Source organism: Chroicocephalus ridibundus, chromosome 1 (genome assembly GCF_963924245.1).
Source record: "Chroicocephalus ridibundus chromosome 1, bChrRid1.1, whole genome shotgun sequence".
Taxonomy (NCBI): Eukaryota; Metazoa; Chordata; class Aves; order Charadriiformes; family Laridae; genus Chroicocephalus; species Chroicocephalus ridibundus.
Window position 1 is genome coordinate 72,551,152 of NC_086284.1, and position 252,204 is coordinate 72,803,355.

Sequence of the window (252,204 nt, forward strand, 5' to 3'; positions counted from 1 at the left end):
TGAATGCCAATGTTAAATATTACAAGCACTAAATCTAAACTACAAAGTTGGTGACTGATGTATTTGCAGTCTTAGGCTGCCTCTGGATAACCAGTGTGTCCCATACTGTGTAAACAGTTGATGAAAAACTTGAGTTACTGATTGAAGGAGGGGTGGGGGGATTGCATTTGGGTAAATCAGCATTCTGCTTTTATAATTAAAGTTTTAAAAAACCCAACATAGAGGCACAGGCACTAATCCTGAAATTTGATCCCATAAATTATAAAGTATTTCTGTCAAGCCTCTAGCAGTTGTGCTTCAGCAGCTGGTTGCTACATCCTAAAGCACTCTTCCAGGGCTGGGAGTTAGATGCCACTGATACTTACCATTACTGTGCTCTTTTCTCCTTGTCTCTAGTGACCTGACATTCCTGATAGAGACCTCGCTCCTGCTGCTTGCTTGCAGTCTGGGAGATCCTACCGGCCTGAGCCAGGAAGCTCCTGGGACCCTCGCTGGGGCAATGTTGCTCCATGGCACTTCCCAGTGCACAGCCAAGAGCGAATGCCATGGGAGCAGCTGTTAAACACTAAAATAAACAAGCAGAAAGCAACGTTCATGAGACTGAGTGAAAAAGGACAGAGCAGCGTTTAAGGGCCTTCTCCTCCTCCTCCTCTTCTCCGCATTACGCAGGCACTTGGGTGATATGAAGAGCTAACTCTTCTCTTACAACACAGTTTTGTTTAGAGATTGTATCAGTCCCACCAGTAGGAAAGCCAGACCTCATTAAGGGTAATTTTCCAGAGGCGACTGGTGTCTCCCGGCAGAGTTTAAAGCAGATTAGGACTTTGGACAGGTCTACAAAGACATATCCAGCAATTGTGTTCAGTGGTTAATTCTTTTGATCTTCCAGGCCTTGCAAGCTTGAAAGAGTGGTAAATATGGGCACCAGAGATTTAACTGAGGAAATAATAATAACGCAATAATTAAACCCTTATAAGGCATTTTTTATCTGCAGCTGTCCAGCCCTTTTTCAATGCAAATAAAGAGCACAAAGCTAGAGGATGAGATGCAGCCTTGCAGGAAGACCACCTGCCGTCACACACATCAAATCCCTTTCATAGTTGTACCCAGGTCCAGGTTAAGTCATTTCTTTTCCTAGCCATTACTCCTGCTGAGAAGGTCTTTTCAGGACCTCATTGCTGCAGTGATTACCAGCCAACTTAATTTTGGTTATGCATTTTTCATCCTGGTTTCCTTCATTAGTGCAAATAATTACATGCCCTTCCTTTTTTACTCTCCTACTGGATGTGCTTACAGGCAGCTACCATGGCCTGTCTTTGCCTTTCCAGGCAGAAGATAAGATCATATTGCCTGTTCTCACAAGTTCTCCATTACTCAAGTGTCCCTGAAGCACTTCACAACTCTCCCCATGGGGAGCCACGCTCTTCCACTCACCCTTACATTCTCCCAGGCAACCCATGTTTCCTAAATAGCACCAGATCGATATGGTAATAAAAAAAAAAAAAAAAAGCTTATACATTCTTTCCTAGCAAGGATCAATCAGTCATACAGCTTTGCCACTCTTAGGTGGAAATGTGAACCTCTGATCTTTCTCTACTGTGCATTTTACTGGCTTAGATCCAGCAGGTAAACTACCCATCAGCTGTGATCAAAGGCAGGGCATATGTTTCTCCCCTGAGCTGGTAGCTCTTCGCTACTCACAAAAAGGAAGCCCTAGTCTCCAGCATCCACAGGCTAGCTGGGTTATGATGGTGAGAGCTGAGAAACCACCGTGGCTTGCCCACCGTCTCCGCTGGTGGGTTCTCAAATCAGCTGAAGACCAGCCATGGTTAAGTCCCAGTCAAAAGGAAAAGAGTGGTAGCAACATATTAAGGATACATGTAACAATACCCTTTAATTACTGAGTTCAGCTGTGTCTCCAACTGGAGAGCCACAAGTTACTTGAGAGTCTTCTTTTTGCAAGTAAACAAACACATTATCAACTATTTCCAGTCACAGTCTGGCCTCCCAGAGGCCCCACTTATGACGAAGCGTATTTGGGAGCCAAAGCAAGCAAACAGGATGATTCATTTATCCCACAGCTTAGTAGATGGATGAATCCTCTATAATCAAGGCAAAACAGGACCTCTAAGGCTTTAAACGAATAGTACCATTCAAGCCCCACGAGACAGAAACATTGGTAATACCTCACTGTCCACAAAGAAATCAAAACTTGCATTTCTGTGAAATGTAAGTACATAAAAATGAAGTTCCTGTGGCGCTACTCAACAGATGACAAACCAGTAAAAACAGTGAGAAAGAGAGGACCTTCACTTCTTGTCAGGACTGAGACATTGACTTTTTTAACATGTTACAAAGGAGTTTGCTGTTTCCACCTGAACCTGTCATCAGTTTCTGAGACAATTTAGACTGGTGTGAAAACCTAAAATTGGTAGGAGGGACACACCACTTTAAAAGCTAAACCACACTTTGCAGAAAAAGATTCAGTAATGGATGAATTTCATGAGTTCTAACAAGTGAGCTTGGATCTATGTGAGTTTTTAAAAGTTTCCCTCTTATTATTAGGTGCCTGGCTCTCCCTGGAGGAACTTGAGGAAGACGGCAACATGTCCTTCTTGAAAACTGACTGGTGCTACATTTTATCTGCTTTATTAAGCTCTTTACATCATGTATACTAACTAATGTGTAGACTGATACAGACTGTAATTTCCAGTGCAATGAACACACTAAACCAGGCTAATGAGTTATATATAAATATATACATATATATATGTGTATATATATATAGTGGTTTTCTTATCAACAGCCTGTGTTTGCCCACTGGCAGCAGACTAGTTTTATGATATTTCATTTGCACATAACAATATTTTTTCCGGTCTGCTGCTGTTGCCCAGCAGTGCCTGCTCGGAGCAGGCGGGCGCTGGCTGCGGTGGGAGCTGAGCTGGCTGAGGGCTGTGGGAGGGCTGGCAGCCCCCGCTGCCCCCTGCATGCGCGAGAACCCCCCGCTCGCCTGCAGTGGTACAGCAGAGCTCCTCGTGGTCCCAGGGAGACCCTGTGGACTTCAGCCGCACGCACACACAGAGCTCTTTCTTCCTGTAACAGCTCTGGCACTTCATGACTACACGGTCCGTGAGCCACAAACTTTTCACCAACGTTTCATCGGACAGATATTTTCAGCTTGCCTCTTGTGTTGGATTCCTTTGTGCAGGCACAATCCATGCCTTCGTGCCTGCCTCACAACCTCTTACAGTATTTTCGTTTAGCGTGAGCCTGTGTCCTTGCTCTGCATGGGGAGCTGCCAGCATTAAAGTCATTCTCCAAGAAAGCCCAGCAGCATTGACTATGTGAAAGGGCTTAAGTCCATTTTTTCCTATAATCCTTCTGATAACCTGAAATCCATTGGTCCACGACCAATCGTTCCTGTAATCCAAGGTGTATTCGTCTCACTTTGTCTTAAACTGGTGGAAAAAGACAGGCACCTCCAGAGGGCAATTCAACCCATCTGTTTTAGGCACTGGAGATAACTCTTTCTGCACTGAGTGGAGAGGAAACATCAACGGTTGGCTTAGACCAGCGGTATTCCTTTTGGCTGGTCGGAGGCTGGATGAGAGGCACTCCACCCGAGGCTATCTTTAGCAGCTCTGAGGTTATAAGTGGACAGGGAGTCAGCTCCAAAACATAAGATCTATTCCTTTCCTTGTTTTGCTCTCCTGGGCCTCTTGCTTTGCAGACTTGAGTCAGAATAATCGTCAAACACTTTCATCAGCTATTCTCATATTTAAAGCATTATTCCTGGCAATGGTACCTCATGTTTCTTTTCCTCCTGCATGCATAACTTCCCCCCTCCAGCTACTAGAATAAAAAAAAATTTAACCACCTTATCTTGATCTGCCAAGATCAGCTCTGTGCACAGATCGAGTTCTTACTTCCATTTGCTCCCGCATTTATTTAAGGGTTTCTTGGGAACCAGCAGATCTAATTATCTGGTGCTCTCCAAATTACATGTTTACTTTCTTTTAGGTGCTACTCTGGTCAAATATCAGTTATGCTGCCTGTTCAGATGGAAAGCTGACATCAAGATCACATATGCTGAGCAAAACAAGAAAATAATTGTTAATTGAACTCATACTTCCTGAAAAGAACTACCGCTGCAGGGACAGGCTCTGCCCTGGATGCTAACTCAAGACACCAGCCTCTTCCCCTCTGTAGGTGTGCTTTTGAAGCTGCTGCAGATGGCTGACTTCTCTGGCAAATGCTATAAACCCACACAGTCCCAGGAATGAGGTGGTCTTGTCCTCCTTACATCATTAATTTTTCTGAAGAGAAATATTCTGGTGCAGAGCCCTGAATCCTTGACGTGAAGTGGCATTCCCTCATACTGCATTTCTTTTCATGTCCAATAATAAATCAGTGCAAGTCAGTCCTTAGTCTCAATTTGCCTTGAGATTCAGGACATTTCCTCCTCAAAGTACATTGAGGCTAATGACTCTGAACATCCCAGGATGGACCTACCTAAAATACAGTGACAAGTGGAGTTCTCTAATTTTGACTAAAAAAAGGAGGAGACAAAAATCTTGCCTTTGGGAAACTGAATAAGACAAACGTCCCCACCTGGGAAGCACATGCTAAATTCACATGCCCACAGTGACAGTCTGTGTTAACCTGCATTTCCAGATGTCCTGGCACAGAACTCAGTGGGGCAACACAATACTCCAACAGCCAGTAGCCAGAGAAAGACCACCCCATACCACCCGCCCAGAGTGAGCCCAAACACTCGGGAGACTGCAGAGCAAGGACAGCCATGAACATGGTGGCAGTCGGGAAAGGAGCTTGGTCCATCAGGGTTTGGCCTCCCTTGGCTGCGAAAAGGCGCAGCCGCAGGGTGAGAGCAGAAGCGTCTGGAGACAGTGTGGGTCACTGCACCCCCAGGGGACTGGCCCCTCCGCAGCAGAGCGCTGGAGAAATCACACCTCTCCAGGAAAGAGCGGCCACCCCCAAAGAGCCATCTCACATCTTTCCCACCCAACTCACACACCAGCACTTTGGTTTGGTTTTTATTTTTTTTCCATCTTTCACATAACACTTTCAAAAACAGTATAGACCATGTTGCCCTTATTTATAACAATACAAATTGATATAAAATATTTACATTAGGTAGATCACTTGTTCAAGTCTACCTGAAAAACATTTACACTATTCTAGTTCACTTGAACAAGTCTACCTATTACAACAACCTTCAGAATATTACTATACCAGCAGTCAGAGAAGCAAATATCACTTCATAAAAGATAAACCTTCGTTTCTTTACATTCCCTTTGTATTCCAGACACCACTGAGTATGTAACATCTGTTCTCTGTACCCTAATTTTTATCTCACATTCACATTTCTTTCTCCTTCTCTAGTTTGGAGGAGGATCTGAGGTATTTAACTGTTTTATGGCACCAATACTCCATATACTAAAAGTTCTACTTCTCTTCCACTGCTTAGTGAAATCCAACCCTGCGCCTACAGCCTCATGTGTTATCACAGTACTCTTGGAGGATACAGATGGACAGGAAGAATAAATCACATTTTGAAAGGTTACACTTATTGGCAAACCTAATTTGTTCTCTAGTTACAGACTAGTAATTGCTTGATAAAAATGAGCATTCCTGATGTATCTAAAATATATTTCACGTTCCTTCCAGCAATGGTCAGTTCATCTATAGTCTTCTTTCTTCAAAGAACAGATATCCAATTGGATTGACTGTTTTTCACACTTGCAGCCACCTTTTTCCCATCTGCCCATAAAATATATGTGTTCTTCATCATTATCCTTAATATTCTGCACTTGGAAACAGTAAGGTCTGTGGTTGTCTTTGATCGCCATTGACTCAGACTGTGTTAGAAATCTAGTCTCTGTGCCGGTATCTTCACGGCAAAGACTTAGACTATTTAAAGGGATACTTGGGCTTAAATATCATAAAATGTGAAGGTTCTTGCTAATATATTGAAGAGTTTCTTAATTCAAGCCACATCCTAGTCGTTAAAATCCTTCCGGATATTTATTGGGCTAAACTCAGAACCAGCTATTAAGTGGTGGAAAGGAATTAGATTAGGGCCTCTCCCAGATAGATGCAAGTCATTCATTTCCTTAGTTTGTGGAACCACACGCAGTTCTAACATTCTTACTTTATAATTTGTTTCTTTGGAGCCAACATTTTTCCTGGTTATTTTTTTTCCTACAAAGTTCGAAAAACCTCTGGGCTGACTTACCTGAAAAAAAAAGCTTTATCTTTGGTGTCTGTGAGAGATGTCAGTTATGGGTCTGTAACAATCTAGACCTTAAGGCTGTGTCTCTTCCCCTCCCATACAAATGAAGATAATACATATTACATATGATGGAACTATTTCTCGGCTATCATAAGTGTTATCTCTTGGAAGAGGAAGCAACCAAGTAATTTTACTCGTTCTGATCCTCAAACCACAACATGGTCACTAATTATTTTATTGCTCCCTCCTGATTTATGTCAAGACTGGAATCCAGTTCGATTAACCTAACGGGCGGTGTTTTGCATCATGAGTAATCAATTTGCATACTTCAATCTAAAGGACACAAGGTTCCTGAAGCTGTACCAGCTTTACACTGGTGCAGATTCATAGTTTATGGGAATCTAAGCCAGACTTTTATCTTTCATACTCATATCAGAGAGGAGAATCAGGCCAGTCATGAAAGAGTTATAGAGGCACAGAAGGGCAAGACGGTACATTGTTACTGGTAATCTGTCAAATCACTTCCAGGAATAAAAAGTTGTATTAGTCAAATGACTCTCAAAACACTAAATAATCCCTCCAAATTCTTTTCCTGGCCAAGATAACAACATGTTACAGCTGCCTATGAATCTCTAGCTATGAGATATTGGTAGATAAAACAGAACTGAATTCTCCAATGTAGAATTATCTGTTATGTTGATGCAGTTATTTCTGGGGGAGGGATATTCTGAGACAGTCTGTTTAAGCAAAGAGCAATCCAAATGGTGAAAAAATTAAGATTTTCTGTGGAAAAGTTCATAGATACACAGTTGCCATGACAATTGTATTTGGCTCTGGAAAATGAAAACAAATGACTCTTTTTAGACTGAAGTAAGATAAAAGGAGTCTGGATGTATAAGAAAACTGCATTTTCACTCTGGTGTGGAATAGTCCTTCTGTAGCAAGCTTTCTTAGCTTCTTTTTTTAGATATTAGCGTTTTTCTTTTCCTTTTTTTTTTAAATAAGACTACTGGCATTAGAAAAAGCGAGAGCACCTCCCTTTCCCTACCCTTCCCATATCCAGGGCACACTCCTGGTATTCTGTGTTCCGAAATTCTACAGATTGCAACCTAGCTGCAAACGAACAGAAGCAGGTTTCCTGCATCTTGGCAGCATAAAAACGCAAACTTGTATTTATAACTTCATCAGATTGTGGAAGTCTTGGAGAAGAGGAAAATAGTTGATATACACCCATCTGCTGGGAAGCAGCATGTCTGGTCCGAACTGTCTCTCTGTCTCTCTCATGAAAGATAGCCAGGATGATTTTCTGTTCAGTTGGCAGTTGGAGAATAAAGCAGATTTTAAACCTTTGGTATTGCGTATCCTTTATCGGCTCTCCGCTTCCAGCACTTGTGTATGCATATCCCCCCCAGGATCACGCCAGCCAATGCGACGGGAATCATTGCAATGTACCAGGACAAGCCAACAGCTGGAAAAGTAAATAAATAAAATATTTTCAAAATAAAAAAAAACCCTCCCAGGAACATAGTTCTCTAAGTTCAAGGAGGAAGAGGAGAAATCACAATAAAAAGGATGTCTGCAAGTTAACCTTCCAGCAGGGCTGATCACCTGCGAAAGGAAGAGGCCTACTGATTGAGCGCTCTGGGAAATGGGTGTATGAAGATGGGAGGAAGAATTGGAAAACAATAGAGGGTGAGAATTTAAAGTTCAATCCTTTTGCACACACATGACTCTTCCCAACCCCTGGTCAGGGCAGCTATGTGCTTTCTGTCTTAATTTGGTGGAAGCAGATACACTCCAAGCAGGAAATAACAGCACTGTGTGGAGAGGGAGTACCTAACAGCTAGTCCACCCTCAAGCTCTGTGAATATTTTCTCATATTTTCTCCTGTAAATCACTGAAGATCAAGCCAAGACTCATCTTCTTCCCAAAATACAGCTAATGTCCAAGACCAGTGTCCATCCGGACCATTTGGTATTATTCCAGCCTATAGTGGTTCATGAATTGCCTCCTGTGTAGTAATACCCGTGTAGCCATGGAAGACAAGGGCAGCACATCATCTAGCAAAGCAAGTACAAATCCCTCATCATAGAATGCTGCATAGTGAGTCACAAGGTATAACTCATAACGAAGACTGTAAATGTTCATGTGCCTTTCTAACACAGTGTGAGCAAGCTTTGGTGATTCATCAACGGCATGCAAAGAAACAATTAGGATTGCTTCACATTGTTTTTAGAGCTGGTTCTTGGCCAATGGTCTATCACACTGCAGCATTAATTGCACTGAGCTTAGGCTTTCTCTTCCCATCACTAGGAGCCAAAATAACAACACCCATCATAATTTACACCTCTTGTTATTTTGGCGGCAGTCTGTACACGAGGAGAAGGAACACTCTGATCTTTATTCTGCTATTGTCTTTTTTTTTTTTGTCAAGTACTTGTTGAGGAACTGGAGGAGATCTGTCCCTGCTGCACCCAGTGGGAATTTGCCAGTAGTCTCACCGGAGCCATCATTTTACAGAGTGTATCTAAATTGGAGCCCTGTCCAATGAACAGGGATGTGAGCACAGATCTTTATCCCTGCAGAAAATGACCCACAGAAAGTGTATTTTGTGAACAGGCTATTCTGAAGTCTACAGGTGAAAGAGGCAACCGGTTTTCCCCCAGGCAATAATTCATCCCAATACTAGCTCTGATGGTATAAAAGGCTTGGATGATAATTTAGCATCAGAATAATGATAACACTTATCCCAAATAAGCATTCAAACTAGTTACCTTCCTGCTTGACCCTTGTTGGCAGTACTTGGTAGCCATATCTGTTCTGGGCCAGACACGTAAAGTCTGTGTAAAAATCCACTTCTTCAACAGAATCAAAAATCAGTGGCACTTCAATGAAGTTTTCACCATTTTCTACAATTTCTCTGGAAGAAAAAGAAAAATTTAATGCTAAATCCTTCTATAAACTGGCTTTTCTGTATTTGATGTGTTCATTCTAACAGCACATTGCAAGAAAATGCATTGGGTATTTGCTCATTTCTGACCTAGCCCCTCAGCACTAGAGGACACTCTGTCTTCCAGCCCAGTTGTGCCAGCTATTTGAGTCTCAGAAGTCCGTACCCATCCTGCACTTGTTGAATGTTCCAGGAAAAAAAAGATCTGGATTTGTCTTGCAAAAATAAAGAAAAAGGAAGGAAGAAAGGCGAGCAGAATTCTTTGAGCTCCCTACACAGGGTTGTGGAAGGACCTAATTCCTCCTCTCTGACCATCTATTCATTTCTGAGATTATTTCTTACTATTGGCTGGAAGAGGATATATGGAAAACATAACCCTGCAAATGCGCCCTCGGCAAACTGAAACACCGTTCCTGTCTATCACGTGCCCAAAGCCAAGAGCTCAATACAAGAAACTGTCTAGGAAGTTTCCAGCTTCCTTCAACCTGATTGTTTCATCAGTCCGACTATTTATAAGTGGTTTTCTAGCTGCAGGCAAACATCGTCTCTTGATATCTTTTAGTCATTGCTGGAGCAGTTGTCCAGCTGCTCTTTGATGATCTGATCATGAGCCTGCTATGCGCTGCGTCGATGGAGTTCCCTGTGAATTCCTCATGGGACTATACTGCAGGAAGGCAGCAACACAGCAGTGGGTGCTTTGCCAGAGATTTCTGCGAGGAATTTGTTTTCCCGGTGGCATTCGGCCTGTTTTGTCTTGCTGCCATTCTGAAGGCGTCCAGCAGAATTGGGGTGTCTCGCACATTGTGGGCTTCACATGAGCCCTAGCTGGCATGGTCCCTGTCCTCATGCAATTGTATAATGTGTAAAAGTAATAATCACAGAATCGCAGAATGGTAGCGCTTGGAGGGGATCTTCAGAGATCATCTAGTCCAACCCCCCTGCCAGAGCAGGGTCACCTACAGCAGGTTGCACAGGAACGCGTCCAGGTGGGTTTGGAATGTCTCCACTGACAGAGACTCCACCACCTCTCTGGGCAGCCTGTGCCAGTGCTCTGTTACCACTATCTGATAGTGATAGTAATAACAAAAACAATTTTTAAAGCCCAAGTAAGAAAGTACATGTGCTGCTGTATTCTAAAGCCTGCAGAGACTATAGTCACAGTACATTTTATGGCTCCTGAACACAGCTTTAACGCACTGTCACTTACCCGTGTAAACAACATTATAAATAAATGGTCTCAAATATGCTGTGGAGAATGTGAAAACACACAAGGGCTTGGGCATACAGCTGAGTTACCATGTTGCCTCTAGCTGCAGCTCTGCAATAAACTAAACATGGCCAAGTTGTTATCTGGCACCGATGGCCACAAATGGCCAAAACCAGCTCACATCCATTACTGTTAAACACTCTTCTCCCTCAAAATAGGGATGCCACATCCCCAGGCTCTCTTGGGACTGTTCCCTGCCCCATGCTAAATCTAAGGAGCTCTTTGGCAAGGTGCTAGCTGGTGAGTGACCAGTTTAACCATTAATAACTGAAGCAATGTCATCCCAGAGTCCAGGAGCCTCCCTGGCCCCGTCCACCAATAGAGGGAGAGCCACCATGACCCACGTGAGGGTGATGATCTTTGTGGACACTCTCAGTTTCATCAAATGAGAGATAAAACATGCCAATCTGGACCTCAACTAAGAGATTCCAGTCGGTAGGTTTACCTCACATTTGCAAAGCACGAGCAGCATCCCTGCACGCAGCGAGTTAGCACTGCTCAGGTGACATGTGATGGGTACAGAAAGCGGATCTTTTCCCTCCTTTCCTAGTGGGAAAAGCCTTGAGGAATGCATCTATGAGGCAGCCGAGAGAAGGCTCCGCAAGATGGGAAGAGACAATGGATCAGGGCAAGAGGATGTGGGACATCCTGCTTCGTCCTCCCACCAGCATCCCCCCCAGGGCTTCCCTGGCACCAGCCCTAGCTCTCACTGGGCGTCTCGGTGAGTCAGTTTAGCTCACTAATGTGGAAAAGAACAACACTTAGGGGGGAAAAACAATGGTATTTTAAAACAAAACAAAAAAATGGATATTTTTCTGCTGTCTTAGTGTGTTCAGAGAACCTCATGAATGCCAGGAGAGGCTGTTGCTGTTTTGCTGGCAAAGAGAGAGATAAGAGAAGCACTGGAAAGGATCAAGACCCCTTGCTTCCCACTGCAGTCAGCTCCTACATCAGCTCAGCTGCCCATGAAAATGTGCTTCAAGTTTAAGCCTCGAAGTTGGGTCATTTGCAGTATACCATGAACAACCATGGGCTTGGGGTATTTTTGCTTGCCTGTCTGTTTTTTTTTCTCAGCTCTCACCTTCACTTCAGATCTGTCCATATCCCATGTCATTACCTGGCATTCAGCTGCAAGCCCCTGTCACCCTGCAGGTTAAAACAACAAGCACAAGGAAACACTTTCAGCCAGACTTACTGTCGTTCCCCCTCTGTAATTCTGCTTTGCTTGTAAACCACATCGACGGCGGTGTCATTTGCTAGCCATTCCACATCGGTATGGAAGTGGCTGCTCAGTCCAACAAACACTTTGCAGGGGAGAGTCATCTTGGAGCCTGTTGGTAAAAGAAAGATTAAAAACCCCATTTGGATACATATGGAGAACTACTCTTTCTCTTGGTGAAAACCAACACCTCCAGTGGGAGATCAAGTTCCCACACACGTCAAGCACCACTACAGTCAAAACTGAGGTTTGCTTTTGATCCCCTACTCCTTGGCAGCAAGACCCTCCAGTTTGGCAGTCCTTCCCGCTACTAACCAAATCACTTTCCCATTGCAACAGTTAGCAACTCTGGCACTAGACACATTCCTCAGGAGGCAAAGCTGTATTCCTGTGGCCTTGCTCCTTCTGACGTATCACAGCCCAAAGGGCAGGGTGTGATTTAGCACTCTGGAGCAACTGCATTAACCAGCAGTGTAGGTTCACGCAGAGCTGCTGTAGGCAAGGACATTCAGCTCAAGGTGGGACCTCCAGAGATAAAACGATCGTGCAAAAACTCATAAATTTGGCTATAATTATTTCAATTCAGAGCTAAAGATAAAGAGCCTCCAGACTGGTGCGCATCTATATTATATGGAAAACACAGGGCTCAATAATGCAATTTTATTATAATATCTGTGCAGATGGTGATAAAAGGGATATAAAACATGCCACAGAGCTACACAGACCCCCCAAAAAATGACGTGGTAGTCCTATGCTGATGGAAAGAGAAGTGGCAGGGAAAACTAAGACATCATAGGACACAGCCGCGTGCATGGCACCCAAGTTAAAAAAGCTTAGTGTAAAACATACCCGGCATTTTCTGGGAAGAGGAAGGGCAACAGAACTTTCATCACAATATAATCTTCAAAGAAAAATGGAGATCCTATCAAGGTACTTTCTAACTAATAACAACTGTCTAGTTCAAACAGTAAAAACCAATGAAAAAATGTCTCCTCCCAAAAGAGCTAGGTGGCTCATTCAATGCCACCAGATAACCCGTGCCAATTTGAGGAAATATTGAAAAAGGAAAGTTCTTAGTGAAGGGGGAACTCTGGACAGCTGATCTAATAGTGCAAACATGCTTTTATTGCTTTCTTAGTGGCTAAAATCTACAGCAGTTCTTTCTGCAGCTTCTCCTACATGGAAGATAGCATCTAGTTGTAAATGGTAAGAAGCAAAAACTACTCCAACACTGACCCTCAGCTAATATAGTCAAGATCAAAAGTACTACAACAATTTATGCCAACAAATAACACCACAAGAGGACCTGCTCTACCTTTTCTCTGACTAGATGTTTCCAAATATAACATTGTCCCTTACCGAGAGCAGCTGATGTTGTCTTTTGTGTTGGATACACAATTATCGGTGTAATTCTCTTTTCTTGTTCTGGAGGGAGAAAGAGGAAAAGAGAGAGTCAATGCTAGTGCAGGAGAAACTTGTGGGCATTGCCCCAGAACTGGAAATAGAAATGTGCCATTTTGCTCAACATCTTTCATTTGATTATTAAACTCACTGGCAAAGAGAGAAATTCTAATTTCAAGCCCAGAGATACGTGTTTGAGGAGACAGATAGATAGGATCGAGCTCACATCTTATAGAATCATAGCATCATAGAATGGTTTGCGTTGAAAGGGACCTTAAAGATCATCTAGTTCCAACCCCCCTGCCCTGGGCAGGGACACCTCCCACTAGACCAGGCTGCTCAAAGCCCCATCCAGCCTGGCCTTGAACACTTCCAGGGATGGGGCAGCCACAGCTTCTCTGGGCAACCTGTTCCAGTGTCTCACCACCCTCACAGTAAAGAATTTCTTCCTAATATCTAATCTAAATCTACTCTCCTTCAGTTTGAAACTGTTACCCCTTGTCCTGTCACTACACTCCCTGATAAAGAGTCCTTCCTCATCTCTCCGGTAGGTCCCTTTTAGTTACTGGAAGGCTGCTACAAGGTCACCTTGGAGCCTTCTCTTCTCCAGGCTGAACAACCCCAGCTCTCTCAGCCTGTCCTCATAGCACAGGTGCTCCAGCCCTCTGATCATCTTCATGGCCCTCCGTTGGATCCGTTCCAACAGGTCCATGCCCTTCCTGTGCTGAGGACTCCAGAGCTGGACGCAATACTCCAGGTGGGGTCTCACGAGAGTGGAGTAGTGGGCCAGAATCACCTCCCTCGACCTGCTGGCCACGCTTCTTTTGATGCGGCCCAGGCTGCGGTTGGCTTTCTGGGCTGCGAGCGCACATGGCTGGCTCCTGTTGAGCTGCTCGTCCCCCAGCACCCCCAAGTCCTTCTCCTCAGGGCTGCTCTCAAGCCGTTCTCCGCCCAACCTGTATTTGTGCCCGGGATGGCGTGACCCAGGACCCCGCACGCCGGACAAGGACATCTTGGTGCTGAAGGCTGCACCGTGAGCCCGCACCGCGAGGGCGGGCCAAGGGGAGGGGGGGCGTGGCCAGTGTGGGCGCGGTTATGGGGCGTGGCCAGAGGCGGGGCGTGGCCGTGCTGGCTCGCGCGGGGCACGCCCGCCCCCTGCTGGCCGCTGCGAGCCGCCGTCACCCGTTCGCCTCAACGGCGGCTTCCCCCCCGCCCCACCCCGAGCCAGTACCGAGCGGTTTATTTCCTAATCCCTCTGACGTCATTTGCGGTGTCACCGCCCCCTACGGCATCAATGAGGCGGTTTAACAACCGCAGGCGCTCGCCGCACGGTCGGGCGAAGGGGGGAGCCCAGCCCCGCCGGGGACGCTGTGGGAAACCCGCCCGGGGGCACCCATGGCGGCCCCCTTCCCTCGGCAGCGCTGAGAGGCCGACTACGAGTTCCTCTCCTCAGCTGCCCCCACAGAGAGGAGATTTTTCTGAAGTTGCGCGGTGTTTTAAGGGGTGGGTATTTACCGACGGTCTCCAGTCGAATTGTGCGGGTGATTTCGTACATGACGTCTTCATGTGGAAACGGCATCTTGCAGGTGTAGTAGCCAGCGTCCGTTGGTAGCACAGAAGGCATGATCAGAGCGGTCGAACCTTTCAGAATTACGAATTTTTCGTTGGCGTCTTCCAAAGGCAGAGCATCCTGGAGAAAGGACGGTAGCTGGTGTTACGGCTCAGATAGGTGTAGCTACGCCATGTGTAACTCCCACGCAAAATTACTTATCCCCATTTCTCTCCTAATAAAAGTTCGCTTATCACTGGGAAATCTGAGCAGTTCCACTTTCCCACCAAAGGGCAAGTTCTTCAAGTGTGTCTCCGCCTCTACAATGCTCTGAGGCACTATATGAAGTGTGAAGAATCGCTATTTTAATCTAGCTATAACCTGCGTGTATAGCTTTTTCAATAAAGTGCACGTTTTAAGATGGAAAACATATAATAGGCTCTTTTTCTGCATCCTCTTAAGAGTAATCATCTAAGACATTCTTCTAAGACAAAACATTTTAAGTAAGCATGAAGGCTTTCACAACACTATTACTTTCCATACATGACCTCATAAGAGTGATATTCTGAGCCATTCTTCTGAGATAAATATGTTTCAGTAATCGTGCAGATTTTCACAAAACTATTACATGGCCTACATGATCTCATAAACTGTGATAAATTCCTGCTCTGTATGACCAACGCTCTGTTTATACAGGGGTTGGAGCCCTGCTAGGAGCAATGATGGTCCTTCCCCATGAAGTCAGGCTAGATTTTTTTGACAGTCGTAGCTAGAACTATGTTGAGGGGGCAGCCTTTTACTTAAATAATCATAGAATCATAGAATGGCCTAGGTTGGAAGGGACCTTTCAGATCATCTAGTCCGACCATCAACCTAACTCTGACAAGAACCGTCACTAAACCATATCTCTAAGCACTAAGTCTACCCGTCTTTTAAAAACCTCCAGGGATGGTGCCTCAATCGCTTCCCTGGGCAGCCTGTTCCAATGCTTAATAACCCTTTCAGTGTAAAAATCAGTGGGTTATAGCCTGCTTCTGAAGGGAAACCTGAGCAAAGGCATTTTGCTGGTATGGTACAACATAGGCGCTGCTGCATAAAGCCAGCCTAGGTATTGCATCCTATGGCAAGGATGATAGTTGCGCAAGGCAGAGCATACAATTGTAATGCGAGAGTAAATAAAAGCTAAACCAAAGTATCATGAAAATATAAGAATCCCATGCTATCCAGTGCAAGACTGGACAGCTGAGGATGGCCACATGCGGGATATTTGACCTTACAGGCAAACCCAGGCTTGCCTACTTGAAAAATGATGGACTGGCAAGTTAGGCAAGAGGTCACTATAAGGTTCGTGTGATGGATCTAGTACCTCCAAATGCAGTATTCCAGTTGATTAATGAAAGCTACCCCACCTGTACAGCTCACGTGGGGGAAGCATCACTGGGAGGTACTACTTTCTGGGATTCACTAGAGGGGCCATAAAAAGAAGCATAACGCCAAAGAGAAGGGCCTAATCTGAAGTAGCAAACCCCGGAATCAGGGTAGGTAATGTCTTTAAAAATAGTTACACTGCCTGTTAGAACATATAACATGTGGAACATTTCACCCCATGCTGAGTCCACCCTGGAGAACCTTTCTTACAATATATACATCTGCCCCCAGATTACCCGTATGTTATGCTATAATGTTAAGATGCTCATGACTTTACCAACATGATGTTCAGGAGAAACAGAAAGTGGGGATGTATGTGCCTTTACAAATGGGTTGGGATTAGGCTTTTCACAAAGAAGAGTTGAAAGTCCTACCTTGTACCACTTGAGCTCCAGGCTTGTCCTATTTGGTGTAAAATCCCACAGGTCAGGGCAAACAATCTTCCCAGAGGTGAAAGTGAAGAGGACCTGGAGATAGGCAATCTCCCGAGCAGCTGTTTTCTCCATGACTGTGAGGTGGATGGAGACCTCGGCACAGTAGGAGGAGTTTCTGCAGACAGAGTAGGGAGAGGTGAACACCCACCGGTGACAAGGGGAACTCGAGTGACACCCTGGCTCCATTTCCCTCATTAGCCATTTCTAAGAGGCCAAGTCTGAGATCATACCAGGAGGGACCCTAGAAAATACGTGGTGCTGGGATTTGGCACAACCTAAACATGTTGCTGACACATGTCTGCCTTAGAGCTTCAGTCTTTTCTTTTTTCGTTTTTTTTTTTTTGTACTCCAAGTTTGCTGTGCACCCTCAGGCTAAGGCATTATTTTAATTTTGCAAGGAGAGGGAACATGTCCACCTAAACAGTCGCAGGTGTGTCATGAACCCTCCATCATTTCCTTGAAAGAGATCTTGACTGCAAAAACCCTAATGGTTGGAACCTAAGAATGAAATAAAAAGCTCAAAGCATGCATTAAAATACATCCGCAGTTCTTATTGCACAACCAGTAGGCATTTCTTAAGTACATATTATTTTGCGTAGAAAAGGAGGCATTCCTGCTCTGAAAGTTTTACAAAAATTACAAAAAACTTTTCTTTCTGGCCCTAAGTGATAATCGCTTCCAGTCCCAAAGAGGACCAAAGTGGGGGAAATAGGTGATTAAACTATGTCCTTTTTGACCTCTGAAAGCCTGCCTTGGAGATGCCTCCACCCAGGGCAGCGCCTGACCCCTGCGGGGGCCAGTGAAGCCAGGGGGCGTTCAGCCTGTGACCCACTGACCCACTAGAGAACATCTGGGGGCCGCAGGCAGATGGGCTCACACTACTGCTAGAGCACTGTGGTGGGCTGTCTCCTACAGGTCGGACGTCGAAATCCCAAATACTTGCCCAACAGAAGCAGAGACCTGTAATTATTTGCTTCTACCCTCATTTTATAAGATGTTGAAAAAAAAGTCATGGTTTCCCTGTGGGATGGTTTGCAAAGGAAATACAATTTGGGTTTAGTTTATTAATCCTGTAATAATGTTAGCAATGAAGCTAGGTACTTGGTTCTTGCATATCTTTTTTAAACAGGTTTCACAGCATTTTGCTATAGCTGTCAGTAACACTGCCACGGTGTTATAGGTCAAGGAACTCAGCCAGAATAGTCCAGAAATAGTCCAGAAAGGGGATTTAGAAACACCCTTCAAGGTCTCGTGTAACTACTCTGTGCTCTACGACAATATTTGCAACCTTTTGTTATTCTGGCCTCACTATTGAAGTCTTCTCTTCTGCCCCACCGCTGCAATCACTGCTAAGACACATGTAAAGGCCAATCTAATATGCTGAGCATGATTTGTTAACTTGGGTTCTGCCTGTCTATCCCTTCTACTGGTGATACATGTCACTCGCAAGATGTGCCTTGCCAGCAAGGAAACTGCGCTCTACACAGGCAGCTCCAGGGATGCAGAGATTTGTTTTCCACTATAGACCCCAGAAATGGGAGGCTGGCTGGACAGAGGAGCTGGCAGGAGACAAAGACCTGGGATACCTTCTGGGGTTCAGGGTCTAATGGTGATGGGTGGTTTTGCCTTCCTCCGTTCCAGACCCTGATACCTCATTTGAAACTGTATGAGTTTCATACAGTTGGGGCTGTCAGATTGTAAAGGGGCTGTCAGATTGTAAACACTCAGAAAAAAATGACCAGTAAGGCTGAAAAAAGCCATGGCTCAAGTCTCAACCTGCTGCAATATGATAAATCTGGTACCAGTCTAGTAAATACGCATCAGGTCTCATGAAAGATCTTCCAGCAATATCAAGGCAATCCAATTCTGGTTTAGAATATGAAGCAGAAGAAAAGCAAAGATTAGGGATAAGGAAGAAGGAAGCCATGCCAGAGCCATGGTGCCTTGCTATATGCTTCGTAAGGCAATCTGAAGCGCAGACAAGCCTATTTGCTTCTCTGGAGCCATAACACGAGGGTTGTGTTCTGCAGAATCCCCTGTCTGCAGCACGTCCCCACTCACCACAGCCCTGTGGTGAGCTCCTAAATAAGCTAGAACAAACCCTCTGTACATTATTTCCTCGTGAGATCGTAGCTAGAGCAGCAATACTGTGTCATGATTTAACCAAATTTCAGTGTATATATCTATAGGAGACAGACAATGCATTTAAGAGTTCTGACTTTCAACATTTTTTTCTCTAATAAAGCCGTCAAGGAATCAGTCTCATCCAGACACGCAATGAACATAACTGGAGTTCAGAATCAAGCTAATGTATTTTAGACAGTCATCTTGTCTGGATTTTCTTTGAAATACCCACCTTCTGGTGCAGACATATACTCCTGAGTCTTCTAGCATTGCTGGTAAAAACCAGAGTGCATCTCCTTTTGCCCAGATTCTTGGATCTTCATCTCTTCCTGATATCATGGGTTTTGAACCATTTTTATACCATGTGATATTAGGGGTCAAGGCAGAAAAATCCAAATGTTTGTATCTGGGGGAAGGGCATTTCAGAACCACAGGTTCCCCATGCAGTTCATAGTAGTGTTTGAAAAACACGGTGTGATCTGGGCAGTTTTCTATATAAATCAGAGATATTTTTACATTACTGTCAGCAGGGCACATTGAAAAGAAGGGAGAGGGAGACAGGGGGAAAAAAAAAAAAAAAAGACAAAAAGCATGCCCTTACCTGTGCTTTTGACTTGCTGGAGTCTGAAAGCGGAGGTGCCCGCTGTGCACGTCACCAGGACAAAGAAGAGCCCCCGCATTTTTTCCCAGAGGAAAGCAGAAGGAGACAGCTGAGGGGAAGAGTCTTGAAATCTACAGGGAAGTTTATTACAAGACAGAAAACATAATGAAAATAATCAATGTTAACTGAAGAGTTAACTGCTCTTTTCCTCGCTCCAAACCTGGTGAGCTTTGGTTCATCCTGCGTGAGCAGAAAGGCTTCTTCATCCCTAGTTTATGGGGCCTGACTTGCGGAATAACTTTGTGGCTTGGCCCAAAACATCGCTTCTGTCCCTTTCCTTTCACTCTAGGAGATGGAAACAACATACCACAAGATGCTGCTGTCCCCCCGGCTTTTCCATGCAACAGCTATGGGTGGAAAAATCTAGCTCCGCTTATTTTGCAATAAGATGTGACTGAGACGCGGGTCGGGGGTTTCGAGTTAGCTGCAGTGTAGATAACTTGGGTGAACACAGGAGCAAAGATGCAACAGAATAGACTTTGGCTCCTTCAGCAGTCACTTCAGGTGTCTCCCAAGGTTGTATGGACCTCATTAAATCCTGTGTCACTTTCTCTTCCCCACTGAGGCCGGCTAGCATAGATCGGGCTGCAGGCAAGGTTCCTGCTATAGCCAGAGCCAAGCTCTCAAAGTCTCCGACAAATGTTTCTCTTGGGACAAAAATCTTTGATTCCCACGTGTCCCGGTTTGAGCGACGCAGGGTTAATTTCTCTTTCAGAAATTTCACTTTTCAGTGAGGTCTCTTCTAATGACAGGGAAAACTGCATTTTTAGAAGACCCTAGTGTCTGAATTTGTGAAAATCTTTACTTTATAGCCAGCTATGGCATGCGGGTTTCAAGGTCTCAGTGTTTTCAAGCTAGCACAGCTTCCTACTGATATAATTGGCTGAGTATAATCCTCGTATATTTTATATAGGTATCAGGATCAATATAGGTTCTTTAGTATTGTTAATGTTAATTATTTAGAAATATTCTATTAAATCTGTTTATATTTCAACCCTTGGGTTTTCTTTTTTCCTGATTCCCCTTCCCAGATGGGGAAGGGGTCATCGGGTGATAAAATAATTTTCTAAACGACAATAAATTGTTTCCGGTTCTTCAAACCACAACGCATGCGCATGTCATGCACACCCACCTTGCTGGCAGTGCGCAAGTGAGTTTTCAGCATGGACGCTATTACAGTCTGTGCTAAAAAAAGATGAGGAAAGCCCTGAACAACTTGTCCTAAATATCAGACACTAAGGGAAAACGAAACTATCCACTGCCGGTCATTCGTAAATTGTCACCCGTATTGGCCTGGCATGGGCAAGGCAACTTCTGCGCACATCACTGAATGCTTCCTGGTCTGCCATGAGGTTCCAGCTGCTGCTACTTAGTTGATGGATTTTGTGTTATCTCAGTGTACCACAGGCAAAAATACACAAAACATGCTATATGTGGGCACCAGTTTATGCTCTATGTAAGGTATTTATGTGCAAGGCAGTACATACATGCATGTGATACATACTATTTCCATTTTACATACATAAATACAAATTGCATGTGTTTAGCATTAGCCTAACACTGTAATTGTCCCGTAGGATGAATATTAAATGACAAGACAACTGCTTCAAATTGTATCCAAAAAGCAAAAATATATTTCTACCGCTATAATGCATCATATTCATAGGTACTCACCTTCAGGCATCTTCTGTGTATCCCATCATGCTCATATTTATAATGCGGCTTTAATACAAATTTCTCCCCGTTCTAGTAGCTATATTTGTCTGACAAGTGATAGTTTGACTATAATAAACTATTTCCAACTTATTGTCATCTCTACACCACCACAAAGCCAACCTCTTGCTCAATAATACTGTTTCATAACCCCGGGTCGTCTCCTATACCTCTAGATCTGCAAAGCTTTCCAGGGCATTGGCATGGAGCTGTAGCCCCTCTCAGGGCTGCATCTGGACTAGGTGCTCGTGGCTTTGTCTGCAGCATTAACAAGCCATGGTTCACAGTAATACCCTCTAACAGGGGACTTTCTCTCTTGTTACATCCCTTGCCTGATGAAAATACTTGGTTATTTTTTTCAGAGCTTTACGGTCCCTTTGGTTTAGTATCTAGCAATCTCCATAAGCCCTACACGACCCGAGGGGTTAAGGGAGATTTTCATTCCCAAATTTCCATCAGATTCTCTTACCTGTGGTTCTGCAGTCTTTCAGCCATTAGCTTCTCATGAAAAGATTTAAAATTGAAAATCACCAGTGAGGACGTTATATAGGGTTTAGCTCAACCCACAGAGGAAATTTGTCTCTCGTTGCCCAATCAGATTTGTGTCAGAACCAAATGACATTTTAGACCCACCTTCCTTTCCTTCCGTAGAGTGAGGATGAGAGAAAGAGACACAGAGAGAGGGAAAAAAATATGTATTTGGATTTCACAAAAAAGGGGAAATGACCGCTAAATATATGACTAAATTTCCCTTTTTCTGACGAATGGTGGTTTGCACACACTCATGTCCTCACATGACTATTTCACGCTCTACCTCAAATAAAAAATTCTCATGGGTAACAAAAGGTGTCCTGCAGCATAGTCAGCAGCTAAATAATTGCAATCCTCACACAATGTGGTTTAGCAAGTTCTTCGTGGACAACATAAATCTTTTGTGATTTCCCAGATCACTTGTGAATCACAAATGGGTTGATTCCCCTTTCCTTCCATAACATCCATCTTAGTGTCACAGCTTACACTATGGCTCTCTTTGCAATGGAGTATAAATAATTAACAGATATAAGCACGTTATGGCATCCAGGCTCATGAGCTGAAGGGGTAAGAAATGGGTTATGAATTACAGCAAAGTTATAGCAACGTTGGCCTCCGCCTGTTTAGAAGAGGGCAATCTAGCGGAGGACTTCAGTCTGGAACTGGACGACAAGCCAATTATTCCTGTGCCTTGTCCTGACATGCGATGCCTCCTGCGGGCAACCCTGAATTTCTTACTTGATCCCTCAAAGTCTCTTGATCCCTCAGGGAGCAGCTGTCCTGCGCTGCCTCATTGCTAGCCCAGGAAGGCAACGTGTGGTGACGGGCTCAGGCCTCCTGGGCCTGGAGTCAGCACACAGGTCTCTGCTAGCAGACCTCCGTAAGATGTCCTCCCCTCCCCAGACTTTGTACACCTCAGCTGAGCAGCCCCGGTCTGGAGCACCAGGATCCTAGCCTGAGGCTCAGGCTTTGAGGTGCTCTCACTAACCAAATAATGAGAGAGCAATAAAAACAACATACCTGTTTATAGCAGTAAGCATGTAAGAACCGTTTTTTATTCAGCCCTAATGTAATTCATTAACTCATCCTTTAACTAATATCAGCCTCGGTTATACTTGAGAGGAAAATTTTTGAGACCATGCTGCCATCTATTATGGAGAGAAGAAACGTTTAGATGATAACATCTATTAATATACTGCAATCTTTGGGGATGCGTCATGTGCTTGGGTTGTGCATATTCATTTGTGCAGGCAAAATATCCACCATATTACAGCAACTTCAGTAAATAAAAAGAAAAAAATCACAAAGCCCCGTATTTCAATCTGTAATGGTCTTTGCAGTTTCTACATCCTGATCAATGCAGTCATTGCAAGGGTCTCTACAGCTATCAGCCCCACACGTGCCTGACTGTTTTTCCCTAAGCAGTCCTATTATCCATAAACCTGAAAGGCTAACACACCTAAAGTTAGTTACTGCCCTGTAGTGCTCCATCTTCTTGGTGAAAAGAAAGAACTCATCTCCATTGATGATGAACTCCCACATTTGGGCTACGAAACAACTGGTCTTGCTTCCTGGAACCCCCGCACCTCATTCTGAGAATCTCGCCTAATGAATTGTAAAATTATTTCAGTCCTTCCCTTTTCAGTTCACTGTATGGCAAACAGACAAAAGGGCTGTCAGACTGGGCGACCTATTTTATATTACATCTAAGTTCAGGCTATTACTATAATGAGTGATTTATGCAATAAAGGTGGGAGTCTCTAATGGTAACCCTGGTCACAAAAGCCAGGCAAGTTCCCAGCAAATAACCCAGACGTTTACCAGACTCAAAAAGAGCAAAACTGCAGGAAATGAGGTTTGGTGTCTTTGGAAAGATTGTACCTACCAACGGCTGCAAACACATTCATTGCATTCACAGAGTAAAGCCATCCCCCAGCAAGCTGTTCAATGAGCAGCAGAACTGGCATCACCTGCTTTTCTGGAGATTTGTGCCCCTTGCCCTTATCACACACACATGCACCCCTCCTCTGCAGCCACTTCAGTTCTCCCCTCATGGCCCTCCCTCACCACACTCCTGCCCTTTCCTTCCCCCCACTTTATGTCCTCTGCTCCCACCTCACCCATGACCCGTTTGGCTAGGCCAGGTGCAGCACATCCTTGGGCTCGCTCGCAACTACATCAGTGCTGACTCGTCAGCTTCTCATTGCCCATCACCATGGGTAAGGACTGTGCTCTGCCTGCCTGTGAGGCAATGCTTTGGGTTTCCCATCTCAACACACCACCAGTGACCAACTTTCCTCACGCTACTGCAGCCCCGGACCCTTTGAAAACACAGCCCCTTGGAAAATACAGCTGAAGGAGCCTAAAGGGTTCAAAATGAGCTTGTAATGCAATAACATATAGAATGGTTCAGGTTGGAAGGGACCTTAAAGATCACCTAGTTCATCTAGTTCCAACCCCCCTGCCATGGGCCGGGACACCTTCCTCTAGACCAAGTTGCTCAACCAGGTGTGCTGACCTGCCTTAGAAAACTAACCAAAACCACATGCCTACACGGTAGCAGTGCAGTTCCCAGATAGCATAATGTCCTCAGATACACCTAACCAGGATCAACACTTTTAATCAACTTTCTTCAGAAGAGCTCTGTCCTGGCTGGCTTTTTACCTGGAAAATATCCTGATCACGTGCACCAGTACCAGGACTTCAAGTTAAAATAGTATATCTGGAGGTGCAAAAGTCTGGTTTAAAATAACTCAGGAAGAAATGAAAGATAGAACAAGCATTTTTTTAGGAGCTGTCTGCTGAGAAGGCCATGTCAGTTTGCGGTCAGCTATTACTGAGTGTTTATAAACAGAAATATGCAAGTCTAGCAGCTATATATATAGAGAGACTCTTTTAGGGAAGCTGGTGTCGTTCTGTGGTTTTGCTGTGCTGATGATTCATTTACACAGCTCAAGACGCTGGAGCATAGCTGTGAAATTCCTAACTTAAGACCAGGCTATTCCCCATATGTCTCACTCGTTGCTCATCTCACTAAATCACTATTTCCCGCACCAGGGCTACACGCAGCTGCCTTCCCGCATTTGGGTGGGTTTTGGTCCCCCAGGACATCCCAATATAATAACAAAAATCTCAAGTAATATTTAGCATTCTGGCAGTTCATTGCAATAGAAGCTTTCAAAAGGCCTCCGCAAGCAAGGTGTGTCTGTTCATTCTCCCTACTCCATGGAAGGGGAAATGGAAATTCAGGCATCATGGAGTGGGGATAAGACCATTTCTATAAAAGACAGTTAAGGTGCCGGATTTTTCTAGCGACTCCCAGGTTCTGTTGTTTGTCTTGGAGGAATTCACCCAAGTGAGTGCCCAGTGACAGGACAAGAGGCAACACGCACAAACTGGAACATGGAAAATTCCATCTGAACAGAAGGAAAAACTTCTTTACTTTGAGGGTGGCAGAGCACTGGCACAGGCTGCCCAGAGAGGTGGTGGAGTCTCTGTCAGTGGAGACATTTGAAACCCGCCTGGACGCGTTCCTGTGCAACCTGCTCTGGGTGACCCTGCTCTGGCAGGGGGTTGGACTAGATGATCTCCAGAGGTCCCTTCCAACCCCTACCATGCTGTGATTCTGTGGAGTGACGCTGTGGCTGATGATGTTTGGCACCCAGGAACTGCACTTACATGGATTTTGCTATTCCTTCTGTTATTCAGTTTGGCTGAGCCAGCTTCGCGTGATTAAAAATAGGAGAAATTTTCTCTGGTTCACGTAAGAATAAGGTGGCGAGGCTTTAAGAAATATTGAATGTTGAAAGCTGACTGGCAAGCAGATGCAAAGTAAACCACAACTATTGCACCAACACATGTTCTTGGGCTTTATTGATATGGGCAAACCTGGTTTTAATAATTTATAATGTCCTTGTGCACAGTTCCCAGATGGGCTCTTGGGGAGCACAGAAATGGAAAGGGAATTAAAGAAGCTGTCCAACTCTGAGAAACACCAAATACATGGGACAGAAAGAGAAAGACTAAACAGAGGAATTAACCCAATGCACAACAGATGCTAAGAATACAAGAATTTGAATGCTTGGCCAGAGAAGTGCTGTCATACAGCAGTTGTTTATGAATGACTGGGAGAAACAGGAGGAGGTGGGCCAAGAGACATAGACTTTGTCATAAGGGAGGGCTTGTTTGGCCGGAGCAGCGACAGCCTGGTTACAGACTGACTCCCCTCTACTCCATGGTCCCCTGGGATTTCCCCACGCCTTTTCACTGAGAAAGAAACCAGGCAGGCTGTGAAGAATAATTACGCTGTCAAGAGCTGGAAGGGGAAGGGAGGAGGAGACCCTCATTGTAGAAGTCGACAGGCTGCAAGGGAACAAAGTAATGGCTAGAAAGGCCCAGAGACAGCAGCACTGAAGCCAGAAGTATTTTAAGCAAAAAGTGCCTCACCTGCCCTCACCCCAAATGGAGTTTGGGTTGGCCAAGGGCACCCTCCCTGCATTGGTCATCCCCACCAGCGTAAGCATCACACCCATGTTTGCAATACTTGCCTGGGACGCTGGAAGGTCTTTATCTTTCCCACTGCTGCTGCACACAGACTGCCAGCAGCAGATAAAATTGTCTGTGCAGCCACAGACTGGTGAAATAAAGACCTGATTTGTAAAAAAAGAGGAATTTGCTGGCTTTTTATTTAAAGGAAAAAAACATCCTTGGCCACAGTCTACATGACATATGATGCAACGTGGACAAGCAGTGAAGGAGGATTACTGTAAAGCTGTATTTGTTGAAAGCTGTAGAGGTAAAGTGGTGTCTCTGTCCCTATACACTGAACGGGAGAGGGTAATCTAAATTGCTAGACAGGGACAGTCTCACCACCACCACACCTGAATGCCTCTCTAAAATTACAATAGAAGTGGGAAAAAAAATCTCTTGCTGCCCTTCCTTCTCCCATGGATAAAGTTACATATAGATATGCTGAATTTCGTTCCTGGTGTGTCACACAGTGGCTTCACTAGTGTAAAGCCTCAGATGCTGGTAATCACATGCTGCAAGTGAATCAGTAGGTTCACTGCTGAAATGGAAGCGCGGATGAATGTGTACTACTTTGCAGATCTGCAGATGATGACGGCCAAGGCAGGTGGACCACAACTTGCAGCTCAGTTTGAGCACTTCCCTGAGCCACCAGCCTTCCCCACTGCTCGGATGGACTAAGCCTACAGCATACATTGTCTACCATGCCTCAGTGCAGGGCTTTAGGCAAAGCTGTAGCACCGACATGGTCACTCACCATGTCAGGACTGATTGGTGGGGTTGGCTGTGAGCTAAGGAGGCCGAGGAGAAGAGCAGAGATTTCCACAGCTATGGCATCTTCTCAGAGCGCAGGCAGTGAGTCAGCAGGGGCCCTAGGGACAAGCTACAAAAAAGCAAACCTGAGCTTGCTGAGTAGCTTTTTTTTCCCCTCCATTTCCAAAATCATGATCGGTCTTTTCATACATGAAGCAATATAACGCGCTCTGTGGTCTTATGTGTGAAAAGCGTAGAGTGATTCAAAAACACAGCAGTGATTACAAAAAGCCTGTGGTAATAGTAGACAGGGGAGGAACTATGTCTGGTTGAGGAGCATGAATTCATGTAGAGTTACATGAGGTACCGCAAACAGGGAATTCCAGAAGCAAAGAGGAAAACAGATGACAAAGATTTTTGTTCACAATTGCCTTTTTGTTAGCTGAACTTGAATTTAATTGGTAAAAAGTAACTTCATAACTAGGAAAAAACAGTGACCGATATATGTCCTATGATGAGGGAAAAATTGAGCTAGTATGGATCATACATTACTCTAGGTGTACCGGGAGGGTAATATTGACCATTAATTTTTTGTTACATGTTCCTGAATGAAATCTTTGTCTCCCAAGAAGATGAAGTCATTTATTTAATGCAGGCAGCAAATCTTGTCATTTATCTTAGTTTTACCATCCTTCTGACACAGAAGTATATTTCACGCACTTGTTTTAAGAAGCAGGAGTATGAAATTCCCTTAGTGGATGCAGTTACCCAAGGTATTTCTTTCCCACTCCACTTTCTCGATTCGATGTGTCTGTCATTACCACAGGAGTTGTGGGGGGCTGGGGTGGAGGACACAGTGCAAAGCATATGCAGTGCATATGGTATAGAAATAAAGACACCAAAGTTTCGGTTGCACTTGGCATTCTTCCTTAGTACTTGTGCTGTGTTTAGTGTCACGACGGTCAGCAATTCTGACTGACATCAAGAGTTGCTAGAGAAAAAATAGGACAAGATTAGACTTGTTCTGGGTTAGTGATATAATGGAAGAGGGGGTTACAAAATAAATGAATAACAAATAAATAGATGCAATAGATACTGGTTCTCAAAGGGGGGGGGGTGTTGGAAATCAGTGTATTTGAACACAGGAATTAGGAGAAATCAAGTCAGTTCAGAAGAAAAAAAGCCAATTCCAACATCACCATTGTCCTCTTAAAAAGGAAGTGCAAGAGCAGCCTAAAGTGATGCTGCAAGATCACATTTGCTTGCAATAAAGATGAGGTAGGCTTAGTCTTTCTTTTTTATCTTCTATTTATCCATTCAGTTGGTGCTCATACATCGAAGCACTGAAGAAAGTAAGATTTTGTACCATTCGTTCAGGTTAATGTACACATTTGTTTTAATAAAAACAGCCAAGCTTGGAGGGTTCTGTTATATTCATAATGGCTGGCCACATAACAGGGGTACAAATGCACATGGGGCAGCAAAACTTGTCTTAGGAGGATTTCAGACTTCAAATGCACACAGCTAAGCCCTTCTCCAGCACATTGTGTTCTCTACTAGTTAAAAAGGGAACTCATAATTTCCGCAACTGTTTTTTAAAGACTTTGGGAGGATTTTACAGGGCATGGGAAGTCAAGAAAATATTCAACATTATTTGTTTAAATAATTGCTATCAGTTCTATCTTGAAAAGAAAAAGAAGGGTTTTTAACAACAATATTGCTTTGCTATGCAAATTTTCCTTAATTACCAGCTGGAAGAGCATTCATTCGGACCTAGTTAATTGGAAGTAGGGAGAACCCAACCATGGGTTGGGTTTACCATGAGGTTTTACCATGTACAGGAAAATTTGGATAACTTTAATGAAAGACTTAGAGAAAGTGGTGGGGTTTTCCTTCAAAACATGCCCGGGTTGAGAACTTCCTTCCCAACAAAACTGAGATCCTTGTTGGTCCTTCAGCCTATTGCTTCTAGGATCTGTTATCTCAGGGGCGTTTATTTCACTGGGCACCCAGCAGAGCCCTGTACTTACTTTAAGGCCAGCTCATCAAACCTGATCTTCTCATAAGTGCTGACCCATGTCTTCACGGGAAGCTGAAAGATCTCAGGACCTTTACAAGTTACTATTTTGATTAATATACAATTTCTTGTGAATAGCTTCCCAGGGAGAGCGGTTTCGTCAGGATGTATGAATAATTGATACTGTTCTTGGCTTGCTACCATAGTTACGGGAATAAAAGTAAAAATGGGGAACTGAATTTAACCATTTAATACCATAATGATATGTCAGCACTGTTTGGAACCTTTAATCATCTTTCGGTCCCTTGAAGTTGCAACTGGCCTGCAGACCTGGCAGCTCTGCACAGCAAGGACACGGCTCTCAGCAGCAGGGTATCTCACTGCTCCTCAGTGTTTCAGAGCTGCCACCTATTTCACGACGTGTTTATGGAACTGGCCTGAGACGGGAGGGTTGGAATTACATGTCCCATGCAGAAGTCACAGGACCTTTGTCTGGATTTTAAAATATCCAAGAAAAATCATGGAGATAAGTAAGAAGGCACATTCTCCTTGGCAGTCCAGTGGTAATTTTTAGACTCATTAGAAACTCTCTCTCTTTTGATACGTGGATTGAGATGAAAAGAAAAAGAAAAAAAAAAAAGGACACATCGTATCCATACATGGAGAAATATAGAGGCTGCCACCTGCTGAGAGGAAAGGGTTGTATTCCAATTGCAAAAGTCCCCAAAAGAAGGGTGTAAAAGAAAGCCCTGCAGGGTTTCTGTTCCTGTTCTGCTGGCTGTTTTTTCATTGCCCCGTGCAAAGCGGAACAGCTACAGGATGCTGGCTGTGCTCGCCAGGGGACACCAGAGTAATCTGGCCAAAATCCTTCAATGTAAACTGGCAAAAGTTTGCGGAAACTCAAAGCTATTTTACAGCAAAATACCGGCCAGAAAAAGCTTACTTATTAATAACACAGCTAATAGCATTTTAGTGAAATTTACATGTATAACGAGAACCCCAGGACTACATTAAAAGCTATTTACTTTATGTAGTTCTACAGCACCAAAAAAAAAAAAAAATCAGTAGTAGCAGTGCTGTGCCATTTTAGATCAAAATCCATTAGTGACTTTGCTGGTGATACCATGTTTATTAGCGGCTGACAAGCTCTTGCAGGGCCCCTGCAGCTAGGCATTCACGGAGCCATCCGAACTAGGATGCCACCCTCAAAAGCTTGCTCAGACCACTTGTCTCTTTGGCTTAGGATAAATTTACTTCTTCACTTCCCAGAATCACTGCTATAATAGCAGAGAAGGATTTTTCTAGTATATCCTCAAATCGTCAAATTGTTCTTATTTCTGAAGGCTTGGTGGAACAGAGGAAAGGGCTGACATTTTCTGGCACTGCAGTCTGCCAAAGGGAGATACGCAGTGTTTTCTTAACACTGTAAGCAGCCACCGGTTTTAACACTCTGCTTGAATGAGCATTTCAACACCTTGTAATGATGTAATGAAGAAAAGTGCCTGGCAAGAGCGTTCCTTGAAGCTGTGCTTTCTGAGAAGATGAAGAAACAGCACCTTGAGGAAAGGATTCTGTTAATGTGCCAACTTCGATGTTTTTTTGTAAGCAGGGTTTTCATCAGAAGTTGGTGCACAGGAGGACTAATGGGCTAAAGAGGCTGTGCTTCCTACAGGGCTTGTGCCTGACTCAGGATCTGTCACTGGTAAACTCGAGTTGCTTTGAGTTCGGCTGTTTCATGTTCGCCAGTCAAACTGCAGGGTTTCCAAACCCTGTATTTTATGCACATCACCAAGCCCCTTTCAGAAACATATGTTTCTAGATGGGGGACAAATTTACCTGCAGCAAAGTGTGTGCAAATTCATCCGTACCCTGAGCCAGTTTCTGCTATGTCTTTGACACATATTCTTATCCGTCTCTTAACCTGGTCTCCTCCATAACGCTCACCTCTCTGCAGACCTCTCTCCTCCCAGCGCCCTTGTCAGTCACGTCCAGGCTGCTGTAACCAGATCACGTATTGAGATGGGGGACTTTATTGTTCTTTGCTGTTAAAAGAATCTTTCTTTTGTGCAGAGGTAAGTTACCCGCTGATACAGCCGCAGTAGAAGGTAGGACATGAGCAGAAGCAGGGCCAGGACACAGAAGACAGACAATGCACAGAGCGGTACAAATCCAGGAGAGACTGTTGTTATCATAAGGAGTTCAACTGTATCATGCTCCACCTTTGCGCCACTGTAGAGGGGCCTCTCAGCCATGTACCTGGTTTATTCACGAAGGCTGCCCTCATCACAGCCAGCAGCTCTCATGATATGAAGGGGTTTCTCAGCCACATTCAGCCTTGACCACAGGACCCTCTCTTTGCATTTCTGTCCTGCAGCAGCGTGCTTCGTTGTGTGCATATGTACACCTGTATACACACCGCAGCTCGCTCAGGAAATAGGAACTCTTTTGCCATTAAATGCTTTTTAAGCCAAGGACGAAAGGTGGTCTGGACCTTCCAGACATCAGGAGAAAAAGCAACACATAAATGTATGGGAAAAAAACTTCTTGATAAAAATAGTAGTGGAAAACACCTCCAGATCTTCTAAAGACCCTTCACAGGTCATCCAACAGTCAGGGGTCAGGGCTTGCAGCACCACAGAGAAATATCCGTGACAGCTGGGGAATCTGAAACCATAAGAATGTCAGAGCAGTCACAGTAGGTCAAACTGAAAGTCCGTGTTGCCCCATATCTGGTCTTGACAGCAACCTGCAAGCCATGTTTAAGGGGTTATAAGAACATGGCGTGTGTAGTGTGACCTTTCCCCTTATATTTTCTGGCAACCAGCAATTAAGGTCTTTCAGAGCTTCCAGAAAGGGTTGATCCCAACGCTACTTGGCTTACAGGAATCTGTCGTACCCATTAATACCTCCAGCCTCTACGACACCCTGTGACAATGAGTTCCATGGTTTAAATACATTCTTGATGGAAATATACTACTCCTTTTTTACACTTTAACATACTGTTTGATAATTTCATGGGCTGCCCTCTAGAGCCAGTAGTGTGAGAGTGAGCAAACCCGCATTCCCTCTTCACCTTCTCCTTACTTTAATCCCAACTGTATCCTTCAACTGCCAACTCTTCTTTGTGCTATTAAGTATTTAACCTTGCTGTAGAGGACGCAGCTCCAGGTCCTCTGTCATTCTTGCTGCCCATGTGTGTACATGTTGTAATTTTATACTGCTCTTGAGGTAGGACAGCCAGAACTGCATGTGTGCATAATATGAAATGTAAAAGTTCTGTAGCAATATTTTCTGTTGTGCCCTCTATTCTCTTCCTATCCATTGAATCCAGCACCGTGCAGCCCCAGAAGTCCAGACATATCTAGTCATTAACAACTTCCCATGTGCCACTTAGTGCTGGGCAAAGGCGCTTTATGGTGGGATTGCACATTCCCCTGTCATGCATCATCATCATCATCTACCAATTGAGTTAGCAAACAACAGGCAGCAAATTTGGAAAGAGCAGAGGATATATGCAGGAGTTCTCACGTTGGCAGGCCATTGCAGCAAGCTCTTCCCACAGCCTGAGGCAAGTGGCTTTTGATGTAATGGAGGTCTTTCCGTGCCATCCCACCCCTCTGACCCCCAGCGTTGCCATCCCGGTGCCTGCTTTTGGTTGACGTATCTCCGGAAGCAGGACTAGCTGATTGCTTATGACTTTCTCATTACTTTAAGATTCAGCTACTTGACAGTTTATATGCAAAGACCACAAAGTACATCGAGGCTTTCTTCATGCAAGAAAGCAGAATGTTAAAAAGGCACCCATTTACAAGAGCAGTGGGGCTGCAGGAATGACACCGGTGGGCCCAAGTTGTCCTGTGCTTTCTAGAACACAGGTTTCCTGAAAACATCCGGGACGGCACTGGAGCAAAGCTTGGTGGGACAGCTGACCAGAACTCACAGCACTTCTCAGCAATCCGTGTTCACATGGGCCGTAGCGAAATGAAACCTATGGACACTGATTGCAGAACAAAATGTACTGTACGTGCCCTACTCACGCAACCGTATGGAGCTCCATCACAAATATGCAGCTGAACGTGTAGATATGCCCCCGAGGGTAACCTCATGTTTGAAAACAATTCACCCCTTGCATCTGTTTCGTGCCAAACCTCATGCTTTGCACTCTGGCTCCTCAAGTTGTAGGTCTCAGGTTTTCTAGGTGAGCGAGGTAGCCGTAAGGTGCCCAGAGTTCACGGTACAAAAAGCATCCTATTACCACTCAAGTAATAGGAAGGCATGCTTGTGAAATAAGACCCTGTGACTGTATTTACTTAGGCAACATCTCCATGCAAGTATTCATTGATCTGTTGTCCCCGGGGGCCATCCCAGATTGCGTGTCGCCTGCCCTGTTCCGGAAGAATTGCCACACAGCGAGAAGCTTTAACTTGCTTCCTCTTTACAAATTTGATTTTGACAAGTTTGCTGCTCACTTGACAACAGAAAGCTCTCCCTGGTTGAACTGACGCAGTTTTCAACCTGAGCAAGTCAGCAATGTTGTGGAATGAGATGAGAGGGGAGTACCTGAGAGACAACAATTAGAATTTGCTTCTGGACAAAAGGCCAAACAGCCATTATAATCACTCATGTCTTAAAGTTTAGTGTGACCTGTTGATGTATATTTTCAAATTTTTCTGCAGTCCCTAGGATCCAGGAGTTTGAGAAGTCTGGCTCCAACCACTAATGATGACATTCTGCAGGACATCTATTACGACTAACATTACCTGCATGTTTTTTTTCCTTAACAAATATGACAAACAATTTATTCCACATTGCAGGCTTCCAAGCTACATTTCTCCAGTTTTGGAGGATGCTGGAAGTGTTTCCTTTTGATGACCTCAGTCATTATTGTGCTTTTCACAAAAGTACTGACACAGGACGGTGGTTAATATGAATGGTGGGCACATTAATATTGCCCTAAATATGACCCAAAGCTCCTGTTGGCTAGGCCGGATAGTAGCATGCCCTGCTCAACACAGCGAGGTATCAAGGCAGAATGCTGGGCTTTTTAGAGCATTTAAACATCGAGTTTCGTATATAACATTTCCTTCCAGCAGCTGGAGTTGAAGGAATATGCTGTTCTACAGTGATTCCTGCTGGTAAGGTTATGAATATTGGATCAGTGGCTGGGCATCCAAGCAAACCTAACTGCATCACCAACGCCAGTGCGGCAGGGGAGGCAGCTGCAGAAGTGGACACACGGTGTGATTTGTCACGTCAGTATTCCACTTGCACCTTTCAGCCCTGGCTCTTCCCTCTTCTTCTGTTTCTTTGTGGTTTTGTTGGTTGGTTTGGGGGTTTTTTGTGTATATATTTTTTAATGGACTCTTCACTTTGTCAAGTTTGAATGTGTGATACAAAAATTAACATTCTTCTAATGGGTGGTCTTCCACTTTTTTGGTCCACTGCCAGTTTTCTTGTTTTTGTGCAAGATTTAATCAACATTTCAGCAAAAAGAAACCATGTATCGTTTTCACCTGACTCCAAAAATAAGTTCCCTTCCCCATCTGTCATACACAATAAATATTCATTTTATCATGTATCCAGAGGTTTTTTTCAGCAGCACTAGAGACTGAAACAACTTGAAATGTTTTCCCATTTGAACATTAAAGAAAAACATATACTTTACACCAAATATGGCCCTACTTATTTCAGAAAAAAATATAATCTAGATTTTATGAAAGTTTTTATAGCTCTTTTTTATTCTACAGAGTTAGCAGTGTTCAGTTAAAGTACACTCTCCTTCCCCAGCTCATACCGGATATCTTAATATCTACCAAAAAGACAGCTGGTACCCATCTGTCTGTGCACAATGCCGCTTACGCTGCTAACTTAACTAGATGGTTTTAGCTGCTTGTTCCCTCCTCTCCTTTCTCATATCACACACTGTTCACTTCAGGGATGCTGCACTTTCTTTAAATATGTCTCAAATACATCACTTCTTAAAAAGAATTCCCAACAGTGACCAAATAAATAAGTTTCAGTCCATCAGTTTAATGAAGTCCCAACTCAACAGCAGAGACTTGAGGGGAAGAATAAGCCCATTCCTATATCCACATACTCACACATCCTTGTGAAAAAAGATTAAATAGAAACAACACAAACTGAGATGTTTGGCCAAAATAACCTCAAACCTGGGTAGCGACAAAATCTGAATCCGGCCCTGCCTCAGGACCACCTGTCTCACCTCCTGGCACCAGCCAAAGGGGGGAACCTCGGTCAACCATGGCCAAAGGGGTTTGCTCCTCAAGTCCAGTTCTTGTTGTGTGGCCTAAACAATTCATACCTACTGTCTCAATGAGGAAGAGTCTAGGTTTCTAGGCAGGGTTTATTTAGGCTGCATTTTAATTTTCCTGCAGTATCTTTTGAATATCATGAGAAAGCTTAGTATCAATTTTCTTGCAATAAAAGGGAATATAAAACTATAAAAAGTAAAGCAATACAAAAAGCGTAATGTGTCTATGTGAAAAGCTACTGACATTTACACTTGTCCTGTTCTAAGATTAGCATGTGAAATTCTACACTTGCATTTTTACACTACTTGAGAAATAACAGACAAGAGTTACTACACCTGGAGATCAGAGACTTAGCAGAGGACAAAATACAGGATCACTGTAGCTCAAGGGTAAATGACAGCAAAATGGACTACAAGCCATCTGTTTCAAATCGTGAAGAAATCCAACTACCAATGCATTCTGCCCAAAGCTGAAAGGCTTAGCAAGTGTTTGGGTGCCATAGTACGCTGTGAACAACACACACGGTCAATACATCAAGAGCTCGCCTGCTTTCCCCAGCAAAACCAGGCACCATGTCATTCCAAACTGGATGGATCTGTCACTCAATTCATACTCAGCTGACGTAGGCTGAAGCTTTTAAGTGTACTGAAGTAAGAATTTTAATCTCCTAACAGACGAAGACACTGAAATGAGTTCCTAACACATTTAAATGACAGCACTTAGACAAAACCTTTGCTGTTTTCGGTGTTTTTGTTTGGGGTGTTTTGAAAGGACAGAAAGAAGAACCTAAAGGAGAAATTAAGATGATTTCTCCAGCGTCTCTTTTAGAGGTTCTTCCCCACCAGCTTCTGTGGGCAGCATTGTCCCACCTGTCCCAGAGAAGTATGAAGGGCAAAAGTAACAAGTAGCCACAGGTGAGTTTGCATGGTTAACAGCTCTCTCTCTCTTGAGATTTTTTGCCACAGTACACCTTAAAAACATGTAGCAAGGAGATGATTACATTCTGTCTAAGGGACTAAGACCCTACCTTTAAAATGTCCTGTATTTCTGCTGGAAAAGGATTGTTCCCTGCTGTCCATTACTAAAAGTTTACCTGACCCGATCATCAAAGCAGCAGTACAGCAGTGACCTCAAGGGTCCTTCCAGGAAAAGCTTCCCTACTTTAGGAAAATCACAACAGAAATCCCAAGTGCTAGAATTAATTGAACTGCTTATTAACTGTGGGTAAATGAAACTTTGCTTTTCTTGGAGGTCTTCTTAGAACAGGCTTAAATGTTAAAATCTTATGAGTCTGAGAATAAATACAGCCGTCATTAAAACTTTCCAAGACGAGATTCGCAGCCTTTTTGTACCTGCATGCTGCAAACACCGTACTCACTGATAACAAAACCGCCAGCCCCAAGCAATGAAACCTTCTATATCTCAGAAGTGAAACCCCCTGGACTGTGGCTTGAAATTGGCTACCTTAATGTGCTCATCAAAAAAAGAAAAGGGTGAAAAAAAGAACGTGAAATATTGGCAACATGCAGAGTGGTCAAGATCCTGCAAGAACCAGAATTTGTGTATCAGAATTAGAAGTATTTACATGCACAGCATCAATGCGATTCGCCTGGACAAAGACATGGTTTAGTTTTTTATCTCTGACCCATTATGACCTCCAAAAACTATTTACTGTCACTGCCTCTGCAAACTTCAGATTTTTGAGCATCTCCGAATCTATTGCCATTGCACAAAACTCCCAGGAGTACCTATCCTGCGTGCCAGCAAACAATCAGCATCTGTCCTGAGAGATACGAGCTCAGTCCAGATCTTACTGGAAGGAAACTGGGTGCACTTTTCTGATGGTCACCTCTTCACAAGAATAGCGTTTCCCGGCGTGAAATTAGAACTTGCAAAATGGGCTTGCTTAATAGCACCCTATTTCAAATCCAAAAGGAACTTCTAGGCCTTTGCATTCGGTGTTTGAGAAATGTTGGGACACACAACACTTTCTAGAGCAAGTAGTGAAGATGCCTATTACAAAACTTCATTAGTCAAGCCTCAGAGTTACCACAGTCAACTTGAAGCCAAGTCACGTACGTGAAATTATAGCATTTGCTGATATACATTTTGCAAACAGATGGCCAATTTCGAAGCAAGATTTGGATTTGGCCTGTTCAAAAACTCTTCTGCAGCTTCATCCCTTCATGCAAATCCTCTATTATTCGCATGTCTTACAATATTAGCCCAAAGCTGTTTGATTAAAAGCTAGAGTCCATCTTGGGACAGCGTGCACTGGGGTACGTGAGCAGTTGCACGCTGCGGTGCAGAAATGCAATCGCAGTGCCGCAGAGTCACAGCTTTGCTAGAAGGAGCAATAGCTGCTTTCCACCAAAAAAAATGTCCAGTGTGTTGCTTCAACACACTGAGGGCCCCGGAGCACAAGCCTTATGAGAAGCGGCTGAGGGAGCTGGGGTTGTTCAGCCTGGAGAAAAGGAGGCTGAGGGGAGACCTTATCGCTCTCTGCAACTACCTGAGAGGAGGCTGTAGACAGGTGGGGGTCGGTCTCTTCTCCCAAGTGACAGGACAAGAGGAAACAGCCTCAAGTTGCACCAGGGGAGGTTTAGACTGGATATTTGGAAAAAATTTTATACTGAAAGGGTTATTAAGCATTGGAACAGGCTGCCCAGGGAAGGGGTTGAGCCACCATCCCTGGAGGTGTTTAAAAGACGGGTAGACGTAGAGCTTAGAGATACGGTTTAGTGATGGTTTTTGTCAGTTTTAATTTGATGTTTGGACTAGATGATCTGAAAGGTCCCTTCCAACCTAGACAATTCTATGATTCTATGAATCTAACCCACTACATTGCAAGGCAAACATTGCTTTGGGCAGAAACAGAAGCAGGATAGCTATTTAAGAAAGGAAGAAAGGGCAGGCAGACACAGCAGAAGAAAAGGAGGAGGGAATGGGACCAATAACACTTCTCCAACCAAGACTGAATTTACAGCTGCTGCAAAAATACCAGCCTCTAAGACTTCTGAGAAGTTAATGGGTCCTGCAGGCCCTAAAGGCACGGTTGCCAGAGGAAAGCAAGCTGCTTTCCTGCAGCAGATGCAGCCAGGTGTGGGATGACCCTAAGCGACAGGTCTCACCGAGCGGTGGGATCTGCTGCAGGGAGCTTCTCCCAGCTGGTGGCACCCAGCTTAGCAAGCCCCAAGGTGCAGCACCGGGTGCAAGCCTCACCAGCCTCACCGGATTCTGCATCCTCTGGCGATGGGGCACAGCCGTGGGCAGCATCCAGCCCCAGCTCCGCTGGTGTGCAGTCCCTGGCATCTCTCCACCCTCCCCTAGAGGTGTCGAGAAAGGAACTTGAGATCTGGTATGTTTGGCCTCACCATGCAAACATCTCCCAGCCACTGGGAAATCACATCTTCTGCCACCCAGTGCTGTTAACATGAAAGAACAGGAAGAAGACCTAGGAGCCATTTCAGGCATTTCAGCAATGGGAATGAGAACACGATGCTCTCCACATGACTAAAAATAAAACTGAAACCAAAAGGGTTAGTTCTATTTATAGAAGGTGGGCAAAAAGAGATCATCAACTTCACTTTGGCCATTTTCGTGACCTCTCACTCTTCTTCCTACTTTCCATGGCAGAGCTGCCAGGGGAAACAGCCATGGCCCAGCTCGCTGCAGCCGACCCTTAGGGTCCCCAGTCCTGAGTGGCAAAAGCAGATCCTTCGCCCCAGCCTAGGTCACCCACTGTGGCAGTCCTGCCTAAGGACACCACCGAAACACTTGGGTCCAAGAGCACTTTACCTCCATCCACATGGAGGGCCAGCAAAGGCCTGGGTGGGCTTGCCAGTAACACTTTGTGGCCAGGGGCTGGCCAGCCCCCCATCAGCTATGTCTCCAAAGGGTCTGGTGAAGGAGGCTTGTCTGTCCTGCAGGAGCAGAAGTCAGCAGATCCCAGACAGAGATGTCTGTGGGGGCCGTCTGCTCCCTTGCCTTGGTGTGTACAGGAACTCACAGATCGGTTTGGAAGTAACTGCAGTGTGATCCCGGGCTGTACCGGGATCATGGGGTGCATAAAAATCAGAGATCAGAAGATGGAGCTCATCACCTTCTACCAGTAGAAGGCAGCTCTCCATTGCACGTTACCTCACAGTTCATCTGAATTAACTTTCATTGTCCTGAGGTACCTGGAGCGTGGTTGACTTCAGCAGAGATGTCCATATTTCTCATGGTTTACACTCCATCTGAGTTCCTGCCAAATCCAGATTCACAGATTTCACGTCCAGACAGTATTTCTCACTGGGAAAAACGCATAAGGGAATGTCGTAACTGTTAGTCACTCTCTAGACCCTCTGTTCTGACTGGTCTTTTAGGAACAAATATTCTGCTGCAATGAACCTCAGCTGCAAGCTGATCCCAGGGGATCAATATATTGGATCGATCTCAGTTAAGAAACACAATTGTGAGACATTCTCTGTGAAAGCAAGAGGAGTGCTCGGTCTGATTTGTAGACACATGCGCAACAAGAAGCACAAGGGGATCTACTCCTTTTGCCCACACGCTGCGGCATGAGGGGCTGTGCCGACCTCCCGTGTCATCAGTGATGCAATGAATCACCCTTCAAAAGTCCCCCAAGCAGAATTTATTGAAAAATCAATTTTTCACTCTCTTCACAAAAGAAAGATCAAGGTATGCACTTTGTTCTTTTAGGCAGAAGATCCATATTTAAAGGCAGTAAATAAATCATCTTCCAAAGAGAAGCTTGAGAAACAGGCATCAGAAATCAGGTTCCCATTGTAAAGACCGGTTTTATAGCATAGCGCAATCACTCTTTTTCCTCCTTTTCAGCCTAAACCTCCCTTTGTTCTACTGGGCACGTGTTTTTCCTTAAGAAACAACCAGCTTATCGCCTCTCTAATTAACAGTCATCTACCGCAAGCTCTTTTCCCCCAGTGAGTTGGCGATGTGGCTGGCTGAACTCAGAGGACCCGTTCTCTGCTTGTGTTTGTCGCACCTGAGGAAGGGCTCACGTGCCTTGAGGGCTCTCCAGACCCCTCACCAGCCTGGTAGCTCTCCTCTGGACACGCTCCAGCACTTCAATGTCCCTCTTGTACAGAGGGGCCCAGAACTGAACACAGCACTCGAGGTGAGGCCTCACCAGTGCCAAGTACAGAGGCACCATCACTTCCCTGCTCCTGCTGGCCACGCTATTCCTGATACAGGCCAGGATGCTCTTGGCCCTCTTGGCCATCTGGGCACACTGCTGGCTCACGTTAAGCTGGCCGTCCACAAGCACCCCCAGGTCCTTTTCTGTCAGGCAGCTTTCCAGCCACTCTTCCCCAAGTTCCCCCATGTACTCTGATCAAGGAAGGTGAGAGTGAAATTTTGTCTGAGGTCAGTTTGACCGAGACAGATTTTTTTTTTTTAATCCATACACTCTGAAATACTTAAACATTGCCATAAAATTTATAAAGCATTTACCTACAAGCACCTTCTCTCACCCAGCACATGGGTTTTTAGAGGTATACACAACTCCTCAAAAATGTCAATGTAACCTGATGTAACACATTTCCTTCAGAGACAAACGTTGTGAGCTGGAGAGGAGTTGTCCATTCGAAAAGCAATTTGAAAAGGGTTGATAAATGCAGAGACCAACATGAAAATACCTTTAAAATTCAAATCACAGTTAACATGAGGACATGCCAGTGGTTATTACAGCAAGCAAAATATTAGTTATTAGAAATGAAGAAATTAGTTTTGACCAAATACTGCAATGTTTCACTTTGGCTTTCCTGAACCAAAATGCTTTCTAAATTCTCTTCCATAAAAAAAGCCAACCTTTTGTTCCTTATTTCAAGTTAGGGTAACAGAAAAAAAAATAAAAATGCTTCTAATGATAACTGTCTCTCACTTTACAGAAATGCAGAGAAGTTCATTAGTAGTTGTGAACCATACTAAGTTGATATAATTTATGAGGAAACGAGCACTTTGGATGACACCAAGTAAGATATACATAAGGCTCCAGACTAATTAATGAGGATAAAGAGAGTTTTTGAACACTTATCCCTCCCAGAGGACCATCTGTTGTAGAGTGAGTATGGCACTTCAAGAAAAGTCTATAAATGTCATTAAATGCTGAGCAGAGTAAGAGGTGTCCGGATTAAGTTTAAGTTAGGAACATTAAACCCTGGTATTTGCCGTTTTTTTAAACATTTTTTTAAAAATCCTTTTTCTAAAGGTTTGTATTACAGCATCAACTGGTTAAGTTAGGCAAGGCGGTACACGGACACACACAACAGACGACAAGCCCTGCACGGAGGAGTTCAGCATCATGACAAATGTGGTAAAACCTCTGATGGGATTAAGGTACCTACCTAAACCCAAGCATGCAGTTCCCTTCCAGATGTCGAAGGTGTCTGAAATGCCCCCATCGCCCTGGGAACTCCAGCACTTCTTTAGCAGCATCCAGGTTTTAGGGACCCAGAGCAATCCCTCTGCAAATACCCCTTTAACTACCTTGGGTCATGTGCAGAGAGTGCTGGGAGCAAACCTAGAATTCATTTCCTTGCTCCTTTGTGTGGGTTACCGTGCAATTTAGGCAAAGTCAACCTCCACCTGAATTTTGTGTTGTCCCTTGTAACATCTGAGTTTGTACAGCGGTACCAGTAAGGAGTTACTCTCCAGCTGCAAAGTCTTCAGTGCCTTGAGATGGAGAGAAGGTGCCCCCCTGACTGTCTGACTCATGGTTTGTAACGTAACGCCGCTGCCACCTCAGGTCTTTGATTTCAGGAGCAGGACTGCTGGTCCTTCACACACCACACCTGCTCATGGGTCAGCTGCTCACCTGCCACATTTTACAAGGGCCTTTGTGAGGCAAGGGGACATCAACGACCGTTCATCTCAATGTTGTAAACTGCAGCTTTTCAGCTACTGATTTCCAGATTCAACCATCTCAGCACCGTGGATTGAACCAAGAACGCTGTTGGCTGCTCTAAACTGTGCCATCCTTGCTCTGAATTAGAGCCCCGGATTACCAATTTACCAAATCGCTTCATTTTAAGCATGTGAAGAACTCTGTTGAACGTGCTTGCTGGCTGACACGATTGCCAGGAGGCATGGGTCTATACACTTCACTGAGCCCGAGTTTAAACGATGCCACTGAACAGCTGCCTGACGTGCAGTAAATCACTTCATAAAAATCCCTGATGTTTTCACTACTGTAAAACTGAGATCTGTCCCACTGGCACATTTTGAAAAGCACTAGAGAAATGTTTTTATCTGAATGGCAGATAATAGATGAATTCATGCTTAACTTGCGTTATTCCATTTTAGAAAAATTAGTTTAAAAAAAAAAAAACCCGACTGTAGCAGCACAGTAATGATAATTGCAGCTTAATTACCCATAACTGATTCTTTATGCCCTGAAATAATTTATTCTCCTTTTATACTTGTCTCTGATATCCATTAGAGTCATTACAACTGTGAGTCTATAATTACATACTTTGCATTTTAACATTCTATGCCAGTTTGTGCTCTCTTCTTATCTTTCAGTTTAATTTCATTACTGAAACATGGAGAAAATTTCCATATGAAATTTCCAGAGGTCCTTGTGATTTGATTTGGGTAGGTTTGAGACTTAATGGAGCCCAGGGAGCCAGTTCTTAGGACAGAGCTTCTGTAGGTGCACACCAGTCTGGCTCTGCCAGCTGCTCTGTGTGGTCTCTGCACCGCGGTGGGATCCATTGCTGGGAAGTCTGCCTTCAGGTTTGGGACGACATTTAAGCATCAGTTGGAGGTTAGGACACAACTAAGTGCTTGGGAGAACAGAGGTTAGATTATCTTCTCCCAACTGACAGGTGATAGGACAAGAGGAAGTGGCCTTAAGTTGCGCCAGGGAAGGTTTAGGCTGGATATTACGAAAAATTTTTATACTGAAAGGGTTATTAAGCATTGGAACAGGCTGCCCAGGGAAGTGGTTGAGGCACCATCCCTGGAGGAATTTAAAAGACAGGTAGACATAGTGCTTAGAGATATGGTTTAATGATGGTTCTTGTCAGAGTTATGCTGATGTTTGGACTGCATGATCTGAAAGGTCCCTTCCAACCTAGGTAACTCAATGATTCTATGATGTCTATGTTATGTTTCAAGTTAAACAGATGCTTATGCCTGTAGTAGCGTTGATGCCCAAAGCTGGATGATCTCTATAGACAAACCTAACTATTTTAAGCATTAAAATAGAGGAACTATATGAAGTTTGGGGAGTTTTTTAAACATAGAAGGCATACCACAAGGTGCAGTGAAAGAATCACAAGTTAAACAAGGTGGCTCTTCAGTACTGGAAGCTCACGGTCCTTTACAGACCAGGGGCTCCAGAAGGACTGAAGGTGTGGGATGCCAGCATCCCGGCTTCTCCCAGCATACCCATCGGCGGCTCAGTCCGTATTGCAAATTCTCATGCAGAGACTGCACAAGAACCTTCTCCTCCTCCCCGCTCCTGACTTTTCCTCCCTTGCTTGCCCCAGCCCTGCAGCAGACGGTGCCCAGCCCCATCCCCGTCTCCTCGCACCCTGCTCTCCCGCGCTGCGCTGCCTCGCCTGCGCCCCAGGCTCTGAACCCCAGCACAAAGCATCAGTTTCCCTCTGAGTTGCATCCCCAGCCTCCTCTTGACAAGGCTCTTCCAGGAGGACACAGGTCCACCAGTAGGAGACGCAGGGTTGCCAAAAGCCAGGACCCCTCCTCGTTGCAAATAAGTATGCTTGTCGCCGTACGAACCGGTGAAAAATGTGGTGAGACCATTGCAACGAAAGAGAAGAGGAAACCATGAATTCCCTTTATGCTTTGCTGCCTCACAGGTCTCGCCTCGCTAACAGCTTTCTGCCTAAATTGCCAAGGGTTAGTAAGTAGGAACATCTGGCCCAGGAAAGCCGCCATGCGGGTTACACTCTTATCGCCTTGGTCAAATGTCAAGGGAGACAGCGGTACCCCAAGGGTCTACGATGCTTTAACGGCTGAGGTGAAAGATCCCAAACTAAAACCTCTGTTTTCTTACCATCCCTCTGACTCACTAAAAGCTCCCAAACACATCGTTTACTCTCTTCTCTCTCTCAGCTTCACCAGTTTGTACGACTGGAGTCTTGCTATCGATACCGTCTGTACGATAGCAAAAATTGCCTGTAATTTCCCCGTGACAAAAGTCAAGGCAAACAGTCTTTTACAATCCCTTCAGTCCAACAGTTGTTTCACAGCCAGAAAAGCATTTTATTTCCATGGCTAACGTGGTGTGGGCAAAATTGCTTAGGAGATGCAAATATTAAAGCAAAATGGAAGTGTGGTAATGCCTTTTAATAGACAAATCACGCTGAATCACAATTACAAGGTTGTGCAATAAAAATTTCACACAGAGGACAAGTAAAATTTGAGCTGTGTGCAGCAGTTGGAACAACTTCGTCTGACTTTCCCATGCCACATATTTACCCCATAGAACCGCAAGAGCCTGAGAATGAGACGTTAAGAGTGAATTTCCTGTTATAATTTAACAAAGGGAAAAAAACCCTGTCATTTCCTCAACTGGAACGGGCATACTTTTATTGAGTCGGGGATTTATTTTCTCAACCAAACACCTTCCTCCCTCCTTCTCTCCCTTCTTTTATTATTGTTTAGAGCAAGAGTGGGGCAAACCACAGAGAGATAAGGAGAAGCAGGATGGCTGGCGTTTCCAGAGCAGAGTTTTTACCCTTGATTGGAGCGTATGCTGCGCGGAGCTGCACGATCATGGAGTGAAAATTAAGTGCCTGCAATTACCTGATGTTCTCCCTCAATTCCCCCAACCCGTAACCTCCACAGCGATACTGGCAATGCCCGACCCCGCGCTTCCCCACCTCCCCGAGCAGCGCCAACCCCGCCACGACAATTTTTAAGAAGGAGGTTAAGTCAAAAGAAGACAGTCGTTACCAGCCTTTAACAGGTTGGAAACAGGCCAAGAGCTGGTTGCTGGAGCTCAGCAATGGATTTGCGTGTACTGGAAGCGAGCTGCAGCCAACATTTTTACAGCTGCCGGGCACGCACAGCTCTTTGAACCCGCGTCCCCTTACGTCCACCAAAATAGCCCGGCAGGCAAGGGACGCCCCTCCTGCGCAACTGGAACCCTGGCCATAAAGCACGTTCCTCATGCGGCAAAACAAGCCTTCTCCCAGCGAAGTTCCCAGGATTGCCTCCCTGCTGGACTTTAAAGCATTTTTTTTTTTTTTATTTTAAAGGGATTTTAAAGCAACAGCAGCAGCAAGTAAATCACTCCGGCCGTGAGGAGTCCTTAGGGAATACTCGCACAAGCAACACGGCACAATTCAGTGCTGATGTTTCTTCAGTGCTGTTAGAAGAAGAGCGAAACAGCTTTGGGCTGAGATCCCGCAGCTCCCAGGTAGGTAACAGGGCACTGGACACTACGGTGAACATGCATTCGCACTACATTTAGCAAATTTCTTGCCTTGGACAATTCAGCAGAGTCCTGTGACTAACAGGCGGTGCTGAGTCCTTTCTCCACCATAGGCTCTTGCATTTGAAGTTGTTTCTCCGACAACTTCTGTCTCTTTTTGGCAGAATTACACTCTTCATCCCCAACAAGATACGAGCCAAAGAAGTAACAAGCTGTGTGCACAAAAGAAGGTAGCCCACAAAACTATTTTCCCTCCCTCATATAAGGTCCTATACAATCCTCACGCCCTAGCATGTCCGTTTCAAGCAAAGCAACCCCCTGAAAAAGGCCACCTCTTGGATCTTTTCTAATTTGCAGGGTTTTAACTTTGATCTCATGGACAGGCATTCTGTACTTTTCATTACTAGTATTTAACTTGCACATTGAAAAGCTTTGTGAAAAATTGTTTTAAATGCTCCTTCTGGTGTTTGATAATTTCTTTCTCTGGTTTGACTACTGCAGTTGTTCATTTTGAAGACGCACATGTTCTTTTGCTGCACTATTTGTTCCCTTCTCTCCTGTGTACATCCCCCCTCCCCTCACGAGGTACAAATCTGAGCCTCTCTCACCACCACCCAAGTCCTGTAGAGGAATGAGATCCGCTGCTCAGTTTCCAGTGCTCTCGTTTTTTTATTTCCTTCTTTCTGTAAATCACTGCCACTTGGGACTTTCTTCACATGAGCGGAAAGGTTCTGCGTGTTTCTCTATGGCCTCTGCCAGCACCCACCGTGAAGCTCACACCTGAGGCTGCTGCTTCCAGTTACTTACTGCATACTCTAATGAGCAACAGCTCGTTATCTGTCTTCTCAACTGGTTAAGGTGCTCAATTATGCTAAGTACGTTTAACTTAGGGAAGTCTTCAACAGGTCAAGAATGACTGAAGGAAACCAGCAGCTCTGGAGCAGCCCCGGGAGTGGAGCTGGCAGGAGCTCGACCAGCAGTTGGCTGGTCCGTCATAGTTTTTTTAAGCTCCGTCAGTATCTACACTTCCAGAAGCGGAAAAGCTGTGGGGCTCGAGGATTTCAGATACCTTTGTCCACAGGAAGCAAGTGAAACCCTGAAACATTTTTCGACTGGCACCACATCCCTTGCCTTCTGCAGATCAAAGTGCGAGGAGAGGCAAGAGCCCAGGAACACAGACTTCCTCCTCCTCCTCTCGCAGAGACCAGCCTGGTCGGAAGGAAACGTCTACTGCTTATCTCCACTCCACAAAACAGACACAGCCCATGGTGGAAAAACGCATGGGCAAAGGCCAACAAGAGTCCTGGGGCTGCAAACAGCGGCTTTGCATCATCTCAGTACTCACGGCTTACGACTCGGAAAGCCTGGAGTCTTTTGGAGCGGTGCTTTTACACCATGCAACGGTGTAAAATGCAAGAATCTGGCTCGGGATTCCCGTTCATGGCACTCTCTCGGTGAGAAGTCCCGCCAGCTGGCAAAAATCAGATGCCTGGAAGTGGCGTGGTGGGAGGGCACATTCACAACGCACCCAGGCTCTCCCTTTGTGCAACTTCTTCCTTCTGAACCACCGGGGACTCGCTAATGCTTCTAAGCTTCTCACTTTTTGGTTTTTTAAAGGAAAATTGTAATTCTCCAAAGAGCAACTGCACCAAGAGATAGGGCTTTGAGGAAGAAAAAAAAAACCAAAACAACACAAAACAAAAAAACCACCCCCAAAAAAAAAACGAACAAAAAAGTCCTCCAAAGCCCAGGTTTATTGTCAAAGTCTCTAGAACTATGAGATTTGACAATAAGGCTTTTGTTCTTACGAACACATGCAACTAGGCAACATGCAGCTTGACTTCTGCAGCCAGTAGATATTCAAAATACTTTCCACATACAATAGGTGTCAATTTGACTTTATTTAAGGAAAAACGGGGAAAAAACAGTAATTTCCATAATACACAGAAGACAAGTTAGATAGCACTGCAAAAAAAAGGCTGAGTGTTTTACTTGTCACCAGTCTGCTTTGCAGCTCTACGATTAGTAATTTTAATGCAGTTTGTCATTTTGTATTATTGTTTAGCATCTTTATAATCAGCAGAGTCGGGGGTTATAAATCACAAAAAGTGTACTACTACTACTATGAAAAACTAAAAAACCCACAAAAATCACTTTCAAATAAACCATAAATATGTGATGCACATTAGTGTAACAAAACCATTTTTGTAAACATTTTCTCCAACATAACATGTGCATAAGATAAAAAATAAAAACACTGCAGTCATACAAGTTAGGGTTACTTTGACTTAAAGATACAGAAAATTATTACTTATTAAAGCTTAAAACTAAACCTAGGAGCTTTTCTTTTCTTCTTTGCTTACAAAAGCACTGTTTGAAGAGTTCGATGGTGGTGTAACGTAGTGGTTTTGTAATACTGTTTTTTACCTTGCCGTGTTGGCACTTCTGTGGAGGCAGAAGCTGCCAGGCTGGCAGCCCCACCGAAGGAAGGGGATCCCCCCCTGCCTCCCCCGGAGCCTCAAAACTTCAACAGCACGTATCCGTGACCTGGGCCATCCCTACAGTACTGGAGCATCTTCCTCTAGGTGAATAGCATCAGCTTTCAAGGACTAGATTAAATTTTGACCACATAGCGCTGGAAGATTTAAATCACGCAGACCGACATTCGATCGGAATCAGCTTCGGCAAACTACACTACGGGGCAGCTGTGTGATTACACCCACGTCTACCATCACGTTGCGTTTCTGAGTCCCCTTTAGAGTTCATTATAGTACAAAAAAAAGGTTGATCGTTCTTCCGGCTGACCACACCGGGCCTGAAAAGAACACATCCTTCACCTTCAACGCTATCCAAAAGTCATACAATTAAAAAAAAAAAAAAAAAAATAGTTCTAGGTATTCCTCCGCCAGCAAATGTAGTAAGGCTTTCTTGAGTTTTGATTCGTTTTGGGGGGAGGGTGTGTGGGGGGGTGTGCACGCGCGTGTGCTGGCGGCACGCATTTACCGCTCACTTTTCAACCCTCTACGACATTGGAAGGAAGAGAAGAGTCTTCAGCAGCAGCGCTGACGGGGGTCTTCCAAGCATTTACAGCAGTCGGGTTTGACACCACAAGACGGGTCTGTCGAGTCTGAGCTTTGCACCCCCGGTGCTCTTGGCTCTGAATTGATTGTGTGACCAGTCGCTCGAGCCGTCGGCTTGACTGACTTGAAGAATACGCGTTTAAAAAAGCCCTACCTGTCATGCCATGAAGGAAAGTTAACCGCAGCAGAAGACAAAGCCCATGAAACACTGAGAGCCTGTTCACTGAATGAACAGCTTAAGGCAGCTGTCAACAAAGTACCCCACCAAAGGAATTTTTTTAAAAAAAAAAAAAAAAAAAGTGAAAACAAAAAGGAAAATGGCTGAATCGTGACACTGTGCATTATTACAACACCAACAGATTATTTTACACTCAAGGTTTCTCAAGTAATGAACATGTAGCCATTAAACAAATTATTACTCTCAAGACATTTATTACAAATGTCAGAACTTATTCATAAAATAAAACTGACTTAAAAAAAAAAAAAAAGAAAGAAAAAAGCCAGAGCTGGGATCTTACATCTAAACACAGGTATACGCTGTTTTTATGAATAAGCAGTATTAACTACATTCTTAAAAGAGTTTTAGTGCATTGCATTCTTAAAAAAGAAAAACATCACCGCCCCAAAATGGTTCCTACAACATTTAACAGTTTATAGAACTAGACTAGTTATTTTTACCTGCCTGTTACTAAGCCCGCGTGTTAGAAGAGGGAAACCTCTGGTTTTAGGCTAAATTCAGACTTCTGTTAAGGATGAAACTGGTTTAAAAAAAACGCTTGCTTCACCAAATTTTGTCAGCAAATTACATTAATCAGTGTCTCACTGCCATACCGCTACCACTAGGGCCCCAACGGACCGCTCTCTCCTCCTGCTGAAACTTGCTACGCAATAACAGTCAGAAACCTTTCAATCTGGTAGTTTTGGTATTAAAGATTAAATTAGACATTAATGGTTCTCATCTAAAAACGTATAAACTAAACCACCTCTTTTATTTTATGCATTAAAAACAATGAGGTAGGCACAAAAAATAAACATATGTAGTTTGGATTTTATTTATCTTTTTTTTTTTTTCTTTTTTTCCTTTTAGTTCTGCGAGTGCAGACTGTGGTAAAACTGTTGTTGCACTTCTAGGTTTAAACAAAAATTAAACCTTTAACTGAGGCAGTGCTAATACTGTGACATAACCAAGTTCTGGCCTAACACAGAATCATTATAGAAAATGAATTTTTTTTTCTTTTTTTTTTTTCTTTTTTTTTTTTAAATCATCTGCACATGTTTCAGGCAATACCTGGTACACAGAAAATGACTAAAGTTATTGGCCAGGCCAAAATAAAACTGCAGAAACAAAAAAACCCCAAAGAATTCCACCCCGAGCCCCTTCCCACCCTCCCTGTCCCCAAGAAGAAGTTATCCTAGTCACTGTGTCTTTCACATTTTATAAATATTAACTTCTTAAAACCTGCACCTTCCTCTTTGTCCACATATTGTCACATTACAAAAAAGAAATGTCAATTAAATACATTGTTAACATTACTAGACTAGATCTGCCCTCTGTTTCAGCCAGTCTGACTCTCTACACCACTTCTCACCTTCTCTTGCCTGCCTCCTGTCCACTCAACAGCATGTTCACGGTAAGCCTGGATTACTTTTTTTTTTTTTCCTTTTTTTCCCCCCTCTCTGTTTTAACACTAACAAACAGAGTCCTTCAAAGCCTAGGAATCCTGGAGCTGAAGGGAAAAGAAGACCTGTAGCTTTCTAGCGTGATCCCAAATCTCAAAGACATCGTAGCACCTGATGGCAATATCTTTACAGCACCAGCTGCGTCGCAGCCTCGGTTGAAAAACAAAAAGAAACCTAACACCAGTGATGCCTGCACACACATTTACACAGAGTGCTGCATTAGTGCAGGTCTGTACTCCAGTTGAAAATAATTCCGAGTTATGAAGATCTCAGACTCTGGATGTCAGCAATTCCTCGCCAAATCCCACCGCTTCTACCAGCTCAGAAGAGAAGTCCTGCCAAGGGTCATGAAATAGACTTGACTGCTTCCACCTGACCGTACGGAGGCAAAGAAAACCTGCAAAGAAAAGAGATTGGTAAATTCAACAGGTAGGACAGCAGTGGCTCTAATTTGCCTTCACTGCCCCTGACATTTACAGTGCGATTGCAGTGCTGTGCTGGGTCTGGCAGGGACGGAGCTGACGTTCTTCACGGCAGCCTGTATTGTGCTGGGCTTTGCATTTGTGGTTCAAGAGTGTTGTTTTGGCTAGCGCTGAACAACACTTGCACAACATTCAAGGCTTTCTCTCTGCTCCCTCAACCCCAAAGGCCAGTGGGCTGGGGATGGGCAAAAGGCTGAGAGGGGACAATGTTGGGACAGTGGACCCAAACTGACCAAAGGGATATCCCATAATATAACGTCATCCTCAGGGAAAGTGAGGGGACGGGGGCACATCACGGTGATAACATTTGTTAAGAAGCAAGCATTGTGCGTACTGAAGCCCTGCTTCCCGGGAAGCGGCTGGACATCTGCCTGCCAAGGGGAGGTTGTGAATGAATTCCTCATTTTGCCTGGCTTGCGTGCACAGCTTTTGCTGTCCTTATTGAACTGTCTTTACCTTGATCCATGAGCCTTTTTGCCTTCCTTCTGTTTTATCCCTATCCCATGGGAGAGGGGAGTGAGCGGGAGGCTGGGTGAGTGTTTGGCTGCTGGTCGGGGTCAACCCGCCACAAGTACCCAGTTCAAGTACCCGTTTACCACCTTGGCAAGAAATGACGGGGGGAGGAATTATACCTTGTCATTGCGTTCGCATAAGAACTTGAGTCTTTGTGCCCTTTTGTGCATGAACACACCGTCCAAGTGTCCAGTTTCCACCGATCGTATTTCGATAGCTTTTTCTCCCCATCCCATAATCTGGTTGGATCGGATGTACGCTTTGGGAAGAAAACAAAGCACACAGCCCATTAGGACAGGTAGAGGGCAGCACGGAGGAACTGAAAAAGCAGAGGACTATACTGACGCACTCTAGTTAAAAACGACCTCCATGTGCTTATTATAACTGCACACATGTTCAGAGTGCTATTTCTGTCTTCAGCATCTTCATGATGCCTAAAAATACCTTTTTTTAAAAAGTTTCCCCATGGAATTTCCACGTTAGTAATACATGTCTTGCCTGAGCATTCATGACACAATAGGAACCTTCCAACCTTCAATTAAATGGAAGGAACATAGAGTTTTTACACAGGCTTTTTCTCCCAAGTGTGGCAAAGAGACAGGCTAATTAGGTGCTGACAAGGAGAAAGCAGAATCCAAGGTTTAAACAGACTAAATTCATCCCCTCTAGTATGTCCCCAGCTCTGTGTCCCACGGTGTTGTCTCCCCTCCTTGAAGGAGTTCGTCAGCAAAAACGGAGGAAGAGAAGAAAAGGGAAAACTAGAAAAAAAATGAGCTAGCCTTCTTGAACAGGAGTAATACTTCAAAAAAACAATCTCCTTGAGAAAGCCAATTGGTCTGAAGAGCATTCTGTATACCTCAAAAGAGGTTCGTATTAAGCTCTCCAAGTGGAAATACTATTATTTGTCATACTGCTTTTCTTTGTGCATAAAGCAAGCAAAAAATTAAGCAATTTTTCCTTAAAGACTGTCACTGGGGGAAACAGATTAGTAGTAGCGTGAGGAAAAAAATCTGTTCTTGATAGCAGTAAAAAAACAAATAAAGGAGAAATTCACCAGCATTATGAAAAGGTATATTCAAAAAGCAATTTGATGGATAGTCTTAGGAACACTGCCAAAAATAACATATGGGAACTTAATGAAGAATAAGCTGTTGCCTCTGATTTGCATGCACGCTTAACAGAAAAATAAAAAGCAGAACAATAGCTTTTAGCAAGCAAAATTAAAAAACATTTAATTTTGCAGTACTTCCCTTTTATAGGATTTTCCTCATTAATTTTCAGTGAAATTAAATCAAATTATCTACTACAGTATAATGTACACCTGTAACATTGCATATGCTGGAAATTTATTTATTTTTAAATATGTCGCTACTGGTAACTGGGCCAAATGGCTTCTAAAAATTGTCAGATGAGATGTTCAGATGGTGTCGGCCGCCTCACAGTGCCATTTACTTCACAGGCACTCCGGTTCCCAAAGGCTCTGCAATTTGCCAGCTGATAAATTCTGCTTCCTTTTAGATCTAGTCGAGAGTTAACCACCACAGCAGCGAACATGCTGTGCATGAAACTTCTTTAAATTTCCTCCTCCATTCTTGTTGCTTGAACAGTTATTGGCAGTAATCCCCCGATATACACATCCATTCCAAAGCACGCAAACCCAATGTATTTGCCCAAAAGGAAGGTGTGACCACAGCCCATGCTACGCTCGGCACTGAAATATGGCAGCACGGGCAGTAAGAGGGATCCCCCGGTGTGTACTTGCGTCCGTAACAAATCTGCACCCATTTTACTACATTCATTGCTCCCACTTTCAAAACTACCTTATTTTGAACTGGAGAGATGTGGGAAAATTATCATGCTAGGACAGATGAGCATCCGCAGGTAAATTAAAGTAAATACATCAAATTAGATATTCAGAATGTTATCTTTATAGAATTACCCATAATAATATCTTACCCATCTGCCACTTTACATGTCTTTAAACTGAAAAGTTTCCACAACTTTGTGGATGTCTATCAAAAATTCTACAGCAGCCTACAGAGGCCCTGATGAGTTCTTCATTCCTGAGCTCCGCAACTTGCTTGTTTGGATTTTGTTCTTAAAAACTCAGCACAAAACAGATCCATGTGATTACTCTCCACCCTTCGCACAGCTGTTTTCCGGGATTATTACAGCATTGCTGCTTCTCAATCTGATGTCAAACCTGATGCACCTTCCTTCTGCCCGCATGCACACACTCAGGCTCCCTGACGGCACGCTGTATTTGACTCTGCCGAGGCACTTACCAACTGAAGTCGGCATTTCTCCCCACTGCAGAACCACATCCTTGGTGATCCTTCCATACGTGTTGACGTAAACTCCTTCATCCTCGTAGCAGACCAGTAGCTCCATCCCATCCGTGTTTGGGAGAATGATGATTGCGTGAGGTTGGATACTGCTCTGGATCTACACAGACAGAAGTGAAGAGGAAGCCTTTTGTTTTAATGCCACAGAGCCTGCACTGGGAGAAAGGGCTGGGCGATACGTGATTTTGCCTGACAACATGTTGGGCATTCACTTACTTTGGAAGTGTTAGCTCAGCTCTCCCCACGCTAAGACACCCTTACACAGTGACAACAAAGACCTGGAAACCTTTGGGGCACAATTGCTCCCATGTTAAGGCTGCCATCTAAAATCAAGAAAGATTAACTTGTCTGTAAGAGTGCCCATTTGTTTCCACGGGCAGAAAGGGAGCCTGGGGCGAGCAGCCCAGATGCAGACCTCAGACCTCTGCACCTTAGTGAACAGTGCCGGGGGAGGTGCACCACGCACCGCAGGCCCATCGGACACCTCTGCGTACAATGAATAGCAGGAAACCGTGGGAGCTAAGGCCACCTGGCCTTTGCCAACCCTGCTGAATCTCATCAGTGGGCTGTCATGTCATTTGTACTGCCACCTTCCCTGCAGCCTCTGCAATGCGCTCAGCCATATAGCTGCTAGCCCTGAAACAGTCATGTTGGCCCACGTCAGACCTGAGTGGGCAGCTCTCAACCACGGAGACACCCTGACCGTGAGGAGAGGACGGAGAGTGAGGCACAAGCCCCTAAGCACAGGTGGCCACATCTGCTCAGACCCCTCTACCCAATTTACCATGCTAGCAGTGATACATGGGAGCAGCCCAATGTGTTGGTCATCTGAGGAAAAGAAGGGGCGGGGGGCAAACCGGAAAAGAAAGAAAAAACCCCACCCCTGCAGCAGCTCTTACATGTGTTGGTAAATAAATATCATAGACCGATCCTGAATCCACATCAACGGCATGGAAGCCAGCGCAGGAGCCATAGATCACTTTTAGTCTCTGACCCTCTTCTACGGTTAGATCCACCAGCAATGGCTTATGTACCAGTTCTCCAAACGACTGTAAGACAACCATCAGTGAGATTTACTTTACTGCTTAGAACCATGGTAGGTTTTATAAAAAATATGCTCTCATGCACCTAGTATGGGTTTATTCCTCCTGCGTGCCTCTGGCCTTCATCCACCAGACCAGTTAGGCTCACGTGTCTCTCATGCACAAGAAGAGATTACTCTGCACCCTGTTGCACATCAATCACATAATATTGTGAGCTACTTTGGGGGGGGTATTTTAGTTGGTCTGGTTTTGGTTTTTTTGCAGCAAGAATTGTTTTCCTCAAAGTTCAGGGCAATTTGACACTCCCATAGTGTTTACTTCAATTTGCACAATGAGCAGTAACTGATTGCCTGCAAATCAGTTTGGTAATTATACCAAGCCAGCTAACTTCATTCTTGCTGCATTCCAAAACGTAACAAAGCTGAGTATCGCTTAATGACTTGTTCTGCTCAGATGAAGATGTTTAGGCTTGGTTCACTTCTCTCTGCCTCATGTTTTATTTATAGAGAGGCAAAACAAACAGTTGTGATATCTGTGTCATTTTGATTATTAGTTCATGCTCAGTTACAATTTAGACCTTTAAGTGTACTGCATCTTTGAGCTAAAGAAGCTCCTAAATTAAAATATAATACAAAGTTCAATGCAGATTTACCAAATAACTTGTAATAGGGTCATGATAAAGTGTTGGAACATTTTGCTAAAAGGGATAACTGCAAGTGGTGATGAGAAAATCCTACGTATGGATGAAATATGCTCTTACCTTAAAGGCCATAAATTTATGGTATGGCTTTGGTGCCCATGCATAGACTTCCACAGAACTCTTCAATGCAATTACCAAGAACTTGATTCTTTCATATTTTACTGAAATTAAAACAAAACAAAAAAGAATTCAGCAGCAATTCCAGAGTCGTTCCAGTTGCTTCAGGAAAGCAGAAAATGACAGTACTTCTCCATACTTACATACATTTGGAGGTTTTTTTGTAACAGTGCATTTTTGGATTGCTAATTCTATGCAGTTAAGTATTTTGACACATTTACACCACAAAAATATCACTACTCTTATCAGTAACTGAACCCATCACCATGTTTCAAATTACGTAGTCGGTACACGCTTATTTACACTTTTATTTTTTCCCCCACTTTAGACAGTGCTTACTCATTAAGACAAGAAAACTGGTTTTCAGACAGGGACATTTCCAATAAAAGGAGCCTATGACTCTAGTAGAGTGTATTGGCAGTTCCAGTCACAGCACTGGCAGTGGTATTTTGGGCTGATGGCAAATTCCCTCAGGGGAAAAAAAGAAACTGAAATGAAAAGTTAAGAAACAAGTCCATTTCAAAAGTAAAAGGCAAGTTTGATCACGTAGCACTTTCCTTTGTCCCTAAAGCCTGAGACAACTCATTTGGAAAAAAAAAATTCCACTGAATTTATCAGAAATAGTGTCACAACATAGACGATCTACAAATTCTTGAATGTATCTCTGTTCCCACATTCAAACAGCTGGCTACATTAACCATCAAAAAAAATCTCTGTTCACTATTACTGTTTCCAGGAGGGGACCGATGAAGTCTATAAACAGCCATTCAAGAAGTGTTGCTGGATCTGCATTTCCAGCTGCCATCCGGATTTGGGAAGGAATAAATCATGGGGGACTTCCAAATGTTGAGGTTTGTTAACCTCTTTCCAACACTCTTTTTGGGGGAGAAGAAAAAAAAATAGCATTATTTGGATGACATCAAGAAACCTCAGGAGGTTTCTGCTACCTCTTTACCCAAGTTTTAGGGGAATATGATGCTTTTCCAAAACAATGAGTAATTCTGTGCACCTTCACCTTCTGCCATTGTATCTCCCAACCAAAACTGATTTTGAAACACGGCAGGAGTGAAAATCTCAGACTTGTGAGAATAACACTTCTTTAATAAATACTATTTTAATGCCTTTGAGATATCTTACTACTGTACAAGCCTGCAGTTGTTGTCTCTTGGTAGGTAACAGAGACAAAGCTACTACTTTGCTCCCTTTTTACTCTGCAGGGAAGCAAGACTACTGAGCTGTAAGTGTTAAAGGGCTTGACACTTTTTCAACAGACAAAAAAAGTCTCTTAACCTCCACAGCTGTACCGACAGAAAAACAGAGCTTTTGTTCAGTCTTGTCTAGTTTTTAAGACTTCTTGGAATTTTTTCTTGGGGAAGAGAGGGCTGTTGAACAAAACCACCTTATCTATGAATGGGGACCTTTGATAATTCTCATTCTTTGCTCTGGGTGCTATCTGGGAATTCACCCAAATCTTGAGTTTCAAAAGAGCAATTTATCATTTAGAGGAGCCAAAAATTGCCTGAAGCAACTGAGACCCATAAATACCACTTCACCCTAACGTCTGAGATCCCTATTCCATCAAAGAGACAAGGAAGCGATCAGTGCCAGCTGCCTCGGTGGCAGCCTCCAGACCACGAGCCCAATATTAGCAGGGCTCATCCTTCTTGCTAACTGAAGCGCAGCTGTCAAAGGGGCCTCTCGCTACCTGAAGAAGTCATCTATGGTTCAGAGGGAAGTTCAGTGCCAGGCTGCAGCTCAGGGTAACAAACCCTTCTTCATATGGAAGAGAATGCTCTTTGTTTCACACACTTCCCTGCTGGAAAGCCTCCTCTCAATACCTATTAATGTATTGTTAACAGGCCACTTCATTATGCTGCTGACACCCTGGGGTATGATACCAGAGAAGTACATTATTAATTGTTTTTGGGGTCAAACTCCTGGTTCAGCAGTTAGTTACTGCCATCATTATTGATTACACCCCACTAGCAGGTTTTTCCAAGAGCACACGCATGACAGGAGGAGACCGAGCTCAGTCCGATTGCTGCTGCTCCACATTGACTGGCACAGCTGGAAAGGAACTGAGCCAGCTCTTAGGAGAAAACCAAAACAAAGGCAACATCCAGGGCCCGTTAAGATGCATCATGAGACTGAAGCAGAAGAGCTCTTGGTTCATATCCCCACCTGCAGGGCAGCAGGCTCACTGCATACTCTGCTGACAGTGAACGCTACATGTCTTTCGCTAGTTTTGATGGAAGTTTCTACAGCCAAATCCATTTATATGACTTATAACCACTCAAAAGACACCTGCCTCATGAAAACACACTTCATCCCATAACTGTACTGCAGTGGATCTGAGACGGCGTTAGGAAATTTCAGTAGCTAAGGGGAATCAATGAATCATCTTGAAGTTAAACATATGCTTCTGTTCCCAGACGCCTCTCCAAAGCTTGTGCACTAGCTGGGTATGCTTTCTTCTCCCACTCTTTTTTTTTTTTTTTTTACTTTTCTTGTTTCCCCTAGTCTTGAAAATGTACATTAAAGAGGAAAATTTTTTTCACTTCACTCCAGCATGTGATTTCATCCTGGTAAAAGATCAGGGAAACCTGCTGGTGAAGAGAACAGATGCTGGTTGACAAGAGTCCCTCTGCTACCTAAAGGGTCTAACAGAAGGGGTGAAATGTTACCAGCCCTCACTGTCCATATCATCACTCTTCCGGAAGTTGCATCCACTATGAGAAGGAGACAGATGGGGATTTGCGCCTGCTCCAGTTCACAGCCCAGCATCCCACTGCAAAATCTCTCCCATATTCAGTTTAACCCAGTAACTTGCCACCTATTCTGGTGCTTTGCCAGAAAATTTCACCCTGAGGGACAGAAAAGACAGCTAGAAATAAAACCAAACCTTAAACCCAGTAGCTACATGCACTGCAGTTCCCTTTCTCAGCCAGCTTTTATACCGACAATTTGATTACTGCATTCACTACTCACCAACTTTATAGTGCACACAGCCTTCCAAGTCGCCCACCGTTGTCCATCCCTGTTTCTTTTCTACTTCAGGGTCGTTGTGAAGGATTTTATTTCTTAACCAGGACAAATAATAAACTCGCAACTTGTTCTTCTTACCTAGCCACAAAATGAAAAAGATTGGTTTATCTCCATAGGAAGATAAGTGCAAAAAAAAAAAAACTCTGCCAAAGCAAACAGAGAGCCCCGCAGAGCAAACCAAAATGACGATGAAGAAGAAACTGCCGCAACCACAGAGGTCTCCCTCAGTTTTTACGTCCACAACAGCTTTACTCCAGACTCCACCCAAACACACACTTTCCCGATAATCAATGCCAGAGACACAGGGTAATACCACATGAACATAAAATGACAAACTCAAGGGAACGGCTCTTCGGTTGTCTGGTGCTTAGGATGCAAACAACTTTCATTAGAAAAGGGTTATACTCCACAACAAAAGCACCAGACAGTCATGCACTGAGATTAAAAAAAAAAAAGAAAATATACAGCTGAATCAGAATGGCTCTTTTTCACACAAAGCTGTAGCAGAGGAGCAGAATGGAATCAGAGGCCTGAAATTATCTATACAGCATTCAGAAGAGAGTCAGACTGGTCTGAAAGAAGGAAGCAAAAGCCAAGAAGAATATGGTGATGAAATGTATTTTACAAATTCTTCCCAGTTAGCGACCAGGACATTGTTATCCCTTATAACATCCTCGGAGACACAAACTAGTCAAGTTTTATTAAGATTGTTCATTATTCCCCTGGTGGAAAAGCACACCAAACAGCAGCACTAAACAATTTCATTACTGAACCACTTTACACCAGTTCTGTTGTAAGGAAAAATGTACAATATCTGAAACTGCAGTGAGAGAATTTCCCACGGCCCGTGCAAACTTCACCTGCTTGGTAAAAGCTGACAACTGCTTTGTCAGCAGCCCTCCCCTTGCGCTGCAAGGGCTGTTAATACTTATCAGGCTGCACACAGAAACTGCAAGAGGTGCTGCTTCTCCACAGGTTGAGAGAATCTACTTGCCCGGGCTGCCCTATCTTCAACTGACAATGCATCTGCCACGGTCATCAAAATGCAGCTCAGACTCTTAACTCTCAATGCGAGAAGGCCTCTTTGAATGCAGAGCAAGGTTCATGATAAACTTTATCAGTGATTCTTTAACAACTAATGGCCTACAAAGCGTTTGCTGAACTAGCAAGAAGGTGGTCCTAAATGCATATACTCAAAGCTTGCATCCTCCTTCCTCCATTGGCCCAAAGCCATTACAGTCCCACAGATGAAGCTGGAGGCGAGGAAGAGAGATCATCCCTGCTTTGATTAGGAGCCATTTAATAAGGCTCCATGAGGTCTCTGCGCAAGGACAGGAAATAGGAGATGCTCTCAGGGACCCAACTTGTCAGGGGAGTAGCTCCACGGTAGTACTTCACCAGACACGATGAGGCACCCGGGTGACTGCGGACAGTGTTTCACGGCCCATGGAGCTGAGAGGAAGACAGATGAGATGTACTGCAGTCAGCGCTGGGCTGGTCAAGTGACACTGTGCTGGTCTACGCTGCAGAAAGCCCTGACCTGTCAGGATGGTCCACCTGGAAGCCTGCCAGCCAAATAGAGCTACAGAGTTTAGCTAATGTCTTTAATTTGCCTTTTACGTTTTCACATGATGCCTACTGACAGATCAGTTCACAGCTGGCTCTTCAATTCAGAGGCAGGGATGGATATACAGCATCAGGGGACACCGCCTGCAGCAGGACACGAAGCCTGGGTGCTAAGACTATCCTGCTGTGCCCAGCCAGCTCCACACTGGGGTCCCTCCTGGCGCAGGGAATCCCCTAACAGAGGGAAAAGCAGCTGCAGGGGCTGGGGCAGCACACGGGGAAGCACAGCTTGCAAACGGGCTGCTCCATGGACTTCAGCGCCACGAAGCCATTCTGCTACAAAGACACGTGGTCTAAAAGATCTTTTTATGATTCCTTGGATGGGGAAAGACAGGAGGGAAAGAGGCAGCAGTTTCAAAGTCAAAAATTTATTCACTGAGCTTAAATTTAAAGTGGAACTGGAGACCCGTTTTCAAATACTGTACCTGCTATTTAATTTTAAAAGCCCCTCTGCTCTGACAACATGAAACGAAATGTAAAGTAACGTTGCACTGTCCTTTGTTTATCCCCACTAGAAATGTGACAGCAGATTTAGCAGTAAATGAGCACCCTAATTTATTGCCTGACTTCATATTTATTAAGCCATGTTTCATAAAGGGATCACGCCCCACCACTCCCGTAGCTTTCTAAAGACTTGGAAAAGGGACTGAAGCAGGAAACAATATTCCCAGAAGTCCTACATCTGACGAAGGAAAGGTCCTCCCGTACTGCAAACGATAGCCACAAGGGCCCTTTTAGAAACACTGAAAAATAGGGAACATAGTCCTGACCAGAATTCACTGCAGCTCTGGGCAAGGAAGAGCTCAGAGGGCTCACGGCCAGTACAATGCACGGCATGTTTTCAAAACCATCACAAGTCCCTGCTCACCGGGAGACAAATTCTCTCTCAGATTATTTCCATGTCTTTAGCTTCCCCAGTAGCTTAGTCAAACTCGAGGAGTCAGAATAAACAGCACACACGGGAACTTCCCAGCACGTGGCTAATTTTTTTTTATATTTTCTTTTTTAATTCACATGATGTGCACCAGGGTATTTCTCTCCAACCAGAAACATTTTTCAAAACAACAACAGAGAAATATCTCAAGTGTGTTTCCATTGTGTTTTAGTGTCTAGACCACAAGGAAAGTCACAAGACAGGAAATTCCTCTGCCTCTCAGCAGCCTGACATGAAAAGCGCAGGACGGGTTAATTATATAAACATGGCTATGCGTGTATTTCAACAAGTTATTCTGTTCTTAATGTTCATACTGGGAGTGGGGGGATTAGACCCTTCTGCTTGTAAATCTCTACCAGTCAGTTTAAACAGCTCTCAAATACCTGTTCTTTTCTTTTTCCTTTTTTTCTTTTTTTTTTTTTTTTTGTCTAATTGTTATGGTCATGAAATAAGAAAGAAAACTCTGCTCCAGCCATCAAACGAACTATCAGTCAGCGACTTATATGAGGACTCATGGCTCTGATTCTCCCATAGACATAGTTTCAAATGCAAAGCTCCTTTTCCTATATTGAGTTTTTGTTTTTATTGTCACTCTGGTTTTTAATTATTAAGCAGGCAGATTCCAACCAGTTCTTCTACTCTGTCATCCCCTCCTACCTTCCTGAGTGCCACCATCATCCAGTTGGGCTGGCGCAACTCCCAGGGAGCCACAAGCGGAGCATGTTCTGTACGCACGTTGCTGCTCTCTCCTTCAGCACTATTGTGACTCTCAGCACTGTGTTATCTGAGCAGCCGAAACTACGTTTCTGCTTCCCAACAGTACGGACTGAAGAACTGATTAACCACCTTGCTTTGACCCGCAAAGCTGTAGAAGCTCTTGATCTCATAGCACATCACTTTCCAAAAAAGTGGAGAGAACATATGGCCGAGAGCGCTGCAGGGAGCTCAACAACGCAGTCCTGGGACAAAGCCCGGGAGCACCTCCATAACCGAGCTGCCAAAACGCACCATTTGCAGAAGCACATCCCCGTGTCAGTGCTCCCAGTTTGGCTGGAGCGGTGGAGCAACTCACTATAAATAAAAAGACACTAAGAGAAGTCCAGCATGAGGGTAGCTTAAACTGAGAACTGCAGCGCAGAGGCCGGAACAGGAAGGTAAGGGGGGCCCTGAGCATAAAAGCATCACTATTTCACCAAGGGCACTTGCCCTGCCCTGCCTCTTGGTGGGCTGGGATGCCTCTTTCCTGCCTCATACCCCAGTAACCCCCCATAAAACGCAGCAGATGGGACGGAGACGAAGGCATAAACCAAAGATCAGCCGATTTCTTAAGGGTTAATGTAGCGTGTCTCCACAGAGGAAGCAATAGGTTTGAAGGAAACAAAGAAAACGGATGTGTCAGGGTACTCAGATGGTGACTGACGCAAACGTAAATAAACCTAAAACAATTACACACGAGATTGAATCACAGACACTTGTCGCCTGTGTAGGGTATGCTTCAAACCAACAGATTTTACACAAGATGGATCACACAGTATTTCTGTTTGTGAGGTCTACTATAGAATAAACTCTATCAAATGGTGCTTCTCAAAAAGCTTACATTTCAACACACAGCATTAGGCATCAAAAGAACACACAGCAGGTTGTGTTTTTTTAAACCTTCCTTGACTCATCTTTTCTTTTTAAAGATTTCACAGCATAGCTGTAGCTGAGAAAGCAGCAAGCAACGAGCCAATAAAATACGGTTGTTCTAGACAGAAATGAAGTCCCACGTTGACAACACCAGCATGGGCACAGTTCTTTGGACCTATAGTAGCATAACACCATTAATGCATTAAATTGTCTAGGTGTATGTCCTTTTGCACAAGTGTTTGGAGAGCCAGAGAGCTCCTCCAGTGGAGTCAGAGGGCCTCTGGAGCCTCAACAAAATTTTGGATGGCTATGAACAACGACAAAGGGGCCACTGTGAGAAACCTCATTTAACATCCTCCCCCATCACGTATGTCATATATCAGCAAAGTCTGATTTCACAAACAAACTAAAACAAAAGGAAAAGTAAATGGCTGAACGTTACCTGGGAAGAAAGATTAACAGTGCACCACATCAAGTTGCTTAACAGCAGGGTAACCTTATGCAATAACTCTCTGGAGTCAAAGAGTCTGGAACCTCAAGCTTCATAAAACACATTTTTCATCGGTGCACACAAAACAAACACAACAATCACCACCACCCTTCATCTCCCGTTGCTTTGCTTGTCTGCAGTTGCACCCAGTGAGAGACAAGGCCAAAAGCTTCACCGATCTGCCTTCTCACACCAGTAATTTCCACATCACGTACACAGTGTACTCCCCTCTCTCTCAAACACACACACGCTCACGCTCACACTCACTCCACATCACTTTTACTTCCTTACTTCGCAAGAGCATTTCCCACTCTACAGATTTTAACACACAAGATGTCTTTAAAACCAAGTAGCAAATCCATGTTTTGGTTAGAAAGAGGCCAGGTTGAAAGTAAAAAAGACGGAGGGAAAGAATGGCATTTTTACAAACTTCACAAAACAGTAACTCACAGCTCCCCAAACAAACAAAGCCGGCCGTTTCCCCCAAACCCGTGCAGTATTTTTAAAGGTCACCCTACAAGAGGAAGGATAGGGGGCAAGCAGGCACAGGGTGTTGTGTGGAAAATGATTCACTTGCAGAAACAAACTGTAGACTCAGGGAGGCGAAATGATGGAAAACCCACTGACTTCAGTCAAGTCAGGACTTCCCCCTCAACACACAGGCTGCCAAGAAAAGCGTTCTGTCAGGCCATGCCAAAAGCAGGAAAATATCATGTTGAAAAGTCAACTTTACCAGAAATTGTCACCAAGACATTCAGCCCTTCAAGCACATCCATTTGCTGGAATCGTCTTCGATTGATGAGCGGATAAACCTTCCCCTGACCACTTCTGTCTAGCAGCATCAGACCACTTTCAGTGCCCACTAACAAGTTCACTCCTAGAAGAAACAGAGATCCAAGTTAGTAGGCAGATTTTCCACATATTCTAATGAACTGATGCTTAATATAGCAACTGTCTTGTTTCAAGCAGTCTAACCACCAGTGGTTGGGTCTCAGCTGCTTGCAGCCTAAAAGATCTCGTGATGTAGAGGCCGTCTACATTACCTGCCTGCAGTGACTAGTGACACCAAATTGCAGTGTTCAAGAGAGTGAGAGACTGGTAGACCATGGAGACCTTCCTAGAGCACCTGTTCGCAAACAAAAAGGGATGCTAATGTTGGAGAAGGGTTGAAGGACAAAGTGGTACTCAAGCTTGTGTCTTCTGAAGATGTATTAGCTATTGATAGAGGGGCTGGTAACAGGACGTTCTTGGCAAGGACACTGCAAAAAAGCAGTGTCAGGGGCTTGGTGTCCACAGGGAGAAACAGATTGTGGTGCAGCCCTCCTGAAAAAGGATTGGCACAGGGTTGGTCCTCAGCTTCCCAACAATCTTTTCCATCTGAATGTTACACCTAGAGGAATTACAGTAATCTTGTGTTTCCACAGATTTCTCCTAAAGATCAAGCAAATACAGCTGAGTGAAGTCAGTAGGCCAGTTTCTTTCTACAAAGGTCCACGCATCCACTGGAACACTTTCCAAGAGTCAACAAAACCTTAGCATTAAAAATCAATTACATGTTTTAGTAATAAATATATATACATATGAGACCAAGTTTTAAAAATCTATTAATATATTGTCACTCTTAAATTTCATGACTATTTATTTGCAATAGTGTTTCAGTCTAGGACCTCACAAGTATGCAGAGACAAGTCAGATACAGTACAGGGAATGGAAATCAACCCAAATGCATGACTTGCATTATTAGACTTCTATGTTGCAATCACAATATAAAACTTGTCATCCTTAAACACAATAAAATAATGAAATAAGAAAAGCCAAACTGACACAACATGATCATCGTTATATTGCTTAACAGCCTTAATCCCTAGTCAGACATTAATCCCCAGATATAACTATACTGGTGCCAATGGATGTATCATCTGGGCTGATCCCATATTGAACCTTTTCTAATGCACCACGTGGTCCCAGAGCACAGGAGTCTGTACCTCACTGTGGTCTGCACCTATACCAGTGACATGCCGTCTCACCGTACCCAAAAAGGGTATTGCTCACAAGGCTGAGGAATGCTACCTAAACAATACCCTGGCTACCAGGGAGCAGTTTGCATGAACGAGGGCATGTTCACGCTGACCCAGGGGACAGGAGGTGTCTCCCAAGGGGGACCACGTGTTAGGGGGAAGCAGGAGGAGGTAATGATGAGGAAGGGGACTGAGCTGCTGGTGCTGGGGGGCACTCTGAAAAGCCTCTGGCTGGATAAGAAAAACAGACGCAGCCCATGGAGAGCTCAGAAACCATCACACATCTCCATTTTCACATCTCTCTGCTAAGATTTGCTGCTCTGCTACTCCTCTGCCTCCTCCAGGCAAGAGAGCCCACAGATACCGGCAGGCACAGAGCCTGCCTTGGGAGAGGGCCTGCAGCTCTCCCGGGCTCTCCTGCAGCTGCTGACGCCTCCTCCATCCCCTTCCTGACCTCCTCCCACCTCTACATCCCCCATCTGGGTCTGCCCCCGCTGGCTCCAGTTCCATGGCCCCCAGGGACATTTCACATCCACCCGTCTCCCATACTGGGAGGCATGCTCAGACTGGGAAGGGGTGGAAGGAAGCAGAGAGAGCGAGGCACGCGCTGAGGCAGGGCTCGGTGCAGGCTGCAGCAGCACCAAACCAGCCGAGGAAGCGTCCGGCACCTCGGTCTCCTGCCTGCAGCTCCAGTACCATTGACTGAAGCTGTCAGCCATCCAGCTTTGACATACATTTTTGTATTTATTTTTTTTCCAGCGTGGATTACAGCTCAAACAAAGCCACATGCAAACTGCTCCCTCACAGTCCCTTCCCCTCTGAGCACCATTGCCCACTGGCTCCCGCCTCCACCCTCGTTGCCTCCTCTGCCGCCTTTGCAGTGTAGTTGTTTCTGCTTCGAGTTCACATGCGCGTTCATCCCCTTCCCTTAGCTATATGCATTTTGAGATTAAGCTAATGAGGTAGGGTACGCTGGTGGCGAGCAGTGCCTGTATTTTAAAATGCAGGCGCTGTCTTTATTCACAGCCAGACAAGCTCTTCTACCACCACCCTACAATTAAGCAGCTCTAAACAAATGGAAAAGCTTCCTGAGAAAGCAGAGGCTGGGTATAAAAATCTATGCTACTGCACCCACGTCATTAACGTTGACTTTCACCACTCAGAACTAGAAGAGCATCATCGACCTAATGCGATCAGCAACCTGCCAGATACTATGGCACTACCACTGGTAAAGGCAAAGCAAAACAAAGCCAAGCACGCCCCGCTCTTTTTGAATAAGAAGCACCACCATGAAATGGCTTAATTTGCTTACGCGTAAAGGAAGCTAAACTTTAGTAAGAAATAAGCATGTGTACCAGTTTGCATCACCATCAGTTTGGCCCTAAATGTTCAACAAGGAAGTGCGTTGTTACAGCTGTAAAACACCTCTAGGATTTTACACCTATACTTTAAATCACCGTGACAGTCAGATACATAGATCAAAGAAATATAAAGCCATTAACACAAATTGCTACTGGCAAAATAAGACAGATCAGAGAAATTATGAGTCATCTTTACTGATCCCATATGATTTCTCTCTGCCTTCGCCCTCTCACAGCCTGAAAGTTTACATCTGCACAAGTCTTCATTTTTATCAGAGAATTATTCATATGAACACATGCAGAAATAGCATTGGGGTAAAAATTCTTACCAGTAAATTCTGGAAATAAAGCAAGCAGCAGAACAGCAGATAGGAAGATAAGGTGTTGGGAGAGCTATTTAATTGACATGGCTTCGCAGGGAAGAAGGATAGGACAATAGTGCTGTTCTGAGAAACAAGAAATGCTGGAAATAACCCCAAAAGGGAACTAAAGCCTTGGAAAGAGTTGTGGAAATGTAAACAAGACAAGTGCACTGTGTTACCTATACAATCATCGTGTGACTCAGGGGAACGGCCAAATCTCTTCTTCATAGTTTTTAAAATGACATGCATGTACATTTACAGTCTGTTATGTTTAGGGATACTAGATAAATATGTACATAATATACACACGCGTCATCTATTAACATCTAGATAATAAAAAAATTCAGGTGGCCCCATAGCTTCTGGCCAAGAAAGAACTGACACAGCAGAGAAAAGCTTTCACTGGGTGTTGCAGCAGGGATTCCACATTGTAGCAGGCAACAAGCCCTTTCACCAGTGTAGGATCCTGACTAATTGTCTGCCTCTGACATAAATTATCCCTTGTGACAAGAAGGCCAGACACACTCAGTCAGCTGACACCTCATACCCAGCTGCTCTCTGCACTAACCACTCTTAATGAAACCAAGCCACAGTCTCACACTGGAAAATGTCCCTCCTACCCTTCTCGTTCCCCTCTTCCTTCCTACATAAACTGATGACTGAGGTGGAAAGTCATCTTACGAAACACATCCTAATCAAGCTCTGCAACAATACATTAGCAAGAGGCTCAAGAAGATAGCCCATGTGCACCAGCTGTACAATGCAAAGATGACGACAAGTTCCCAAACATCACAAGTGATATACTAACGGGGGCTAGAGAGAAAAGGACACCCTGATCAGCTGAATGAAGTCTGAACTGTGCTATCAGAAGCACTATATGCAGCAGTAGGAAATTATATCAAAGCAGAAGCAGCATAATAATAAGCAGCTCTTGCAACAAAAAGATGTAAATAAGCATTGAATAAATGTAGAGAAACAATTAAGGTTTCAGAGATACGTTCTCGAAGACCACCTGGCACGTCTGCACTTCAGAAGTGCAGGAGGCAAAGGAGGAACAGGTTTGCATTACCCCATAAGGCAGCACACAGTATCTCAGAATTGAATCTCTTCTTGTATTTGCGAATCTCTGGGGTATCACTCTGTGGCCGCGTATTTGTGGGATTCACATTGACAACTGATCCTTTCCGCGTAGGGTCTTGCCTTATTGCCTCTGATCTCATTGCTTCACTAGAAAATCCTACTGAAAAAAAGAAAAGTAAAGCACATGTAATATCCCTCAAGTGCTAAATTCTGGCTATACCATCTTTACACAATACAACCCAAATCAGTAACCGAAAATACTGAGCAAGCCTTTCTTTTTGTAAGAAATGTAAATGGAAAAAGAAATAAACTATGCAATCCATTGCAAATCAAATAAAAAGCATGATGGCAAAATTTGCAAGTACTTTAAAGAGCCACTAAAGTCACTGAACCCTTTTTCAATTGTCGTCTTCGGCTGCTTTACTTACCCACAGAAGTCACAGTTGTCCCACTAGATGGAGAAATCTGTAGTAATCTGGGGTCTATAAAAGGTGTAAAGGAGGAGGAAGATTTGTGTTTCTGGAGTGTGTTACTAGCGGACTGAGTCTGCAATGTAAATTTCAACTTTATTAATATTAATGACAATAAAAAGCACGGATAACAACAACCAACATTTTTAAGTCACTACAGAATTATGCTACAGAGCCTCCCCAAGCTTTTATACTTCCTTTATAGATACACAATGCACTGCAGGCAGCACACCTGAGCTAGACACATATGCACACTGCACGTGTTACAGCGAAATGTAATTAGCTAAATCGCCATCCCTGTCACCTCATCTGCTAGCGAAGATTTTTAGGACAGGCCACTACAATCAGGCACAAAGCGAGGGAATGTCTCCTTTTTTAAAGATCTGCTTAAATGTCTGTATACTATCTTATCTGCAAGCTGTCCACTACCTACAACTTTTGAATTTATGAAGCATCTCCTGAAGTGAGCTAGTTTAATAAACTACGAATTGGCTCGTGCAACAAAATCAGAACCATCTGGGATCAAGCATTTACTTCTACAATGGCTTATGTTTCGGTGTCCACTACCTTTCATTCTCCCTATTTTGTTTAACCTGAGCCTCTTGCCAGAAAGCTGCAGCAGGTTCTTCCACCTTTATTTGACAAAGCAACATATTAAACCTGTATTGAACAAAGGGGCTCATTAGTGTGGAAGGTGTAGCAAACGGTGATAATGAGGCTATGAATATGTAGTGGATAAAATCACTGGTGCTTGCTGAGTTATGTGATCTAAACATGAAAAAACATAAAGAAAGGAAGACGACAAGTGAAACAATGAACTGTTAAAAGTGGAAATGGAACGACTTAAAAACCCTTGCCAGTTTAGTATTATAGTGACAACATCGCATACTGAAGCAGAATGGGACAAGTGGAAAAAAAAATAGGTATATACATAAAGGGCGTGCATGTGGGTAAGTTGTACCAAGCAGTACTAGGTTTTTGCTCAGCTTTATACAAACGCAGTTAGAGACACTTCTTTATCACCAACTAATCTTCAACCTCTGATATTTCTAAGCCTCAGCTCTCTGCAGAAAAAATAGCAATGGGTCTTAGGAGGGTATCACCCCTCTGCACAGCTCAATACCAAAAGGCCCCTTCGTCACCAGCCACTGCCACAGCCTCCACTTCCCAAGCTGAGTTAACCAAACCCTGCTTATTTATTGCTTAGATCAAAGTAATGAGCAAGCATATCTCTGGATCAATCAACTGATCTCTATAACCTACAAGAGTGTGCTTTTAGAAAGATCAAAGACCAATGAAGCATAGCTGAAAATTAAGTACTGTGCCAACTGAATTTCCAGGAGGAAACCCTCCCACCCACCCTCCTGCTACGTGGTTCAGAAGCATTTTTGATCCTGTGGTGAACACATGCATTGCCATCAGCCTACCCAGCTCACCGCAACCTCTCCTTCTCGTCACAGCACTTGCACGCCTACGTGGCAGGACAGGCTCTACCCTGAGAAGCAGCAGCTTCTTTTCACTGAGTTTTGCTCCCCCCTGTACCACTCCTGCTTGCGTACAGAAAGAGGCTCTCCCCAAAAGCCGGGCTGGCCACCCAGCTGGGAGTGGAGCCACCATGCTGGGGTCCTCGTCTACTGCTAGGGTTGGTAAGGGGCCAATGATGCCCTTCGTTCACACGTACGCATCTCCTCTGCACCGAGGGGTTACACGCATGTGAAGGACCGGGCTTGCCCACCAGCACTTGGTGAGTAAGGGAAGGCATCGTCCCAGCATCAGCCCAGGACAGCAAGAGGGAGCTTTCCCCCGTGGTGAAGCCTTACTTCTCCACCTGGACACGACCAGGTGGAGAACAGTCATCTTTACGCAGCTGCTTTTCAGAGTACACACATACTTGGAAGAAAAAAAAAAAAAAAAAAAACCCCAAAGATTTTTTCCCCCATTCATTATTCCAAAACAACAACACCCCAGGCTTTTACAACCCTCCCGGGCAACTCCTGATTTGTTCACCCAGCCCACGTGGCAAGCTTTAAAGAGCAAAATCCCTCCACGGCCGCCTCCTCTCCCAAAGGGTGAGTTTCCACAAGCAGCTCCTCATACGTGCAGAGTTGCTAGCCCAGGCTTTACTGACAAAGCCAAAATTAACCGCTAATTTTTTAAGAGGCACGCTGCTAGCAATTAGACTGCTCCCGGAATAAAAAAGAATTTAAAAAATAAGAGAGTATTGGCTTGAAAAATGTGGTAGTCAAGTTTAGTTTAAAACGAACGCCATGCAATTAATGACTCACTAGGAGGAAGCAAAAATAGTAAACTGGCAAGTTTGGCGTGGGACTGCTCTAGAGTTAAGGGCTTCTTACACAGAACTGAAATGTGTTATTTGGGGGGTGGGAACAAAGGTGACAGGAAAAAAAAAAACAGGGGAGATTGGCTGGAGTTCCTTTGCAAACTATCTACTAGGCAATGCTGCTATGACCCTACGAAAGCAGCCAGCTGTGGTGTAAGACATACCTCATTAGTAGTTAGCTTGTCCTGGGGTGTCTGTGGGGACATGGTGGGTGTCGGCTGGCTGGAGGATGGGGAGGAGGAGGTGGAGGAAGTGGAGGAGGAATGGCTTTGCTGTAAGAGATCTGGCAAGAGGTGAATGCGACCGGCAAAGCCATTGCTCTCATGATGGCTGGCACGCTTTTTGTCAACTGTACTCTGTAGAAAAAACAGGCACACTTGTCTTGCTCAAGTGCTGCTTAAAGGTCTATATCCCTAACAACCTCTCTCCTTCTCTCCCTCGCTCTCTTCCTACCTTTTAACAGTTATTTATTTGTTTGTTGTTTTTTGGTTTTTTTTGTTTTTAAATAAGCTGATAATCCATGCCTTGATGCCTGGATGGAAAGGGAAAGTGGGCAGAGCTACTAGAGTTCAGCAAATTCCCACCTATTCTGGCAGGCAAAAGCTTAGTTTGTGTGGTTGACTTGCACAGCCAGTTCCATTAATTAACAAAGGAGTAACTGTGCCGGTAAGTCTTCCACCACAACGCGGACAAGCACATTATTGGGGGCGGGGGGAGGATTTCTTCCCCTATTGTTTTGTTTAAAACTAACTTAAATCCTATACAGATACAAGCTTGGACTGTCTGGTGAATGCCTTCAGCTAACTATTTAAAACAATAAGCATGAAATCTTAATTTTCAAACCAGAGTGCTCAATTAAGAAATTGGCATTCAGTTGTGAAATTCAGAAATGCGATTACCAAGAAACTCCTCTAAGCTAGCACGCTCATTAACACACGAGCTCATTTAAAAGCAGGGAATCATTATTTTTCAGAGGCACAAGAATGCAATATTTTCAGAATCAAAGGCAACAACACAGCGCTCTAGCTCTGTCCACATTCTCTCCTTCACCGCCTATTTTGCTTCTCCATTCCCCCACACTGTTATATTAATTTGTATGTACGTGTGTGTGTGTGTTATCTGGGTGGTCTGTACTGCCCTCAACTACAGGTTCAGAATAATTTAAAAAAAACCCTGAATACTCCACCCCCAGCCTCCCTCCCAGCCCCACTCCTGAGAGCCACGTTTGGTTTTATGGTAAAACTAAACTAAGTTCTTGCTCCAGGTACTTGCTCCACACACCTGCAGCTTTTCTACCCTTCTCTCCCACAGACTTTGAGGTACTCTGTATGGTGCTGCCACAGGTGTCACTGGAAAGCATGCAAAACAGTAGCAAGGGGTGAAGGGCTACTCTCCTCTTGGCATGCATCAAACATCTTGCTCATCTGAAATTCACTACAGCTGTGTCTTGATAATACGAACAACAAATATAATGTAGAAACAGCATGGGTGAATGAGCGAGTGGGTTAATGAGCACAGAAAAGGTGCAGCACTGCACAGGGAAGGAAAAGCAATACCTGTCGGACAATTAAGGTGCCCTCCTTAGAAGGAGTCAAGGCAGGTTCACTCTCCACATCATCATGGACAATCATGGTTTTCACTGACTCTGTTTCACCATTGCTCAAGTTCAACGTCGACCTATTTGCCAAACAAGAAATAACTGGAGTGAGATAACAGCACCTGTGCCCTAGCTTTCACTGCCCCACACCAAGGCATACTCAATATTAATTTATATCATGACCAGAGTGAAATATTTACATAACCCGCCTAGAAACGCTTCTCTATTAAAAAAAAACCAAAACAAAACAAAAAAAAAAAAAGAAAAGAAAAGAAAAGAAAAAAAAAGTCAGGAGTTTGTTAAACATCCCTTGTTGTTTTACAACAAATCAAGGGAGAGGAGGGAAAGAACCTAATTTAGAGAAGCCTACTTTTTGAAAAGGTAACTCTCAAGCGCTTGAAAATGTGAATATACAAGGCTGCTATGTCTTGCTCATAGATTGTTGTAAGCTGAAAGAACTAACATCCAAGCCAAAACACCTGACATCCTTTTCCTTCAACCCCCCAAGAGGGAAAACAGAAGCAAAATACTGTTAAAAGAACTAACACTGCTCGAACATCATCTGGTCCAGAAGTAGATTCGTCTGCTCCTTCCTGTTCCATATCATCATCTTCCTCATCCGTCGTCCCTGACTCCTCACTTGAGGATGAATAATCCGTTACTTTATGTGGAGGTCGCACATCCTCTACTGCTCGCAATTCCTTTGCCAAAGCAGTTAAATCCTGATGGGAGAGGGAAGAAAAAACTGACGTTGCAATGAAGAGAGGAGAAGAGTTTGCAAGACAACCCTACTGGATTAGCATCCAAGTTTGTTCACTTGTCCACTGCTGTGTTTACATAGCCCCAGTAGTATCATTTCCTTCGATTTATTCATTCCTGATAGTTACCAAAAGTCACTTTCTGATAAATTAAAGCACCAAAAGTCAACCTAACAAGGCCTTGACATATTATAGAAAAATGCATACCCTGAATCCAAACTATCCTGATTATGACTTCAGTTTATCCCATTATATCATCTGGAGGACGTATACAAGCAGCTGGACCTAATCACACAGAGTGGTTGACTCTCACAGTTCATTTTCCTAAACTTTGCAGGTTAATAGCATCCACCACAAGAGATATAGGGAGCAAGGTAGCAGAAAGATCCTAAGACTTATTGAGCCACCCAAGGCACAGTCACAGAGAGCTGATCTCCTTGAAACCTTCTGATCCATTTCCAGTTGCATGGATCCGCACTGAGGAGTTCACCTGAGAGGTCAGATTCATTAGCACCAGCTCAGTTGCACGCGACTGTCAAACAGTATGGGACATAAGCTGCTTTTCCACCTGCAGCCTGGAGTGTGGGCAAACCAGGTTTGCAGTGAGTGCAATCTGCTCTTAATTGTGTAGCTGTGCTTCATTTAGCTGAATGCAGTTTATGGCAAATACTTCACACGTTATACTATCAGAAGTGAAGGACCAACCCCTATGTTTCTTTAAGAAAGCAGCTTTAACTGACAGATTTGAGTGCTGGTGCAGTATCACAATGGCAAGAGAAAAAAGTTTTAAGGAAAGTTGGAAATACTGTGAAAACCCACTGTGATCCCCCAGATACAACTGCACATAGAGCTGTAATCAACTGCAACATCAGTCAGATAAAGAAAACGTCAGAAATCTTTCATGGAAAATAGCAACAATTTAAGGTCTTACCACTTCTCCCTGCACCATTCAGCCCAGCATTGGCGCATTCAGGTCAAATGCATGATCATTGGTCCAGCCCCAGGAAGGAAGCACAGGATCGAAAGAGAAAGGCAAAGGTTAGGAAGGAAGAAGACCGGAGAGCAGAAACCAATTCCAGAAGCAGAGCAAATTCTAATGTTTAAAGTACTGTGATGTGTGCAGGCAATTGCAGAGCCCAGGACATGCTGCTGTGCCCACAGATCCAAACTCCAATTCAAGCTGAAGTTCACCCCCAAAGGCATCGTGAATGGAAGCTCACACCGTATTTTTTGTGGGCCTACCTGAAAGAGGCAGGGGACAAGGGAAAGTGGATGCCACTTACAGCAGGCTTGATAGGTCTGAAGACTTCCTTTTTCTCTTCAGGCTTTTTAGGTGCACTTTCATGACGCTGTGACGGCGAACCCTCTGATTTGGATGATGCTGCATGTGTCAAGACCCCGAAAGGAACACAGAACAAAACACATTAAGCAGGGAGCTAAAATATGTTTTCTTACTTCACTTTGGAGTGGGGAAGAGAGGTGAGAAGGCTATCAGGCACTGCCTGACAGCAAGACAGAAGTTTTACTGGTTCATTATTGCATTGTCCCTGAAGGACTATACAAAAACCATCATAAGCTGTGATTGGTATACATGACCTATGACTAAAGCCAAAGTAAGCAGTCACACAGTTGTAAATCAAAGAGGGTAACTCGAGTGTGGCCACAAGCTGTGAAACCAGCATCAGCATCCAGCGTACACCAGCTGAGACCTATCTGTAGCAGTCTGCAGCTCTTCAGCAACCACCAAGGTGACAGGCAACAAGCATCAAAAGATGCCCTTGCACATGGGAGGAGGGGAGCTATAAAAGCATGGAGATCGGGCTGTTTGCACATGGGAAAATGCAGCAGTGACTGAACATGAATTAGAGAATGCTGGAACACTTTCACGTCAACTTCTGCACCCACTGTCTTTCCCAAGGAAGGACATACAGCCAAGGAGGGTACTGTAGGCTAACCCATCTTTGATACTGCATGTTCAAAGGTCTTTCCCAGTGAGGGTTATCATCCTTCATTACTGAATGTTGTGCAACTCAATAAATGTAGAAACACGACATTACAAAGGGTAGAGGAAGAACTTACATCTCATCCGGAACCTCTCTCCAGACCCACTCTGAGAGCCGGGATGGGAGCCAGGCTGTGAGCCAGAGTTGCTTGAACCCGAAGAACTGCCACTGCCCGGCCTTGGTACGAGCTTCTCCACCCTTTCCCACAGCAGACGAGGCTCTATATTGCTGTATCAGGGGAGGGAGGCAAGTCTTTGTCACAACGCTTCAGTTTCAGATTCCCGTTTCTAAACTCAGCCATCACTCTTCCTCAATGTTTTGCTAATAACTTATCTGAAAGAGGACTTAGCACTGAGCTGAGGGCATTAGTGATGCTGCACAACACAAGCAGTGGCTCCCTTTGAAATACCTATTACCTTATTTAGGATGGTAAAAAAAAAAAAACTTTAGGTGGGTGTAAGCTATTGTTTTTATTTGGAACTGTCTACCTGCCATTCTTATGTATCTAAACCTAAAGCGGACAGTTCTCTCAGCCTGCATGCAGCAGGTTTGAAATTGGCTCAGAAGTACCATGGCCACCCAAGCAGTAGCCAAAAAAACCAGCACTACCTGTCCCTCTAAAATACCCTTAGCCCCATCCAGTGAGACAATTCAGGGGTGGCCTGTCCACAGCGCTCTGCTGAGCTTTGGAGCCAGCCCCTTCCTGACCTGAGATGCTCTGTGGCACAGCTCATGGATGCTCCTCTCCCTCCTAAAGTCTGGTTCTGGCTGAGAGGCCAGAAAGTTTCTGAGATCAGTTTCCTTCAGATGTTACAAACACTTCTGCTGCCAGTAATCCCCACAAATACACCCAAGATGACCTGCTGCACCAAAAGGCAGAATGTTCATGAATAGCCACATTTTTTCAGTAATCTTAAGGGTATTTTGAAATTATTGCAAAAGCTACATACAGTGCAGGCAACTCAAAGCAGGAGAGGGAAGAAGAAATTTTGCCATTGTTTGTTGGCACATGTGATACACCAAGGGGAATTAATATTAATCATCACTGAAAAGGGATCCAAATTCATCTTCCTCTCATATCCAACAGACAATGCCAAAAGCTCTCTGAAAATGCCTGGCTTTCCTTGAGCCTTTTCCTTCCAACACAGGAAAGGCAAGGACATGTAGGCTTACAAACCTCGTGGAGTTTCTTTGACCTGCTTGGTTATTTTGCTGCCCACTGCCCTGCAGGGGAGAATCACGGCGGGACAGGACTGGTGATCGAGACGTTGTTCTCACAGGTACCTTGGGAGAAAAAAGGTTGTATTAAAACCATGAAGAGGAGAGAGAGAAGAGGAAAACTGAATCTCTTCTGCTACAGAATATATTCTTAAGATTTTAACAACACTTAATCTAAGTCCAAGCTAGCATCAACAACCAAAAGCAACAAACACCCACAAAACCAAGAGCCTTAGTTGGGATGCTGTCCAGATTTTGAAGAGAACTCAAAGTTTAGTCTTAAGTAGTGTTGAATAGTTACCACACAAACACATACACACCTCGCTACCCTCCAACTACTGAGACATTTAAAAAGAATATGGCATTTTGACTGAAGCAGGGGAGGCACAAAGCAATTTGCTGAAACAGCATGAGAATTAGGAGAATAAGCTCAGGGGAACCAAACAAATGCCCGGGAATGGATCAGCAGAAGGCAAAGACTGGTGAGGGAGCAAGAATATACTCAGAAGAAGCAAATCCCAGTGGATGGGAGGGGGGTGGGGTGGGAGGGAGAGAGGAGGAAAGATATTGAATGTTTCCTTTTTGTTCAGTTCCATCTCTATTTTAAATACATGTATGATTCATAGTTTGGGCTGATACCAGATGAAGAAGAAAATTAACTCTGAGCAATAACCTCAGGGATATTTTTAATTCTTTTCTGAATATAGTAATGATTTGTTAACTTTGCATAATAAATTGTCTCTCTGAAATAGCTGCATTCTGTAAATCATTGCCAATTTTATATGAAGCTTCAATATTGTACTTAAGGTTGGTTACCATTAACCCATCGACTGAACGCCTACATTATGATCTGCCTTCCAAAATACTGTTACCAATGCTGGCACAAGGGCACGGTCTTCCCAGTGCCCAGGGTATCACATCCTTAAAAAAAATAATAATTAATAATAAAAAAAAATAGCACACATCTGTCTTTCTACTCCTTACCCTTGGAGGCACCTCGTCACTGTCTGATCTAGCCCAAGCCTTTTGGGTGGGGTCGGGTACCTCCGACTTAGAGTCAGAACTCTGATTTAGCACTTCACTGCGTGAAGGTGGATATGGGTCCTGGGAACGAAGATGGTGATGAGCAAATTTGGGAGAAGGGTCACTGAAGGAATGGGATCGCGAGACAGGGGAAACATTGTTCTTGAGAGATGCCAGATGGGACCACTGTACCTTACAAGAAAACAAAACATAAAACATTCAATGCGCTCAGTATAACTGGCTTTCCAATTAACACAGAATAAAGGCAGGTGGGGCGGGCAAGACAAATTGGTTATGGCATTAGGTAAGCGTGGGGTGGAATCAATGCACTTAAAAGCAAGGCAAGCGCCCAAAGAACGTAACAGACTGAAATACAGCACATATGCATTTTTTTTGAGATACGCTCTCCACATACACATACACCGGTGCCCAGAAGAAAAGGCGACCTGATATCTGCACCGTGAGCCTGAGTCCAAAGGCCACGCAAGACAGAAGCTGCCTGCTGTTCTCCGGTCTTCAGTGGGCTTTGGTCAGGTCTCATGGTAGCATTGGTGGGCTGGGAAATTTGAAGTGGATATCCAATTGAAGAAATGTACAAAATTAAAGAATGCTGTAAAATGTGCAAACTGACAGACATTTACGTTACCTAATAAATTTAGGAACTAGATACAGTTCCAAACTTTTGGAAAGACCATAACACAAAAGCCTTTATTCCTTTACAGTCATTGCAATATATATAAAAAACCGTAATATATATTGTATATAGTATACATATGTACAATGCATATTATACTTACACCATATATGTACCATATACTGTACATATATACATATCTATACACAAACTAAGCACACACGTACACGCACACATATTCAATTACACATACTAAGAAGGCACAACAGTGACTACGGAGTTAAAACTCTGTTGGGATTTCCACTGAAATTCATATTGACCCTTCAGCCTACTCCTTCCTTGTGAGTAAACCTGCATTTCAGAGTTAATTTCTGAAACTGAGGAGGAGGAAAGGTTGTAACTGAGGAACACACTGTTTTCACACCTGATAATTAAGCAAAGCTTCGCTTTCAACCCCAGTTTCAGCAGGCTGGTTCTATTTGTTTTTATATGATTATTATTTCCTCAATTTTAATACACACAGCTGTTGAAGAGCCTGATTATCCCTAATATGAGTGGAAGACCCAGACTGTAAAAATAACTGGCACAGAGAGCATGACGATACAAGTCCAATATTTTGAAATAGTCATAGAGGTTTGAATAAAAGCCAGGAATTAATGAGTAAGAGACGAAGTTCTGTTCTGATTTCTCCCACTCTCCCGTCTGCTCAAATTCTCCTGTTGCCCAAAAGGGTTGCAATACCTAGTCACAATCAGGGACGGTTTTAGCTTGCAATGTCATCAACAGATTTAATTTGGGAGAGGAAAATTCTGCATGGAAACAGAGGAACTGAATGCAGAATTATACCGTTTAATTTAGCATATCTAAATCACTCAGAATTTATGGGCTATGTCTAAGTTTTAGACAACGGTTACTTTTTAAATTCATGCTGTTAATTCCTATGAGATACAGATACCGAGGATCTGGAGGCTCTCCATTAGAAAACAGCAGAGTGATGGCAGCCACACAGCTCAATGGTTTCAATCTCTTTTTGATTTTCCAGGGGCGGAACAGAGCTCTATTTAGCAACTGACAACAAACTTGCTTTTCTTAGTCATGTTTTGTATATCTCTCTGAAGCAGCGCTCATACTATTAAAACCCACTTGTTTAGTTAGCTTTTTCCACAAGAATTTAAAAAACTAAGCCAGCTCACTTCTTTGCTGAGCATCCTCTTTGGCAGTAAGTACCTTGTACAGATCAAATTCTGAATCGTAGAAGTGTACTGCAACTGTCACCAGTGTTTAGCCCACCATTCCTGTTGCACAGACAGTAACAGTAATGCAACAGCTCTAATCTAACTGTAATATCAAGAAAAACCCCACACCAAAACCATAAATCTATCAGTTTATCAATAAAATAAGCAAAAATAGATAAAGAGCAATCTACCATATAAACTGCTTTGCACAACAGCACTACCCTTTACCTAAGGCCTTCTATGCACCAAGATCTGCAAATCTGAAGGAAACATGTTGGGACTTCTGCATTTCCTCCAGGCTCACTGAGATTTTCCTGGGCACTTACCTGGGGCTCCATCGGCCTCTGCAGGGCAGGCTGAGCAGGTTCTGAGTTTCCATTGGAAAAGGACTCTGATCTTGAAGGCACTGGTGGCTCCAACACTTTGCCCATCTGTTTAGATTGCGCTTCAGGGGAGCCCTGGTTAGTTTTTCTAAATCTTTCCTCCACCTAAGCCAAAATAAACGGAGGTTAAGCCTAGAGTCAGTAAAACCAATTACAGTAGAAATACGAAGGTGACTACCACCTTTCCTTTACCATAAAGAAACCACATACATTTGGGACTTGGCAGGATTTTTTCCCTACAGCTTTCACCAGTAACGTAAAACACAGAGTGAACTGCACCAAAGCAGCAAGTAAGCCAATATGGAAAATCCATACTAGGAAATAGGTTACAGCAGGCAGTAAGATGTGAAGTGATATGATGGAAGATCATTATGAGGCTTCTTTCTGTCTAGACTACTTACAGTATTTTCCTCAGAGACAAAAGGATATATGAAAATAGAAACAACTTTACAATACAGAAGTACGTTTCCCATTGCTACCCCTTACTGTAGTTACTCACCTTACTCAACCAACGTTATTTAATTATCTCCTCTCCTGAGCTTGTCTCTTTGACAGTGCAAGAAGAGACAGGATATGCTTCTCTACCTGGTAATAGTGGAGGCTCTTCAGCTTTAGGTACGAAACTGTAGGACTGGTCATCCTCTCTCTTATCAGATAGTCCCAGAACAACCTCACAGACCGGAGAGAACAGCCCCAGCAGCTTATTTCTGGTTCTCAGGGATGTGTAGAAGTGATCGTACACTAACCTAGAGAGCTTTTCGAGGGGAAGACTAGATCAGAAAGTGCTCAGTCCTCAAAAGAACATCAAGCGAGGTCCCCACACAGAAACATCTTCCAAGGCCACAGCATTGCGAACAAAGCAAGCAATAAAAAGGGTAAGAAACAGAGGGAGGCTTAAGGCAGAAAAGAAATATCCTCCCATTTCAGAAGATGGTCTCTTGCTAGAATCAGGGCAGCACGTGTGTTTCTGCCAGGGGAGCCGCCGCTGAGGAACGCTGGACTCCAAGCACTTTATCCAAGTGTTGAAGAAAGATCAAACTGGCAGCTTGAGCTGATTTCATTTGCTGAGATGCTGCTCACGAGATTTGCTTTAACCCTTGCACCTTGAAGCACAAAACCAGTATTGGGGTGGTTTCCTAATTGTTCCCTAGCAGTGATGGTCTGGAGACACTGTTGTTCATATACCCATGTCAGAAGACAGAGGCAAGTTTCCAGGACTCCTTAGCTGGGATGCTTTACAAACCTGCCCCTGCTTTCCAAAATTTGAGGATGGTAACAGTTTGCCTATGGGAACAAGCAGACAAGCTTCTGCCAGGTCTACACAAAACACATCATGTCTGGGGAAATACAACAATAATGGAGGCAAATATCTTCACCATACAATCATTTTTCACCATCATGTTCAACTTCATAGAGCCATCCCTTTAAAGTTTAAAAAACAGGCCAGACTCCTTGTTATGAATAGAACAAGGAAAAGCCCCAAGTCTTTCTGTCTGAAGGAAAAGGCTTTCATGTCTCTAGCTGTAGATGATAGGAGGTTTCCTTCACAAAGCACACAAGCTGCACAAGCCATAAGTCCTTAAAACCAGGCAAGAGGTGGGAAGGAGAACACCAGTTCATCCCTGCATAAGAACAGGCCCTGTTCCAGTCATCTGACTGTCTGGATGAGAAAATGGTATTAAGCCTCATTTCTTGCTCTAATCTCTCCCGTTTCCCAGAGCCAATCTTAGAATTCATTTTCCTTATATCCCCCATTGCCACTGGAATGGGAAAAAAACCCCCAACACTCTAATCCGCATTAGACTTCGCCAGAACAGGAAAGTTAGCCCACTTTGGTTTATCATCCTAATGGTCAACATCTCCGTAGATGGAGACTTTCTCCGGGGAGCAGTATACCTGAAAGTATGAGGCACAGAATATTCGCTCCAACTTCAATGTCAAGAATGACATGAAAGTTAATGCCTGCTTTTAGGATTAACTGGTGCTGCTCCCACCAAGATATCATGGCTATACTTCTACTTCACACGTACACAGTGATCTCTGAAGATCTGACTATTAACACGATTTTTCTGTGCCTTCGCTTTAATCCTTCTAGCTAGAGCAATTACAAAAGAAAAAGACCACAACAGAAAAATAGTTGAGTCAGTGGTTCTGCTAAAGGATGTAACACTTTGAATCTTTAGGAGTTTCTCTCCTTTTCAACTCTGAAAGGAAAATGGGGAGATGAGGAACAGAGACAGTTCTGCACACAACCCCCAGTATCAATATAGGCTGGGGGATGAAGGGCTTGAGAGCAGCCCTGCCGAGAAGGACTTAGGGGTACTGGTGGGTGAAAAGCTGGTCATGAGCTGACAATGGGCGCTCACAGCCCAGAAAGCCAACTGCATCCTGGGCTGCATCAAAAGAAGTGTGGCCAGCAGATCCAGAGAGGTGATTCTCTACTCTGCTCTAATGAGACCCCACCTGGAGTACTGCATCCAGCTTTGGAGCCCTTGGCACAGGAAAGACATGGACCTGCTCCAGCAGGTCCAGAGGAAGGCCACAAAAATGATCAGAGGGCTGGAGCACCCCTCCTATGAGGACAGGCTGAGAGAGTTGGGGTTGTTCAGCCTGGAGAAGAGAAGGGTCCAGGAAGACCTTATAGTGGCCTCCCAGTACTTAAAGGGGACTTATGAGAAAGATGGGGACAAACTTTTTAGCAGGGCCTGTTGCAACAGGACAACGAGTAATGGTTTTAAGCTAAAAGAGGGTAAATTTAGACTAGATACCAGGAAGAAATTTTTTATGGTAAGGGTGGTGAAACCCTGGAACAGGTTTTCCAGAGAGGTGGTAGATGCCTATCCCTGGAAACATTCAAGGTCAGGTTTGACAGGGCTCTGAGCAACCTGATCTAGTTGAAGATGTCCCTGCTTACTGCAGGGGGGTTGGACTAGATGACCTTTAAAGGTCCTCTCCAACCCAAACCATTCTATGATTTTATCCCTCCAAAGCTAGCCTTCAGGTTGGACAAGAGTGCTGGACCGGCACTGTGCTTACACCAAGGCGGGCCAGGCGCAAGGACAGGAGGGGGCCGGTTCCATGCCTGCACCACCACATACTAGACAAGTCTGAACTTCTTCCAGGAGAGAGAGACATACCAGATACTTAAGCCAGCAAGAGGAATGGATGAGATAGCACAAACATGGTTTATGAAGAACTCGGATGACAGCATCTACAAGAAAATGAGTTTGTGCTCACCAAGCCCGAACATCTATACTTCAAACGCAATGAAGCACTACTGGACAAAGGTGGACCAAAAGCTATTTTATCATGTTCAACAGCCCCAAGGATTTTTTTGTTCTCGTTCCAAACTGTATTTACCTAGTCCTCACATGCCAGTGACGAATGTTATTAAGAGCTTTGACCAGTATTGCCCAGTCTAGTGGTTTGTGGGCAGTATGGTGCTCAAGGGAAACATAAGAATAAGACTGCTGAGAGAGAGCCAAATATGCATCAAAGAAGCAATTACTTGCTTAGCAATGTTACCTGTGGACCAGTGAAGACAGGGGGCCATTCACTGAAACAAACAGCACTGTGATGATTTCAGATCGACTTGTGCATGCCCGAAGTCCAAGAAGGCAGCACCACAGAGTTTCATAAGAGTAGGATGTGATCTCAGAAGAGAGTACTTAACATTTCAAAAATGAAACTAATGAAATTCAGGTTTGTGTTCATAAGAAGGAAATTTCCAAGAGCATGGGCTAAGGCACCAAATGGGTAAACAGGTGCTGTGTGCAAGCATCCCTTATAGGTTCATGCTTTCCAGTTGCCTCCCAATTTCTAATCGCCAGTAGCTGCCAGCGACACAGATAGCCAGCTGCACCAATGCTTCCTGTGAAAACATGTCTGATGAAGTACAGATGAGATTAACTTCCTGGTGTGAGGCCTTCAAAACCAGGTCCCCTCAGCCTGCAGCCTTCCAGAACTTCTTTCCACCCTTCATACCTCAAAACTCTGAACTCCAATGATTGCAATAATACTCAGAAATAGCCCTTGGGTTTGGAAACCAGCGAGCAACATTTTAAAATATCCTGCCCCTTATGAGTGACACTTGGGCCTCCGACTGTACTACAGCAGAACCACAGTGACCACGATGCCAACAAGTAGGGGCACAGGAGCAGGTAGCAGATTCCTGCCCACAAGCAGGACTTACCTCTCGCGCTCTTTCAGCAGGCTCATAGTGGGATTTTGGCTCAGGGGTATGATAGCTTTGCTTATTTCTTTCTTGCTGCTGCTGTTGCTGCTGTTGCTGCTGCTGCTGCTGCCGCCTGTGATCATGCTGCAGCGACAGGAGGTAGGCTTGCTCCTGCTGCAACTGGCGCTGGAGTCGCTCCGCCTGCCGGTGTTCCTCCATCTCTCGCCATCTGTATTCCTTTGAGAGAATGTGTTGAGTAATTCAAGACATGACATTGAACTTATGGTGGATGTGTCCCTATCCAACCCGTTAAAAATGCACCTTTCTGGTTGTTGTTTTTTTTTTTTTTTTAATTTTATTATTTCATTGTTAAAGTGTAGCCAAGAGCTATGTTAGACCAATATGGCATGTGTCTCGTGTTGGGCAAGTTGAGAGTGTACTGCTAAGCTTGATGTGATTGGAGAGTTATGTCAAAACTGATTTTTATTAAAGGAAAAAAAAAGAGTTAATTATACTAAATCCGGTGTAAAGTTCATAAAACAATGATTTAGACCAACACTAGGCCATTGTATCCCGGGGTGGATTTACATATCATGTGTGCTTTTGATCTGCAACATAAGCACTCTAGTTCTTCACTGAATGCCAAGGTCTGTTCAGAAACTCGACCACCACACCAGAACTGTTCCACTTTAACATAAAGCCTCCTCTTACCGCCCAGAAAGCGGTGTGACCATACAGCACTTCTCATATGTGCCTGTCAGCTCACAACGCTAGCATAAATGGCCTTTTAGTCAAGCTCCTTTTTTGTCATACTGTCAGTGCAGCTGTGCCCGACTGAGGGAAGCCTAGGACTGGCCGGATAAATGGATCCTATAGCTACTGAACAAAACAGATACAGTGCTTTACCAGTAACATGGCCTGCTCCTGGAGCAGCTGCTGCTGTAGAATTTCCAAGTGCCGCTGCTCCTCTTCTAGCTGTCGCCTGATATACTCCTGTCACATAGAAATTACCCAGCAATAAATTTATTCAAAAGGAATGCATCAGAACCCCCTGGGTGGAACACCACACGCTACTTCCCCAGTTCAGCTTTAACGAGAAACGCACTTCAGGATGGATTAGTGCCTGCAGAACAATTTAGGAAGCCCTGCCTTCTAAGTATCAGATTTTGGCCCCTTCCATTCTGGAATTTGGACTCCTGCAAATGTTGCCGGCACGGGCCAGAGCTCGTTTACGTATTTTGGAAGTGGTTTCAAGAAGCAGCAAAATGCACTTGAAGGTTTTGGAAAGTTAAAACACAGCAAGTCTGACTCAACACAGCCAACACAAAGTCACATGCAAGTTGTATTAAACATTAGTTTGTTGCACTGGTGCGATGAACTGTTAGCAACAGCTAGAGCCAGGCGTAGTGTAGGCGGACCTGGAGCAAGCTCCCCCACAGGGGCTCTGCCAAGTCCGGCGGGGACCTGCCCTGCCATCTCCCCTGCCGCCCTCACCAGAAGCTTCTCCTGAGCAGACGCTGCCGGCCTTGCTGAATTATGCGATGGTTATGACACAAACAAACATCCACCAGGAAACAGATATTAGACCAAACTCGCTTGCTCTTGCGATCTAGCCATCTCTTCACCTGCAGCCTCAACAGGTCGAGACATTTACCCCGCTTGCTTCGCCTGACCCCCTGGAAGAACTCTGAAGCACCAAACCCAAGCTGGTAACATCCTACCATGCAATTAATGGAAGTATGTAACATGTGCATGCGCACACACACAAGCACACGCACACATTTACAGTGTATGCATAAAGAAATTAATGGATCAGTGATACAGTGATGGGAGCTATAGAAAGTCTTGTGACAGACTGATGAGATACACTATACTGTTGTTACGCACATTGGCTGAGCCATGGTTCGGGTTAATAAAAATTCTAAGAGGGGGCATGTCTTTTCTTCAAGAAAAAATTCAGAGTGGTTCAGCTTGGCCACATCAATTAACCATTTGTCATTATTGGCACTGTGCGTAATTTGCATTTCAACAGTTTAAGAAGCAGCTGGGGGAATACCCGGTGTCTGCCCAAAAGCAAATTGCTGTGCTGTAATTAGAGATTTTCCATATATTTATTCCCATTGGTTAGTCTTCTCTCCTTTCGACTCAAAAATCTTTGAAATATACACAAACACAATAAAATTGCCCAGTAACACAATCATCAACGATCTCAAATACAGTGACTTTACGTAAGAAAAAATTAAGGTCTATCAGGCCAAAACCAGCATTCCTGAAATTAATGGGAAATTTACAATCAGCCTCCAGGACGGTAGTTTTGGCCCTTTATTTGGAATCAGTATTTTGCAGTACATGCATGGTAATTATTACCCTGATTATCACCCTGATTAAAGTTTTTAAAGGATTTGAAAACATGCAGATTTCATGCATAAATACAGCAACTGAATTTCACAGTCTAAAAGGTTTCTCACCTGTACTTTCAACGTATTAAGGACACACTGACACAACTTAAGATATACTTGCTGCCTGAATTGGCATACACTGTTAGAGCCGTTTTTAAATAGACAGAATAAGAGAGAGAAAGATTGCATATTTAATTTTTAGGAAGGAAAACTCTCTGCAGCTCAAAGGTTCCAACTCGGATCCAGAATATTCAAAGTTTATGACAAGCCTCTGACCAATTCTGGGTGCCAGAAGCTGACGCGCAACAGAGCTGCCATTCTCTGGGAGGCCACCTGAACAGGGGCATGTCCTGCAAGAACCACTGATCCAGCAGGACAAGCCTAGAAACGATTTTGAGCTCAGTGATGATTTCACCAATTCTGATGGTTTTAAGTCAAGCCCAGGAGCACAAGCTGAATTTAGAATAAGTACTGCAACGAGACTTCTTTTTTTTGGGAAACATTGAGGCTGCCAGAGTTTTCCATAAAGCCCTACTATCTACGTTAGTGCGTTTGCTGTCAGAGACAACAAAGATGAAAGGGTCAGTGTTAGGTTGCCTCTAAGCTGCTTTAGGCTTATTAATTTTTTAAAAATTAAATTAGAATTTAGAAGAAACAAACCTATTGTGCATATATCTGTATCATGGACTCACCTGCTCCCTTTCTACCCTCCTCTTTTCCTCCTCTGCCCTTCTTCTCTCTTCCTCTTCCTTACGCCTCCTCTCCATTTCTTCCAGACGTCTCTTTTCTTCCTGTTCTCTCCGCCTTTGCTCACGCTCTTGTTGCCTTCGAGCTTCCCGTTCTCTTCTTTGTTGCTACAAAAAGGGAAAAGAAACCACAAAGTTTTACTTTTGTTGTTATCAAAGAAAGAGGTGGGGTTGTTTTCTACTGTGAAGAGAGGGATTCACCAGGACTGGCAAGCTCTGCAACTGAGTGACAAAACACTTTATGCAAGTGTTCCACCAGGAAACTAACTCGTACCTAGCACACAAATATCCCTAAAAGCAGCCTCGCTTACTCTCTCTGGTTTCTTCATGGACACACACAGAGTCACGTACCCTATTCCTGACAACCAGGGTGTGGAAGCTCAGTGCTGCTCTTCAAGAGAGGCTCACACTGAAATCTCAATCTTTGAACAACTGTTGAACTCAAATCTTAAAGTGACAATTTTCTTTACTTCAACACATTATCTAAATGTTGCCAAAAGGAAATTATCAGCCTCACCGAAATCAGCTAAAACTCAAATGACAACTCTCTGAGCTTTCCATAAGCAGCCTCTCTCTTAACACAGTTCATGATCTGCTAAGACTTCAATGGTGTTGGCCCAACAACCAAGGTTGATTTAATGCACTGCCCAAAACTTTGCCTACGAGAGAAGAAAGGCTGACCAAGAGCACGTCAGCCCCTCCCAGAACATCAAAAGCACCTGTATGTAAAAGAGGAAAAACAGCTGAGCTAAGCTTTTACACTTCTACAGATAAGCTTTCACTCATGACCCAAGTACAAACTGGTGCTGATAAGTCTGCTCAAGTCTGAAAAGAATCTGGGAAACAGCTCTAGAGAGCATGAACTGACTCATTTATGTCTATAGAGCACCATGTATGACTTCAGAGGAGACATTTTACATGCCCATACAGTCGTGACCAACTCTTCCTGCACTTCTACTGAAGCATCCAGTTACTCCACCTACCTCGAAATCCCAGGCAGCCTCCCACAACTGCCTAAGTGTCAAAAGACCCAGCTGTCTCCTGTTCAACCATCAACTGGGATTATCTCTACAGCATTTACCTCCATGACAGATTTCTATAATATGCTAAAAATTATACAAGAAATTTAAACTAAAAAAACCACACTGAAATTTAATCCCAAGAACAAAATGAAAACCTACATAGGTTATTCCTTTTCACATTTAGGTTAAGGTTAATACTATCACTGATTTCTGTTGAAGCAAAGCTGCCACAGGTTTGCCTGTCTTAAGGCACTCCAAGTAGCGTTGCAAGAGCACTCAGACTAAGCTTTTATTTGGGTTCACAAATCCAGTTACTGGTGTGTGTTTCATAGTTGTGCTCAACTGAATAAGCAAAGGTCAATCTACGCTCCCAGTGTTACTTCACGGGATGAGCTTTCTCTGCTCGGCACATTACCCTGCATGACTACGAAGTAACTGAAAGCCTTTTCCATCTTCTGGAATCAATACTGACATGACAGTGGAGAAGAAATATTGGGGGGAAAAAAGATGGTTAAGAATTAGTAGTACTTAAATAAAACAGGCTGCTTTACAACTCTCTTTAACTAGCTGCAGTTTTGGGAAAGATGCAACTTTCTTGAAGACCACTGTTCAAATACGCCCACTCTGTAACTGCGATGCCTTCCTTCCTGGCCCATAGCATCATCCTGGGTTCACTACCACCTTCCCGTGCCACGAGACATAAGTTCTTTTCTCCCGCACCTTTTCTGTATCTTCTCAGGAACACTGCTTCCTTACTCTTGCAGCTCCTCTCCTAAATAAACACATCTACCAGCCTTTTCTCTCTTGCTAAAGCAAGCTCTCTCCAATGAATGTAGATATAAAAATAGCAAAAGTGCTGCAAGGCAGCTATGGCACGCGGTGCGTTTCATAGGTTTCAGTGCTTCTCCTCCTTCATTTTTTTAAGCACTGTAAAAGGATTAAGTAGGCACTTTTATTTCTGAATATACGCATCTGTGTCAAACAATTTCTATATTTAAGTCAATATATTCAGGTGCCTCTTGGCTAATCGAGTCTGACAGGCTCTTTGTTTAAGAAAACTAAGATGTGAAATACAATAATTCTGTTGCCCTGAGGATGCAAGAGACAGCACACTGCTGACTGGTTAATATGCACATTTATCAACGCAAACACTTCTTAAACATATGAAGCTTGTCTGTCTAATGATATTGTGTTGACATTGTTAAGTGGATATATTGCAGATCTTGGGGTGGCATCATTCTCGCTACAAGGAAGATGGGCAGAGCTTAGGTCTTTCAGATTAAATGTATTCATCGCTTCTTGAATCAATGGAGAAGTATTCAGCAATAATTATAAATAACTGAGCTTAATATGGGAAAAATAAGTTACAAATTGACTAGCAGAGCTGATTTCCCATGGCATCACGAAATAAACAAAATCAGCTGTTAAAAGATGAGATTTTTTAAGCAAACCTTGAGACAGTTTGCTAGCTCAGCACGGACAACAGATACTTATTACCCAGCAAAAGAAAAAGAAGGATTCTCTGCCACCGGTCTGGGTTTAAGTCAAACCTCCAAAGCACAAATGTGCTATTGTCTACGTGCCAAAGTACACAGAGAGATGGGGTTTCTCAGCATCGCTTCCACCTTCCCATCAGACACTGCCTCAGCCCCTCGCCAGCTGGGTGGGAAGGGAGGCACCCGGCACTGCCGGAGCCTGCGCAAACGCCCGGCACAATCCCCTTATTCCCAGCCTTAGCCATAAGAGAAAAGTTTCAGTTCCTCTGCACGTGGCCTTTGAAACCTGAACATCGAACTACTGGCCGCTAACAAAGTGGAATTTGCTTTTAACAAGCCCAGGAAAGGAAACCTACAGTGACAGGCATCTCTTGGGTTCTAGTCTACATCTTGTCAAAGCCACGGCAAAGCTAGTTGGTGGCAAGCTGTCGTTGACCCACACTGGCTTCAGAAGCGGCCCTTTTGAGGACTTCCTACCATCTATCTGTTGGCAGGAGGTCACTTTCCTGACTGCCTCCAGCAATTCTTCCATGAGGACGCACCAAAGCCCTCGTCACCAGGTTCCTTAGGCTTGCGCAAAGGAGGGGAGAGGGACAGGGAAAACCATTAGTTAAAACCAGTGTCAGTTCCCTTTACAAAACTTGGTCTTCTGAATTCAAAAGTGCGATTGTTAGATATTGTAATTCTTATCAGGCACTAGAAAAAAGGCCTGATGTAAAACACTGTTGCCCAATAAAGAACAGGTATAGAGCTGGATTAATTGAAATTATGGATGCATATCCAGATCTTCTTTAGTTGGATACGGTATTACCAACTTTCTTGTACATGTGAGTTGAAAAGCTTATCTTCAAGGAGCTAACTGTTAACCAGAAGGTAAGAGCAGGAACTCTGTGAAGAAATTTCAGAGATGCCGGAACAGAATTTTGACAAGAGTCCATACAGCCTCAAATTACTGCATTTCACAAAACCTACATTTACTAAGCCAGCAGTAAAAAAAAAAAAAAAAAAAAAAAAAAAAAAAATCCAGAAAATACAGCGTCAATACTCTGGCTCCTTATCCAGGTTTAGGGTACACTAATGACGATCTCGTAATGGTACCCAACATCTCCAAATTGGAAGACCATGCAGTAGAGCATGATTTACCAGGAGGGGGCAATGCAACTACACATGCAGTTGGTGTACACCAACGAACTCAGGACCTCCTTCATACAGTGAATTGCTGAAGATAAATATAGACCCTCTAATTTTATATTCATAAAATATTATTACTCAGCCTTATATTCAGATGAAGGTTGACAAACAGATATATTAATGATTTATTTCACATAGAATTAGGTAGCCTAGTATCAGCTTAGGAAGAGGATTGGAAAGATTAATAAACAGACTTCTGCTTTGCCCACACTAGAGATAAAGTAGAAGTAGAACTTCTTACTCAGTACCAATCCAAACTGCAAGCAATTCAAATTAAGTAGATACGAATAATCTCCCCTTCTGTAAAAGAAACAAAGCCCTGGCAAAAACTGCCTGCAGGTACACCTACATTAGCATCTTGTTTCAGATCAGGAGTGCTCTTTTGAAGTGAATCATCCAATCATCTCCACTTACCAGGTTTTGTTTCATATTTTGAAGATGTCTTGGAGTGCCAGCCACTCCTTTTGGCTGAAATTAAAAAGGCAGATGCACTCCAACCACAAGCAGGCATGCAGTCTAGACCTCAGCTAATCCAAAGGAACTCCTCCTGTCTTCAAACACATGGAGTGAAGTCTTTGGGTCCTCAGCACTTTAATTATTGTGCTCCACAAATCTGCTTCTACTGGACTGTACTACCTGCCAATGGAGCTATAACCTACCACTTCAAAACCATCCATCTTAGGTTCTCATAACCAGAGAGAGACATCATTTAATGAAGTTAACCTGATCTGTGGAGGTCCACACAGAACGGGATCCCACTATGGCTAATTCTGAATTTCCCAAACCAGACTCAGTTTTGTGAAGTACACATTCAAGTGCCTTTCCATACCCGCCACACTGAGCACTGGTGTCTCCACGCTGCTGAACAGAAACAGAGACCCATGTTAGAACAGCCTGGAACAGCTCAGATTTCTCGTTATAGCCATCTAAACACTTATATAACATACAGCTGATATTTATGCAACTAATCTTTATATGACTTTTACAGGGGGGTGGGAGGGGAGGACAAGCAATCCCCTTCCCAAAATGTTTTAGGCAGTTTTCTGCACTTTGACCACATATCATTTCCACCTCCTAAATACTGCACAGATTATAAAGTTCCTGCTGCACAGATTATAAGGTTCCTGAAACAACGAGTTTTAGAAGTCACCTATATGACTTTTTAAAAGTAATCTTTTTTCTAATACTGCTGAGAATTACAGTTTTTGGCAGATGTCCTAAACACCGTTCTTGTTGCAGTCTCGGTCAAAACTGTCTAGGCTTTGTGCCAGCATTGTAAGAACAAGCCCTCAATTTTAATTTAGGAAGCCGGGGGGGAGGTGGGGGGCAACGGGGGGGGAAGTACAAGCAACTTGTCCAAGGAGATTATCTAATGCATAACATTCTTCCCAGAGAAAGTTGAACAGGTATATCCAAGCACACGATTACTCTACACAAGCAAAAATTACAAGAAAGCAAGGCTTGGTAAAAATATCAACAAAGTGGTGGAAGCCCAGAGATTCAATGCCTAAAACTAATCTTAACTCACATTACCAAGCTCTTCATTGTTTACTGGCTTCATCAAAACAGGGGAGGGTGACTTAAGGACAAAGTGACAACATTTCAATATTTTGGCCTTCAATTGTGTCACAACACTGATGTTTATCTAAATATGTGTCTACTGCCCTTCCCCCATCTGAAAGAGCTTGTTTTGGCTGTTGTTTTGTTAAAAATCACTTGGGATCATACATTTTTCCACCACAAGATCCAACAAACTAAGTGGATTTTTCTGAAAGCTCAATGTGAGTCTTTTTTTTAATTCACTTTAAGAACAATATGCCTGCCCCGTCACCTGCAAAAGGAAACCTTTATAGCTCATCGTTCGTATTTACGTCTCTAAGGGAACCAGGCTAAGGTTATAGACTCAATAAAAGGTAAAGGCTTTTGTCTTATAAACTGAGTTTACTGAGTAACCTTATTCAGTAATACAGCAACTTACATTACATGCCGTCTTGTGGTTGCTGAAGTTGTTAGTTCTCTTTTGTATTTTAAAAAGCAGGACTGATTAAATATAACTTTCAAGTAAATGCCTTTTCTTTTTAATTGCTCATTAAATTGTGATTTCTGCAACATCCCCAAAAAGTTCAAGCCTGTGCAGCAAAAAGGTGCATTGCTTTGCTTCCACTACAAGTAGCAGCATCTCCTTTATTTTAAAAAGAAGTTCCAGATTTAAAGGATTGCACTGATTACTAAAGTTAAATGACCTAGATAATTTAATTGTAACCCCCTTCCTAGCCAAAACAGTGCCGCCTGCAGAACCTTGGAGATTAAAGAGGCATATAAAAGAACTAATTGATTCCCATACTAAGCAAAATTTTGGAGGCTAAGCGCTATCTCAACTTTTCCCCACCTTTGACAATATCAATAAAATATTTTATTTTCCTATTGTCCCATGCTCTTTTTTCCTAGCCTCTTTTTATTATCTACTCCCCATGCAAAACCGCTACAGAGCCAGAGTCTAAAACCAGTTGGAAGAGCTATGATGTTTATCTTGGCGATCTCAGAAGGGTGGGGAAGAAACAGAAGAGAAATGGAGTTTATATGCCTCCCCTTTGTCCCTCCTCCTCGCTTCATGTGTGGCTGAGTCTTTGCTACCAATCCCTCCTTATAGCAGCACTAAGATCACTTGCACATTGAAAAGAGGGATGAGGAGCGTAATGTGACCTGGAAAGCCATTTGAAATTTTGTGTTATTTGTTATGAAAATACCTCACGGGATGCAAATCAACATTTGGCCCTGGTTGCATCCTCATTAAACATTACCAGGATTTGGAAAACCAGACGGGGTGTAGTTTTTCCATCATTGTTAAGTGAAAGGTTGAAACAGCAAGTCAAGCAAGAGGTCATTTAAGGACAACTGGAATTTGACCCTGCACTTCCTGAGGAGCCAGAGGACTGGTTTCACTTCAGCTCTGTGTCATACCCAGCTCTGGCCTGAAGAACTGTTTTGAAATCCTCCCACCTCTGAAGCTCACGCTGCATATTCCATCTACATATATATAAACGCACACGAGATCTTCAGAGGTGAAAAGTATGGCAGAACAATATTGTACGTATACATTCATTTTCTTTTATCTTCAGGTAGTGTATGCAAATTGCATACTTACCATCTCACAAAGGTATGATTTTCATATTTGTGATTTTTGCAGAATTATAATTTTAACACTGATTTATAAATCTAGGTGGCTTTTAGTCATAATGCTACTACGCTTGACAGAGTAATAAATAAAAAAATAGGCTTCTACCTGCCATGAATGAATGCCAAACACAGGTGTTTCAGAAAGCTTTGAAGGGAAATTTGAAGCATGTCATGGCCCCCAAAAAAGTAATCTTGAGGCACTGCCCACTTTAAAAAAAAACAATCTATCTGGGAATAATTAATGTCTCCCCTTCTCTACAGATACCTAAAGTCTAGACATGTTGCCTCTTCTTTGGAACAGAGACCAAGACATGGCCTCCCCCCAGATACCTTCAAACAACCCAGCTTTGGCTTCTGTTGCCTCCATAGGAGCAGCTGCATATTCAAATGCTTTGGAAGACAGCTCATATTCAAATAGCCAGACATGGATCTAAGTGCTTTACTCTATGTTTGCCAGTGTATTTGAACATGTTGTTTTCCTTCCTGAGATGTGCTGGGGCTAAAGGGAACTCTTTTGAATGGGTGTGGGAATGGGAAACACAAGCGGAAAAGGGGCTTGTTTTGTCGCCCGAGCTCCAGCCTCCGGTCTCTACCTCTTCTAGCCGCCTCCTTTGCTCCTTCTGCTGCTCGATACGCTTCTGCCTCTCTGCCAGCAGCTGCCTCTTGTACTCCTCCTGCTCCCGGAGCTGCTGCTCCTGCAGCAGCTGCTGCCTCCGAAGGGCCTCGGACCGTTCCTTGTTTTCCTGCTGCAGTCTCAGGAAATCACGTCGGAGGGTTGATTCTCCAGGCACATTGACAATGGAACTGCAACAAGAGGAAGTTAAAGCCTCCCGCACAATGAAGCCTGATGGGCCATTAAATACCTTTTCCAAAGCAGGGCAACATTAATAAAATATAGCACGATGTTAAATTTTAATCTCGTTTATTTCGGAGCGAAGACACTGGATGCATGTCAAATACAAGCTCTCAGTGGAAGGCGTGAAATGAGGCCAAGCAAAATAAGGACCAACTCTGACATTATGGAACCCCTGACCATAAATCTCCCTTCATCCAGAGCTCGCTGGCTCTAAGCCATATGAGGGGGAGTTTTAAAACCTTGAGCAGTCACAGAATAGGTATTGAAACCCTTTGGGTGGTTTGTGTGGCTTGTGCGTGCACTTAATAAGAGACAGAAATTTAGCCTGCTCCTGATTTATAGTCACAGACCTTCAGACTTACTTGGCATGGACTGCCCAGAGTCCTCCCAAAAGCAATTATTACCTTGGCTCTCCTTCTTGTTCAGGCACTTCCTCCTCTTCTTCCTCACTTCCACTATATTCATACTCCGTCTCATCTAACGGGAAAGAAACAAAGTCCTAGATAGCGCTTATCTTTAATTTCAGGACAGTAGGGAGTTCCAGTAGTGTCTTAGTAAACTGGTTCCTATCCTCTTCACTGAGAAGATCTATCCAGACACTAGAACTCATTCTACAAGCCCACCTTCCCACACTCACAGTGCTTTGCAGCAGACTTTCAGCAAATTCCCTGAAGAACACCAGGCTTTATATGTAGGATAAGACACCTAGAGAACCTCGGCACCACCCGAAAAAAGAGAACAGGCTGCCCAAGACATTTGCTTCATAGCTCTTGTGATGGGTTATTTCCTGCGAGTCTGACTTATGGCACCATTCCAGAAACAAACCTACCACAGATCAAAAAAGGGAAAGGCATATATGCTAATATCCTCCTAAATACTGCTTAATGCTTGTATGGAAAAGGCAGTGGCCCAGAAGTGAGTAAATTTAACTTATCTGAAAATAAGAGACTTAACTGATACTTTCTCTGTAGAGCACAGTACAAGACCTAAAAGTCTGCTGATAGCCAACATAGGAATTAAAAAAGAACCTTTTGAGGGTTTGGGTTGTTTGGAGCTTTTCCAAGGATGGGAATTTAGAATGCAAAGCAGGACAAAAATATGTGTTTTTAACAAGTTGCAATACTTGATTTTTAGAAGCTGCATACCTTTCTCTCCTCTCTTCTTCCTGGTCCTGTCTATATGGTCCTTAAGCTGGATTCGAACTTGCCTTTCATTTGGTTGGTCACGTATAAAGGGATGTTTCAAGAGCTGCTCTGTAGAAGGTCGCTGCATGTAATTCTTCACTAGACAACCTTCTATAAAGCTGAAAAACTTTTTTGACCTGAGAAAGCAGGAAACAAAACAAAACAAAACATGATCTCAGGTAAAACTTAGCTCAAACATTTTTTCTGTTCTTCCTCAAAACCTAATTCCTTTCCTCAAAGAGCATCACGTCCCAGAGGGCGGTACAAGTGCTGTATACAAGCGTGCCTCCTAAACAGAGCTGAGTGGGCTCCAGCCGAGCACTGGGCTGGATGGATACAGGGCGATACCAACATACCTGCAGCGCTTAGGCACAGCCTCACAGTAACGTGCCCTCATTCACAGGCATAATTGCCCTGAAAGGCAGGATCTATTAGTGAAGGCAAATCACGCAAACCCAGCTCTGCTACTTCTGGACCAGAGCTGGGTAGCATCCAGCTTGCTTGAAGCACAGGCAGGGCAGCTCTGGTGTGTCTCCACCTGCCCATGCTATCTAAGGGCACGTCTGCTTCAGAAGAGCCGTACCGAAAGCCACAAGAACTGTGGCCAACATTCCCCCGACACCAGCAGCACTGCGCTGCTTTTGTATGCACCTGGGCTCACTGAGATAGCTCTGCAAGAACTTAAGATTGTTTCATTTTTTACCTGAAGAGCCATGCAAGAAAAAAAAAAAATCCTTGTAGAACAATAGGCGGAGTTGGAACAGTGCTGTCTGTTCCACACAGGCACTTGGGGTCAGATTCTCACCAACACAATTTAAGGGCAAGAACTGAACTGAGCTCCTCCTGCACACCACATAAAGTGACAGGGCATGGAAGTTAGCTAAGCTGGAGCACGACCTTCCTAAATTTGCACTTTGAACTCTTGCAAGACGAACTCTCTGAGTGAAGTCACCAAACAAGCTGCCTTGCAAAATGCCAATAATGGAAATATTCAAAATTGCATTTTTGATCATTTGGCCTATTTTGTCATAACCTGCCACTGAGCACACCATCAAAACAGTTGAGCCACAGCAGCACCGGCTTTGGCCACTCACTTTTTGATTGCTTGGTGCTCTCAACCTGCTCCTGTGCTTGGGCAGCAAACACCTCCACTACACGGTTAAGTGTAAAATCAACAACGGTTTCTATCCATTGCTTCACTTTCCTACTGTAATCTGAGAGGCTGAATTCAAGGTAATTTTGCTACGTTTTTTTTTTGTATTCCTCACACTTTAAGTGTTATTATTCTAAATAAAAAGATTCATGAATGGCTTATGCAAATACGGTATATGCATCTCCATTCCTTTAACTTATGCAGAAAGCAAGTAGGAGAGAGGGAAAGGGATGCCTTGACAGTACAAGTGCATAAATAAGTCAATGCAGGCAAAGACCAAGCCCAGCAAGCAAGCTTTAGGTTATGTTGATACTGAATAGGCAGTCAAATCACTTCATTATTTTGACAGGACCACAGCATCCTATGATCACATTCAATCTATACGAAACCTCTTTCTAGGGAGTACTTTTGTTTTATATGTGCCAGTTGTAACCAGTAACTGGGAGGAAATCCTCTGATACTAATAGATTCTTCTCAGCTGGCAAGAAGCGCACAGTCAGGTTCAATCGTTTACGATAATTATAGTAAAAGCCTTCATTAGTTTTAATAGCTCCTTTCAACTTAGCAACTAGAACACTACAGTACTGTTCTCTTTCTGTGTTACAATACATTTGAGAAAACATACTGCATATTAAGAGCACTGCGGGAGTTTGTTTTTTAAAATATGGATACATTTGTCACCTTAGTACAGATGCTGCTGTGTCAAGAAAAAAGCTTGGTTTTTATTTTCACACAATTTGAGATAAAATTTCTCTGGGACAAACAGAACTAAATAAACAATGTGCACTTTTATTTCATGCTTTGATTCAGTGGCACAGAAGATAACAATTGAGTGATTTTTGCTAACTTAAATTGCTGTACAGTTCTGTGGAAGCAATAACAAAACAGTATGCAATGAGACACAAGAAAACATCATGCTACAAAAAGGGCTACAAACAAGGTATAACTAATACATACCATTTCTTGGATTTTAACCGCGGGGGAGGGTTCCTGGGTATCAGAAAGAGTGCCCTCATGGGATGCATATCACAAAGCGCTGAAGGAAAGAAAACAACCAAACAGAAACGTACAGAAGTTGGCTTCGTTGCTCTTTGGCAATACCACGGCTTCAGCTTCCACAACCATTCCTACCATCCCGACTGCATATGCAGCAGATGCAGACAGCAACGCAGATAATTGGAATTAGCTCAAAATGGCAACAATTCCACAGCTCAATGTGCCACGGGTGAAGAGAAAGAGATCGAGGCACAGATTAACCTTCAGAATCAACCATGATGGAAACATCTGTGCATGGCCCTCCTCCAGCCCCAAATCATCTAACTTACGTTCCAGTCAATAAAATCTTGGGAGATGATGATGGCAGAAGGGAAGAATGACACAGTTACTGTTTCATACAAGCTTCCCTCCACCTGCCCTTATGGAGGATGCCTCATTTTTACTCTCCAGAGTTGGAGATTTTCTTTACTCCTAGGACTGACAGTTTGGAAGCATGGGAGGGTCTGCATCAAAAAAAAAAAAGGATTCCCTGCAGAACTGAAATGCAAACCCGTGACTCTTGTCAAAAAAAGTCCTGTTGGTTTCAGCAGACACTTAGTGGGAGTCTGGGATCTCTGCTGGACAGCCTTTCCTGCTTTTCCATGGGAAAGCACCACGGCAGAGCGAACGCAAGGGAAAGAAGGGAGCAGGGAGAGAGGTAGCCCAACAAAGGTCACTAGAAGCAAATCCTCTGTTTTTACCATCTTCCTATGCTTGACCTCTTGCACTACCAGTCTCAGCCTGAATGATCACTGCAGGAAGAAGCAATGTTTTCCCACACAGCAGAAATTTAGGTGAAACAGACTGATCCGAAGAGGATTCTGGATTCAGAAATAAGGGGCCACAGCCTTGGCAGAGAAGCCCCTTGGATGCCTGTGGATCCCATCAGACCACCAAGCTCAGAGTCGGACTCTTCAGGCACCACTGGAGGCGGAGGCAGAGCCCACATGCCAGAGGACAGACCAAGGCAAGAGCTGTGCAGCATTTACACTGGATCTTTGCTTACTTCTCAAATGCCCCTCCTGTGCTTTTACACAAATAGGGGCCAAGCTCTGCTTCGGTTTGGAAATTAAAAAATATTATTGCCCAATTGCAGGCTTACAAAACCCACAGACACAGCTTCTAATTGAAAGCCATCCAGGCAACCCAATGCACTGAACAAAAAGGTACGGCAAAAAGGAGGTCAAGTAGTAGCTCAAACGCTGCTAATAAAGCGCTGGCTGAGGTGTCCTGGGAGCAGCTCTCACACGGGCATGCATGCAAACGTGCAATTAGGAAGAAAAAAAAAAAAAAACCAACAAAAACAACAAAAACAACAAACCATCAGACCTCCCAAAACATGAATCATAACAAAAGTGTTGTGATTTGTTTTATAAATTTTACATTAACAACAAAAAAAAAATCAGGCAGTGGCTATAATGAAACGACCATATTTTAGCTGGAAAATATGGATATATTAGGAAAATATCAATACTTTATTTCAACATGATTATGTCAAAAACAGAGGTTTCAAGCTGGACTGTGGCATGGTGGTTGTTTATGCGTAAAAATAACTCACTCACTTTTAGGTACCTTAGGCTGTTATTTGTCAAATACAGAGCTCCAGTTGGGGGTGAGGGTAAGAATCTTTGCTAGTTCAATAAGGACTTTCATAAAAATTACCAAAGCATCATGCCTAATTACTTTTATTTTTAAATCCTTCTGTCCTCCTCACACGTAGCTGCTGTTTGCTCTGATATTCAGAAAGAATAACTATGTGAGGGGAAAATAAGGTATAAAGTGTTGTGCATTTTTGGTTTCCAGGTTTCTCTCTCAAAAATACCATGTCAACTGATTAAGTATTGTCAAGCAGGGAGCAGTAGGTTCAATACTTTGTGTTGAAGACAGATTCACAGTTTAAGTCATCTCACTGCTAAGGAAGACCAACACCAGCCACTGATGAGTGGAAACAAAAGGAGAAGCGATATTAGCATTACCCAGACCGACGGAAAGCCAATGCAGAAACAATTGCTACAGATGCTTTTTTCATTAAGGTCGGTTTTCTCGAGGCCCTACTGCCCCTCTCCCCAGTTGAAGTTTCAGCATCCCAGGCCAGACCATATACAAATTGGGACACAACTCCAAAACACAATATACTACCCACAGGAAGGAAGTCTGACACTCAATTAGCTCCCAAATATTCCTGCTATAGAAATTAAATTACTGCAGTCTGCACTGTAGTCCTTAAACACAATCCTATCTTTATCAAAAGCATTGCTATTTATGGGATTTTATATTTATAGGGCAGGCAAAACCAAAGAGAACAGAAATAACATGAGGATACTTTCCGAAACCTCAAAACTAGGCTTGGATTACAACCAGCATCTCCCAAGTATACATTTCAGTCTTAATCAGCCCATTGGAGAAGCACATGTATCACTTACGGGGAGCTCCTTCTGCCATCTCTATGGCTGTAATGCCGCATGACCAAAGGTCACTCTGCATAAAAAGAGAGAGACCATATGTTAGTAGGTGGATTTACCCATTCAGACAGTAAGACAGTACTATTTACAGAGGCCCTGTAGGTGAGACTGAAACCAAATACCAAAGCTATTTGAACAATATAAGCTACTTTTTTTTTTTGGTAACAGTATCATAAAATCCTACTTGTCATATAATACATATATCTACACAAATGCACACACATATTCATACAGATTATGCGAATGACCCGTTCTAATAACACATAAAAATATATTCACATTAGGACAATGAAAAATACCTTGGCCCCAAAGCTAAGTCTATGAAACAACAGAATTTTCAATCCTTGTTTACAAAGGACCAAACATTTCCCTATGGTACATTCACAGAAAACACGGTATGCATTTCCCCAAACAAAAGATGGAGATATGAAGACTGCAGGGTAAAAAAAACCCAAACCTGGCAGGTCTTTTTCAGTGTCTAAACCAGAAAATAAGCAAACAAATACAGATTACTGGAATACGCCTAGTCCTGAACGTTCATCTATTCCCAATAGTCAAATAATAGTTTTATCTAGGAGAATAGCCATCACTGATTAACTTGCAAGAAGCCTCTGTTGGACATGTTGCTTGGAGCCAAAGCAAACCTTCCTTCCCTTATCACCTCAGCTTTGTTTGAAATGTTACAGAACAAGAGTCCTTCAGTGGGAGCCTTTCGAGGTACCACCTCTGGCCAGTGCCCCTGCCGACAGAGAGCCTGGGGGAGAGCCAGGAGGGTCACACACAGGCAAGAGCTGGAAGAGTCCTGGAGAGGAACCAACTCCAGAGACTGCCGCAGCTTATGGGGCAAAACGCTGGAGGAGGCTGCTGAAAGAGAGCTGTTCTTCAGCAAAGCAGTCTTCACTGCTTGTCAGAATTATGACTTCTTAAAAAAATCAGTCAAAACCAATGAGCAAATAAGCTCCTCTTGTGCTACAAGCAGAGAAGCATTTCTAATGATTGTCTCTTCTTCTCTTGGTCCAATCCAGCCATTTAAGCTAAACTGCACAGCCTCATGATCTGACAAAATCTTTCAACCTTTCATTTTTTGGGGGAGAGAGCCCTCCGGGCTCCACCAGGATCAATAAACTGGTGTTTTCAGAGGCAAGAGGAGTTATTTTTCACATCACTACCACATTAACAGATATTGCAGAGTTTTCCTCCTTTATTAGATCATTTAATAGCCACCCTTCCTTCCTAATAACTCCATCTGCAAAGATATAAAGCATTATCTTTGGTAAAATGAGATGTATGTAAAAAGCTATTACCAAGATGTAAAAAGTGATTCGATCAAGAGAAATAGGATCAATCTGATCCATCTTACTTAGTCAAAAGGTACAAAAACACCAATTCAAATAATCTGGTTTTTTTTATATAGATTTACACATACACAAACATACTGCTAGCTAACACCACTATCAATCTCAGCAAATTGATATAATTTATATTCAGCTCTAAAATTCATTGTACGGCTTTAATCACAGGCTTTCTGATATCTTCATTGCCCTTCTTCGTTAAAAGTTGGAACAACTGCATTAGCCTAAGTGAAGATTTTTTAAAAAGTGTTATTGTCTTTTTAATTTCCTTGTGCTTTCATTAAAGCAACCTGAGAAGAACTAAGATTAGACTAGCAATTTCACTAGAGAGTGATGCTTTCACTAGAGAAATTTAACTTTAAATACACATAAGTAATATTCTTAAGTGTAGCGCAAATATCATCAAGCCAATTATAGTTTTGCAGTAATTAAATCTTTGGTTTGCAGCAAACTATGTAAAAGATTGTCTTTGTTGAGAAATGTTGCGATGGAAAAATTTTTCTCAACACGTATATGTATCTTGAAATCAGGAACAGACACGGTTTAAAGAGCTCGTTCTGTACTTCACTGGCTCTCCAGACGGTGGTTTCATTTAAGGCAACACCTAAAATGCATTGTTCTGGGTTACTACAATAACTGGGACATAGTTTAACACAATTTAAAGTACAATCATTATACAAATTGAGAACACAAGCACTTCCAGTTAAACTCTTTGCTTTCTCTGAGCACATACAGCACACTGAAGTCCTACTCCTTATGCCTCGAAGCTACAACAATACAAGTAACAGCACCTGTTGAAGGTCACAATTTGGCAGTGACCCATATCTTGTACTCCTATAATAAGAATATACCTACACAAAATAATATTACTCCTACAAAGCATAAGAAGTCTCAAAAACTGCCGTTGTTCATGGATGTTCATACTGCAAGTGCAGGGTTTTTGTATGTTGGGGTGTTTTTATTCTGTGAACAAGACTCTCTTACTCTGTAATCATACGTAGCATCTGGATTTTCATCACAGGCAATAACTTCTGGAGCCATCCAGTACGGAGTTCCAATAAAAGTGTTTCTCCTGCCAACTGTCCTGTCCAGCTGAGCGCTCACACCAAAATCCACTGCGGGTGGGAAAAAAGTAAAATAAAATAAGAGGGGAAAAACAATGCAGTGCTTACTTCTGTAAGGTGATTTGGAACTAAAACCCTGTGGACATTCCACATGGGAGGACCACGCTAAGGAGAAATATAATGACTAATACTGAGGCAGCCAAGCCCTTGCGGTTCACATGTGCTTGGGCCACAAGTGTAAAGAGACACGGCAGTGTACGACCACCTCTCCTGCACCTCTCACCGGCCTGCCTGTAAGGAGGGAGCTTACAGCTGCAAAAATAGTGCCTGGGAGGCTGAGGAAGGGCCATTCTCTTCCCAACGGCTGAAACCAAGCACCTTTGCCTATAGAGGGGGAGCTGCTTCCCAGAGGTACCTCTCATCCTATGGGAAAACCACACGCATAAACACGTCTCCTTTTCAGCTGTCCACCTTTTCTGCTCTAAAATTGAACAGCAAAAATCATCTGTGGCTCAGTGAATTGCTCTCTGCACTCTCTGCACAAAGCAGACGCATCGATAGGAGCAAAAGACGTGGATTATTCCAGAGGTGCCAACTTTGAGCACATACGCACAGGGGTTGCAAAAGAGATGCCCATTTCATCACCGGGCAATTACGTTACAGGGGTGTTGTCCTCCCCTCAGTTCTCCCGCTCATGAAAACAGGGATATATGCCTTTCTGTACCAGCAACTGCATCTGCTCTAGGAGGGCCTGTGTAGCTTCACTGCATCCATCATCTGAGTGACACCTACAAACTGGTGTAGATGAGCTCGGTGGGACCAACGGTTTGGGACTGACCGTGCTCTACTTTGGACCAAAAGGAGGAAAGCTCTCCCAAGAGCTTCCTCCTCCAGCAGCCGAGACATCTTCCCATGCCTCGTGCTGCAGGAAGGTGTAATGCAAAACAGAAGGGATGTGGGCTGGGTGGGAGGGCTTCAGTATGGCTCTATATTTAACCAAAAAAAGGTGGCGAATGTAGCGTGATACAAACACAGAAGGTTAAAGCGTGCAGTAACTGGAAGATACAGATTAGAGAGAAGGAAAAAGAGTTCGTCCACTTGGAAGGGAAAGAAGAGGCCAGGGATGAGCACGGTTTTCAGCAGGCATGCCAGAGCCAGAGCTGCATTTTGAACTTGATGCCACAGCTCCCTCGAGCGTGCCGTCCAGATCGTATTTTTGTGTCCAGAACCTGCACAGCAGGTGCTATTTTAATTAAAGCCAAATAGAAGAGTGACTTCCCGAGCCCAGAATAAAGGGAACCAGAAACAACCCAAGTCACGCGTGGCTCGGTGGGGGGCACAAAACGGTCCCCTTACCGATTCCGGCATGAAAGCCAACATCTTCTAACAGAATGCATGCCATCCTCCCGAAGGAAGAGGAAATACGTGCAGGGCCGTGATTCATGCGGGAGCAGTGACAGAGCGCACATGCTCCACAACATGTTGCAGGGCTCTTAGAGGATAAAATCAGTTTGGGAACATTGGAAAACAAAGGCTGAACAAATGTGGAAGTGGACACATGCGCCTACTTACCGAGTTTCACTTCTGCATTCTCTGTTAACAACACGTTTTGCCCTTTGATATCCCTGTGAATCACATGATGGGCATGAAGATGTGCCAACCCCTGCGTTAAGGAGAGGAAGGAGAGGACATTCAGGTTCATAGCTTAGCAACAGCCTACCCGTACCCAGCACCCCCACCGCCCATCCCACTGGGTCTCAGGCTCTTGGTCCCATTACCCACGGGAGCCTTGTATCACCACACCGCCCACGCATAGCTTTTGGGCATGGAGCAGGTACGCAGGCCCCAGGTGACACACACCCTGCCACCTAAATACAGCCCAACATCTGCACTGTGCAAACGCCTCTCAGCTGGCACATGAAGGAAGCTCACAGACAGTCTCCGTGCAGTGACACCATAAATGACATCAAGTGTCAAGTGTACGTCACTGGCATCTGACACACACACACAGGGTCACCCAGAATTTTGTCCGGCGAAGGAGGGTGGAGGGAAAAAAGAGGCAGCACCAGCATGCACGCATGCACCCCCAAGGAGGTGGGAGGGTGATGGCGAGGGACGACTGACGACAGACAAAAGCTCTGCTACAAAGCTGCAGTTCTCTTCTCTAGCCTCCATAAATATGAACCCAGATAATTGTTCCTCAGGAAAAAAAAAAAAAAAAAAAACATGCAAAAGAAAGAAAAAAAAAAAAGACAAAAAAGGCATGAGCATTATACTTTCCAAAGGAAACAAAACCTCCTGGCATACGGTGCTTTTTGTTGAGACAGCACCTGGATGCATGCCCCAAAGCGTTAGCCATGTGGAGGTGGAGGGAGGGCTGAGGAAGACATATGTTGCATTTTACTCTCTAATGTAATTGGGAGAACAACAGGCAACCCTCTTAGCAACTGCCTGTATTTTGGTTTCTTCTCAGCTCTCTGCTCGGAAAATTGTAGTCTCCGGTGGGATTGCCTTGCCTGTTCGTGTTGCCCTCATAGGCTTTTAATGTTTTATGAAAAATAAAGAAATAGAACCTTTACAGCTGCAAGAGGTTAAGAGAGTAGTGGTTGCTGTAGAGAAAAATTTCCTAACACATGTTCTTCATTAAATGATCATTTACCAGTTTGCCTACATAACCATTGGGCCATTTTCTTTTTTTTTTTTTTAAACAGTTAATAAGCGTGACAAAAAAACCACCATCCCCAGCTCCTCCCCACACATGTCACAAGCGCATCAAGTGAGCGGCTGATGTCCCCGAGACCCTTCGCTGGCTGCTGATGCTAAGCGTGCTCTTATTTTTCACAGGAATAAAGGCTTTTCCACAGCTTCACACAGGATACTTTTTAAAGCCTTCTGCTACGCCGACCCAGCCAGAGAGATAATCGTCTGTTCTCTGCAGAGAACCACCTAACCTTAGTTGAAAAACACATTTGGGTTTGGGAAGGGCTGGGAGGAGACAGAGGGGCACTCCTCCATTCTCCTGCTGTCCCCAGGCCACTCCAACCACACAAGGACCCTCACCTTTTGTCTCCACCTGCACCAAACTTTGGCACTTCATCTCATTTTAACTTTCTGTTACACAACCTCTCTCCTCAGTTTCTGACAAACTCAGTATCGAATCAGGTTTTGCAACACCTCATAGCAATGTGAGTTTAGCATTCCTTTTTTCCAGATATTCCAGTTCCTGCTAGCAAGCAATTAAGGCTCCTTTTGCAAATCTCTCAAAGGAATGAGAAAATAGCTTTCACCTAACTCTTTTCTAAGGTAAATCACTTTTTCGTTTTCTCAGTGAGCATGATTGCTTTACCTAAGGAGAACTCAGGATGAATGCCACATAGCATGCAATACCTCCAAGGTCACACAGTTCTCAAATCAAGCATAAGATCGGTCCTGCACAAGTTAGTTTCCCCCATATTAAAGCATGCTATCCGTTTTATTTGAAATAAAACCATCAGTAGGTATTCAACTTTTTTTCTTCTCCCTTGTAAACAACTTAAAATGTGCCAGCTCAAATGCCAGCAGCCAGACTCTCTCCTAGCATTTGGAATTAGAGCAAGAGACCACAATCGTACATCTCCCTCCCTCACCATCTTAAAAATTGCCAAGGCGGAGCAAATGTGTAACACAGACAACAGCAGCACTCATTTATGCAAGAGCCAGTGGTGGTTTCCTTTAACATAAAGCCCTTCAGAACTTCATTTATGATGAGGCAATTGAACAAACATACTGTGTAGTGGTATGGGTAGGAGGCAATTTGTTTTACAAAGAAGCACGAGGAAAACCATACCAGATTTACTTAGCGCAGCAAACAAATGCCAATTCAAAAAGTACTTAAACTGTACCAACTGGAAATTAAGTCTGAAGAGTAATTAGTTAAAGCTTCAGTTTTAGAAAAACTGGTAAGCGGCATCCCTCTTCCTGAGAAACTTTTGCAGCGCCGTCTGCTCGCACTCCGCAGCACGCAGCCACATACGACGTAGCTGCTTTGCTCTAGACAAGCTGCAGGAACATACGATATGCAAGTACATCGCAGCACAGAAGTCCTGACTGCCGGCCTGAGCCAACAGCTCCCTTCTTCCATAGACTTGATTAGGAGCAGAGAAAGACGACCGCAAGCACATTCAGAAAAGCCCACTCCATACCCTGTGGGGCTACGACACTGTTAGAACCTCAAGGCTTCGCAAAAACAGTGTCTTATGGACACTGTTTCACAGCTTCTACAATTGGTATGGTCACTGGCTCTTCTGCTGGCTTCTCATGACTGAAAATTGCTGTTTTCTGCAAGGCTGCTGTTACAATACAGTACAACTCACACTGAGTTAAATGATGTGAAGCAGACATCTATCTGCTCCCACGCACTCTCCAAGCGATGACATGGCTAACGGGATTGATCAGAAACAGCTTCTTGCAGAACCTCAAGCTAGGCTACATCTCTATAAGACTGTTCCTGTGTTTTCATGTGGAGCAGACTATTTTCCTTACCCGGAGAATCTCTCTGGAGATATATGCTATCCAGTCTTCTTTCAGAGTATTCCCTTTCGTATTCTTAACAAGGTCTGTGATAGAGCCTGCTCCACAAAACTCCATAACAAGCTGAAAAACAAATATCAGCATACAACCGACATTAAACACAGTTCCCAGCTGTCTAGCGAAGCAAAATAATCAGGTTGCAACTTTTATTTGGGAAACCCTTGTGAAGCAGAGAATATCATTTATTTTACATCTCTGCCTGGAAAATGGATTCAAACCAAATGTCTCCAATGTGTGTCAGACATATATGGAATATGTCTCACATTAGTTACCACATTTTCAAGGACTGATTTAATCACTGTAATTTAATGCTGGGAATCTGGATTTGCTCAGCTATGCAAAATGCATTAGCAGCAACAGGAGTAAGAGCACATCCAACGCTGAAGGAATCAAATTGATCACACCATTGCAATACATCTTATTCTTTTAACTCCCATGTATTTATGGAAGAACATGTACTGATGTCTGTACCCTGCCATTTCAAATCCAAACTTCAGTCCTCTAGAGGGTGTAGATGAGGTGGGATGAGAAATGCAATGGGTACAATTCTCAAGTGCAGCTTTCTTTTTTCAGCCACACATTCTTACTGCTCAGCTCATCTGCCTTGTTCCCATGAAACTTGTTACTATCCATCTGGGAAATGGGGAAAAAAAAGTTATTTAAAGAGCAAATCCATTGCTAATAGCAAACCTTGGTTCAGCCATCCTCTTAAGGATGCGTGATGAGCCTACGTGATTCACTTATCTATCTGTTCAGGCAAGCACCAAATTCTATTAGCTTGTCTTTCCACAAGGTGATATTTCTGTCATCCTCAAACTATATCCAAAAGGGAAAGACTTATGAACATGCTTGAGAAATATCTGCTTACCCACAGTTGGTCGTCATGTCCTGGAGGACTTTTCTTAATGAAAGCACCATAATAAGTTGCAATGTTTCTATGATGAGAATATTTCTTTAGCATATTAATCTCCAGTTTGATTTCTTCTTCTTCGTCCTTTGGAAAAAACACAAAACCCCATATGTTTAATACACCACTTGCATTATTTATTTCCTCTCTTCTTTCACACAAGTAGATTTTTCAAAAGTTCAATTTATACCAGCATCATTGCTTAGTAAACACATCCTACGTTCATGTCATCAAAATCCTGTTTATTAGGATGGTCTAAAACAGACCTTTACTTTGTCAAGTTTTCAGTAGCGCAAAAAAGCAAATGGAGGATACGCTGGACTCCATCCAATGATGGAGCAGGACAGGATCTGTTTAAAAACCCTGTGCTTGTAATACCTTAAGCAAATACATAGCTAGCAGGCTTTTATTCTACATAACCCAGAGAGCTAGAAAACCAGAAAATTCTGTGAATTTACGATATAGAGTATTATTTCCACCTTCCTCATTTTTTTTTTCCCTTTAATTTTGAAAATCGCAACCAGTTATATTTAAATGCCAGGCAGTGGATCAATGAAGCCAGCTGCCGAAGCAGGCCCTCGGAGGTGGGTCCCCCCATGGTGACGGGGTTCCACCTCGGTGCCGGCACTGGGCTGGTGCAGGAAAGCCAAGAGGTGGAGATCAGGAATTCCCCTTTGCTGCGCAGACAAGGCGTTTGCCTCGTGCACAAGTTTCCTTCTCCTCCTCCATCTGCCTCTGTGGAGGAAGAGCAAGTGCATCATAAAGAGAGAACCGGGAGCCCAGGCGGTAAACAGGATGCTGGGACACAAAGGCAGAAGAAGGATTTCCCCCAGCTCCCCCTGCCTGAGCGAGGTGCCAAGCAGAGAGCAGCTCAGGTGAAGGGAGGTCATCCCTTCAAAGAGCTGAAATAGCTAACACTACGCAACAACTCCCTTAAAACCACCCACAATTCGCTTTTGATGTGACAGTGGGACGCGTTGCACGAAGTGATCCATGCACGCTTTGAGGTGATGTCTGAGCAGGCAGCCAGCAGATACAGAAGAAGAAGGAGGAGCAGACACCACCCCAGCCCCAGCTCTCTCTTACCATACCCAGAGAGTGGGAGCCCTCATCTACCACCTCTCAAGGCAACAAATGAAAAGGCAGCGGTTTACCCCTTTAGGCACAATCTTTATTCGCTTTGCAATTTTCTAGCTTTATATATCTGGGGGGAAATTGTCTACCTTAAATTGATTCCAGGAAGAAACCGAAACCTCTGTTCCCTAGGGTGGCTGGCTGATGGAAACGGTAGCACGTATTTTGATTATCCTGTAATGTCAAAGCTGATTACATGAGAAAATTTTAAGCCTTAAACTTCCTTGCAATTTGTACCACACTAGCAATCAAATATCCTATTCACGACATATGCAGATGTTAATACTAAGTACATGTTAACTATTTATACACACTGGTACGCATGGCTTTAGCGAAAGAAACCACACGATGCTACAAAGCAAACAATTATTTCAAATACACTAATACTGGGATGCAGTGCTTACTCGTAAACTATTATGAGAGAATTCCAAAAATGCACCAGGGATAAACTATTCTTAAATCTTCTCATGACGCATCTTTAAAGTAAAATACTTCGTATTTCTGGAACACTGAATAAAACAGTAAAATAATCTTGTAAATCAAAGTTCCCAGTGAACAGCAGCCTTGGGAGAAAGCGTTATCAGAACAGCTTTTTGAGCCAAAAGCTAACTCAGTACTTCCTCAGCTGCTTCTCTTGTCCTTGCTGTTGTGCGATTTTTTTTATTTAGACCATATGCAAAAAAAAAAAAAAAAAAAAAAAATAGAATACATGTTTGTACTAGAAACTACCACACTGAACTTTGAGTTTAGGCAAAAAAACCTGTAATAGCAGCATTGTTAAACGCAATGGTTTGGGACTTAATTGCTGATAGGTTAATACCTGTAATTGGATTAATCTGCTGTTTTGTACTGACTTTGTCTATGAAAATTATTTCCTACCCTCAGCACATGAACACAATAGCTTTTACGATACAATGGGCAGGATGTCCTAAAGGTTGTTCACGCTTATCTATTTTAACAACGGCCAACATGACAATGCTTAGACAGGATCTATTTCTGAAAAATAAAATAAATTTAAAAAAACCCACCACAAAAATAATTAAAAAAAACAAACAAACAAACAAACAAAGAACAAACAACTACAAAAAAAGGTGCACACAGACCCAGCAGGCTGCAGGCAGTTACTGCTCTTTCAGTTCTTCCTCGTGGCTGCGTCAAAGCACCTGCTCAACGGCCTACAGCACCCCCAAGCATCTCGCTTAACTAAGGCTAATAATGGTCCTAAACTCCTATTTCAGCCGTCATTGAGCATTTGTTCACAACAAGGATGGTGTCTCACCTACGGTTCCATCCAGTCCAAATTCCAGCCTACAAAAACAAATGTATTCAGTAATTCCTGCCAGGCTTTGGAGGACTCCACTTACTTAGTGTGGATCGATAAATCCCTGGCACTGAGTCCTGAAGACTTTGTGGCGACAGGAACTATCATGAGGATTAATCAGCACAGAGAAGGCTGCAGTATCACTGCAGTACAGCAGTTGGTGTAAGATAATTAAAAAAATAAAAAAAATTTAAAAATAGGTGGCCAGACCAAAATTGTTCTGTTCCAGATTCAGGAACCTTTTTTTCCAGGGTAAAGTTGATTTCATCCCAATGTGGACATCCGAAAGAGGACAAACAATGTGCACCCTACCGGTGTTTACTTCTCCCCACTAACTACAAAAGGAGGATGAGGTCATTAGCCAAGATCCAGCCACCAATCTTGCAGATGTCTCACATCAGGGCGAGATGAATCCCACCCAAAAATCTCACCGGATAAGACCGTTTCCGCACAGGTCTCCGCACGGACACATGCGTGTTAGGGAGGGCAAGCTGCAGCCTGCAGCAGAGATCCTCCTGTGCAGAGGGAGGTGTTTCGGTGGCCGTCCTGGGATTTGGACAGAAGGTCCCTCACCTCCTCCCGACAACACACGTGCTGCACCCCTGCCACAAACAGTCCCACCATTTGCAGAGGCGCCAGGATCACAAAAGGGGAAAATTAAAACCGACTGAGGCGAGAGACTGTCATTCTCATGAAGGAATACAAAAGTACATCCTTTTTTCTTGGAGGAGAGAGGCAGCTGGTGAGCCCTTCCTAGTGATTTTATGCAGCTGGCATCAATTACCACTTTAAGCCATTATCTATGGATACAAACTCCCACTGAAACCTTCTTTGTCTGGCCTGTGATGGGGCTGGTGTAAGTGTTTTATACTTATACATTCGCTGTCTGTTTGTGACAGCATGTCTGATTACCAGTAATTTTTGCAGTAAGCTATACTTTTGCAAGACTCACGTGGTTAAATCAAGCTTGGAGCGGCTTTCCTCTCCCTTTCCATGCATTTCCCTTCAGAGATTAAATGGACATGTCAGCATCTCTAGGGATGTCTAACCGCAACACTGTTTTATCAAAACGACTTTGCCTGTAAGATTAAAAACTGCATACGATGCCTGCACAGAAATTCACCTATGTATACTAAGGTAATTTCTAACTATTTGAATTAGCACATTAAAAATAAAACCAGGCGTGTTACCTCTCAGCATGCCACCTAGCGACAACCCGATCAGCTTGCTTATAGCTGTAGCACAAGATCTCCACACTGCCTGCTCTTCCATTCATCATTGCACTCTAAATAACAGATTTTTATTTTTTTTGCACACAGACAGCAAATCAATGACTTATTTTCATTACATTCACCATTTACAAAACTGTGATGACTTAAGTATCTGACCACTTTAAGTATCTGAACATGGTTGCACTGGAGTAACTCCCAGTCAAATAAAAGCTACTAGAGCAGATCCATGGAAGGAATATTAATCTGGACAGCTTAATTACGCAATTTCAACACATTTTCCAAAGGTAACCACCACCCCCACCCACCCCCCATCATTATTGCAAGAAAATCCTGCTTATTTATACAAATTCTTAGAAGATGAGGAATTCAGAAGCACTTTGCTGGACATCACAGTAGGGAGGCAGAAGAAGGGAACTACAGCTCTAGAAGTGCCAGAAGCAGGGAGGACGTAACCAAAGGAAAAGAAAAATCACTCCATGCCTGCCTTGTTTTTATATCCTTCCCTAAACATCATTGTCTCTGTGCCTCAGGAGACCAAGCATAACAGTCCCGACCTGCCCCAGCGCTGCAACTGGTATGAGATGGCTATGAGAATCTGTCTCTGAGAAACACACCTTGGGGAGTAAAGGGGGAATAACACTGTTTTCCAAGCTCTGTAGCACAAGGAAGTTATTTCAGGAGCTGAATTAAAAAAAAAACCCAAACACCTAAAGGTACCGCGAGGAAGTATCCCAGAGCATGTAAGTGGTGACTTTCCATCCACACTCCTGTGGGTGGAAGAGCTGCCTGGCCACTGCTCTTTGCTATGGCTGTTGATTCTGCCCTCTCAAAGGATGGCACAGGTCGGGGAGGAGAAACTCAGGACAATTTCAGAGGACTTTATTTACCCTAGTAGTACGATGAGGGGAAACGTCAATGAGGAAACACAGCCTACCGAAGATAAAACAGGACAATGTTCCGTAATGAAGGCAAGAGCAAGTTTATCTAGCCCGCCAGATGATTTATATGCTGCCTTAAATCAGTTTGCAGAGGAATACAAACTGGTCCCTTCAGTAACTTTCCTTTCTGATTTAAGAAATGAGACAGTGACAAATCTCAGCTCTCCCTGCACAAACGGCATCCAGTCATTTTAAGCTACAGCCAAATGTTTTAAGAATTAATACCACTCCCCAACAGTGGAAAGCCAAACAGACAGGCAAGGGGGTATGGGGAAAGCAAAGCCTCCAAGTCCCCTTTCCTTTGCTTTCCCAATGCTGCCCATGAAACTCTGCCTGCCTGTACGCAGGCAGCTGCAGAGACTGGAGAACGGTGGCTGGAGACGTTGTACCTGGAGTTTCAGAGTAAGCTGCGCTGCTGGGGATCACAAGCTCCAGCCTGTGGGATTTGGGAATCTTTAAATGATGGGACAGTTGGGATCTCCGTGGAGGTGCAGGCAGCAGCCTCAGCCCGGCACTGGGAGGGGAAAGGGAGTGCAAACCTATAGATGCACGGAGTGGTGGAAAGGAAACTGGTTTGCCTTCAGAGGGACCAGAACCATGGCGACTCAGCCTTTCCTTCACCATCTCCCCCCAGCAGGCAAGTTGAAGAAAAACAGGAGAAGCCCACAAGAAACCCAGTTTATTTTCCTTTCCACTTCCTCTCACTTTTCATTTCTGCTCTCCACCCACATAAACCAAAATTTTTAAAAGTCCTAAAAGGCACCAAATGCAAACAAAAATCTTCCTGGATAAATCACGACACCAACTTTTACAAACCACAATTCTGCTTGTGTGTCACATCCTCCCTCCTCCCCGCATCCCAGACCTGGCCAGCATCCATACGGAGATGAATCCGTCCAGGACAGGGAAAGTCTGAATAGTGCCTAGCACAATAGGTGACCTTTTCTGGTGCTGGAATCCATAATATACACACTTGTTAATAAAGTTCTCACACACAGAGGGAGATGTTTTGGTGAGAAGAGTTAGGGCAGTATGGCACACAGCGCGGTATTTGAATCGGGAGCTGTGGTGCTGCCTCCAAGCTGGGAAGGAGATTGTAATTTTGGGAGGAACCTAACCACAAGAGCAACGAGACTCCGAGTGCTGGGCAAGTCCCTGCCAGCGCCTGCCAAGGTAGGAAGTTTGTATAAAGCAGAGCAGTTTACAGTGTGTAGAAAACATGCAACATGAAGAAACGCGATCCTCTCCAACGCCACAAGAGAGTGTCAGAATTGGGAGTATGATATAAAATAGCTCTTAAAAGAAAACACCAAACATGGGCTTCTTGGGAGGGAAAGCCTAAACTGTTTAAAAGAAAAGACTTTAATCAAGATGTGCAGTAAACATTTAACAAGTCCATATACAGTCCCTCCTAAATCTTAACATACGAGAGCCTTCAAGTTTCTTATTACATCCTGTCTCTCCTGAGAGTCTTTTACAGAACCTTTCAGCTTTGTAACCCTCAAGCTAAAGACCTCATGCAAGTTTATTTCCCTTCTGTCTCTCCTCTCTGTTACCTTTTCAACCCTAGCATTCGTGGTGCCTGTCCCACTTCACATGCAAGGTTTCTCTTTCACAGAACGTTTACCCACCCGCAGACTCTTCCCACCTTGCCATCAGCATGTTCATTTTTCTGTTACTGTCCTTCAAGTCCTTCCCAAATACGCACTTGTTCAAAGGCCTGCAGACTGTTCGCCCCTAGGAAAACGTGTCCGTCACACCACACGCTCAGTGACACTGAAGGAGCACTGGACATCCAGCAAGCAGCAGCATGGGTGGTGAGCATCACCCCACCATCACTGTGAGGGCGCCTCTCAGACTTTGCCCCTTGTCCACTTAATGCAGTCTGTGCAGAGAAAGCCCTTCATGGGCTTTACTATTTGTGAGCTTTCTGGAGCCCATTCTTGTCACCGAGAGCTGCCTACCAGCCTCTGAGCCGGTTCCGCCGCCGGCACAGAGCCCTGCTGCCAGAAGCAGCAGACCGGCAAGGCTCTGCTCAGGCAGAGCGATCGCAGAAGGCGGTTGTGATGCTTTGTCAAGGGTCAAAAAAAAAAAAAAAAAAAAAAAAAAAAAAAAAAAAAATCTTAGTTTTTGTCAGAACTGGCTGGGAGAACAGGGCTACCCTTATGACCACGTTTGGTTACCTTCAGTGGCAAGATTTCATCAAGCAGGTTAGAAACACACTTCCCAATGCATGCAAGACAGAGGCTGCTTTGTCCCCCCCCTTGGCACAGCACCCTCTCTACTGCATGCTAAGGCACCATCTGAAACAAGAGAGAAAATGAGCCAAATTGTTCGCAATGGTGCCATCGCTGAGGCCGCAGCCATAAAGCAACAATTAAGTTAACTGGACAAAAAAGCATGAGGGAGGGCCAGCTCTTAAGCAGGGTCGCAGCACTGCCCGAAGGAGCCTGTGTAGCAGCATTGTGCAGGCACAGGAGACGGAATCACGTGCAGGCAGGAAGGAGCCAAAAAACCACATGAAGACAATACTTGTCTGTTGTCTCCCCCCCAAACCACCTCCTCTGCCAATCACTCTGACGACAATATTTTCTTTCTTCCTTGATGTGCCCCCGGTGCCTTTGCCGGTCACTGAATGAGCTGCGCCGAAGGCACAGAGACTGCACCGCTGCTGACCTCCCCCAGTAAAACCCCAGGATGCCATGGGCTTTTCCGAAGACAACCAAGAGAGAAACCTCCTCAGGGCAAATGCCTTCAACCATTTCCAATGCTACTCCCTCGATGGTGGTCACGATTACTTAAAAGAGTTTTCTGCTCAGATTGCATGTTTATCCCAGCTATACAATTCAACTGTCCGTCCTCATCAAGCCTAAATTATTTACAAGTTATGCAACAAGCTAGCCCTGTACTGACATCTTCAGAGCTCTCATAAAAGAGGGAAGGTTTAATACCCTACTTCCATTACTAGTATTCACACTAAAAATGCCTGTTGCTCTACAATTCTACATCCAGTCTCAGGTTTTTTTGTGATCAGAACAAGCCCTTGCTAGCAGATAGGAAAAATAAGTCTGTGTGTGAAGGAAAGAAATTAGAACTATTTCCTTTATGCAAAGCTCCGGGCTCAGACAATAACAGGAGACAGAGATGCTGGAGAGAAAACAGGCTTACGCACAAAGCCAAAAAGTTGCACAGCTTTTCTAATTTCAATCTCAGTGTGCATTTGATGCCAAGGAAAGCAGCATCTCTGGGGGCAACAGAGCCAGGGGAGGTGTTTGCCTGCTGCTTGGCCCCTGTTCCCTCCAAACAGTGTGAAGCTCCACCACTCCCCACCTGGAGGGCAGATCTCCTTCCCAAAGGGGACCAAAACATGGGTCCCTCCCTGCACGTGCAGTCCAGACACTGCTGGGCCACAATATGGACCTGGGAGATGGAAAAGGCTCCCAAGTCCTGCAGGTTTAATGAAGCTGAAGACATTCACCAAGAAACTAAAGTTGAAATTAAGCTTTAACTTTAAGGGGAGTGGGGCAGAAGGCAAAGACCTGAGAAAGGAGAGAAAACAAAAGGCTGAAATGACTGCAGGTGGATTCGCCACGTACCAAAGACCACACAGAAGCTATATGAGCAGAAATTTATGCTGGGAAGGTAAAATACATTAAAAATGGCAGTTCTGGCATAACACAAATGTTATTCTAGTACATACGTCATGAAAACCTATAATTACATGAACATACCCATTGACCTACAGGACAGATTCATTCAGTATATAAAGCCTCACACCCACAGTGACCAACAAGTCCTGCAGATGAACAGGGAAGAGGGATTTATGTACAACATCTCTTTCATTTCATACATTGAAAGAAACACAAATGCTAAAAACCAGACAAAATACCCCAACAGTTTGTGATCATGAACCCAAAAGCTGTAACTATGCATACCCAGAACAGGAACAGAACAAAGGAGAGGAAGGAAAAGAAAACCCACTTTGGCATTTCCTTGAGGCTGTTTTACATTGGATCCTTTATTAAAAAGAGATGGGGCTGGAGAACTACCTGATAAGAGAAATTCAGAAGCTCCATCACATGCTGCCATTTCTTTGACTAACAGCAATGATACATTATTTAAGCCAATAACATTATTTAAGACACAAGCAAACACACAAATTTGTGAAGGAGAGGGAGCAGACTGGTGATGGTACTCCAAAAATCAATCCTATGTTAAAAAGTAAAAATAATAATAAATAAATAAATATGGTGAGGCATGAATGAGTGCCACCACAACTGCCAGCAGTGAGCAGCTGGCAGCCATGAAGCAAGCACCTTGCACTTTCAGGAGACACAGCCCCACCGGTGACCTTCACCCCTCTATGGGACGAGTCCCACCTCAGGTGGACAGACCTGTCTCCTTATGAGCACCTTTCCCCCCATGCTAAATTGCAGGCACCCAGGGCAGCTACATTCCAGGCTTCAGCACAACCACTACACGCCTAAAAGTACACAGAATGAACCCAGGCTTTGGTCATTGGTAGCATCAAGGGTTAAGGCCAGCAAACAGCCACATGAAGGCTACAAGTTTTATTACCGACTTTTGGCTTTTGAACCCAAATCAACTGGTAGGTGGAAGAAGAACTTCGTAACACATTGCTAATCCCTCAGCTGTCCGCATTCCCTACATCTTCTAGGCTTTAATTAAGCAAATCCGCCTCATTAAAATATTGCGAGTGATGCAATTTTTCCTTCCAAATATTTAAAACTCTGTCTGCAACACTAACAAAGCCCCGCATTTTGTCAGAAAATGAGTACTAAGAAAAGCCCTGAAAACAAAATTACTGCATTTTCTTTGCAGTCCACCAATCCATTTCGATAAAGTGACATGCTTCACTTAGCTCATTACTATGAAGAAAGAGATTTAACGCTTCTTTTCTAAAGTGGTGTACCTCTACACCTGCCAGATGAAACGACATCTAACAGACAGCCCTCACATCCCCAAACATGGAAGGTAATATGTTGGCTTAGGAGCTAATACCCATGTTTAACACCTGTTGTACGTGCTGCCAGTAACCTATGCTCTGTTTTACGCCCACAAAAGGAAAACTTCAAATTTTGGGCTACGTTACAGCCTCCAAAAAAACTTCTTGTAAGCAAGGACTAGTGTGAGATCATGATCTGACTTATTCAACACAAGGTTTCTTTTGTGAAGCCGCCAAAATATGTAAATTGCCCAGGAATAAAAGGAATCGTCCGATCTGTACATGTGTCTTACAAACACGATTGAATGACACAGTGCGAGCGCGCGAGCCCTTACAAGTTTTAGTTTCAGGTAAGCTTTGCCTAAAGGTTGAACACTTCAGCTCCTCTGGTCCAATATTAGTCACTGCTCAACCTCTGTTGGTAATCTGCAGCCTTCTCCCCCGCCTTACGCAAACAAAGTACTGAGAATGCAAAACGCCAGGGGCGGACAGGGAGGACCCAAGAGTCCCGTTCCTCTCATCAGATAAGGGGCAGAAGGGATCACAAAGAAAGCTGCGACACCAGCCCGACACCAGCCCACCATCGTGTGTTTGAGAACAGGCTGAATATACACTTGTCCACGCAGATCATGGGCGGCCGAGGCGAGGAGAAGGGAGAAGACCTGACCAAGCCCTACAGCCTTGTCAAATTCCATTTTCAATTTTAAAAATACCCCAGAAAATAACTTTGGTTTCTTTCACTGACAGTGCAAGCAAAGACTGCTTTGGAAGCCGGCAGGAGGAAGCTTGCTCCTCCTCCCTTTGCCACCACCTCCCCACCTTCTCTTCCTTCTCTCTCTGGTCTGGTGAGGAGAACTGCTCCCCCCAGCAGCGACAGAGCGGAGGTTTAACATCAGGTCGGTAGCGTCAGCCCTACACACACCTCCAAAAATAGCCTGTCCAAGCCCTCAAACCACCTGCCTCTTCCTGGGGAGGAAGGGGCTGCTTCTGCAAAGGGCACCCAGGCCCATGACCGATGCCAGACCTGACACGGGATTTCTGCTCCTCCACGCTCTTCTGTACCATTCCTGAAACCTATAACCCAACAGCAGCTTTGGGGGTGAAAAAGCACCACCAACCTCAGCTACTCTGTGGGAATAAACACCAAAGAAATAACTAGAAATACATGGGTTGAGAGCAGCTTTGCTGGAGCAAAGACCTCTCTTCAATTTGCTTGTTCACGTAAGAATAAGATCCACGCTTCTAACCCTACGGGTTTTCAAGGCAGGCAGGAAGGAATACGGATATTGTATTTTACCTCCAAAATACACTTGCGCTCAGAAATACAACTCTTTTTTAAAAAGGAAATCCATTGCAGAATGATTTACAACTGACTGACAAGATGATGATGATGACTCTGTAATTATCAGGTCCAATCATTCAAATTACAATTTACCAGCAGACACACAAACTACTTGATTCACAGCTAACATTTTCTTCAGCGCACACTAGGTCCTTTCCTAAAACAAGAGAGGAGACAGACAACCTCTATCAGTAACACATAAATGTGGCTGCTGACGAGAGGAATTCAGGGACGTCTGCGAGGGACAAATTTCCCTTCGTGTTTGTGCCAAACCCTTCCGGAGGACAGATGACAACCAGGGCTCCAACTGAAAGGTTTTTCCTTTGTATACAGACAGGAACAGCTGTTAGATAGGTACAAAGGTATGGCCACGTCTGGGCACGTGTGATAAGTGAGTTCTTCATAAAATTGGTTGCTGAGGTTTTGATTTTCTTTGGTAGATTAATGCTGACTTATGCACAGCATTTAAAATCACCCTGCGCTGCCAAAGCTCTATAAAGGCTGTGCACTTTAGTGTACAAGTAAGTGCATTTGGCATGAGGCCACGATGTACAAAATCATTTTCATGCAGCTGCCAGCAGAAGGGAACTATATTCTTGGACCAGATGTTTTTGTTGTCGGCGCTGCCAAGCACGCCTGGAAACCTCACAGCTGAGCAGTGCTGCAGGAGTGAATTAACAATGAACAGAGCCACAAGATGCTCGTGTCCATCTATCAGAGGGGGCACCACGGCCCCTCCTTCTCTCTTCCTCCCCCTCTCCGAGCAAGGAAGCTGCCGATAGCTGGCTAATTATTTACCTGCCCGAGAAGAAAAAGCCCTTCTGCTCCATCAGGATAAATAAAAGCAACAAACACTTGCAGAAAATATTACACCTCAGCTGCATTTACCCTTAGCTGAGCAGGCGACAAAGAGACCACAATTAACAGCCAAGAAAATAGGAAATGAGAAAGTATAACTGGTCCGAATAATACAGTACAGGTTTGTTTTTGCTGCTGGGCTGTGAACAAGCTTGCATTTATTAAAACAGTATTTCACGTAAAAAATCAGAGCCGCTAGGGCATCCCACTCTCCAGTTTAAAAACAAACAGCTCGGATCCCACCACAAGTCTCTCACTCTTGAGACGAAACCCTGGGAGCCCTGGCAGGAGTCTGGGGACAGGATACCGCTTCCCAACCCTGACACTGGCTCCCGGTGAGGCTCGTCTGCTCTGCACCCTGCTGTCCCTTGCCTTTCGCCGAGCAGAGGGGACCTCTGGGGCTACAGGGACAGAAATGACACATCATCAGCCAGCTGCTTAAAACTGCTGTAGGCACAGCAGGCAAAAAGCAGTCTGAATAAGGGAACAACAAGGGAGCCAGCACCGACACCTGGGTGCTGATAAGAAGAAAATGAGGTTTACTCAGTCCAAAACTCTTCCTTGACAGGCCCACCCTAATTCAACCACAAAGTCTGTAAGAGAAACTCGAGCAGCCAGGCCACCCCAAGCCACTGTCAAAAAGTGACACTCAGCAACTTGACTGCAAAATAAATGCATGCCTAATGTGTTTTACTAAAATCCTCCAGGACGGGAATAATCTGCTTTCCCTCAGACAAGATTATCTTTTCAGTTTCCCCAGCCTCCAGTAACCACCACCACCTGCACCAAACTTGGCCCCAGCCTGCCCAGCTACCTCCAATGCCCAGAGCAGTGCCTTTGTTAAGGAGAGGGGGCTGGAGCACCTCTCCTATGAGGACAGGCTAAGAGAGTTGGGATTGTTCAGCCTGGAGAAGAGAAGGCTCAGGGGAGACCTTACACCAGCCTGCCAGTACCTAAAGGGGGCCTACAGGAGAGATGGGGAGGGACTCTTTATCAAGGAGTTGAGCGACAGGACGAGGGGTAGTGGTTTTAAACTGGAAGAGGGTAGATTAGATATTGGGAAGAAATTCTTAACTGTGAAGGTGGTGAGATACTGGAACAGGTTTCCCAGAGAAGCTGCGGATGCCCCATCCCTGGAGACATTCAAGGCCAGGCTGGATGGGGCTTTGAGCAGCCTGGTCTGGTGGGAGGTGTCCCTGCCCAGGGCAGGGGGGTTAGAACTGCATGATCTTTAACATCCCTTCCAACCCAAACCATTCCATGATTCTATAATTCCTTAAGGATAAATTTAATTCAAAAGTTACATGTTTAAAATAAAAGAAACAAAAACCAGACAGCCTCTCTTGTCTGGATAAAAAGTCTCCTTCTCAGGGACTTTTCCCTTAAAACAAAAGTAATGCTATCACTATAGGGTCTCAGGGGAACACGATTCATGAGCAGGAAAAGGCCTGTAATTCTGTGCTCACGTACTCACCCCAACAGATATTACAACTTTTTACTATGCTAGTCCCGTAACATGACCAAGTGACAGTCTGAAAAAATCTTCCCCTTAATCACACTGATTTGAAAACAAACAAAGAGCAATTAGCCCAGCCAAAGCATGGGGGATGGAGGGAGGGGGGGCATTTACATTCGAAGGTGGAAACCCGGATTGTTTGGAGAGCTTCAAAAATGCGGAGGATATGCTAAAGGCACCAGATTTGCTTAGAGTGGAGCTGTGTGACAATGAAGCCAAGCACAAAGGGACAGGCTGCAGCAACCCTGCCAGCTCCCACTCCACCACCGAGGCAAGGATCGGATCCGCCGGTCGGTTTGGAAACATTACCAAGCAGCCATGGAAGCAGGAGAAATCCCACACACAGCAAACCGGACCTCTCCAATAGCTGGAGAGAGGCAGCTAAGTGAAAGACCATGTGTCGCGGAGGTCAGCTTCTGCCAGACTCCAGGCATCTGAACAAAGCCCGTCACGGCTGGAGGCTCCTCTCCTGTGGTTTTCCTGCAGCCTCATGCCTCCAACAGGCGCATGGAGAAATCCCAAAGCCCAGTCAAAAAGGAAAGCCTCACAGAAAATGTTGGTTAAATTGGTTAAGCTTGTCTTTGCCGGTTTACTAACAAATGACACTCTGCTAGGAAAAGCCTTTAGCTGCGCTCTGGCTGGCATGAATTAAAAAGCGAGGGGTGGGGGGTAAAGAATAGGAAAAGGAAGAACAGGGAGGCTATTATAAAGATAGCAAAACATAATTAAAAAAAATAAAAAAGGAAGTTCTAAGTTTGTGGGTGCTTTTTTCTTTTTTTCTTTTTTGACAACTCTACCCAAATCAGCTCCATCTGTAGTCTCTGAGCATCTGGGGGTTTCTGCCAAAGTGATCAGTAGCAAAGAGCTAGCATTTGTCTTTGAATCGCAGCCATTATGTGCTCCAGCGTTCCCACACCACGGAGAGAAATCGGAGGCGCTCGCAATTCTCCCTGGGCTGACGCCGAGCCGCCGATCCAAAGCACAAGGGATGACGGCAGTGCATGTGCACTGCCACTTATAAAGGCAAGGCACGGTGGAAAAAAAAGGACATTGCCGCTTTTCATGACCTATAAAACTTCCTCACTGAAAGCAGGCTTGGCTGAGGGCAGCCCTCCAACTCATTGGCAAACCTCTTCAAAGCAAGACACCCAGCTAAGGTTGTCTTTCATACAATACAGCCCTTATTCCCTCCTGCATTTGGTTCGTGAGTAGACACTTTTCCCCAGGAACCGTAGCATGTAGAACCCTGCAACAGTCACAACCCAGTTTTGGACACCTCTCCCCAACACCAACACTGGGGCTCTGTCCTGGAGAGTGGGCATGTAGTCACACGCACACCAGCAACCTACACATCCCATCCTCTTCCCTTCAGGGAAGAGCAGGATGCCGCAAAACCCTTTATCTGCTGTTAGATGCCCACCAGCCCTACTCGCCTCGTACCTGGAGGGCCAGGTAAGGCCCTGTTTTACCATTCATTTTGTAAAGATGATTAAAAGAAAAGGTTAAAAAGGAAAAAAAATAATGATGAAACAAGTTCTCTGAATGGAAGATGCAAAAACCACTGAATACCAGTGAGGTCCTACTAGCGTTACTCGAAGGTCTCTGTCGCGTTGCTGTGTAGCAGGTTTCAGAAGAAACTTCTGTCTCTTGACATCATGTGGAAGGCAAGCAGGTTTCTCGCTCTGAAGCCCTCTAGTGATGGCCACAAGCACAGCAGTCACACGAGTACTCACTCTGAGTGCAACCAGGAGGAAAAAATACAGACAAACCCTTGCGTAAGAGATCACTGCTCATCGGCCACGCCAGGTCAAGATGGCCATGTCTCAAGGAGCATGTAAAAGCATTTGCGACTCTTTATACACATTCTAAGTAGCTATTTGTCTGATGAATATGGGTATTTTCTGAACAATCATGGATTAGACCCCTAATCCAAAATGGGCATCAATCCATCACGAGTGGTTCTTAATTAAGACCCAGAAAAAAAAATATGGAAAACTCACAAGAATGTAGGCTTGATACTAAATGTCTTTTTTTTTCCAGTCTCAAACACTGAAATGCAACTTTTTGACCTATATTGTGCCTTAAAAATAGGAACAATCTCTGCTGTCCACTGAATATACAGCTCATGAATCCCCTTCAGTTTCCACAACTATATTCATCCCCTCCATTATCGAGCTGTAGCGAAGACCAGTAGAAGAAACCTTTTTTTTTTTTTTTAAAGAAAATTAATTCCAGTGAATTAGCAATGGTTCCACACAAGCATACACAGCAAGGGCAGACTGGGCTTTTGTTTCAGACTTCACTTAAAGCAAACAGATGTCTTTCAAAGGTAGATCTGCTCTGGCTACCTGGATTAGACCACTAAAGAGTTGTTTTCTTTTGCCATTCACTAACCAATTCACCATTAAACTCGAGATCAACAAGGTTCTTTGCCTGCAAATATGGGTCATGGCCCAAAATGTGGTTCACATAAGCCAGTCTCTAGCGGGTGACCAAATCAGAGGCAGCTGGCATCACACATCCTCAGCACAGGTTTTTTGGCTCCACCATTGGAACCGAACTCGCCACACAGCGGTTCTTTGCTCTGACATTATCCTGAACGCTGGAATCCAGAATCACAATAAATGTTATGGAAATCATCCAAAGCAGAAAGTGAAGTAATTTCTGAGGCAAGCAAGCAGACTAAAAATAGCCTGCTGCGCAGTGGAAAGAATCAGAGGGTGGGGGAATCCCTGCAAAAGACCTTCACACTCCGTTCTTTATTCCTAAATCTGCAGGTGTGGAGCACTGTAAACAGTCCTTCAGCAGCCACCGCAGGTGGCCGAGGAAAACGCGGACAGACTGCTGGAAAAGCATTGCAGCGGGCTTTCCTCCCGGGTTCCTGCTGCAAAGGGATGGCTGCATGGACGCGGTTCCCCAGGCAGCCTCATGGCCGTAACCCTGAGGAGATGCTGAAGATGATGTTGATGATGCAGGCCAGCTCACGGCCGAAGCCTCTCCTTCTCCCTGTCTTGCCCAGCCCCTCTCACCCACCCCCGAGCCTGCTTTTGCTGGGGTGAAAAGAGTAGAAAGGTAATCTGTATTTAAAAAAAAAAAGAAAATACTTCCTTGCCAGTGGAGCTCTCTGAAGGATGGGACTGGATAGATGCTGGTAACAAGGGGAGCTGGGAAAGGGCAGGAAGAGAGGCAGGGCTGCTCCTGCAGTAGCAGCTAGACATCAAATTGGCTTTGCTGTGCTGTAAAACCACATCTCAAGGGAGAAGTAAATAGAAAATAGGGAAAACCCCTAGACACCTGTGTCAGGAGGAAGCACTGGTATCACAACAGGATGCCATCTGAACATTTACAAATAGAAAATGCAACTGTTCCTCCTTTCTTTCCTAACAGTGGGAGAAATCCTCTCCTAAATTTACACGGGTCTTTGTTTGTTTACATTTGTAGGCATGGGAAAGAGCATTTACATGCTGATCCATCCATTTTTACAAGAATGGTTCAAACTCTTAACAATTTGTGTTGCAAATCAAGACTAGGCAAGGTACATTTCCCGAACTCTTTTATCAAGAATTGAGGAGCAGCAGCAACTCTGAAATAGGAACCAACATCACCCTCAGGGACTCAAATTTGAGCGGAGACTTGTTTAACAATGCAGCCCCCTCTGATCTATACATCAGTGCAACTATCATTTTATAACTGACTCAAGGCCCTACATTTAAATAAATTGTTGCTAAGGGGCGTAGCAAAAGAGGCGAAAAGAAAAATTCAGAGTGAAAAACAACTAACTAAATTATAAAAAAAAAAAAGGGGTTGTCTCAAAGCCTCAAAGAGAGGAAACACCAATAAATGCTAGAGGTAAAATATGCAAGAGACAAATAAACCCCTCCTTAATGGTGCTGCCTCTGCATCACTCTTTCCACAGCAGTGACTCAGGGCCGCCCGGCCGGGAGGACAGGTTAGCACAAGGGGAGCCAAGCAGACAGCAGCCACTGGGATGCTCGTTCTCTCTGCTGCCCGTGGTCTCTCTGCCCAATTACATTTCCATTCGGTAAAATATTCCACATAAGAAACCAATTTTCAGGAATCCTTTCTTGCTCTCGCATGCAGAGCCAAGGTGCTTTGCCAGGCCGGTAACAGTTATCTGAAGGTCTGTGGGCTGCTGCATTTACACTAGGATTTCCACTTAGTTTTCCACCAACTCCAGAAGCAAACGCTAAAACTCAGTTCAGGAAGAAGGAGCTACAGCAGAAAATATCCCCGCTCTACTGAAACACTGCAGAAACACCTCATACATCAACCAACATGCAAAAAACCTGAAAGTTCATTTCTGGAGCTGACCTCTCCACTAGGCAGAGAGGGACGTTTGTGAAGACCCCCATCACTCTGCAGAATGAGATGCAAAGGAGAGCAGGCTGTTGAACTCTCACCATGCCTTTTGCACCAGTGATGTGCTGAGTAAAGAAGCTACCATTTTACCTGCTGAACATGAGGCAAAACACAACAGCAATGTGCTCCCCACGCAGGAACAGCAGCTGCTTCTGCAGCTAACTCGCTCACTTCTCACAGACACCCCTTTCCAGATCAAAACATTTGAGAAATAAAGCCTGACATGAAAAAAATCAACAGGGAATCAGAACAAAAAGATGCTTCCTTGGCTAGACTCCCATCGGTCTAATCATGCTTGAAGCAGGGTCTTACTAAAAGAGACAGCACGGGCAGGAGAGCAAAACTAGACTGTGTGCTTATTACGAAGCACCAATCTTTGCAATTTAATAACACCACCTTTGCACTTTCATTTAGCAGTAGAAAATGTTCTCTGCCAGAGAGGCTATATGAAGCACACTCAGTGGGTTTTAATCCCTTTTGAATTAAACCTATCTAGAGGAATGTACATAGGCTCCTTGTTGGAAAGGACCCGAGATATTTCTAGGCTCAGGAGACAAACAGCATCTTCTCCTGCATTGATCAATTGAACTAGTTTGCACAGCATCTTCAAGGCTCTTTTAACACTTAGCTCAACCGTGTGCTTCCCATTGCATTTTTAAGAGATTGGGCATCGGGGGAGAAGAACGCTTTCCTGTTAGGCACAAGGGGAGCATTCATCATGGTTACAAGTCAGCTTAGAATACAATGAATTCCCAGGTCCCTGCGCATTAGCACTTGCTGCCATAATCTCTAGTTTTAGGAGCTGGGCTTTAAGACTGTATTTTACCCAACAACTCCCTACACAATCACTCAAACTGTGCCTTGCAAAAGGAGCACTGTTGAGGGACTTAGAGTAAACATTTTTGTCTCATTAAATGCTGGAGAGTAACATTGCTATTTTATGTTTATATATACACATGCACATGTTAAGAAAGAGGTGGAGAGAGATCACGCAGGATAATCTCAAATGTACAATACCATTTGTGGGCCTGCAAACTAAAGAAAGAACCAGAGGGAGATTTTAAAATGCTTAAAAGTAGCTTGCATGTGCTACCCTGCACACATTCCTATAGCTGCAGCACTCACTTGAAAGCCAAGCATCAGAACTTTTCTTTTTTAAAAGAAAAAAGAAGTAATCTACCTCCTCCTCCTGATTTACTGCAAAACAGTGGCCAGCTGGCTGATAACGGACAGTGGCTAAGGCCTGCCTACCATTCCCAAAGCTGGAGCTATAAATTTCAGCCCCTCTCTCTCCACGCAGCCTGCCAGTTTTCACATAACTCGTCGGGACTTTGTATCTTTGGAATTTCTCCTCCTCATTAAACTTGGCCCAAGTTGGCCAGCAGATCCAAATGGTATTTGGTGGAAAAGAAGGCAAGGACACACATGCTATCGCCAAGGAGCCTCATTTCCTTAGGAAGTCAAGATAAAAATGTGGAATGTCACAGTAAAAACAGGAGGAGCCCACAGGCAGGTGCGGTTTATGAAACTACAATTAAACACAGCCAAGGAAGATTACATTTCAAGCAGATATATCTACTTTAACATAAACAGCAAATTAATTCTCCTGTCTTTGATCCTAATGCCCAAGTCAGATTTTAAAGTGCACCTCCGAAAAACAGCAGCTCACACTGGAACCTGGGATCTCTTGCTTATCTATTCAGGCAGGAGGAGTACACCACACACCCGGGTTCAGCCTAGATACTTGCTAAAATGAAAAGCACGATGCTCTGTCACAATCCTGGTTGGTTTTACTCTGCCCAAACTGGCAAGAGCACACATGCTCTAACACTGTATTGACAGGGTTGCCTTGTTTTCCTCGAGCAGACAATACGTCTGATTCACTGGGGGTAAATTGAGCTGTGCTGTGTGTCTGACAGAAATGATACAAAATGCAGCCCCATACTTTTTGCTATTATCTGCACACAAAACATTTCTGTTTCCCATCAGAACTCCAATCTCCTCAGACAGCTCGAACAAACATTGCTCAGCGCTTGGGAAGGCAGCAGTGAACTGCTCACATTGAGGCCACCAGCACCAACACTCCCCTCGGCTCAGAAGAAATGCTCCATCACTAGAACCCGCACAGGCTATTGCTCAAATTCATGTTATTGCAGGTATGACCGGTAGGTTAAATATCATGATTGTGAAAGCATCCGCACGCTACCCACACTGAGCTTTCACCACTGCTAGTATGAGGGTCCAGATTTCCCTAATACAGATGCTAGCAATCATCCATAAACATATGAAATCACATTGTCATTAGTGACTTCCCCATCAATGCTAACAGCAGGTGTCAAGAGTAGGCTGCAGGTACCAAGCCTAAGGACTGAAGAAAAATAGGCACAGGATTACATTTAAACGCATGAGTACTGCCCACTTGGAGTAATAAACAGTGCCTAGAAGTTGGAATTCAAGCACTTGTCCCTACTCATTACAATGGTAACAGACGTCAGTAGCTCACCTAGATGACTTATCCATTCCTTCTGAGTGTGTCAATGCAGTTATATCGTCAGACCAAAGGAAAAAAAAAATTAAGAAAAAAGTCCAGACTTGCCCAAGAGCTCAAGACTTGCAGAGAAATTTTCTTAATATGTAATCCTGCCCCTCCGCCAATGGAACTCAGCCGTAGCCTACACAGCCTTCTAGTTTCCATTATGCTCCAGTACCAAACGTGTGCTCTCACATACTGATGAGCAATAACAGATCTCAGAGCCACAGCTGAGGAGTGTATCCTGAGCATCATCTGTTGTGCTACAGCAGAGTTTTACCTGGTTCTCTTACAGCCAGCTAGGCAAAATTTTAAAGCTGACTCCCTAAAATTAAGAGATTCTTCTGCGCTCCAAACTACAGAAAAGTTCCCTTTATGTGGCCATAAATTCAGTTTGTATAACCCGAACTACATTAGAGTTTACGAAGCACTGGCAAAACATTTTCTGCTAGACAGGACAAAAACCTTGCACATCAGACCTGGCATAAGCACACAGATGAGGAGAAGGCAGAGGCAACAAAGCTTTCCTTGCAATTTCTCAACACAGTGATCAACCTTGTGATCCACGATCAACCTTGAGTATGAAGCCATCTCCTGGCCTCAGCTAAAAAGCCATGCAACAGGAACAGCACTAAACGAGCATCACGAAGCCTTCACAGTCAAAGCTCTTTTGCTGTTGACAGATAATAGATGTTGGTGAGGCAGCAATGGTGCCCTCAAGGATCTTCATGGCAAAAGGAAAACATCTGTTTCTTCCAGCCTTGAAACAGGCTCCAAAACAAGCATGTTAAAATATAGAGAGGGGGATACCCACAAGGACAACTGACAATAGGCTGTGCATGCAAACACTTCAACTCAGGTGGAAACCTTGCTCTGAGAAGAAACCGTATACTGAAAAAAGCAGAGAAACATGCATGTATGGATGTTTTACATCTCTTTTCTTCTTTTTCCCTACCACATAGTACCAGTGTGAAGTTGTTCTTTGCCGGGACACAGCAACGCAAAGCCTTCGTGCTCAACACCAGCTCTCTCTAGTCAACCCCCGTTGCCTATCATTTCCCAAGCTGCCTGACAACGGCCACGGCTTTGTGCCCTGACCTCTAACTGCCTGTGGAGCACCCTATTCAACCTTCCTGTTGCAGCCACACCAAACCTGGCATTCTCCCCTTCCCAAATAAGCTTCTCCAGCCCCACAGTCTTGCTAACACCCCCTAGGACTCGGATGAGGAGAGTGAAAGTTTGCCCTTAATACAAACGGGTGCCAGCACTGCTCCACAAAAGTTTCTTGGCCCAGATCCAAACATCACAGACCTGACTCAAGCTGGGTGTCAGATATATCTGCCTTGCTAGGAGATAAAGTCACTGCTCCCTGTATGACAGTCAGGACAAAAGGCTCTCCAGAGTTAAACGTCGCTCTGCTGTGTTAGGAACTACAAGCTGGAAGGCTCAGCCCTGCTCGGCCACCCAAGGACAGGGGTGTTGCGACATGCCTGACACAGTGTGAAGACAGAGAGGACCACCTCTGCCCGACCCGAGCCGGGGTCCCGCAGAGAAATGGGCAGCACGCGTGGAGCTGAGGGGGGCTGCAGCAGAGCCCAGTCCCACGCAGACCTCAGCCAGCACTGCAGGGCTGAGCCCCCCGGCATCAGGGGAAGAAGTGTGCCAAGCTGCCAAGGGAAGGCATGCAGCAGAGGTAGGTGCGGGATCTCAAATTAAGGAGGGAAGCCGACAATTATATAAATACTCTGCAGCTCAAAAAAGGCTGCCCCACTGGTTGCAAGACTAGCCTAGCTCTTTTTGACCTCCTCCCAAACCAGACATTACAGCTCAAAGGACTGTTCTGCCCAGCTATGTTTTCCTCTGAAATGTAATAGAAAGTTCCCAGTGGCCTTTTTTTTTCTTTTCTTTTCTTTTCTTTCCTTTTCTTTTCTTTTCTTTTCTTTTCTTTTCTTTTCTTTTCTTTTCTTTTCTTTTCTTTTCTTTTCTTTTCTTTTCCTTTTTGACCTAATCCCTGGAAGAGATCAGAGGTTAATCAATCAGCTTCAGGAGAGACTGGACAGCTGGGCTGTCCACATTGTAAATACCTTTCCTATTTATTCCTTTTCCACAGAACGATTCTTTGTTTTGCCAGGTAACTGTTTAAACCAAAGACTACAAAATTTTGTACAGGCTCATAGTAAGCAACCTCACATTTGAGGGACAAGCAAGCAGGGTGCCAGTACCCCTCATGGGAACAATCTGGATTTTTAGGTCCTTGATCCATTTTCCCCGTTTCATACATATCAAGAGGAAGGGACATGGCAAAGGCTTTTGGTAACTACTGGCTTCAGGTTTGCTTTGGCTAAATTCGCAGTAAGTACAGGCATGGACTGGTATAGAAGTACTTTATCAGGCAGCTGCACTAAGCCAGGTAAATCCAGATAAAGGAAAGCAGTGCATTCATGTCTCCACACTAAAAGGCCAGCCCATACTCAGCTTCTCCAAACTGGCTTGACCCAGTTCTGTTGTACAGTGCTGTGAAGATCTGCATTTCCCAGTCTTCTAAAGTGAGGCATCAACTTTTTAATTTTTTTTCCCCTCCAAACAGATGAAAATCCACAGACTGCCTTTGGGTTTTCATGAAAAAAAAAAAACACACATAAAAGTTAGGGCAAACTTGGTGTTTATTATTTCTGTTTTCTCTTCATTTTGTCTGCCTGCATGTGTGGCAACACATACGCACACATTTTTATTTATCTGCGGTCTTTCTGCAGACCAATTTTGGGATATTTTATGGACAACGGATAGATCATCCACATGACCACAGTTTATAACATCACGTGGGCCGTAAGGTACAGACTCACAAGAATCAAAGTGACTTGCCTACTGCAACAGAAAAAAGCAGTCAGCAGAGTCAGGAAGACGGCAATGAATAATTTGGGTAACCTTTCCTGTCTAGGTACAGGAGATGTACCACATTTCTCTGCAGGCCGGGAGGTTTTGGTTTGGGGTTGTTAATTTTTCTGCAGAGCACGTACAGAAAGGGCAAGACAGGCAAGCACTAAAAGCAATCCAGCTTCTTTCATAAATCAGCAGGATACAGTATCCAGTTGTTTACTTAGCATAATTTTACACAGACTAGACTGGACAAGTCATGAAACACTGGGCACAAGAGCTGAGAAATGCTGCTATTAAAAAGGCATGCGGAAAACTTTCCCAAGGGATGCCAAGAGTGTGTGTGGGAAGAGGTAGGAGGAAGAAGCAGCAGCGTCAGGGGTTATAACAAACAGAAAAGAAGCGATTGTGTTTTTCCCTCAAAATCAGTTACTAAACCTTTCAAAGAGAAAAGCATTGCTGGAAGGGGAACACAGGAGTGACACTGGAAACAACCGTGCAGCTGCGAAGAAAACCTCCAAAAGAGTTAAGCAGAGTCAAGCCGCCTGTTCAGGGTGTAATGCAAGTTAACAGCTTGGATGCTGATTTGCCAAGTAAGCTTTGCGAAGGTTTTAAACGTTATTTGCTTCACAAGAAAATGGATTCTTCTAACTAAACACTGCCAAATCTTGCAGCGTACTTGTGTTGCATCTGATAACATCAGTCACGGCTCACTTGGTAGGCTGCAGTGCTGCCCAGCAGGACGCAGCCAGGAGCCCATGGAAACCTAACAGCACGGTCAGCGAGTGGAAGGGGTCGAGGCGGGCTGAACACCGCCTTCTCCAAAACAATGCCCCAAAAGGAACAGAGACACCTTACAATAAAAAGATTAAAGACAGACTACAGGAATCTCACAAATAATGCCCCCCTCCACATCACGCGTGCAGCACGAGATTCATCCTACATATGTACATTTTGGAAAACAATTTTTAAAGTGTGTATAGGCTGATAGTTCATATTGTTCCCCTTTTACGGTCATTGGGCTCGTTCCAACAACAGAATAGCTTTCAATTCATGAGGACTGGTGTGGTTTTTGTTTTTATTTGTTCTACGCGCCAGTGAAATTTTTTCACCCTACATGTGCTCTAGCTTCTCTTTCAGAAAGTGAAAATAGGACCTACACATGCACCATTCTGTAGGAAGACTGATAGATCCTTAGATCTTACAGATCCTTTAAGTGCTTGCTTTAGTGCTGTAGATCTAAAGATCTATAAAGATCCATACAATCTTCTAGATCTTTTCTTAATTTGTTTAGAGAGGAGGAAAGTGGAAAAGACAGGAAAGTTTCATGCACATCAACACCCCCCCAATGTTTCAGGCAGCAGTACTGACTAGTCATAATATATTCAAAGATCAAGCTGATATCTTCAGCCCACCTCCTCTTTTCTCATCCTTACCACCATTCTTTTCAAAATTAAAATCTGAAGAGAAAACCACAAGAAAAGCTGAGAAGGATGAAGAGTATTTCCACAGCACCATGTACATTACAGAGATGTAATGTTTCTTCCAACATCTCTCGTTGGAGGTTATACTACCTTGTTTTCCTCATGCCAACCAAAACTTTTTAAGGAAAGCCTTCATTCTGATTTTGACATTCCTCCCACTTGGGTGATCAAAGCTTTACAGCCCAGAACTGATGTAACCTCACTGGTCCTGAGCACTGTGTGAAAAGCAGAATCAAGGCCTTGAAAACTGAAAATTTGGGGCGTGCCCACAGAGCTAGCCAACTCATTAGGCTTTCTAATTTGTTAAGAGTTTGGCAAAGCAAGCACTGGATCAGAGGTATCCCAGAAGAAAGATAGTCTATAGGATAGGACAGGATAGGACAGGACAGGACAGGACAGGACAGGACAGGACAGGACAGGACAGGACATTTCAGTTGGAAGGGACCTACAGCGATCATCTAGTCCAACTGCCTGACCAATTCAGGGATGACCAAAAGTTAAAGCATGTTGTTAAGGGCATTGTCCAAATGTCCTTAAACACTGACAGGTCTGGTCCATCAACCACCTGTCTCGGAAGACAGTTCCAGTGTTTGACCAACCTCTCAGTAAAGAAACGCTTCCCAATGCCCAGTCTAAACCTCCCTTTGTGCACCCTTGAACCATTCCCATGTGTCCTATCACTGGATACCAAGGGAGAAGAGCTCAGCACCTCCCTCCCCACTCCGCCTCCTCAGGAAGCTGTAGAGCAATGAGGTCCCCCCTCAACCTCCTTCTCCCCAGACTAAACAAGTCCAAAGTCCTTAGCCGCTCCTCACAGGACATGCCTTCCAGCCCTTTCACCAGCTCTGTTGTCCTCCTCTGGATGCATTCAAGGACCTTTAACATCCTTCTTAAATCACCACAGAGGCACAGATCACCTAGACCTTCAGTAGCCACTCATTAAAAAAAAAAAAAAAAAAAAAAAAAAAATCACAATTTCAGTTTTGTATAAGTTTCCACTCATTTCTCTTTCCCCATGGGCATGGACACAGTTAGTTACCATTAAGCTACAAGAGCAGTTTATCTAACTGCCCTCTTGAAGCTAAATTTGAAGGTAAATTTGAGGCTGTGGTTCCTTCAGCGTTTCTTTTGGGGCAGTGCTGAGGGTAGCAGTCACTGCCCCCTCTGTCCCTACACTCTTTCCTCCCACAAAACCCATAAGTTGTGGTGAGCTAGAACCAGGATGGAGCTGCAGCTCCATCCTTCCCATCAGCAAAAGGTGTTCATGAATCCACCCCTTGAGGAATGGAAGCCATGGCTTGATGATATGGCCATCTCTAGCAGCAATGCCAATTTGAGCTACTACCCCTTCTCCCCCATGGCTATCAGTAACTCTTTTCCAATCTCAAGCCACCTTCCTCATAGCGACAGCACAACTGTTTGTAATGTCATGTGCTAAACTAGATCAATGAACCTATCCAGGTTATAAATAACTGGGGGAAAAAAGAGGAGTGAGGGTATTTTTAATCTGAAACTGGGTCCTGTTCACTGATCCAGGTCACCATCTAGCCCCAGGGCAGTTGTGCTGGCACAAGTGTTGGGGACAGGCAAGAAACCAGTGAGCAAGAGTGGTCAGGAATATCTTACAGCCGCATCTGCCACTGAGAAAATGGTACATGCAACCGTATCACCCAGGCCTTGTGTTAGCAACAGTATCATCCACGCCTGGTGCTAAAAAGCAGAGCTGACTTAGCACGACTTGGAAGAATTTGCACCACATTTTTAGCCTCCGCAGGCTCATTACTTTGAAGCAAAAACACATGAGCTCCACTGGTAGGAACGACAACACTTTTAAGCTGCATGGGGCTAACTTCTCCAAACTCCTCCCTGTGACTGCCCTTCATCCCCTAAAAAAGCATGAGCTTGTGAGATAAAAGATAGACAGTGCCAATATACAACTAGTGTTTCAAAACCAGCCAAAAATTACAGAAAGTTTCAAAATACGAGCCATCTCCCGCAACATGAGCTCAGCCATACTATAGACAGCAGTTTTCAATTGTTTTCCTTTTGCTGTGCAACCTCTTTATTGCAACTGTTTGTGATTAACATATGCTATTAAAAACAGAGGGAGTGTGCAGTACAGCCAATCTTAATGTTACGAAGAAGCCTTCATCGTGCACACAGTCCAGCAAGCTGCCCTGTGTAAAACTGCTGGCACAAATGGAAACGTTTGCTGTGCAAAGAACGCTCACTGCATGTCAACGCACCTTTGTCACCTTCTCTTCTGCTTGTTAACTGCAGCAAAATAGCACTGCCTCCTCATGAAGGCAGCCCTTGAAAATCTCCAGCTGAAAATTGATTTTTATCAGGCTGTCTTCCAAAACAAGAATGTCTACCTCTTGGCAGAAACAACAGCTTAAGTTAGAGAGTGGCAGTCACACTGCCCATCCATCACAAGCAGATTCAGAGATATGACTGAAGTCCTATCAGTTGACCTAACCCTGCCTTCTTGCTTTCCTCCCTTTCCTGCATGTTTACCCATTACACGCCAGCCACTCACCCAGGAGCTTGTGTCCAAGGCCATTTTTACCGTTGGCGCCTATACACACACCAAAATATAAAGCATTTTGCAGTAACACCCTTGTAGGAGTTTTTCTTAATATAACCAGCTTGCCAAAGACCCCCTACTTTTATAATGCACATGCGTTAACATAATTTTCTCCCTAATATCTACATAAGATCGAAGAGTTCAGAAAAATAAGACGCTTGGTTTGAAGAGGCACAACCTCTCTTCAGAAGTGCAATATCCGTCAAGGATCTCATTCGATTTTAAATCTGAAGCTGTTGTGTTAATTTGCGGATCTAACTCCATAAAACACAAATGGAATCAACAGGGAAAAACCCATGCTTTTCCCAATATGTTTTGAAGAATTAATTTAAACTGATTGCTTTTTGAACAGCATAAACTGCAAGACATCTAAGGATTCAAATATGGGCATATATTTTTTATTTCTTTGGCTGGGTTAATTTCCCGTCTTTCCCATCTAAAGCTCCACAGTAAATCCCCCTGGGTCAGTTACAACTACTACTTTACACTGCTGAATTCTGCCAGCAATCTGCTCATCGTTCCTGCAGATGTTTCTGCTTTCAGGCTTCTGGGAACTTTATTGGACCCATTTCCTTTGAATAAATGTATACCCTTTTTAGGCTGCAAATGTACCAGGGAAACTACTGTCCTCTACGTCAAGGACCCTCCTCACCTTCTTTTTCAGTAAAAGCAAGATGCTGCATTTAAGAGAAAAAAGTGGGAAGCAGGGAATCCGGCTTTTTTCCCCTCTCCTGTGAAATTTCTACTCGTATGTCCTGGGACGAGCCAAAGCAATTTGTGAAGGCCAGAGGCCCCTACACACAAACACACAGAAATCTCGTAGAGGGCAGATGCGCTCGAGACGCCAGGTCCTGCAAACAGAAAGCCAGCGTTCACATGCAAAGACCATGCCCTTCAACATAAATAGGAGGTAAGCCATACGTCATCTCTCATTATTAAATTTTACCGATATTCCGAATAAAGCAGAATGTTCCTCTACTCACCTCGGTAACGTCCATGACTTTGATGGCTGCCAGCTGACCCGTTTTGACATGCCGACCCTGAAGAAGAGAGAGAACCATCAGCACCAGCGTCTCACCCATCCCTTCAGCATACACAGAGCAAAACATTTGGACGAGAGCTCCAGACACTGGGTTTTAACCCAACTGTGCTGGACCCTTCTCTTCTAATACTTCATATGAAAACCAACAAGTACTTTAGGTGGATTTAAAAAAAGAAAAAGTTTCTTTTTAAAATATTCTTACACAAATCTTAGAACGCATTTCTTTTTCTTTACATTAAAGGGATGATTATCAAGATTAAGCACAGACAGATTACATTCACAGCTTCCCTTCTGTTTACTTTAGCAAAGTTCATAGTCAGTAATGATAATTTATTAACATGCCAGAACAGTTAAACTCCACGTATTGCGTATTTTATTTCTATGCACCAGTGCCTGGTACCTGGCTGATATTTTCCTAGATAAACTCAAGTAGGCTTAGGGGGTTGCAAAAGGACATTTGTCTGTGTTTTGGTCTTCACTGGTTAAAAAAAAGAAAGAAAAAAAAAAGTGAGGTTTCTTCAAGTGATGCATCAGACCTGCAATAACTCTCTCCGCCTGTCTCACGATAGCCAGACAAGAACAAGACATCGCCTCCCTTTAGCTACGCCACCATAAGGGTACGGTTTCTCAGTACAGCTGGAGCTGAATTAATAGATCCCAGCTCCTGCGGCGGGGAGCTCCTACCCTTCCTTCCCCTGCCTCCCCCTCCAGCCTCCTGTCACATATTTCTCCCAGGAGCACTGTGCTCTTTCTGGCACTCATCGGATCATATGATAAAGCTGATTGAGATCACGAAAATGGCAGAAAAGTTAACACAGAAAAAGCAAACTGCGGGGTGGGGCGGGGGACTGCGGATCAGGAAATTAAAACTGGTTTGCTCTGCAGCCAGAGCAGAACCGGGGCTGGCAGGAGGCAGATCGCAGGGCTGGGAGGGAGGCAGCACCACTGGCCCCTCCAGCCCTGGTGGGCTGCAACTCGCCTCAGCTGACTTCTGACAAAAACCCTTTTTTCTCTAGCATATTTTTACAGAAGGTGGGGCCATAGCAATTAGCTGTTCTGTGGGGTTTTTTTTCCTAAACAGGCACTTAGAAATGGTTCTAGTATTAGTACTTTCCAGCTCTCCACTTAACACCCCGTAGTCTGCCCCGAGACTTCCAAACAGCCTGGTCTCCCAATGGCCTTCCCAAACATCATTCCCAAAGGCCCTTCTCTGAACCAGTCAAGCGCTCCAGCAAGAGGTATGTCCACTACACTTCTGAATCCCCTTCTTCACCCACAATTCATGATAAAAAACACAACAAAACTTTTCACTAAAGTCACAGTTCCTCACCAGTTTCTACGTTTCCCACACAAAGACCTATACGTAGCATCCACTATAGCTAATGGACAACAATATGTATTTTTTTTCCTGGACTAAATCCTTAACCTCTTTACAGATTCCTCCAAGACTGGCACCCCAGAACTGAAGCACCCCAAGACACTAATCTCTTTGGAGAAATCTTGACCCCTTCACACCTTACGATGCCCTCATGGTAACGACCAGGTATTGCTGGTGCATTACAAAGGACTCTGATGAAATGCTGCAGAATTCACAGCCCCCGCTTTCTTTTACAACTTGTATTGTGCTGCGCTCTCCCCTTATTAACCAATCCACATGCTTTCTATAAATAAATTACTGTACTCAGGCTTCTGCCGGCTCTGTAAACTCTCTTTATTATATGCATTTCTTTTTATAGCTTGGTCGCAAGCTGGTTTGGATTTTGAAACAAAGTCAGGGCCGTAACATGTGTGCAATGGCCAAGACTGACCTCACCTTGACCTTATTACTTCTTGAACCAAAGCCTTTCAGCAAGCCCTGGAGAGACGCAACTCCCATTTCCCACTCTGGACCTCTGCCTAATGACAAAAGCCTGTGGTCTTCTCCTCAAGACTCACCATCCCACCAAGGGAGGAGGGGAAAATGTTTTACACTGAGGTGGAAAAATGTGTCCTCTCAGCTCTGCCCCTATTTTCCATGGCTCTGTGGAAGGTACTAAAAGGCCCAAGGACATGGGGAAGCACAGTTTGAGGTACAAAAAGAATATGTTAAAGATAAGAGAGGAACAAGGACATCTCGGAGGAAAAAGGTTCACAACACTAAAGACGACAGAGGAAGAAAAAACCTTTTAAAAAACAGTGAAATATGGTTCACCATTAATTCTGCAGCAAAGCAGGGACACTAAAATGGTGGCAGAACATACTCCAAGCAGAAGAATTGTCACACAGAAGAGCGAAGTAGCAAGACATCCAGGGGATGCCACACATTTTATGGAAAGTTTGCTCTATTTGTCTTTTTTAATCTACAAACTACTCTCTGGAAATAGCAAGCCCACCAGAAGCCCAAAATTTCCCAGGGCTCAGTTTCACAGCTTTTCTCAAGATGATGTTCCTCCCTGTGAGACTGGCCCACTCGGGATGACTAATGTGCACCAGCCCAACCATCCTCCCCTTGCAGCTTTACAGGATCCTGCTGGTGCCTCCGCTCGTCCCAATCAAAACCTGGGCCCCGACAGCTACAGCAGAGCGCAGAGATTGCTCGTGGTTCACTCTGCTGTTTCTGCAGCAAGGGATGGGAAAAGCTTCTCCATAACCCTCCTAAGGGACTGGAAAGCGAGGGAACTGCAGACTGTGGGAAGTATGGGCTGCTCAGTATCCCAGGCCAAATTTAAACCCTGGTCGCTTCAGAATATTGTTTAAAATTACTCCAAATTCCCTTTTCGTAACGTATGGAGCGTTCATATTCTAAGCATCTACAACATATATATGGGGGGTTGCATGACACTGATTTATGTGAGAGAAGTAAAAGGACATTTTAAAGCCACATTCTTTTCATTAAAAACATTTTTAGAGGGAGGGAAAAAGCAAACATCACAAACACAACATATAAGCATGAGCAGAGTTTTTGTTTGTTTGTTTATCTGCTTAACAGCTCTGCTCAAGAACAGACTTGTCAAACTATTAGCATGCTGGTATAATTTTGCTCACAACATGAAATGGCTAAGCATTCCTGTTTCGGAAACTGATTTTCGGATTATCATAGCCAGCTTTTGCTTTGGAAAAAAATTGACTGCATCAAAAATAAGAAGAAGAATAAAATCACAAAGTTGTTGAACGCAACGGAAGAACTGCAGAAGTCATAGATGGGAAACACCCTCTGAACTCAATCTCCTGGGATTAAAATTTATTCAAATCCAATTCTCAGGGCTCTTCATAAATGTGGTAACCATTAAGGCCCCATCCAGACACCATCACAGCAACACCGCCAACTAACACTCCAGCAGGACAGCATTTTTCTTGCAGGAGGACCCTTTTCTAGTGCTGTCTGGAGCCGTGGCCCCTCAGGGCATCCTGGGCTCCCTCATCCCCAGGGTGAACCAGAGGTTCTTGCAGCTTTGTTTCTCCCGGCAAATTGCCGGCAATTACCACCCGAGTATCTGAAAAACGCCAGGAGATTGCAAAACTCGGGCCACACATTAACCAAAACCAGCAGTTTCTTAAAATATTTCTGGATACCAAATGTCAGAGGCTGGGGATCACAGGATAACTGTCCCCCCGGCCAGAAAGTTACAACACAGATATGAAATATGTAATGAAGATGACAGCAACCTAGATGCCTCTTGTTAAGTATACGATGACTGTCTGCAGAGCCAAAGGACGGAGGAGGCTGCAGAGGTTGCGCTGTGTAGCAGCAACAGGTAGTGGAGGCTACATCAACCAGGAGCAAGAGTTTGCCCCTTAGCAGGTACTGAGGTGGGGGTCACGACAAAACATCGGCACTGTCAGCTGTCTGGCTCCCACCCCCATGGAAAAGAGCTCACTAACACATTCCCTTCATTTAGACTATATTAAGATTTTATTGACCAAAATTCTCAAACTGCTTGCCGTTTCTTACACACCCTCCCCTCCTTTCTTTCCCTCATTTCATGAATCTATTAATATTAAAGCACTTGTGGGTTTTTTTGAGAATGTTTTTAAGACCACTACTGCACCATTCTATTTTTAAATGACCTGTTGGGATGAGCAAGTCAGTGGAGTGGAGTCTGCTGACCCCAAGCCTTGCCCTGTTTCTTCTCATGCAGATGACAGAAAGTTCATTTACATATGGAGGGTTTTAAAATCTCTTCTCATCAACATAGCAACATTGTAGCATTTAACTGGATCTTAAACTGAATCCTCTACTTAAGCATATATTCCCAGCCATGTCTGATAGCAATATAGTGTTTATTTCTCATCTCAGTGGGCTTTCTGCATATTGAAAAGCAGAGGGGACAAGGGGAATCCTTGGTAGACTGCCAAGATCTGCAGAACATCATAAATTTCAAGCCTACCCACACTCTCCAAGTCAGTTAATACACCTCCTTCTTGCCTCTTTCTTCCTCTGCCCACATTATTACTGTAAAAATTTTGTTTGGGAAAGGTTCAAAGGCAAGTGGTGTTATGTGCTGGGTTTCATGGTGCTTTTTTTTTCCCCTAAGATGCCTTAATGTTATCAAAGAGCTCTGCAAATTAAACGCAAAAGGAATCCTATCAGCTTATTTACCTGCCCTCCACCCCTTAATTATCCGAGATATGTATTCCACAGTAATGTAATTCTCGTACTAACACAGTTTCCGGCCTGTGTATTAATGTGCCTTTTGGGGGACTGTTCCTGGAAGCCTGCTCCCCAGCTAAATGGCATGGAAGTAGAGTATGGGGCAACATCACACATTAAGGAAGGCAGGCAGCATGCGTGACTCATGACTTACAAGCTTGGATTATCCTGTGAACTGTACACCATTAAGCCTTTGGAAAACTTCTCCAGCCTCCCTGTGCGCCAATTGTGAAAAGAAGAGCAACTAAGTTGAAAAAAAAAAAATCTACTAGTTCACTTTTCAGTTGCTACATCGTACAGAGAAGCAGCAGGCTAGATTTAAACATGTCATCAAGTGAAAACTCACCATGGTACCACCTCTTAGTAGCGCTGCACAACGCCCCCATGCCAAAATTAACTTTTCAGTTTGCTTCTCATTTAGTTGACCCTAAACTCCTACCAGCCTGAGGCAATAGGCCATGGAGCAATACTCTGCTATTAGGTTGCACACCACCAGTGCAATAAATGATAACTTTATTTATTTGAATCCATGTTTACCATCAGCTCTTTTTGTCACTTGCCAACACAGAAAGTTGCAGACCAACCGACTTTGCATTATGAATACTTGGACTCTACAAGACATTTCACCCCACTCCCTGGAAAGACTAAGTCTACCCTGTGAAAAGCGATGGGAGTAATGCTTGTGGAGGAAACAGAATATGCATTTTTGACAGGCAAAAAACAAACAGGCACAAAGTGAAAGCAACTTCCCCAGTTAAAAACAAATAATAAAATGGAAAATGTTCTTAAGCAAAAAGTTGGCTGGAATGTCGGCCTACTTGAGGGTAGGAAGGCTCTACAGAGGGATGTGGACAGGCTGGATCAATGGGCTGAGGCCAATGGCATGAGGTTCAACAAGGCCAAGTGCCGGGTCCTGCACTTAGGTCACAACAACCCCATGCAGCACTACAGGCTTGGGGAAGAGTGGCTGGAAAGCTGTCCGGCAGAAAAGGACCTGGGGGTGTTGTTCGACTGCCAGCTTAATAGGAGCCAGCAGTGTGCCCAGGTGGCCAAGAAGGCAAGAGAATCCTGGCCTGTATCAGGAATAGTGTGGCCAGCAAGAGTAGGGAAGTTATTGTCCCCCTGTACTCGGCACTGGTGAGGACCCACCTCAAATACCGTGTCCAGTTTTGGGCCCTTCTCTACAAGAAAGACATTGAGGTGCCAGAGCACGTCCAGACAAGGGCAATAAAGCTGGTGAGGGGTCTGGAGCACAAGTCTCATGAGGAGCGGCTGAGGGAGCTGGGGTTGTTCAGCCTGGAGAAAAGGAGGCTGAGGGGAGACCTTATCGCTCTCTGCAACTACCTGAAAGGATGGTGTAGAGAGGTGGAGGTTGGTCTCTTCTCTCAAGTAACAGGCGACAGGACAAGAGGAAATGGCCTCAAGTTGTGCCAGGGGAGGTTTAGACTGGGTGTTAAGAAAAATTTCTTCACCAAAAGGGTTATCAAGCATTGGAACAGGCTGCCCAGGGAATTGGTTGAGTCACCATCCCTGGAGGTATTTAAAAGACACGTAGATGTGGCACTTAGTGACATGGTTTAGTGGGACTTGGCAGTGTTAAGTTTACAGTTGGACTTTATGATCTTAAAGGTCTTTTCCAACCTAAATGATTCTATGATTCTAAAAAGTCTACCTAGTTGCATCTGTAGTCAAAATAATGCTGTTCCTACTGATACAGCATTTCGTATCAGCTAAATAATCTAAAAAGTCATAGGCTCAAGTGATGAAGATAAATTTGTAAAAAAGGGATAATGTTTTCATTACAAAAGCCTGGCAAATCACTGCAGAAACGCACGAGAAGAAAAAAAGGCCAACATCAATGTTCTTTCTTCCTGTTAGATGATTTCTAAACCCAAACCAACCAGAAGCTATTAAAGACTCCTACTGTTTAAGTCAAAGACAGGACAGGGTTCTGTGTTTTCCCTCTAACTCTTTGACATCAAATGCCTGGAAAGCAAAACAGAAAACAACATGCTCTCTATCCTGCTTTGGATATCCACAGGCTCACTAGCTGTCTATTGAAGAAATAATAATGACAATTTACTCATGCACAGTACTGCATTCTGTGAAGTATGAAAGATGCACAGTTAATATCAGTCCAGTACTTCCAGGGATAGAGTGAAAAGATGTTACCCGCTAGTAAGGAAAAAGAGAGTCCTACGCACTGATTTTTCACCTCGATTGTTAGTTTTGTGGTAGCTTTCCCACTCTGAAAGATGCTGGATATACATTACCAGAGGCATTTCCTTCTCCCAAACAGCTCATTGCCTAAATAGGAAAAAGGAAAGAAAAGAAGAGGAGGGGGGAAAGGACGGTGGGAAAACCATGGCAGAAAGCCACAATCAAACTTTCCCAGGATCGCAACAGGTCAACAGCAGATCTCAGAGTTAGGAGGCGTCTCTGACGACTCCCAGCACCCTGCCCAGCTGTCCACCTCACCCCACCGATCAGCAGGAGGTACCAAATCCCCTTTGACAGATTTGCCAAAGTGAGGCCTGACAATTACGCCCATTTCTGTTCACAGCCACTGAGATGTGTGACTAGGCAACAGATGAAAAAAAGCTGCCAAAAGAAGGGGATGTTGCAGGGGAAAGGAGGCGGGTAAAAGGTCTAGCAGCGGTGCAGTTTAAGACTATGGCTGACCCTTCGTTACCCAGTCATGCCGATCCCAGTCCATTCAGCCAACTGGGATCCCCCATGGCTATGTATTCCCTAGCTCAAATGGCACAAAACATTCCCTTATCATGTGGAGCTTACAGATTTCCGTCTTTTTTCTTCCTCCCAAATATTGAGCAGGAAAGGTCAATGAACTAGGATCTGCTGGCAACACTGGCAGCAAGGCTGCAATGCATTCTTCCATAAGACCTCAACTTCAGGCCACTGAGAAGTTTCTGAAAGAAATATGCCTTGCTGAGTGCTGCCCCTCCACCAGACACCCCAGCCATCAGCTGGCTGCTGGATCAAATTTACTGCTCTGTAGGTGGCCACCCAGAGCTTCCTGCCCCAGATTCAATGCTTCTTCTACAGGGACTACTTGAGCTAACTGGCTTGAGTCCCCAGCCTGGAAAATATCCTCTTCAAGAGCCATCCTCATCCCATACTTCCAGCCACCACCAGGCTATGCCCAGATTTAGCAACCTGCACTAAACGCACCAGTACCCACTTTCTCTTACAATGGAGTTCCCATCCTCAGCCCCCTCCAAAAAGAGAAAAGCTGCCTCTAACCTTATTATTACTTGCACTTTTCTCTGGTTTTAAACATACCTCGGTAATTTAGTTGGGACACTACCGAAAGACACAAAAAAAACCCTAGAACTAAAACAAAACAATGAAACCAGATAGAGGCACACCTCCCACGTGGACGCAGTTGGCTCAGAGCACATTTGGCTTCCTCTGGAAACATCAGCTAAAATGTGCTGTGTCCAACTCTCATTCAAATCAGTTCTTCCTCCTACCTTAACGTCTTTACCAGTCACAAAGTTCACCCCTCCTAACACTGATTTGTCTCTTCGGACGCCTTGCAATGGTCTCTTTTATGCAGAACAATTTCTTTCTGGCAACTATAACTAAAAACAAGCCAGATGGAGAACATCAAGAGAAGAATTAAGACCAAAATGATAAAACATGTGCTTGTAGATACAAAATGACATGGGCTAAAGATACAGATCATTTCTCATTTTACACCTCAGCAGCCCCTTTCATCACCGAACACGCTCCATTGGATCTTGTCCACCAACTGAAGGACAGACAGGCCCGTTTTGGTGGCATGGCCACAGGAAGTCCCTGCAGCAGGGCCAGCGTTGATCAGGTTGAAGGGGACCACCACAGGTCTCCAGAGCAAGCCCTGTGCTCACCAGGTGCCACCCCACCATCACAACCACAGGGTGTCACTTCAGAGAGATGTGGTGCACCATCCACTGCTTCTACCTTAGACCAAGTGTGGTCCAAACTGACCCACCCAGGTCCCCACATGGACAGATGCGGGCTTCGAAACAACACAGGTGCCTCCTTAGCTGAGAGAGACAGCAGATAGAGGGCAGAGCCCCCCCATCACTTCTCCAGAGTGACATCAAATAAGCCTGGATGAAAAGAGCCCGGGGCTGCTTCTCTTTGTTTGTTTGCTTTTTAAATGAATTCATATCGACATTTAACTCATCACCCCTGGACATGCACCAAACGGAGCAATTTACACCTTGTGACCAAGGCCCTCTGCAAACCCAGGCAAGCCTGGGCCTATTTCACTCTGCTCACCACTGAGAAGCTGCTGAGAAACCACCGCGGTGCTGGGCACACGCCTCCTGAAACACGAGGCGAGATGCCTCCGACACATTTAAGTAGTTAAGCATTAGGTATATAGAAATGCCACAAAAGACACACTTTTCTTGGGGGGCAGCAGATCAAAACCATAGTCCCTGCCCCTCCCTGCCACGCACCAAGGCTGCTGTAAGCAGACTACCCTCTGCTGGGAGATGTTGTCACAGGTCATTACGCCACGACAGAAGGAAAACGAAGCCCACGCACACCCCACCAGCCTTGTTGCATTCAGTCCACTGCCAAAAAAAGCATCAGCAAGAGCTGCATGAAGCTCCATAACCAACACCAACCGAGAAACCGGTGACGGCCACCCCAGGCAGTGAGGGGACAGTGTCCCTCACCGGGTGGCATCTGTCAGGCAGGGACAGCACGCGTTTGGCTACCCTGCTCGCGGGGGGTGGGGGTGGGGGGGGCCCTCTCTGCCCAGGGCACCGTCCCACAACATCCACCAGCCTCCCACCCAGAAAGCACCGCGAGGGGTATTAAATAGAAATCAACAACTTCTTTAATTTCAAGTACACTAAACAAATGGGGGAATTATTTTGGAAGGTACAAAATCTCATTGTAAACACAAAAGAAAAGGTGGGAGGGGAAGGGGAAAGGGTGAACGATTGGCTCTACTGCTTTTTTGTGCCTTTTTAATGCATTTTTGAGTTTGCTGTTGTTGCTGGACAAGGAGGAGCCCAACACACGCTGCCACATCTGGCTGACCCCACCAAGAGAATCCTGCCTTTTGTCTAGCTGTACCCACCACAAGATGCTAACACACACACACGGCATGGGGAGGATCCAAAGCTATCATTGGACAGCTTAATATTAATGAGGGGCAAAAGGAAGGAGCTCTATTTTCATTTATAGCGTCCCGGTGGAACAACGCAGCTGCGCAGAGCAGGGAAGTCAGGCTGCGTAATGAGTTTTATTTCAACATGGTTAAAATGAAAGATTTCATACCCACAACCTTTAAAGAATTCCAGAATATTAGTAGTAAGGAAGTTAATGAACTCTTAAATAGATAATACATAAAAAACATATATATAATGAAATTCCAGTCCAACTGTCAATACTCCTCCGGTGCTACAACACACAACAAAGGAGGACTGGAACTGTGTGGTTTTAGGTTTTTTTGCAGACACAGGCTGCATCTTTTTCCTTTAGTCCGTTACGAACACCACCAGTGTGACTTTCAGTTAGCCATATCTCCTAGCTACTATGGGCTTGGAAGCCATAATTTACTAGGCAGCAACAGCTGAAACTAAAATGCATCTTCTAGGGCACTGGATGTGCTGGTGGAATACAGAGGAGGCATTCTTAAAAAGTATCACAGCAGCCAGCGCAGCAGCCACACGAACGGGGACTGTGTTTTATACTATGACCCTGTACGTAAGAGCAAATTAAGAAATATTTTCCCAACTTGTTTGCAAGATGCAAAACACACATTTAGCCTGAAGTTATATGTATTTTAATTAAACAAGAAGAACACCAGAAGACTCTTTCCAGCATTTTTATCTTCTGATACCTTGCCAAGTACATCTGTGCTTCTAAAGCAACTAAAAAAAAAAGAAAAAAACCACCTTGTCCTTGAGAAACTGGCACGTGGCCAGCGAGTGATCTGTAAACAGCTTTGTGTCCACAAGAACTATTTTCAAATACTCAGGCAGTATTTTCAGACCTCAAACTATTTCTGCTTCGTCAGCACGGGGAGCCTGACTCAGAAATCCAAGCCTGTACTAACAACCCTTTCTGTACCCGACTTGCCAGCAACAAAACCCCAACCTCTGGGGTCGCCGGGCCTTTTATTTATTTATTTAGCAAAAGTAGGACCAAAATGAAGACAATTTCCTCTGGGTGGTTACCTGGGTAGTATTTAGGTTGCATTCCAAAAGTCTGTGGCCACCGTGTTTATTATTTGAAAGGGCCACATGACAGAAAAGCCATTATGCAACATACTGGGCTCCCAGGTTAATCCACGGAAAAAAACGGCATTCATTAAGGAAATGGAGCCTGCGCGTTCTCCGATTATTACTTTTTACCGAGTACTCAAGAACACACCAAGTGCCTCACAAAAACTAGTCAAAACATGTTCACTGCTCTCAAATAACACACTATGGGCCTTCACAAACCAAGTTGTGGCAAACAAAAAGAGAAAGAAATTCCTCAGGAGGACTTGTAAGCAAGGTCCACGGTGCTGCTGCCATTGCAGCCGGTCCCCATCCGCCCTGCCGTGTGCTCAGGGTACAAATATAATGCGGATTAAGCAGAAGTTATTTCGGTGCAAAAGGATTTGTGAGATTTTAGTCCCCAGTACACACGCCTTCTGTAACTGTAGGTAGGATAAACACTGCAGACTTTTTTTCTTAGTATTTCTAATAACAATTGCACTTGGAGGTGAAAAAAAAAAAACAAACTCTTTTCTCATGACACTACACAGAAGTATTATTCGGCTCCTGATCCAACACCAGCTGTTCCTGCAGACCGCAAGTCGCTACTCTGGAGCACAACTCTTCATTAGATGTAATATAAAAATTGTTAGTCGGAAAGGCCAAGCTTTTGCCTGTAGATCATTCGCCAAACTGGTACAAATAGGACAACTTAGTATTGCCCCGGACTGCAAAAGAGCAGCAAGGAGCAAAATTCGCCTACCAAGGACAACTAATACATTTTATAATCACTTATAGCCAGGCAGCTTATCCCAGCATCACCATCCATCCAACCTCTCCAATGCTGCACCACTTTCCAAGTGGCGAAGGGGAAGGAAGGGGTGGTGGGTGCCTCAACCTCATACAGTCCTCCATCATGAGGCACAAGCCACCGCACTGGCATCCAGGCCGTCCCTCTGGCCCCACACGCATCCCGGCAGCCACGTTCACGTCGGGGGGAGATGCAGCGGGTCATAGCGTGAGCCTGGACAGGGTCCCATCTCACTGAGGGCAAGTGCACAACACAAAGGAAGCAGGCAAAGGGCCGGCCCTACCGATGACAACAGCAGGTTGACCATCTCCTGGCTCATCAGCTCCTCTGCCCTAAATACAGACATGGAAATGGGAGCCTGTAAACAGTTCGAACTGAAGTCCCAGCCCCTGGCAAACCGAAAAAACTGCTCCAGCAATCGTTCATCCCCTACTCAGGAGCGCACTACACGCCCAAAAGTTTCCATCCTCGGCTGGGTGTTTTCTAAAATTGTGAAAGAGCCCACATATCTGCCCATACTCTGGTGTCTCCAAGAGCAGACGGATCTGACTGAGAGGGAAGCACCCAATCACATCTGGTTCGTGGCACAGCTGGAGCCAGCACACCACCTACTGCCACATGGGTCTTTGCAAAACAACCGGTCACCTCGGCCACTGCAGCTGAGAGACAGACGCAGGTGGGAAACAACCCAGAAACCTCCAGTAGGAGGGAGCAGTTTCTGGCTGGGGATACACAAGTGAAAACACTGCTTAATCCTACTCAGAATTTAAACTCAAAAATTCGTAACCCTGCAAACACAGATACACATAATGCTAAAGCTGTAGCCAAATTTAATCTTTTATCATTCCTTTCTACCACTTCCAACCTTAAAAGGAGTGGAGAAGGGGACTGGAAACAAACAAATTTTTTTAAAAAGTAGAAACCTTCCACTTGTTTTGAGGTATTTGCTCAGTCACACTTTCCTAGGATGTATGCACGCCTACCTACAGAGGAAAGTTTGAGCAATGCTGCCTCAAAAGCTACCTAATATTTAAAGAAATCATCACTTGAATCTGGAAAACAGTTGCGTTAAACACAATCAGGTACTCTGACCAAACGCTACAGCCATGACCTAAATACATTATTGTGGTATGGTGGTGCAGAACAGCAGTTCCTAGAATTAAGCAATCTTCCAATTAAGTGTCATGCACTGAAAACAAAATTAAATCAGCTGTGATGCTGCCCTACTACTTCTTCTACTGCCTTCTCCCCACGTCAGGGAAAGAAAGCAAAATCCTTTCCATCAGTCTGAATGCTGTATCACCAGCAGGACTGGATTTCCGAGATGCTGGGGAGGGGTCTACGTATGCCAGCTGCGCCTGTCCCAAATTACAACACTCTGAGGAGAGTTAAAACAAAGTAATTCTTCTTTAAATTGCAATAAAAATGGATTTCCGAAAGTTCCAGTACTTTTCAAGTTTGCCTTTTAAATTTACAGCCACTTGTCTAATTACTGAAAGAGCATTACAGTTTATTATAATCATGTGTCTGCACTGAAAACATCAATATAGCATGCTGGAATTGATTGCTCAATTATACAATGCACAGCTATTGCAACTGCTGTCAAAGTAGAATTCATAACAAGTCCAAGGGCTTGTCTTTCAAAACACGAGGAAGAATAATACTTAACACTTAGAGTAATTCCACTGAACCAATGGATTACCAGGAAAAGCACATACAAGATAAGATTTAGTGCAACGCGCTGTCAATTATGGGCCATGCTTGAAGGCACCACACGCACAGATGCATATTTATGCCAAGTGTGAGGCAGCCCCATCAAACGCACAGCTGAATTAAGTGCTGACTATGGCACGATGCTCTAAACCTGAGCACCAACCACCACTTGACCACCCGCATCACTTGCCCTGGGCGACAAGACCCTGACAGAAGTCAGAAGCCCATCCCACCCCCCAGCCCAGTAGGATGAGGGTACTTCACCATCCAGGGAAACTACTCAAATCCAGAAACTACAGAGCATCAAGGAAAGAAGGGTCAGGGGAAGCCATCAAGGCGCATCCCTAGGTGACCCTGGCAGCCCCAACTCCAGTAAAGTTGTGCCAAGATGCTGTTCCACAATCACTGAAGGTGAAAAACACAGACACACACACACACACACCCACACACCCCAAAACATGTTTTCCATCAGCACTCACCTCTGCCTGACTCTGTCTATGGCAGGGAGGCAGGCTCCGACAACCGGCTCTTTCCAAGGGAAAGCTGGTGGCTTTCTGGTCTTCCCAAAGGCACCATAGGGGCACCCACTGTAGCTACACATAGCCTGACAGAGGGCAATCAGGTGCCCACAGATGCACAGGTCTGTCCCAGAAGCCTTACTCTACACCTAGATCAGGGCCCGGGAGGATGTTTTAGACAAAAACAAGTAAAAAGAACCCTGTCAGAAGTCAGAAGCCCATCCCACCCCCAAGCCCAGTAGGCTAGGGCACTTCTTGTGCTGTAGCTGGATGAGGAGTAAGAGCAGCACATCTCAGAGATGCCTGGAAAGAAAATAAACAAACAAAACCAGGCTCAGAGCCTCCAATGAATTTCCATCTGAAACATCAAGAAAACCCCAAAAGCTTAATTTGATACTACACTGGGCTGGAGTTCAAATAAACACGAGAATTCAAAGCTGGAAGCATGAAAGATGCCCAGTACTGGAGAAAGAAGGGAAGGAGCTTGTACCTTACACCAGTGAAAAGCTACAGGGGCTTCCTTTTCTGATTTTTGCCCCAAATCCTAAGTGCAACCGAGAAAGAAGGAAAGCTAACAGAATCAGAGGCAAAATCATCCAAGATCCTAAAAAAATTCAAACTGAGGAGCTGTAACACCCAAGTTTCTGCAGGGAGCACAGAGCACAGGTTCCTAAATACACAACCGAATGGCTGGGGCAGAGAAAATAAGCAAATGCAAGTTACTGGCAAATGCCAGCACTCCGTTTTAGCAAAATTAGCTTGATTTTATTTTGATTGATTTTGATGACTCTGCTTTTTATTTTCATTTTTTACTAATGCTTCAGTAGCTTATAAGCCACCTTCTGTACACATTTAAAAACAGATAATGCACAGCTTCCATTTAGTCTGCTCATTAGTTTAAGAATTTCAGGAGACGCTATTCCAAAGCAAAAGGAAAAAAAAAAAGAAAACCAACATTTCTCCATTATGTGAACAAGCCTGTAGCTAAGAGAGATTTAATCTACTTAATTATACTGTTTGCCACTTGCATTTATAGTTAGCATTGAAATCAGTGGGTGAAATTCAACAAGAAGGAGCAAGCGAGAAAAAGCGAACAGTCCGGTTGACTGCTACATGAAAATCTTCAAGATCCATCCTCAGCTTCAGTAAAAGCAATACAAAATGATCAGGAAAACCTGCTAATGGGAATTAAAAGTAGATCACTCCACCTCTCCAGTCTTCATTTTCATGTTCATTGCAGGCAGAAGTTAATTTGGTTTACTTTTATGACTCCCATGAATGTGTCACACACTGAGCAATAAGTACACACTTACTAATGACAAGTTTTAGCTCTGCCTCGAGACAGAAATCATTCAAAGCATGGGCAGGTCTGTGCCAATAGGTTCCAAGCAAACAAACTAGAAGACACATGATATGCTTAAATCAAGTCTGATTTTTCGAGGAAATTCACTTAAAAAGGAGGCCTTCAGGCTACATTTCTCTAGGCTGCCCTGTGGAAGAGACACAAGAGACAGTGGGTCAGAAACACAGCAGAGAGGACGCACGAGCCCCAGCGAGGAACCAGGATGGAGGTCTGCAAGTCCAGCTTGGCTTGGCCACCCTGGGGAACCATGCCATGCTATGGCTTTGGCAGAGCCCTGGGAGACAGAAGGTAATGACTGCAAGAAAACAAGAGAATTTTTACTGGTGGATGGGTCAATGGCAAGAGAGCTGAAGATACAGCATGTAGGTGCAGATACAGCCTTATCTTTCATCCCTCCCTCCACATCAGATCTTCAGCACTCCCAACAATGACGACTCCATTCATCTCAGAAAAGAGGATCTCAAGCGAGAATACCTAATAAATTCAAGTATTGTTAGGATTTCATTTCCCCCAGTTAGAATCACCTTGTGAATGATGAGCAAAGCCTTTCTTTCTTCAATCAAGATTACCTGATACTGGATCATCGCATGTGACACTCACGCGGCCACTGCCGAGGCAGGAGTGACGAGCAACCAAAAATCAACTGGGAAGGCGGGGGCGGGGCGTGGAACCAACAGAGCTTCCTTCCTAATATCTCTGCTCGCTTTAAACATCAAAACTCAGACAAAGAAATCTCTCATGGATATACCATGACCTAAAGAAGTGACACTCATTCCAGAAAGCTGGAAGCCATAGAAAGGCGGGGGGGGAAGAAAAAAAGAGTACCATTATAACCCTCACACAAGATGCCTGCCTAGCCACTACTAGGAAGCCAACACGTGACGGCAAGCCATTAGAGCAGACAAGCCCAGGAAACAAATGGGTGCACAGGAGATTATAAGGATGAGGGAATTCCAGCATTTAGCAATCCCAGCTACCACCACAACCCGCCTATGTGCTCTTTACAGAGGAGAGTGTCTCTTCAGAGCACCAAATTTCATGCCTAATGGGAAAAAAAAGAGTTGTCTCAACAGTGTCAGTGACTTATTGCCAATACAAGATTAAGATAATTTGGTTCCTCAAAACTAGATTTAAAGAAGGCTTATCCATTTAATGATGCCACTAATGAGAGTTAACAACGCTTCTTTACACCGCAGTTAGACACCGGCACCTCCAGGACTGGACTCTACTTGTCCTTCCCACCACTTTGGCCATGACTAAAAGGTCAACATTCAAATACAGGTACCTCAAATTCGTCCCAACATTCAAAGACAGGGAAAAAAACAAATTTCTGTATTGTTTGTCTGCTGCAATATGCGAAACATGCAAGGCGCTTCCCAAATCTACAAACCCAAGACAGTTAAGGCCCTTGAAATGAAAAGGCACAATAACAAAAAATTTAAAATTTAAGAAACAAATATCTATTAAATGTTTTTGCAAAACTCTTTAGCAGACCATAAGCTCTCAGCCAAACTACTTCCGAAACCAGCAGCTGTGCCAGAGGACCTCCACACACATAAATTATTTGTGGAGAAACTTCTATATACATTTAGATGTTAGCGTTGCTCCCATTTTTCCTTCAATTCATGCGTGCAGTGACAGCCTGACCCAAACAGCATCTGTATTTCTACCCTTATGACCACTTCCCTAAATCTTCCCAGTTTGCAAATGCTTCTTTCTACTCTTTTCAAGCCACATCCTGCAAAGTCTGCTACTACAGAAATTAGGCAATGGCTTTCTTGTACCACCTTCCACTTCCTCAGAGGAAGCAGCCTTAGCATCCAGTAGATAAAGAGCATACACTTGCATCTTGTCTTTGCTCTGAAAGATAGAACACGCCAACCTTCTCTTTTTCCTGTTAAACCCAGTAGGTAGCTCTAACCTTCTGCTTACAAGAGAATACAGAAGCATCAGAAAGGTCCTCCCATGGACAATGGGTTTGGGGTTGGAAGACAACATGGAGATGGGAACACTGATAAAATCCAAGAGAGCCAATTCCCAGGAGAGACTCCAAACATTGATCCCCTACCCCACGCCCAAATCTAGTTTTCCAGCTCTGCCATGAAACCATGCTTCAAAACCATTCAGGGAAGAAAAGTTCACAAAGTGACTGATATCCTGAGCAAACTTGAGGCACAGTGAAGGAGACGCATGAATACACACAAATCTGGGATGTTTGTCACCATGAGATACTGTGAGGTGGGAGAAAGCATGTCAAGAAGAGAGGTCTGGAAGGAGATGACACATTTCCATTCCAGCCATAGACTTCCTGTGCAGTTTTGAACGTGTAACTCAAATTTCCTCTGTTGTTTTTGTTTTGTTTTTTTTTTTTTAAACTATAAAAATACTAACTAACTTAATAATTGTGTTGTCAGGCGTAATTCATTCACGTTTGTTTAAAAAAGTGCTTTGATGTTCCTGGGTAAAAGCCGCTACAGATAGATCACATATTAAGGAACAGCTAAATATTACCAGGACTGGTGCCTTATTGCGAGCATTTTCAGTTCCTCTGTGCTGAGCGGCCATTTGAGACCAGGAAACAGCAGCCGACGCTTCCAGCAGAAGCGTCAGGCACATTCGGTGCCTCGCCAGATCCGGAGGAGAGCGGCCGACACCACAGCAGCAAAGCAACAACATCATGAGTGCTGAGGGAAAACCAAGGAAACGGAGTCAGACTTCCCCTTCCTCCAGCCATCGGCCAAGCCCGGACTGCAGCATCCTGCAGTTCAATTTGTGCGGTCTAAATATGGGTGATTGATGCCTTGTGGGACATACCAAGGCAGGCAGAAAACAGAACAAAACCTATCAGAGATCTGTATCCTTTTGGAGCAGATGATGGGGGCTAGGAAGGATGTCCCAGCATACCTCTCCTTGGTGAGAAGAAGCAGAGGAGATGAGGGTGGAGGGGAGGCGAGCATCCCACCACCACCACCAGCGATGCCACCACCAGCCATCCCCTGGTGCAGAAGCTCAAAAGCAGTGTCCAGCTGGGTGCACCCAGGTTTTGAAGGCAGTGCTGCAGTGGCCCCTGGAAGCAGGAGGAATCCCTTTGGGTTTGAGGAAGTCCCTTGACATGGCTGGAACGAAGCACACACGAGCGGCTTAACAGCAGTCACAGCTTCCCAGCCTTCGTAAAAAGGCATGCCGCAAACAATGCCGCAATTCGGCAGGTGGGATGAAAAAAAAGAGGAAGGCTTATTCAATAAGGCTACTGTTTATTATTTCTTCACATGAGATGAGATCCTCCACGTTTTTTAATTTTTCACTCTTACTCCAATTTAAAAAAAAACCATCTCCTACTCCTGAAAAGGTGGTGTGATTTGTTCAAGGAGTATATGCATTGTAACTTTGAGCCTCCGAATATTAAATGCTTTCTATGTTAAAACTGGAAAGGCAGAAAGGGGTTATGGGAAGGATTATTGATAATTCTTTCACTGCTCTTCAGTATAGCAAGAAGGACTGAGCAGGTTAAGACAGTCTCTAGAATAAGTAGCTATTTTATTAAAGAAAGATCTGTTGAATAAACATTAACGGCATTATTTGGACATCTACAAGAGACTGTAAATCCGAGACTTGCTGATGTAGAGAAAATGCAGATCTTTATCTATAAGCCTGAAAGCAAAGCAAAATGAAATAAATTTCTGAATTCGCTCTCTGCAGAGACATTTTGTCCTTCAGGACAAAACTCCACTGCTTCAGCACTGTCACTTCTGCACCTTGCCTGTCCCAGAGCTGGAGCTGCTGGTGTACTTTCAAACCTAAGGTGTTCTTGTTTCCAAATCTAGAAGTCACTAAATCCTCTGAAGGCTCTGTGTTTCAGGGGTGGTGAGAAAAAGACTGCCTTTAACTCAGGCCAACTCCTCCCACACTTCTCAACCGATGGCTCACTCTATGCCAAATTATTTTAAAATTCTGCAAATCCAAGGAAGAAGGTTCCAGAAACAAGGAGAAACCCAAGGCCGTGCAGCACCTTCCGCCTGCAGGGACCCTCTCCTGTTCCCCGCAACCCACCCGGCATTCGCCACAGGTTTAAACCCTCCCCATAAATGCCAACTTTTGCAGGGCAGGGTAGGATCCCAAGGAACTCCTCCAAAAGTAAAAGATGCTCAAATCCCTGGGTCACGATTTATTCGATGTTGTGGTGGAGGACCACCAAGCACTTCAGTGTGGCCAACCACTCCCGTGACCCTTCAGTAGGCAGACATCCTCGTCCTCCTTCCCCCCTCAGCCACATGAGTTGCAGCTATCTAAAGAAACTGCAGGACACATCCAGCACGGAGGACTTGTCACCCTCCTCCCCACCTCCTCCAGGAGGGGCAGACATTTGGCACATCATTAATTATGTCCTAAACTCACCCTCTGCCTGGCGCTTTGTGCGCCTCTGATTCATTAGAACATTACTAAGGTACAACTGGAGATAATCATGCCGTTAGCAGTGTTAGCAGGGCAGTTTACAAGATTATATATAATGAGCATCGGTTAGAAGGGAAGTGCATCATGAATTTAACAGAATAGTAAAAGAAAAAAAAAAAGGAAAAAAAGAGCAACAGTCCAATTATCTTCTCCCTACGCCAAGTTTCCCACCACTATAGCACAGCAGGGAGCAGCACAGTGGGCTAAAATTGTGTTATTCTTCTCTTTGTTGGGAAAAGAAGACTAACAACTTGGACTGGAAGGCATTTAACTATCTATTTGATTAGTCATTCAACAGAATGACAAAGGTCACCAAAGCACCATCCAGTGCTAATGCATACCTGACCTCACGTCACTCGAAATTCCTCCCAGCACTCCTCCTCCTGTCTCTTTCCGAAGCTGGGTTTGATACCAACAACCTGCTTTTTCCCATGTCTCTTAAACTATTGGGTTTCCTGCATTTTAAAAGACGACCAAGCTTACAGCAAGACGTTGTAGAGAATGCGGAAGTTACACGTGCAGCATTTATAAATAACTATTTTATATCCCCCCAGGTTATCTGTTTGATATTAATATGTCCAAATGCCAACAGTTAAAGCAGAGCAAAGGGAACATTCATGGCAAAAAAAATAAAGCTACTTAAAAAAAAAAAAGCAGAGGGGTTTTTTTGTTGAGTAGAACAACCAAGTACTTTCGGGTTTACACAGTTCACTCTTTCCTAGGTGATTTAAAGATCAAAGAGGATCCTAAACCTCAAAAAATGCTAGGAAAAGGAGCAGAGGTTGAGCGAGAGCCTGCCCTGGGTCTATGAGTAGAACTGACGACTCCCACATCCACAGGTTCAGCTGCAGCAAGCCAGGAATTAAATTAAGCTGTCTAGGGAGAGGCACGGATGGGAGAAACTTCACAGCTGGTGTCTATAGCATGAGTAAATACACCCCTGCATGCAGATGTTCTGCAGGTTATTTTCAAGGTACAAAGCTGTCCACAGGAATAGATGAACAAGGCTGGGTTTGCCAGGCAGTCTTCCTGCATCACCGAAAATCGTAGCATTCTCTAGGTTGGAAGGGACCTTTCAGATCATCGAGTCCAACCATCAACATGATGTCACCAGCTCCCATGGGGAAACAGCCAAAACCAGACAGTGATGATGTCATTCAGGCAGCAGTGAAGAAGGAAGCCTGCAGCCCACACAACTTCCCCACCAGCCACGTCCTGAGGACCTGACCCGGCGTGAGGCAGAGGAAGCCGAAACCCTTCCCTATGGAGCCGCGCTCCAGGCGGACGAGAGGAGCTCACGGCATCCCCAGAGCTTGGGTAGACGCACACGGAGGCACAGGGAGACCACAGAGGGACCGAACGCAATGGAAACTCAACAGGAACTCTTCAATTAGGAGCATGAGGGAAGCAGAAAGCTAATTCTGCCAAAAAAGGTGGGAAGAGATAAGGCTGCCACCGCTCCACCAGCTACCGATGTGGTCTGGGTACTGGGGGAAGCTCATGCCGAACGCTAATTAAAGTTGGAACAACAGCCTGTTGGGACTGAATGGATTTACAAGGGCTCAGCGTGGGAGTGGAGCTCGGCGACAATTTATTTCTTATTTATACTGCAGTACCACTCGGTGGCCTCAAATCATGACCAAAGCGTCATTGTGTTCGATACCGTTCAGCCACCCACACAGGCAAACCGCTTAGCGCAAACAGCTTACAGGCTGATGCGCTCATTCAGGAAAGCATGCGGACCCAAGCTATTCCGGAGAGCAAATACTCCCGGGAGTTAAATCCTGCCCCAATTAGGACAGAAATGCCAGCCTGGGAAAGGCCTAGCCTGAACAACTGTTGCAGCAAATTCAGCTCTTTCACCTGGCTGTGTTATGGCCAATGCTCAGGTCCCACAAGCTCCCAGCCGCTTGGTAAACTGGAAGGGAAAATGCTAGAGTGCTGCTAAGGATTAGTAAAAAGTTCTGTAAAGAAGTCAAAATGCAGCTGTGGTATTCAAAAAGAGGCCACAAAATTTAAAAACATATTAAAAAAAAAAAAAAGAAACCAAAACAACCCTCCCACCAAAAAAAACCACCAAAACCAAAAAAAACCCCACTTCTTAGACAGAAACTTATATTGAAACGACTCAACTTATATTTAGCTTGAAGTTTGTTCCTCCTGTTTCAAGGCTCAAAAAGGAGGTTTTCCGTGCCCAAAATTTTGACTACGTTTATCAACAATGTCTCCCTATAAATGTAATTTTGTCAGGATTGCTGCAGTTCTAACCAATAGTGTCTGTGATACTATTTACTCTTCTGGTTTTAAGAAAATACTGTGAGGTTCTATTGGAGGCAGTTTCACAGGGCACTCTTCCACTAAAGGACCGCTCTATAAATACAAGAGTATTTCCACATCTCAAGTGCAGTCAAAATCTCTCTAATGCCAGTTTCTCCTCTAGTTTAAAACATTTGCTATAGTCCACTATAATAGAAAGGATAGAATTTAATCAGATGAGGGGAACTAATTACTCCCACCTCCCTCCTGATTTCCAAGGCCCAAACAAAACCATGGAGCCCAAACATTCAAAGGCATCTCTAGGGAGAACGAGCCAGATGCAAACTTTCAGACAAAACAGGGAAGAAAAAAAAAAAAAATCAGTTAGTTTGAGGGTCTTCAGTCTGAGGCTCATAAGGGAAACTGTTTTACAACTTGAATTACAACTTACACTAGAACCCAAATTCACAGTATTTTCTTAGCATTTGTATATATGCCTAAATCAAATCAATAATTAAGCTTTGGGCTTATAGGATTTACTTTGTTATAGCATCCTACTTGGCAGGGTATTTTACAGCAGCCGGTTTACATAAAAGTTCATCCATAACCATGAATTACTTCACTTTCATTAGCTTAAAGACTAAAATCAGAAGACATTTAATTCTTCTAATTTAATATTTATAAATTAAGGAAGTAGGATCACGAGTACTGGGTTGCTAAAAGCCAATTCCATGCCAAGGAGTTCAACAAGAAAAAGTTACTGCTGCCAAGGACATCACTTTCAGCACGCCTTCATAATTAACTACCACTGTGCGGTGTGACTGGAGCTGTGCTTGAACCCCATCAGGAGGAGAGAAATATCTACCTTTCCCCAGGCATGTCTCAGGGGGTATTCAGTGAGGTGCCAAGGAGCTGAGAAGCAATTTGGAAAGGCTGAGGCAGACTCCTGGTCCCGTGACTTTTTCTTCTGTTACCACACCTATGGGTTTCAAAGACGGATGGATGGATGGCCAAACGATCTTGTAACAGGGTAAGGAGGAAGAAAACAATGCCACCAAGAAGAGCGAGCAGATTAGATCACAGGCTGCTAATAAAGATCAGGAGCTCACCAGCAAAGTGGAGCTTCTCCAGCTTTTGTCCCTTTCTTGGAGAACTGCAATTAGCACCTCACCTCTTTGCTGTGCTCATGCAAAGACAATGCCTTGTGCTAGCTCTCAACCAGTTAAAAAAAAAAAAAAGATAAGTAAATAAAATAAAATAAAATGTTATCTCAGCTGCAGACAATTTTATTACTACTCTACTCCCCACATTTTTACTAAAAATACTGTCATTTAAAGAAATCCATTTATTCTGTCCTCAGCTATGAAAACAAATTCTGTTTTTTGAGGACAACATAAGAGTAACTTAAGCCTTTTCAAAACATGCCTCTATGAAAGCAGGCTCTCTCACTTTAGCCAGATGAACGCAGGACTATTTTTCCTAGCTTGACTTCACCCTTTCAGCTGAAGCTGGGGAAACAGAAAGGTTGGTACAGTTTATGGGCAGAGCAAGTCACCTTTTTTTAATGCATAATGAAACCAAAAGGTCTAGTTCGCCAGGATTTACTTCTCTAAACATACAGGATCACTTGCAAAAAGTCACAGGTCATTTGATCACTTTCAGTAATTATCAAAAGCAGATTTGGAAAAAAAAAATGAGAGAAAAAAAAAATCAATCCCCAGCGAGGAAAGCAAGAGTGGTGATAATGCTCTTTCAAAGAGGTTTATTGCCTCGCCCACCAAAAAAAAGTGGGTGTTTAGGAGATGGTTGTTTTGTTTGCAGCTTCAGCCAAGCTGCACAAAGTTAGTTCCCATCCTTGTTTGGAGGTAAAGGAGGCAAAGCAGGGAAGCCGCTACGTGAGCAAGAGGGAACAGGCAAGAAATGGGCAAAAGCCAAGGGTAAGAAAGCATCTGAGAATGTAAGTAGAGAGCAGGGTGTGGAAGCAGTGGGGATGGGAAGTCCATGTCTCTGCACCAACACCTCGCAAGTCCCTTGCTGTCAAAATAAGCCCATCTACCTTGGGCAGACCGTGCTGCTGCAAGTCACAGCTCATACCCGCATTTCACCCCACCGCCAGTGTGCCAGCAGTTCACACCTCGCTCAGAGGAGACCTGAGCAGATGTCTGCGGGTGTGACTTCAGGATATGGCTAAAAACCCATCTAAGGGCGAGCTGCTGCTGCCAGGAGCAGAGGCCTGATGGCTCCCCTCCCTACACCTCCAGCCCCCAGGCTCAGGCACAGCATAGAATCATAAGATCACAGAATTGTCTAGGTTAGAAGGGACCTTTAAGATCATCCAGTCCAACCATCAACTGAACGCTGCCAAAACCACCACTAAACTGTGTCCCTAAGCACCCGTCCTGTAAAATCCCTCCAGGGGATGACGATTCCACAACTTCCCTGGGTAGCCTGTTCCAATGCTTGGTAACGCTTTTGGTGAAGAAATTTTTCCTAACACCCAGTCTAAACCTCCCCTGGCACAACTTGAGGCCGTTTCCTCTTGTCCTGTTGCTTATTACTTGGGAGAAGAGACCGACCCCCACCTGGCTACAGCCTCCTTTCAGGTAGTTGCAGAGAGCGATAAGGTCTCCCCTCAGCCTCCTTTTCTCCAGGCTGAACAACCCTCATAAGGCTCCCTCAGCCGCCCCTCATAAGGCTTGTGCTCCAGACCCCTCACCAGCTTTATTGCCCTTAAAGAACCAGAGAATTGAAGCAGCAGCAGAAGCCACCGGTTCTGAAAGCTAAACCAGCAGAAAACTCCCATCACTCCTCTGGAGTTCCAGGCAGCAGGGGAAGAAAGGAAAAATGAACATTCATCGCTCAGAGGCAAAACCGGTGCTGCTGTGCTGGGAGGCTGAGTGCCTGCTGTCAGCAAGCAAGCAGGCAGGGTGAGGGCTTTCCAAAAAGAGAGGGTGAACGAGGGCGGCATTCCTACCAAAAATAATGCCTTTTCTGCGGATAAGGCACAAACTCCTGCTGGCTTTCATTTATCAGCTGGAAACCCAGGGGGCTGCTGCTACAGGCTACAGCATCCTCCTTATCGATGATGGATAACTCCAGAAACCCAGGGACTGCCTGGTAGAGATTCAGGCTTGGCACAAGGAAAACCCGCAACAGTGAGAGCTAGTGGGACATGGAAATAGGTTGCCTGAGAATGCAGCACCGTGAGACCACTGGCTACACAAAACACCCATCAGGAACAGCCTGACAGACCAAAGTGATTCAGTCTTGGGGCACAGGGAAGGACTGGATGATCTCCTGAGACTCTTTCTAGCTCTACTTTTATACGAATGGATTGATTTATATGAATGGATTGTATATCTGTGCATGCGTAGATGGGTACATACATATACACACATGTATATACCCAAACACGTACACATAAATTATTGATTTGGGGGCGAGGGAAGGTGTTATGCTTAATTTCCTTAACACAGTTTGCAGTTGACCCATCTTGCCTGTGAGGAAAAGGGAGAAAGAAGTCCCAAACCCCTTCAAGTGATTTATGCTTTTAAAAAGCCCAGCAACACAAGACAGCGCCATGCATCCCATACCTAAGGACCCTGGTCAAAACCTTTGGTCTCTTACGTAAGGCTTGAGTGCCCTGTTTAGGGAGGAAAGAACAGGCTTCCCCCTCAAGCCAAAGGAAATCTTCCTAAAGTTAATCTGCTGGTTGTTAAGTAACTTAGGCCAGACACCGAAAGGAGAGGCGATCACATGCATGCGATTAGCACGCTGCATACGCATGAAGGCGAGGGCTCCTGCTGCCCGGACAAAGGCACCGAGGGGTATGTGTGACCAAACCCCGGCTTACACCCTGGGACACCCAACGGGCTCAATGGCGCAGTTGGGTGCGAGGCAGAGGTGAAGGGGGCAATGGATCCTGTTTTTCCTCCCATCCCCCTCAGAAAACGTGCCCGTTTCATGCTCCCTTCTCCCCCCCACCCCTTCCCTTCCCAGCGGCTCGGGGGGCTTGCATTACCAGCAGGGCCAGGGTGGCGTCGGAGCTACAAACTTTCCTGAGGAAATGCCACTGAGATGGTATCATCAGATCCTTTGAGAATAGAGAATAGATAAGACCACACTCTGGGAGATAATTATCCATTTGCGCTACAAACATATTTTCTTTTACAATAGCCAGACTTTTACTCTTAAACCGCTAGGCAGTTTTTTTTCCCCTCAGGAAGGTTAACCTGCTATTATAAAAAACACTTATGGAAAGCGCCTACTGAAAGCGCAGGATGACACAGATGAACACAGATTATTCTTGCCCTGGCTTGTGCCCGGCGCTGTGAATCACACTCCGCTCTGCAATGCCGAAGCCCCTCCGCTCCCTCCTCCTGCTTCTCCTCCATCAACCGTCAACCTCCATCAACTCATGTCTCATCTCCAAAGCCTCCTTCTCCCTGAAGGGAGGCAGGGCAGCTCTCGGTGGCTATTGATGGCGCAGAAGGCTGTGGTCAACCCAGGCTGTAACACAGGTCCGCCCAGCCGAGCACCCCTATCTCCATCGCGGCTGTCCCTCATCTCAAAGCATGTTTTTTCCGACAGCCCCGACACCCGTTGGCTCCCACCACAACGCTGGCAGAAGCGCGCTGTAATTTTGCTCAGCCGTAAGAATTTTAAACCGTGCCTAACCATGCTTGATAACCACGCTCAAAAGACCTAGCAAAGCATAGCCAAAAATGACTGAAGTCCTTCAGCCGGCCAAAGGGCACCCTGGATAAATAAGTAAGCATGCTGCCACAGGTTTATTTCAAAACCAAATAACAGCATAAGATGCTTCCATGAGATTTGTAAGTCAGTGCACGGGAGTACCATGCTTACAGGAATGAAAATTCAAGCACACTTCTCAAGGCTGGCACAGGGACTTCTCACAGGAAGAGCCGGGGGGGGGGTGGAGAAAAGAAAACACTGATTAGTAACAAAAGCTGACATTTGCTGAAGTCAGGAGAGGAAGTCTGGTATTTTCAAGAAGGAGCAGTGACTGCGAGTGCAATGGCAAACGTGTTGATAGCATAGCACCATCAGCAACCTCGCTGGAGGCGATGCCAGAGATGCAAGACACCAGGGCCTTGGGACTTTGGGGGTGAACTGCAGGTGCCAGCTTGGCACTACCCAGCCCCCCAGGCTTCCATCATCCTTAACAGCACCCCAAAACCTCCGCCAGCTTCATCTTCACAGGGCCCAAACCAAAGAGGCCTCTCCATGGCAGGCAGGGTAAAGCCCAGAAGGACAAGCCATGTCCCCCAGCAAGAGCACAGCAGGAACGCTGGGAAACCGAGGGAGCAAGCTGCTCCCCTCCCAAAATCTCGTTGCCTCCCAAAACCTCGCTGTCCCTACGTGCAGCAGCGGGAACGGTATCACATTGGCAATGGCATTTTGGCAGCATCAGTACTGCGGAAGATTAAATGGTAACACTCAATGTTATTTCAAAGGTAAAAAAAAAAAAAAGAAAAAGAAAAAAGAAAAAAAAGCAGTGGTCAGTGATTTTCAGAAGGCAGAAACTGTGCACGCTCCAAAAAAAACAAGTTTCTTTAAGCCCTCCCAAAAAACGTGGGCAATGTGAAGTCACACTTGTCACATCTGAAAGTTTGTGCTGTGGGTCCCACACCCTCTGGGAATGAATTAAGAAACCTATTTGAGAGAATGAGACTTTCAACGATTCTTGTCCAAGCCATGCACGCACACAAAAAAACCCTTCCTTCAGTCTGCTTCCTCCACAACCACGTATTTTATCTGGTACGAATGTGCTCCTCTAACAAGACGAGGGCAGCAGTGAAGAGGGCACATTCACTGCAATTTACCCATCATGAAAGCCAAGGTCTCCCAAACATCGGCTTGGGGCAGCCAGAGGAGGAGGAAACGTGGCTTGCTCCAACCCCTTGGGGTTCAGCCTCTCCAGGCATCCCCTTCTCTGGAGGCAGGGAACCGCAAGTGCCGATGGCTGCCAAACTTAGCAGTGCTGTGCCATGGGGGCAATAAACGAGGTGTGTGTGTGGGGGGGTGGTGCGTATAAAAAAAAGGACCACCAGGAGCTATTTCAAGCCCCCCCACAGCATCAGGAACCAAACAGTGGCACTTTCAGTAACAACTACAGGGCACTGAGGGATAATAATGTGTAATACTGCATTTGTAACAACTGGCAGTATCTGACACTAACGATTACATATGACTATTTTCTCTTCTGATGGCAGCCTCATAAAACATCCAGGGCCAGTAGCCTGCTTTCTCCACAAAACATAAACCTTCCCATAAGAACCGAGAGCTCTGAAAGCGTAAGTTGCAAGAAGTCCTGACTAAACTTGAGTATAAAAAGCTGTGGGAGAGGCCTGTTTTCTTCAAAACCCGTGGCAGGCCTAACCCTTTGTGAGGATCCGCAGAGCTGTGCGAGCTCAGGACCTCCCTGAAGCCCAGCCACCCAGAGGAGAAGATGGATGAGCTGAGCAGAATAACCACGATGCTCCACAAGGGAACATGGCAGTAAGTCCAACCTGCACCTGAAATAGCACTACCTTTCAAATGCCTAGAAATCTTGGAGGCCAGGGTTAGAAGGGAAGGTTGGATCTCCTATTTGAATAAAAAAGACAGTACCTAAGAGCTTTACATAATATCTGGTTAAATATGCAACACGGGAAAGGCTAGTCACTGATGCCTACTCATTTTTTCCTTAAAACAAAGCAGAGACATGTCCTAACTCCTAGAAAAAGGATTAAAAAAAACCCCACGCATAACCTAAAACATGCCTTTTCACAGCTTTTTTAGGCTGCTGTAAGCTGTGCTGATCGCCAGCCTGAGACCAGCGATGCCAAGAATTCACACTCCCTTCCCATACATGATGTTCCCTGGCGGCCTCCAAAAGAGTTCAGAGCTTCAGGTAACTTTGTGCCACCCTCCATTTCTTTCCTGACACCCCCACAAAACAAAGCAAAAAAAGACCTGCACCAAACAACCGTTAAGCTGTATTTTACCCACCTCTTCTTTTCATCTGATATAGGGAACACAGGACAAAAGCATGCAGTGGTCCAGCTCCCTCCGTAAAGATTAACGATGGAACTCGGGGAATTAATACCTGCTGTACTTCTGAAATGGCCATGAGGCTTTAAATCCCTTAATACAGTTCTGCTAAGTTTAAAATGTTCAAGTGAGTTCAGGTTTGAATAGGTCTAGCCATCTCATTTCATGCACTTGGCAACCGAGACTTAAAACTGAGCTTGAAAAACAAGAGGAGAAGTAGGGAAGGCTGAAAACCCAGGGGCAGCAGTTGAGCCTCAGCCCCCAAGAACAGCTTTCCCCCCTTCCCTACAGCCAGTACAAGGTGGTCAAAAAAATGGCCAACAAAATGAGAAGCCATCTGAGAGGATTTGTAACATGAAACCGCCAGGCACAATACTGAAAATTTTCTTGTCTGCTGAGAGAGGAGGGGAGGAAAAACTCCAACCCTGCTGGAGAGGTCATTAAAGACAGATGGCTCATGCAGAGGGCTGGTAGGAGCACGCTCCTCTGAAACCCAGGCACCAGCATCAATCACTCAGGTATCTGCTGGCAGAGGTAGATCCCCACCAGCAGAAAGCGGAGCTGTGACCAGGACCAGCGTGCAGCACCTCGATGGGACAGAAAACTCCACTCCCACCAGCGTCTGCCGACAGCCCACCCATGGCTGCTGCCACAGTGAGCACGTCTGGACCCGGGGAAACAGAGGAGGAGGAGAAGGGACAATGGTGCGGCCACGAATGATTTTTGCATTTAGGTTTCCTGGATGGGTATCAGCAAGCTGTCAAAAAAAGGAAAAAAAAAAAAAGCCCTAACTGAACCATCAGCTATGCTCATTAAAATCCTAAAGACGTCTGGAGAACTGCCCTTTCTGCAGCATTAAGTCATTGGCAACTTCATCTTAACTCGGACGGAGATCTCCCCGTCCTCCTTCCCCCTCCTCGCCCTGCACCAAATTTAACCGCAGAAGAGAGAACTGGATCGTGCTCAACAGAAAAAAAAAAAAAAAAACACAAAAAAAAAACCTGAGCCAAGGGCCCGTGGCGGGGTGAGGGTGGGGGAGATGGCCGGGGGGGTGGGGGGGCTGTAAAGATAAGTAAATCCTTTGCTTTGCACGTGTCTTGTCGCTATTTATCCCCTGGCTGCCATCACGTGAGCCAGGCCGGAGCCTGCACACCGAACAAAGGGCCTTTGCTGGGCCCTCCACAAGGAGCCCTTTAAGCACTTCTGTATCTTTCCAATTAGCCTTTAAACTGTGACGCTAAAATAAAATAAATAAAAAACCCCTTTTATGCAACAAGGTCACCCCTTCACCACGCCACAAAAAGTGGCATGGCTGGGGCATACGCACTCCCACCCGCCAGAGAGAAAATTCCGAAGTTTAGGCACGGTGTCTGCCCCTCCCAGTATCAATCAACAGATCAAGCTCCTCACTGACGGTGTTCAGCTAACTTGCTAATGGAAGGGATGAAATCCCTCCTGCGTGGTACCTTGAAGAGGACAGTCAGTTATTTTAGATCCCCATTTCAGAGGCAGCAGTGAAAAGCAACTGATCCAATACCAACGAGAAGCGACGCTTTAAAGAGCAAAGGCCAACTTCAGCCCAGAGCTCAGAGCAGAAAGACTGCACGGAGGATTTTTGCACGAGGATCAAGACAAGGCCTGAACCTTTCTGACCGAAAACGCAACACCCTGACAGCGAGTGTCCACGTGTCCGTCCATGTGCCCGTGTGTGCCCTGCGGCACAACAGGAGGGTCTGCAGCGGAGCCGACCCGCTCCTGAAGGAGCTCCATCCTGCCAAGATGCTCAAGCAACAGCCCCCCGCCTCACTCGAGCCAAGTCACCTGATTTCGGAACGACAGAATGAGTCAAAACGCGCAGAATCAGGCCCGAACGTAGAAATACAGCTCCTCTGCTTAAGCCACAGCAATCCTCGCCTGCCAGTTCTTTTTAATCGCTAGACTGACAGCCATGTGGTAAAGTCGACATCGCCAAGTACTTGTCATTTCATCGGCGCTGCCAATTCCCATCTTGCTGAGACAATGACACATCAAAAATAGCTTTCATCTGTTTATATACTGCATGCTCGGCAAACTATGTCACCAACTGCTGGTGGGGAAAAAAAAAAAAAAAAAAGCCTTTTTTTAATAATCTCCATCCTGGAAAAAAAAATAAATAAGATTACATACTCTCTGAAAAATATGAAAAATGTATTCCATATTTTGGGAAATCTTCAATGCATCCCATATTTCATTTCAGATTATTATATTCTGAAAATATTTATTACAGTAAATCATAATAATTCTCCCTCTTTACTAACAAAGAACAAAGGAACCGTAACCGAAACTTTTTTCAGCAAAACGCTGGTTTTGGTTTCTCAAGCTGCTGAAAATATTTATAAGACAGAAGCAGATATCCAAACGCATTTTTCCTTATAAAAACGTGAGGTTTTTGCAGGTCCAAACAAATGCCAAAAACAACATACACAAAATTTCACAGTCTTTCTTCACATTTTCCTTGGTCTCCCTGGAAGACGTACACTGCATGAGTCACATCCCTTTGTTCCTGTCTTCCTGGGCTGTTTAAATTTGCTGAGCTATTTCTTGGTGGACGCCATAATTAGAAAAAGTCCTGCTCCCTACTGATACGATGAACATGTGAGTTTGCGTACATAAGAATATACCATGAAATGTTCATTTGTGCAATTTTTGCTTTGTTCTTCCCTCATAACACAAAGGATAAGAACGGTTTAAAGCACTAAACTCCATACATGAAATTTTTAAAAGTAGATCTACAAGCAAATCCATAAACTCAGAATAAAGGCCAGAGAGCCAAATTAGAAAATTACAGCAGATCACCCCACAGCTGAGAAACTATATCCATCAAACACCAAGTGGCAAGCAATGCCTAAAACTTGCTTTGAGTCTCCATAAACCTCATCCTATACTTTGCTGAGAAGTGCGAAAGGAACTGCAAAAATTCAGGAACAAGATCTCTTTCACAGCTAAAAAGAACATTTTGAAAGCTGAAATAACTTATTTACTTAAGCCCTAAATTCGCTGTTAACAGACAAATTTTCATCTGAAGTACTCTTCTTCTAATTGCAGAACACGTATAAGTGTTTCAGAAAAAATGGGATTCACAGCAGTTTTGGAAGGGAGTCCCAGCTGAGAGAGAGTGAGATTGCAGTAGACAGCAAGTTTCAGGCCTGACTGTACAGAGCCCTCATGACAGCCTAATAAATCAGAAAAACATATTTTTCCAACTTGTAGATTAAAACAAATACCAATTTGGTGATAGCATGCTTTTGAGCAGCCGTGTTTCCAAACGAAAAAGGACTGTTTACACTAAGCCTGATACTCTAATAGACGGACACACACGTCTCATTAATTACGCCTGGCAGATGGAAGCGGGCTGCAAGCGCCTGCAACGCAACCCACGGGTCATCAAGCTGCTGAGGTGTAGGTGTAACTTTGATATCTTGAAACGAAGGCAGATGAATGGCTGGAAAGATGAGGCTGTGCCAGCTGCAGACGGCTCTTGGCTGCTCCTCCCCAGGCAAAGAAATCCACCCAGAAGAGCCACCCCACTGCTGCTCCTACCACTGTTTATCGAGCAGCAAGTTCAACCAGTGCTTTTTCACACAGCCAGACTCCTTCCCACAGGATGCCACCGAAGCCAAAGGTGGAAACGTGGTTTCTTAAGGGCTATTAAGCACAGCTGAACCAGATGCAGCCTTGGTCGCAAAAAAAAGAAAGCACCCACCGCACATCCCCACCATCAGCTGCCAAAGGTTGGTATATTCTATGGGAGGTCTCTCTCTCTCTGTATATATATTTTTAATCCTTTTCTCCATCACTGACAAGTATTGGAGACAGCAGCCTAGGCATTACAGACCTGTAGTCTGATCCCACATGGAAGCTCTTAGCCTAGTCCAAATATACTTAGATTTTTGTGTAGAAAAAGCTTAAGTTCTTGGAAACAGGCTTTTATATCAAGAGTGGCAGCTCATTTGCATCTTAAAAAGTAGGACCTAGCACTAAGTGCAGCTGAGAGGATGTAATGCCGACATAAAGCAACTAAGCAAAGGAAAAGTTCCTGGTTTCTCTTTATCAGGATTTAATATCAAGTTGGCTAAGTGGAGTTGTACAGCTCAGTGGAAAAAGCAGACAATATTTTTTTTTTCCCCACTCCCTTCCCATTTTCAGATATCTTCTTCCTTATGGAAAAAGGAGCAGGTAAATCAAAGCAGTCCTCCACGCACCTCAGAAGGAGCCAGCCTGCCAGCTGGTAGCAAAGCTCTGCCCTGAGCTCAGGAAAGTTCTTCTGAAACAATGCTCTGAAAGCAAAAGCTCTCCCCCCGAGGAGGTGGCGATGTGGAAGCGGGTATCGATAAACAAGAGATATTAGCTGCTGGTCTGTTTTCGCAGTCCAAATCAAACAAGTGGGAATAGGAGAGAATTATGTATGCATTAAGATTAAATTCATATTTTAAAATACTATTAGCGAAAGATTGGTAAGAGATCAAATGCAATGCACTCTGTGTAATTGCTGGATTCCTTTGGGGTTTGTTTTCTTTTCTTTTCTTTTTTTTTTTTAAGTAAACTTATTCCGTAAGAGGAAAGATATTCACATATGGTTAAATTTTAATTCGGTTAGTTATATAAACTACATGCCACTATAAAAATTCTCACCAGTAGTTTCAATTCCATAATCACAAGCTGTTATTCACTTTCCGTGATTACATGTTCTGCCCTGCTGAAAAGTTTCTCCTTCCACTTCAAACATGGGTTAAGCAACTCACAGACGCATTTAAAACAGACTGTAAAAGAACTTAGTGAACCTTCTGAGTATAAAATATACTAAAATTAAGCCTGACTTTGTCGTCATACTTCATCGACCTGTCATCGACTTCATCGTGTACCCAAAGGTAACATTGTTCAAATCCGAGATAGGGCATAAGAAGACCGCATAAAGAAGACAAGGCAAATTATCTCTCAGTTTAATATTTCTTACGTTAGTCTATAACTAAAAGACTCCACATTTTTTTAAATAAAAATATAAAGCAAAGCTTCTATAGAAAAAAGAATCCTCATTAAAAACTATCTTAAAATGCCATGAGGCAATCTCACAAAATGCAGTTTTCCTTAAAAACACAAAACATGCTCTTAGCATAAAAATAAAGGTCTTCATGAGATGGGCTTTTATCCCAAATTTAAAAGCAATTAAAATGTATTATATGCAAGTGTTGGATGGGGCTCAGCCCATGACTCAGTTCTCATGTCACCTCCAATCACAGTGACAAACCTGCTCTTCAAGATGAAGTCTGAGAGCTATGGCTAAAACAATTTATTACTGCTAGCTCTAATTAATCCACATCCAACCATTTCTAGTTCTTTGGTACATAAAATAAACTAGATGCAGGTTTCTGCCATTTGCAATGCATCTAATTCAAAAAGGAAACTCTTCAAATCTACGATTACAAAACTGTAACGAATAAATTGGAATTATTTGTCCCTTTAGGTCCCTAATTAATGAACTGATTTGTGAACATAAGCTTGAGAGCACGCCTGTATTTTCCTCGGTATCAATGCCCTAGCACATCCACCCAAAACTAAAGATAACTCTTCATACAGCAGCCTTCTGCATACACCAGCCTGAAGGCATGCTCCTGAGCAATCAAGCCAAACAAACATCGGGAGGAGAAATATAAGGGAGAAGGAATGAGAGACTAAAATTACCACCTTTTTAACAGAAATTATAGTATTTACTCAGTAGTGCCTTGCCACAAGAAGGTGTTTCCAAGGACCGGTTAATGTGTACATGCAGTTCCCAAGAATACAGGCTAGGATAAAAATATTTAGTTTTATTTCTCTTTAAGCTATAAAGGCACCCCAAATAATACACTTTACTGACAGCCTCAACTTGTGGCAATCAGCATAGCTTAAACCATTGTAAATAATCTCCCAGGGGAGCGATAATGTACAGTCATCCCCGAAAGAGCGAAGAGGGGTCGGGGGGCAAAGAGCTTACCAACATTAAGCACAGGCATCTCAAAAAGAGCAGCTTCCAGCTCCATCCAGTATATGGCACGTTCACACATGACCTGTAACCCACTGCTGAATCCCAGCGCTGGGATTCTGATCTCACTAAATCTGGGAATTATTTGGGATTTGGCCAGTACAGCCCAGAGCAGAGTTGGACAGTAAATGCATACCTACCCTTCAGAGCAAGATTAGCCTAAAGAATTATTATTTCTAAAAGACCAGAAGAAAACAGAGGTGTATGACAGCTATGTTGTGAAAAAACAGCACTTTTCAACGAGCGCCAAAGCCAGACAGATTTACAATCAATGAAAAAAATGAAACCCCCTCACCATCCCCTACCCTAAACCTGCGTCAGAAACCTTTTTCTTTGTGCTGGAACCATCCAATACTCAGACCCAAATCTTGGACCCGCTGAGACTGTTCTTTGATCTATGCAAGCTTTCATTCAGTCTCCCTACAAATTGGCATTATGATAAAGTACCATCACACTACTTGTTTTAGGCTAGAACAAAGGGAGGCTGCAAAAAAGGAGCTGCTGCAAGAATAACTGTGCATCTACCGATTCGTAACTCCTGAGAAAAGAAACCAAACATACTAACTCGGGTTTTGTATATTTTTGTGGGGTGAAGGATAATTTCTCATTTCTGCCAACGTTACCCAAACACACCAAGACAGACGAGCTCTAGCTGGTCGTACTGTGGTAGCTGAAGGTCTCCCTCATCCCAGGTGTCCACCATCCATCCCTGCCTCTGCAGCAAAATTCACCCACTGAAACCCACCTACTACATGCGTGCTCTGCCTGCTCCACATCGGAGCAGCATCTGAGCTCCGGCTGCCTCTGTCCGGAGCCGTGTGATAATAAAACTGGAGCATTGCAAGGCAGGCGCTCCTTCCCCTCTTCCCAGCTGCCACCAAGAAGAAAGCTCTTCCAGCAGCACAGCACCATCCCTCGCGGCTCATCTGCAAGTACTCATGGAGGTGCCTGGCTGTTGCCTCCTATTTCAGTTTGCTTGTGCGTTGTAAGTGAATTAAAAAAAGCAATCACAAATGCTAGCTTGGTTAGCTGCTTTGCCAGTGAGTTGAGTGCAGGGGTTTAGTCAGGAGTCCAAAGGTCTTTATCCTGCAACCCTGAACCATCCATCACAGCTGAGTACCAGCAGCTCAACATACCAGCAGCTGCTCCTTGCAAGTTGACTATGGGAAGCATATTAATTTTCCTACCAAAACAGAGGACACAGGCCACATGATCCTTCTTTGTGCAATTAATCAGAAGGTGTTCTGAATTTAAATAAAATTACGGCAGAAATTCCCTTGTGTCATTCAGATCTCACCAGAAAAGCAAGGCAAAGGACACAAATAGCCCTGAAGAACTATAACAAGCCAGCAAAGAAAAGGTTGGTCAAAAAGGCCAAGGCCATCTGCACTCCTTTGCACACTTGGATGAGACTAAAAGAATAGCTGGACGGTTGCAGTTATGCCAGACTAACTTTCCTGTTGTCTTTTCAATCACCATTCTTCACAGAAAAAATAACCTCATGCTAGCAGGTGTGGGGTTTTTGGTTGTTTTGGTTTTTTTTTCAACCTGTAATACGGCTACAGCAGTTCTTCATCTACGAGACATCTAATCATTTGTTCCCCTTCTGAATTCTGTAAGCAAGCAGACCTCGACAGAGATCTACCAACACCCACATGATTCATGGCACCAGTCAGAAAGCAGAGCGAAACCATCATTAAAAAGATAAATGATAGAAGCCAAGAGGACGGTTCCCCTAAATAAAGGGATTTATTTAGGAGGTGCTTTATTAATATGATATATAACGCAGTTCACCATACTGGAAAACCACCTGCATGGCGGACAGCATCCCACAGCAGTGTACAAAAAAGGCAAAAAAGAAAAGTAAACTCCATAACTTGGGGAAAAATCTATTTCTAAGACTCATTGTGGGACAGTATAAATGATGCTGCTCCACAGCTGTTGTTTAACTGTTCTTTTTCGCTTGTAACTGAAGACTTGTGTTATCACTTTCCCCGCCCCCCCCCAGAGAAATCCATGAAGCATCCAGTCAAACATGGACAGGACAAGTTTTTTCTATGCAGAGGGATGCCTGGTGCTTTGAAGTAGGGCCTTTGCATCCTAGAGCCGGGCTCTGGGAGAGGCAGCAGCCTGCTGCTCTCCTCGGCTCCGCTTCCAACTCCAAACCCAAACAGCACTGACAGCAGCAGGCCACTATTTTTAATTCACAGCTGGGATCATTTGCTCCCTGAAGAACTCTTTAATTGCTCTTTGCTTGACAACCCCATCCCCCCTCTCACAGCAACCAGGTCTTGAGCATTTCGCCACAAACAGCCCTGAGGTCCCTGAAACACGAGCACATCATTTCTGGAGTCTTTTATTCTGGGTTTTTTCCAGCATCAAGAAAGTCTAGACATATAAGTACCAAACAAGTCATCAGAGACACCCCAAAAAAAAAAAAATCAAATATGCACACCTTCCACCCAAAAGTCTGTGTTACTTTAATACTAATCCCCATTAGTATGGCGAGGAGGGGCAGGGAAGCCACACAAGCACCGCACAACCCGCACCCTGTGCTTCAGCTGCAGAGCGCCCGGCGCTGCCAGAGCCCCGGCGGTGCCTACCATGTCGCTGGCCTCGGCTTGTGGGGAGCACAAGGAAAGGGCTGAACCAGGGATCTCTGACACCCCTACCTGGGGTCTCCAGGCACCGGTAGAAAACAGAAGCCAGCTCACCTATTCCTGTCTATTCGCAGGAAAAGATAAGGGTCACGCTACACCTGAGAAAGCACAGAAACATCTTAAATACTAATACTTTAGCCCTTAGCATGCTCACTATGAAAACCAAAAGTACAGACGCCCCCACAGGGAAAGGTATCTCAAAGGGGAACCCCCCGGGCAGTGCCAGAAGCAGGGGGCTGCCCATCCCGCAGGGTAACTCTGCGTCAATCAGGGAGGTGACAGGGTGGGCATCACCCGACCCCGCATCCTCACGCTGACAGACACTCGGCCGGGAGTCCCATGGCCAGTCACGGAACTTGCTGCCTCCCACTGAGAATGGCCGTCCCCCCCAACGCCCACGAAATGGGGGTCACGACCGCCGACTTCATCCTCCGTGAGAGGTAGCATTGGTAAAGCACTTAAAGCAAAATGAAGTGCTGAGGAGGAAGAAAATAAATATTTGGCACACACCGCTTCAGTTTATAGCAGAGCAGGTTTATAAACCCTGTGAAATTAACTTTTTTGTTTGGGTTTCTTTTTCCATTATAACACCCACTCACACACTCACAGAACAATTCATGAGTATCGTTCTTTCCTTTCCCTCTGCCCCCAGCCCTTTTCCACTAGCTCTGGAGGCAGTAAATTAAACGTATGAAGAAAGTTTCCACTGCAAGTTTTCAGTTTCTGACTTCATTTAAAATTTCATCATGCTTCGGCTATTTCAAACATCCCTGGCCAGTCCAGAGCTGCAAATGACACCCATCCATAACGGGAAAATTAAGTGCTTAAAATTAAGTACCTCTCACTTAGGTCAATGAAAATAAAAATTCCAAACACAAAATGTTTGGCATATTCTTTCTCACTCTGTGCTTCTACAGCTTCTTGGTTTCAATGAACCTTAGGGAGAAACGGTGCTTATTAGCGTCCTCTGTCCTAACATTAATTATTTCTCAAACCATGACTCCTATTGCGCATTCGCTCCAGTACAAGTGCTTTCCTTTGTTATACGAAGACTGTGAAGCTGTTCAACTACACTCCGGTCCACCCTGCTGTCTGTTACGTTATCGGGGACATGAGGACAACCCAGTAGTCCCAACTTTGATCTCCCTCGCTACCCAGAGGAGCTGCCAAGTCTCCTTCAAAAAGGTGGCTGCACACCAGTCGTGCGCAGGATATTCCTGCTTGAAAAAATCACTTACAGTCGCACCTTCGGGGGACACAGGGTTTCACAGCAAATAAAAGTTTGCACCTCAGACATGCAAAAATCCTGGGAATATCCATATGAGTCCATACAGACAAGCATATGTGTTCACCACGTACTGGGTGAGAAGGGAAGCATAAAGGCATCTCGCCCCACTGCTGCAAGCAGAACGCAGTGCAGGTTTACGCAGCCCTGTTTTCAACAACCTACCGCAAGAATATTAATGCATAAATACAAAGACCAAACAGTAATGAGTACAAAAGCCATGTAATCATTTTCCCCAGATTAAATCCATCTGCCCAACAGAATCCATCTGTCCAAGGAGCTTATTAGGGCTGGAATAAGTCTTTTATTAGTCGGGTTACTAGGATCCAAGCCTTATCTCTGCCACCTTCGAGTCCTCCCAGGCATGCCGGCCAGCCGGCTGGCGTGCAGAGCTGGCCACCCCCAGCACGGCCAGCCTTTGCCATGTCTCCTGTGCCACTGTGTCCCCTGCACCTCCCAGGAAAGCCGTGGAGGGTCCCCTTTCCTCGCCTTGCTTAACTGTGCTCAGGGGTTTGGCGCCCGAAGGGAAAAAGTGATGCTCTGAATGACTCTTCTCGCCCATACAAAAAAAAACAGGAAGGAACCCGGTGCAAGCGCCCCAACCTCGGCACAATCCCACATCTGTGCCCCCGCTCGCTATGAAGGGAGTCACTCAAACCCAAACCCGGGCTTAAAAGAAGGCGAGTAATGTCTTCATAAGCCCGGGAGGGCATGGTCCCAGTGGCCGGCCTTGCCTTGCCAAAGAGCAGCAGAAGCAGGAGGCGAACAGTGCCTCGTCAGTCTCGCCGGCCGCTATTCAGAAGCTGGCAGGCGACTGGAAAGCCAAGAGACTGCTAAAGTTCAGCTTTGTTCGCCGCTTGGCACAGCCGGGAACGGCAGCCCAGGGAGGCCGGCACCGGGAACATTTATAGGAGAAGGGTGTCCCAAAAAAAGGAGGGGAGGAGCAGCTAAACAGAGACATATTCCCACCACGGATGCCAGAAAAGAAAGGAAATGACCAGACAGAGGGGGGAAAAAAAAAGAAAGAAAGAAAAAAAAAATCGATGCTCAAAGTAATTTTAGCGAGGTTACACCAGGGAAGGAAAAAAGGGCATAGATCAGTTTAGTTTGGAAGGGAAATTGCAGCAAGAGCGCCTACCAGCTTGCAAATTATTATTTTTTAGCTTGTCTAAATAAAAGACATCCATCAACAATATGATACAATTATAATACAAGGTACAACTCCTGCTCCTTTGCACAGATAGATTGGGGGTTTATTTATTCTTCCCAAACCCCACAGGAACTTTTTCCTGTGTTTTATAAACTCCTTATAAAATAAAGAGATATATGTTTACAGGCTGACAAACTACTCTGGCTGATATATTGCAGCAGAGAAGAAACAGCAGTAGGAAGAATTAAGTCAAAACACCCCAAAGTGGTGACATATCCACATCTACTGCTCGTGATCCCTGCCACAGGAGACCAAAGCACGCTTCAGACACCCACTGCCGCATCGGCCAGGACACCGAGCAGAAGCCACCACTGCAGTTTCTGTGCTTTAAAGACAAGCTACATCAACGGCAACACATGCTCTGTTGAAGAGAGGAGGGTGATATAATTGCTTTGATTTTAAGCACTGCACAAACAGGGATGGGGAAGATGAGCAACACAAATTTCCCATCCCCTGTGGCGGTGCCTCTAAGCGATTAGAACAGTGAACCATTAAGATAGTGGTGGACCATTAAGACAGCGTAGACGGGGCGATGGGGAGGATCTGTAACACACAACCAAGCCCTGAACCCAGACTATGTTTTCTATAGTTCAGTGAGTGTTTGGGCACATCCTTAAAGTAAGATCTCTATGTCAAAAGAGCCCTGGAGTTATTCTTTTATCCCCAAATTGCTCATCCCCCTTCACACTTGGAAACACGGCATGAAATGGACCGCATCCAGCATAACCACATGCACATGAATTGTATGTGAGCACACGCGTTCTGGAGAAAGAAAAGAGGGAAGAGCCCGTATCTCCTCATCAGGGCTGGGGCAGGCAAGTTGGAAAAGCTTTCTGCGAAACTCCACCATGAACCAGGATACACGTCCGAAGAGCCAGTGTGGTGTAACGCTGTACCTGACCCATTTGACTGGGCTTATTTTAGCACAGTGAGATGAGCTGAAAAAGAGCTGTTCATTTTCACACATATACGTAATCGTGCTTTCTCGCCCTCCCAATTAGGAGAAAGAAATGCAGATTTTCGTTCCATCACTTAAGTCACCAGAACCACCTATTTCTCCAAATTCTAGATTGAAAAATCAGTAAGACACCGCAAAAATTGCATATGCTAGACCACATCTGAAACCAAAATGACTGAGGGCTCTACATTTTGTACCAGATCATAAAATTTTCCTTCTCACGTTTCCTACCTCCCAAGAGGAACTAACAGAGATAATAGGCAGTGAGATGTGATGAGGGAAATAACCATCAGTGAGTACAACCTATAAAAAAATTAATTTGTTTCCATAATTTCCACAACACTGATCTACCTCGATATCTCAGGAATCAGGAAGAGAATTACTGCCTCTACTTGTTCAAGAATTTTTTTTATGGGGTCCCTAACTGCTGAAGATTAAACATATTTAATAATACATCTACAAAACCTACAGCTTCATGTATAAATAGCTCCTCATCTTCTAAGCAAGGGGAAGTACATTCCTCCGAATCACGATGCTCTTCTAGCTTTTGATTACGCTGTTTAGGCTGAGTCAAACCTCCCTTATGCTTGGGAGGACGTGCCCCTTTCTGCATCAGGTTCAGAAGCATTTTACATTTGTACGTGATACACCTTCAGGCCTCCCTCTAAAGTCATTCCCTCCTTCCCCTCAGATTTAAATGTACAGAGAGTCTTCACCAGGATGACAAAGCCCCAGTAACGTTTAATCTGCACTGAAGTGAGAAAAGAGAGAAAGAAGAAGGGGGAGACAAAAAAAAAAGGGAGAGACAAAAAAAAAAGGGGGAGAGAAAAGAGAAAGAATTTAAGCCAGACCTCTGAACAAGGACTTTTTATCCTAGACTTACTAAGGGCTTGTCTACATGGGAAAGTCAGGGTGAAGGAAGCGACAGTGTGAATTTTCAGCACACTTTCTTTCAGTGGACTAAATTAACCTGCACAACAGGCGCTCTTAGTGCACACTCAGCATCCACAGGGGGAGTTAGTGCAGAGCAGCTAGCGTGCTGTAAATTCACACCCTAGCTTACTGCGCACTAACTTCCCCATGTAGACAAGCACTAAAGCTGCTGAAGCCTTCATTTGCCTAAACGCATCTTTTCTTTTTTTTTCCCTCAGCGAACTAGTTCTGGAAAACTTGGGCCATCATTATAGTCAAGGAAAAAAATTAGCAGGCTAAAAAGGACAAACGCTTATTCTTCTGGTAAAGCAAATTACAACCACACACAAAACTGCTTTAAGTGGCACACGGGCCGATTCAGTTTGTCTTCCCTGGGTGTAATCAGAGCCCCAAAACCCGTCCAGATGAAAGCTGCTAGCACAAATGGCAGCAGTAAGATCTCACAGTCCAACAACTGGTTTTCAGCTTCTCCTGGGTTCTGCCTGTTACAGCGATATGGAAAAACCCTGAGAGCAGCAGGAAGACAGACTGCGTCCCATCAGCGTTGAAGTGAGATGCAATCTCCCAGGGCCAGCAGGCTGAGCTGCCGGTGCATGAGAAAGGTCTATGTCACGGAAGCAGTTCAGAGCCAGTTGCTTGCCTTTCTGTTAATTAACAAGTGCTTTTCCCCCCTCTGCTAGCTGACTAAAGGCAAATATGTCAGTCCTTTCTTCTTAAGGCCTGCCTTCTAGCGCTCTGTCACATAAACTTCCCCTTGCACCTTCTCAAAGGGAGCGCGTTCCCCATCAGTGAGATACCGATGTGGCTCTGACCAGGCGCCGACACCCTGATGTCACCGTTTCAGACGCTGTCTGTACCGAGCTGGGACTTTCCTGCTTCAGACCCATCCTGCTTTAGCCCTGCTGCCTGGTGATCCACACAAACTCTCTGCTCCTCGTCCGCCGTCCCACTGGGGGACACCCAGGCACCCCACAGCAGCGACAAACGAACCAGACGACGTTCTCCAGGAAAGCAAAGCAGCTTAGCAAGCCCCAGCTCGTCCTCTTGTCTGTCATTGTTTCCAACCACGGATTTGGCTAAAGCGATCAGACTTCAGACTCCTGAATCGTTCCCAGCAGTTGTTTACCCGAAAGACCATTACAACGTTAATATTCCACTAGGAGGAACAGAGAACTGCTCCTGAATCATAACTCTTAACGTTACTCGATGCTCAGTTTTTTCTGCCTTATTCTGAGAAGAATAAGCAAAAAAGACAAGGTGTGAGTCTGAGGAGCTACCATTTGAAGGTGTATATGCCTCAGGAGCTAGGTGATCTGTACTCTGAACAGAAAGTAGCTGGTGCCCTCTTTGGCCTCCCACACCATCAAGAATCACATTTGTCATTTACTACTGCCAGAGCAGAGACCGCAAAATCTATAGGACAGTTGTAGCCCTGAAGAAAACGGAGTTTTCGTCATCTCAAGGATCACCACCAAGATCTCAGTCCCATCAGGGCAGCACCTCCAGGTAGGTCACCCACAAGCAAAGGGCACCAGTGAAGAGCTGGAAGTACCACTGGTGAGGGCTGATTACACTTCCACCTCCGAAAACTTAAAAAAATTAAAACTTTCTTTCAAACAAACACAAACAAGGAAGCCAATCTGTTGACTTCAAGTTTACCTCTTCAATGAAAGTTCAGTGATTTTTAGGGCATGAACTGCAAAGGCAGGAAAGGCAGGAAAACTGATTCCTTCGAACAAGCTCAAAAAAAAGAGGCAAGTAATATACCCCATGTTTTTCACCCAGCTCTGCAGTCTTCTCCCTGCAATACCCTTGGCTCTAAATGACCTGCAAATTAACCAAAACATGAAATCCGACTCCACGCCTCTGCTCTGCAGAACACAATCAGCCTGCCAGAAAGTCCAATGATGACAAAGAGGTTTCAAGGAAAGTTGTTTAAATATATTACTGCTTGTCAACGTTTTCTACAAATACTGCACCAAGCACAGCAGTCCCTTTTAAATGGGGCAGGAAAGGGTGCCCAGTAAGAAGAAAAACTCCCCAAGAAAAAGCAACAGTATTTTGAAGGAGCCAGGGAAAACAAAGGATGGCAAAGTGGCTTCCAGGCAGTTTTCAGCTCTTCTACCTCAAGCTATAATCAAGCTAATCAGATCAAAACCAGATCTGGTCATTGCACGCATCACAGCCTGTCAGAGAATTATCAGTGCAGAAACTGATACCAACAATTGCTCTTCTATGGTCTTCTCTGGAGCTAACAAAATCCTGACAATCTGCAACAGGCACAGTACCACTGGAAGTACCTTGAAAAACAAGTGAAAACATACTACAGATCGCAAACAATCTCACCTTGGCTTTAGAAATATAAAAGCACAGCAAGTGGGAGAACAATAATCTCAGCATTTTGACCCGATGCCAAATCTTTCTGGTCCTCTTTAGTCTTTAAGGCAAAACTCCAGAAGAAATTTTGCAACATTAATTGGAGAGCTTTTGGGAGGCGCTGTCACATCTCTATCAGTAGGAGCCCACTCCCATCGGCACACCTCTCCCAGGATGCCTGGGAGACACCACACCTCAGTGGTACGAACACCCTCGTCTCATGCAAGCTGCACTTTGGGAAATTAGCACCACTAATTTGAGGAACCATTTTCTCTGCAAGAGGTTACTCCTCTAGAGCCCACTACAGGATTCCCTGTTTGGCCTCAGGCAAACTATGCTTAGTCCTGTCCAAATTCAAGATGTCACTCCTTACTTTCTTATGTCGTCTTAATGGATGAGGAATGGTCTAAGACAAGGGCTTACGCTCTTTGAACAATGAGCAGGAAGAAAGGCTGAACCACACTTAGCAGCATGCAAGAACAAAGCTACCAGGTACCCCTGGAATCTTAAATTTTTCCTATCTTGAAGTTTCCTGGAGCAGATCCACACATATGGAATTGAAAGAAGGTATTTGGGCTTTTATTCCTTTCCTGCCATTACAAGTCCTGCTCTGGGAAGTAGTGTTCCCGTGGCCCACTTACACAGAGCTACAAGCCTGTCCTTCCACCCAACAGTGAAAATGAAGGCATTTCAGGCAAATACGCCAGGTCACCAAAACAAGTCTTCCACTAATTTCCACAGCTAAGGAGGAAGGTGGGGGCTCTAACATGAAGCAACTCTTCCAACTTCTCTTCAGCAGCCTACAGAACAGCTGAAATTTGATTTCAAATCAAGGCCTCCCAAGAAATCAAGGGCTGGGGCACGGGTTTGAGCTACAAGCGGGTAGCAAACAACCCATTCATTGTGGGGATATGCAAAAACATAAAAGGAATAAGTATATATGGAATTTAGGAGGAAGAAAGGAATATGAACAATAAGAGGAGTCCAGGAGTTTAACTTCTGGTTTGTTTTCTGGTTTTAACTTTCAATTTAAAATGCCTCTTAGGAAAGCCTGTTGGATTATACAGGCTAATACTGTGAAGGCTACAATACGGACCCTTAAAACGCAAACAAGAGAAGGATTTTGTTTATGCTGACAGAGCAAATTGAGCAGACCAAAACCTCTCTTCAAATATTTATTTTCACATTGTGAATGTCAACAGCCTTTTCTGTCTTCACAACAAGTGGGTAAGGTACAGTCACTGCACAAACCAAGGTCAAACACATCCCTTCAAGGTTTCATTTGGCAAGATAGCACTGGAGGACTTCTTTGTGCAAGCTTGGAGGTATGTAATCAAGCAGGAGACTGCAGAGATTCTTGAGAATTTGCGGGGAGAGAAGGGTGTATTTATTAGTGTTTTAAATTATAAACGGGTGAAAGATTAATTGTTAAAACAATAAGGGGGCCATAGCCCAGAGGAGGCCCACAAGTGCCTGTGCAGCAGGGTTCCCCCCTAAAGCACAGCCCCACCACACACACACGTCCTGACCTCCCGGCGTAAGGAGGGAGGGGAGGCTTGTGCAATGAAAGGTCAAAATAAATATCTGAGGCATTTAAGCTGTATTTTTTCTACACTTAGATTTCTTCCATGGCAGGGAGGCTGTAAAACAAGACCCCTCTGGCTTGAGCCCACCATTCTTCAGGAAGCTTTCAAGGAGGGCAATTTCAGAAAGGGTTTTGCAGTCGACCCTCCGCGAGGCAAATAAATAGCCATCGAAAAGTACATGCACATGTCTGTACTCTTCCACCAAGGGGGTCAATCGAATTATTTTTCAACAGAGACCCCGCATGTGTGCCTTCCCACCACGGGGGTTTCTGCACACCGAGGGATCCCAACAGCTAAACTGCAAGAGCTGACAGAATGCAAAGAATTCAAGTGCAATGCCCGGACCATGGCTACGCTGTCTGGAGGCACAGGAGCAACCTACCAGCATCCTAACGGCTGCAATTAACTTACCCTAGCATGGAATGCTTTTTTTTTTTTTAAATGCCCCCTAAAAAAAAAAAAAAAAAGAAAAAAGTGACAGAGATACCTAGCGCTTGCCCTTGTGCAAAATCTTTCCATTAAAAAATGAAAGAATTTGCTTCCTGGAGGAGTTCAACATTAAAAGCCACATTCAGATCAGAGGTAATAACGGAGCTAAAGCAGGCAGAGGTGTAAAACACACACAAGACATAAAATTGTGCACTGTGGAGTTTTTTCTAGTTGTTTTATGTGGATGAATCTGCAGAGTGCCCAGGTCCATATGTCCCAACGGCCAACACACATACACGCTGATTACACTTTGAGGTGTACCATTCTGAGATACCTCTAATTACAGATTAGCCCAGGATTCAGCAACCCAAAACATTTCTTTAAAAACTGTTAGCTCTTCCAATGCTGCATTGGGGAGAGTTATTAACAAACACAGCAAAGCAAGTCTCCAGCCATTCATTTTAGCCGACACTCGTTTCAACCAGCTATGGGTCAGTCCTTTTCACCTTTAGCCGATCCTACAGCAAAACCTTCCCTATACGACCGCTATGAGAGCCTCCAAATCCCTTTTTCACTACTCTTTTGTCTTCGCCAAAGTTTAGAGAGGGCTACTCCAGGAAACAAAAACTGTGTTGATATATCACTGCTTGTCCAGCATATAATTCATTTTTGGGGTAACTTTAGAGCATTTTGTTAGCATCACAGCTACTGTTCAGTTGAGCAGGCGAGGCGCAGGCGAGGAGCAGCCACGATGCTCTTCTGGTAACCAGAAACTCCAAATAAGTGTTTTGTCTTCAGCTCTCCTTATGAGTCACCCGTCTGAGACTCACAGCACAGGGTCATTGCCCCAGGCAAGTCAAGAGTGATGCGTAAAGGAAAAAGGGAACATTTCAAGACATATTTTTTTTGTTGGGGTTTTTTTTCTGGTGTGTGCATGTCTGTTAATCATCTTATTTACGAGGGGTAGTCACTCCACCTATAGACAAGGTCGGCGCTGGCTTTTCTCCTACTATTGCACATCTTTCAACAGTATTCGCTGATCCAACAGCAATTAATAAGTCAGATAGGGGAGTGTAGCACTAACCAAATCCAGATCTGTGCAACCGGGAGCTGAAGCTGCACAATAACTTGCACAAAAAAAGGCTGGCTGTACGAGAGGCACACTACAACACGCGGGTGCGGATCAAGACACGCTGCGACAGAAACTTAACATACGAGAAAACACATTCACGGATGACACAGCACAGGAGAAACTCAGCTCACACGGTGATACTTCTGATCATTTTTCTTTTGCTCGTATCGCCACGACGTCACCGCCTGCAGTTACTGCGTTGTGAAATAATCCCCTCTCGAAGGTGTTTCTGAGAGATGCCAAGGATGCCTTAAGCTAACTAAGTACAACAGATCAGAAACCTTGACTTTAATGAAAACATGAAGGCTGTGTTTCTAGGAATGTAAATGAGACACCTGTGCATCCAGAAAAATGGAAACACTGCAAAAACGTATGAAGCTCCTCCACTGGACTTCTTTTTAATGAATACGCAATGCAATATACAGTGAAATAGTAACCATTTGGTAAAAAACAAGCCTCAGTAGGCTATGAGATTTCTATCCAGAGTGCTCTACGGCCACCATTTCAAGGTGAGCACCCAGTATCACACGCAGTCTAAAACCAGCAAGCAGAGTCAGTCTGTACTACAAAGCCCTGTCAGGTACAAACCGATGCTATACTGATCCATGCAAGAAACAAAGGCATCTGAGATTGCAGCCTGAGGCTCCAGGCAGGGCTCTTTTTGGTGAGCTGTGCAAGACCTGCCAGGGACTACCCCAGAGGGCTGCCACCACTCAGGTGCTTGCACTGGGAATGGGATGGCAAAATGGGCACGTTTTCACATACCGATGGGATTTGGGCTGTAAGGTGGTTGTGATTTTTCACTGGGTGAGCCATCTGACGCCGGGTGAGAAGCCCCACGCTTCAACCTGCACGCAAGGTTAAAAGCCGAGTTAAACTGCACAATATTTATGAAACACTGCGGAGAAGAAAATCAATAGCATCACATTTAGAGCCATTGTTCATGGTCTTGTACACAAAACCTTTACCAGTGCCAGGCTGGGCGATCGTGCCAGTAGGTTCCAGTTCTGCCTTGTGCTCCCCAAAGCACTACGCAGACAAACTACAAAAACAAATCATGATTTTTTTTATATCCTCATACCCAGATGGTACACCAGCACCCTCACCTCTTGTATAACAATCATACAATCCCTTTCATAGACAGTCCACTGCTTGGCATTTGGCTATACACCATCTTTTCAAAGTTCACAGCAGAAAAACAGTAAGATAATTTGCAAGGTTTTTCCAACGCTATCACAAAACACAGCCCACATCTTTCTCTGCAACGCCAGGGCTCAGCTGTTTAGACCTTAATCACGAAAACGTACAAAGCGCTCGTATGGGGAAAAGACAAAACCGTATCGGTAACTCTCCTGTTTTGCGTTAACCTTCAGCGATTACTCATCTCCACAGCAGGAATCCAGAATATGTCTTTTCCTGCAGACGCTTGTCCTCCTCTTGCCTTCAGTCCCACCCACCCGAGGCTGGCTCAGCTGCGCACCTGAGGGACATTTGGCTTGCGAAGGGAAAAAAAACAGTAAACACAAGGAAGGAGCATCCCTGGTTCAAACAAATAAAAGGGCTGCACAGCCAAAATACAATCTCGAGGAAAACCCTATCAAGAAAGTTGCCCACCTTTACTACAGCCTCTGGGTAAAACTAAACGATCTGTCAGTTTACTGATATGGGGTTTGCATCTTGATTTAATCTCCCATCATGAAACAACAACAGTAACCAAAAAAAAGAGTGAATTTGGTATTGCAGTGGCTGGCACATCCACTATCCCACAGGGACTGGGAGCAGGAGGAGGAGGGAAGAGAAGGGACGCAGGTTTTCCTACCGCTCTTCGGGGCAGGGGCTAGAGAAGCTATCAATTAAATAGGATTTTGGTTTCGCCTCACTCTCACAGAGGCCATGGTATGTTTCTTCTGGAGCAGCAGCGTACACCTGAAACTTTGAGACAAAGCTGAAAGCGCCTGTGAGCGCAACGCCATCAGCCCATCCCAGGGAAAAGAGCTGGCTGCGGGGTGTTCCCAATCAGCAGTATTAAGAACCGTTCACTCAGGCTGAGCCACACGCCAGGGGAAGAGGCCTAGATGTTTATCTTCACGGCACAGGTGAGACTTGAGGGACCTCCCTTCAACACTCCAGCCTGACATTTTTAATCCAGGTTTTGTGTATTTGCAAGAGCTCTGACTCCAAAACTAACTGTTTCCAGCCCACCTGGAGCCCCAGCGAAGGCTTTGGGAGCCACATCCGTATAAGCAGTGTCTTTCCATGGCAGCCACCCTGACGCGCTGCATCTCCATCATACTCTTACAGGCAGGCAAACCCCTCGTTCAGCTGGGTACGTGCCACCACAGCTCTCCTCGGGCCAGGCGAGCCGTGCCAGCGGCACAGCAGAGGCTTTGCCAGCATTCCCAGGCCATCCAGGAACCGTACCTTTCCCCATGCAGGAAAAAAGCCCACTGCCTCCCCACCCCAAAACACCATTAAGGAGCCAGTGGCCAACCAACCGGCCATGTTTCTCTTTCATTAGCCAGAGCTTGGACTCCCTGACACCTTTCTGCTGGCTGCGGGAGGAGAGGAATACTCAAAACCAGCACAAAGCCCTGTCAGTCGGAAGTGAACCTGTTCGGAAAAAAATAATAAACTCGAACAGATTTGAACCAGCAGGGTGACGTCACACGGCGAGCGTTCAGCACTTCAGATCCGGCATTAAAAGGCCCTAAAACCAGCTTTCGCAAATCGTCCACCTCCAGCCCCAGTTTCCCAAGCGCTGGTTTCGCCAGCAGGGCCAGGCTCAGCATCCCTCCTCCCTCCAGCCACCCCAGGAATGACTGAGAAACAGCCACATTTAAATTCCAGGGTTTAAATTTCAAGACTCCCCTCGGAAGAAGGGCGTAAGAGTGGCAGTGCCCCTTTTACTTTGCGACTTGAACCCCAGAAGGGTAAAACCCTAGAAGAAAAACTAAACGTGAACCCAAGTGAAGCCGCCCTCCTTGTACAATAAATCCCTCACAAACCGAATTATTCCCCGCACTCCACCCCTTGTCTAAGCTTGCTTAGACTGTAATTATTTGCAAGGTAAGTGCCAGCTTTCCTCCACAGACGCACCTCACACGTCACAGGGGCTGTGGCACTCAGGACTCCCAGCCTGCACAAAAATAAGGCAAAAGAGCGTTGCTTCTTACCAACGCATTAATTTCCTCCTGACTAGATCATGGTCTTAGCCTTTATTTATTTAATGTTTGAAAACTGCTGTTTTCAAGGAAAGGGAAAGCTGGGACAGCTGGAATACAAAGTCGGGGAGAGGGCAGGAAGCTGTGGATGGGCACGTAGGCTCTTGAAGGCGGTAGCTGATCACAGCAGAGGGCACACCGTTTGTGAAATAACCATGCCATCTATTATTATAATTATACTCAGAATTTCTAATGTTGAAAACCCCATACAGATAAACAAACAAACAATCTCATCATGAGGAGCCGCAGACACCCAGCTCTCCCAGCCAAATCAGAGGGAGCGGATTTGCATATCTAAGCAACAGCTGAGTACTCCAGAGCCAGTATTGTACCCTATTTCCGAAAGCCACTTGGTCAGAGCCACCACAGCTCCTCCTCCGAAGTCACCTAACAGCTCTGGACTTGGCTGGGGAATTACTGAGGGTAGGTCGAAGTCACCCTCCTCATCGTCTTCACAAAGCGATCTGAGCTAGGGAAATTATGGGGGTGGAGGAAGGGAACACATCTGTCCTAATTTAGGGTATCTAACTGCTAGTTTCAGCTAGTCACCTTTTGATCAGGGTCTAAGACAGGTCAGATGAGTCACCTGGAAGCGCCTAGTCCTCCTCTCAACCATAGATGCAACCAAGTCTGAGTAAATAGGTAAGCCTTAGACGTTAATTGCAGGTGTCTGAAATTCAAAAGTGAGGAGGCTCTGTGCATAAGGTGCCAAAATTACACCACCATATCTAGCAAAATGAAAATGGAAAGCAGTCAAAGAAAGAAAGGGAGGGGGAAATAACTCATTGGCTTTTCATAGTATGAAAAGGCATACAAAGACACCAGGCAGATAGGAATTTTTTTTTGCCAACATTCACTATTTTTCCACCTTTCTTTCTGCCCTAAGTGCAAACACATTGGAAAGTTGCCAAATTTCATTGTAGCTTCCATAAACATTATACCTCTACATTCAGCTATGTTTCAGTGGGTCAACACTCTTTATCCATTACCCCCACTAAGGCACAGTGCATATTACAAAAAAGGCCGCATTTAAATAAGCATGGTTGTGTAATATTATGCAGTAAAGTTCCAATAAAACCTGGTTTAGTCTCGCTAGCCTGGATAGAAAAGACAGGTTATAATCACATTAAGAAACCTCTTCTTTAACCCTGATAGAGACCTAAAGAAGATAAGCCGTGTCGACATTTGGGCTTTCTGTTCTGGCTTTCTGTTTTGCTTCTACCGTCAATTTAAGGCAGAAATGTGTATTGCAGCACTTAAGCCAACCCATAATTCATGGCAGCAACCAGAGCTGATTAGTCCTGTTGTATAACCAGGTCTCCTTGATACATCAGGGGACTGCTGTTCATGCAGGAGGAACTTACTGTGCCACTTTCACTGTAAGCTGTATTAGAGAGGATCCTTTTTTGCCTTTTATCAAGCTTTGCATGAAGCTACTGATTGATATAGGAAATAAAAATGAATACATGTACACGTATGTCTAAGGGACAGCTGTCACAGCTCCATACATTGAGGGGAAGGCATCGAATTAGCAGTCCTGATTTTAAAGAAGCTAGCAGCCTGCCAGAGCAGCTAGCGTTATCTCTTTAGTATGTTAACATGCATGATTTATATTATTCTGATGTGCAGTACACACACGGTTCTCTCATACGCTGAAAAATTGATGGTAACGACACAGAGGAGACCAAGCAACAACATGGCAGTGAGAGCTCTTAGTCAGAAGTTGCGTGAAACGCTTGAATAGGAATATTCCACACATGGCTTTAATTCAATATCTTTGCATTACGTCCACCTTTCTATTCTTTTTGTCTTCCATTTGTCGTCTTACCTTTTGTGGAGAGATAAAGTTTGAGTCAAAATTAGCACTTCATGTGATTTCACCATTCAAACCCTGGTGAAGATTTTTCTCAACATTTCCAGCAAAGAGAAGAACAGCTAAAAGCACAGCATAAGCAACAAGACCTTTCCAGCAAAGTTTTATTTGCTTTTTCCTACTTTCTAGCCCACATGAGTATTTCCCTTCCAGATTTAGAGAGAAATAGTTTCAAGCCCAATTTACCGTACTTTTGTACAACGAATGCTCACCAGAGATAACTGTTTTCTAAAGACAGAGCAAGCAACTGAAGTGTGCAGCAACCAAACATCATCCTGCTGAAAAACCCTTCTCTGTGCTTTGCAGTACTTTGATATTGTCACATGAATGACTTTGGGCCTGATCTTGTAAGTACACCCAAGTGCCAGCAAACCCTCCTCTGTCCCAATCCTCGACCTTTCTGAACCAAACGTCCAAGCACAAAGTCATGGTTCAGCAGCAGCTGAAGGTCACTCTGGTTTAGTGCTCTGCTCAGTATAGCAAAACTTGAGAATAGCTGAAATAAAAAGAGTGACAATAACCTGAAACAATTTTTGGTCCTCATTCAGTCCGTCTTTCTGACTTCATGATTTGGGGTAAACAACAACCAACAGAGTTGTCTGCTCCCAACCCATCACCAACAAAATCTAAGCCAGGGCGAGCACCAGCCTCCTTAGGAAAACAGTTACAAAGCCTTCTCCCACTTCAGCGTTTTTAATTTCTGTTTAACTTGATTAGATTTGTGATTTGGGAGTGGAAAGAATACAAGATGAAAAGGCAAACACTGGGCTCCAGGTCAGGATTAACCCCAATGGCAGCACGGCAACGTAAAGGAGTTAATTTCCGAAACAGCAATCTCCCTTGGCGCAGGCAGTTTAAAGTCACTGCCTGCCACTTCTGTTTTCTCATCATCAAGGAAAACAAGAAACAAAGCAACACTTCATCACGGGGAAAGCAGAGAAACATTATTAATAGTTACCACAGCGTTCCTGGATTTTTCCTCTAGTCTGTGAAAGGAAATGGTTTGTCCTCAGCTGATAGTCAAGAGATGGTTTAGGACTTACAAACCACTGGGGACACACAGGCCTGATAAAGGAGGGAGCTCTCTGTTCTCATCGAGCACAGTATCTACAGAAATATTCTACTCCCTCTGTTCCTCAGTCCCTCGCTGAGGGTAAAACTGGTACCTACCAGCAGCAGCTCCCCTGCTCAGCCTCCCCTTTCGCCCCTCGGCAGCGCCGAGACACTCTTTTGTCCTGCAAGCACACCGTCAGGAGCAGGCTGACGTGGGTACTAGCATCCCCATCTCCCCTCTTCCAGGTGGAAGAGCTACCATTAACAACCAACCCTTCATCCTCTCTTCCACCCCAACAGTATTTTCAGTATTCTTAGATGTGCAGATTTGGCATTTCTTACAAAACACTGTATGTGATGACATATCGCACAAACGCATCATACCGTCTCCCTCCCAAACCAATGAAACATTTGTTCATGCAAAGTATTAAAATTTCAGTAAGAGAGAGGGACTGATTCTACCGAGAGTTTCCTATAGCACAGCGGCTGGAGTAGCCTTCAGGGGGTAGGAGACCAGGGATCACATCCCAGAGAAAGGGCTTACATCCCAATTCCCAGATAGCCAAGTGCTCTTGCTCACGCACTAAAGAAGCGCCACCAGCATCCCCTCGGTTTTGTGAGCGCTCTCATTGCTGCTTTCAGGGCTGCAGAGTCCTCACACAGAGTGATTTTCTGTTGCCCAAAGGCAAGTCTTAAAGTCCAGTTACAACCCTGTTACATGCAATTCTCACCAGTATTTTACTTGCCAGCATACACGGCTCTCCAGTCAGCAGGCTGGTTTTGTTAGATCTATCTTTAAGGCACCTGCTCCCCCAGAGCCTCGTGGGGGATGCAGAACTTGTGCTGATGGTTTCACACCATAGCAAGGCACTGCCCGCAACTTGGCCTGGAGTCCACTTAGGGTAGAACCAAAAAACAGAGCAGATATTATGAACATAACATTAGGAAAAGGGTGGGGAAAGAATTATGAGGGCTTATGCTGCCCAACGACCCCTCCCTCAAAAACATATCATGTTTTCTATGGCATAATTAGTGGAAAATCACCGCCTGCCCTATCATTAGAGGGACTTCTCTGCTGCTACCAACCCAGCCTGGCATGGGGTCAAGCAGGGAACCCATTCATGGGACATCAAACCATATTTCACTCCATTTGCCTCATAACTGGAAATTCCACCTGGACTTCCCAGTTTACCAGATCACCAGCTACCATGCTTTCCATGCCCACAGTAAAGCCAACACACGCAGAGAGAGGTGGACTCCAATGAGCAGGAACCACCAACATCCTACTTTCCAGTTCCCCTTTTTCAATCAGCATGTTTTCCAGACCCACTCCCAGTGACGGCAGCCCTCTTCAGAGTAGAAGAAATCCCCTGGACAAGCAGAAGAAGAACCACCAGGTAGCATGTCTTGCAGCCTGGGCCCAGGAAGTCCAGAGGACTTTGGCAGAAGGGCATGTGGTGCAGCAAGTCCTATAAATTCAGAATCAGAGCCTGCAGAGGCCCAGCTGTGACCTTAAAACTGGATTTTGCGAGTAATTCAACCTTGACCGCTTGCGCACTCATATGTGGGCTTGGCACAGAGTGTTCAAAGCGGTTACCGGATGACTATTATCAAGATGAAACTGGCACCACTAAACTCTGCCTATAAGCAAGGGCAACAATCAGCTTGTACAGGTATCTTTTATCATGGCTCTTACAGGTGAAAGTTAAATGTGCCAATCGCACTTCCAGGCACCAAAGCACAAAGAAAGAGAAGATTTGCAAAGACCACCTCAAAAAAACCCAGTTCATATTGATGTATATATCTGCATTAATATAAAGAAAAAAACAAAAAACCTTTTGTCCCTCAGGCACAAGTCAAACATCATGCAAACAGCTGGACATTGCATTTTAAAAGTGTATTAGGCAAGCATCGCTATATTGACAGGGCCTCTGTGGAAAGATGCTCTGCTTGTTAGGGGTTTCCCTACGAGGTTGGGTTGACATTGCCTTCTCAGAGGAAAGGAGAGCTTGCTTGAGCAATTTGCTTAATGCTGAATCTATTTTAAGAGCAGTGACCCAGATCTTTGTTTTGTCAGCAGATGACTTGTATAACAGAGATGAATTGACAAGGAGTTAAACTAGCGTTGGGCAACACCAAGGTGCAGACGAGCATGGGCAGACACAGGTGACGGAGGAAGATGGCACCACTGGGCTCTCCCACCTGAGCTTAAGCTTTCAAACCTGCGGTCAGCCAGAGGGTCATCTCTGGCTAACATAAGCCCTGACGCAGATATAGCCTAATCAGCTACGTGACCGTGCCCCACAATTCCTACCCACGCTGGGAGCACCTGTATCACGGTTATCCATAGGAGCAGAGTCCTCTTAAAACACATCTGGTCTCAGAGTAAGGAGCGGGACGAGCCAGAGCCCTTCAGTAGGAGTTTCACCAGTGTTTTGCATGCAGCAAACACGTCCTTTACCCAATCGTCCATAACCTCCCTGATGTCTCCTGAGAAATGAGGATCTGCCCGATACCTGTCTCTGCCCCAGGCACGAGGTCAGCTGCAGCTGAGGGGCATGAATCACTGCATCCGCACTCACTGTCAGAAAGAGCTGCAGAGACTTGAGGAGACATTCAGCCTTGACAAGTATCCTTAGACACTCGTCTGATCTTAAGCATGCTTTTTATTACTGGTGATTAACGTGCAACGGAGCGCTTGGCAAATCCGGAGGGGAGAGACTTCACAGAGGCCCTGAGGCTGAGGGAAAAGGAGGGCTGGTAGCAGGCGGCTGGAGAAGACCAAGCTACTCAGGTGGCTTGTATTATATTTTTTGTCTGGGAAGGTCTTCTCTTTTAGCTGTCTCCAGCATTTCTTAAATACCTACAACCTTATGGAAAACAGACTGAAGAAAGATTAATTTCCCGAGTATTGAATATTCTGAAGAACGGAGAACACAAAACTCAGAGACCAAGAAGATACCATTAGGGGATGGGGGGAGGGAAATAAAATCACAGATGAATCTCCAGAAAGGGTCTCTCACAAGACAAAAAACTGCAGACCTGGTCAAAATAAGGAGAAATGGAAAAAGACTGTCAGCTGAACCACCAGCTTGCACCCCTCGCCGAGTAAAAGTATTTTTAGCAGCCCTACTTTGCATGGGAATGTGTTGATTCCTCACAACAAACTATCACAGTTGCTCACATGGGATCAGTGCTTTTCCCTTAAAAATTTGTGTTCTGGCTAGGAAAAATAGCCGCGCTGTGAATAAGCAAACCACTGGGGTGGTTGTTTTTTTTTTTTTTTTTTCCTCACCCTCTGCAGTCCAGAGTCTGCCGGACCAAAGCACGTGAGCGATAAAGCAGCAGCAAGAATAGACTGTCTGAAACAGCTACAAGCAACTGCCTATGGCTGGGGTTCTTTTTCCCCATGACCTCCTTCTCCATTCGATGTTTTGGGAACAGCACCACACTGCCCGGCACAAACCACGCAGGGAGCTAATGCGCGTGCATCTGGTTAGCAGAAATCGCCTGCGTCGGAGGCTCCCTGGAAAGACAAATTTATCCAAACGCTGGAAATGCAAAGCGGGGAGCAGGTGAAAAGTCCGACCTTTGCTCAGCCAGGAGCTGGTGGGGGGAGAAAGCAAACAGGCACGGCCACGGCAGCCGGTGCCACCTACATCCTCATGGCCCGCAGACGGCAAATATCCTCCAAATATAACTCAACAGAAGGGGAAGCCTGCTTTCAACACACAGGGAGAATCAGCTCCTCCCCAGCCCACCCCCACCCCTCAAATCCCTAAATATTTTCTGGCTAAAATAAAATAAAATAATAAAATATCTGCAAGAAAACAGAAGGGCAAAATGCCCTTCTACCACTCCTCCCTCCCCACCCCCCCATCCCTGGATGCTAACAGCACTATTGCAAATTGCTGCCAACATCAGAGAAAGAAAGGGGTTATTAGAAGCAAATACCCATGCTTGCACTTTTAATAACAGAATTTTAATAAAGTATAGGAAGTGGCAATAAAACCAACCTCATGCTAACACAATAAAGTTAATCAAATATTTCTGAAGCAACAAACTTCAGGACCAGCGCTTTCTGGACCCCCCCCAGAGCTGGAAGCGCAGCCTTATGGCCAGCTCTGCTGGGATCGCTCTGCCCATCACCAGGACGTGACTATGGGCCGATGATACTCAAAAGTGCTCATTCCATGATGAAACAGGATCATCCGGGGCGGGGGGGGGGGGGGGGGGGGGGGGGGGCGGGCAGAAAAAAGCGAAGGTGAAGAAAAACATCAGAATCCTGCAGGCTCAAAAAAAATCAAAAGTAATTAAAACCACGCAGAATTAGTGTCTACTACAGGCTTATCAAATATTTAATAGTGAAAACCCTTAAGCGTGCTGCTGTCAACTGAGCTTGAGAGAAATGTGCTCCTTTCCTACCATATGGCTTAATCTGTTCCCAGGATGCCTTTCTTTACCCAGTAATTTCAGTTTAAACAGAAATGAACTGTGGATGTATATTTTAGCTAAATGACCGCCTTTCTTTAAACAGACCCCGGGTAAAAGGGGCATTAACCTCCTCTTCCACCGCCTGGTTCAGCGCCGCTTATCAGTGAGATGAAGGAGTATCTTTTCAAAGCGCGCCCTTTAATCCTTCTGGTGCCTAAATTTGAAGCTCCAGCAGATCAATATGTCCTGTCCCCACTGTGTCCTGTCCCCCCCGCCCTAATCTTCAGTCAATCCCGGCAGGGAGAGCATGAAACACAGCAGGTTAAACTCAGCAGAGCAGGACAAACAGGATCCGTGTCCGAGGGCAAGAGCGTCTCCCTCCTGAGTTTGCTCTAGCAATCCAAACACTTCGAGGGGTCAAGTTGGAAAAATCTGCTCTAATTTAAACTCTTCCCAAGAACATAACCCACTTCCAGCAATTCCTGCATGGGATGGGTCCAGATCAATGGAGGGAAGTGAGCGATTCCCAAGTCCTCAGGCACCTATATTGTCTTTGAATTTGCCATATAGGAGCAACTAACAACGATTAAAGCCTTTTGCCTACCTAGTGCATTACAGAGGTCAGCAGCAATTCCTCTAAGAAACAGATCTGCCCATTTGTCCAGGCTACCTGCTATTTTTTGTCCAGTTAAATCTTCAAGAAACACAGTCCTAAAGTAACCATATAGCAGCCTATACCTTCCCTTACTGCCTTTTCAGCCTGCTAGTACCATACACACCACATCCGAACAGTTTTCCCCTGAAATCGACGCAGCTCCTCAGCAAATGAATCTCTGTCCAGATGGTGGTCTCAACAGCAACTCCTCTAAGTACCTCCTAATACCTAAAAAACAGACTTGGCTCAATCCTTCCACAACTGTCACCTCCTTGCAGATCAAGGGAGTGGCGGGGGGAGGAGGGAATCTTAAACAGCTCAAGCGATAGATGTGATCATGGTTTTCCTGGGAAAAAGGCTGTATGAGTACATAAACAACTGCGGATATCTGAGTGGGAGACTTTTTAATCTTTATAATTTCTTGCCTGTCACTATCAGAGGGACCGCTGCACTGTTATCCAGCACCTGAAAGACTGAATAAGGATACGGCGGCAACCAGCGTGCATAATGCTGGAGAGGAGATGTACATCAGCTTCTTCTTCATCCCCCGCTGCTCACAGTATGGCACAAGGCCACAGACACCCTTACGCATGCCTCAATTCATCCACAACGTGAGAAAAATCTGAATTGGTAACTAATTTTACTGCACCTGGTAAACCTGGCAGGCTGGGAAATGGTGAGTATAATAAGCCTGGTGTGTCCCGCAGCTTTCCCACCCACTCTGCTCCCAGGGAGTGCGGGAAAAGCAGTTCCTGGGCAGCAGGGTCCAAATCAAAGCAGGGGGGCAGGCGGCTCCCAAGGGGAGAGCATTGCTCCTGCACGGGGAGCGGATGGCCCCAGCCACATTCAGGGAGGAGAAGCCACAACCAGCAACGAAAACAGTGACTGAGCTCCAGGCTCAAGGGGCAGTCACTCCACATTTAAACCTTCCCCCACCAAACGTTATTATCATCCTGACAAATTAAATGAGCCATTTCTTAAGGCTGTGATGCCCACACAGTCTCAGAGGGACAATCGCCCGGGCTAACCCGCAGAACCAGAGACAGGATGCGGTGACGGTCCACGTGGAAGCTGCAAGCCAACAAGCTGAAGTCAGACCCACAGGGACGACCTGCTCTCCTCCCTCCATTCCCCCGCTCCCTCTCTACCAGTTGCCTAACACTTACAGTCTTACACGCTGCCATTCGGCATTTACAGAGCCGCTAGGCACCTCCTTATACCTAAAGGACTGGGAAACAAAATTCGTGTATGCTGAATGTCCTAATGTCACTAAAGTGAATGGCACTGAGTATCTAGAAGTCGCATCAAATTTTGAAAAGCAGCAGTCGAAGCGGGGTGGCAGAAAGCAATGGTGCTCTGCCGGATGGCAGCGCGGGTAAAACACGTTGCAGGAGGAGAAAATTTTAGAAAAGGTTGTTAAAAATTAGTTGTATTGAAATTTAAACCAGTCCTTCTCCTTTTACCTTTCTGACAGAGTGTCTTTTTTTACCTGCCACACCCAACCTCAAAATAAGTATCAGCTAAAACTACAGTTTATCCAGCTCAATACCTCATTTTCCTCTCCTGAATATAATTAACAGCCACCTCCAGTTTCGAAAGAGATTCCTTAAACTAACAGCTGCATCAGAATCAGCACCGAAATGCCTTGGGAGCTTTTGCTTAAACCCACTCTTTGAAAAGTCATGATGGAGTTCATTTTCCTAAGTCTGAAGAGAGAAGAAAGTAAAGTGTTTTGCTAAAATTTGTTCTGCATATGTGTAAGAAAGCTCCCCTCTGGAAACGCATTTTGCAAAATCATGCAGAGAAGCCATTCTCTTTGTAAAAGATAAAGCTGATTTGCAGAGGCTGGGTTTGAGGCTTAAAGGGGCAATTCAGAGATAAGAAGGCACTTTAATTTTGTTTTTACATGAAGAGTTTCCCAGAACTCTGTAAGATACCGGTCCTAAACATTTATCCACAAATTGGTTAAAGACTTTGCTTTGTTTCCACTCTGCAACAACACTTGCACCAAGCTGCTTTGTAAGAAAACCTAGTCCCAAACAATAACAAAAAAAAAAAAAAAACAACAAAGTCTAGTTGGTAACTCAGTAGAAGGCTGTATGGCAGCAATGGATGCAAACAGTGCAGAATTGAATCAGCTACAGCTGGGCTGCACCTGGATTTAAAAAAAAAAAAAAAGCCAGAAAACGATAGCAAGCCTTGGAGTCAACGAGATGCACGCTTTGCTCGGGAGGATGAGCTGAGACCCAGCGCTTCGTCCAGCACCAACCACAAGGAGCTGCAATCTCTTTTTCAAACAAATTTCCAGCGGTCTCCCTGATGGTTTGCCAGGGTTTGATCCTGCACTTTTTGGGAAGGCCAGCGATGCCCATCCTGGGAGACCCGCACCATCGTGCCTCTCCCCTCTCCGGCCACCCTTTCATCCTTCCCACGCCAAACAAGCTGGTTGTGCCCCATTTCTTCCCTCCTCCCCCTAAAGAGAGAAACAAAGGGCAGCAGTCTCTAACGGCTCGAGACGGAGGGAACTGGGGCTTGGTTTATTACATGCTCAATGGAGCACTGAATTACTGGTGGTTATTGCCTAGTTTAACTGCTTTCCTTAAAAGAGAAACATGAGCAAACAAGCATGTGTCATGAAAAAGCCCCTATTCAGACAGCAGCTGACAAGAGAAAAAGCATCCAGGGTTTACGACCATTTATTAGCAGTTTTGCATTCAGGCACCGGCTGAGGTCGCAGCAAAGACTAATGCAAAGAAATCCCCACCTTGCCCACCACCTCCTCAGGGGGCTCGTCTAGCCCTGGATTTACCGCCCCAGGTTAGCACCCACTAAGTACCCCAGGCTTTAACTAGACAGACTCAGCATGTGTCAAGGGCAGCGTGCCTCGTCTAGACAAAGACTTTCAATACGCTTTAGTTAGCGCAGACAAATCTCACACATTCAATCCTGGTGGAGAGAGGAGCCCCGGGAGAGCGCATCCCTCCTCCCACTGCCACCTCCGCCGGCAGGGAACCCCCTGACTTCAGGAGATGGCACCATAGTTTTGCCCAAAAGATGGGAGAACGAAAAATAATAAATTACCCCAGTGGGGCAAAAGACAAACCTGAGGCCACTTTCCTTCCCTTTTTTTGCTCAGCTGACAGGTAATAACTGTAACCCCTCTGTCTCCACCTCACAGGCAAACAGCGCTGCAAGCAGAGGTAAGCCTGAAGCCTTCCTCTTGGGCACAGATCTTCCCTATGCCCAATAAAGAGGGACTTTAATAGGCTTTCTCCACGGGGACGCAGCGGATAGGAGAAGAGCAAACAGGCTGTCTCACTCCCATCTGCCCAGTCATTTACTTTTCGTGAAACTTTTAAGGATTTTAGATGCATACCCCAAACCAAAACACAGCTGAAGTCAGCCCTGAGGTTGAAAAAGTGTTGAGGACAGAGTAAAACGGACGGAGCCTCATTTCTTCAGAAAGCCAGGGTAAAAAGAGACCACAAAAAAAGATCTAAAGAAGGTACAGAATGCTTGCGGAGAAACACGTTAATGAAAAAAGAAACAAGCCTCATTCATCTTGGCAGAACTACAGCCAACACCAGAGGTCACGCAGATTTAACCATATCCCTCCTATTTGTTAGTTACTTTTATACCAAAAAAAGAAAAAAAGCCACAGACGAGCCTAGAGGAAGAAATGCAAAGGATGATGAGCGTAGAGTTTAGAGGAAGGGAGAGCAGCAGGAGGAATTCACCCACATCAGTTGAGTATGAGGGAAGAGAGCAGGAGGACAAAACAAACCACAGAGAGAGAGAAAAACCTGATACCACCAGAAAAAGGGCAAGAACAGAAAAAGCATTCTATGAGAAAAGATTAACGAGTAAGTCAAAGTTGTTTAAGACACAAGCCACTTCCAAAAAGTGGCATTTCTAGAAAGAACACTTTTCTCTGAAGTCTTGACAAGGGAACATTCTCTTGAACCAAAACCATGCAAACCTTTGTCCATGGCTCTAACCCCAAGCTGCAGAGCCAGGCTGACACCCACTCTACTTCCAGTGACTTCAGCAGATGGGGCCTGATCCTGGACAGCCAAAGTACTTCTAGCTTTAGAAAAATAATCTAAACTAAACCAATATATACCCGCAGTAAGAAGGATTACCTCTGCCATGCTCTTACTCCACCACACTTCCTTTTCTCTCAAATGACGTTTATGCCTCTCAAATTATAAATATACAGGTGGCCTGCATAATCTGCGAAGGATAATCTGCGAAGGATAATCTGCCAGCCTAAAACAGCAACGACATTCAAAACATTTCCCTCGAAACATTCAAATCATGAAGTCATGTATTTGTTGAAGAGAAGTTTGGCTCGGGCACTCACAAGACTTCTTCTGCCGTCACACAGAACGGTTCCTGAAACTAGGTGGTTTTGCTGACGGTTGTGGTTCAGACGCAAGTCCACAGTCATTTCAGTGTGTTGTTTTTATCATCTTTCAAAGCTGTCCGTAGCCACCATTAAAACACAGAATTCAGTGCAGCAGAGGTGAACCCAATCTGCGCCTCGCAAAGAAACTCAGGACTGAGCATCCTTGGAACAGCCCCGTCACTCTCTAGGGAAAAGCAGCATCTCAAGGCCAGGTTATAAACACAGCTCTCAGGGAAACACTCTGTACTGCTGCTGGGTGCACAATCTGCACCAGGGAAAAAGGAATGGCCTTTGAAGGCAGACAAGCTATTAAATTTTTACTAGGTGAAATGTTTACTGAAATAAATCCCGTCCTTTCCACTCTTGGTTATTATCATAACACATATGGTAACTGACATACAATTAATGGAGCTTTAAACCAAAAGTTCTTGGAAGGAAAGCACACTCCCAAGTTTTCAGCTAACCTTGACAAAAAGCCAGGTTTTGGCAAAGTTCAGCAACGCAAGGGGCTTTATGAGATTCCCCATTTATTGGGCAACTCTCACACTCACGAGGAGTGCCGGCTCCGAGCAGAGGAGGCGAGAAGAAGCTCTGCCGAGTCAGCACCATCCACCACCACCGACACAGACGCCAGGAGCAGTCCAAGCTCAGCAGACCCAACTACCAGCTCAGAGGAGCTGTACCACCCACGCTCTCTTCGAGCAGGGATTAATTTCACGTACATGTGCCACTTCACATCAGTCAACAGTTCAGACAATGGCACCCGCAAAAAGAATTTCATCTCCTCTTCTCCTAAGCGCATTGATCCTGCGGGGTGAACGGATGTTAACAGTAACACGACACTCGAATACCCAAGGCTACTGGCTTTTGTTTCCAAACTCCCAGGGATCTACAAACTAGGCTGATGCCATCTTTCCAGATTTGAAATGCTATTCACATTCCCTTTTCCCATCTTCTCCTGTCTGAGTTACAAAGACGGACCAAAACCCACGTTATGGTGCTACCCAGTCAGCAGATCCAAGCTGAGGTACCTCCAAGACCCGGTGCTTTCAGCACAGCTCTCTACCATGGAAGCAAGCGGGATCCCTCTCCCTGCTGGAATAAAGTAACCAGATACCATGCAAGGCATTTCAGCTGTCTGCCTAACCTTCCCTTCTCCCTTCTGCAATAGGAAATCCTACCCGTGGGGAGCACAAAATAAAACCTTGCCCTTTCCCATACAGCCCGGTGCAACCACACCATGTGTATACAAAACGTATTTCCTTACAACAACAGCACACGCTAACTACATGCTTCATTATCGAAAAGCTAAGAGGTGCAGAGCAGCAGCAGGAGAGGATGCTCCAAAGTCAAACCCCGACAGCAGCGAGGACTTGATCCGCAACCAAAGCAGTGGTGTCAACGACAGCGGTTTCATTGCCCGCTTCTCTCTTCCTTCCCCAAAACCCAACACAAGCGCTGCCACCACACTCGGTCCACGAGGAGGCACCTCCAAACTCAGCAACTTAACCAGAAAGTAGTCTGCTCAATAACTAATATGTTTTTATTCCTGAAGAGGAAACCAGAGCGCTCTTCCATTACCTCAGAGGAAACCTAAGGAAAGGTAGCATTACTCAGGACTGATTTACTGCCTCAAGCCATTCAGAAAACCATAAAGCCAGTGACATATAAGACAAGCAACTCATTCACAAGAGCTCTTTGATCTTAAATACAAATAAAATTAGGTCAGTATTAAAGATTTTCATTCCTTGCCATATAAGACTTCCACAAAGGCTAAGAAAAGCTTTTCCCATCCCTTCTTTTAACACTCAAGTTATTTAGCAAGTAACATTTCTTTCACATGACTTGAAACATTTTCTCCGTATTCACTTGTCATCGCTCCAGAATTTAACTCTTGGCGAGCACCTAAAGCGCACAGGGGGAGCTGCATAAAGCATCTTCCGTAGCCCCCAAGGACAAGTCGGATCAGAGAATTTCACTGCGTTTCACGCAGGGCGGGGGGAAAGGAAGGAGCAAAGCGCGCCCTTCCCAACACTCAGATTAAAAAGCAAGATTTGGGGGTAATTTGTTATTCAAAGCATTCCAGCGATTTTTAAACAGATGAAGGGGAGAAAGCCTGCGCCGTCACTATTAATAGGCTGACATTCTTTCTTCCCCCGCAAGACCACACCAGAATCACGGGCGAAGGCGACAGCGTGAGGGAGCCTGGAGGCAGGCCAGCCCCCGGCAGCGCGGGGAGTCCTCCGAGAGAGCCCCTGCACCTGGGTGCCAGGTACGGCGCCAGTGCACGAAAACGCCCGCCATGAAATCAGGGAGGTCCCTTCGCCTCAGAGGCTCCCCCACAGCTCCCCAATGCCACGCGCCTGTTGTGCCTTCTCCTGCGACAGCACATCGTTAGCTTTGTCTGCCAAAATAACAGCAGACCACAGTATAAGCTGAGGATACAGCATCACCTTGCATTTTCGGCTTAACATGCTTGATTGTGTTAGGCTGGCTTTAAAATTTTATTTATTTGCTTTCTAAATCAACCAAGAACTCTCATACGCAGCAGAAGGCCCCTGAAGCTACTGCTGTAATGCAATATCTGCTCATAAACGTCAATATGCCAATTTTAAAGGTATTAACGCTGCTGTTTAGTCATGGTAAAATATCCTAATACCTGCCCCACCTTGGTTACAGAGAGCAATACAGTTAAATGTGAGCAATTCAGTATGGGGCTTTCTGCAAAACTCATTTAAACATAGGAACCTCACGAACCGCAAGACAGCACAAAACAATCCCACCGCAAACACAAGCCAAACGAGCAGAGGTACCACGAGGCTCGCTCTACAAGATCCACCTGCCCAGTCACCCAAGAACATGTAGCTCGTTCCTCTGGGTGGCTCTTAAGAGACCAGAGGGTCAACGTGCAAAGTCTTCCCTCTCTTTGGCTTGGGTGACAGCTGGCCCCAGCTATCTCTAAGGCAAAGGAAGGGATCTCTTTTGCACAGAACTTTGCATCCAGAGATGTGGATTGTACCTCTGTCACATATTTCCTGGGTGGCTGGGAATAAATTACACCAGTTCCCGGCTGCGCTTCCCTCCCACATCCTCACTCTGAAGTAAAGCACAGTGGATAGCTTGAGCATCAGAGGAGAAGACACAAGAGCTCCGCTTCCTTCCGTGTTTATACGGGAGACTACCACGCAACTGATAGTTCGGTTTAACAAATGGTGCAGAATATGAAACTTCAGCTACTTCAGGAATGTCCGCGGTAGCTGCTGAAGGAACACGCAGTATATTGCCTCAAAAAAAAAAACCCCAAGTGTTAATTAGAGAAAAGATACTTGGATTTACAACATATTGAGATTTAAAAATATGATTCACAACCAGATTGAATTCTACTAGCTGAGCTTACAGCTACAGAGAAGCAATACAACGACATGGCTTGGGGAAAAAAAAAAAAAAGTAACAAAATCCCAAACAGGTTTGATGGGAAAGGATACCTTGCAGAGAAGCACACCTTTGAAAAAACAGCTTGAATATCAGGCACTTAATTACAACCCTTATCAACATCATCAAAAGAGTTAAAGTATTTCTATAATTCTCTCCTGAAAAACAGTAGCCTAGAATAAATGCATTCTCTGTAGAAGTATAATTTATCTGAGCAGGAAAGACCCCAGAGCTTACTGCTGAGGGCACTGAGAGGAGACAGGAGGCACTGACTGTTGTTCTCAACCAAAGCCCTCAGAAGTTTTGTAGAAATAAACTTATCTATATTTAAGTTCCCAGCCTTCATGTAAAAGTGTGGAGATATTAACCGAGGGCAAGCACGTTCACCTCTTGGTAAATGCACGCAAAACCAGCTCACTTATTTACGAGTCTTTTAGGCAAAAGGGATGCTTCCCTCCCAGCAATGGGCAAGAGGGATTTTACATGTCATTTACTTTCACACATCCACTTACAAAGGCATCTTCACTCTACTATATATCCCACAAAGAAGACAGACTGTAGGGGCTACTACAGGCATGGTACAGGGTAGGGTCAACCTGTCCGACCTTAGACATCTAGAAGACATACAACTGAAACACTCACCCTGAGTTCCCATTATAATTAACAAAGACTCAGGTAAAGAGCAATTTATCTCATCCTAGGGTAGGTATCTCCAGAGGCCATTTCCCTGTCCTATTTCTCTCCACTGCGAGTCCTAGAGCACGCAGCTCGGATTTAGACAGCGAAAGGACAGTAGGCAGCCCACTTATTCAAGCACCTTTCAAAAGTACCATCCAAGCCCACTGCACAGAAACGAGCTGTAAATTACTGACCAGACGTGCGTATCTGCAGCTCTCGCTACAAAATGCATCTTTCACCTACCAGGCCACCATAAAACAACTGGAGATACGCAGCGCCATCAGTTTTTTGGAGAGGCACAGAAGTAACTCATTTAGGGCTTCCAGTCAGCAAACACCTCATCATTACACGCAAACACTGCTGCACCAGTTCCACCAAGGATTATTTTGATTATGGCAGTTGCACATGCTGGTGGCACTACAGCTAAGAGTCCATCAGCATTTCGTGCCCCTACCTGCAAGGGTTTATACAACTCAGATAAATATTCCCTCTTGCCAATAACCTTGTAAGATGGCGCTTGCGTTTAGATACTCTGCAGAATTTTCCTTGTGAAGCACAAAAATGAAGAAAACCAATGAATTATAATGATTTGGGGGGGTGTCTCTGTTTTTAGATACATAAAACCAAGTATGGCATGGCACAATTTACTGTAACACACTGAGGCCTATTGACCTTAAGCTTTTCTTTCCTGGGTTTAAAAACAAAACAACCTAATACCATCAGATAGCTTGAAGTGTAGGGGGCAGGTTTTGAGACAAGTTTATTTTGTTTTGAGCTTACTGTTTAAATTAGAATCATGAACTCTTGCCCACTGTCATACCCTACAGCTACTCTGACAAGATCCTGAGAAGAAGCAATTGAAACTACCAGAGCTTAACTGCAATTGACTGTTGTATTTTTAAGACTTCAAGTAATTTTTAACAGTTCCAAATGCAAAACACCCAAATAAAATGCATCAGCTTTAAGGTAAACCAGCAGAAGTAAACTATTGCCTTGGTAGTCCTCAGGAAGTTAAGATTTGGTGCAACCGAGTATTTCAAGCTGCTGCCATTCTTTTAGCTACTTAAGTAAGGTCCTCCCCATTTCACCTCTGTCCTCTGGTGAAGCTGCTGGGTGAAGCAACCAGAGCCAACAAGTCCATACCATGGACTGGTACAACATAAAAAGATGGTAACCCAAACATTCGAAGCTAAAACCAGTCCAATTTTCAGAGCTAAAATATCCAGTGAAGCTAAGGGGAGCTCCATAGGCATACTGAAAAGAAAAGCCACTTTTGGGGATAATACAACACAGAGTAGCCAAAGACCAGGCAGATGGGTGTTACGGATGGACGTGAGGACCAGCATTTCCATGTGGAGAGCGGCATAGAAGAAGGAAAGTCTTCGGAAGCAGGTACGGAGCAGGGCAGCACCCATGCCTCCAAAGCAAGGTGCCCAGAGGGATCTTGTAGGACTTCCCTGGCTAGGGTGGTGGGGAGAGCATTAAGCAAGCGGACCTCCCCAGCAGCCCCAGAGCCAGGGAGTCAAGGGGGCACTCAAGGCACACAGGGGCAGGGGAGGGAGACAAGGAGTAGCCATGGTGCACCACTAATGGCCCCAGCAGCCACATTGCTGATCCCAGCCACAGCGGACCTTCTCTGGGGGCAGTGCTACCTTGCTCCAGGAAGCACATGCCTAGAGCCCACGCGACTCCTTCAGCCGCAGGTACCAACCCATGAGTCACTGCGATCCCTGCACGGAGAGCAGCCCTTATCAACGCGCCACGGGACAGCTCGAAAGGGAGGTGACGGAGACATACCAGATAAGCACTACAATACCAGTATAACTGCATCCACGCTAGGAGTTTTACCACATTAGCTGTTTTATTACTAGACAGGCCGATCAGGACCTGTTGGCACTTGCAGTGTCCTGTTTGTACAGCGATAATGACAGCTTCGGTGGCACAGCAACCCAGGGAGGTGCAACCTCGGTGGGGAAAAAGGATTTTGCCAGGATTGTTAAACAACCTCCCCCAGAAGACAGCAGTTGTTCTGGCACACGGTCATGACACAGCCAGGGGGGCCAAGGGAGGTCTCGTCAGCCCAGGCTATGCTGAAATCCACACAAAAACTTGTGTCAGTGTATCTTGCCCTGGCGTGGATAAGCCCAGAGCCTGGATGGCTAGTGAAAGTTAGGGAACTGCCATTCTGGGAACTGCTAATCTCTTTCATAATACATAATTTTTTTTATTTTTTTTTTTTACAGAAATTATATATGCTGATGTATTTCTACTGACGACTAAGCTGTCCCTTACTTTTTCTTATATTAAGCACTTCCCTGACTCCATGCTACTTTTTGTTTCCCACAACTATGAATCATGAACTAATTTATTTAAGACAGCTTCTCCTTCTTCAACCTCTCATTCCCTCTCTAAATTCACCTTCATCACGCTGCGTCTCGCTGAGCTGTCCTACTATCTCTTCCTAACTCCACATCTTCCACATGATGCAAGATCAAGCAGGAGGAGGGCATGGGAAAACCCCAGGGAGAAGTCAACACCCTTCATGCCTGCCACAGCAGCATTTGAGATAGGAGTTAGTAGCTCCAGTTTCTCAATAAAGTGGAGAGAAGCCCACTCCATCCAAACATCCACCTGCTCCTTATGTGCTTCAGAAGTGCCAGGGCTCTGTAAAAGTGGGCATCTCCGTTCCCCAGTCTCTGGTATTTCGCCCTTCTTCAAGTGGTGCTTCCCACAGGTTTCCCAGTCAGCAGCAACTAAAACCAACACTGCTGAGGTCAAACTGTAGTTACTCATCACATTCAGAACAGATTTCACTCCGTTGCAGGACGGCAAAGCCCGTGAGAGCAAGGGACTGCTCTGCCTGCAGGACTATCGTGTCTCCAGTCTGTGCTCACTTCTCTTTCAGAAAGCTGCTCCCTCCTTTTTTCTAACACTGAAATAGATACCACAGCCATTAGGACTGCTGAGCCCCATGGCCACCCAGGAGGAGATACATCAAGCCTTGCTCGGGACAGGACAGGGGACCGGGACCAAGGGTTAGGTGGAGGCATCATGAACTTCACAACAGTGTATTGAGCATTTGGCAGCATTCTGCAGTTTGCAATCAGTGCCGTATTTTGTGCCTCTGTCAAAGTGTTGCATACCACATCCAAGGCAGAAAATACACCTTGGAAGTAATACTGAGATGCAATGTCAAAATCTCCAAGTCCTCCACAGCCAAAGCTACCTCAAGGTTCCCAAAATTATGCACAGTTGTGGGGTTTTTCCTCCCCCTTCCCAGAGTTGCCCGATTTTAGAGCCAACAGTATCTTTTCTCGAGCCTGTGCTGACCTGAGAAACAATCAGGGACCCATAATGCCACAAACGTAAGCTATTTGATAAGAAAACTCTTGTGCGAAGTTATGAGATCCCCTCCCAAATCCACCTCTCGTTCAAGTGAGTTGAATTCTTTCCACCGGCTCCAGTGGGAGTTGGACTGGGACCTAAAATAACGCCACAGATAAGGATCTTACTGTAACTTTTCACTACAGTCAAGCTCACATTGTGCAAGTCAATGCTATAGAGCTTACATATCAACGTCATCCAAAGGCAGGGAGAAATACTTCTGGCAGAGCCAGAGCGTACAGTCAGAAATGTAAAACGGGAAAAACAAATATACCACTTTCCTCCAAGGAAAACAGCTCTCGAGAAGGCAGGTACACAACCTACCCGGCTGAAATCCCGCTTGCAACAGAAAGTACCTACCACTTGAAAAGAAGATGACTAGAACATAATGTGTACACACAAACACTGGCTAGACCACATGAGGAAAGTCAGCTAGCACTGTAGTCCAAAAATTTATACTAAAAAATGTATACGCTGAAGGCAGGGAAATGCAAAGGGTGAACACCTCTTGTAATGCTGGATTCCCTTTGGGGACATTCCTCTACATCATCCCCTAGGGTGGGAGGCGCAGACCTGCCATCATCACAGAGGCCAAAAAAAGCATTTCTGCACACTACCGCCGAGGCTCCGGTGCCTGGAAGTTGATAACACGTCACCCAAATTTCCATTACCAGGAGAGAGCAAAAAATAAAGCAAGGAAAGGGAAGGCGTATGTTTCTGGTTTTCTCCCCTTCTTCCTTTAATATCCCCAGACAAATAAAAATCCCTATCCTGGACCTTATGAATAAAGCTCACCTTCCCCATGCCCGGAGCGAGGTGCAGAGACGTTCATGAGGAAAACCATCCGCCTCTGTAAGCCTGGGGAAACGTCCCCTCCCATTGCCAATAGGAAGAGAGCACAAACACAAAAAACTGCAAGGAGAGTTTGAGACTATTTCGACTGAAATTTTACCCACATCAGTTGAAGAATCTTCCTACAGAAAGCTGGAAAAAATTTCCAAGGAGTCAGCATAAGACTCTGGGCTGTATTCTGTTACATTCATCACCTTGAAGACCTGCACACACCCGGGTCCCAGAGTGCCAGGTCCCCTTCTAATTACTCCAGGAATAAGGAGTCCCTGCCCCAGCAGCCTGCAATTTGATTTAAGACAAGATACAAAAAAAAAAAAAAAAAAAAGACGTTTTGACAAACAGACAGATGGACTGGGGGAGGAAGAACGAGAGGGACATGTGGTTACCCACAATTGGCAGGTTGCTTTCTTTTCTTTTTTTTTTTTTTTTTTTTTTAATAAAAATAAATATCAGTAATCCCCACTGGCCACCTGCCTAGCTTTTGTATATTTAATTAAGAAAGATCTGGGTGATGGAGAACTGGTCAAAAGTTCAGCCAATTTGGGGGAGGACGGCAAACAATGCTAAGGGCCACATCTAGCCGCAGGACCCAGAGAAATGCCAGTATTCCAGCCGCTGCTTGGTCCTTCCCGACTTCTCCGACGGCAAACTCTCCCTTTGCAACACAATCCACGAAAAAATCAGAGGAGGAAGAGAAGAAGGGCAGTTCATACTTAAGAGAGCTGGTCTGGACCAGTTCCTGAAAGCCAGTGACCTCACTGATCCTCAGCACAGTTTGTCTTTATAGCGATAAGACTGGAATTGTATTCATGTTTAACAAAATCATTTGAATCCACAATGATGTCCCTTTAGCAGTGAGAGAAAGAAAGGGGAGAGGGAAGGGGGGGGAATATTCAGCTGAGTTAGTAGAGAATACCAAGCACTGTCTTCTCTTCTTACCCCCCCAACACAGTCACCTTGTAAGATAAAGTCCATTAAGACAAAAATAGAGTACCCTTAGCGTGGGAAAACATTTATCCAAGTTTTAATTTATTTTCAAATCAGCATTTGAACGATCACATCTTACATCATTTCCTTTTATGAGCCAGCAGTTAGACAATACACATCATTTACATGCAGTTTTGGAAGGCTGCAATATAAATCAACAAAAGAAGCCTTCACCGTGAATTAACTATTACAAGGCTCTCAGAAAGCCACACCAGCCGGCACTGAGGGCAATTAGGAGTATCATCCCTAATTCTCATCTTTCTGGTGCGCTCTCAGGACTCGCACAAAAACATCCTTCCCCCCAGTCATTGCTGCTACAAGAGAATTATGATGTCTATCTGTGAGAGGTAACAGCGCACTCACAACAGCTATTTTAAAGTGCTAGCTGTCTTTAAAAACACATACACACACAAAAAGCCCCAAAGAGAAAGCGGTGGAGCAAGTTAACGCCGTTCCGTCTCAATAGCAAAATTAATCAGCCTTATGCCTCTATGAACAATCATATGGTAGATTTTAAAATGTGCAAAATATTAACCAGTGCCTTTAGTTCACAGGTCATTTTTGCATTAAAAAAAAAAGAAAAGGAAGCAAACAGCCAGTTCAAATCTTATCTCGAGGCAAATTTCATGAGTGTTCTCATTTTGTGCGAGCCAAACTTCAAATTAAGCTTACTACGGGATGTGAAAAACTAAAACCTAACAACTGCAGCAATGCTAAAAATGCTTCTCCACTATTTGCAAAAGATTAAAAAAAAAAAAAAAGTCCTTAAGGCAGCTAAGAGCATGGTAAGCTGGCCCCAAGTTCCAGTTACACTGAAGGGCTCCGATAAAAGCGGAAAGGAGGAAAGGAGCCTTGGGAGGCACGGCCACCCCGCAAGACAGCAGCACGCAGACACACAGGCGCACACACAAAAAAAGCAGAATTCCAGGCTAAGGGCGTTTTTCTGACGAATTCTGTGCCGTTGGCATCATCCCCTGCTTGCAGCCCCACTGGTTAAAAGCTGTCCTGTGGGATAAGGCAGGGTTCAGGGTGCGGAGGAGCTCCGGGTCGGGGTGCTCATCTGCCGCCTGTGCCTGCTGCTGCCCACAAGCCCAAACACGCCTCCCGACAGCTGATACCAACCTGTTGAAGGGAAATTTCTATTTCTCTGAACTCCAGCAGAGGCTTGGGGCTCCTTCAAAAGCTCCTTAAAAGTGTTAAACTACAGGCTCAGGGGGTCCCGCACCAGCTCAAAGGGGCTCCGCTTCGCCACGTTTAACCCTTTGCTTTCTAACTTATCAGCCACATGACATGCAAAAACGTCCCTCTCTCTTCCGTGACATCGTCCTGGGATTTTGAACTAACTACGAAAAGGGGCAAACAACTTCCAGGCCGGCCTTTGCATCCCCCAGGGTTTCGGATGAGCAGCAGAAGAGTTCTGATTTGCCCCAGGACGACCGAGCCACCCCCCGCCGCTGCCCCGTCCCCCCTGCGGGGCAAAGGCTTCCCCAAAAACACCCCGTTTTTTCCCAGGGATGGGGAACTTTTCCCAGGCTCATTTTTCCACCCCCCAACACCCCCCGATTCACTGCTGTGTAACAAGCTCCTCTTGAAACGCCAGGCTCCTTCCCGCAGGACAGGTGTAAGCGAGGTTATGAGGATGAAAATCATGTAAACCCTACGGACTTTAAGCGGAGCAGCTGAAAACTTGGTATTTTTTCATACCTCACCGCCGAGGCCCCAGGCCCACGTTGCACCCCACATAGGCCAACCCACTCAATGGCATAAAATCCCAGGCGGATCCACTCCGCTCTGTGACAGGGAGCAACTCTGCTCACATTGAGGTGCCAAGCAACTTAAGACCGCCCTCATATGTCATGCACGTATATACACCTATACACCTATATATCACTAAGTAAACAGCCAGGGTAGAACTACCTATAGAAACACCTCCAGCTGGTGAGATCCGAGATGCTTCCAGCAAGCTCGGCTATAAGGCGAAGGGGGGAAAACCAGGACTAATTTCTGCTTTCCAACAGGTCGGGGAGGTGTCCTTGCCCACCGCCACTGTGGGGAAGACCTCCCACCCTCCCCCCCCACCCCCCCCAAGAAGGGAAACGACCTTGGGTACCACGGCTGGGGTGCGTGAGCTAGACAAAGAGATAACGTCATGCCCTCTCCCGCTCCCTCCGTCCTCCCCGCAGTGGCAGGTAGCCAGCCAATCCCACACCCCGCGCCCGGGTGACATCATCGCTGATGCCGATACACGCGAAATTATGGAAGTACATCAAACTAAGCAGCTGCCCCCAGCCTATCTTGGGGAAGGGCGGGGGGGGGGGCGGAACACGGCTCCTCAAAGACAACCTACACCCTACCATACCCCCCCCCCCCCCACCCCCCAGTCCCTTGAGGTGACAGCCCGGTTGAAAGGGGAATAAAGCCATTCGGGAAGAGGGATTTCAAGGAGGGGTTGCTGGGTAAGGAGGAAAGCGGAAGGCAACAAGCAAACACAGCGTAACCACGTTTTTTTCCCCTCGGTTGTGCCATTCCTCCGAAAGCCCTCAAAACACACACACACAGAGTTTTCATCTCTGGGTGTCCCCGGAGCATTTTTCCTAACAGAACAGCAGCTGAGAAAAGTTAAATACTATTGCACTGCTTTTTTTTTTTTTTTTTTTTTTTTTTTTTTACATAACTGCATTCTTTTAAGAAGAAAGACAAGGTTTAATCACAGCAAGGAAGTTTTTTGTTTTGGTATTTTTTGCTTACGTACAACCCTGCCAGGTGTCCACATTTTGAGACTATGTACACAAAAGTGGACAGACGCCTAAGGAACAGCAGTGCAAACCCAAACTGACACACCTGTCAATCCACTAATGTCTGAAAGGCTCTACAGCAAAGCAGTATTTACCCGCTTCTTTTATTCCTGGCACCCAAACCACCATGCCCTCAGTTACCAGGCAAGAGGAAACATTTCCACCATTGTCTAACCGGTGAGGAAGGACGGCGAAATCTCATCAGACACACACTAAAACTACTGCCCCGACAGAAACCGCCTGCTGCTTCCCCTGTTATCAGAGCAACACCGATGCCCTTAGACCTCAGGTGTTCATTCACTCTTCCAAGCCAATAAATGCATGCGCTGAGTTTCAGTGCTAATGCTAACTACTCCGGGAGACTTCCAGCATACCCAAGGGAAATGAAATTAAACATTTCTATTCTTAAGACTGTTAAACCAACGAGGACTTCGCTCATTAAGTCACAGCATTAACAAGTAAGCCAAGAAACAATGCACCAAATTGCAATAATTAACAGGAGAGTTCCAAGTCACACATTCACGCCCCACATTTTTTTTTGTAAGAAGGGTTCAGGAGATGCAAGCTCTGTGAGCGGACGGATTACATAAAAGAAATTAAATGGTGTCATTACATTTGTCAGAAAAAAATTAAATGCTCAAGGTGGTGTCAAAGTGCAGCTTCTCACTTATCTCCCCCCTCTCCTCTGGCCTTTTGAGACTTTTTTCCTTTTTTCCAGTTTTCTGCCAACAGCAGCAGCCTGGTTATTCCACTTCTAGTCTTAAAATGCCGCTCGCACGCCGCGCAGATTGCTTCTCCATCATGAAGGCTGAGGTTCACGCCCTCAAAACAAACTGACATGTGTTTCATTTGCAGAAGAGGCAGCAAAGTGCTTTATTTAGTTACCGGAGCTTCAAGCAGCAGTATCTTGCCATCAGGGAAACTCACCAATTATACTGCTTTGTTTATAAGGAAAAAAAAAACCAAAACAAAACAAAACAAAAAACCCAAGCAGCTAGGCACACTTGGTTACTTTCAGTTATCTCTCCTTCCCTCTGCAAATGTGCCTTGCATTTCTACACAATATAAGGCTAGAATCTTCCGTCTTTGGCCAAGTATTAAGACACAGTCTTAATACTTAGCTACCAGTCATCCTGGTAGCTAGCACTCACTGCAAAGTCATGCAATCTCGAGATTTGTTTGTTCCACTGACTGCACACTGAAGGGAAAAAAAAAAAAAAAAAAGAAAAAAGAAAAAAAAGTAGGCTAGTTTCACACCCACACGGCCACTCTCCGATTTCTATTTTTTTTAAAGTCATACACTTGTCAAACAGGTTATTCTGGGAATTCTGATTTTCACTAAATAAGCTTTCCCTGCTTCGATCGCTTATTGTTGTCACTCTGCCCGCCCCCCCATCATCGCACAGCACAGCGGGATCGGATGCAGCACCATTCCCCCCTGACTCGACAGCTTCAGCACTTTGAAGGTTTTCCAACACGAAAACCGGGTGACAATTTTAATGAAGGCCAATGCCTTTGTCTAAAGTCACCGCAGCAGCAGCAGTAACTTCCATGAGGACTTCCAGCAGGAATTTTGAATAAACCCACGGACCGATTTGTATAGTGTGGACACACTCCGACAGTCTCCAGTCGGTTTGGTCATTTCTCAGGGGAAAAAGGACAATAAAGGATTATTTCACCATTTCAGGATGGGTCCTTGGGAGAGCAATTTGTGCCCCTTTGGAAAAGCAGAAGCCAAGAGGCTGACAAACTTGTCAGGGGCAGCGACAATGACAACATTTTTTTATCACCCCTCCCTAACTGTTCCGCTTGCCACAGCGGGTGGCTCGCCATCAGCCGTGTGCTCAGCCCGGCCCAGACACCGGTCACACCTTTACAAAAACGACAATAATAAAAGGAGAAGAAATTCTGCCACAAACCTTGTAGACTTGCCCGTACGTGCCATTGCCAACCACTTCCACCAGCTCAAAAATCCCAGCGGGGTCCTGGTGGGGCGGGGAGGGGGGGGGAGGGTGAGAAGAGGGGGGGTGTGGGGGGCAGAGGGGGTGGAGGCCGGGGGGGGGGGGGGGGGGGGAGGAGAAGAGAAGCGGGGTTACATTTTTGTCTGGCGATGGCTGCTGGCAGAGCCCGGCTGCTGGCGGCGTGCAGCTGTTGCGCCCTGTTTTTTCCACGCACATGCCAATACATGCAAACAAAGGAAAAGCAGCCCAAGGGCCGCGCTCCCCCCGCCCGCCCCCGCGGGGCTCCCCCTTCCCCACCCCCCGCAACAACGCGGCCACCGGCCCCCCGCGACCCGACACCGGCCTCGGCCACCGACACCGGCCCCCGTCCGCTCCCACCCCCCGGTAGCCCCGGCAAAGGACTCGCCGGCCCCGGGCCCCCGCCCCGCCGGCCCCGGGGGAGCCCCCACCCCACCGCCCCGGCCCCCCATCCCGGCACTCACCCGCAGGGAGGAAAGGTCGATATCCACCAGACTTTTTGCAGGAGAATCGTTCGCCATTTTCCCGTCTTTTTATATTTTTTTGTTCCTTCTTTTTTTTTTTTTTGCGGTTTTCTTTTTTTCTTCTCTGTTAAATAATAGCGAGGCCAGGGCCCCCCCCCCCTCCCCCTCCCTCCCTCTCCCCGAAGCGGCCGTGAATTGCGCGGAGCTCCTCTCCTCCCTTCCGCCCTTCCCTTCTTCACTCCAGCCCCGCCGGGGTGAAACTCTTCAGCATTGGGAGGGGTTGGCGGGGGGGATGATGGATAGATAGATGGATGGTGGGAGGAGGAGGAGGAGTGGGGGGGGGGGGGGGGGGGAGAGGGAGGTGAGGGAAGGAGGAAGGAAGGAAGGAGGGAAGGAGAGGGGGTGCTGCGGTCCGTCTGCCTCCCCGCGGTGCGGGGCTGGATCCCGCCCCCCCCCCCGAGGCGGTGGGTGGGTGGGTGGGTGGGTGAGTGGGTGCCCCCCGCGCGTCCCCGACGGCAGCGGGCTCACACCATGTCGCGGCGGCGGCGGCAGGAGCGGCGCCGGGGCCGGCAGCCTCTGGCAGCCTGGCGGTGCCCTCGGCGCCCGGGCATGGCACGGCACGGCACGGCACGGCACGGCTCGGCCCGGCCGGCGACGGCGGGGCGGCGCTCAGGCCGGGAGCCGGCAGCCGCGGCCCCGCTCTCGCATGGAGGGTTGGGGTGGGGTGAGGAGGGGGGGGAAAGGCTCACGCCCAGCGCCGCGGCGGAGCCCCCGCCGCCTCCGAGCCCTCCCCGCGGCGCTGCCCTCGCATGAAACTGCGCCGGGCACCGGCGGGCAGGGGCTGCGCGTCCCGGCGGCAGCGGGGCTGGAGCGGGGGGTTGCCGCGAGCCAGACAAAGATAGCCGGGGAGGAGGAGGTGGTGGCGGAGGAGGAGGAGGAGGAGAAGGAGGAGGAGAAAAGGGACACAAAATATACCGAGAGAGAGAAAACAGCTCCCCCTTCCCTTCTCCAACAGGAAAAACCGGCGGAAACGCGCCCGCACCAAAGCACTGCTGGGTAAACTCGCGGGGAGAGAGAGAGAAGGGGAAAGGACTGGGACCGGCCCCGGCCGCCCTGCCCGCCCCCCGCTGCACAACAATAGCCCCGGCGGGGCGGGGCGGGGCGGGGGGAGGACGGCCGGCGAGGGCGGCCCCCGCCGCCAACAACGCCCGAGCCCTGCCGGCGGGGAGGCCCACGCGTGTCCGCGGCAGGGCCGTGGGGCTGGGCGGCTGGGTCGGGGGTGGGGACCCGCACACAGGCACACCCGCCTCTGCCCCGCGGCGTGGGCAAGGAGGGGGTCCGTGTGCAGGGCGCTGCCAGACCCCCCCCTCAACAGTGCCTCTGGGCGGACGACGGGGTCGGTGTCCCACTGTCGCGACACCGGCATCGTGAGGCGCTTGTTGGAAATAATCACGGAAGGGGTGCGGAGGGGGTGGTTGGCGCTGCCCCACGGCCCGTGGAGTGGGGGGGGTGTGGTGGTGGTATTTTCCCTTCCCATCCCTGGTGGAATGAGCAGCAAAATCTCTCATCTTCTCTTCCCACCACCACCCTGCCCCAACAAGACCCCAGGCCCACAGGAAAAACGTCCCTGCCCCTTCTGCAGAAACAGAGACAAATACTGGCCTCCGGAACCAGATCCGACAAACTCATGGGACGGCATCTTAACACATCGTTTGCCGAGATCCAGAACTGTCCCAGGCCCCGTTCCCGCCCAGAAGCATCCTCCATCAGCCTCTGAATCACGTGGGGAAAAAAAAAAAATCTCATTAACCTCTCTGGAGCTAGTCACATCAGGCAGTTGCACGCAGGTGTAAACCTTGGCAGGATTTGTCTCTCCTTGAAGTTCTTTATCACACCGATACGGCAAAAGTGTTACCTGCTTGCAAGAGGTCGAGTTACGTTTCCTGTGGGAACCCAGGTTTTCCTGTCTCTTCGACATTAACCACAAAATTACATATACATAGCTATAAGTATCACAGAAACGTACTTTTAAAACAAAGCAAACCTGTTGAGCAGAAAGTGTAAGGATAAATTACCATAACAGTTTAATGGTGTACTTCATTTTCACTTCAAGTGTAGTTACAAAGAAAGGAAACTCGGGCCTGGACCGGGGCAACTGTTTTTCTCCATACGGGAACCTAGAGTCGTAATTAGGCAAATGATTTCAAATGGGCTCGATGCTGGGTCTGCCTGAGTGCCTGCGCGCAAGAGTGGGATCAGGTCTGGAGATGCAATAGGCTTGCAAAAGTGGATTTCCACGAAGATTTATTGTCAACAACCCAGTTTGCATTACATGGCTTATTTAACTCTGCCTTTCTATGCGTAAGAGCAGCCTTGGTAGGTCAAACCCATCGCCCATCTAGCTCAGCGTCCTGCCTCCAGATGTAGCCAGTGGTGAACGCTGAGGGAAGAAGCACAGGGATATTTTAACCATCCAGTGATACTTCCCTGGGGCCTCCTCCCGGCTCTCTGCAGCTCAGGGAGTGCTTCGGAAGCGCTTGGTGTCACCACATTTCGTACTCTCCGGTGATTTTTTTCCTTCCATTAGGTTGCTCCTTTACTTTGTGGATTCGTACATGCTCCTGGCTCTCACAGTGTCTTCTGCCAGGGAGTTCCACAGATGAACTAGCTGCTTCTTATGTGCGGACCGCCTTTGTTTGTTGGCTTTGAACCGACCTCTGCTAGTTTGCCAGAACCCCCTGATGGTTCTTGTGTTGGAAGAGACAACGATCGTTTCCTATTCGTTTTCTCCATGAATTTTTAATTTTTTTTTTCTTTACAGATTTCCTTTGTGTTCTCCCTCAGTTTTTACCAGCTAGCAAATTCTGGTCTTCTTAGTGATACCAGGAGTGAAAGCCATCCCATACTTGCTCTTCATTGAACTGTTTCTGCTTCTAACGCCTTCTTTTTAAGACAGGAGAATGGATCTCCTTACCATGTTCATGATGTTGGGTTCCCCGTGCAGCGTCATGGCGATGTCCTAGTTTCCAGTCCTCTCCTGCTACTCCCATTTTTCACTGTTTTTGAGTATGAAAATGACATTTGTGAGGAACATGTCTGTGACAACTCCACAATCTCTTTCCTTAGCAGTAATACCACCTCAGAGACTATCACTGTGTGCTTCTGGATGCTGCAAAGATTTTCAAGCCCAAACTCTGACGTGCAAGTTTTCCAAACCCAATATGTAACACTTTTCTCGTGCCCCTGAAAAATACAGTCTGGGTTTTGCAGAGCTAAGGCTCTGAGCCCAAATACACGTTTCCACCATTATAGCTCTGATGGGGCTCCACCATAGTGTCCCCTCTCTGCTTTGAGCTTATATTTTATTATTGTGAGGTTTCTTTTTTTCTTTGGTTTGTTTTAGTGTTATACCAGAAGACTGCTAAAGAAGCAGAAGTGCTAACGACAAGATTGTGAATCCTTGAAAATTGGCACAACCCCTGACTTTAGGGAAAAAAAATAGTTTTCGTAAAGCAGTAAACGCCACAGGAGAGCTTCCTGCTATTTCCCAGGGTGAAGTGCCTCACCGCCTCACCTTCCTTTTCCTTCCTACACAAGCGGAGGGATGAAAGGGTTGCTTTCTTGAGGAAGAAGTCTCTCTGGCTGCAGCCAAAACCACTCTGTTCACATGTTCATCATGCTCTTCACCAGCACAGCGTACTTACCCAGTTTGGAAAGTCTAAAGGTTAAAAGACCAAACCTAAAACCACTGGAAGGAAGATGAGCAGTCTGGTTTAACTCTTCCTCACAGAGTGAAACCAGCATCCCTGAAGGAGACATAGTGAGATGGCCATCAAAAATCATACATAATGCAGATGAAATGCAAGGAAAGGCAATTTCAGCCCTGTGGATAAGTCACCCCACGCACAGAGCAGTAAGTGACTGTGTCTTCCAATGACAAACTTAAGTAGAAGCATCAAAAAATCTGAGTCAGCTCCATCTGTTCGGGAGCGAAGCGGGAGAAAGCTGCAGGGCCGGCGTGCTGCTCTCTGTCACCCCCAGACACAGCTGCGCCCCGCTCCTGCTCTCCGTGTGCGCAGCGGCGGCGGGACCAGAGGAGCTGTCGTGTCCCGAGCAGCTTCAGCATCCCTGAAAGTGGGATGCTGAGCCTCCCTTTCTCCGGCCATTTGTTCCTGTCCTCCGGCACCTCGTCCCATGTTCATACAGCTGTGCAGTGAGCCAGGACTCATGGCAAAGCTGGCACAGGAAAGGAAAAGAATTTTTAATATTATTATTGATGAGTTCCCCAGGTTGGTTCACCGCGTGCCTGCCTGAGCGGTTGTGTTGACAAGAGGCGGGGGGGTGTGCAGAAACTGCGTGCAGGGGAGGAAGTGTAACCATAGCGTGGCCTCTTGGTGGTAGCTGTGGCTTCAGCCGATTTCAACTCTCAGCGGACCCATAGGGGTAGAACTAGAGAAACTTCCTTCCTTACTGGAAAAGGCACTGTGGGAATAATGGGAACCCAACATTTATGTCCTAGCCACAAAAGAAATTCCTTGCCTTCTATTTTTTTTTTCCAGTTCTTTGAAATTGTCTTTGTTTTATTCTTTTCCGCGTTTAATACACTGGGGCCCTAATCACTGACCAGAGATGTAGAGGTCATCAATTGTACTAACTTTTTAAGAGCTTAATCATCAACAGTGTTCAAGGAGATGAGTAAAGAGACAGGAAGTTCTGAATTTTCATTTTGTTTCTGCTACTGATTCATCCCGTAGCCTTGAGGCATCTCATTTCCTGCCTCCGCTCCCGTTCCCTATGTGGAAAATGGGAGTGATTTTGACCTACTTGACAGCGTGAAGTGTTAGACATGTGCCCCGTTGTACTGTCTAGGGAAATGGTTCCCGCCTTGGCCAGGAAAGTCCATGAGGGAAGCTCAAGCCAGGGTGAGGAATACCAGAGGACAGAGTAGTGAGTAAGGCTGAGTAAGGCTTCGTACAATCCGGTTCTCCTGCTCTAAGTGGGCTTCCAAGACCACAAGGAGGTTGGGAGGCTTTTAAAGACTGTTCTCCTTGTGCTGATGAGTTCTCCTCGTGATGGTGATTACAGCACGGGCTGGGAGCAGATCATGTACAGAAGGACGCCACACAATCAGCCTTCCTCCAGCTCACGCTCCTCTCCTCCTCTGCTGCTTCCACCAGCACTATCTCACACCTCCATGCGAGGGCTGCTCCACGCAAGCACTGCCGGCACACCCGGGCTCTTATGTGCTGCATCTGAATGTCGTATATGTTCCCGCAGCTCTGGTCGCCCAGTTTTGCACACGCTGCTGTGGGTGACACCCTGCTGCTTCCCCCCTTCCCAGGCCGATGGGTTACCCTCATCCTGACGTGCAGGCAAGGCTCAGGCATGCAGCTGGACCCAAGCGCAGGGAAGCACGCGTAGATGTCACTGTAGGTGATGCCGAGTTGCGCAGGGCCCAAAAGGAGCAGGTTTCCACTAGCTGTACGCTTCCAGGCCATCACTGTCGTCCGCCCGCCCCCGCCCCCGCCATGGCTTCCTCTGTTAGTGGATCGAGGACTGGATTGAAAGGACTCCTGAAACACAGGGGCTGCCTAAATATAGCATTCCCGCTAGGGCAGGAAGAGTGGTGGAGAGAGGCAGAGGGCTTCCCAGGGCTGCTCGGCACCGGGCAGGAAGGCACAGTGCTATGAGCACTGTCAGCACTTTGGGGGTGCCCACCTTTCCCCATCCCCTGCCAGGCTCCACAGCTGTGCTCTCCTTTCTGCTGTGCCAGTACAGCTCCCTCTTATTGTGGTCAGATAGCTGGGCTGATGTTAGCAAAAAAGAAAACCGCCTTTTTTTCTTTGGTTTTTTTTTTTGCAGGCTTTGCTTTATCTCTTATTAACGCCCTGCTTTGAAGGACTGTTGGGCAGTAATGTGAGAGCAGGAATTCCTGAAGTTGTTGTTGCACAGAGATTTAGGTACCACAAAACTATGTCCTAAAAGTCATTTTGGGGTGAAAGTGTTACCTCAAATGGCATTGCAGTATAGGCTAGGGAGACAAGTTAACTTTAGTCCTGTAAGCATTAACACCACACCTGTGCAGCACTGGAGCACCCAGCAGTTCTAACTTGATCCAGATCCCAAATGAACATATGACAATGTTCTTATGGAAGTAACATGATACAGTGTTTATATCATCTTTATGCTTTTGTGCTGGTTGCGGTGAAGAAAGATGGTACCTGGTCCACCTAAAGCCGTAGGACATGAGAAGCTGGTAGCTGAAATGGTATAAAGTTTGACCGGGACAATGCGCACCCAGAGAAATCCGTGAATAAATCCGAACCAGCAGAGTGAAGTTCAGCAATTTGCATCACCTGGCTGGGGCATTTTGAATCTGGTTCTGAACATGCCCACACAGGATTTACATCTGTGGAGCCACAGCCTCCATGAGGAGGCTGCTCCCGTCCCTGGAACAGAACAGGACAAGGAGGGGTGATTTCACGCTGCCACAGTCTTTCGCTGACTCCACATCCCTAATTGATCTTCCCAGACTGAATTCGCAGCACAACCCAGGATCTCGAGCTTCGCATCAGGCTGGGAATTGTCAGTCCTGCAGCCAGGCTCAAAGCTGGCAAAAATGCATAAACCTGGCATAAAAATACCGTTGCATGCTTGGGCTAATTGAGAAGATCCCAGGTATATTTTCAGACGCTGCCTGTGCTCTAATTCTTAACAAGCTATCTGTTTCTGGGCCTGCTATCTGTCACAGAAAGCATGCAATTACTGAGTGTGGCTGGCTGTCACAGGCTATCTCTGCTTGCAGCTAAGCTGGCTTGTAGTTATCTTCCCATGAGCCAACTGTGACACTTATTTCACCTCTTACACAGGGCCCTGAGCCATATCTGTAGTGGCAATGACCAAACTTTTTTCCTCCTCGTCTGAGTCAGAACTCCTCGGGGAGTATCGTCCCTCCTCACGTTTGTCTTGATGTGCCTTATCTCACCCAGGGGCACCTGGGGATGCTCACGCGGAGTTTCTGAGATCCGTGCTTCGGGATGATGAGCAAGGCAGAGAGACAGCCCGCTCACGCCACATTTGTGCCCCAGAATGAGAAAAGCTGCTCTGCCAACCTGATGGTGGCTGTGGCTCTGCAGGCACTTCTCTACGGGCAGTGCTGGTGTAAGGATCTCCCAGCCCTTCTCCACCAAGCACACGGGCATGTATCTTACCCTTTTCCTCCTGCTCTTTGGCTCCCATCACCGCACTGTCCTTGTTGTTGTGCTGGTGCCTTTACTTCCAGAGCCACGCAATCAAACAGATCAGCTCTGGAAATAACCCCTGTTTTCAGATTTTGTTTTATCCAGCTCAGTTGTGCTCACAGTGTGGTGAAAGAGCAGAAACGAGCAAAGCAGTGAGCATGGAGGTGGTTGGGTTGTTCTTTTGTAGGCCTCCAGCTCAAGTTGAGTCTGCAAGCCTCAAGAGATAGGTGGGGATTACTTCTGAAGAACTTGTTTTGGCATGGCCCAGTGTGGAGTCTCGATGTGCCGTGTGTTGAGTCAGAAATGCCACAACGACATGATGGAAATCACTGAACCTGTACAAACTTACTCTGTCAATTCAAGTGTGTTCAAAAAATTCTGAAGGAGTCACTTTGTCCCAGAACACCTTCTGATGGAGCAGGTACCGTAGCCGGCTTAAACCTGGTAAAAAGGAATAAAGCTGGCACAGAAATATTTCTGTATACTTGGGCCAACTGAATGGAAAGAAGAATGCTGTGCGCTTACATCTGGTCCAGAGCAAGCTGATCCCAAAATGCCCACAGACCTGGTAATACCCAACCTGTGACCATGGCCTGAGTTGGTACAGAAGTCGTCGCGTTACCAGAGTGATGCCAATGCACTTCTACCAACAGCGGGCTTCTGCAAGAAAGCTGTGAGAGCAGAAATTCGCGCGGTGCCCCTGGTCTCAGTACAGCTGCCTTTAATCCTGCAAATTTATCCCCATGTTGAACTTCGTGCATTGTGCAAACTCCCTGTGAATTCATAAATCTTTGAGGACTGTGGCTTGGGTGAGGTAAATTACAGAAATCAAAATTAAAGTGTAAAGCATATATTTTAAACAAACATTAAGGCTGCTGAAGTCTGCCCTTTGAAAGCTTTCTTCTTCAATTTCCAAGTGACTTTTATTTGAATGTTGAAGGGATTTTCATTTTGTGTTATATTTTACAATGAGTAGGGAGTTATATTCTGAATGTAACTCTAAAAATGAAGAGTGAATTATCACCAAAATGCAAAAGAAAGGAGGAAAAAAAGCAAAGGTGCGAATTAACTGTCCTTTCAAACGAAAAATTAAAACCCCAGTGCTGTTGAAGGAAATGTAGAACCACGTAAGGATTTCCACAATTAATACACAGGCTTAACTGGTTTAAGTTTCCCTTTCATATTATACAGCATGAGGTCCACAGAGGCCGTAATTTCATGAAACTCTGGCTTTGTCAGTGAAGCTAACTTAAAATGTTCCCTCTCCTCCCTTCCCTGGCGCCTCGTCCCTGGTTTCACACCGCAGAGCACTACCCTCTCCGTGGGCAGCTCCTGGTGCCAGAACAAGGGTTTGCAGGCCTGAGCCTCACACCGGCTTAAAAATAATACACCCCCAAAAGAAGTGATTTTTAGTATGAATCGGTTCTGATTTCTGGCATGACCCCACAGACAACTGCAGTGGCATCACCGAGGAGGCCGTGACGGCAGAGAGGAGCACGTGGGAGACTGGTGAAATGGGGAAATGGCATTGGCAACTTCTTAAGTTAGTTCCAACAGCAAAGCCAAGATCTTATGGAGCTCCTGCTGACGTGTCAATAGAAATGCCAGGGAAAGGTCCGTGGGAAGAGACAAAGCCTTTAGGCATCACCATGCAGCATATAATTTAACAAAAGACACCCACTGGTCATAATAGGTGGTTGAAATGAAAAGTATTAGTCACCCTTGGGCCGGTGATTGACACAATATAATCCTCCAGGTATGGGTTTTTTTAAACAAAATGTTGTCATCGAAATAAAGCAAAAGGCTAAAAGTTATAGGGCATTGATGTGTTCTGATGTGAGGCAAAATGTTTTAGCTACAGTTTTGCTTGAAATGTCATTTTCTGTCCTGTCCTCTTCTTCTAGATCTTGTTGATTTACCAGGTGGCTCTTCCATATGATACATTTACCCTCTGTGATCTGGTTTTAAGAAAGCCAAATATCAGGGATGCTGTGACACAGCAGTTTGGTAAAGTTCCTCAGGGTAACTGTTAGTGAAGAACTTCCTAGTCAGTACAATTATTTTGTGTTCTGAAATGTGGAGGCTTTTAGGGGTCTTCTGGTCATAACAGAAACACTTTGAATAAAGAGGGTCTAGAGAGAGCTATCACCTCCAGATAAAACACGTGGGATTCACATCTCCATTTTGCATGCCTATATCTAAGCTGATCGCCTAAGCTTCCTTTAGCAGTTGACTGAAAGAAGTAAGCACCCCCAGTGTACAGTTCATCTCATTCTGAAATGGACAGCTGACGTGGCTCAGGGGAACAGTATCTTAGCACTGACAGGCTGAGTTTGGACGCTGAAGCCCTGTGCTGAAGACATCATGGGCTGGTGCAAGGAATCCCATGCAGATGGTCAATGCTCCTTCATTTTTTAACATTTTAAGCCAGTTTTTAAGATTTCCAGCTGTGCAATCCTGCATACTTTGGAAGTTATTTACCATTTGACTAGCAAAGTGAAGTCAAGGGGACAGATATTTACCTGCTGTGAATTAGCGTAGCTCTTCTTGTGAAGCTGCGTGGAAGCTCAGTTGACCAACTTCTCCCCTTTAAGACTGGTGTATTTACTATAAGCAGTCATCATGAGAAACAAGTACACTGTTAGGCAATGGTGAACAGGCAATTTGCCCTTAGCTCAATTAGCTCTGAAATGGAAAAAGCAGGAAAATTATACAAAGAAAAGAAAAACAGCACATGATTTCCCAACAGCACTTGAAAACTTCTTCTGCTGCTTTGATCATCGTTGTTCCCTCCTCTCACAAGCCCAGACTGGAGCCGTTACTTGGGCTAGGTGTAAATACATAGGGACAAATGATGAGATGAAGGCGTGCACCACAGGATATACTCCCAGTTCAGAAGACAGCTTAAGTACTGAAGGCGGTGGGACGTTAATGGCATGCAAATGCGCGCTTCTGAATAAGGGCGTTCCCCCAGATCAGATCCTAAGCACTTGGCAAGAGCGCTTTGCAGAGTTCCCCGGGACACTGCCAGATGTACTCAGACCTTGCCCGCAGTTCCCTTGCTGACCAAGTCCCCGGTTTCCTCCAGGAGGGAAAGGATAGCTTTACGCTAACTTCAGGATCTGAAATTCTGCTCATCGAGGATGAACATCAGCTCACCAAACTTGTTTTCCCTTGCACTTGAATCTTGACAAGGTTGGGGGTAAAAAACCTCTGCAGCTGGAACCTTCTTGACCTCCGTGGAATATAAGGAGAAAAATAAGGGCCAGTTACCTTAGAGTCAGGCATTCCAAGCATGTTGTAGCGGTTAGTCACCTTCCTCTCACCACCAAAATAAGGTAGGACGGAAACACTTGACAACTTTTTGATGATGAAATTTTACCCTGGTGAGGTGTAAAATTATATTTAAATATCAGCCTTCTCCCTGTGTCACACAGTGGTTTCCAACATGTTTGTATACTACATTTTGCAGGACAGCAGTTAGTATCTACACTTAATGTCACTTAAATCTTATATCGTTATCTGACATCCCTGAGCACTTTAGAGGAATAAAGATTATTGTCTTTATCAAAATGCTGAGATGTCAGAGCTCACAAGTTCTTTTATACCCGGAACTAATTTGGGATTTGGGATACCTAACTTCAGGCAAACTATTTTCGTTCACACTTTGCAAGTCACTTTTCCTTGCAGTTGACTTTATACACTCTTTCTCAATCCTTTCTTTTTCTACAGTCCTAATGTTCCAAAATGTGCGCAGATCTCTAAAAGTCGTGGCTTCCCTTGAAAAATCCTGGGGCTAAGTGTCTTGCCCAAAGATGACTTGCCGGATGGAATCTGCAGCTATACTGCCTTTTCACAGAACCCTTGCAGCAACATAAAGGTCAAGCTCCTAGACTGACTGTCTGTGGCACCCATGACAAGACTGCACCCCAGCACCCATACCACCACAGCATGTTTATGCAATCTGGTTTCCTATAGCACGTGCAGGCACCATGCTGTGTAGCCAAACAACCTCTACCAAGTTTGGTCAGTCTTCTGACCAGATGCCATCCAGATGCATGCCAGTCAGTGCAAAAAGGGATAACAGTTTTATGCCGTGTTGCCTGGTCATATTTCAAAAGAGAAAACAAGACAGGTCACGTCATCTTGCAGTGCCCTTCAAGCGTTTGATGCTCCAGCATAGGTCCTATCACTGCCAAGGATGTGCATTACCTCCTTGCAGCTTGTCATTGCAGGCCAAGGATAGTTTATGAGTAAGAAAGTTCGATCAACAGCGCGCTGAGGTGAAGATCTTCTGCCCCAGGAAGATCCTGTTGACAGACGTATGCAAAGGAACCCGGACTTAATAATTGCAAAGGAGGATCTAAGATATCTCCTTACTGAGCCATTTTTTCCTGGCTGCACTTTCCCCCAGCTCTCCTCTGTTAGCCCCAGAGATGGACTGATCAAGTAACCAGTTCCCTAGACTCCCTTGGACTCAGGGCTGAGGAGCCCAGCCACACAAGGAATCTGTAGGGTTTGGGGCCATTGACTTTGGCCCAGTGTGATAGATGAGGTCCCATTACTCAAAGTGCCCTTGAGCTCTACCCCTAAAATACTCGCTGTTGTAATAATAAAGCTACCCCTAGATTGCTTGTATGAATTTTTAATCTCCAGCGGTCTGGGGTTTGCCTGTCCTTTTCAGTTGTCTGTTTGTTTAGTCCTATTTGCAGGCGAAGAGACGTTCATCAAATTTGACTGCATTTTATGGTGTGTAAAAATTTACTCTAGGCAATAATAGACAGACTTCTGACCAAGTATCAGAGGTGGGAATCATCCTAAATGCCTTAAGATGTCTACAGTGTAGAAGTCCAGACTTGACCTCTTCACATCTCTCTCTTCATAATAGTCAGCAGAGAAGGAAAGGCACTTCTTGAGCATGATTCATCTCATGTGAAATAGGTCACATGAATCACTTTCTAGAAATGCCTATTCCTCTGGGAATAGACTCTGAAGGGGGTCTAGATACATAACTCAGGCATAAACGGTTATACTGCAAATGTCTAGAGTTAGATGGGATGACTCCTACATGCCTTGTGTGGACTTAACAGCCTATGGAAAGACTTTTTTCCTCATCTACTCCCATACCGGGTGTGCATTTGTCAGCTGCTCGGGTGTCTTTCAGTATCTGCTGCAGAAGACCTAATTTGTCCCTTCACCCATGGGTGCCAAACACCATTCCATCAAGATGTTTGAGGGAAAATACCAGTAAGGGTATTGGGACTTGACCGCAGGACATGAGGATCAGCAAGCAGGATCACAGAATGGTTAAGGCTGGGACGCACCTCTGGGAATTGTCTAGTCCAACCTCTCCTCAGAGCAGAGTTAGCTGGTGCACGTTGCTCGGGACTGCATACAGCTGGATTTTGAGTATCTCCAAGGATGGAGACTCCACAACCTGTCTGTGTGGTCACCCTTTTAGTACCGTTTTGGTGTGGGGTTTTTTAATGTTGAAATGGTATTTCTTGTATTTCCATTCATGCCAATTGCCTCTTGTCTTTTCACTGGGTACTACTTAAAGTCTGACTTCATCTTCTTTAGTCGCCCCATGGGGTATTGATACACATGGATCAGATCCCCCCTGAGTCTTCTCCAGGCTGAACAATCCCACCTCTTTCAGCCTCTTCTCATACATCAGATGCTCCAGTCATGTCTGATGTCATCCCTTCGTCATCTTCATGGCCCTTTGCTGGCTTGCTGCAGTAAGTTCCTCTCTGTGTTATACTGGGGAACCCAGAACTGGACCCAGTACCCCTGATGTCTCTACCAGTGCTGAGCAGATGGGAATAATCACCTCCCTCTACCTACTAGTGACCCTCTTCCTAATGCAGCCCAGGGGCTGCTGGCATCATTTTGAGCTATTGCAATAGACAAGGGCAGAGGGCAGCTGCCAGCATGACTGTAATTCACTTCCCAGGAATGCCAGAAGCATGTCTCCTAGTTAAAGAGCTGCAGCCTTTAGGCAAGCCAAGTACAGCATGTTACGGAGGATGCTTCACAAGGAAACTGTATGTGTGGGAGGGCAGGTAGGGAGTTCCTAAGGAGGACCACTATTCTGGTTCTACTGAAAGAAGAGCGGTATGTGTCACGGTCTTGTGGTTGGTGGGTGAGTGGTAAGGAAGGGACAGCTGCTCTCCATACAAAAGGAGGCTTGGCATGTTGCTGGCAGATGGGGTAAAAAAAAAGAAGAGAGGTTAAGTGTGAAGAGGGGAGAAAGTGGTGGCCAGGCACAAGCAGGTGTGTCCACAGGTATAGGGTCTCCAAGGGCATGAAGTGTCTAGCATTTATGCAGATGACATTGCCTGTGGACCTTCTTGACCTAGAGCCACATTTATCAAGGTCACTGACATGGTTGTTTGCAGGTGGCTGGAGAGTCCTTTCAAGCGTAGGATCCTGCTGGAGGCACTTGGGTTGGAAAGGGCCCCCACCACCCTTGCCTGGACTGTGAAGAACAGATTTACCATGCTGATCTGAAGGGTGTTCTCCATTCTGGCTTTGAAGTGACATTGTGCACAGTACTAGCAAGCCTTCAGCCTCTCTTAAAGATCTTCAGGACAGATAAAGATGGAGCACTTATTGCCGCAGAGGTCCTCAGGGAAAAACTGCAAAATACAAAGGTTCAATGTCCACAGCAGAAAAGAATTCTGGAACACACTTCTTTGCCTATGAGTGGATCACAGTGCATAGGGCCCAAGTTGTCCATTACCTAAAGCATAGGATTATCTAAACAAATAGAGCATACAAGTCATTTTTTGGCTGTTTCGGTACAACACTCTAGCAAAACTTATGAGACAAGCTAGGTTTGTTGTATTATGACCTTCAGCAGGTCATTTCATCTCCCCTTGGGCCTTTATTCCTCATCTGTCTCAGAAAGGCACTGTGAAAAGGAACGCGTGGCCGGTGAGCGGCACTGGCGGATGAACCGAGGCTGCTGCTCCACAGTGATCTAACATCTTCCCAACCAAGTGGACCCATCTCCTCCTTCATGGCCTGGTAGGTATTGGGCCAAAGCACGAGCAGAAAACAGCTTGGTGTTTTTCATCCGATTAAGGTGATGAAATGGCTGTGGGGAGGACCCAGGGAGCACCAAAGCTGGCAGCAAGACAGAGCCAAGCGCCTGGGCAGGGCAGGGCTGGGTGGTGGCAGTTCCCAAGCAGAGTGGCCGAGGCTCTGGTGGGAGGGGAGCCAGCAGGACGTCTTACTTCTTCTGCACACAAGCTATTTGCCGGTGTCGTGTGAGCTACGAGGGGACATTTGTAAAAGCTTTATCCACCTGAATGAGTCACTGAAGAACACTGCCGGGAATTATTTTTTTTTTCTGGTTTGCCCAGTCCACTGAAATGAGTCAGTTACTAGTGGAGATAACGAAAAGTGTTCACTGAAATAAAAAATGCCAGCATTCAGCAGGGTGGCACCCCTCCTGCTCAGTGCTCATGCTGTAAAATTCCAGCAGGCAAGGAAGGCCGCTTGGCTCTTGTTCAGCAACCGGCAGGAAACAACCCCCACTAAGCTGTGATTCAACACCGAGAGAAAAAAAAAAAAGAAAAGAAATCCCTTCCACCGTATCAGGGAGCGTGGATGAACATGGCTGGGTTAATAAAGCAACGCTGCCCTGTCACATCTGGAAAGCCAGGTTGGGGGAAAAAAAAATCCAATTAGCTCTAACTGTCCTTACTATAGGGGTCCTAAATCAGTCTCTAGAGAGCCGTTGCATCAGATAACTGCATCCCACAGTGACTGACTACATGCTCTACAATATTTGCCACAGATGGCAGCCACCAGGCAGAAGAGAGGGGTGCCCATTAGCAGAGAGGCAGAACTCAGCTAAAAGTGCCTCCCCCAGCCTCAGAAAGGTGGTAATGGCATGAAACAGAGCTGCTTGCTAGCTGATGCCCCTCCCATGCAAAGAAGGTTACCGATCTAAATTAAAAAAGGAGAAAAAAAAAAAAAGAAGGAAGAAAGAAAGAAAGAAAACGGATCCTACAAAAAATTATTCTTTTTTTTTTGGCCTTTTTTCCCCCCCTTTCATTGTAATGCACCCAGGCAAAGCCAGAGCTTGTAACCTTCCCTTATTCCAGGTGCTAAAGCTTGCTGCGTGCAAAAAAAAGCACCGTGAGAGACTGGCTGGATTCTCTCAGTTAGCAGGTGTTGGAAGCCTGCAGGGATCTGCAGGTTAATTAATCCTGACTTACCAGGGCTGGGGAGGCTTATTAGCCTCCACCCTAAAAATGAGGAAGACAGGAGGAGCCCTCTGGGGGGGAGGTAGGTAGTGTTTGTGGGGAGAGAAGCGGAGGCAGAGCCAACTCTGGGGAAGAGGCTTTAGGTGGGGCTTATGAATTCGTTTTTCATCCCTTTTCTCTCCATAAAAGCAAAGTTCAGAAGAAGTATATTTTTACACTTTAAAACAAGCATCCAATTTGTCGATGGTTAGTGGGAGCTCCAGTAGCTGCCGTGCAGAAGCCAAGTGAAATCTCCCCACACTCTGCCGCGGAGCTGGGCGAGCGCTTTGGCGTTACTCACCTTTGCTGTCTCGGGCCCTAAATGAGGAATTTTTAAGGCCTGTAAGGGGGTGGGAGGGGGATATTTGACTTGCTGTCAGGGCTTGTGAGACCACACGCTTGACTTGATAGCGTTTCTGTGCTCGCCTGCCTGCATGTCATAGGATATACGTTGCTTTCTAATCAAATCCAAAATGTCAGGGAAGGTATCCCTGGCCAAAACCCTGTTGACTGTGGGGGAGGGAAGAGGGAATGGAAACACCACAGGAGGGGTATGGGCCAATCGTTTAGCATAGCTACAGCTCCAAGCATCTCTGCGATTGTTTATGGTTCAAACAACTGGCTGATGGCACCCACTTGCACCTTCTTGCTCAACAATGCCTCTATCTGCTCTTTCCCCCTCCTCCTCCTTGCCTTTGAGGTGTTGACACCCTGACAAACTCAGCCCTGGCCTCCGCAGGGGGCAGGGCGAGGTTTTCCAGGGAGGGCTGAGCTGCACATCCCGGCTTCCCTCCCACTCCCAGCTCTTGCCCACAGCATCCTCTCACCTGCAGCTGGAGCAGCTCAGCGTGGGCAGGTAGGACAGGGTGGTGGGACACGGCCAGGCTGCCACCACCACAGGGGGCGAGCACCAAACCACAGGGTTTGATGCCCAGACAAATATCAACAAGGGAAAGAGGGATCACAGCCCTCCTGGGATGTGGAATTGCACTGTCTGGGAGAGGAGGAAAAGAGATGCTGGCAGAGCTCCTGCTACTGGGAAACATGTGAAGCCCTGCACGCGGAGGGAAGGGCAACCCAGGAGCACCCTGGAATAAGGGCAAACACGAATGGGTGGAAAACACAGAGGTTTAGTATGGAGGGAAGTGAGAAATGGGAAGTTTCCTACAGGACACCCCTGGCAAAGTGGTCAGAAGGGTGGCAGGTGTAAAAGTCATCACCCTTGTCATGTGCTGGGCCGGTGAAAGCTCTTCTCTCCCACAGTACATTCATTGGACTCAGACCTCTCATCCACAGTGTGTTCTCAAGGCAAACTCGGGTCAAAATAAGCCCTTAATGATGGTAACAATTACCTTTGATAGAGCTTAAAAGAGAATAATACACTTTTTTTTTTCTCTTAGCAGAGCAGGGGGGCGGGCAAAGCGTGACTGGTATTCCAGGGAGGACTACTAGGCTCCAGGCTATCGCTTGTCCCAATTCTCAAGGAATAAATCAAAAGAAAACTCCGGGTGTTTCATTTCACGTGAGAAATGAGAATGAGCTTGTTCCCATTTCAGAGGGTTTGCTGGGATGCCCCTTTCCCTCCTCCAGCATCTGCAACCGAGATCTGAAAATTACAAAAGCGATGAGGGTGGTGCTCACCGCCCAAGGATAATTCCCAAATTCCTCCCCCCCACACATCCCACTGAAAGCTGTTGCCTGTAGCGGATTCAATCTTGAGCCACCTAGTGGCATTTGCCAGAAATCGGTGTTACAGGCAACATCAGGCTACGAGCCCCCAAAAAAGAGACAAGAGGTTGAGGAAGAGGCTGAGTGGCAGCTTTGTGGTCCATCCGTGCCTTGCCCGAATGGCACTGAAAGCACTTTTCTGTTGCTGGCTGGGCCACCCTGTTCCTAGAGCATCCTTTGAGGCGTGGACCAAATGCCGAGTACCTCAATAGGAGGTAGCAGGGGGTGCAAAGGCATGCAGCCCCCTTTCCCAAGACCCGGCTTGCGGTGGTTTCCTTTGCATTGGTTTCCTTTGCTCCCAGCTGAGAGCACTCAAGTGTTGCAAACGCCTTGGATGAACAGCAAGCCTTCCCTCCTGTATAGAGGAAGTATCGGGGGTCTGCGTAGGGGCCTTCGTGGGGGTAGGGGCCTTAGTGGGGCTCTGGGCAAAGGAATGGGGGAAAAAAAAAAAAAGAAAAAAAAGGCTTATTGTCCAGAGGCAGGGGAAGGGGAGGTCAGTCTGGTGCTGCAATCCCTCCAGGCACTGCTAGGGTGGAAGGGGAAGCCGGGTGGAAAGGAAGCCCAGGCAGCCCCAGGGTATTTCTTAGGGGTGATGATAAACTGCTGTGGAATGGACATCCCAGTCTGGAAGTAGCCAGCCTGCGTTACTAAGTTTTGAAGCATGTGCCGCAAAATTAAATTGGTCAATCTGACCACTGCTCGTTGCGTCATGTCAAAAAATAGCTTGAGTAGTTATTTCTCCTCCCCTGCTTTCTGGAGAGGGAAACTGAAATCTACAAAAATCATAATTAATTCCCCCTAAAATCAGCATGCCCCTAAAAAGGCAGTTCTTAAGTTTGCTTTTGCCTTTACAAGTTGCATAGCTAGGAAGCTTTAAACAATGCAAATACTTATTTTACATGAGAAGATGCTAAGATTCTCACAAAGTCATCACTTGCCAGAATCGGGGGTCAATACAAGCACCAAATGTCACAAGACTTACAGTAAAATCATGGAGATTCACAATATTAATATATGTGACTTTGTGTTTCAGATTAGTTTCAGCCTTCCGAAAGGCAAAGTTTCCGGGTTTGGGGTTTTTCTTTGCTTGTTTGTTTGTTTTTCTCTGCAGAACATAACCCAAAATATCAAAAAGCCAAGCGAGAATCTGGTTTAAAGAGCAAGATACATAATATGTAGAGGCAAGGGTATGGCAAGAATGCTGTGATTGGACATATCAATCATTTCTATGGCAACAGAGGAGGATATAACAATACCATAGAACTGAGCAGAGGAAACTAGGCAAAAAGAGAACATCATTATACACTACCAATATTTCCATTTACTCTTTGTAGAGATAGAATCACAAAATGCAGAAAACCATATGCAAAATATCCAAAATTATTGTTTATATTTCCACATTTATAGTTTACCGAAGCAAAAAATATCTTGTATACAATGAGTGTATCCTTGTTCTTCCGGCGAGTGTTTGTAAATCCATACGACTATAAACAAAGGATATGCTTTGTGAGAGTGTATATAATATAGTATAATGTACTGGGAGTGTGTGATTGCATGTACAGACACAGAGACTGAACCTTAACTATCCACAAGGCTTTTGCCTTTCTATACTTCTCAGATGAAAATCATAATGTTTAACACAAAGATTGATCATTTTCATATTTTTCTCATAAATGTATTTATTTCTTCTCTTTTTAGTCACCATGAGTGGGATTTATCCTGCCTAAATTATAGTGCCTGGATGTGAGATACAGCCTGAACTCTCACAGCAGCCAAGGCAGACCGAGCTACTCTTCTCCTCCTGAGGTAAACCCCAACACTTGGTCAGCCAGATTGCTCTCCGGACTCTGCTAACTATATAGTCTAGCTCCGTACTGACTGTACCAAGAGCTTAGATGCCTTGCTCCCATGCAGACCCTTATGCTTTAGACACCTGAGGCACAATCCAGCTGCCTGCCCACCAGTATCTGACACAGTTTCAGACCGCTTTGGGTAGCTGTGATGTCCCCATGGAGCTGGTAGAGGACCTGTGCGAGACTTCTGGAGCAGTAGCTCAAGACTAAACAGGATATCATTCTAAATGGCACCTGATCTGAGGTGACTGAATCAAGCCCTTCAGAGGGGAGCAGCATCAAAGGAGTCAGGTGTGAAATCAACATGGGGAGTCCAGGGAGCAAGTCAGGATCAGCAGGGGACAGGGTGGGCACACCTACAACGTCGCCGGGGCAAGGACTGGGTGCCAGCATCTGAGCTCACGCACAGCCCCTGGCACAAGGGGTACAGGGTGCATGTCTAGAGGTCCTGTGGGAGGCAGCTCAGGGCAATTAAAACCTCCTATAGTGCACACAGGACACTAACACCCTAAAATGAGGGTGAGCTGAATCCCCACCTTTGATGTTTACACTGCGTTTGAGCCCGTCACCCACGTTTCCTCTTCAGTAGCTGGAAGAAGCAGGTGCTGCCAGGAAGCTGTATCATCTACTCTGAAGATATGCTATCAAAAGAAAGACATTATGCCCTGGAAATGCCTATATCTCTCCTCTGACCACAAAGGGAATCTCAGTGTAGACGGATTTGCTGTAAAATAGGTCAGAGGAGCTCTGCCTGATGTACCTTTAAAAGATCCAGAATGAGCCCAGGTGGCAATAAGTACACACGGATGTAGTCCCATAATGTGGAGCCTTCCTATCCATTCACAGGCATTATCACTTTCTTGATATTGGTGTCAATATTACCATAAATTTCTTAGGTTAAACACCGATGATGTTATGAAAATGTTTACTGTTGGCTGAGTCATTAAAGGTTATTCCGTTTCCTACCTAGAGGACAGAGAAGGTCCCTCATTGCTGTTCCCCATGATTCTATCCTTGTTTTTACTTCTCTTTGGCTGCCTCTGCATGGCAAGGCCATGTTGAAATATTGTTGTAGATTCCTAATATCTTTAATTTTAGGGCAGAGGCAGAGGGAACAAACAACAAATTCACATACAAAACAGAGATGTGTATTGGGGGTGATAAGCAGTAGACTGACAGCTCTGTCCTGGAGCCCTTCCTCCGTTGGATAGCACAGGACCCCTCCCATTGCCCAGACGGCTTCCACACCTGACCTTGTAAAGGGGCAATACAGCCCCATATTCCCTTTCTCAAACAGGTGGTAATTAGTCCTGCACACAACGGTAGCTTTGGTGATCCTGACATCTCCATAACAGAACTGGAAATGAAAATATCAGCTCTCAGAAGGTTGTATCTTCTCTCGGAGAAAGCTAGACATGACTGCTTTGAATTAAGGTACAAAACAGCCTCCCACACAAGGCCAGAGACAGTGCTGAAAGTCTCCTGCACACCTACGTATAAACACATACGCCACAGAATAGCTCATACAATAATTCAGTTTGGAAGGGACTTCTCTGGGTGCCTCTCATCCGTCTGGCCCATCCCTTCACTAGAACGGGGCTCTCTCGGATCAGGTTGCTCAGGGCCTTGGGTAGCTGTGTTGTGAGCATCTCTAAGGATGGGTGTTCCAGAGCCTCTCCGGCCAACCAGCCCCGCTGTGAGGTTTGATTTTGCTTTTATTTCCTCAGGTTCCTTATTATTCCTCAGGTTGCAACCTGAGCCAGTTGCCTCTTGACTTGAGCTAGGCCTTCACTGTAGCCTCTCATAGCACCCTTAGAGACAAACCTCTGAAACGCATGAGTGGACTCTACGGTGGGTGGAAATCACTGGACTTAAAAAGTTTGTGGTCAGAGGTACAAAGTCCCACTGGCAGCTGGTTGCTAGTGGCCTCCCTCAGGGGTCAGTACTGTTTAACGTCTTTGTTAATGAGCATTCCTCTCCCCTTGTTCACAGAGCCAGTCATCTCAGCACAGAAGGCAGGCAGGGTGGTCAGGTGTGATTTGTCCTTTCTAAGCCTATGCTGGCTGTTCCCGGTTACCTGCCTGTACTTCATGTGTCCAGTTACAGCTTCCAAAAGATATGCTCATCATCTTCCCAGGTTGCAGTTCCTTGGGTCCTTTCTCACCCTTCAGGTGTGACATTTGCCTTTTCCCAGCCATTGGAGACCTTCCCTGATGACCACAGCCTTTCAAAGATGTCAGAAAGCCATAGCTGTCTCCCTCAGCACCCTCAGATGCATCCCAAGTCCCATGGACTTATGTCTTGCCTGTCTGCAGGCCATGTACACTTTACAATACCAAAACACCATGTCCGCTTACAATTTGATGTTACACAGCCAGTGCCAGGAAGTGCAATCTTCTGGCTGTGTTTTTCTAGAGAATCTTTCATATCTTTGTAGTTCTGGCTGGGAGATTAAACAGAAAACCGTTCTGATCTCCATACCGCTGCTTTGCAACTAAAAGTGTCAGTGTCTGCAAAAAGACGTTAAGTTGATTTTTTTCTTTCCTAAAAAGGCTTGCGAACACCATCCACCCTGCTCTTAGAAACTTTGCAGTCCTTAAAGGAAAAATTAAACCCTCCTCCCTCATAAACGTCTCCAAAAATTACATAACACTCCCTGGAGAATCAGGAACTGGAAAGCAGGTCTGAAAGGTCTGCTGGTTTTCATTCCTTCACGCATTCTGCTGCTGTAAATAAGTTCCTTCTTGTATCAAATCCTGCTTCTTGCTCAGCTGCGAAGGATGGGATGTCCCGCGGCCCAACTGGTTGCAGGCTTCCATGTCTGAGCGCATTGCCTGGATCCCTTCACAGTTGATGGAGGGAAGCAGGCTTTCCCACATTTCCTCACAAGGAATAGATGACCCAGGTCAGATGTTTTCCACAGTTACTGAAATGGGACATACAGGACCAGCTCAGATCAGAGAATCACAGAATCACAGAATCTTAGTGGTTGGAAGGGACTTCTGAAATCATCGAGTCCAACCACAAAAAAAAAAAAGTAGGTATCTGCGCTGAAGTGTTAGTTGAGACGCGTGCTGCCTGGAATGCATATTAAAAAGTGGCATAGATCTCTAAAAGCATGTTCCTGGCTCCTAAACTGGCCCTCCAACTAAACTCTGAGTCACCAGAAGAGTCCTGGTAAAACAACTAAAACTTTGAACGTATTTGAACAAATCTGGAGGGAAGCAAATTCTAATTCTTCCCTGAAAGCACCTAGCCATCAATACCAAAACCAAGGTGTTAGCTTGACTACCTTAGATGATTTTGAAGGCAAAGATGATTTCTCAGAAAATGACAATGTGTAAAAAGGTTTTCAGTGTGATAATACATTTCCTGTGCTAGCTATGTCCTTGTGCCAACTGTCAGAACATGTCCACAGTATACCAGAAATTCTCTCTTTCACTGGCTTGCGCATGGTGATTTGCAGTTAGAAAACAAGCATAAAACTCTTTGTGGGTGGCTGTAGCTCCATAGGCTTACAGATGGCACAGGGCAGAAGACAGCAAGGAATCCAACCCCTTGCTCTCAACAAACATGTTCAGAAGCTGAATTCAGGGATTAGCCTAGATACTCCCTACAATATTGCATCAACATCGTGTTTGCATAGTTACTGCCAGGCCCAGAACAAACAGTAAGGAAACAGTGAATCAGACCACAGAGGTTTCCAGAAACCTGAACAGACAGACTGACTGAGGTGCTTGTGCAATGAATAAAAGTACTGTCACTTCTTCCCAGCCAAACTCACTCCGGAGTAATTTACTCGACGTTGCGTGAAGCACCTGTAAAAGTTTCAACAGGAGGACTTTTATCATTCTGCTAGAGGCTTGAAGTTGAAAAAACATTCTATCATCTGAACACACGGTACATTCAAGAAGGATTTTTGCTTCAGGACAGGTAATTCCACAATGAACTGAACCTTGTGCTTTCTCAGCTGAACCATGTCTGCATCCCTAATTCATTGTAGGCCAAATTCTGTTATCCTGGTTTAGGTTATCTGTTAGAAATAAGGAGGATTTCCCCAGAGGAGGTACTGATGAAAGATGCAGGTCTAGAACCAACTACCCTAGACATTGAAGTGTTTCCGTCGCATTAACAAGTATTTTGGGATGAATCGAAATTCCTTCAAATCATAATATTCAAAAAGATGCGTGAATATATTAAAAACAAAAACATGGGGTTTTTTTCATTCCATGAAATTACTTAAGATATCCCTGTGTTTACTTCTTGGATTTCAATGGATTATTATCAGAGGGCTATAATCTGTGCAATCCCAACTCTTTTATTTACATATTTATTCTCTAGTGGATCAAGCATAACAGATTCAGCAGCTCCCGTCCTGCCACCAGAGTTAGGTTTACAGAAAGTAAAAGCAATTGTAATCTGTACCTTTCAGGTATGAAACAATTCCTCTAAAATTAAAAAGAAAACAGAAAACAAAGAGAAAGAGCCCCCTGTATCTCCACTACGAGATAAATCTACCTGTGAAGGTAACACACATAATGAGAGAGGAAAAGGTGCCAGTAGACAGGTGTGACCTGGCTTTCGTTAGCTCTACCTTTATCTAACTGGGTGGAGACACAAAAGAAACAAAATCTTTCCATTTAGCTGTGTCATTACGGGGTGAGGCACCCTGGCTTTGGTGCACTGAAACTCTGACAGTGGGTACAGTCATGCTCTCCCACTACCTTCAGTTGCTACACCTCTTTCCCAGCTTCTCAAATGTCCCCGTTTTCCCTACCTTCCCTCATCGCTGGAAAGTGGTTATGTGTCCAGAAAGGCATGTCCCTCTATATATCCTCCCAGCATACCAGCCCGTTACGGTACCGCAATCCGTTGTTCGCATCTTTCCCCTCATCCCCTTTGGTCATCTGACGACGGTCTGGGCAATTTGATTCAACAGCCAAAATGCAGCTCTTGGATATGCACTCGCCGCTCCCACTGGCTTCAGAAGAATTTGCACGTGCGGTACCAAATGAAGATTCACTCAAAGGAATTTAACAAGATGGTTTTTCACGTAATGTGTATGCAACTCCATCTGTGACAGAAAATATGCCCATTAACAGTTCCAGAAAGAGGAATTTAGCTTACAGCTCTTTTCAAATAACAAATAAACCATTTAGGTGCACAGCAAATAAAAACATATAATTTAATTACTGCAACTTCTAGGATAACGTAATGGTTTATCTATTGGTGATCAGAAGCCATTCAGCAAGCGCTTCCTGAATTTAGCATGAATTACCTGCAGAAAAGTCAAAAAAGAAGCCCAGTGGTGCACAAGTCACTATTTTTCAGCAGGGAAGCTTTAATCTTGTGGTCGTGAAACATGTTGCTTAGCACTCAACAGGAGCCGAGAGTCAAATTCAATAGCTTGCAGATATCAAATATTTTGCAAACATCAAATAAAATATTTCACAAACAAACCGTGGTTTGAATATTGTTCCAAAGTATTTGGGCAACACTTTGAAATGTAGCTATGCAAAGACAAGTGGGAGTTCTCAACATTTCACTAACTCCAGTGGGCCAGCTCCAGCACAAGTATTATTTTTATCTGTTTCTACCAAGAGAGTACAAAAATTCTAACACTTAATATGTTTAGCAAAGCAATGCTGCAGCTGGAAGCAGCACAAAGGACATAAGGCTTTCGCTGTGCTATCCGGGGATTAAAATTGGCAAACGTGTTTCACTAGCCTGGCTTTCCAACAGAGTCGTGGAGCAGAAACGAGAGACAGAGCGCTTCGTGGTGTCAGGGTGAGACCTCACATAGAGAGGACATCCACCACCTCCCTTGGGCGACTGCCGGAGCGCCGAGGAGGCTCTATAGTCCGGTAGAGACCTACTTCCTAAAATAAAACCTGACCTGTGGGTTAGTACAAACAGTTCAGGACAGCTTTCTGCATTGCCTGTGGTACGTAGCCTGGCTTAGCCCCCACCTTCGAAGATTTCTAGCCACCTCTTCCTGCAGCCCCATCAGCGCAGCTAACGTGTTGTAAAATGAAGTTTTATGAATTACTCCCTGAAGCTCTTTGGATGTCACTGAAGGGTCACCTTCAGTAACAGAAAATAGGGAGCGTGTGGCTTACTCACAACGGCTTACCCTTCTCAGCCCAGAAGAGCAGAGCTGAGACCCATATCAAACCCTCCAGCATTTCGCAGCCCCCATAGGGCCCGTGGGGAGCCAGGGAGGGGGGTGCTCAGGACACAGCTTGTCATCGCTGTTTGTGTCTAAGCTGCCTACTGCAGCAGGAGCTCCTGGACTGACTTTAATGGCACTTATATATGGCTCTGTACGAGATGTGGGCTGACTCCAAACCTCAGATTACAGCTCTGCAGCCCAGCCTCTCATTTGCCCCTCCTTGAAAATCTTCCCCTGCAGTGGATAGGTAAAGATTGTTCCTAGTAATGGAATCCGGCAGCTGCAGCCAAAAACTAACCCTCCGCTGGCACTTAGGAGGAATTTTTAATAATCTGGAATACAGGTTGAATTTTCTATGTATAAATACTGGATGCAGCAATATGATTAATGACAAAGTTATCTCCTGTGATGAAACAGGAAAGTTCAGTCCAGAGCCAGCGCAGGGAGGTGAGGGGAGCTGAAGCTCGGGCAGGGAGAAGGGCGATTATGGCTCCTTCTGCCCTGATCTTGCAGATCTGACCAAGCACCATTCAGGTCTCAGCTCTTTTTTTAGGCTTTGCCAGTCAGGTTTAAGTCAAATCTCTGTTAGTCTAGCCCAGAGTTAAGTCATCAGAGGTAGTGGTATAAGAGATGCTATGGAGAGGCACTACAGAGAGAAACCCTCGGGAAAAACCCAATCCCAAGTGAAGTGTTTCAGAAATTCCTGATGATCTTTTTTGGACATAGATCCTGCTCCTCACATCTGATCCCATAGCAAAGAAAGAGGATGTCACAGCAATTGCCTCAAGACAGAGAGACTGTCACACCAAGGGTGGCCCTTCCCAGACTAGCAATGTGATGTGCCCTCTGGTGAGAAACTGGTGGAATAAAACAGAAAAATCCCCCACTGTTAGGACCATAGATCTTTTTCCCATTTGGTGGAAGACTTAAGGCCAGCCTCTATCTACAGCGAGACAAATCCTTCAGCTGGGCTGGTATGTTATGACGCTATTTCCTACATTCACATCGCCCGCTTCCTGGGGCTCCGCATCCTCCTCTCTCACCGGTCTTTCCTACGGGATCTGCTGAGCCACTGGCTTCTCCTCTGCCTACGTACAAAGAGCTTTCCACCAACCGGGTTCTCCACTGCCTACATACAAAGAGCTTTCCACCACCCCTCACATTTCCTTTGCGAACATAGAGCCTCCCTCCTCCTCCTCTGCTACAAACAACTCCTTTGAGGCTCTGCCACGCCAGGGCAACAGCCCCCAGCCCCAAAAACGGCCTGGCATGGCCCAAAGCTTCTTCCTTGGCCACGCTGCTCGTCTGGTGGCACGGGGGCAGCTGAAATACGACATGATAGAACTTGTTTGCCAGAGTTGCCAAAGGTAAGTCTGTTTTGCTTCCTTGTTTGCGGCACCTTGACAAGGTCAGGTCGAAGCATCTGGCAAATGAGTGACTAACTCAAGGCCGCCACATGAGTCAGCAGCGCAGCCTGGCAGGGCTCAGGAATGCTGATTGCTGGGTCTTGCAGTCACCACTAGATCATGTTTTCCCCGTGGTTGCCCTAGCAAAGCTCTCACGGGTGAGTACAGCGCAGAAATATCTCCCGTAATGAGGATTTCCCACTGCAATTCTTGGCAAAGCTGAATTGCTGCAGATTCACGAGCCTCCGTTCAGATCTTCTCTAATTCCTCTTTTGAAACCCCATTACCTCCATCTGTGTTGCCTTTTGCATCAATCAGCCATTTTCACTTGATGGGCTGTTTTTGTGTTTATTTTGTTTCTTGCAAACTCCAATAGAATTTCGCCAACTGAATTTTGTAGACTCCTTCATTACTCACATCTTGTGTGCAAACAAATGCAGCCTGCATAAGGAAAAAATACAAATCAGCACAATTTTGTTTTTCTAAGAAAGCAGAGAAGTTCTGAGTCCTACCCAAAGCAAAGCAGTTGCATTGCTGAAAGCAGTATTAACTAACAAAGATGGCAGTACCACATCAAAATGATTCAGAAACGTTGCCCAGGAAATCTTTTTCCAGCCCCAGCACTGATTATTTTGCAGCTTCCATTTCAATTGCATTCAATGGCTGAGGGTCAAATTCAGCCTGATGCTGAATCAGCCTATCAATCCGGGCTGCCGAAGGCCTCCGTGTCCCCTCCAGAGGTGATCAAGCTCCAGTGACAGTTTGCAGAGGGACAGTGGATAATAATTTTGCCTTTATAAATCATGTGGTGCGGGCAATAGGTGGATGAACAGGTATGTAGGCAGGCATCCTTGCAAATGAGTGCCGCCCAGGACCATTCTCTGTCGGTAAGGCTGGCTGGGATGGAGCAGCCCATGCCTATTATATTCAATTCCCTTTACGTCTAAAGCAGGGTATCTACTGGGAAGCGGATCTTAACTGTGCTAGCTCCCAAACCCCTTGGAAGAGCATTAGTCACCCTGGGCCAAACTGTTTAACAAATGAGCAGTGTTGACGGCCAGCGGCTGTGAGTGTCCTTGTCACCATCTAATTAATTAATACGGGAGGAGGGGGTAGTTCCACAAAACACCAGCCTCATCAGTGCACCGGGCTAGGACATTACACAGCGTTATATATGTGCACAGGACTGTTTTTTATCCCTTACAGGTTAGTGCCTTCTCCTCTGCCCCACCTCAATTGTTTACACCATTTGGGGGCTACTTAGCCTCCAACTTTAGGATTCACTTCACTGACCAGCACTGGGCACAATAAGCAAATGCGATGACATACCCAAGAGGGTGGTGAGCTAAAGTGTGGTGGTGCAGCTGAGGGATGAAGCGGAGGGGCAAATTTCCCAGTCTCAGACAAATATTGTATTTTTTTAAAAAAAGATTACTGCCTATTTTTAGAACTTGCAGGACTTGGTTTATTCATCCAGCAAGTTACATATTTGTTTATTTATGAGAGATATTGACATGTAGAATAAAATAAAAATTATGATGTGATCACTTTTGATTTTGTGATTTTTTTGTGATTTTTCTGAAGTGTTTTTGTCACCAGGCATTACATTGTAAAATATTCTTGGTCATTTCAGAATAAGTGGAAGTTTTGACTTTTGATTGTGGCAACTTTAAACCCCCTTGACAAAGAAGATACTTTTTTTTTTTTTCCTTTTCCAATTTGCAGCAAAAGTCTGATAACAAAAGTTCCATTCCCGAATCTTTTAGCCAGATTTGATCATGAATTATAGAAATGCATTTCTTTCAAAGCAGAACAAAAAATGTAATAGAGTTTTTGTCATGTGTTTCAGTAGTAAATGTTATTTATGATAAATATCAGAAAGAACCATGTCATCTAACGGTCACAGGAGATCACTCAGCATCCTGCAGTGCCGCTACAAGTTGTCATCCCTTTTGGGAAGAAATAACAAGTTGAGACTGAGGTTGAAATCCCGGCTGAAAAAGCTCTCTTTGAAGATGGCTGTGTAGCAGTACCACCATTGTACCCCTTTACACCCCCTGTTGTAAGCACATGATCATTTGATTCCTTCAGAAAGCACAGCTTAACTAATGCATTTTTTCTGTATGCCGCGTGAGTTTCGATTGCTTTTCCATTTTATTTCTCATGTGTGGGGAAGGGGAGGGACACATTCGACAAGTAGTCCCACTTTACTTCATGGGTGCAGTGACAAATCCAGCTTAAAAATGTCTGATGATGTGTGAATACATTTTTTTTCCTCTACGATGGCTCCCAGGCACAAGATGCCTGCTGAATTTTGCTTTCACTCCACAGTATCGGGCATTGTGTGGCTCCTACTGTTTTGCTGTCTTTGTGTGACTGCTTTTTAGGGCCAGCTTTTCTCTTCCCCCTGCTTCTTGGGGTACTGCAGCTACAGGAATCAATTCTGGCCAGCCTTGCACACCACCAGCCCCACTGGAAGCAGTAGTGAAGCCTGGTAATTGTGGAAAGCTTTGGTCTTTCTCCCCATCTCTTCTTCCCATGGGTGAAGGAGAACTGGAATTACTGAGAAGCAGGACTGGAAATGCAGTATTGGAGGAGAAATCTTGCCTTTGCCCTTCAAGCACATAGTAGCTTAGTCACCTCTGGGTGCATCCTTTCTATCCAGCTAAGGTGGAGCATCCAGATTTTCACACCTGAACAAATTGAAGAAGTTAGTCAGAAGCCATCACAGGCTCATCTAATAGAATTTGGATCCTAACTGTGTCCCGAGCTGGATTCAGGACAAGACATAGGATAGAAACAGTTTCGATTTTAGTCAGCACAACCTAAGAAGCCCCAGCTAGCAGCGTTCCTCCTGCAGCTAAGGAGGTGATTACTCAGCAGCCTTACATTGGCACAGCCTTGAAGTCTGTCATATGATATAGCCCAGCATGGGAACAGCGTCAGGCCTTTCACAGGAGCCACAGGCTGGCCACCCCGGCTTAGGTAAATCAGTTTCCATCAAAGCCTTTTGAGCAGACATCCATCCTCCTCCTCTAGGAGTCCATGCTGATACTGTCAGCAATGAGATGCTCTAATTTAGGGAAGCAACAAGAGTCCTGGCTGCACCAAAGTAGTGTAAGCTATTCCCTGTGAGATGCATCAACTGCATTTTGGTGTGACACCATGCTTCTGTCATTCAGCCCTCCATTTTTCTGCATTCCCCCAAAAGCCAGTGCACTTTACAGCTTTATCCAGCTCCATATGTGGATACTACCGAATTGCGTTTGTATGTCTCTACAGCAGTATCATTGCTGTCAGCGTATTCGCTAGTTTTGAGAAGAGCAGATGGAGATAGTTACAAGTGAGTCCTACAACAGAAAGATGTTATGCTATTGTGTGAAGAGAGCTCCAGGGACTTTTCTGTAGACTTTGACTGAAGTTACCAAACCACAACTGGCACGCTGGGTCAGCTGCTTGCAAGAGCTCCAGGGGCTCCTGACAGATGCCAAGCTCTCGCTTCCTACCACACCCTGCCGCTTCCATTTCCAGGACACTTCCTCCCTATTCTGACAGATGATGACCTGTTCCCCATTATACAAGTTTTTGTCAACTCTTGTCTAGACTAAAGCAATGCCATGTATATGAGTGAGAAGTCATGAGCCCTTAGGAAATTCCAGCAAGTACAGAAGGCTGCAACACCCCTTCTCACCAGCATAGGCTAGGACAAGTACCCTCTTTTAGGGTTTTCATATGGTGCTGAGTCCAGCCCAGGTCTCTCATTTCCAAAGCACTCAGTGGCCTGGGACACAAATTCACCTAAAGTGTGAAGACTGTGATGACCAGCTTTCCTCCTCACTTTAAAGAGAACTTCCCATACTGACGAACTTCATCTTACAGGGAACGAACTCCCCCAGAAACTATGAACATTGCAAGCCTGCATCTTTTGTGCTCAAAGTACAAGATCTCTGCTTTAAGCTTCATACTTTCTACCGTACACAAATAGCAGCATATGAATTGAAAACAAAAAATTTGCCAAAACAAAGTAGTGCGCTGCAGGTGTAACTTTTACCCTGGGGAAGGGACAGGAGAGAAAGCGCATATACTCATGGCACGGTTATCGTGATGTTCAGTAACGGCCTGGAAAGACCATAACTACCAAACCACTCTCTCAATAAATACACAAAAGAGCACAGCAGGTGCCCATGCACCCTACGCTTTGCTAGAGCAGAGAGGCATAAGAGCCTAGATTTTATTGTTTATAAGCATTTGTGGTTATCACACTGTCTCTCGTGAGGTTGATATGAGGATGTTTGAAGGGCAAACCATTATTTTGGTAAAACAAGTAGGTCCTCTCATCCCTCATCTGCTGTAGGTAAGTGCACGGCAACCCTATCCGCCTGGAAAGCTAAGCCTAGGAGCCATCAGTGGTGGTCCCAGCAGGGCTCAGGCAGTCAGAAGTCAGGAGACCTCTGGTACCCAGCAGCCTCCCCGTGGATTAAAGGAAGGTAAGAGCCTGGTGTTAACTGCCTTTGTGGTAGCAACCTTTCTGATTTAGACCCCGGCTATTCTGATACATATTCAAATGCTTGTAATGTTAAAGTGGGGTGACAAAGCTTTTTTCACATGTGCTCCTGCATACGTCAATGCAGCCGTGACCAAAAGGCACAACCAAAGGTAACCACTTACAACCTGAAAATTGTTTGCCGCGGGAAGGAGAACCTATTCAGGGATGTTAAAACAGTTTTAGATTGTTACCTAAAAGGGAAGTGCTCTTTTCTCTTTCTAAATCCCTGGATATCTGGCCCAGTCATATGGACACTCCCAAAACACATCCTCATATTATCCCTACTATTAAAAGCAAGGGGCTAGTTCTGAGAATCGATCACAGAGTCATCGGGGCCTCATGTTTGCTGTATTAATTTCCCCTGCTCAAAGCGGTAGTATCCTGTTCTGCAGGTGGATGGGCCTTCAATATGTAGCAAAGGAATAAAGGTCAGCGTAATTTTTGATAAAAAAAAAATAAAATACTTCCTGCTCCTTGATTTTGTGTTTGTATTGTGTATTTTTCCTCCACAGTCCCAAAAGACAAATGTTGACTGAAGCCACAAGTGTAGCTGAAGATACTGATTTTAAGATGGGCATTCCTCCATACTAAATACTTTAATCAGACAATTTTATATATATACATGTGCGTGTGAGAGAGAGGGACAAATGGAGCCAAAACCCATAAATCTTTGCAATTCAAGAACTCCAAGGTCTTGAGCAAGCAAAATGGCAGTCAAAGGTAATTCCATTCAAATAATCTTTAAACTATGACCACCATGCAGAAAGATTTATTTCATAATATAAAAGATAAACAGTGATATAAATGGTAGATAGCGACAGGCAGAAGAGCAGCAGAAATGGCTTTTCCAGGGGTAGTTCTGTCCACAAATTATTATGCTCTCAGCTGTACAACCTGCACTTCACAACATAATATAATATTTCATGACCAAGAGGGGCTAGATTTTATTCAGATCCCTCCTGTACCTCCGTTGAAAAGGAGGCCTTGACAGACAGAAGTAGACATTATCCCATCACTAAAGCTGTTTATTAAAGCTTGGATTCTGTTGAAGAAGAAGGATTGGCAGGAAATGTCGTTACGTGTCCGGCTCAAGTTTGCCAGTCTTAAAGCATCATCACCGGCCTGGGACAATCTCCTCCAGCACAGCAGGGGTTACCAGGCTTCTTCACTACTTAGCACAGATTAGGAAAACAACCTAAGACTAAAGAAACCAGTCGACGAATAAATGCCCTGGCGGTAAGATACTGAAGGTCAAATTCTGAGCCTACTCTATAGCTCTATTGTATTTGGATATCAAAGCAGATAGCTGAAGTATGCATGAGTATGCATTCATTCATTAATAAGGGGTTACTGTAGTACATTTTCTCCTGATCCTTTTTTTCTCCTCAGCACAGTACTTTCACCCCTGGGGAGGTCCCCAGGAAGGTTATGCTGATGTAGAATGATACAGTCGCACTTGGATCACGATGATGAAGTTTTCCGAAGAGCTCAATTTCCATATGGGCTCATACATGAAACAATCCAAATTTCGCTGAGACCTCACCCAGAAACACCGGCTAAACCCAGTCTCTGAGAGTTGCCAAGTTCTGTGTACTAACACAAGGACAACTGTAAGGGCCTGATTAAAAAAACATGGCAAGTCCCAGTTGCTTCAAACTATCAGAAGTTAGTGTAAGTGGCTGGGATTAAAAGCTACATTGGCTTCGCAGGATGACTAGCAGCACCACCAATGAGGCAAGCATTGAAACTGGCCACAGCATTTTATCCCCTCTTCTTCACGGGCATATGAACCATTTCTTTTGGGGAAATGCACAAACAGGTTGTTTTTCTCCGAGCTACAAAGCTTGTGGTTAAACCACACCGAGTTGAAAATGTAAAAATCTCACAAGCCTGCAAAATGCTTTTCACTGTCACATGTAGAATTAGCAACAGTATTTCTGAGGAGGGCTGAACCCACGAAATCTGATGTTGCGCGTGCTGATTATTTCTGCCCTTGAACAAAACTTCCCATGTCCTTATACTTCAGGTTTCTCTGCTGGAGTTGGGAGCGAGTCTTTTGCATCTGTGTTAAGCTGCAGAAAAGTCTTCTACTTTAAGACCTCAAGCAGACTTTCCTGGTTTTAACCAAACCTGGATATTGCGCCTAATAGACAACACCACCTCTCCACTTATCCAGATATTTTTAATTTATTAGAAGCAGTCATCCACAGCATTAGGTGTTTTGTAATTAAAGTACACAAAAGAACAGGATTAACTGGCAGAACATGAGCAGCTACCTACCCAACAAAAACAGACAGGGCAAAATACCGCATTTAATAACATTACAAATAATGAAAAATTGCTTTCGATTTAACCATGCACAGCTTATTTCCCAACCTTTTATCAACGAGCTAAGGGTTTTTAGCATGCACTAATAGTTAACAAATTGGGCTTTGGGAGACTGAAAAAGCCTTGTCATACACACGCTCAAATGATCTTCCTTTCTTTCAAACTAGCAGACAGTGAATACTAACCCCTCTGTCATTAATGTGTTCATCCATCCCTTATTTGAGGTTCTTCCTAGTTCCTTTGATTTCTCCCCGAAGGTGATAATCCACTCTTTAATTTAAGAGTCATGTCTTATTGCATTCATGCATTGCATGAGCAAGAAGGAAACTGAATCAATCAATCAAACCTGTGCAGAGCAACACTAAGCACAGTAACTCTTGATTAAATCTCATTCTCAAAGTAGAATTCGTCCCAAAGAAAGTTAGCATTTCAAAAATAATTAATCACAATTAAAAAAACAACTAGTCTTTTTATGTAGTTCTAAGACTGTGCTAGATTGCTCACCTTGAATCAAAGCTGTAGATGTGGCTTTGTTTTTTGTCTGTTAAAATATGACATTACTCTGGCCATCACTTGTATGCTTTTAACCCAGCTAAGGAGATGATGTGCAAGGAAGAACCCTACAAAGCTTTGCCAATGGCTTCTGGTGTGTTTTGTTGCGATGCTTCATCATCTCGACTGAGCAGGATAGCCCACCGGTTATAGGAGTTGCTCGGGAGAACCCTTACTGGAAGTCCCTTGAAATTTCCAGACAGGTTTCAACAACCTGCGTGATTTTATTTCACCAAACATGATTCAGTTATTTTCTCAATAGAAAAAGGATGCCTTTTGGGGAAACAGTAAATATTACTGCGGGTTTGAAACACGTTGAACCTCTATCACTTGCATGAGGAATACTGTAGACCGAGAAATTCTGAAAAGCCATCTCACATTCCCAGAAAGTATTTCATTAAGAATAGTCTGAAGTCTCATCCTCACATCTGAGCTTTTTCCCATTTTCACAGCTTCTGGAAGTTACTAAGCCTGGTCTGAACTCACAAGCGGCAGTAGAAAGTATATTTTCTTTTATAAACAAATCTTGGCAAATTGCAGAAACTTGTTAAATACTACGCAGACAATAAAGCGCTGTGAACTGTCTATCTGAGGGCAGTAGGAGTGCCTTTCAGAGAAAAATATATGAGGTACATTTTCTAAAATGTCCCATAAAATGAAGTTTTGTCTATTATTATTCCCATGATTCTACCTGCCGTGCTGGAAGGATGGTCACACTACGACTGGCTGCAGTTGCAGTGGGGGTGCCTGAGCAGCCTTGGCGGCTCGTTAAAGTTGCCTGGTTCCACGTTTGAGATTTTACCATTCACCTGTAACGTCATTCAAAAGTAAAGGACAAAACCCATCTCCATACTCTGAAATGCAGAGGCACCGCGCTCCCCAGGTGGACTGCTGCTCCGTAACTAAGCAACCACATCCTGCATCTCTAACGCACATGCACTGATCTTACCACGGAATATGCTTTGGCAGTTTTTACCTTGAATCACTTGTAGATCTTCCGTTCATGTCTGAAACGTGCTTGTTATAAAATTGTGAATGAATTGCTTCAGTGAATAATTGTAGGTCTGCTGATCATTCCATTTATGGATTTTGTAATCCAGATTATTGAATTTTTAACTGGGAATGTATCTTCTGCAATAAATTGAGTAACATTAATTTATGCCTCATACATCTTTTCATCTATACTGATACAGTTTTTTAAATTAACAAGCAGGGTGTGAAAGTTAATTGTCCCACTGACTGCAATATCACCAAGTTTTGCTTCGCTTTATCTGCAAGGATCGTAACATTTAATTTGAATAAGTAATCAAAACAAAGTCAATAGAAAACTCTGAGCTGCCTTTTGGTGACACAACTTTTGAATTAAATGTTTGCTTCCCATGAGTAAGTCACATGGGAATTCTCACAGACAAGTATTATGCTAGTAAAGCTCGCATGATCACATATTCATAGAAAATAAATATGAAAGGATTACAACCACAGTTAAATAGAAGTTCCCTTTTGAATGCAAATGAATATTTAGGGTATGTATTCACTCAAGTGAATACATTCCAGTCCTTGCTCATGCAAAACTCCATCAGTACTAACCAGAGGGTCAGCCCCACGTTAAAAATAGCGCTTGGTCAAAATAAGAAGTTTGCAGTGGTGGAAATGTTTTATGTAAGCCACCTGAGGAATGCTTAGCAGTAAGGAATGTATTTGTACATCTCAGGAATGATGGAGTGTGGTTCAAGATCAAGATCTCAAATCGGGACCATAAATCAAGGATGTTGACCTGTCCAGAGACCCATCACGGCTGCTCGTACTCCAACCCCCCCAGAGCTCCTTCATGTCAGTGCAGAACTGTAGAAAAAGCTATAGGGTTAGAGTATAAACACACAAGCTGCTCAAAGGGGATTTCGTATCAAATGTTCCACAAAGGTTGTTTTTGTAATTTATTCCAACGGAAACAGAGAGTATAAATTAACATAGAAGGCATTTTCACATCCTAATCCATATCAGCCTAATCTAATTTGCTAAATTGGGAAAAAGAGACACACTCTCATTCTACCAGAGCAATCGTTCCCAACCTTTATTCAGCTTTGTGTTTGCCACTTGCTTCAAATAGAACACAATCTGTGTGGGCCCACAATATCTCTATCTATTCTAGCTGCATCTTCTGGCCTAAGAAAAAGACACTATTTCTCTTTATAAAGTTTGTCTTGGCTGTATCTTTACACGGCTCTAGCTACAGCAATGCTGCTACTAGCAACATAAATGAATGTTCTACTTATTTGAACAAAAGCCAAACATAGATAAGTCACAAATGCTTCAGATGCAATTAAGAAAGAGACCGTGCAGCAATCATGGAATAATTTAGGTTGCCAGGGTTGTCTGGAGGTTTTCTAGTCCACCTCCCTGCTCAGAGCTGGCTCCTGGTGGATCTGAACAACTCAGATGGATCCCGGGGCTTTCAAGTGTCATTATTCCTACAGTCATTATCTGGTAATGCTCATTCAGTCTGCCATGGTGTTTTCTCTCTCTCTTGAATTTATTGGTAGTCTCAGATACAAGTATTAAATGAAAATATCATTTATGTAACTATAAGGTACCTCCTGCTGCATTTTCTAGTCTGAAGGATAAAACAAGACTTGTAAAAGAGTAATAGGAATATAGGGCTTGCAAATGTGAAATTTGGAGAACAGTTATACAACTGTATACAGTTTTAATCATATCACCTCTGACACTACATGCACACAATATTTCTTTGATGTGCCGCTTTGGTCTAAGACATTCAAAAGGTGGGAAGATAAAACTACATCACTCATGTAATACCTGCTTTACCTTCAAAGAACTATTGAGGCGTGATTTTTATTTGTTATAATAAAAGTCATTCTCAGAGGACATTAACTGTTAGCTGCATTGTCATTTAATTATGTCGAACTTATTATGCTGAAGCTTTCAACAAACACTTTCAAGAAAGTTATTGCTTAATCTAGCTATTTAAGTGAAACGCTTTTACCTGTCATTTTTAATTTAAAAAAACCCAAACAAGAAAAACCCCCCAAAACACCCAAAAACCAAAACCAAAAAACGAAAAAGAAAGCATCTCTTTTCACAGTAAAGTCTGTATTTATTCTGGTGGAGGAGGGAGATATTTTCTCTCTTTTCAAAACTTTTATAGCTGGACTTTACCTTGAGCATATTTCAAAGCTGCCCTTAATGCCATTCCTTCCTTCAAAACTAATTGATTCACTGTGTAAACATTCCTGATGCACAAATACAGTCAAGGGTCGTTCGCATGTGGTCTGCAAATCAGGCACAGGAGCTAATGTCAGAACTGCTGTTTGATCCACCAGCCTCTGAGACAAATTAAGCTTTTCTGTATGACTCACCACTGCTTTTATTGTGAAGAAAAAAGAAAAAGAATATTTTGTTTCTGTTCAAATTACTGTAACATGAAAAACCAACAACACTATTTCAGAGTTTATAGGACAGCCGTTAATAATAGATTGTCCTACCAAACAGAAAGTTAACTCCAGTCTACGTCCAGGGTGTGGAAAACAAAACAAAAGGCACAAAACAGA

At 45.0% G+C, this 252,204-nt stretch overlaps 2 protein-coding genes across 10 annotated transcripts; both read right to left on the reverse strand.

The window, feature by feature from the left end:
* Positions 1-5,085: 5,085 nt before the first annotated feature.
* On the reverse strand, positions 5,086-21,495 carry IL1R2 (interleukin 1 receptor type 2). Its single transcript, XM_063339284.1, has 9 exons — positions 21,469-21,495; positions 19,227-19,357; positions 18,858-19,116; positions 16,442-16,616; positions 14,606-14,780; positions 13,049-13,114; positions 11,666-11,801; positions 9,028-9,173; positions 5,086-7,721 (listed from the first exon to the last, which is right to left on the reverse strand). Exons 1-9 carry the CDS (start codon positions 21,492-21,494, stop codon positions 7,594-7,596), a joined length of 1,242 nt encoding a protein of 413 aa, XP_063195354.1. The 5' UTR covers position 21,495; the 3' UTR covers positions 5,086-7,593.
* Positions 21,496-50,071: 28,576 nt separating this feature from the next.
* MAP4K4 (mitogen-activated protein kinase kinase kinase kinase 4) lies at positions 50,072-215,586 on the reverse strand. Of its 9 annotated transcripts, none has more exons than XM_063339309.1 (32): positions 214,555-215,586; positions 214,031-214,096; positions 136,625-136,681; positions 108,441-108,566; positions 107,525-107,635; positions 104,576-104,666; positions 102,924-103,054; positions 100,549-100,603; positions 98,048-98,126; positions 95,899-96,074; positions 95,158-95,230; positions 94,491-94,701; positions 86,958-87,119; positions 84,773-84,859; positions 83,885-84,103; positions 79,636-79,797; positions 77,402-77,632; positions 76,377-76,483; positions 75,276-75,427; positions 74,480-74,577; positions 72,985-73,160; positions 72,398-72,518; positions 71,006-71,197; positions 68,459-68,576; positions 68,020-68,187; positions 63,943-64,086; positions 58,474-58,608; positions 55,429-55,529; positions 54,525-54,674; positions 53,566-53,725; positions 51,400-51,539; positions 50,072-50,682 (listed from the first exon to the last, which is right to left on the reverse strand). In XM_063339309.1, exons 1-32 carry the CDS (start codon positions 214,609-214,611, stop codon positions 50,599-50,601), a joined length of 4,140 nt encoding a protein of 1,379 aa, XP_063195379.1. In that variant the 5' UTR covers positions 214,612-215,586; the 3' UTR covers positions 50,072-50,598. The 9 variants fall into 9 exon arrangements, with proteins under 9 accessions (XP_063195379.1, XP_063195386.1, XP_063195370.1 ...); XM_063339316.1 differs by having other exon boundaries at positions 68,020-68,190; positions 77,402-77,626; positions 214,555-215,585; XM_063339300.1 differs by having other exon boundaries at positions 68,020-68,190; positions 214,555-215,585.
* Between the last annotated feature and the right edge of the window lie 36,618 nt (positions 215,587-252,204).

Bases quoted from the DNA above. Each gene is read 5' to 3' on its own strand.
- IL1R2 (XM_063339284.1), bottom strand. From the start codon at position 21,494: ATGGCTGAAAGACTGCAGAACCACAG. The intron at 19,358-21,468 runs GTAAGAGAATCT...ACTTCCCTGTAG, and splicing joins GAAAGACTGCAGAACCACAG to ATTTCAAGACTCTTCCCCTC. The intron at 7,722-9,027 runs GTAACTAGTTTG...TTACTTTTCCAG, and splicing joins AACAAGGGTCAAGCAGGAAG to CTGTTGGCTTGTCCTGGTAC.
- MAP4K4 (XM_063339300.1), bottom strand. From the start codon at position 214,611: ATGGCGAACGATTCTCCTGCAAAAAGTCTGGTGGATATCGACCTTTCC. The intron at 104,667-107,524 runs GTAAGGAAAATA...TCCTTAACGCAG, and splicing joins TCTCCAGAGAGATTCTCCGG to GGGTTGGCACATCTTCATGC. The intron at 84,860-86,957 runs GTGAGTCCATGA...TCTATGTGACAG, and splicing joins GGAGGGTAGAAAGGGAGCAG to GAGTATATCAGGCGACAGCT.